This window comes from Halichoeres trimaculatus, unplaced genomic scaffold, assembly GCF_033239565.1.
Source record: "Halichoeres trimaculatus isolate MK-OKI-2021-1 unplaced genomic scaffold, fHalTri1.1 fHalTri1_scaffold_11, whole genome shotgun sequence".
Classification (NCBI taxonomy): domain Eukaryota; kingdom Metazoa; phylum Chordata; class Actinopteri; order Labriformes; family Labridae; genus Halichoeres; species Halichoeres trimaculatus.
Genome location: NW_027437189.1, coordinates 32615737 through 32904094, shown reverse-complemented (window position 1 = coordinate 32904094; position 288358 = coordinate 32615737). Strand labels below are relative to the sequence as shown.

The 288358-nt window shown below is 40.9% G+C and overlaps 5 protein-coding genes, 2 long non-coding RNA genes and 1 other non-coding gene across 10 annotated transcripts in view; 3 read left to right on the top strand and 5 right to left on the bottom strand.

Moving 5' to 3' along the window:
• Positions 1 to 84226: 84226 nt before the first annotated feature.
• LOC141799642 (hyaluronidase-1) lies at positions 84227 to 102818 on the top strand. 2 transcript variants are annotated; one of them, XM_074681939.1, is made up of 7 exons: positions 84227 to 84297; positions 92996 to 93658; positions 96210 to 96458; positions 96597 to 96743; positions 97049 to 97135; positions 97303 to 97497; positions 102034 to 102818. In XM_074681939.1, the coding sequence occupies exons 2-7, from the start codon at positions 93053 to 93055 to the stop codon at positions 102409 to 102411; spliced, it is 1662 nt and encodes a 553-aa protein (XP_074538040.1). In that variant the 5' UTR covers positions 84227 to 84297; positions 92996 to 93052; the 3' UTR covers positions 102412 to 102818. The 2 variants fall into 2 exon arrangements, with proteins under 2 accessions (XP_074538040.1, XP_074538041.1); XM_074681940.1 differs by having other exon boundaries at positions 84253 to 84331.
• On the bottom strand, positions 97382 to 105119 carry LOC141799643 (uncharacterized). The gene is made up of 3 exons (XR_012599247.1): positions 105065 to 105119; positions 103654 to 103720; positions 97382 to 97455 (listed from the first exon to the last, which is right to left on the bottom strand). It is a non-coding gene; the product is annotated as an uncharacterized LOC141799643 (long non-coding RNA).
• Positions 105120 to 105543: 424 nt separating this feature from the next.
• LOC141799861 (uncharacterized) lies at positions 105544 to 106238 on the top strand. Its single transcript, XR_012599267.1, has 2 exons — positions 105544 to 105729; positions 105841 to 106238. It is a non-coding gene; the product is annotated as an uncharacterized LOC141799861 (long non-coding RNA).
• A 2858-nt stretch (positions 106239 to 109096) lies between these two features.
• Positions 109097 to 122789, bottom strand: borcs6 (BLOC-1 related complex subunit 6). The gene is made up of 7 exons (XM_074682352.1): positions 122717 to 122789; positions 121191 to 121795; positions 120628 to 120811; positions 120341 to 120523; positions 115322 to 115485; positions 115140 to 115223; positions 109097 to 111767 (listed from the first exon to the last, which is right to left on the bottom strand). The coding sequence occupies exons 2-7, from the start codon at positions 121782 to 121784 to the stop codon at positions 111642 to 111644; spliced, it is 1335 nt and encodes a 444-aa protein (XP_074538453.1). The 5' UTR covers positions 121785 to 121795; positions 122717 to 122789; the 3' UTR covers positions 109097 to 111641.
• Positions 122790 to 132308: 9519 nt separating this feature from the next.
• Positions 132309 to 243344, bottom strand: sema3h (sema domain, immunoglobulin domain (Ig), short basic domain, secreted, (semaphorin) 3H). Of its 2 annotated transcripts, none has more exons than XM_074681173.1 (18): positions 242770 to 243344; positions 199408 to 199562; positions 191680 to 191742; positions 191030 to 191149; positions 185832 to 185925; positions 185200 to 185319; positions 183151 to 183296; positions 180935 to 181049; positions 155880 to 155949; positions 150589 to 150733; positions 149214 to 149303; positions 148842 to 148971; positions 148663 to 148751; positions 143958 to 143999; positions 143195 to 143352; positions 142602 to 142663; positions 140117 to 140259; positions 132309 to 140036 (listed from the first exon to the last, which is right to left on the bottom strand). In XM_074681173.1, the coding sequence occupies exons 1-18, from the start codon at positions 242876 to 242878 to the stop codon at positions 139572 to 139574; spliced, it is 2316 nt and encodes a 771-aa protein (XP_074537274.1). In that variant the 5' UTR covers positions 242879 to 243344; the 3' UTR covers positions 132309 to 139571. The 2 variants fall into 2 exon arrangements, with proteins under 2 accessions (XP_074537274.1, XP_074537275.1); XM_074681174.1 differs by having other exon boundaries at positions 143195 to 143349.
• Positions 179467 to 179539, top strand: trnar-ccu (transfer RNA arginine (anticodon CCU)). Its single transcript has one exon. It is a non-coding gene; the product is annotated as a tRNA-Arg (tRNA).
• Positions 243345 to 263085: 19741 nt separating the features above from the next.
• Positions 263086 to 282561, bottom strand: rhoab (ras homolog gene family, member Ab). Its single transcript, XM_074680794.1, has 5 exons — positions 282433 to 282561; positions 271666 to 271823; positions 268040 to 268160; positions 266966 to 267096; positions 263086 to 265883 (listed from the first exon to the last, which is right to left on the bottom strand). The coding sequence occupies exons 2-5, from the start codon at positions 271819 to 271821 to the stop codon at positions 265710 to 265712; spliced, it is 582 nt and encodes a 193-aa protein (XP_074536895.1). The 5' UTR covers positions 271822 to 271823; positions 282433 to 282561; the 3' UTR covers positions 263086 to 265709.
• Positions 282562 to 287591: 5030 nt separating this feature from the next.
• Positions 287592 to 288358, bottom strand: part of tmem115 (transmembrane protein 115) — a 16467-nt gene continuing 15700 nt past the window's right edge. Inside the window, exon 3 of the mRNA XM_074681916.1 lies at positions 287592 to 288358. This exon is cut by the window's right edge and continues 2980 nt beyond it. The gene's annotated coding sequence lies outside the window, so the exon portion shown is untranslated.

Here is a 288358-nt window from a genome sequence, read left to right as displayed (position 1 = left end):
CATCAGAGGAAAATCCCTCCTCCAGATTCTTTGATACTGTTGGATCTTGCCGGTCTGAGACGCTCACAGCATGCCAGGGGATATTTTTAGATGAAGGGAGGAGATCATTTCTTATATATATATATATATTTTAGCAAACCTGCTTTGTCTATGTCTAATTCAGTCAGGCATTTTCTGTATTTCCCAAAATGTGTTAAATTGATGTCCAGCAGCTTTAGCAACAGGTGCAAAGTGTTAGGACTGAAGTGATAACATAGTGTCAGCATGAAGGGACATGTGTAAAAGGTTACAGCTGTGCCTCCTGTGCTGCAGCGGTATTTGTCACTGTTCCTGGACAAAGTGTATCTACCTTTTGTCTGATGGATTCTCCTCAGCAGTGCCTGCTGTTGCTGCTGATCCAAACCAACACCTGTGCTATTTCAGCCCTTCCTTCCAGCTGATATTAAAGGTTAAACCAGTTTACTGAGACCTGGATCTTCAAATAGGAATCTGTTTTTCCCATAATATCCAGAATATCAGATCCTATTAAGGGGAGAAAAAAGAGGTGAGTGATAAATTTCATACCCAAAGAGTCCTTTAAAAAAAGCTGCAGTGGTTAAAATCCAGCTCTCTGAAACCTCTTTTGACTTGTTCTGTCAACAAAGAAAATGTTAAATTAGAACAGTCGGCCCATTTCAACCTGTTAGCTCGCCTGACTGCCCGTGCTTGTTGAACAATAAATATACATTCATCAGTGTCAGTTTTTCACGAATTCCAAGTGAAGCATGTGCTTCCTCAATATAACATTGCAAGAAAGAAAAAAATATAAAAAAAAGCTTTACCACTATATATTATATTTTTGTGTTATTTCTTTGTTGTCAAACACTACATCAGCGTGTTTTGTTTGTCAAAGCATGAGGAGGAAACTAGCGCCCCGTATGTCAAGGGCTCATTGTGTTTGAATGCTGCGGTTAAGGAAACCTGTAACTCAGAAATTTAAAAAGCTTTTCTTTGTTTAGCCTTTCATTTCACATTGTTAGTTTTTCTTCTTCCACTCACTAATCAACATGTAAAGTCTAATGTGCTTTGTGGGTGCTTTGTGACTGGCTGACGTAACCGCGCTTATTCTCCACCCAGAAATGTCCCGATACAACCATAGCGTCAACATACAGGCAGAGGAGGGGGTTTCAGGCAGACACAGACACACATGTATAGAGACCTGTAGGAGCAGGATTATTCTTTTAAAAGTGGCATTTTAGTTTTTAGGGAAATCCTGCAGACTCCATCTTGAATTGGTTTCTGTTATTTCACTTTTTAATTAATTAATGTGAATACTTTTTTTCTGTTATTGTTCTAATGTGGCCTGTAGGATGTCTCTGTTGTCAGTTTCTGCTCTCATTTCCCATCTTTAAAGGCAGGGTTGGCAGTCCTGAAAAACTAGCATGATTTTGAATGTAGCATCTCGTCAGGACTCCACCTAGCCCCTCCAACCGGTAGATTCAAAATATCCCCTTGGAGCTCCTCCAAAGCAACGCTCCTGCTCACATGCACGAGCACAATTTGGGACTATGATTGTGAATGACTAAAAGACCGACTCAGCACATCATTTTATGTTTTGCATTACGTGGAGTCATGTCTCATTTAGAGGTAAGGAAACACCAAAACGTTAAAACATAAAGCTAGAAAACAAATAAACAAACGTGACTTTTGTTAGTACTCGCAACTGTCATGATAGCATTATCCACTTTTACCCGTGACATGATATCAGGAGTAAAGTTGTAATACAAATAGTACACGTCATTTTCTTACTAAATATCACTTTTTTTTTTTTTTGCTTGTTAGAGCCCCTGTGTTGAGAGTTTATTAGACTCTGATACAGACTACAGCCCAGAGCCAGACATTAAGAGACATTATATGGGTTGAGAATCTGCAGGCTTTGAGGATTGCAGATGAGCAGGTATCTATCTAGTGTATATCTTGACTACAATATTATTTTTTATGCTATAACCTAGCATAGCCGGAGGAGAAGTTACCAGTAATCAGGGTATGGGTAGTTTCTCTGCCATTCTTCTGCTGAGTGTGAACCTGTTCACCACTAAACTCGGGGACACGCATTGAGTCAGGGGCAGTACGCGCTGGTGAAATGTAGGCTGAGGAGGGCAAAACGGCAGGACGGGATTTGATTGGTTTAACAGATTGGATCCTAATTGATGTGATTGGCTGATGTTTTCCTGGGTTTTCTCTTGCTGTAGATAGCGGATATTGTCGCTCTCATTGAAGAACACATCATGTATTTCTTGCCATGGGGACATATAGATCATTTTAACCAGTATAACAAAAAGTGTATCTAAATCAAACTACCAATTATATCTTGAAGCCTTTTGGGAAGCACTTTAGACTTCCTGCTATTATGTCTGATAAGTGCTTCACTGAGACAGAGTGCTGAAATTCACTAACCTGAATGCTTTAACTGCAGACAAACAAAGGCATGCTTGATTAAAGCTTGAATATTACAGAAATAATAACAAATGGATCTTTAAGGAAACTGATCTAATACTTGTGTAAACATTTACTGCAACGACACGAAAAGGTTGCAGGGCTGATACAACTGATTTATAGTTAAAGTGGACATATCATCCTTGTTTCTCCTTTCACTATGCCAGACGAGGATGCCTGTAAAGCATTTCTGCCCTCAGTACAAGTCATTTAGTTCCTTCATTGCCCCACAATAGCGTTTTCAATATCCTCATTTTAGGCCATTCTGAAGATCTCGTTGAAACGCTCTGTTTGGAGAATGACCTCCAGTAACCTCGCAACGTCACAGCCCTTTGTGCTCTGATTGGTCAGTTCTGTCAGAGGGGCGGAGGGGGTAGAGCCAGGGGGCGGTTTTTGTAGCATGGCAGTATTTACAAAATCACCATATTGGATGGGGCAGACCGAGCGAGTTTGCTGTTTGCCAAAACTTCACCGTAAGGCATTGATAGCACTAATAAAATGGCAGAGTGTAGGATACGTCCTTTTGTATTGGACCCCGAGTCAGACCCGGACGGTTCTGCAGCTCAGGAGGAAGAAAATCCACCTGGACACAGATCATCTCAGGACGCTTCAGTTTGGTGAGTCAAACCTGTACTGTAACATGTATAGTTTATGCGTTTATACTCTGCTCTTGGTGGGTGTATCCCTCGGTGGCGGTTGTGTGACTAACTGACATCACAGAGGAGGAGCTGCTTTATCAGATTACTCCAATTAAAAGAAAGGATCCTCGTGTCATCATGAAGGTCTCTCCAAGAAATCTCGAAGCCAAATGTCAATGACCTATTTTCAGAGGCATCAGATCTCGTTCTAGGATATCAGAAAAAATACAATATCTCATTTTTTGAAAATTCAGGGGGTGAAAGGTCTTGTTTTGAACTTTATTATCTTATATGCAAGTATTAAATAAGAGATCAGCATGATATGTCCCCTTTAAATGAGAGAAGTACTGTAAAGCTACAAAAAGAAAGGCACACATACACACACGCAAACACACACACACACACACACACACACACACACACACACACACACACACACACACACACACGCAAACATAATATTACCATTCTAGAGTGTGTTTCCAGAGCACTTCAAGGACCTGCTTCCCTCCGGGTGTTAACATCCTTTCTTCCTGCTTCACTCTTGTGTGTTCATGTGTGTGTGTGATTGTGTGTGTGTGCAGATTTTGGTGATGAGCAGTGTGTGTCTCCACTTCAGGTTGGAGTGCCACACACCTGCATCTTGGCATTGTATGTGTGTGTATGGGTATTTTTATGCAAATAGAAGGTTCTGTGTGAAGCAAAACACAGCAAAAGTGTGTATGTGTGTCTGTGTGTGTGTGAGTGTGTCTGTGTCTGTGTGTGCCAGCTATAATCGCAAAGACTATGCCCATATTTGCCGAATCAAGTGTGTGTGCCTGTGTGTGTGTGTTTTGGGAGCTAAACATTGATGTCAAAATGCACTGAGACAAAAAGCCTCTCCCACTGTGACGTTGTCATGGTTACCACATGAAGACACAATGCTGTAAATATCTCTATTTGCCATCAGTTAAATACGTGCACAAACACACACACACACACACACACACACACACACACACACACACATACACACACATGCATACAGAAAACAAGGACATATGGTAAGCACGCACGCACATACACACACACACACACACACAGTCACACCCCACTTTTTTGTCTGTCTCACACATTTAGTGTGACCCATGACACACATAGACACACATTGTCCCACATATGTTCAGAGTCAGAAGCAGAAACACACACACACACACACACACACACACACACACACACACACACACACACACACACACACACACACACACACACACACACACACACACACCCTTTTCTACTCCACCAGACACCTTTACATTGTGTTTATGTGAGTGCATCTCTCTGTGGCAACCCCCTGACAATTATTTTTCTATTCCAGTAAATTATCCTTCACTCATTTACAAGCATCACTCCGTCTCCTGCTTCACTGGCTGCCTCCCTTTGTCTTCCTCTGCCTCTCTCTTCAGGAGAAAGGTCAGCTCTCACCAGGAGACCCACTCGCCTGTTGTAGTCAGATACAGAATGCAGAGGAATGATGGGAGACAGCCTCCAATATGAAAACGCTCTTCTTGTGTAAATATGACTGAGGCTGTCTTTATAACAACCTCTCATCACACTGGACTGTATACAGAGAAAGTAAAAGGTGTAATCTTTTCTTCTTTGAACCGTCTAAGTGGATACTATACATTACGGTCATCCTGCAAATATCAAATTTGTGAAATCAGTGCCTGATGAATCAGGTCCAGACTCTATGTGGAGCTGCCCTTTACCACATGTAGCACTCAGCAGGAGATTGTCTGGCTTAACCACACTCTATAACCTAAACCATGGCTGTTTTAGCGTTGAGACATGCTCATACACTTGTTGTTTACAGATATAAAGCAGGAATAAAGGGAGAGTGAAAGAACATTCAGACAAACAGAGAGCTTACAAGGCAACTTTCTTTGTGTACGTTGTTGACGTCATCGGCTGTGCTCCAGACAATAACCTGCTGTGTTCACACATCAAACATCACACAGACTTTCCAGAGCACAGGCAGGATGAAGACAGTTGAATGTCACATTCAGCTGATTCAGTTGCTGTCTGGATAAAATAAATGTGTGCACAGGGGACATGCAAGCATTGACACGACTGTTGTGTTCTCTTTTCTTCCTCTGATAGACGTAAGCTGTGATGTTTTATTTTGTTTCTGGTATGAATTGCATCACTTGCTGTGCTAAAACTCCCCCAAACTGCAAATCTTCAAAACCACAGAGACTTACTTTTGCCTGGACGACCGACATTAAAAACCAGACGCCTTTAATAGTTTTGACGAACACAATATTGCAGCTCAGCTTCTGTAATTACTAGTTTGAAGTTTTGGTGCTTGCCTTTTAAAAATGTGCCGGCTTTTCTCAGCACAGGGAACTCAGTGGCTTCAAAAGTGTAATAGGTAAACATCAAAACCTGCAGAATGAGGAGCTAAAAGTGAGCAATGCACCCCCTCATTTCATGCAAAACAAGACAAGTGAAGGAGAAAGTTGTAAAACTACCATTTAGACTGTTTGCTACACCTGATGCAGCTGCAGAAAACAGACGTCAGCTGCAATAACCAGTAAACTCTGCTCTGCTATCTAACCAAATGTGTTTCTAAATGAAGCTGGTTTTGTCACTGAATGATTGAGATGGTGATATACTATTTTAAACTGTGAAATGAGTCAAATTAGATATGTTTCAATATCTGTGATCCAGTTTGGTTAAAAATTTCCATCAACTCAGATCTTTCTACCAACATATTTCAAAGTTATATGAATTCAGATAAGTAAATATATATAAATACAATCTGTTAAGGTTTTGATCACAGGAAAACATCAACATAATACAAACAGAAGCCCTGTTTCCACCAAGTGGTCCAGTATGGATCAGTACAGTTTGGTACATGTTGGATCGGTAAAGCCTGATCCTGTTTGCATTTCCACAGTCAACCATGACCTTACTGGTAGGCAGCATGTAAGCCGGATGTCGATAGCCGCATCAGCTACATAATATTGTGACATCATAATAACATGACACAGTGTACCTTGCAAATAAATCCAACAAAAAGAGAAAAATGCAACACAGTAAACAAAGAACAACAAAGGAAGACATCCAACAATTCACCTTCTTTGTGATTGGCATGTAGCTCTTTGTTACAAAGACCAATCAAGCTTTGTTTCAGAGAAGAAAGTGACGATTCATTAAACCATTCAACGAGCTACAGAGTTTCTAGTTCCTCCTGCAGGGGTCAGATCTGTTTGTCTGGCACCACAACAGAAGGGTACCAAAAAGAACTAAAAGAACGGTACAAGTTGGTAATGAAAGCTGTGTTTCCACGAAGCAGTCCGGTTCGGTTCAGTACGGTTTGGCACAGTTTGGTACAGTTAAGCCTGATCCTGTTTGCGTTTCCACAGCAAACTGGGCCCTCTCGTGGTCGGCGGGGTATAAGCCAGATGCCGAAAGCTGCAGCTGTTAAACAATAGCGTGACGCCGTAGCAGTGCGACACAGTTTAACCCGCTAATAAATCTAACAAAGAAGGAAACGTGAGACAGTAAACAAAGAGCACAGATGGAAGACATGCAGCATTTCGTCCTGTGATTGGCATGTAGCTCTTTGATACAAAGCTCAATCAAGCTTTGTGTTTGAGAAGTCTGTGTGCCGCCATGCAGCCGCTGTCACACGGTAAGTGACGATTTTTTTGACCGGTCTGCAGTGTTGTAGCTCCACCTTCCAAGAGATTGGTTCAGTCTGGCACCCTTACGGAAGGGTCCCAAATAGTGGGACAGCTCGTCTTGGTTATTTGGGGATCTGTCCCGGGATAAGTCAGAGGAAACACCACAAAATGCGCACCGTACTGAGATGAACTGAACCGGTCTGCTTGGTGGAAATGCAGCCTTAGGGACCTGACCCTGTTTCAGTCAAAGGAAATGCCCCAAATATGTGCCGTACAGAGACGAACAGGTCTCAACCGCTTGATCGAAACGGGGCTTAAAGGTCTTTGATTAACTGATGTGATATTTGGAAAGCAGTGCTTTTGTGACATCCATAAAATTTGTCGCCACATTTTGTGTAATGTGTTTATGTTTTAATTTGGATGTAATAGCCAAATTATTGGACATTTCAGTATCACCTGCAGGAGGCAGTGTGGTGCTGGGCTTTCCCTATATTGACTCTCTTTGGTTGCAGAAGTAGCGTTTCTCCTTTATTTGTTGAATGAAGCTGAGCTGTAAAGAAGCTCAGTTGCTGGCCTCATTATTTTCTTCTGTTCATACAGGTTGGTATCATCAGAGCAAATCTTTAAGTGCTTGTTAAAGTGTTCATTAACACAAAAGTAACGCTTAATATCCCACTGGTAAAAGTAGATCAGCTCTATGTTTTTGTGAATGAGTGAATGTCATAGTAAATTTATTGTGCGTGAGCCAAGATGGCGCCGGCTATCATCACATTTTTTCTGTTTGTTTAAATTAGCTCCTGTACATCTCATTTCAAAGCAGATACTATAGCAACAGTATTATAAAGTGTTATGAAAAGTTACTGTTGCATTTTCAGTGATATATGTGTACAGTTTCCAGGTTTAAGTAATTACAGTGGTCAGTCTTCAGCTAGAGTAGCAGTGTGATAGTCTCCCCCAAATTAAAGACTGAGTGTGGTAACGTTCAAAGACTTTTGAATAGTGTGGGAAATCAGACACACAAGGTTTATATTGTGGCCAAATATATATATATATATATATATATATATATATATATATATATATATATATATATATATATATATATATATATGCTCTGGTAAAACAAAATTAGACTAGCTCAGTTACAAAGCTGTTTAATGTGTGTTTTTTATGTTAAACACAAGCTGCCTTCGGGATTATTTCCTAAAATAAGAGTTGTACATGGGAAGTGATATCAATTTCATTATGTTTATTTGAAGCTCAGTTACTGGCCTCATTATTTATGTTTAAGCAGATATTCTTATCTGCTCATGGGCTGTCACTGTGAGACCTGTAACACTTTCAAAGACTTTATCACAAAAACTGAATACATGGTGAATGTCATTTTGTCATTTCAAGACTATTAAGTACTCTCTTGGAATCCTACGGCCTGCTAGGTCAGCATAGGCAACAATACAGAGAGGAGAAAGTGCAAAATTACCAGAATTAAAAACAAAACCAAACAAAACAAGACAGGAAAGATCTAAATACACAGAGAGCAGGGAGACAAACATGAACAACAAAAGTGAAGGAGACAGACATAGTGGTAACAGTGAACTGACTACAGATTGGACTCAGTCAATATTTAATAACTAGTATTGTAGTCCTGCACTGCTGCTGATCCTGTCTCAGTTAACTGACAATAGAAAATTGTATTGAATTGTGAATCACACTGTTAAAAGAGGTGGTATTATGCTTTATCAAATTATAAAAATGGGTGCAAAGTAACAGTGCTGGATGTTCATACTGAACGTGCTGATTTTCAAACTGCTAAATGCTCATTTGTTGAATAAATTCCTGAATCAGTCAGGGGACTGTTTAAAACAGACATTCTAAACTGAGCATGAGATCTTCTCAAGATCTTGACAAGACTTTCTGAAATAATAAATCAATTGCAAAAGGATCTTCTAACTATTTCCCAAGCTCTTCAGTTCCATTCGTCTTGGTGCGGCACACAGTTTGTGATGTTTCCTTTGACTTGAACCAGAAATGATCCCTGAATTACCAACCTGTACCGTCCCAATTTTTAGTACCGTTCTGTTGGGGTGCCAGACATGCTGATCTGACCCCAGAAGGTGGAGCTAGAAACACTGCAGTCCAATGATTGGTTGAAAGAATCATCACTTCCTGTACAACAGCCGCTGTATTTCTCCTGGCGGCTCACAGCCTTCTCTGAAACAAAGCTTGATTGCACTTTGTAACAAAGAGACACATGACAATCACACAGAAGATGAATTGCTGGATGTCTTCCATCCTTGCTCTTTGTTTACTTTGTCACATTTTCTTCTTGGGTTGGTGTATTAGTGGGGTACACTGTGTCACGCTGGGATGTAGCTGAAGCGGCTAAAGGCTGGTACACCTTACAGGATTCTCCAAAACTTCACACATTTAGAGAGCACACACTTGATGATAACAAAAGACAGATCACACAAGATTTCTCTCTCCTGATCTTACAGTGTGTGGTCTGCACTCTGAGGACACCACACACTAACAGATTCTTCAGCAGAGCTTCAGCTTCTTCATCCTCAATATTCCAAATCTCGTCGTATATTGCGTAGTAAAACGAAACTTTGGCGTAAACAAAAAGATGGCAGATGTTAAGAGCAATGATGTTTGTTTTTAGACTATTTCTTCCGAAAAAAACACACAAAAGAAAAAGGCTTATGTAAAGGTTGTGGAGACGACAGGGATATGGGCTGTATGAATAACAAAGTGAGTTGAAGGTGAGTAAAGTGGTTTTAAGTATTACAGATAGATTTCTTACTTCCTCTTCGGTCAGTCAGCTGAGTCAGCTCGTGTCTTGATTGGCTTTGCTCCAGTACATGTGACATTACACGCTGTACCTCTTGGAGCGTCCCACATACTACAAGATTTTTAGTCACAAATATTAAACATGTTCATCATCTACGATCTCTGAATCAGAGACCTTCCAAGCGGCACGAACAGAAGAAATCACTCTTAACCATAGACTGTATCAAACATGGACATAGTCCTGCCGACGTCACCCGTCTGTTTCTGAAACGGAAAATGAAGCACATCAACTATAGCAGCCATATTGGTAGTGGCAGGGGCTTTGTCTACAGCCACAGGGCGCCTGTCAGTCACGTGACCCTCAGCTGTGCCCCTGATTGGGGGAGCTTGCGATCTTAATATCCTCTGAACAGCCAAGTTAGAAAAAAATTCAACCCCCGTACAGTGGGTGCTGATAGTAAAATTAGCGACTCAGACAGGAGACGTTTTTGAACCAGGCTGTAAACAGGTTAATTTCTGCTTTGAAAATGGCTTTTTTTGGTTTGGTGTGTATGTGACTTCTGCTACTTCCGGAGCCAGCCTCAAGCGAACACTCGAGAAACAGCAGATTTTAGCACTTCATCATTGTCTCATATTCTTAGACTGGAGGTTGCTGCTTGCTCTTAACACACCCCACACCACAGGAAAATCACACATGATGTCATCAGACGATCAGGCCTTTGCTGGCTTTGATCGTAAGGGGGGAGATTGGAACAAAAATCAGCCAGATTATCCTGTAGTGTGTAACACCTTTACATGCCACCTTCCAAGAAGGGCATGGTTGGCTGTGGTAACACAAACAGGATCAGGCTACACCGATCTAACCCTGTACCAAACTGTACTGATCCAGGAAACAGGGTTATAGGAGAGGCGTACATCAAACACTGAGGTCCAGCTATTGCTGTGTCAACAAGCCTCTGGAGAGCTGGCCAATCAGACAGAAGAGGGTATATGGACTGTGGAGCCTTAAAAGAAACAGCAAAACGGCTAAGATAAAGTTTTTCAGACAGAGACTGGAATAAGGAATTTGAAAAACACTACTGGGACAGAATAAAGCCTTAAGAAAGCATGATACTTTCTCTTTAAGTAAAACAACAAGAGAGCTTCCTTGACATGACACTTAAATATTTATAGCTCCCCCTAGTGACTGGCTGCAGGGCGGATCAATAAACCTTTTTCTATAATATCAACACATGGAACATGGGTCAAACTGGAAAATGAAATTCAAAGCGGACACATCTTTTTCTCAGAGCTCTACAACATCTATGTCTTGAAGGGTTCAAGCATGTGACCTCAGTAAGCCTTCTATGTTATACTATACTACACAACTCAAAGCTGACAATGTAAAATTTCTGTATGTGTGCTGTCTTTGCTTCAAACCCAGGTTTTAGGATGACTCCATCTCTGCCGTCTGATGTCTGACGTGTGCTAAAAACGTATCCAACTCAAAACACTTCAAATCAAGGTAAGAGGGTCACATCTTACTCTGCTCTTGGTTTCCTGTTGCCGTTTCACCGCTGACAGAAGTGTGTGGCTGTACCTCATAAGAGAGAAAAGAAATAATTTAATAACTCTGCTGATACCTTTAAAAGCTTCAAGCATCCTTGACTGTCCTCTACAGACATCAGACAGGATTTTCCTTTTCCTTTATTCTATTCTTTCATCCTTTTTTCTTATGTTTCACCTTGTCCTTGTCTGCTATGTTTCTGCTTTCAGTCAGAGACATAAATAATACCATTCAACGTCCACGTGTCGACGCTGAATACACGTCCACTGACGGAGCTGTAACCTTCTTTCATATCTTTGTGAAGATGTAAACAACATACCTGACGCTAATCTTTACAGGTCATTATACTTACTTATTCAGTCAAACACGCGGCGCAGAAAAGAGAAGAATAAAGAAAAGAATGAGACCTTGAGTCGGACAGGGAATAAGAAGAATAAAAAGATGAATTTGAAGGTGGATTTGATTCCCTCAGGCAACTCCAAGGAGACTGACACAGGTGGAATATGAATGAGCAAAGTGTGTGTATGTGTGTGTGTGTGTGTGTGCTGGGGGTAAGGAAGCAAGAGGGGTGGTGGAGCGAGATGCAAGGAGTGAAAGAAGAAATGTTGAGAGAGAAAAAGAAGTGTCAATGAGGAAGAAAAAAAAAGGGATGGAGAGAAAACAGAAAAGTTGGTGTGAGACAGAGGGTCAAAGAGCCTGAAAGACATATTGACAGACGAGTGAAGAGACAGGCTGGTAAGCTAATGGCAGAAGACAATTGGAGGGAGACAAAAGGAAATAATAGATAAGAGGGAAAGAAATAGTGCTTGCATTAAAGCGAAAGCCAGGGAGAGAATCCCAAACTGCGAGACAAAGATGAAGAGGAAGGTCGAAGGAAAGTCCAACACAACCTCAACTCTCCGTAGGCAGCTGCTCCGACCAGTCTGGCATTTGTGTGACGTGTTTATTCTCATGTAAAAAATGTGAAATTAGACAAGTAATAAAGTAATTAGCAACATTTGTTTACATTTGAGAAATTTCTCCATAAAAACCAGTGTTAATGTTAAACAAATGGTGCCAATTGAAAGCAGTGTAACTACGTTTTTCTCTCAAGCAAAATATGAACACTCTACTTCTTAAAAAGCGCTAACAAAGCTACAACAGGTGAAGCATAATATATGGTGGACAGTTGGTAATGAAAATGAAAATCCCAACCCTGTGCCAAGTGCCCCAACATGAAAGGCCAGGGTGTCGACCATGAAGGGATTCTTATTAGCATAACCACCTGTTCACTGTACATTATTCAACTTATTACCATGCTACAAGCTACAGACAAAAACAAGTTTACAGGAAAGGATTTCACTGATTTAAAAGCCATATGCTTTTACTGTGAGCTGTAAGCTGAACATTTTAATTCATGATCAAGTTTAAGGATGAGACTGTTCATTTGTTCTTAGTTACATCAAACTGGACAGTCCTTGTTCAACACCTCTCCTCTCAACCTGTTGCAACTCACATGTTTATATAAAATACTGCAACTTTCATACACAGAGTTGGGCCAATTACTCTAAAAAGTAATCAGTTAAAGTTACTTGTTTCTTTGCCAAAAAGTAATTGAATTAGTGACTGAATTACTTCTTCATAACTGTTATTAGTTACTAGGAAAAGTAATTATTGGGTTACTTTTTTAAAAAACCTTCAATTTAAAAAAAAAAAAAAAAAAAAAACAGTTTTGGAGCAGGTTTTCCTCTGGGACATTATGTTCACATGTACACTATATTACTAAAAGCATTCACTCACCCATCCAAATGATCAGAATCAGGTGTCCTAATCACTTGGCCTGGCCACAGGTGTATAAAATCAAGCACCTAGGCACATAGACTGTTTTACAAACACTTGTGAAAGAATGAGCCGCTCTCAGGAGCTCAGTGAATTCCAGCGTAGAACTGTCATAGGATGCCACCCGTGCAACAAATCCACGTGAAATTTCCTCACACCTAAATATTCCACAGTCAGCTGTCAGCTTTATAATAACACAATGGAAGAGTTTGGGAACAACAGCAGCTCAGCCACAAAGTGGTAGGCCATGTAAACTGATGGAGAGGGGTCAGTAGATGCTGAGGCACATTGTGCAAAGAGGTCGCCGACTTTCTGCACAGTCAATAGCCACAGAGCTCCAGACTTCATGTGGCCCTCAGATCAGTCCAAGTACAGTACGCAGAGAGCTTCATGGGATGGGTTTCCATGGCTGAGCAGCTGCCCCCAAGTCATACATCACCAAGTGCAATGCAAAGCATTGGATGCAGTGGTGTAAAACACGGCACCACTGGACTCTAGACCAGTGGAGACGAGTTCTCTGGAGTGATGAATCACGCTTTTCCATCTGGCAATCTGATGGATGAGTCTGGGTTTGGAGGTTGCCAGGAGAACAGTACATTTCAGAGACTGCATTGTGCCAAGTGTGAAATTTGGTGGAGGAGGAACTATGTTGTGGGGTTGTTTCCCATGACTGTGCACCAGTGCACAAAGCGAAGTCCATAAAGACATGGATGACAGAGTCTGGTGTGGATGAACTTGACTGTCCTGCACAGAGTCCTGACCTGAACCCGATTAAACACCTTTGGGATGAATTAGAGCGGTGACTGAGAGCCAGGCCTTCTCCACCAACATCAGTGTGTGACCTCACTTTTGGGAGCGCTTTTAGAAGAATGGTCAAAAATTCCTTTAAACACTCTCCACAACCTTGTGGACAGCCTCGCCAGATGAGTTGAAGATGTAAAAGCTGCAAAAGGTGGATGGACATCATATTGAACCCTGTGGGTTAGGAATGGGATGACACTTAAGTTCATATGTGAGTCAAGGCAGGTGAGCAAACACTTTTGGTAATATAGTGTATGTTTTTGCCTTTTACATCTATGACGTTGAAGTAGAGTCTGTATACTTCGATCCTGAAAATGATGTGAATGTAATGCCTGTACTTCCATCCTGAAAACACTAGTTTTAACCCCACAGACTACTCAGCACTTGCTCATATTAAATCTGCAGCTCCTGTCCTGTGTCTGTAATTTCTCCTGATTAACCCCTTATTATAGAGTCTGCTCCTGCCATCTCTAATATTTATTTAAGTCACAACAAGCCATCTACTTCTGCCTTACATTCAAATCTCAAAAACCATCCACCCCTCTCCCTGGAGTTGGTCTGATCCAAAGACGCTGCAGGAGATCCTCTCTGACTGCAGGTTACACAGACACAAACAGGTAGCTGTGTGATGTTTGTTGCTGAAAAGTTGACTTTAGCATCAGCTCTTTGTTAATGACGTGTCAACATGATTGTTGCCATCATCACTTGTTTGCCTGCCGCTTTTCCTCACATTTTACTTACAGCTTCTCTCTTGTGTCTGGCTGAGTGAGCCAGGTTGAATAAATAGCAATGCACCTCATTTCACTCTTGGTAACGGTAATCCCGCTGTAACGTTTCAAATGATAATTAATTAGATGACCTTTTACTGGAATGAGTAACAGCGTTATTAATGCCGTTATTGGTAACGCCATTATTCCCAACACTGGTTATACATTTAAATTTTGTTGCTATTATCACTACAACTCAATGATACTTCATGTAGATTGGAAAGGGGTCGTAGTCCTCTTTTCCCTATCAGAAATAGATGGGGTGCAGTAGTTTCTCATGCTGCTCTCACATGTGTGCTCACTAACTGTCACAGTTTCTGGACTCTAAAGATCTGCCTGTGAGGGACACATAGAAAAAATGTACTGGACCTCTTTCAAATGATTGATTTGATGTATGATGTTGGATCAGATAAAATGAGACAACGTTAGATAAGACTGAATAAGATAATGATACAAGATGAGCTAAGTTTAGATAAACTAAAGGGGCCGTGAGGACTATCTGCAAAAACTAGCATTTTTCTGGGAAAAAAGTCTCCGTTTCACAGGAGCACTTGCACCTATTGTCATAAGAACTTTGCTCTTACCAAGGCCAAGTTTGTACTGTACAATCATCTACCAATCAGAGCTAACGTAACCTCACTCTTTATTTTATTGATAGACTCTCAAGTTTGAACAGACCACTGCAGAATAACTGCTGACTGTGGATTGGAACGAACATTAGCACAAACAGTTTAGCCCCTGTGTTAGCCTTTAGCTCATGATCTCTCTCTCTCCTGATTATCTTTCTTCTGCACTCAATGTGGTCTTGTCCGAACCAACCGGGAAGCTGGAAAAAAGTGATGCTGATAATCTCATTTTCAAATATAGAATTACTATCAGGTATATATCTAGAATTGAGACTTTTTCAAGATCACGTAGAAAGTCCTCACAGTCCTTTCAATAAGATGAGATGAAGTGGGATGATATGATGAGAAGAGGTGAGATGAGGTCAAGATGAAGTAAGGTAAGAATAGATGAGATGATGATGAGACAAAATGAGACAAGCAGCATTAACAGCTGTTTTAAGCAGAGCAAGTGACAGTTGTGGCACAATGTGACTGGTTGTGATGGAATAGGTAGCAAAACTGATTTTAGCATAAAACAAAGACATATGTGATGGTGACAACTTAAAGTGTGATTAACATGGCAGTTAGGATGCAGCAGTAAGAGAAACAGGACATAAGATCTAGTATAGAAGAACTGTTTTATAATCTGTGAGGCAGTGTGAAGTCTTCAGAGTAGAACAGGTTGTACGTAATATTTGCTTTTGAGCATTAACAGACATTATGGGGTTTGATGGGTATGAACTGAGTACTTCACACGATACAAAGAGTAATAATTATATGAATCACATCCTGTATGACGGAACTGCTCTTTGCACAGTACACATAAAACCCATGTGAATTAAATGGTTTAGTACAGTCAGATCCATCTCAAACTCCAGCTAAGTTTGATTGCACTTATTTTGCCACCAAAGAGAAATCAACTTATGACAGAAGCCAACTTTTACTTTGAAAGTAAGAATTGCAAACACAGACACTTGATGGAAGTCCAGCTTGTTCAACCGAACATGGCACAGATTGCTGACACCATGAAGTGACAATACGGATCATTCTGGCATAAAAACACTCATGGTCTTTGTTCTGTATCTGCAAGCTTCTATATAAGACATTTTTACACTGTATGAAGAAGAGGAAGATTCAGCAGAGTAACGGAGAGTTAAATGAGCATGCAAAAAATCAAAGGAGTGAGAGACATAAAAGTGTAAGAGTGAATGATGGGCAAAGGAAGAAGAGAAATGATTAATACCACAAAAACACAGGAGAGAGTGAAAGAGTGAAATCAGAATGATATAAAGAAAGGTCAGAAGAGGAGAGAAGACCTGTAAGGTAACAAGATGACAGGAACAAAAGAGAGCGGCAGATTGAGAAAAAGGCAGCTGTACGAGCACGAGAATGACAGAGAGAGACAAGGGAGGCAGACAATCAGGAACAGAGGGAGACTGACAGATCGACGCCAGGAAAGGAGGAGGGAGCAGGTCCGGGGATCAAACTGGTCTCAGAGATCATTTGACAGGAGATGAAAAAAGGAGGTGATGAGGAGCGAAACGCTGCAGATGAACAGACAGGGGAGATTAATGCAGACGAGGAGTGGAGGTGATGAGATAAAAGAAAGACAGGAGGAAGAAAAAAAAAAGGCCATGGAAGACTTAAGTACCTGTGGTGTCACCTTTGTTGGTGCATGACGCCACCGCTCTGCAATAATACGGATGGAGACAGCGTGGAGACAGCCTCGGATCCCCAAATTTCACCTGTACTATATATAGTTTGTTATCGGTTTTCATGCCTGTTGGTTTTATTAAAGGCTCAGGCTCAGCGTGGAGAAAGAGAAAAGGTGGATTTAGAAGAAAATCTGGTTGTTATGCGAAACAAAAAACGATGAAGGGTTCAGACAAACAAGCTTTAAGCTCTCCTCGACAACAGATGGTGGAAGTTGTGGCATGGAAACTGGAAAATCACTTCAAATATTTCATTGTCTCCAGTTCAGTAACGACATTAAAATTCAAACAAACTTGACAAGAGCAGTGATGCAGAGGCGCAGATAGTTTCAAGGAGCACCCACATATTTAAAGAGAATGTAGCAGCTGTGAAGTAACCCATTTGTTTTACTTTCTTAAGCTTATCTTTAGAGACATTTTTCCCATTATTTGATAGAACAGCGGAGGAGAGACAGGAAACGTGGGGAGTAGAGAATGAGAGAAGACTCGCAGGAATGAGTCAAGGCTGGGAGTCAAACCAGCAACAGCTGCACCAAGCACAATGGCCTATGCACACAAGCAGCACGCTTCAAATCCTGAGCAAAATATTTCCTCCTGATGTAGTTTTAGAATAGAAACAGAAATAGAAATAGAATAGAAAATACTTTATTTATCCCCTGAGGGGGAATTCAGGAGGAGTCACAGCAGCAAAAAAAAAAAAAAGTAAGAAAGTGTGTAGAAAGTGCAAAAAGGTCCACAAGAAAATAGATGATGACAGTTTGTCCATCATTGTCCAGTTCAGCCAGTCTCCATCTCCACAGGGTCCAGGACTGAACTTCTTAGCAGTCTGTTCAGTCTCTGTCTCCTAGATCCTGTCTTCTCTTCAATGTGATCTTGGTTTCTGGTGTTAGCTCCAATAGCCATGTCTGTGAATAGCATGATGCTACTCTGCCCTCTGGTATTCCCTCTGTTGCTGGGTTAGCACAGCTAGCTCGTCCATCTTACTGGAGATAGATCCCACGTTCCCAACAACAATGGATGGAAGGACAGGTCCATGTCGTCACTTCATAGCTCACACCTGAGAACCAGCACGTTGTCCTCACCTCCTTCTCCTCACCTTGTAGGAAGACATCAGGCATTACACCAGTTAGCATTGACATGCTACAGGCTGCAAACAGCTGAGTTCACATGTGCCTGCTTGGGAGCTGGTGAGAGTTGATGGGCAAGAAGGCACAGAAGTAAACTACAGGGGAGCGGAGATGGACCAAACATGGATCTGTTGAAAGTGTTGCATAAAAAAAAAAAAAAATCAATTTTAAATTTTAAATAGCTCATAATTAAATGCACAGGCTGGTCCATAAAGTGATTTTGGTCTTAATTAGTCATAACTCCTGCATTTTGATAATGTAAAGACACATTCATTTAATCAGGAGCAAGGCTAACTTGAATGACAGGTGGGCCTCTTTGGTTGTTTGCAAGGCCAAAAGCTCCATCTCTTTGTCAGTATCCACAACATAGAAGTGCCACTGATCTCTGGAAAAAAGTTCTCATCATGGTATGAGATAAATTCACTACTGGTAAATTCCTGTGCAGTGATAAGAAAGCAGCTTTTAAATAGGATACGTAGGGGCCATGGTGATCTGCTGTAGCCTACTGTACATATGTATAAAATGTGGTGACAGTTCAGTCTTTGTAGAATAGAGGCATAGAATGATTGATCCCTGAAGGGAAATTTAGAATCACAACAACAATACAAGAAAGTATAAAGTTCAAAACATTCAAAAATATATGAATATAATAATTAATGATAATAAGCGTCAACTAGAACAAAAGGTCACCAGAGACAACAGCTTGTTTATCATCCTCCAGTCAGCCTCCAACTCCACAGGGTCCAGGACTGAGCTGGACTTCTTCACCAGTCTGTTCCAATGTGGCAATGTGTCCAGTGTTAGCTCTGTTAGCTATGTCTGTGAATAGCATGGTGCTACTCTGCCCTCTGACATTCCATCTGGTGCTGGGTTAGCACAACTAGCTTGTCCATCTTACTGGAGCTAGATCTTGGCAATGAATGGAAGGACAGGTTGATTTTATCTCTTCTTAGCTCACAGTGCAGCACCAACACATCGTCCTCACCTCCTTCTCCTCAGCTTGCAGGGAACATCAGGCCTAGCACCGGTTAGCATCAACATGCTACAGGCTGCTAACAGCTGATCTTGTATCTCAACAATCTAGACAAACAGGGATATAAAAAAGTTACAATACCACTGCAAATGCAACGAGTTTGATTTCCTTAGCCAACAAATGAGACATGAAAAGGAATACCAGGCTCCGTATTCAGAGACATGAAAAAGAGTACAAAAAAAGGAGAAAAAGAAGCAACAAAGAGAGAGCTGCTGTAACAAGCTGCCACTTGAGTGGTGCTTAGCAACAGAAAAAAAAAGTTTCATAAGTTCTGTGCAAACTTGCTCACAAAGAAGGAGTACTAGAGAGTTGATATTTGATTCTGTGGTGGCTACTTTGGATCAAATATTGCTTGTTTTTTTTCCTCCCTACCTCTCCCCCTCTTTCTGTCTGAACCTATTTTGCAAACTCAGCTGTCTGTTTTGTGGGACATCAATCAGCTTCATGTCGGTAATGTTTTCTGCCTGCTGTAGTCTGGGCTGTTGCCTAAACTCTGTGATACAGAGGTGTGCACAGTCCAGACAGATTACGGCTCTGTATGCACACTACTCACACACACATTGACCATAATGAATGTCTTTTGTGTTTACACAGTCAGAGCTCAAGAAAAAACTTGTATGAGCAAAATCTTTTTTCACTGATAACAAAAATGAGTTTAGGTTTATCTGGTTGCTTCTTGTCATTGAAGAGTTTTACAGCTACATTAAAGGGGCAGTGAAGAGTTTTTAAGAGGTCTTGAAAAAGTCTCCCCTCTGGATATGCGCCTGATTGTAATCCACACTCTTAATGAGATTACCGATATAGGTTGTTTCAAAATGCTACTTCTTAGCCTCCAGATTGGGTTGAACAGGACCAGATTAATTCACGTCATTCTTAGTTTCTATGACAACACAACCTCAACACTAATTTTGTAGTGATGGTGGACACTGGAGCCTAACTGACGGACAGAAAAAGGACAGAATAGCAGAAGAAAGATAAACAGGAGAGAGATAGAGCACAAGCTAAAGGCTAACACAGGAGCTAATCTGTTTGTGCTAATGTTGATTCCAACCCACAGTCAGAAGTTATTCTGCAGTGGCAGGGCTGTACGCTTACTTTTTAAAGTGGTAGCACTGGTGCTAGTAAGTTCAAAATTTTAGTAGCACCAAGAAAAATTCAGTAGCACACCTGGATGCACAGTTAAAATGTTTCTTGTGAAATTATTCGATACCACAAATGAAATTTCATTAGCTCAACAACAGTAAGGAACACATTCTTCAGCAGGTTCTTTACAGTTCATCAACCCATGCTGATCTGAATGAGACTCTTAGATTTGAGACACAGACTGTGGCCACTCCTTATAGTTTGGCCGCCTGGAACGTTTAGATGAGGAGAGCCATTGGATTGCAGCATTTGTTGGATCGAGCGTTTCCAGTGGACATCCCTCAGTGCTGACCCAAATGAGATCTTCCGTGGTGGAGACATGAAGACTGTATTCTGACTGTACTCCGCACAGTATTCTTTATTCTATTTTGGGCGGGGAAACCTCTCTCAGATTGGAAGTAGCAGCACGATTTCCACCAAGTGCAGGATGTTCTGTAAAAGAGCATCTATATGTAAGTTCTGCTTAAACATATTTAACTAATACTAGAGACATTATTGTTGACATACCTCAAAGTCATGTTTGTATGGTTATTTTGTCAGAAGAGTCTGCCACAGGGCTAGGTAGTTCTTGTCTCTGAAGGTCCTGGCTACAAGGACCTTTAGATTCTGCCACTCCTCCTGCACTTTGTCAGTGTTGCACCCTCCTCTATGAAAATAAACGTTATGTGGGAGAGTGAGAATTGTAAATAAAAGGAGAGGTAGTAAAGTAAGTAAAGTAGATCCGTTTAAAGTCATAATCTACTCACTTTTTGCCAAATTTGGTGAATGGCAGCTCCTCCTTTGCAATGCAGTATGCAATATTCATCTTCAGTTTTACTTCACTCAGCATTTCCTCGTTCATCTTGACAACTTGTTTGTTGACAGCAGCGGGGACTGTCCCTGCGCGAGCCGGCTAGCTAGAGGCGAGGTGTGCGTCTCTGCAGGCAATGTGCCGTCTTGTCGTGCCATGTTTTGAGACGTTATCGCGTCTAAAGATAATGTTACCAGTAACGTAGGGTGTCTTCCCCGCTAACGCTTCTCCAGCCTCAACACAGTACTTGCTTAACATTGCCTTCTTGGTCTGATCAAAGACGAGCCATGGAAAGTCCTTTAACCACTGCAGCTTGAAACGGTAAGTCTTGCGGTTGTCCGAAGCGACGGTACCGTCAGATGAAGTTGATGAAGCGGTAGTGTCCACACACTCTGAAGCGACACACGACTCCCCCGAAAGACGTCTTCTTTTCTCTACCTTGTCGTCGCCGGTCGTATTTACGGATGCCACCTGAAAATATCGTTTCATTTTGCCCTCCTTGCTAGCGTAGATCTAGATGGAGCGCGGAGCATACTGGGAAATGTAGTCCGAAATAGTTAAATTGAGGCGGATACCATACACCTTAGAACTACAACTCCCATTGAACAGTTCTACCAACATAAACGATACTTTTCTCACTGCCTGAGGCCTTACTGCGCAACTCTTTCGCACATGTGCTAGTGTTTACAAATTTCTCCTCGCACATGATGACTTTTATTTGCAAATGCGACGAAAGCTGTCGCACTGTACAGGCCTGAGTGGTCTGTTCAAACTTGAGAGTCTATCAATAAAATGAAGAGTGAGGTTATGTTAGCTCTGATTGCTCTGACACAGTAAAAAGTTGTCTTATACAATGGAAATTTGTTCCAAAACAAACACTTGCCTTTTTAAAAGTCACGTTGTCACAGATGTCCAGATACAACAGATCCTCCTCATGGCATCAATCAACATCTGTACTTTGGGGAGCCAGATCCAAAAACAATAATCTTATCTGTGATGTGTCTTTAATTTCTACAGTAACTTCTCTAACGGCAGTCATTGAACCTCTGACCTCCTCTGATTCTTTCAGGGCTTGCTCACTTTTTAACACATTCAGTGTCATTTCCAGATCACACCATCATAAATGTGTGAAGAATATGTCAATGTCAGCTGAGGGCGACACAGCATGAACGCAGAGCTCAGCACCACACTGCCACAAAGAATCTCCAGCACATCTTCATCGTTAATCTGAAAAAAATTAATCCCACACTGATGCTACTGATGACATTCTGTATGCTAATAACAGCAACATTGACTTTTGAAACAAAGCCAGAAGTGCCACTGCAGAATAAATAAATAAATAAAATAAAGCCTCTACTGTTGGGAGGAAAAAACCCTTCACACTTCAGATTTCTTCGATCTGGAGTTTTTTATGTGGTGTTTTATTGGTAGTGCAACTTTTCTGACCCCGAGGCTGCAAAATCCATTCAGTATCCATAATAAGATTTCAAAGACTCTTTGTCATCAATCTTAAAATGAGCCTGCCTTTCTAAATTTCAGAAAAATTGACTTTTTGAAAGCACAGCGACCAGCAGGTGAAAAGAGGAGGTGCTAACCTCAAGAGACACACAAAGGAGAGGCTCATCACTCTTCACACCAATTCAATTTAGAGGACAGCTGAGGAAAGACCTCTCTTACTGCCCATTTATTGAACATTTGCTGAATGTGATGAATTCTGCTGATAACAATATGATTAGGAGCTGGCCTCTACAGTCCGCGCTGTAACAGACCTCCAGGACATCCTGTCTGAAACGTCACGCGCTGAAGGTCAGGCTTTACCACCCACAAAACACAGATCAGTCACATTAACGTGTACAGGCCGGGAAGCAGTGATTCAAGGTGTAGTGACAGTTCAGTGTGGGTGGATTTGTTGTGTACGTGTGCAGGAAGTAGTGGGAAATCCACAAAATGCCCTTTAGCAGTGTGCCTGATATTTGCCTCTGTCAGGCAGTGTTTATGGTGCTGTTTGTCACTTATCAGGCAGGCTCCAAAACACATTCATAGATCTTTATTGGAGTTAACGACATCTCAGTGAAATGAGTCATTTTCTATGTTTTTAATGCAAAGACTGAGCTGGATGATCCTGATCTGGACAAAACAATTTGAATTAAATATTGGACATCTGATCAGGCGATGATGTGCAGAGTCTCCCTCGAGCCCAGGTTGCCATGGAGAGACCCTGCTGTACAGAAACTTCACACATCTTAGCAATTAGAGATTCACCAATCCAGCTTTTAAGTCCTGATACTGACACCTGAGCTTTCAGTAAAAAGCAAAGAATGAGTTCATATGGAATTATTGAAGTTGATATTTATTTATAAAGTGTTTAAATATTTATCATCAGTTTGGTAAGAAGACTGCTTAGGAGCTGACAGAAATTACTTTTCAATTGTAAACTTCTATACCCTGTAGACTGGTATTGCAGCAAAAAAACTAAGAAAGAGTATCAGAGGTAACATTCCAGTAGAAAACTGCATTACACAAGTGACAATTTTGTGTAAAAAAACAACCTTGTTTGAATAAATCACAATTTAGCCTCAGTGCGAAAAAAGAGCATTCTAAACAGCTCTATAAACAGACACTTCTTCCTCCAAATTTGTGACTTTTTTTGTTGTAAATCATATAAAATCAATGACTGTTCTACAGCTACTGTCAGACAATGTTTGGGTTTTGATTTGCAAAATAATTCAACCTGCAATACGCTCTTTAAGCTTTTTCCTTATTTCTTTGAGTGACAAAAACAACTTTGGCATAAAAAAAAAAAAAAAAAATCCAATCATAACAGTTTGGTGATTTTTTTTGTACCTGAAGTAACAACAACCTAGAAATTGTCCAAATAAAGTGGCTCTTAGATTCCTGTAACAAATGCTTCTCATCAAGGAACAACGACAGGTTTTTTCCTCAGAAACACAAGTGTTTTAGCCCTATATGCAAATACACTGTAAAAGAAATCCTGTTGTTTTTACCAGAAAAAATGGCAGCTGTGGTTGTCTGAGGAATATTGTAAAATATATGGTTAAAATGTGAACAGCTTCTCAGAAGAACCTCTCAATTTTACAGTTTAAAACCTTTTTTTTTTTTTTTTTTTTACAATCAAATGACATTCTAAACCATTCAAATCAACAGCTATCCTTTTCTGAATTAGCATGAGCACAGTGCTATTTCCACTATCTTTCAGTTAAACTTACATGTATCCTTTTTAATTTCACTGAAAAATACCAAATAAACAACACTGTTTAACTGTGAAATCTTCATTATAAGACATTAAAGTTTACTCTAAAGTCACTTCAAATGAAGGGTATTTTTCTGTAGTACTGTCATAGTTTTACAGTGAAAGCAGCACTTAAGTACTGCACAGCGTGGTGTGTGGTGGAGAGGTTATTCCATTTAGTGCCACAGGTGTGAGGCTAATGCATTATGTATGTTGACACTGTGCCATATTCTCAAGTGTTTCCACTAATTATTAGTACTGTTCAAGTAATTTTTCATTGTTTTTTAATCAAGCACATTTTTAATCAATAAACAGAAGAATCCTAAGTACACAATACAGTTCCCTTTCGTGGGCCCAAATTTCACCACAGTTACAGCTGTAATTAACACTTTTAATTTTTGCCCATGAATCATCTGCTATTAATTTTTTTAATTGTAGGGAGGTACTGATGAGGATCAGGACTGGAAGAACTGATACAGAAGGAATGGTACCTGACCCTAATCTCCCCCTGTCCCACAAAATACCTCAGTACATTTGATCAGTACAAACATGAGTATTTCCTAATGAATAGGAGTGCAGTGGTTTGTCTCTGTATGTGTGTGACATCTTTCATCAATACACCCTCTCAGTAGCAGGTGTGTGTCATAGACCGTCGACTTTGGACCAGGTTTAAGCTTGTCTCTGACACAGTCACGTCCCATGTCCTTGAGATAACAATGCTTGACCTTTTTCTCAGGCCACAAACACTCATGGTGCTGCCACTGGCCAAGTGCATCTGCTTTTTTCACAGCATGGAGGTAGATGCTGCATGCTTTACAATAAAATAGGGCCCACAAACTCTGCAAATCTAATTATGGCTACGCTAAGTGTCCAATCAAAGCAGGATTTTAAACTGTGAAATCACTTCCTTCCAACAGCCACAATTTTCAGATTTGCCCACAAAAGTGGAACAAAAATATTGTTTCAGTAAGAATTTAATTCATTCAGGCACAAATTTGCACAACTGACCTAGCATGCCATGTTGACAGAGCTGACCTTTAAGGGGAAGTAAAGCCAAAGAGTATAAAACAAAGATTTTTTTTCATATTACTGTCGGTGCACTTTTACTGACCCCGACCTCAGTCCAAGCCAAGTCTGTGGCAAATGCATCTCTTAAAGTTACTTTGTGAAGAGGAACTGAGCTTAAGAAACACGCTAACATATCAGCTAACAGGTAATTAGTCATTGTGTCAGCTGTAGTGTGTAAGCTGGACATGTTGAACATCCTCGTCAGGCACTGCAGCCAAAAACTAGGACTCCTGTGAGGTCAGACTGAATATGGAGCTGTAAGCTCACCCTCAATGTCAGCTCTGATCACTGCTGGGAAAATCTGTTGACTTACAGGAAATAACAAGGCACACTGCCTTCTTAGCAAAAAGGGATAAGACAAGACTCACCAGTGTCACATCTTTTTCCCTCAGATGAGCCCTTTTAGTCTCTCCAGCATCAAAAGAATCACAGAGATGCCAGATTGAAGCTTTAAAGTGTTCTTTGAGGGTGTCATTTGCAAATGTCACCTCAGGGTTTTACCTGGTTCTGCTGTTGAAGCCAAAGCTTTGATATTTGGTGTAGGCACAAATTCTGGTAAAACATGGCCTCATTGCTCTGTAACTGCTATGTTCAGATTAGAAGCTGTTGACAGGGAGCAGGTACATCATACAATCTGAATGGGAACAACATAACAGAGAAAGTGGTAGAACCAGTCCCATGTGAGCTAAGTCAAACAGAAACAAGGGCTGGCTTATGTCTAGTTAGTTATTTTTCCATTTATTGTAGCCCAAACTTTAGAAAAGGACCAAAAGCAAATGTGATGGGCTGGCCACACACTACAGCAGAGGTTTTAAAAGTAGAAGACAGTGAGCCTCTGTTCAGGAAACATGAAGTCACCTAGGACTCGCCTATTTTAATAAAAGGAACACTAAATCAATCCGGTCCTGCTCGACATGAAGTTGCAAATTAAAATAATACCCAACCAGCAATATTGGTGCTAATAATCTCAATTTTAAGTGTGGATTACAATCAGGCATAAATCTAGAAGGGAGACTTTTTCAACACCACTTAGAAATTCCTCACAGTTCCTTTAATTATACAATCTATGGAGGCAAACGACTACTTCTTTAAATAATGCCAGAGCATGTGTTGTCCATGTAATTTTTATGGCTCCCTATGGTCATTTGCAGTCATTCAGTGTGTTTAATCCAAGATTTATCTTATTACAAGTCACTCAGAAATTTCCCGTGTATGTTGTCTCCTGTGACGTTAAAATCTGTGGAGATGTAGTCATTGATGGTAGAATAGAATAGAATAGAATAGAATAGAATAGAATAGAATAGAATAGAGTAGAATAGAATAGAATAGAACTTTATTGTCATTGTAACAAGTACAACCAAATTGAAATCACAGCAGCAATCAATAAAACAAAAGTAAGAAAGTGTGTAGAAAGTGCAAAAAGGTCCACAAGAAAATAGATGCTGACAGCTTGTCCATCATTCTCCAGTTCAGCCAGCCTCCACCTCCACAGGGTCCAGGACTGAGCTTCTTCAGTCATGCTCCATCTATGTCTCCTGGATCCTGTCTGCTCACAGCAAGTGAAGTTCTTCCAATGTGGCGTTGGTGTCTGGTGTTAGCTCTGTCAGCCATGTCTGTGAATAGCATGATGCTACTCTGTCCCCCTGGTATTCCCTCTGTTACTGGGTTAGCACAGCTAGCTCGTCCATCTTATTGGAGATAGATCTTACGTTCCCAATAACGATGGATGGAAGGACAGGTCCATGTCATCACTTCTTAGATCACACCTGAGAACCAGCACGTCATCCTCACCTCCTTCTCTTTACCTTGTGGGAAGACATCAGGCCTTACATCAGTTAGCATTGACATGCTACAGGCTGCTAACAGCTGAGTTCACATGTAAACAATATGGTCATGGTTACACGTAGGATCTCCAGACAAACAAAGGAGCAAAAGTAGTAAAAATATCACTGGAACTACAAAAAGTTTGGTGTCCATGACCAACAATGAACCATACAAAGTAATGATCCACTCCAAATACAAAGATGACAAAAAAGAGATGAAATGATTATGAAAAAAGGACAACCAGCGCCTGTTGTGTGTGGCCAGCTGTAGTTGGCTCTTGTAATACTTTCTAATATCCCTTCCTTTTCTCGCTTTCAGTTTGAAACCAGAAAAACTGAAAAACTGCCGGGAGCTGTAGTTTCTACCAAACATCAGCGCTGTGAGAATAATTCATGCATCTGTATGGGACTATTTTCAGCGGTGAATGGTTATCATTTGAAGCAGTGGTGTGTATTTCCAGCAGCAGCAGGACGGTGGATGTGGGATTTACTCAAAATTAACTACATTCATAGTCATGGTAATGAAGGGAAATGTCACCCAGTGCAACAGTGGCTCATTGATGTGTTTGGATCAATAATGAAGCACCACGGCTCAGAGGAGTAAGCTACCCACAAAGGATGGAAAGTGGAAGCAACAGAGTGATGAAGAGCACACCTGGGCTGTGGTCTAAGGATCGACTGATTTCATTGGTGAGCGCAGAGAGACATTGAAGGAGGGGAACCGTGGGGAGGGAGGGGGCAAGAAAGGAGGAGGAGAAGAGGGTGAGTAAAGGGAGTAACGGTCGTCTCCATGGTGAAGCAGTGGTCGTCATGGTTACCCACAGAGCCCGGGTCAGTGGCTCCAGGAATGTGCATGCTGTTTGCACTCAGGCGCACACACACTCACACACGCACACTGGTCATTATTTTGTCTCCCTCTGTTTGTGTACGACATACACGCTCCTGTGTGTGTGTGTGTGTGTGTGTGTGTGTGTGTGTGTGTGTGTGTGTGTGTGTGTGTGTGTGTGTGTGTGTGTATGTGTGTGTGTGATGACAGATGAGCCCTGTTGTCAGAGTCACCAAGGGGTGTGAATGTCTACACTTCAGGAGGTAAGAGAAGAGGTGTGTGTTTTCAGTGTGTGTCAAAATGAAAAAGAGACGTTGAGTGTGAGCTGTTTCATCCTTTTAACTTCCTGTGGGGGATACAAATACATGTTTTCATCAGGTGTGTGTTGTGTCTTGTTTGTGTAGGTGTGTGTGTGTGTGTGTGTGGCCGGGTCAAATAGGTTCATGGCAAGGAAGGGTGTGAAAAAACAACAGTGTGTTTTTGTGAAAGTGTAAATGTGTGTGTGTGTGTGTGTCTAACACAGCAAGGAGCGTGAGTTAACCAACACGTACTGCTGTGCTGCCATTTCTGTATCACAAAACATCCAAATCTTTGTGCAAGTGGTGGTTTGGCTCACAGGGACACACACACACACACACACACACACACACACACACACACACACACACACACACACACACACACACACACACACGCACACACACACACACACACACACACTCACAGAAGCACATCTCCACCTCCAGACATGCTCACCCGAGCACAAAATTAGAAGTTCATGCAAGAAATACACTCGGTATATTCCCAGCATCTTTCCACTACATTTAGGCTTCATCTGGGATTCACATGGTTACCATGACATGCAGACACGCAACAAACATGCCGCACCAAACTGCTCTAATGTGCACTAATGTGTTCAGATGGATGTGGCATTTTATTCTTATTGATTTGCCTCCATTTGAACCTGCACACTCTATTCCAGCTTATTTTTTACCTCATCTGCTCCTTGGACCCTCTAACTACAGCCATATATCAAACACAGCTCAAACTGTGGGACAGACTTTAACAACCAGGAACGATCAAGTCTACCAAACACTATTATATGTTCCATTTTCATGCTTGTGTTACATCAGCAGAAGTGTGTGACTCAGTGTGGGTCTTTGGAGGCAAGTAGCTAATATAGTACCAAAGTCGGCTATGCGAGCTGTCAGCAGAGTGTTTGCCAATTAATCTAAGCATATAATCAGGGTTTTGTAAACATAATCAAGATGATGACGTCTGTATGTATTTGTACACGGATAAGTCTAAGTTAGACTGATCGAACATAACAATGAACATGTAAAGCGTCATCTGATTTTGTCTTCAAATATTCACTTAAACAAATTGTTCTCAGTTTGGTCACAACAGAAGTTTTCAAGCCATTTCCTGGACTTAATTTGCACAGTCTATGAGGTTTATGTTTTGTAAAATATAAAATTAATATTTAACAGTTCTTTATTATATTTAACAGTTCTTTATTACGAGGAATAAGCCCTTGAGGTAAGTTATCTCCTTTTTGAGGGGATCCTCAGATTCATAACAACATAAAGAGCAGAGTAGCGTAATACAAGATAGCAAAATTATATATAAATATGAAAAAGTATATATGTATACATAAACAATAATAAAATAAAAAAATAAATAAATAAAATAATAATAAATAAATAAATCTAAACTCTGAGGCAAGTCTGTAACGTGCAATGTCAGTGAATACTGGTTCTGTCCTACCAGCGCTCATCTACCAACTCCAACCTCACCAAGCAGAGCTAACGTAACCTTACTCTTCATTTTATTGATGGAATGGACATTGTCACAAACCTGCATTGTAGCCCGTGCTCTATCACTCACCTGTTTTGTTTTCTTCTGGTCTGACATCTTTTCACCTTGTGACAGTCCAGCTCTGGTGTCCAATACACAAAAAATAAATCGCATAAGTTGTTTTCTCCAAGGCAAAGACAGATCTTGCTCCTTACTGCGAAACTTTGTCAACTAGTGTGGTGTTGTCATAGAGACTAAGTGCTGTAAACCAATCCGGTCCTGGTCGACCTGACCGGGGAGCTGAGAAATAGCTCAGAAATAACCTGTTATAGTAATCTCATTTTAAATAGTGAATTATGATCACACATCTGTAGAAGTGAGACTTAGTAAGTCCTCACAGGGACTTGAACCTTCTCAGGTGCCTTCTCTGTGGAATCAAAATAATCTGATGATGCACTGCATGTCAAAAGTTTTAGAACAACCCAGTCTTTTAGGTTTTTAAGGTTCAAGTCCAGTGAAAAACTTGAAATGGTAAACATAAAGAGGTAAACTGCCAGAGGTTGAAAAAAAATGTTACCCAAAACTAAAAAATAAAGAACAGTTCAGAATTATATAAAAAGGCCTTTTGACAACCCAAACTTTCATGATGAAAGAGAGACAGAGCTTAAGAACATTTCAAGAAATAGGTCTTTCCCACTGAGAAATGAAGTCAAAGAAAGTCAAGGTGAGCTCAGTGAGAAGAGTTTCCTTCAGCATCAAAAGACACTCAGAAACTGCAACTGGAAACTCTAACAGGAAGAGGTCTGGCAGAACCAAAGCCAAACCAGAATCAGAAGACCAATTCTGAGAGTCAGCAGCTTCAAGTTTCACAGCCTTAAAGAGGTTGAGGTGTCATAGTTTCAGTTACTGTGAAGAGAAGACTTTGAGATGCCCGTTTGACAGGTCAAGCACATGCCAAATAGAAAGAAGCCACCAGCTGCGTTTCCACCAAGCAGACCGGTTCGGTTCGTCTTGGTACGGTGCGCATTTTGTGGCGTTTCTACTGACTTATCCTGGGACAGATCCCCAAATAATCGAGACAAGCTGTTCCACTTTTTGGGACCCTTTCATAGGTGTGCCAGACTGAACCAATCCTCCCTCAGAAGGTGGAAGGTGGAGCTAGAACAGTGCAGACCGTTGATTGGTCCAAAGAATCATCACTTACAGTGCGACAGCGGCTGTATCTCTCCTGGCGGCACAGAGTCTTCTCTGAAACAAAGCTTGATTGCACTTTGTATCAAAGAGCTAAATGCCAGTCACAGAGAGGACAAAATGCTGCATATCTTCCATCTATGCTCTTTGTTTACTGGTTTACTGTGTCGCGTTTTTCTTCTTCGATGGATTTATTAGCGGGTTAAACTGTGTTGTGGTGCTACGGCGTCACACTATTGTTTCACAGCTGCAGCTTTCGGCATCCAGCTTACACTCCGCCTACCACTAGAGGGCACAGTTTGCTGTGGAAACACAAACGGGATCAGGATTAACTGTACCAAACCGTACTGAATCTAAATGGACTGCTTGGTGGAAACGCGGCTAAAGATGTAGGGATAAGAAAAAGAGTCTTGACTGGGCCGTCAAACACCGCCAATGGACTTCTGAAGACTGGAAGATGGTTTAATCGACTAATGAATCAGAATTTAAAACCCTTGGTTAATCAAGAAGGAATTTTGTACGTCACTGAGTAGGAAAAAGGATGGTTCCTCAGTCTGTGAGATCAAATGTAAACACTGAGGAGGAAGCATGATGGTCTGGGGTCGTTGTGTTGGATCTAGGGTCTGGGACTTGAATTAGAGGCACCCTAAATCAAAAACCTGGTGTGTGCCTAGTTGCTTAGGGGTTCGTTCTCAAAAGAAAGAAAGAAGATGGTCAGCTTGAAAACATGGAGTTTATGTCTTTGGGGTGGCACACCTCTGTATCTGCCCCATCACAGCATTTTACACAAATTCAAAGTCATACTGTTCGCTCTACTACATTCATCACTTCCATTTCTCTGAACACAATATCTTGATATTACCAAGAATCAGGGGCTAAAGCAGCTGATGGGAAACAAAACACTGGTATTTGTCTCAGCATGTGTGCTGCTTAAGATGCTGGACAAGTTGCTACTATAGCTCATAGGAGGCAGGCTGTCAGAGTGTTAATGCTTTAGTGGTGCTAAAGTGCACCAGCCTCAGGGTACAAAGCCGCATTTTGAAGCTCTGAGTGACACGAGACAGCTGAAGAGCAGCAGTGATGAGCAGCAGTAAGTCGTGATCCTGACAATCTCCGAGCCTGTGATTAAGCTCTGCATCCACCCAGCTGAAGACTGACTGATGACTGATGACCAGGACCCTGATGCCTGACCCTCCAGTGTAAGGGGCATTAAGGGAGAAGGAGAACGTCCCCTTAACAAATAACACTGCCATGTTCTGTCCGTAGCCTGAAATATCAGTTCATCTACACTAACAGGTTTGATGACCTGGGGGCAAAGCAGCCCTACTGAAAAGGTTTTGTGAAAGGTCATAAATTCATAGACATCAGCAGTGGGAGTGGAGTGGGTTCACCAGATCCAGGATAGTTTCATGTAGGTCTGAGGTGTTTTGAAGGTCACTGATAATACACAGCATGCCTGGTTGAGTCAGCCAGAGTATCACGACTACTCAACCTGCTCTGCCTTTCACAGCCCTGACTGAACATCCATGGTTTCTACTCCATGAAGGGTCACATCGCTCACTCACTTCCAGGTCTTTTTTTACACATCAGCCTTCGAAGAAAAAATAGAGCGCATAAAAGAAGAAAAAGCCAAAAAAAGATAAATAAAGAAATAAAATTAATCAATGTTATAAATTCCTTCCAAAAAATGTTTCTGATGTATGTCAGTAAAAGGACTCTAAATGGTTCATTTATCAGTCTCAGTTTACTGATGTCTGGATTAGAATGTAAGGACTCAACTAAATCATTGGTGAAGAGATTGGTTAGTCCTAATTTTTAAGCTTGTCAAGTAGTTATCAGGTCCAATCCCACCAAAGTTATTTACCAGCCTTCCAATGTAAAATTCTGTATTTAAAATTTAGGGATACACCAAATATACTGTATAGTAGTTTAATAAGTAATCAGCTGGATGTGAGAATAATTCATCTTTATCTATGATCTATGATTCAATGATATCGAATGAAAAATTATTTATTGAGGCCACTTTTATTTACACACTAAAGAGCTGACACAATTTTGGATGTATTATCACTACACTGCTTCACAAAGTGATTTTTTTTGTCTCCTGAAACAGTCATTGTTGCAACCATAGACTTAAAAAAAAAATGGAAGAATCTCTTTTTCATCATCTCTAGATTTGGAGTGGGTCATTACTTTGCATGGTTCATTTGTTGGTCGTGGACAGCACACTGGTTTTGTCTTCAGTTATTTTTTTTTTCTATGTTTGCTCCTGTGTTTGTCTGGAGATCCTATGTAACCATGGCTGCATTTTTTACATGGGAACTCAGCTGTTAGCAGCCTGTAGCATGTCAATGCTAACTAGTGTAAGGCCTGATGTTTCCCACAAGGTGAGGAGAAGGAGGTGAGGACGACGTGCTGGTTCTCAGGTGTGAGCTAAGAAGTGACATGGACCTGTCCTTCCATCTATTGTTACTGGAAACGCGAGATCTATCTCCAATAAGATGGATGGGCTAGCCATGCTAACCCAGCAACAGAGGGAATACCACAAGACAGAGTAGCATCATGCTATTCAAAGACACGGCTAACAGAGCTAACACCAGACACCAACACCACATTGGAAGAGCTTCACCTGTTGTGAGCAGACAGGATCCAGGAGACATAGATGGAGCATGACTGAAGAAGCTCAGTCCTGGACCCTGTGGAGGTGGAGACTGGCTGAACTGGAGAATGATGGACAAGCTCTCATCATCTATTTTCTTAAGGACCTTTTCGCACTTTCTATACACTTTCTTACTAATGCTCTCTTGATTGCTGCTGTGACTCCTCCTAAATTTCCCCTCAGGTATAAAGTATTTTCTATTCTATTCTATTCTATTCTATTCTATTCTATTCTATTCTATTCTATTCTATTCTGTTCTGTTCTATATTGGAAGTGGAGTGGAATTTGAGTCTCCACACTAACATCCATAGGGCACCCATCAGTCACATGAGCTGAGCTGTGCCTCTGATTGGGCGAGCTTGGGATCTTAACATCCTTTTAACTGTCAAGTTAGAAAAAGATTCACCCCCCAGTACAGTGTGTGCTGATAGCGACATTAGCGATTCAGACAAGAGACATTTTTGCATTTTGAACCAGGCCGTAAATAGGTTTATTCCAGCTGTAAAAACTTTATTTTTTGGCTTGTTGTGTATGTGACTTCCTGTACTCCCGTAGCCAGCCCCAAGCGGACACTGGAGAATCAGCAGATCGTAGGTCTTCCTCATTGTCTCATACTTTTAGACCAGAGGTTGCCGCTTGGTCTTAACAGAGACATACTGACTGGACATGAAGAAGCAGTTGGTGGGTCTAGAATTATCATTAATGAAATGTTGAGTACCGTACCAACTCAACAGGCTTTTGAGAACTGCAGGTTTACAACGGGAAACACAACTTTCGTCTTCATGACATGTTTTTTTCTTCTCCCTCTTTCATTAAATGCAATGATAAACTCCTTTAATTACTTTGTTTCAATAGTCTGCATATTTTCATATTAAAAGAGCGCAACTGTTTCAGAGCTGAATACCTGATTTATGTAGTTTTAATTTGAGTGTGTTCAGGGGTCATTTACATTTAAAATGGATGTAAATCTATTTCAAGTAAACTTTGCCATGTCTTTAATCATATTTAACATAATTATCCAACAAAAAATTTGTGGCCAGTGAAAATGCTGGGTGGCTAGTAACTCTGGGAAAACTCTAGCCACAGTGGCTGGTGAGCAAAAAAGTTCATGTCAAGCCCTGGTCATACATGTGCAACTTTACACACTTAGGCCATATCCACATGTAGCTGGGCATTTGGGAAACATATCTTATCAGCAACAGCCTGAAGAATTATGACTTGATGTTGGTATCAGCAAAAAAAAAAAAAAAAAAAAAAGTGGTAGTAATAAGATGTATCTAATTTGTGATGCACTTTGAATTTAGCCATCTCAATATTTTTATCTTTAATTTTGCTATATTTCCACTGGTGAACCAGTGTCAGTGAGTGTATGATTATAATAAAAGCAGTTTCAGGAACCACAGCAAAGCCAGGATGTTTAGTAAAATCTGGATTATCTTTCTCACTCAGGTCATGTTTTCAGACGCTTATGTCCAAAGAAAAGTAATAAGTTAACCTCTCACCATGGACACATTCAATAACGACCATGTTGTTGTTGTTGGAGAAAACACTTCACTTGATCTTGACCCTGACCCTGCTCTGACACGCGTCTCAGTGGCCCCTCAGATGACCTTTGACCCAGTGACATCATTTATCATTCAGTTCAACCCCTTTGGTTTGTTGTGGAGGCCTTTGAACAGACCTCCCACTTCACCTTCATTGTCTCTGTTCAGCCTAGATCTGGCCTCTCAGTGCGTCGGGCCCCATGTGTGAATACAGAGGGCCACACTGTATGATAGATACTGAAAGGCATTAAATACATCAACACAGGCAGCAACAGCCTTACTGAAAATACCTCTTACAAAGCATAAAGCTACTTGAGGCTCCTTCAATTATATTCTGAACAGGGAAGTCAAATCTAATGCCTCTGGTGGCGCCTTAAGGGCCCCTCAGCCAGCTTTTTTTGTGTCTGTGGGGCCACAGCGCCTGTCTTCAGTGACAGATAGTAAAAAAGGGGACATCAAGACGGACGTCCACATTCTTAGAAACAAAAGACAAATCAGGAGTTTTAGTCAAATGTCATCAGTGGCGCCGTGATGACTCCACCTGGGTCGTTTTGTGATCCTGTAAAGCCGTGGTTTTCAAAGTGGGGGCCACGGCCCCCTGGAGGGCTGCCAGGGGGCACCAGGGGGGCCTCAAAGATTGTAGGGAAGGGAAAAATTATCATTATTTGTTAATTTTATTTAATCTTATTTTAATTATTTTTGTTTTGAAAACAGTTTTGTTCTGAACATACAACGCGTCAAATGCCACTATCGTCAGCTTCTCAAGTATTCGATTGTAGCTAACTGCACCTCATATGACAGCTGCAACTTTGGCATGATGATGTCATGATACCTGTTGAACTGGCGGTTTGCACCTGTTATAAAACTATTGAAAAAACTAAACTGAACTTTGAGGCTCCTCCTCTGTCTAACTACTGGCGACGTTTAAGAAAGGAGTACCCCACCTTGGCTGACAGAGCCCTGAATGCCTTCTCCCTTTTACAACAACTTACTTGTGAGTATAGCTTTTTTGTCAGTATCTTCCTTTTCTAAACAAATGTAAAAATGATTGAAAGGTGAATACAAGTTAGAAAATGCATTCCTAAAGGGGCTGTGAGGAGCTTGAAAGTGATCTTGAAAAGGTCTTACTTCTATTTGCCTGGTTATAATCCACACCTTAAAATAAGATTATCAGTGTCGGTATTGCTGGTTACAGGTTATTTTAATGACTACTTCTTAGCCTCCAGTTTGGGAAGGACCTGACTGATTTATGGCACATCTAGGTCTCTATGACAACACTATGGCAGCTAATGAAATGTAGTGGAGAGAAGAGAGATCTGTGTTTTTCTCTGCTGAAAACGGCATTAAAGCTTAACTGTCAGACAGAAAAACGACAGAAGAGCAGAATAAAAGATAAACAGGAGAGTGATAGAGCATGAGCTAGAGGCTAACACAGGGGCTAGACTGTTCGTGCTAATGTTCATTCCAACCCACAGTCAGCAGTTATTCTGCAGTGGTCTGTTCAAACTTGAGAGTCTATCAATAAAATGAAGAGTGAGGTTACGTTAGCTCTGATTGGTAGATGACTGGCAGGACATAGCTAACCAGGATTTGCGACACATTACAGACACGTCTGAGAGCACCAAGCTGCCTACTGCGCTAAATACTAACAGCTACCAAACAACTTAAAAACTGACAGTGTTTACTTGTTGTCACGTTAACTTGCAGATACGTCTGACCACTGGGTTGTCGATAGCGCTACATCTAGTCAGCTGCTACAATGTTTGCTTGTATTTGCGTTTCAAACTGTAGCGCTACGTAACTGCGGTGATAAATACCTTACCTTGGAACGTTGTTTCAGGTAAAAAGTTGTCTTGAACAAAACAAATTTGTTTCAATCCGATCTCCATTTATTTTGAAACAAACATGCAACTTGCTAAAAGTAGTTTATGGCAGCGTGGTTGAGACTCCAGGCTAGAAGGTGGCAGGCTGTCTAATTAAAACAGATCCTCCTCATAGCATCTTTAAAGTGGACATATCATGCTTGTTTCCGTTTTCACTATGCCAGACTAGGATGCCTGTAAAGCATTTCTGCCCTCAGTACAAGTCATTTAGTTCCTTCATTGCCCCACAATAGCGTTCTCAATGTCCTTATTTTAGGCCATTCTGAAGATCTTGTTGAAACGCTCCGTTTCCAGAATGACCTCCAGTAACCTCGCAACATCACAGCCCTCTGTGCTCTGATTGGTCAGTTCTATCAGAGGGGCGGAGGGGGTAGAGCCAGGGGGCGGTTTTTGCAGCATGGCAGTATTTACAACATCGCCATATTGAATGGAGCAGACCGAGCGCGTTTGCTGTTTGCCAAAACTTTCACCGTAAGGCATTGATAGCACTAATAAAATGGCAGAGTGCAGGATACGTCCTTTTGTATTGGACCCCGAGTCAGACCCGGACGGTTCTGCAGCTCAGGAGGAAGAAACTCCACCTGGACACAGATCATCTCAGGACGCTTCAGTGTGGTGAGTCAAACTGGTACTGTAACATGTATAGTTTATACGTGGAAATATAGGCAGACTTCACCAATAAACTATTTCTATAACAGGGCTCCATCCTGCTCCTTCACTTTTCTCTGTCTGTTTTATCCATCATGCTGAAAGTGTAGTCTAAAGATCGCCTCTACCGTCAGTTCCTCACTATGTTATTACCGCAGCATTATTGTGGTCCAGGTTCACAGTGCATGTCAGAACAAGCATGCAAATATCACTGTCTCACAAGTATTACGACGTCTGCTAAAACTACAGTGTGCTGCTAATTTACCATGTAAAGCCGAGCTGCTCAGCAGAGCAGAGTCCCTGCATCCAGCACTAAGTCAAGTTAGCCAGAGCTAGTAGTGAGCTGTATTTATACTCGGCTCTTGGTGGGTGTATCGGTGGTGGTTGTGTGACTAACTGACATCACAGAGGAGGAGCTGCTTTATCAGATTACTCCAATAAAAAGAAAGGATCCTCGTGTCGTCACAAAGGTCGAAATCTCGCAGCCAACTGGCAATGACCTATTTTCAGAGGCATCAAATCTCATTCTAGGATATCAGAAAAAATACAATATCTCATTTTTTGAAAATTCAGGGGGTGTAAGGTCTTGTTTTCAAATTTATTATATTATATGTCAGTATTAAATCAGGGATCAGCATGATATGTCCCCTTTGAAGTTGACAGTTTTTCACATATTCTAAAATGTTGTCTGTTTCCAAACAGGGCCCCCAGCCAAGAGAAAGATAAATGAAGAAGGCAGAAAAAAGAAGACTGAAATTAAATCTGATCATGTATGGTGTCAGCTTAGGTTTAAACATGTTTTTAATAAATTCAGTGAATATCAATAGATTTTTTATAATTGATTTTCTGATATTACAGGAGCACAACCACTTAACTCTAAGCTGTGTCTTCGATGAGACTGATCATTTTATTCTTGCTCTGTTTCTATGAGTTTCTGATGACAACAAGAACACCGTGTGCCAAGAGTTAAATTCGATTCAATACTCAAGCTGTTACACCTGGATTAGTTTTGTCGTCTCTGAAAAGAATTGGTTCAAAATCAAATAAATGATATCTAATCTGAGCGCACCAATGAGATTGTTTTACCTCAGCATGTCTCGCCTGTTGAAGAAAATTACCTAAGTCTCAGCCTGGAGCTTCAGTGTAATGATTTTTTTCTCTGTGCAGTGGCCTGGTGTGTTTGAGGTAAACAACATTCCAGTCCATTTTCAGCCCAGGGAGGAGGGCATAAACCATTATCTTCCAGAGGCTGGCCCATTCCTCCACTGTCTGTGAGCCTGAGAGGAGAGAGCTGGCAGGCAGGCGGGCAGGCGGGCAGGATAACTGGCTTCCTGGTTTATTGGCTGGATGGCCGGCTGTTACACTCTGGTGGAGAGTGATGCCAAGAAAGTAGGCACAGAGAAGCCTCGGGGGGCAGAGAATAACAAATAAAAGAAAAAAGCAGCTTTGTAATTCAAAAGCAAATAGTGCTTTCCTGTTTTTTTTTAATTTAAGTACACTGGTAAGAGCAAAATATGACATTTTTCTTCAGGAGTTAATGACTTGTGCTTCATACTTCTGAGAGATGAAATCTCTCTGCTTTGAAAACTGCATGAGAATTTGCATCTACCTCTTTTCAAAAGAAAGAGAAGCTGCACTTTATTTCAAGGCTGATCTTTTTGTTTCATTTGTCACACAGAGCTTGTCCCCAAATACATTAGTGAGCAGACACATAAGTTGGAGTTTAAAACATCTTAAGGAGTGGGCACACACTTTGTAAGTGTTCAGGGTAAAGTGCCAGAAAGGAGGAGACACGAACAGAAGTTAAACAAGAATCTTAAGCTGTGATTTTTGCATTTTTTAATGAATAAACCAGGTGAAATCTATTACTACACAGGCATTTCCTTTTCTCTCACTCACTCAGAGCTACACACTACAGAGTCTGCAGCATCCTCTCTGGATTCAACAAGTTTTGGCAGCAGACACACAGCGTTTTCTCCCACATCTCCATGGTTAGATACATGGCGTTCCAGCCAGCCAGCTGGCACAGAGACAGAAGTTACCAACCGACATCCACAGACCACGACTTTGGAGCTACGATGGGCTCAGCCGTGACACTACTAACGCCAAAGTGTGGGTGCTTACTCTGACTAATGTGAAGAGCGCCAGTCTGCATCCTGGCACCAAATCCCACTGTTTGTAATCACAAAACTGTGGCTCAGAGTGGACACGAAGCACTCTGGGACCAACAGTAAAGAGCAACAAAGCGCTGGAAATGCTGCCAAATCCCAGATGACATTTGCTGCTTCTACACAGGATGAAAACGAATCTTCTCCATGTTTCGTTTTTTTGTGTTCACTCGCCAACAAGTGAGTTCAGACAATTTGAAACATTTTATCTCCATATCAGTCCAAACTGTTCATGAAGGGCTCCATCACTCCTGCACTCTCTCCTCTTTGTTCTTTTCTCAAAAGGAGCAGGGTGGGCTGGCTGCAGCCACGTATCCAGTCACGATTACACACAGCAGGGGACAGAACAGCCCTGCATCAACTGGAAATACATAAAACAGTAATTATAGGATGTTGGTATCCTAAAAAGCACATCACATGTATTAAGGAAATTGTATGGTTTTCCTTTTTACATAAATAACAACAAAGATGTACAACCCCAATTCTAAAATAGTTGAGACACTGGGTAAAATGTAAATAAAACATAACCTGATATTACAAATCATTTAAACCCAATATTTAACTGGAAATGGTACAACGATAGTTGTTGTTTAATAAAAACATGATGCCAGCAACATGTTATGTTGAATCATCTCTTTGTTTACAACACTGAAAACATTTTGGGACTGAGGAGACCAGTTCCTGGGGTGCTGACAGTAAAATGTCCCATTCTTGCTTGATACCGGCTTTAACAGTTACTGGTCTTTTTATTTAAATGTTGCCAACACCTTGTAGGCAGGTCAGTTTGACATATGGACCCTTCTACTACGGAGCCATGCTGTTGGTTTGGAATTGTTTTGCTGGAATAGACATTAGCTGTGTCCCAATGCAGGGTCTGCAGCCCACGAAGGCTGAATTTGAAGACTGATTGCATCACAGCGGTGCGTTAAAGGCTGTCCCATTTCAAAGGCTCCTCCAAAATGTGGCGATGCAGCCGAATCCAGCCTCCTTTGTAGCTGCTGCAAAGTAAGGATTTGATGAATTCTTCTTGGCCTGACATATCCCAAGATTCATTGCGCATGAACGCAGAAGATGATGGACATGGCCGAACTCAAGAAAATTTCTGCTTTATCCAGTTGTGAAGGATTTGTGGTAACAACTATGTGATTGTATTTCTAAAACAAAGAAGATTTTGTTTCACTGTGGAATTTTTTTTAATGGGGGCCTCTTTTTAAGCAATACACTGGGGAAAAACTGTTATTATAAATCTTCTAATTATGGAAAAATTCTACGTTTAATTCTCTGGGGGCAAAAACAAAAAACTTAGTGTTTTTAATGACTTCTTTATTGTTGTTGTTTTACAGGGAATTCAAGAAATACTTTCAATCAATTCATTGCTATAAAAAGGTAATTGAAACTATAGTAGCTTGCATTTTATACCTTTTTTTTCAGTTAAACATCTCCCCTAGCGCTTGTTCAAATGTTGAAAATACACATTGTTGCTTAACTTTTACATGTACGTGTTGGTTCTATACTCTGTCAATAAAGAAAGTAACAATAAAGTTTAAAAAAAATGTAAAAAATTAAGAGTAACAAACATCTTGTTCTAAATGCAAGGTTTTGGTTCACCTGTGTTTGAAAAGTAATGTGAGCCTGACAGGTGAGGGCAGACTCAGGAAGGACTCAGGTGAAAACAGGAAATGCTTCGTTGACCAGACCGTCTCAATTCAGTTTGGCCTTCGTGGTCTACACAGGCTACGAAGGCCAGGTCCGAGGCTGCAGCCTTTGTGGACTGCAGACCCTGAATTGGGACACAGCAATTCTCTGAAAGGACACAAACGTTGCACCAAAACCTGTTTATATTGTCTTGTCTCCTGTTTCCACCAAGAGGTCTGAATCAGCACAGTGTGGTATAGCAATTTCACAGCAAACTGTTCCCTTCTTAGTAGGCAGCGTTTCAGCTGGATGTCAGTAGCAGTATCAGCTACGTAAAAGCCATAGACTGTATAGAATATTTAAAGAATCAAACAACCTCACCTGTCTTTTTCTGAAACAGGGAAATGAAGCCAATCCACAGATGCAACTTTATTGAATATGATGCGAGCTTTGAGCTTCCTGTAGAGCACCCTTCAGTCACATGGGCTGAGCTGTGTCTCTGATTGGACAATCAGATGGCCCTAATACCCCCTAAACCACCAATTTAAAAAAATCATCCCCTATACGATGTGTGCTGATAATGAAATAGGTGTTTCAGACCCAAGCTGTTTTTTGAACCAGGCTGTAAATATGTTTTTAATGACATAAAAGACCATCTTTATGGCTAGGTGTCTATGTGGTTTCTGTTCTTTCTGCAGCCAGCCTCAAGCAGATTCTCAATAAACAGCAACTTTTAGCACTTCTGCATAAGCTTCATTTTTTTAAACAGGGTGCTGCCCCTTGCTCATGTTTTTTCACAAGACCTTTTTCTAGACAAAAAGAAAGATATTTTCACAAAGTTGACTGGAAATTTAAACATGGCAGGGTTATCTGTTGTTCTGTATTACAGTGGTCCCCAGCCTTTTTTGCGCCATGGACCAGTTTAATGTCAGACAATATTTCTACTGACCGGCTCTTATTCTGGCTTTACCCTGCCTAAAGAAATTTTCCAAGATGTTTGTTTTTTGTCCATTTTGCTACCTTGGGGGGTTTGGCGTCAAGATTGAGTCATGGACGGGTATGATGGAGGGAAACTGGTCATTTTTCAAAATAAAACATTGTTCAGAATCAGATAATAAATCAAACTAAGATAATTTAAGTTGAGTATTTTTTATGTATGGCCCGGTACCAATTGACCCATGGACCAGTGCCGGCCCCCCAACATAGGGGTACCAAAAAGTGGTACAAAATGTGTCAGTGATTTGGGAACCAGTCCCAGTTTTAGTCAAAGGAAATGCCACAAAATGTGTGACATACCGAGACAAACTGAGCTGAGCTGCTTGGTGGAAACAGGGATTCAGCTAATCATGCCTTGGGCACTCAGGTATCCCCAGACTATCACAGGTGATCACTCGCCTACAGACACAGCATCCATGATTTCCAAAAAGAATGCCAAACATTCATTTGTCAGATCACGGAATAGTTTCTACTTCCCCTCAGTCCATCCTCAAACGGTTCACAGACAACAGTTTCAAGGGAGTGATTCGAGCCTGTGCAGTGATTTCCATTACAGTCATGTCTGTTTTCAGGGCAGTGCTACCTGAGGGCCCAAATATCAATGGCATCCTGATTTTGGACTTATGTGTTGTACAGAGATTTCCCCGGACCTTCTGAATCTTTTAACATCATGAAATGTAGATGATGAAATCCTCAATCCTTTTCAATCTGACACTCAGAAAGATTATTCTGATTTTGTCGAAGTACTTGCTGTCACAAGAACCTCTTCCTGTCTTTACCTGTGACAGATTCAGCCTCTCTTGAAACCCTTTTTAACCTGCAATCATGTTACTGACCTGTTGAAAATGAACCTAAGTAAATAGTTGGGTATTGTGGCCTGGGCGTTTGGATAAACATCACACTGCCTATTTAATGTTGTCAAAAGTAACCAATGAGGAGTGACAGTGCACAGTGTGTGTGGGAAGTTGGTCTCTATAGCAGCACACCTACAGATACAGGACTGACCTTTAGAACCTCAACCTGCCTCTCCTTATTTAACCCTTAATTATGCCACCAAACCAAAGACTGCCGTGTTTCTCCCAGATCGTTGTTTTTCTGTCTTATAACAGAGACGGGAACTGAGGCCAAACTTAAAATAGCCACAGAGAATGGAAACTGTCCAAACAGGCCTTTTGGAGCTGCTCAGGCTTCATTCTCCTCACTGTGAGTGGGCAGCTGATTGTTTATTTCACTGTGGAGGAAACTGCTTTGTGCTAAATTTAAACAGCCGCTATAAATATCATGAATGTGTCTACCTTTAATGAGCAATCTTCAATCATTCTCTGTATATTTCAAAGTAAATTAGTTTTGCAAGATAAACACACAGGAGAGAAGAATCCTGCTTTTCTCAAGCTTGCCTTCCACTCAGCGTATATCCACATATGAACACTTCAACAAATTACATTTAAGTGTTGTAAACAAGCAGCATCTGTCAGAAAGTTGTGCTGTGCCTGGTTTTCTCTCTGCTCTCAGCCTCTCCACAAAACGCACAGATGGGGCAACACTCGCCTCCATCTTCAAGTGCTTGTTTCTTAAAAGAAGCGCCTCTTGCAAAATGGATCAGCTGCTGCTGAAACTGGAATTTCTCCTTTTCAGCGTCCCTCTCTCCCTCACACAACCTATATCCTTCATTTTTTTACCAAGAAGAATTCAGCACATTACGGACACCTCATCGCTTGGTGCCTCAGATCTGTGACGCTTTAAGGCCACCGAGCAGCCAATTACAAACTGTTCAGATTTGTTCCAGTGATCCAAGTGGTGCTGTGATGCCTCATTAGTCTCATCTCTGAGAAATCACACCCACAGACAGTTTTTCTCTTTTGGACACAACCACTGTGGAACATTTCACTTCACAGTAATGGAGTACATGTTATTTTTAAGCTACACAATTACTTACATTGTAGTTTGTTAAAAATATATATAACAACAAACAACTTGAGGTGTGTGGGAGTGAAGTGTCAAACATAACAAACAATTTTAAACCTGTGTGTGGATGCCGTCTCTTTAGTCTCTTTTACATTGCTAGCTCAAAGCACTTTTACACCAGTGATACATCTCTGCTTCAATATAAATGTCAACGAGATGCCACGGTAAGACAAAACATCCTACAGCTAAAGAGCCTCTAGCAGATGGATGAAGCAGGAAGGGAGAAATGTAAAACAATGAGGCCAGCATGGGGAAAAAAACAAGAAATTTTATTTGTGTGATCAACACCTGGTGAAGATCATACAATAATAATACATTTATTTATTTATTCATTATTTGTATCTTGTGCTCATGTGTAATTAACAGAAGAAAAGACAAAAAGAATGTCCTCAATCAATGCAGTTTCCAATTGCGATGTCCATGCACACAGGCTAATGTGCATTTCCCCAAAATGTAACTCTGTCAAAACCACACAAACTCCATAGCAACTGGATTGTGAGATCACAGGAGAACCGCGTGTCCCTGCAGGAATCACACGTCTTTCTAGAAATGATGTGTTGTGTTGTGTTGTATTGAATTATGAATTTTCACCCCAAAGATGAACTTTCCTCATCCAAAACATCAGATGACCCCTGTATCTGACCTGCTGAGGACTTCTGGCTTTGTGCCATTTATGTAGTTCTGATAAACACAGATGAAATTTACGTTTGCCGCTTTATTTTGAGGTGACCAGACACTCTGATCGTTTAGTGTCTGTTTTCCTGTTTGGTACGATCTGCTCTGCAGGAATTGACACGATTCTGCAGCGCACTCCTGCAAAAATAGACTCGCAGTGTAACACCCTCACACAGTCTTTGGTGGCTCGCGCCACAGGCAGACCACAGCACGTGCTGTGTGAATGCAATGACTGACTACAGTGGTTTTTTAGTTAAACGTGGTGTGCAGTGCTACACTTTATATGTGAATTGAAGTTATAGTCAGGTGTGACATACATATCAATAAACAAGGTGCTGTTATTTGGGATGTTTGATACTTTTATGGAAAAAGATAGCTAAATTCATGCTTGAGGAATATTGATGGAATATTTCCATGCCCGCAAGGCATTGCATTCCAACGGAGGTTCTGCATCTCCGGTTTGGACAACCTGACAGCTCCTGGTGTTTAGTGCTTGATAACGTGATTTAGAGAATAAAAGTTCACCCATATCTTCTTCGTTCTATGTTTCAAATAGTTTTCTGGGTTGTGATCAAAAATTATTGTCAAAACTCCTGTAACTTTTTTAAAGTGAGGATATTTAGGATGGTAGAGCAGGGAGGAGGGGGAGGGGCAGAGTAAGTGAGAGGAGCACCTGTAGAGAAGAGAAATTGAAACTTAACTATGGTCACAGATGTGAGGAAAAATATTTAAACCTCCTGATTAGTGCTGCCTAATCTTATTAATTGCAGGATTTGTAATGAATTAATGTAATTAATCACATTTTAATCTCATTTTTGCTTAAGATCCCCAAATATAAAATTTATATTCTAGGACATTTCAAATTGTAGTGCATGACCAGTCAAATGAATACATGGAGAAGAGAAGATTTGTAAATCCACATTTTTAATTCCCCAGAGCATCTTGTCCAAAAACGTATATATTCTATGATGATACATTGGGCTGGAACAGCTTTGGTGATATGAATATTCTTTTATTTATTCTTTTTTACATAAGCTACAAATAATTCCTGTTTTCGTTGACTGCCCTGTCTGAATTTTTTTTGTAAATTAATTTGTCGTTTAAAGGTCCTGGCCAAAAATTTGCTAGCCTCACTCGCAATCATCATCTCCATTCCTGTTGTCACCTCGGCTTTGTTTGGTAGGATTAGCGGTGCATGTGTGGTGTAACATGCCACTGCTATGTACGGGTCCTTCAACTGGCCAATATTAAAATGTCCGTGTCCTGTAATCAATCTTGTGTTCATTTTTAAAACAAATTAATTTGCGATTTAATTAATTAATCAAATTAACACGTTAAAGTGACAGCCCTACTCCTAATAAAAAATACTTACCAAAAGTCAGATAGTTTTCCCTGGAAAAACTGGTAACATACCAAATCATTCAAAATAAATGTGACTTATGTATGGCTTTTCCTCTTAATGACGCATTTTTGGACTGTGATTTTAAGTCCAGCAACTACGTTCAAAAACATGTGTCACCTAAAATTTAACTGTGCACTCAGAGCCACTTTGAAAAATCAACCAAAAAAACACAGCAGGACGGGAAACAGGTGATCTGACTATCAGAGAAACTACAACGCCCACAAAGGTTTTCACACCACTCATTGACTGCAGAGCAATGTTACATCAATGCATATATATACAGCGCTGGTGACCGTGTCAGTCACTGCAGCTCCTAAACCCAAAATTCATGCTTATATCATGAACTTCACCAAAGCGGCCTTTGGCTTGCTTACCCCAGACCCCAGAGCTGCTCTCATCTTATTGATAAAAAAATATATATTTCCACACGTTTCCATTAAAGGCTGGCTCCAGAAGCACCTGCGACTACAAACACATCTATTCAAAGAAGCCGGTCTTAGCAGGAAAGGTTGAGTCAGCATTTACCATAGATAGGCTTCCAGTGTGTGACGTCAAAGAGAATACGTTCATGTGTTGTACAGTCAGTGCTCCCATCCCTTCTATTGAGACAGCAGCTTTTGTCAGCACCAAACTACAGGTTACCCCAAGCAACAATTTATCATCCATCAAAGCAAAATGTTTGAATTATTCATCAGTGTCGCAGCATCCAGTCTAATGTGAGTGTTTTGAAGATGGGGCTGGTGAAATGGAGGCCTCTGTTCCTGCTCATAGCTATGACGGTCCCTCTCAAAGTATAAGTAGAGTGTCCATCAGCTGAGTGTTCAGAAAATGAAAGGATCTTCAGATGAGATCACAACACAAAAATGTGAGGATGTTATGAGGGCACACCTGAATCTTGGACTTTGATATTTAGTGCAGTTCAGAGAGGCAGAAAGTGACTTGGTCTATCTGTGGTCAGGAATAATTTTGCGAAGCCCAGCTTCACATCTGTAGATGTTTTCAGTGCGTACATGCATTTTGTGGTGCAGAGTTTCCTTGTGTCAGCAGCCTGTTCATTTCTGTTCAGCTGGTGTGAAAAGCCTGTAGATCCTCAGTGAAACCCAACAAAGCAGTGATGTATAGAAACATGAGTTCCAAGTTCTAAGTTCCAAGCAGCAACTGATGCACAAGAGCACATTTCACACCATCAAAAGAGCAAATACTAGAATTTTCACTTTCAAACTTTTCCACGAAGTTAGGTTATGTACACAACTCCAACCATGCTTATTAAATCCAGTGTAACAGATTGGTTACCAACATTTCTGTTAGTTAAAGCAGTCATTGGTGAGGCTTCAAACTTCTGCCTTTGTTTTGGTCAGTACCAAGCGTTAGCGTGCTGACATTTGGTAACCTCAGAGTTAGGATAATGATCTAGGGACGCGGTCACACTGGCAAACTGTGCCATGCTTAGGCATGCTTCAGCCCTAAAGCACGTTTCGAAAGGCCAGTGTGGCTGCGTCCATGCCATGCTGGGGGGCATCATGCATGAGCGTGCCCTAAATCAAGGGTCTGCAACCTGGCTCTTTGACTGCTTTACAATTGCTCCTTGTAGCTTTGAAAAAGATAGTATTGAAATAAAGACTTGAAATTCTTCTTATAGAGGGTATTGTAATTACAGACATCGACACTAACTATATCATGTGTTAACATTTTGTTGAACTAAATCGGCATCCCAACCATCAATAAAGCCTACCACCGCTCTCCTTCACCTCCTACAACATCAACAGCCCACCAACTTTCAATGCACCTGTGGCTAACCTCAAGTTTCACAGTCATGGTGAGAAAACTAAACTATCAAAAAGACAAATCTGGAAGAAAATACAGATTTTAATTCTGTGTGTATGGATTCATTGAACTGCCAACTGGTTTAATATAGATGCTTGTTGTGTGGAAAGAAATCAGCAAACTAAAAATGATGAGCTGAGCAAAATTATCAATTTATGCTATCAAATTAAAGTGTTCTTTTAAAATTGTTTGACATTTTGAAATGTAATTACATTTCTTTTTTTAATTTTGAAATTTCAAAATTGTTTGACATTGTAGCAGATTTTCCTAAACACTGTTTTATTTTTTTGCAATTTTTTTAAAATGACTTTTTTTTTTTTAACATTTATGCAGAGTTTAGAAATTGAAAAATGAAATCAGCACAAATGTATTACATTTCATGTACATTTCTGTAATTACATTTAAATGCTTTTTTATTTTGCAAATTATTTAAGTATTTTTTTTTTATTGTGATATTTTTTTAATCTCATTTTTTTATATTTGCAAATTTATTAAAAATAAACAATCTAAGACATGGGCTGCATGGTGGTGCAACAGTTGGCGCTGCAGCCTCACAGATAGAAGGTCACTGGTTCAATTCCCAACTTGGCTGGTGGGTCTTTCTGTGTGGAGTTTGCACAAACCTGAAACGAGGGGAACCACAGTTCAGACTGGTCAATTACTGTGCCGTTTTGCGGCTGATGTACTGAACGGATTTATTTCCTTCTTTCTGCTTTGTATATTGGGTAGATCAGACTATCTGACCATAACAGCCTCATAAATGGTGTTATTAATAATTACCAAGCTTCCAAATCTTAGACCATAGCTTTAAAGTATCACCTGACTTAAAAAATCTAAAGTAAAAGAGCAGCTAGCCTGACAGCAGACTCTAAAGTCCGTTTTCACCAAGCGGTCTGGTATGGCTCACTACAGTTTGGTACGGGTTGGATCGATAAAGCCTGTTAATGTTTGTAGTTCCACAGCCAACCTTGGTAAGTGGCATCAGCCAGATGCTGATAGCCGCAGCAGTTATGTAATAGCGTGATAGCATAGCAGTGCGGCACTGTGTACCCATCTAATAAATACAACGAGGACGAAAAATGCAACACAGTAAACAAAGATCACCGATGGAAGATATGCAGCAACTTGTCTTCTTTGTGATTGACATGTAGCTCTTTGTCACAAAGAACAATCGAGCTTTGTTTCAGCAAGGAGAAATATGCTTTTGAACGGGAAGTGACGATTCTGTCAACCAATCAACAGACTGCTGTTTCTAGCTCCACCTTCTGGGGTCAGATCAGTATGTAGGCACCCCAACAGAAGGATACCAAAAAGTGGGATTTGTCCCGGTTTTACTCCAAGGAAATGCTGCAAAATGACACGTTTGTATTTAGGACCCAGAAGCAAGTAGTTGGTGATAAACAATGAACAGTCTTTATTGGCAGAAACTTAAAGGCACAGTTCAGAGCGGGGTTTGAACCCGCACACTTAGGAATGAAGGATGAGTGTCTCTTCAGTAGAGCCACACAGGAGACGTTTGGGACAAAGGCTCAGACAGTCTTTGAATGCAGGGAGTTGCGGCTTGAGCGGGGATCGAACCCGCGACCACAGGATCTCTAGACGAGCGTTCTCCTGACTGAGCCACACAGGAGACGTACAGGTAAAGGCTCACGTAGTAGAAGGCTGGCGAGGGTTCAGTAACCAGGCAGACCAACACGGAGAAGGATTCAGGCGATACTCAGAGTCGAAGACAGGCAGGGATCAGGTACCAGGTAGACCAACATGGATCAGGACAGGCAGAACTCGGCGTCCGAGACTGAAGCAGGATCGACAGCCGGGGACTCAGGCAGACGGGTGAGTGACGAACAGAAGCTTTAGTCAATACCTTGTAGTCGGCCGAGGGTCAGGCGTAACAGGCAGAAACTGGGACGGAACTTGTAGGCAACAGGTAAGCAGTCCGAAGACAGGTCTGAAGTTCTCAGCGTGAGTGCGAAGACAGTCTGACAATGACTGTGTGTGGAGCTGGGGTTTATATAGGTGGCCTGATGGCAGCAGATGAGGTGCAGGTGTGAGCAGGAGCACAGATGATTGGAGTCAGGCTGATTAGGCTGGAGACAGAGGCTGAGGCTGAGACTGTGACAGAACCCCCCCCTCAAGGGACGGCTCCCGACGTCCAACACATCAACAGGGGCGGGGTGGGTGGGAAGAGTACCTCAGTACTCTTCCGAGGCGGAGTCCTCACGGACATCAGGTGGAATCCCCTCCTCCTCTTCATCCTCTTCGGAATCCTCTGGTGACGGAGGATCAACAGGGGTGACAAGAGAAGGTTGCTGTGACGGGCGTCCTTGCCTCCTCAGGGACGGCTGCTCCGGGTGGCCCTCGTGGAATTGCTTTATGAGGTCCTTATCAAAGATGTTCCGGGAAGGCACCCATGACCTCTCCTCGGGACCGTATCCCTCCCAATCCACGAGGTACTGCAGGCCTCTCCCTCGCCGACGGGAACAGAGCAGACGGCAGATGGTGAAGGCAGGACCCCCGTCGATAAACCGTGGAGGAGGAGGAGGAGGAACATCAGGAGACAGGGGACTCTCATGGACAGGTTTGATCCGGGAGACATGAAAGGTGGGATGAACTCTCATGGACCGGGGAAGCGTCAACCTCACCGCCGTCGGATTGATGATTCTCTGGATGGGGAAAGGACCCACAAACTTAGGTGCAAGCTTCCTGCTCTCAACTCTAACAGGTAGGTCTCTGGTAGACAACCAAACTTTTTGACCCACCTGATAGGTTGGAGCAGGAGTCTGACGGCGGTTGGCTGAAGAGGAGTAACGGTGGACGGCCTTCTGGAGTGCAGCCCTGGCTCGGGCCCAAGTTCGACGGCAACGTCTGGCGAAGGCAAGGGCGGACGGGCAGGAGACATCATTGTCCAGAGCGGGAAACAATGGGGGCTGGTAGCCGTACACACACTGGAACGGGGACAGGCCGGTGGAGGACGAGACCAGGGAGTTATGGGCGTATTCAACCCATAGGAGCTGCTGGGACCAGGTAGAAGGGTTCTGGGATACAGTGCACCGAAGAGCCGTTTCCATCTCCTGGTTCATCCGTTCGGTCTGTCCGTTGGACTGAGGGTGGAAGCCGGAAGATAAGCTGGCGGTGGCTCCCAGGAGACGGCAGAATTCTCTCCAAAAGGTAGACGAGAACTGAGGCCCACGGTCTGACACCACGTCCAACGGAAGACCATGGATGCGGAAGACGTGATGGAGGACCAGTTGTGCAGTTTCCTTGGCGGACGGAAGCTTCTGCAGGGGAATGAAGTGGACCATCTTGGAAAACCGGTCAACCACAGTGAGGATGGCCGTATGTCCATCGGAGGTAGGTAGACCGGTGACGAAGTCCAAGGATATGTGGGACCATGGACGATGTGGGATGGGCAGAGGTTGGAGGAGACCGGCAGGAGCCTGACGGGAGGACTTGTGTTGACTGCAGATCTGACAGGCTTTGACGAAGTCCCGAGTGTCCTCCTCTAGCGTGGGCCACCAGAACCTTTGAAGGAGAACCTCCTGTGTGCGTCGGGATCCAGGGTGACAGGTCAGGTTGGATGAGTGGGCCCACTGCAGAACCTCGGACCGTAGAGCCTCAGGAACAAAAAGACAGCGAGGGGGACAGGAACTGGGACCAGCTTGACCTTGGGTTGCGGCTTTAACTTTCTCCTCGATATCCCAAGTGAGGATGGCGACGACACAAGGAGGAGCTAGGATGGGAGCATCCTTCTCTGGGCTGTCCTCATCTCGGAGGTATTGGCGGGAAAGGGCATCCGGTTTGGTGTTGCGGGAACCAGGACGGTAGGACAGAGTGAAATTAAACCTTGAGAAAAACAGGGACCACCGGGCTTGACGGGCATTGAGTCTCTTAGCAGTCTTGATGTATTCCAAGTTCTTGTGGTCAGTCCATACAAGAAACGGCTCCTTAGTTCCCTCCAGCCAGTGCCTCCATTCCTCCAATGCGAGCTTTACCGCCAGAAGCTCGCGGTTGCCGATGTCATAGTTCCTCTCAGCGGGGGTCAGTCGACGAGAGAAAAAGGCACATGGATGGAGCTTGTGGTCTGAAGGGGAACGCTGGGATAAGATGCCTCCTACTCCAACATCAGAGGCGTCTACCTCCACCAAGAACTGAAGGTCTGGATCAGGCATCTGGAGAATAGGGGCAGTGGTAAACCTCTCTTTCAGGGTGCGGAAGGCAGTGTCTGCATCAGGTGACCAGAGGTAAGTTTTCTTGTTGCTTGTTAGAGCGGTGAGGGGAGCAGCGACCGTGCTGTAGTTCCTGATAAACCGGCGGTAAAAGTTGGCAAAGCCCAGGAATCTTTGGAGCTGCTTGCGGGACTCAGGAACAGGCCAGGAGGTGACTGCGGAAACCTTGGATGGCTCCATTTGGATGTGGCCCTTAGAAACGATGAAGCCCAGGAAGGAGACGGTGGGAGTGTGAAACTCACACTTCTCAGCTTTGACAAAGAGTGAGTTCTCTAAAAGTCTCTGGAGCACAGACTGGACATGATGCACGTGGTCACTGAGGTTCTTGGAGAAGATGAGGATGTCATCGAGGTACACAAAGACAAACTGGTTCAACATGTCTCGGAGAACGTCGTTGACAAGGGCCTGAAAGACGGCTGGGGCATTAGTAAGTCCAAATGGCATTACAAGATACTCATAATGACCGATGGGAGTATTGAACGCCGTCTTCCATTCGTCTCCCTCCCTGATGCGGACGAGGTGGTAGGCGTTGCGAAGATCCAGCTTTGTGAAGACCGTAGCTCCCTGTAATAGCTCGAAGGCGGAGGAGATGAGAGGCAGGGGGTAGCGGTTCTTCACAGTGATGTCGTTGAGCCCTCGATAATCAATACAAGGCCTCAGGGAGCGATCCTTCTTCTCCACGAAGAAGAATCCTGCGCCAGCAGGTGAGGAAGAAGGACGGATGATGCCAGCAGACAGGGAATTATTAATGTAGTCCTCCATGGCCTTTCGTTCTGGTGCAGAGAGGGAATACAACCTTCCCTTGGTAGGAGTGGTGCCTGGGAGAAGGTCAATGGCACAATCATAGGGTCGATGTGGTGGCAGAGATGTGGCGTTGGCCTTGCTAAACACAGCACTGAAATCGTGATACTCAGGGGGCACCCTTGAGAGTTCAGGCTGGACCTTGGTGCAGACAGGGGGGTGCGGAGACATGGCATCTTTTAGGCAGGAAAGATGACAGGCGGTTCCCCAACCACGGATGGAGCCAGTAGACCAGTCTATGACAGGGTTATGTCGTCGGAGCCAGGGGTAGCCGAGGACCAGCGGCATGTCAGGATGCTCAAGCACGTGAAACTGGATAGTCTCTTTATGGTTGCCAGAGATGAGCATGGTAACAGGAGTTGTCTGATGAGTGATAACTCCCATCAGATGGCCATCCAGAGCTTTAGCTGGAATTGGTTGTTGGAGGGGAACCAGACTCAGTCCAAGTTGCTCTACGACTCTCTTGCTGATGAGACTGGAGTCTGAACCAGAGTCGATGAGGGTGGCCAGGGTCTGGGGTCCGTCTGGCAGGAGCAGGCGTGCAGAAGGGGAAGGACGAAGAACCTGAGGAGTCTGGAGGGAAGAGCTCACTCGTACCTCCTCTCTTACGAGTGCTCTCTCTTTTAACGGGCAGTCTTTTACAAAGTGTCCTTGCCCACCACAATACAAGCAAAGCTGTGTGGAGATCCGTCGTCTTCTTTCAGCAGGGGTAAGGGAGGTGCGACCCAGCTGCATAGGTTCAGGGTCCCCTGCCATCGTAGAGGAAGACTGTCGGAGTGGATTCTTGGGTTGTGGACTGGAAATGGGCAGATGAGTCGGTGTCTGACTCCTTGCTCCTCTTCTGGCCCTGATGCGGAGGTCAATCCGAGTGGCCAGGTCAATGATGCCATCCAGGGACGAAGGGAGTTCATATGAGACCAGTCCATCTTTAATGTAGTCTGCCAATCCATGAACAAAGGCATCAATCTGGGCCGTAGAGTTCCACCCACTGCGGCTGGCTTGGGTGCGGAAGTCAATGGAGTAGTCTGCCACTGACCGTCGACCCTGTTGGTGCCTCAGGAGACCTGCCGCTACCCCGGCTCTGTCTGGATTCTGGCCAAACACCTTCCGAAGTTCTGTGGTGAAGGTGAGAAAACTGGAACAGGCAGGAGAGTGACGATCCCACTCAGCAGTTCCCCAAAGCCTTGCACGCCCCGTCAGATGATTGATGGTAAAGGCCACTTTGGCAGCTTCAGAGGAGAAAGTGCGAGGCTGGAGAGCGAAGAGCAGGGTGCAGTTTGTAATGAAGGCAGCACAGGTCTCCGGATCTCCATCATAACGTTCAGGAGATCCCACTCGTGGTTCAGGAGTGTCGGGCAGAGCAGGAGGTTGAGTGATCGGCGCAGGATCTGAAGCTGGTGGTGGGGCATGAAGTTGTGAAGCAAGCTCAGTAACTGTCCGGGTGAGGGTATCCACGGCACCCTGAAGGTGGCTGACAGATGTGGTGATTATCCCTTCCTGATGAGCCAACACTTCTTCAACTCTTCCCAATCTGTCCATTGCCGAGGGTGTGCTACTCGCTGGGTCCATCTTCTGGTCAGACTGTACTGACACGTTTGTATTTAGGACCCAGAAGCAAGTAGTTGGTGATAAACAATGAACAGTCTTTATTGGCAGAAACTTAAAGGCACAGTTCAGAGCGGGATTTGAACCCGCACACTTAGGAATGAAGGATGAGTGTCTCTTCAGTAGAGCCACACAGGAGACGTTTGGGACAAAGGCTCAGACAGTCTTTGAATGCAGGGAGTTGCGGCTTGAGCGGGGATCGAACCCGCGACCACAGGATCTCTAGACGAGCGTTCTCCTGACTGAGCCACACAGGAGACGTACAGGCAAAGGCTCACATAGTAGAAGGCTGGCGAGGGTTCAGTAACCAGGCAGACCAACACGGAGAAGGATTCAGGCGATACTCAGAGTCGAAGACAGGCAGGGATCAGGTACCAGGTAGACCAACACGGATCAGGACAGGCAGAACTCGGCGTCCGAGACTGAAGCAGGATCGACAGCCGGGGACTCAGGCAGACGGGTGAGTGACGAACAGAAGCTTTAGTCAATACCTTGTAGTCAGGCCGAGGGTCAGGCGTAACAGGCAGAAACTGGGACGAAACTTGTAGGCAACAGGTAAGCAGTCCGAAGACAGGTCTGAAGTTCTCAGCGTGATTGCGAAGACAGTCTGACAATGACTGTGTGTGGAGCTGGGGTTTATATAGGTGGCCTGATGGCAGCAGATGAGGTGCAGGTGTGAGCAGGAGCACAGGTGATTGGAGTCAGGCTGATTAGGCTGGAGACAGAGGCTGAGGCTGAGACTGTGACACAAAATGCCTGCCAGATCCAGACGAACTGAATTAAACCACTTGGTGGAAACTGAGCTGATGACTTGTGACTAAATGAGTAAAAGAGGAAATCTGAGGTGTCGTATTATGGCCCAGAGTGAAAACATGTTTTGTTCTCTTGACATCATTAACAAATTGTTCCTCTGTGTGATGATGATGTTTTCCGTCTTAAATGAGTTAACCAAAACTAAATTCCTCCTGTTCACACCGTATTGTCTGTGGCTGGTTAAGTGAATTAAAGTGATGATGTAAAAACTCCTCAATTGTATCAAAAAAGTTCACATCCCCTGTAAACATGCTGGGGCTGGCTGCTGTTAATCCTCCTTTCTTCCCCTCATTCTCTCCGTCTGTGTCTCTCTGTCTGTCACTTACTCAATTTAATTTCTCAGCTTGAAGCACTGCGCTGCCTTGACTGTTAACAGGACTAAACAGCGCCAAAGTGCTTTACCAAATGTAAAATTTCTGCCAGCCTTTCTTTCTCTCCCTCTTTCACCATCTCTCCTGTTTACCTCCTGCCAACTCCCCCCCTGCCTCCCTCTCTCCACCCTCCTCCTCCTTCTCACCCCCTGCTGTCCCGTCTTGAAGACAGCGTTGCGTTGCGGCTCTGTGCTCCTAAAGAGCTGAAACTGTCGGCCGGGGAAGCGGTGAAATGGAAAAATTTAATCGCATTAAGAGAAAAACCTTCTCTTTTCATTTGTAAATTCCTGGGACACGCTTTTTTTCTCCATCCTCTTTTTTTCCCCCCTTTTACACCTACTTCTCTCTCCCTCTCTGCCTGCCCTTACCCCGACACGGCTGCTGAGCTCAGAAAACTTCCGCCTAGGCCTCCTCACGCACACACACACACACACACTTACACACATATACAGTGCATGAAAGAACACACATACACACACACACTCTATCCCCTCACTCTACTTCAGCAGAGGATTTGACAAACTGGTATGGAGGCCTGGTGGATGTGAATGCACTCACACACTTACACACACAGGCACACACACGCATTGTAATTCCTTTCCTTTCTCCTCTTAAACGAGACAGAGATCAAAGAATGTTTCACTGACTCCTCCTTCGTTCCCTCCCTCCATCTTCCTTCCCCTCCTCTGAATCTGTTAATATACCTAAACAGGCTTCCTTCCGTCCTACCTTCCTTCCTTCCTCCTTTACTCACGCAGAACCTTTCCTTCCTTCATTCCTATCTTTTCCTCTTTCCCTCGTTTTGGTCCCCACTTTCTTTTTGAAGAGCCATGTTCCGGTTTCTTGCCGTGTCCACATCCGCCTTCATTGTCATTCAGCCCCACAGCAGCCCTACCTCCGTGACAGGGACACACACCTTCACACACTCACACACACGCACGTACACACAGACTCAATCTTCATTCCAACACTGCCCACCATTCCTCTCTCCTCTGTGGTTATTGACCTCTTTCACCCAAACACACACAGGAACACACAGGAACACACGCACCTGAAGAGCACTATGAGGATTTACAGGCCAGTTCAAACAGTGTCAAGAGCTTTTACTGCTCAACATCCCTCAAGAAACCCCCCAGACACACACAACCACACGCACACAATTACACAGATTGCATCTTGGGAGTTTAGGGCTTGCTAAAATGAGAAGAAACAAAAGCGAGTTATCTCCTCCTGGAAATTAAACTCATGTGGGATTAAAGGAATTTGTCACCCTGAGCTCCAATCACCGACATTTTGTTCTTTCCGCAATAAGGATTTACAGCTTAAAATTTATGTGAATTAAAAGAAGAACTTCCATTTTAATTAAAGTTTTTGAAAATCACTGAGTTTAAGCAGAAACATCCTCAGAGCAGAGTAGATTTAAATGTCAGTGCAGTAAAACTGTTTTTATCTAACACGTTGGTAGCGCTGTAATTTTGTCTTTAAATGTATCTCCATTCCTGTTCGTTTGAGATAACAGCATAAAGCCAGGGTTTCCCACTCTGCTTCCTCTCCAGTCGTGCTCCTTTTTTCTGTTTGTCAGCTCCACACTGGGCGGCTGGTGTCCCCGCTGAACTCGACGGTATCTATTGTGTGTAAAAAAGACCAGTTAGCTTCACATTCCTTCTTGATACTGTCACACTAAAAAGCACAATAGAGGTGCTTTCACACTGCAAATCTTTTCGTTCACAGCCGCAACGTCAGCCAAACTGTAATACCACTCAGTCTGGCGTGTGTGTGTGTGTGTGTGTGTGTGTGTGTGTGTGTGTGTGTGTGTGTGTGTGTGTGTGTGTGTGTGTGTGTGTGTGTGTGGATGGGTGTGTGTGTCCTTCCTCTCTCATTTGTTACCCCACCCGGCTTACTCTGGCCGTCAGAGGGAGCTCTCATGCAACTAGATGCTAATGGAAATCATAACAGATGAGTGGCTTTAATGCCAGTTTTAAGGCCTTTGTGTTTTACAGCGTAAAAAAAAAAAAAAAAAAAAAAAAAAGTTTCTATTTCAGACAAACAATGAAAAGATTATCTAAGCTCAGTCTAACATGTATGTGGCAATAATGACTGTGAAGGTTTTAACCCTATAACGCCAAACGTATCATATTTGATACATAACTTTTTCAGCCCTCCACATAAGCAGTGTGGGGTTTTTTATTCTGACAAACCTGATGTGTACAATCACATACATGCAGTGCACAGATAAACCAACACTGGGTAGTAAGTCACTCATTAGCCGCCCTTCCAGTGACACTCTAAGACTGCCATGACTCAGGAATTGGACACAGGTGGTTTTTCAAGAAGAACTTTGCCAAGTTTAAAAAGGTTAAGGTAAGAAAAAGATTACAATATTTACTGGCACATCAATAGGAACAGTTACTGGGTTCATGCAAAGTAAAAATACTAAAAAATTCACAATATATGTTTGAGTAAACCGTGTTGAAGATGGCGTATCAAATTTGATAGAGCGGGTATATAAGGTCATGTAACTCTAAAACAGTCAATCGCCATTTACTTGTATTTCATGCATTATATCTCAAATCAAGCAACATACAGTCTTTTTATTTTTAAATTACATCATTTGGTACATTTAGAGTTAAAAACTAGGTTTGAAACTTGTTGTACTGCTGTATGAAAGGATGGCCTGGATCGTTTCCCAACATGGGAAACCCGACAGAGATGAAAGCAGTGCACAGGCCACTTTGCTCATGAGTACTGTCAGACATGCAGAGTGCATCTTTGCTTCAACAAGGAGAGAAACTGTTTTCAGGCCTTCCACCATGCAAAATAAAAGGTTGTGAACAGCAAAATGAGTAAAATACTAAAATGTTATTTTTTTCCAGGCTTCCACCCAGCCAGGTCCATTGGTGTCTTTCTCACTACTGCATGATGGTAGCACTGTTTATGTTTGGAAGTACAAATTTGTTAGATTTGTTTGTGATTTATTATGTTTTTGTTTGTTCAGGAAAAAACAATCGTTGAGCATTGTGACCCTATGTATCAAATATGATACGAATTGGAACTCAAATATGGAAAGTGATATTTCAATTTTTGGGGTGTTGTTCAGAGGGACCAATCAAGGCTCCAAGTTCAAAGAACTGGAATTTTCTGTCAATTATTTCATGGTTTGGGCTTTACAGGGTTAAATTGACCTCAATGGTCAGAGTGTCAGAGTTGTAATGTTGCTGTCATATGAAGAAGTTGGAGCACTGTTAGAAAACAACACTGAGTTTAAGGATAAAGATACAGAGGTGAGAACATGATCTCTGCTCTCTTAAAGACTGCAACAGTGAAGGCTTTCAAATCTTACACAGTAGGTGAAAAGCTGCTGGATCCACTGGAATTTAAAGTTGGGGTTTGGTTGAAAACAGGATAAAACATTGGGTCCAGAAAAGGTTCTGTAAGGTTGTTGCCAGTGGTCCAGAAACCATGACACAGCTGGAACTTGAGCACTTGTGACTTGAACTTGAATTCAGTCTTAAGCAGTGGCAGCCGCGGGTCAGGCAAGGAGGGGAAGCTCATTTTTCTTCTGGCCTACATCATAAATTTGTTTATTTATTTGAACGTAAATTCTACCCTCCGTTCCTTTTCAAGAAAATGATCTGTGACCCTGTCGTACCAATCAGATGTTTTTTTCCAGAGATTTTACCAGTGTTCTCTCAACGCTCATTATTTTTGAGAAAAATGAACTCGCTGGGGATCAATAAAGCTCCGGATCACTTCAGAAAAACCAATAAGATGGAGGGTTATATGTCAAGATCGCTGACTGGCTCATTTCACTGTCAATCAAAAAGGGATTCGGCATCAGACAGATCAAAAACAGCAACAACAAAAAATTTAAGACATTAAATTTGAGTTCAGATCATTCTTTTCAAATTCAATATTAAGATTCAAATTCAGTCTTTCATGGCACAAATCTTAGTCCAAACAAACCCTCCTGAGCCAAGAGGAAACCTGGAACATGTAAAACCAACAAACTAGAAATTAGGAAAGAGAAATTCACTAATCACATCATATTAATAATTATTTCATATTTTAGGAAAACTGAGATAATAGGCCTAATTTTTGCTGTGAACACAAAATCAGTTTTTGTTAGCTGTAATTAAAACATTTTTTTTTTTGTTTTTTTTTTTAAACGAGTCCAAAACGTCATATGTGGACCAAAGTTTGGCCAGAAACCAACTTTTTTTATTAACTTTATGAACTGGATCTAGAGCATTTGCAGTTCAAATTGATATCTGTGGTTAAACTAGGTCAACAAAGGTTGTTTAAAAATAATTACCTAATTTGCAGCCACAGATATTGCTTTTCTCAGTAATAATTGGCGTTTCTCCGACAGAGTTGATTGATAACTGACTCAGAGTCTGTTGCAGCAAACAAATGACCCATGGTGCACAGCAACTGTTGCGTAAGAAGTGCTGAGTCATGCATGCACCCACCTGCCCTTTACTTCCTCTGTTGGTGGCAGGGGTCCACTTTAATACAACCACGCTAACAGGGTTTTATATGAGGTGACATGGTGGTTATAAATGTAAAAGAGTGTTGGGTGTTCTGATGGAACAGGGGTTTCTGGTGAAGACAGGTCAAAAATAGATAAGTTATCATTGGCATACAGACATTTTTCAGTGACACCTGCTCACTGGGATAAATTTATTGTGATTCCTCTTGTCTCCAATGACTACTCTATCAATACAGTAAATTGACATCAATGTCAACCTTTATATATATATATATATACCCCATATATATATATATATATATATATATATATATATATATATATATATATATATATATATATATATATATATATGGCGCTACCCAAGTAGCTGCCTGTTGCAGCAGATCTCTCGTCTTTGTCCGTTTCTTGTAATTTTTTCGTCTCTTTTTCGTAATCTTTGTATTTGGAGTGGATCATCACTTTGTATGGTTCATTGTCGGTCACGGACACCAAACTTTTTGTGGCTTTGGCGGTATTTTTTACAACTTTTCTCCTGTGTTTGTCTGGAGATCCTACATGTAACCATGGCTGCATTGTTTACATGCGAAATTAGCTGTTAGCAGCCTGTAGCATGTCAATGCTAACTAGTGTAGGGCTTGATGATTTCCCTCGAGCTGAGGAGGAGGAGGTGAGGACGACGTGCTGGTTCTCGGATGTGAGCTGGGAGGTGACGACGTGGACCTGTCCTTCCATCCATCGTTGTTGGGAACGTGGGATCTCGCTCCGGGGGATGGATGAGCTAGTCGTGCTAATCCAGCGGCATCGTGCTGTTCACGGACGTGGCTGACGGAGCAGACATCGGACGCCGGCGCCACATCGGAGGAGCTTCGCCTGCTGTGAGCAGACAGGATCCAGGAGACAGAGACTGAACAGACTGCTGGGGAGGCTCAGTCCTGGACCCTGTGGAGGTGGAGACTGGCTGGGCTGAAGAGTTGTGGACAAGTGGTGGACGGGATGTCGTCATCTAATTTCTTATGGACCTTTTTGCACTTTCTATACTCTTTCTTACTTTTGTTTTCTTAAATGCTGCGGTGACTCCTGAATTTCCCCTCGGGGATAAATAAAGTATTTTCTATTCTATTCTATTCTATTCTATTCTATTCTTTAGGCAGAAATACTCATTAATCTACTGCTGTCATTGTGAAGTGTTACATAACAAGCTACTCGCTTACACTTGCTAACTTAGTTTCCATTTTCACAAACACTTCATACCTAATTTTGTTACTCATCAGGATGGTCATAATTTGAGTTGTTGGCATCACTGGATGCTCAAAGAGAGGCTGCTGGTATGATGACTGTAGGTGTTCTTCTGATGAGGGAATGCAGAGAGAAAAACAACAAAAACACATTTTTATACACAGATCAGACATGAAAAGAATCTCTTCTTCAAAGTGAAGTTGGTTTCCTCTTTTATATGAAGAAAGGAAGGAGTCAACATCTTCCCACAGTAAAGCAGGGAGGTCAGGTCCAACAGCTGGATTCAAGCTCATACCGGTCCATGGACTACAATGATAAGGCCCTTTTTTAATGCCACTCACACACTAACGCCGAGCTCACATTGGCTCCAGAACAGTTGCAGTCCAGATACCATGCAGATTTTCCACAAGCTGCCTCTCACATCAGCTCCAGATAGAGGCTGTGGCTGGCTCCGGTGCCGGGTGCGGAAAGGGCACTCGCGGGAGTAGAAGCTCACGTGGGTTCACGTTCTTGTCTGGACTTCCGCGAGAGCTTTATTTCTCTAATGTTTTTTATTCTTAATAACGTTACTTTTTTCTTTTCTTGAATTATTCTTATAATAGTATGAGATGTGTCATATAAAATGGGATGACTTTCCACTTCAAGGATGAGTATCTCGTCGTCCCTTGTTGTCAAAATGCGACCTCGTGTCACCGGGTGTGATGTAATGTTTACATTTACTACTAGCGCGACTGTGCTGTCAAAGAAGAGTCAAGATACATTTGTTTGTACACTGATTTTATTTAAAAAAACAACAGATCTTCATGCCACCCGGCAATTCACTTCCTGTAAAGCTCGTCATATTTCATTCAGCTTGATGCAGACCCTCTGTGGCGTCCAGAAAAGATAGACTTCTTGCGGATTCTTTCCGTTGTGCCGTACGGCTCCCGCAACCGAACTTGCACCGCGCGGGGCTAATGTGAGCCTACAACAGTGATTTTAATGATACGGATTACAAGCAGAAGCCACACCGAACCCGCACCAGATTCAGTATGAGCCTGGGGTTACTCTCTGATGGTGGGAGCAGCCACATAAAGTGCCAAGCACCGGTGAGGATCACTTCTAATAAAGTCCAGTCATATACTCACAGTTAGAGGTTGCCTCTTGACATAGAGGCTGTTATGCAGACTGCAGGACTACAGTTCCTGACAAAAGTCTTGTTGCATGGGTACAAAATGACCATAAGTGCCCCTCAATTATATTTTTAATTATTATTATTTTTTCTTAAGAAATGGCTAATTTCAATCCAAACTGTTTTTGAAATAATGTTTTGGTGCCAAACGAAACTGCTGTGTCTCAGCGTCAAGTACAAAGAATAAGAAAAAGGTTTGAAGAGAGTGGAGATGTTTTTGACAAGCCCAGGTCCGGCAGGCCCTGAAAGACAACTGCTCGGGAGGACCATTTGTTGGCTTGAAAATCCTGGGCCAACCCCTTTTCCACTGCAGCAGAGCTCCATCAGGCCTGGTCACCTCAAGTCCCTGTGTCAACCAGAACAGTTTGTAAAATTCTGTCTTGAAATGGCCTCCATAGTCGAATCAGTTCCCAGAAACCAGCACTAAACAAAAGGCAATTAAAAAAGCATGTGGCATTTGCCAAGGCCTACAGCCTGGTAAAAGGATGGACACTGGAAAAGTGGCAGGAGGTGGATTTCTTACTCAAATCTTTGATTGAATTACATCACAGCAGCCGACTGGAGCCCACATGGATCCAAGATTCACTCAGAAAACAGTTAAGTACGGTGGTGGAAAAATCATGGTCTGGGGTTACATCCAGTTTGGGGGTGTGCAAGAGATTTGTAGGGTGGAAGGCAACATAAATAGCCTAAATTATCAAGAAGTGTTAGCTACCTCTTACATTCCCAACCATAAAAGGGGTCAAATTTTGCAGTAGGATGGTGCTCCATCGCACACTTCCATCTCTACTTCAAAGTTTCTCAAGGCGAAGAAGATCAAGGTGCTCCAGGGCTGGCCAACCCAGTCACCAGACCTGAACATTATTGAGCATGTCTGGGGTAGAATGAAAGAGGAAGCATGGAACACAAAACCAAAGAATCTTGATGAACTCTGGGAGGCATGTAAGACTGCTTTCTATGCTGTTCCTGATGACTTCATCAATAAATTGTATTAATCATTGTCGAACTACATGGATGCAGTCCTTCAAGCTTATGGAAGTCATACAAGATATTAAATATGGATCTCACAGTACCACTACTTAATGAACTGATGTTATGAAACATATCTTTGTATCTGAAATAAATTATTTATTCAATTTTCACATTACTCTCTGTCAAAATGTTTGTCTTGCCAAAATCTGACCTTTCTGTGGTTCAGTGAAGCAAATTTATTTTAGTATATTAAACATAATTTAGGAGGGTTTGAGCTTTCATATAAGCCATTTCTAAAGCCAATGGGTAAATTATAAGTCAGGTTATGAGCTGTTGTTTCTACAAAATGGATAAGTGACAAGACTTTTGCCAGGGATTGTAAGGGCGAAGTCCAAGCACGCTTCAACCCCAAAGTCCAGTACGCTTGGTGTGACAGCACACTTTAGTGAGGTGTGCTTTGACATGGTTCACTTCATACATGAGCATTCATACACAGGGTTGGCATGGCCTAGAAGAAGAAGATACTTTATTGCCAGACTCCAAGTACATAAACACAACAAATACAATAAAAATAGACATTAATAGACACAAAATGGACATTAATTATAAAAGATTATAATATAATCCATGGTTTAAAGTTGCTGGGACCGCTCTCAACAATCGTCATAAACAACGGCAGGGGTTTTTAGAGGGCTGTGTCGTACCAAAACGACTTGACACAAACCAAAATCTCACTAAACTGCAGCAGTGTTCTCTGTGTTTTCCACTGTGCTGACTCTGAAGAGACCACGCTTATTGTAAACAGACACCGTGGGGGGCCAAATCTGCTTGAGTCTGGCACAGTTTGGATGGCCAGCGTTGACTGCGTCCTAAAGAATTGAACTAGTATTTTTTCAATCTGGTGGATTCGCTCTGCCTCCACACAGCAGCCAAACCATCACTACACTCAAGATTCTTGGCATCACTAATAACACTTAGACTTTGGTTGCACTGAAAACCTGCCAATAAGAAAATAACTGTAATGATTGTTTTAAGCTATCTCCCAAAGCTTGGTGATTACCATCAATTAAGAATGTGACTCCAGCCTCCATGATTCAAGCAGATGCTTCTCTATTTACTGTGCTATTTCTGTAAATGCCATAGTGTTTGGATACAGCATGGCAACTCAAATATCTGTAGAGATTTCACAAACTCACAAAGACTCAGCAGACTTTCCATCTCAGATTCAACAGTCTGTTGTTTTATGAATGCCCATGTGGTCCTTTGACTCCAGTGCTCTTCAGTACATCAGGGCCTAAAAGTCAAGCAGAGATGTTTCTTCTTTTCTTTTTGTTTAACTCTTGATTTTTCCCTTACAATCGATTACATCATGTCAACATTTCAGACAAAAGGAGGATGATCTCTTTTTCATCATTTCAGGGAATCCTACTTCCAATTTCCACCAGAACCATGTGCACTGCGTTCATTCATAGCCAGAGTTTGGCTCTGTCTGACAGCGCACGTCATGCTACACTAGAGGCGTGTTTGAAGTGGAGCTCAGCTGAGACGGCCCTGAGCAGCTGGACTCAGTACAGAGAGAACTGGACTCTGTTGAGTTCTTGATCATGTTTCACCTCTTCACCAGAAGGCTTCAAGAATTACACCAAGTCCAGTTGCCTTTTCAGATTAAGCTTGGATTTACCATGACCTGGATGACTGAAGACTTTTACAGACCAGGGCCTGCATGCATGTTTAGTCATTAAACAAACAGGACCATAAGTCCAAATGTTCTGTTCTGATATTGCCTGTTTGGTTGCAGCGTTAGCCACATGCACGACTGCAAATAATCGTCTAGTTTACTAATTACACCGTGAAAGAGACGCAGGTGCAGGTTACGTCATAATTAAGGGGAACCTCCTGGAAAACCCCATCAAACATAGTGGAACTTTGCGTGTCTACTTGTCATAAACAGCAATAAACCTGGTGAGCATTACAAGTATGACTGAGAGGAGATCAAGAAAAACATTTTTAAGCTGGAAAAATTGAGATTTTATCACAAGAATACACAAACAGCTGTTATCAGTGAATCAATCATGTAAACAAAGAGAAAGAGAAAGTTTGGTTAGAGTTAGATGTGTGTGGTGTACACAGTAGAAAACTTCAATAATTAAATCAGTGATATGAAAGCTATTTTGTGAAACAAGTGCTGCAGCAATTCCCAGTACCTCGATGACTAACTTTTAAAGCAGTTTATGAGCTCAACATTTCACCACACACATCTTGAAGGACCCAGACGTATAAAAGCAAAGAGCGAATCAAACTTTCAAAACTGACGGCAGCCTCGCCGGTTTGAGACTTTAATTGTTTCCTTTATCTCATCTTTTCACTGAAAAAATGTCTCCTAAATCTAAAGTTGCGTTATGGCTACACAGTGCCACCCTTTCTAAAGGATTGTCCACTATCTTTGCATATTTCATCGATAGCAATCATGTATCACACGATGTCTGCCTTTAAACCGCTGAACAGGCGCTGTAATCCTGCCGTTTGCACCTGTAATGGTGGGGTATACCTCCATTAAATCTAACGCTCTTTTGGGCCGTTAACCTGGCTCATGCTCACCGCTAATCAACTTTTTTTTCGCCATTGGCACAAACAGTCTGTTTTTCCCTGCTAATGGCCTATCATGCATATGGGCCCTGGTAATTCATGTTAAGTAGGTTCAATTGGACACCGTTACTTTTTGCATGTTTTGGCTTACACATCTTCAAAGTCACACAGAGGTGTGGGACAGTGAGGGTAGAGTGTCAGACTATACTGCTAGTTCCCAATTTGAAAAAGTGATGCATGAAAGCTGCTGCTGAGTCATCTGATCCCTGTAAAACCAAAACCAGCGTTGTGTCTGCATCCTTGGTAGAAAGTTAAACACATTCTCGGCGGGTGCTGGCATCTGCCAGGGCTGCCCTTTGTCACCATTTTGTTTGTGATTTCCATGGACAAGATCTCAAGGCGTGGGCACAGGAGGGGGATGCCTGGTTTGGTGACCTTAGAATTGCATTTCTTCTTTTTGCAGATGATGTGGTTCTATTAACATGACCTCCAGCAGCCAGTTGGGGGATATTAAATAGAGTGTTCAGCAGTTGGGATGAGTGACAGCAACTAATGCTAAGGCCAAAATGTTGGTTGCTTTGTGGCCCAAAGTTAGTAAGCTCAAGAATCTTGGCCTCTTAAGTTCTGTTTGCACCAAGCGGTCTGGTATGGACCAGTACAGTTTGGTACAGGTTGGATCAGTAAATCTACTGTAAAGGTTAGATAAAGCCTGACCCTGCTTGCAATTTCACAGCCAACCGTGCCCTTCTCGGTAACCTGGAAATAAAAGCATGACATGGAAAACAATGAGCAACAATAGTAACAGCCAACAATGGTAACATCAAGAAATTTGTCTTCTTTGTGATTCCCATGTGGCTCTTTGATACAAAGAACAATCAAGCTTTGTTTCAGAGAAGGCTGTGTGCCGCCAAGAAAAATACAGCTTTTTTTCAACCAATCAACAGGCTGCAGTGTTGTAGCTCCGCCTTCTGGGGTTGGATCAGTTTGTCTGGCACCCCAACAGAAGGGTACCAAAAAGTGGGATGGTATGAGTTGGTAATTTGGGGACCTGTCCATTTTTAGTCAAAGGAAACGCCACAAAATACTTGCCGTAATGAGACAAACAGAACTGAACTGCTTGTTGGAAATTTCTATTGTTAGTTCTAAGCAACAACCTCCAGTCTTGAAATATGAAGCCTATGCAGAGGGGCTAACATTGCAGTCCCCTGGGGCTGACCCTGGAAGCATCAACAGTCACATACACACCCATTAAAATGAGATAATCTTTACAGCACAAATGAACATGATGACAATCTGAATCAAAATAACAATTTTAGTGGAACAAGTCAAATTGGCGCATGGTTTACATGAGTAATAGGTTGGCACACTGTTTTCTTTGTGTTAGCTCAACCATCAATAGGCTCTAAATCTCTTCATCACAGACCAGGTGGTGATGTTAAAGGACATGAAATCCGGATATCCTAAATCTGCTATCAGAGTTTCAGATACCACCTGGTCTTGAAATCTTGACCAACTCAACGGTAACCACAGTTAAAGGATGGGGAAAAGGAAGATTGTGGTTGCTGAAGCATAAATTGTAAATGGACTTGTCCCTTGTAGTCTTGTCTTTTTGACGACTCACACCTCAGATTGTTGTTTAGGAGTTGGGCCAGAGTCAGCATGTATTAAAGTCAGCACGCCATGACTAAAATCACTCCCATAGAAAGTGCTGATGCATTTACAGTGACAGTTTCAAACCTTTTTACAGCATGTAGGGCTGTATATCCCACTGTGTCCCATTCCCCAACCATGAAAAGTATCCTTTGAGGATCATGTAATGTGTTTTCTTCTCTATACAATCAGTCATTAAAGTCTGCATTATGGTTTCTTGGCAGGGAACCATGCGTCCCTCATCACGTTTCCTCTTCTTGAACAGCACCCCCTGTTGCACTGTCCCATCACGGGACAGACACCCTAGTGGAGCCAGTGTGTTCAAACACCTTGTGGGAATTCTAGCTTCTTGCTTTTTACCATGCCTCCTAGCTCCTTATCTTCTACCTTCCCTCTTATCGTTCATTTTTTTTTTGCCTCCTTATCTGCTTCCTGTCTCCTTATCTCCTCCCAGTGTGTCCTACTTCTATCGAATGTGCCGGCTTTTGAGATCACCGTCGTCATCACCATCCTGCTCTGGCTGATCTGTTTCCAGGGAGACATGGCCTTGAAGAAAAGCGGATGACCTCAGGGTATTGAATACATATAATCTGCTGTGTGGTTGTGTATGTGTGTCTACAGTGGTCCATATGTGTTTAACCTGAAGGTATTGTTGATGACCTCCCTATAATCCATGTACTAGGAGTGCTCAGTCTGCTCCACCTTGAAAAGGGCAGAAGACCTTCTCACGGCAAGATAACAGTGGTACGACACGCCACGAACACCACCGCCTTGACCTGAGAGTTAACTCTGACCAGCTCCAAGAAACACATTCATGGCTGAAGGACTTAAAATAAATATTAAAGTACTTAAAAAAAGAGGATGTATTATGATTTATCTCACATATCGCCCCAGTGTTGGATAGTGACAGAACGACAGTCATTACCTTCATGTCTGATTAGCTCGATGTTAGCCTTAGTGTGATTTGACTTAATCAGCTTTTTATTCACATTCTTATGACCTCAGATCAAATAACTGAGGATTAGTAGGTGATGTCAAGAAACACAGGTGTGTATAAGGGGTATCTTTTTCTGTTGACGGTGACATCATTAGCTAATCCTTAAATTGGTGCCTACGGTGTACCAACTGCAGACACAGAAGCACATGTGAACCTAGCAAAGGTTACACGTGCAGGTTACTTGAGAACGAGCTAATATTAGCGACAATGGCTCGGGCAGAAATGGTCGAAGCAGTCTGAAAACACCAGTGGCCGACTTATCAACAGATGACAACAGAACATGAAGAAGAGAAGAAGTGCTGTTGAAGTGTTTATTTCACCAACAGCTGATGCAAATTTGGAGATAAACATACATCTACATGAGCATTTGTTTTTGTCTTAGAAGTGGAGTGGTCCAGTTAAAAGTAAAAATTGAGTTGGTCTTGAAAGTGTAGCAGCAGGTTCATAGATTTGCAAAGACTTTTGAATAAGCATTTTTTCTTTTTTAGGCCTGTCATCCACATAAAACCACATTTCAATGTCAATAAAAACAATCATAGCGAGGATTTTAAAAAACTCGAGTTTTATGGTTTCATGTAGACGCTGGGAAACAGAGTTTTTTGGTTCTCAAACATCACAGCTGAATGATGGGGACTCATTCTGATTGGCTGGCACAGGTTTTATGTCTGGAAAAAACTGACAAATATGGGTTTGGCATGCTTCAAACTGCACTCACCAGCAGATTTGCGTGTGGACGAAAGTATTTTTAACAACAAATGAGGGGGGATATGTGCTTTTTGAAATACCCTGTTATGTGTGTACAAGGCCTTAATAGACACATGGACAATCAACACAGGTGTGAAATGAGACACAGGTGAAACACGAGGGGCAATCGCACACAAGGAGAACTAAAAGCGGGTACACACGACAGGATAATCAGGCTGATTTTTGTCTCGATTCCCCCCTTTTGATCAAAGCCAGCAAAAACCTGATTGTCTGATGACATCATGTGTGATTTTCCTGTGGTGTGGGGTGTGTTAACAGTGATTTCTTCTGGTTGGAGCCGCTTGGAAGGCCTCCGATTAAGAGATCATAAATACTGAACATGTTTAATATTTGTGACTAAAAATCCTGTAGTGTGTGGGGCGCTCCAAGAGGAGCTGAGCAGGTACAGCGTGTAACGTCACATGTACTGGAGCAAAGCCAATCAAGACACGAGCTGACTCAGCTGACTGACCGAAGAGGAAGTAAGAAATTTATCTGTAATACTTAAAACTGCTTTGTTATTCATACAGCCCATATCCCTGCTGTCTCCACAACTTTTTCCATCATCCCTTTTCTTTTGTGTTTTTTTTTTCAAAATTCTAGAGTCTGAAAACAAACATCTTTGCTTTTTACTGAACATCTGTCATGTTTATTTTACACCAAAGTAACGTTTTACTACATGAAATTTGTAATACTGGGCGTGAAGAAGCTGAAGCTCTGCTGAAGAATCTGTTAGTGTGTGGTGTCCTCAGAGTGCAGACCACACACTGTAAGACCAGGAGAGAGAAATCTTGTGCTATCTGTCTTTTGTTTTCATCAAGTGTGTGCTCTCTAAATGTGTGAAGTTTTAGAGAATCCTGTATTATGTACCAGCCTTTAGCCAAACAACGGAAAACTAAAGACAGAGACGAGATAACTCCAATACACAGAAACACTAAGAATGTAAACATAAGACGGAATATGACCAGAACTAAATCAAAATCACAAGAACTGTGGAAAACAGGAAACACAGGAAACAACCCAAAGAAGATGAATTGCTGGATTTCTTCCATCGTTGCTCTTTGTTTGCCGTCTCATTTTTCTTCTTCGTTGGATTTATTAGTGGGGTACACAGTGTTGCGCCGCAAAATGTAAACAGGTTCTGGCTTTACCGATCCAACCCGTACCAAACTGTACCGTGGCTTTTCTTCAGAAGGCTATACTACATGATCTGTTGTCTTCTTTATGATCTCTATGATCTTTACTGATTTCTAAAGTTGTTGGTGGCTGTAAACAGTGATACCTCTTCAGTGACCTAAAACCCTAAAACTGGATTATTTTATAAGATTTATTATAGGAGGATTTTAAAGCCAGGATCAAGTTTCATCTGTTCAGCTTGATCAGGTTTCAAAGCTGATCACTACTAATTCATCTATGATGTAATCATTACTTCTTTTATTAGTTTTTTTTTTTTTTTTCATTTATTTGTTTGTTTGTCTTGTTCTGTGCGTAAAACGTCTTTGCCTGGACTTTCCCTAATAATAGATTTTGTTTCTCAATGGGGTATTTCCTGGTAAAAGAAAGTTTTTTTATGATTTGTTTGTTTTCTGCATTGTTTAACTGCAGGAATTAGGAAATCATTTCACGTAAAGCTTTAAAGGCTACCTCAGTACCAAAGAGTTAACACATTAACCCATTCATGCTTTTAATGTTATTAAATGTAGTTTTTAATTTGTAAGTTGTTGATTTTTTTTTGTAAAAAATTATATTCATGATATTACATAAAAGTCATGTCAAATGAAAAATAGTTTTTTTTTTCCTTCCTATGAACCCAACAGATTAATTTCATTCCCTTATTAGTGTTGGGAGAGTCTGCTTTGAGGAGCTAAAGCTTAAACTGACTGGTTAGACAGGAAAGACTGTAGTTAGCAAAAAAAAAAGCAGAGCATTGTTTACCAAGAGATTGGAAGTATGCTGGTTTACCCTATTTTTAAAAGCATATATAGGTAGAGGTAAACTTCGAGTGGATGAAACACTCACATGTTGGCAGAGATTAAAAATACCATCCGTGTGCTGCAGCTATAACGAAGACTGAGAAGAAAAAAAAACAAAAACAAAGACTCATCTCTGCACAGATACAATGCTGACATTAAAATGCACACAGCCCATGTTTTGCAGCTTGGCATGTGGTGGAAGCTTTTATCTGGAAACCCCCTGATGTGTGAGGCATGTATTTTTAGAGCTGAGGGTCTCAGTGGGGATAAAATAGAAGGTTGTAAAATGTAAACGCATAAGCTTGATGCAGGAACTGCAAGAAATGCACTCAAGTCCATCAACACACTCACATAAGAGAGCATCAACAGTCAGCACGCACTGGGAAGGATGCTCATGCACAAATAACATACAATGATGACACCATGCTTATTTTTAAACTTATAGGATATAAAAAAGTTAGGCCATGTCTATGTGTTCCATTTGCTGTCCTAGATTTTGTGGATCGTTTTAAAAAGAAAATACTGCTTAAAATTAAAGACATTTCTCTGGACCTATACAGACCTAACCTTAAAAGCTGCTTGCTGTAAAAATAGAAACTGGTGACAATAAAACAGATAGTAATCTAAAGAAAAGAGCAGCAGGGGGAAGAGGAGGGAAAAAAGGAGAGAATTTATAGAAAGAGTGTGAGAGCACAGGTGCAATTCTTGACCACATTATTAGCTATTGTGTGCAGTGACAGCAATAATGGAAAAAATGGCAGGAAGCCTGGAGAAGAGAGATGGGATCTGAGGGGAATGGAGCCTAAATGAAGGGGCGGGATTGAAATATGTGAGGAAAAATGAAAAAAGACAAAAACAATTAGGGACAAGATGATGTTGCGAGGCATAGAATTCAGGCGAATATGAGTGTGATAGATGGAAAATATCAAAAACAGGATTCATCACACTAATATCAGACATGATGGAGCTGCATTTCTACAAACTATGTGCATCTTTTTCTGTCTTCAACACAAGAGCTGTAAGTAACGAGAATGGGCCAGTCTTCCATTGACCGCACAAATGGCAGAAATTACTATGATGCTACTATTATTGTTGTTATCTAACAGAAAAAAAATACAGATCAACAGAGGGGTGGGCAATTAATTCTTACCAGAGGGCATTATGGGAAACCTGAATTGTGTCAGAGGGCCACACCAACTCAAACTTAAATCTGCTCAATATTAACTTTTTACAATTACATATAGATAGATAGATAGATAGATAGATAGATAGATAGATAGATAGATAGATAGATAGATAGATAGATAGATAGATAGATAGATAGATAGATAGATAGATAGATAGATAGATAGGTAGGCTACATGCATTTATTACACTGGCTACGGCCCATACAAAAATAACCCACAGCGGCACAGTTGCATTGCAGGTGCAGCTTGATTGTTTTTGGCCATATTTTGCCCACATCTGGTCTAACAGAACACACATAATAAAATGAAAAAAGGGACATTAAAAGAAGGTTAAATGTGTTGTAATTGGTATCAGTCTTCAATAGTACCAATTTCCAGTACTTTTGTGCGTGTTTATGTGGTAATAGATATTAACTTGCTTAAGAATAAAATGTCAAAGTTTTTCAATTTAACATTTATTCCTCAACATATCAATCGATCAATCAATCAATCAATCAATCAATCAATCAATCAATCAATCAATTCATCAATCAATCCATCAATCAATCAATCAAACTTTACTAGTATAGCACTTTTCATGCATGACTTTGTGATACAAAGTGCTTTACAACAAAAAATAAACAAATGATTAAATAAAAAAGATGAAATAACAAAAACTGGAATAAGAAGCAGAAAATTGTAAAATTGCAAAAATAAATGAAATCATAAGACTTCCGCAATCCCCCCTTGCCAAACCACGTTCAATATGCACACACACAAAGACATAAAAAGGAAACTCCAACAGAAAACAGAGTTAGAATTAGAGGACTAAGGAAAAGCCATCTTGAATCAAAATGAGGAAACGCAAAATAAAACAAAATGAAATGGTTGAATTAAGTTAAAATGTAACATTAAAAATATAAATACAATTAGCTTAAAGCCAGATTAAAAAAGTAGGTCTTGAGGTTTTTTTTTTTTTTTTGTTAATGTGAACAGTAGGTGCTGCTTTCAGGTCTTCAGGTAGACCAGAGGTAGAATATAACCTTGCAATGCTGTGTTCATGTCCAGCATGGAAAACTGCCCACTCCTCCACTCTCTCACAGTCACCAGGATGCATCTAGGTACCTACATATGGTTCCTTTTGATTTTATGTGATTTCATACTATGTCACGGAAAACTGAATTCAGTGGGTACCTACAATAGTACCTGATTCTGTACCTATCCCTACTCCTTGGTACCAGTACCAGTACCAGTACCAGTACATAGGACAAGGGCTTTTCTGAATCTCTGTTTGCAATACAACTACAAATAAATGTGATTTCAAATCTGTCACCTTCAGAAGTCCAGAGGAAATTTCAACATGTGCACACAGAGATGTCTTGGATGCCCATAAAGCCTCTGCCTCAAGGGGGTGCTGTGTGGCCTCATACATTTTTCTTTAGGTTTAGTTTGAAATATTTCATTATTTCCTGGGGCTAAAGACTAAACAGTGGATATAGGTCTTGATTTATGAAGGAGATACTGATGTATACCAGAGCTAAGACAGGGGAAATGTATAAAAGTGCCCTGAGAGAAGACAGCAGGAAAGGAAACTACAGGAAGAAAACATTAAGTCACCAAACAAAAAATGAAGGCATGAAAATAAGAACAAAGAGTGAGAGGGGAAATGTTTTTGTGTTCACTCCACAGCGCTTGTGTTTTTATGACTCCTGAACCCGAGAAACCAAAATAAGTAAAGAAAAAGCAGAGTCAAGTGTGAAAGAAAAGAGATTAAGGAAGAGAGGGATTTGAGAGTCAAGGAAGGAGGGGGGATCTGGCAGAGAAGAAGAGGAGGAGGAGGAGAAGGAGGAAGGCAAAAAAAGAAAGAATTGAAAGAGTTTGAATTTCATCTCAGGATGAGGGAGAAGAGGAGAGTAACTTAAAGAAGGAGGAAGGTGAGAAGAGAAAAGATGAAGAAGGGTAAGAATGTAGTGGGGTGGGGGGAACAGGTGTGATCCTTCACAGCTCTGGTGTTTGTTTAGCCCAGAGCGGCAGCGGCAGAGCAGAGGATTATGGGATTACTGTAAGTGTCGCTGGTCATGTGAGTTGGCACGGCCAACACTGACCTTGCTTACCTTCTCTCAGTAAGGAAGCTTAGCTTGGCTGTGAAGGTGGGGTCATACAACCACACACAAACACCCCCACCTGCCAAAAGTCCACTCGATCTCTTAGAAAGACTCCAACTGCTCCTCAGCTTCTCTTTTTTTTCTTTTACTTATTTTTCCTCCTTTCATCTCCCAACTCTTTTATCTCTCTTTTCAGCTCTTTCACCTATTTCTGTCTTTTCATCTCCTCTCTGCCTCGCGCTGCCCTTCCAGATGTCAGGCTTCTTTTTGTTGCATGTTATACATGCACAGGTCATCCATGCCCTCACCAATCCTGCAGGGAACCTTGAATTTTCTTTCAGGAAGAGTAACGTATAAAACAGAAGAAAGAGGAATAAAAAGTTGTGCTACTGTGAGCAGAGTCTCAGAGGATGAGGAGCCAGTGAGGAGCAGCCTCAGCCATGGTGAGTCTGTCTGATCTGGAGCTGATATGTCAAGAATCACTCTAACATGTTCTGATCTGGATCTTCTTTTTGGTCAGTTCTATTTATCTCAAAAAAAAAAAAAAAAAATTAATAATTAAATGGTTCATTTTTCATTCTATTAAAAATAATTTGGTACAAATCTATTATATCTTAGCCAATCAGTGTAGTGTTGAACTTTGTACGGCAACACAGCAGTACAAATCTCCCTAATTCAATCAAACAATCAAGTTGCTGTCGCTCTTTAACTCATGACCTGGTAAGACACCAAACAGACAATCAAGATGGTTCCTGTTTGAACCTCTGAGGGCACAAATCTGGAGCTTTGTTGCTTGATTTAAAGGTCTGTTAGTGTGATTTATCATAGAGTGAAATAAAATATGTCTGAGTGTCAAAGGAAAGGAAATAAAATGGAAATTTATCTGGGATATCACAAATGTAAGAGGGGAGTTATTTTTTTTTTCTGCTGCATATTCTCAGGGTGAGACGTTAACTGTTAGCCATAGGCCTATTAGTCAATCAATCATTCAATCAGTCGCTCATTTATTCAATCAATGCATGCTCTGAGCACTCCAACAGGTTTACGATGATGTAAAAATAGAATAGAGGATTACACACTAGGAGTTCAATTTTCCGATTGTCGTGTCTGTTTAATACTTCTCAGATATTAAAGCTGTTCCTGTGTAACCCACTCTTATTTAGCTGTGTTAGTTAATAACCAGCTTTTTAAAGCCTCTGTGAGGAGTTTCCCGCTCGTAATGAAACAGACTGAAGTTAATCATGACGCCTATTTACCAGAATCATGATTCACAAATTTATTCAGAGATGTTGAAGGCTGAAACTGCTGTAAAGGGCCACGTTTTAGGTAAAAGAAGACAGACAACCAACAGAAAAATGTATCTGCCTTTACCTTTAACACAACAAATACTCACACAGAGAGTAATGTTGGAATAATTAATTCTGAAAACTTTGAAGAATAGAGTTGATAGATTGGCCATTCTCTGTTCATTTTGTACTTATAGGCTTGAGATACAAAAACAAATATAGGTACAAGCAGCAATATCAGACCCTCGCCCGTCAGCCCACATGTCCCTGTCCAGGCATGTACTGGTCGTCACATGTTCAGCCAAAAGCCATAGGTCTAGTTGTGATAGTTGTGCCCAAAACATTTCAGGCCTGTAGCTCAAAGTAGCTGCAGTTTTGAGCCCCTGGGTGGCGCTATAGAGCATTAATGTAATCGCAAAAAGTGATAGAAATGCACTGAGGCTGTGACCCTGAAACTGTGTGTGTATTTTGGTCCTGATCCAACTATGTACAAGTGAGCTATTAAGGTTTTCATGAAGCAGGTAAAATGGTCAACTTTGGCGGTCATTTGTGGCCACGCCCATTGACTGACCAAAAAATCCATCCATCGTAAGTTCTAATTGTCAATGTGTGTAGTATACACAAGCTAAGTTTAGAGTTGATTGGATGAAAAACCTAGGAATTGTTTGATGTAATATGTAGGCTAGAAATCGGGAAAATCCAATGTCTACATCCAAATGGTGAACTTCCTGTTTAGAATTCACGATGGTCGTATAGGCCTTCTTTGCAGGTCTAGGCATAATTGTTGTGCCCAGAAAAGTAGGATTGTTGGCCTTTTTTTTTTTCTTTGCTTCCTTTCGAAGGGTGTTGTAGGGTTCTGCTTTTAAGTGGTACTTGAAAGGGGTGTGAGGAGTTTCTAAGTGATCTTGAAATTATCAGCATATATATTGGTCGTTCCTACTATTTAGCTTCGTGAATGGTTCATACAGACATAGATTTATTTACAGCAAGTCAAAGTCTCCATGACAAGACCACATCCCCAAGTTTAGAGGACTGAAGAGAGATGTGTTTTTCTCTGCTGAAAACGATTTCTGTGATTAATTTTGTAGTGATGGTGGACACTAGAGCCTAACTGTCAGACAGAAAAAGGACAGAAGAGCAGAAAAAAGATAAACAGGAGAGAGATAGAGCGCGAGCTAAAGGCTAACAGAGGGGCTAAATTGTTCGTGCTAATGTTCATTCCAAACCCACAGTCAGCAGTTATTCTGCAGCGGTTGGTTCAAGCTTGAGAGTCTATCAATAAAATGAAGAGTGAGGTCACCAAGTGGCAACCTCTGGTCTAAGAATATGAGACAATCCAGAAGTGCTAAAATCTGCTGTTTCTCGAGTGTTCGCTTGAGGCTGGCTACGGAAGTAGCTGAAGTCACAGACACACCAAGCCAAAAAAAGCCATTTTCAGAAATTAACCTATTTACAGCCTGGTTCAAAGAACATCTCCTGTCTGAGTCGCTAATTTTACTACCAGCACCCACTGTACGGGGGGTTAATTTATTTCTAACCAGGCCGTTCAGACGATATTAAGAATGCAAGCTCCCTCAATAAGAGGCACAGATGAGGGTCATGTGACCGACAGGCACCCTATGGCTGTAGGCGAAGCCCTTGTCACTCCCAATATGGCCGCTATAGCCGATGTGCTTCATTTTCTGTTTCAGAAACGGGTGACGTCAGCAAGACTACGTCCATCTTTTATAGAGTCTATGGAGGTCACATTAGCTCTGATTGGAAGATGACTGGCAGGTCATATCTAGAATTCACTAAGATAACACATTACAGACATGTCTTAGAGCACCGGGGTGTGAGTAGTACTACATATGGGCGGCTACTAAACTACATTACACTAAACTACTGTAATGACACAGATAGCTCCACCTGTTGCAGTTGGCCATGACCAAATGTGTAAGTCACTATTATATTAAGCAACAGTCAGCCCAAACATAAGTTCAGAGCTTGTGTTTATATATATGTATATATATATATATATATATATATATATATATATATATATATATATATATATATATATATATATAAATGGGTTTAAAGGAATAAAGTTCAGCTAAGATATCAAAACTACTTAAAGGTGTTGATTTGGAAAATTATTTACATAAATGCAAATTTCTAGTTTACAGAGGCTATTAATCCGTGCAAACTGCCTCTCCATCCATCCATCCATCCATCCATCCATCCATCCATCCATCCATCCATCCATTCATTAATCCCCCCATCCATCCATCCATCCATCCATCCATCCATCCATCCAGCCATCTCTCCATCCATCCATGCCAAAGATTTAACAGCTGGATAGGAGGAAATTATGACCAGGCAGTCAGGAGTGCGTGACAGACATCTCCAAACTTAGACTCCCTTGGGAACAAACTTAGAAGTAAATACACAGAAATAGCATCACAGGATATGCCCAATGTTTTAAAATCCTGACAGATGTTTCTCCTCAGTATGTTTACAGTATCAAGAAAAAATGTATAATTCAAATTTTTTTTGTCTTTAATGACATGTATTCAACTACTTGAACTCATCAGTGGACTGCATGATGAACGGTTACAGGGATACACTGGGTCTTTCTGGGCATTAGACGCGTGACGCATTTATCGTCCTAATCTCAGCTGATTTCACGTCCAGATCCATCCTACCTGTGTTTCCTTACCCTCATGAGCCACAGTGACACAGAGAGGAAGAGCACTGACAGTCTATAGCCCCCGTTTCCTCATTAGTGCTATGCTTTACAGAGAAACATGACAGTATTCCCATTACTTTTGGGAGAGCAGAGTTTAAACTTAGACATTGTATCTTTTAATTTGTAAGGCGGAAGTTACATAGATAGCTCAACCTGTTGCCAAATGTGTAAGTCACTGTTATATTTAGCTACAGTCAGCCCAAACATAAGCTCAGAGCTTCCGGATACCAAGCACTATAATGAGATCTTGAACGTCTAAATATACCTTAGTAAATAGTGTTTCCATGTATAATGGAAATTTCTTTTCCTGAGTGCAAAATGCGCTTTTTTCTTCTCACGCTGTTTGATAATGACGTGATCAAATCAGAGTCCCAGCAGGTTCAAACAACAGATCTGATTTCCTCGTGTTATTGGCACAGCGTGGAGGCTTTACTGTGAGAGGAGCTGACAAATGAACTGACAAATGAAAGGGAACAGAAAAACACATTAAAAGATGAAAAAAACACAAATTAGAAATGCTGGATTTATATACATATTAATCCTTGTGAGCTGGTGGATATATTAATGCCATGAATTATTGATACGTTCCATAATAAAAGAGGTGTTATTTTAAAGCTGAATTCTTCTTCAGTTTTCATATATTATTTAATGAATTTACATTTCTATATCAACATCTGAACTAATTCATGATACATAAGTGGACAAACTATAGGCCACACAATAAATCACCACAAAAGGTCAGTTTGTCAGGAGATACAGAGAGGTGGGAGAGGCTTAGAGCTGCGGAGGCGGTGGGCTCAGGATCAGCCTTTACCCAGACAGACGAGTAAACACCAACCAGAGGCTTCGTCTGAACAGATTAGCCCGCTATCACGCTGACCATCCACCACTGCCACTGAATGAGGAATTACATGCAGAACAGCATGATGGGATTACAATAATCAGAGACTGAAGCAGTTAACACAGAGGGACAAGAATGTTTGAAAGAGCAGTCGATAATTTTAACAAATTCTAACAATCATAGTCATCATCTCATTATTGCACATTAGAAGAGGAGCAGAAACTCAGGAGGAAGAAAGTCGACATCATAGGATTTCACAAACCTGCTGCTGAAAATTTGACCTTTTTGACAAGTATTATTTCCTCTTAAGTGAGCCATAAAAGTACGTTTTAAAATCTCTCCTTAATGATCATGGTGGATTTGGTAACACTGGGACATTACTGGAAACTGCGCTGTGACCTTTGAACACCTTTGTATTAGTGTCTGATAATCTAGGACATCCTGAAGCTTAATCAACTGGACTTGAGAGCGTGCTCAAAATGAGAAATGGTGGAAATCTGAAGGATTGCTTTTTATTTTCAACTGGGAAAGGTCCTAAAGAGATAGAATGATTAAAAAAAAAAAGATTTTCACTTCTTATTTTCAGTATTTTTTTAACATAGAAATGGTGCAAATGTAACATGCTTACCCCTTAGCATAAAGGAACTGTGATACATAAAATAAACCCTTTGAAAGACAGTTTATGGGGAAAGCATACTGATAATCCAACGTCTTCTGGGAGACAGCATAATGGTGGTGCTGGCTGATACATAGGCTGTGTTCCAGTTTAGGTTCTACAAACTTCAAAGAGTGTGTGTGACAAAACGTGTTCGTAACCTCCATGTTGGGCTGGACTTCTTCACCAGTCTGTTCAGTCTCACTCTCCTGTATCCTGTCCGCTCACAGCAGGCGATATCCTTCCAATGGGGCATTAGTGTCCGGTGATAGCAAATTTAGTCATGGCTATGAATGTGGCTGGGTTAGCATGGCTAGCTCGTCCATCTTGTAGGAAATATATCTTACATTCTCCATAACAATGGATAGAAGGAGCTATCCCAGCTTGCACCCCAGTACCAGCAGATTGTCCTCGCCTCCTTCTCAGCTTGTGGGGAACATCAGGCCTAGCACTGCTTAGCATTGGCAAAACACAGGCTGCTAACAGCTGATTTTGTGTCTAAACAATGGATTATAGTTGATGTAAGACTTCATGGAGCCAGTACTCCATGAAGTACTAAGGCCTAAGTGACATGAGAAAAGTCTGCTTACATCTCCATTTGAGCCAAATCCTTAAACTGAATTTATGCTCCACGAGTCCATAAAGTCCACACAACTTTGTGCAGACAAATGACATAATTTTGGTGGCCTCGTCCCTCAGCTCTATCTTTTTCAGGCTAAATTTTCTGCGCTACACACATCCAATTATTTCTAACAGCTGAATAGAGATGCAAAGATATATTGGTGGATGAGCAGGCTCCTTGTGTCCAAGTACAAAAATAATGACTTTTATATGATTTATCACACATAGACCACCATGATAACCATGTGATGAACAATTTCTGGCTTGAAATGGCAGCCACACTCGGTAGAGAAGAGGAATTGGTGTGAAAAAAAAGTTGTAAACAAATGCAAACTTCTTTTACTTTAGTTTTGTACTCCGAAAGACATGCGTTTGGGATACACCGCCCCCTGCAGTTTGGGAAAAGATGGCAAGTGGCGCTGCGCAGAGTGCTAGAAAGTATAAAAGCCACATACGTTCTCTTGTGCTAATTTGCATTTCATTTCCGTGCATTACATTCATGTGGAAACCATAATCCAGCCTTTACTCTATCACAAAGCACCACTCCTGTCGTTGAGCAGCAGGTAGCTAACAGGCTAACTATCTGATGTGACTAAACTCAAATAGCTCTACCTATTGAAATGTGATGATTGCAGAAGAAATGCAATAAAATGAATGTGGTATTGGGTATCAGTCCATTACTGACTCAAAATTTATATTAGATATTTGTGACGCAGGGCTGATCTGTGTGTAGGACTGAACATATGCCAGATATATTGGTATCAATACTATACTATATATGACTTTGTGTTCAAGGTACACAAAGCATTTTTCAGAAAAATGCCTGAGCTGTACATACATGGCGAGCGGGTAAAATCTATACTGTTGATATTCTTGATTTTGCAATACTATTATATTAATTGTTCATACCTAGATATAGATATGATAAGGATACATCTTTTAGCCCCATCTATAAGGCAGATCTAGTCAGTTCTCAAACTACACATGAATTATGTCATCAATATCAATAGGTCAGTGCATCAGTCAGTCTAAATGTGTTTTTATTACATTTTGGTTTACAAAGTCAGAAAAGCCTGGGGAAGCCGAAACATAGTTCTATTAATTCTATTTCTGTTCAATTATATCATGAAATACCATGGAGTCAAATATTTATGTTAGAAACAGTGATCATCATCTGCTTAAAGCTATGGTCTACGATCTGAAACCCAGTTTGGCTGATGAGACACATTTGAAAAACGCAGCCTCACTCACCCCTTCCCTCTGGGTTCCAAGATCCCGCCCCCTAGCTCGTATCGCCCCTCTTTGCCTCCTAACAACACGCCCCCTCCGACAGAGCAAAAAGCCGGGCGGCAGAAAATGTAACAAACAAGACAGTCATCTTCCTTGTAACACACAGTGTTAGCTTTTTCAATTGGACCGGTTGATCAAAACCATGAATTAGCTGGCGAAGCAGGTGTGGCGTTGCCACTGCCAGCTGATCAGAGCAGAGCCAACTGTGGGCGAGGCTTTACCTTTCTCAGCGTGTCTTCACCAGTTTACAATGCTAAAGATGTGTGGCTAATGTATGCTAAAATCTATTGACAGAGCCGACCCGTTCTGACCAGCAGCATTCAGTCATTAGCCAGTTTAGGCACAGACTAACCAGAGTTATTCAGCTGACATCTCCCACTGTGGTAGACAAAGTCATTACCTGTTCAACAGAAACTCAGCTGTCTCTGCGTCAGTCTTCAGTCCCAAATCCCTCTGCAGATTTCTCCAATATTCAGTCTCTGTTGGCACCTGTATCGCTTATAATACTTCCTTGCTTCAGCCTTTTCCTTGAAACTTTTTTGTTTTCTTTCCTTCACTGTGGAGGGTAACAGTGACAGCTTCCTGGTTTCGGTCTTCTCTGGCTCCATGATGCTTCGGTAGCTGAGCAGCTAGCTGACGTGAGAGGGGTAGTGGGGAAGGACTAGACGGGACCATGGGTATGATGGTGCAAAGCGAGGGAGACAGGGGATTGGATGGACTCACAGACCAATCTGAATTGCGCATGCCATGCGCTGTTCAGATTGGTCAACTAGTATGCAGCTTTGCAGCAGATATACTGAATGGATTTTTTTCCTTCTTTCTGGTCTTTACATCGTGTAGATTGGACCATAGGACCATAAGCCCTATAAACGGTATTATTAAGATGTACAAAGCTTCCAAATCATAGACCATAACTTTAAGAGTCAGTCATGGTGTGGATTGGAGTGCAATAAATCTTAGGGTAGGTTTTGACACCAAGGATTCATGCATACTTTATGGCCCATTAAAGACAGACATATTTACTGGCCACATTGCAAAGAGCTCTTTCAAATGGGGTGGTTGAGAGATCAATGGGCAAGAGAAAATTTGCCAGATGTACCAAACTTTAACTTGAAACCACTTTCCAGCGAACGGCTAATGATGAAAGTGAGATTTTTTAAGCTAACAGTAGCTGTTGTCCCACATAGCTTTCAGGATTTTAAATAAGTTGGTTAAAATTGATGAAGGGGCAGATTTTTAAGCAGTTCCTAACTGAATATTTTCTTGTCAGTATTCAGAACGAGTGAAAAACTGAATGTCTTCTCTGAACCCTGAAATTCATTGAGCTCTTGTAACAGTTTTCAACATTATAGCTGCATTTAGAGCTTAACTCTGGGCTTAATGACAAAGGACAAAGGCCACTGTCTAATTATGTTCATGTGTTTAAAATAGCTTTCATTACAGCGATGTTGTTAACATACGGTATTTAAGTTCTGCCTCAGAGAAGTCACACACAGTTCATGTGTCAGCAGTCATCAGTGTGTTACTTATTAAAGTTGAGTACACACCCACACAGGTGTTTTCACTTGAGCCTGATTAGCCCTCCTCTCAGGACTGCGTGGGTGTCTACAGATGACACTTGTTTGACAGCTCTATCCTGTTTGTTAGCGGCATCGTTTCTTTTTCAAGCAAAGCTCCTCCCACCTGACGCCTGACGTAAGATCTAATCAGACGCTTTTGTTCAAAACGGGTGAGGGCGTGCAGAGCCTTTAATCAAGAAATAATGCTTACATGTTTTCTTTTCTCCTCTTAATGATGATGTAGAGTCTATTTGTTCAAACACAGGAAATCTTTGTTTTGTTTTGTTTGTTTTCCCAGCAGCTCTTAGTTTATACCACACATCTATCAAAGTGTGAAATAGTGCGAAAATCCTCTTTTTAATGACTTGTGAGGCATGCAGCTATGTGCTGTTGCTAGCAAGTAATTGAAGGACATTTTTTAACAAAATATGACAAGTGAGGAAAAAAAGCTGTGAAGAAGGAATGCCGTAGCCCTTTTTTAAGACCAAATAAAAACGTTTTTTTTTTTAAAGTGTACATAAAACAGACTGCCTCCAAACACTGAACTTTGGATTATGTGGTAGTTTGTTATTGAAATGTGCTCAATTTAAAGGCTACAGTTGCAATATTAGGGAGATACATGTGCTTTTCAATGTGTTGGACAGACTAATTTATTCTGAAGAACAATGTTTTCCCTCTCCCTCTGTAGGCTTTGGAGTCAAAGCAATCAAAAAGAGAAGCACAAAGCAAAGACATGAACTGTAATATGGTGTAAGGAGGCAGAGAATGAGTCTTGGTTTGCGTGATTCTCAGCTAATGGTACCAATGCTTGAAAATAGGGCTAAAACAATTAGTTTTAATTATGCCAACTATTAAAACTAATTGATGCAAAATTTAAAAAGTCAACGCATCATATCATTGTTTTTATTGTTTTTAACCGAGGATGAAATCGAATACCAGGAAGTTAATGCTCATCTGTAACTTCAGTTCAGTGCATGAGGCGCTGTGTTATTGAATAATTACATGGAAAAGATTGCTAAATTCATACATGAGGAATATTGATGAGGAAATATCGCCATGGCCCAGACAGCACTTTCACAGATGGAAGCTCTGCATCTGTAGCTTGGACAGCCTGACAGCTCCCGGTGTTAAGCACCTGATAGTGTGATTTAGAGAAATAAAAGTTTGCTCACGTTTGCTCTCCATTGCAGTCAGATTTTTAGGATTTGAGTCACAAACTAGTTTTAAAACTCCCATAACTTTTTAAAAGTGAGGATGTTAGGGCTCACACTGCACCAGTCCAACTGGCAACATTCATGAGCGCTTGTAGAGAAAAGAAAATGAAACTTTAAGATGCTATGAGGAGGATCTGTCTTAATTAGCATGCCTCGCCACCTTCTGGCCAGGAGTCTCATGACTTTTAGTTAAACGTGTTTTTGTTTTGGAATTAAAAGGAGATCAGATCAAAGCAAATTTTCTTTGTTCAAGTCAACTTTTTACTGGATGCAACACGCTGAGGTAAGGAATTCATCTCTGTGCTGTCTGTGCTGTACAAGACTTAAGTTTAGACTTCGAATACTGCAGAAAAACAAGACTTAAAGCCATAAATATGAGCAGCTTGGGGAAACTCTGCCTGCCAACACAACACCCCTCTACTAACCAGCCATTTTCACCTTTAAAAACTCTCACATTATCCTCAACATTCAGCTCTTCACACTGAGCCACAATAAACAGCATTATATAGTTCTTCCTCTTCTCATCATCTCACATCTTGTGCTGCCCACAAACAAATGGAGAGTCCCTCAGTGTCACAGTGGAACAAAACTCTATATTAGGTGTATATACTTCAGCCGGCCAAATAGGTCCCTAATCACTCCTATTATTAGCAACTGCTTTCCTGTTGGGAGATTTCCTCGACTGCCTGTCTGTTACATGAGCAGAGCTTTATTGCAGTAAATTGATTCTACTCCCTCATTTTGTATCTGACGGTGCGGGAAGGGAAGGGGAAAAAAGGAAGCAAGGAAGAAAAAATCAGTTTTAACACAGGAAACATGTCCCTCGATTCTTCAAATTAAACACAATGGTGATTCCAGTATCTTTTCTGTTTCACATGTTTTCCAGCAAAAAGACAAGGTTTAAAATTTTGACTAATACCTGAACTCTGGGAGATATAGTCTGCACAGTAATTCCTCTCAGGCTGGACATACTGTATCTGGGACAGAAAATACTTTATTTATTCCCAAAGGGAAATTCAGAGTCATAGCAGTGGTACAAGAAAGTGTATGGCACACAATTTCTAAGAATATACAAATAGAGTAATACAATAAGTGTCAACCAGAAAAAAATATCCATTAGAGACGACAGGTTGGCCATCGTTCTCCTGTCAGCTTCCTCCTGGACTTCTTTCAGCAGTCTGTTCAGTCTCACTCTCCTGTATCCTGTCTGCTCTCAGCAGGTGTAATCCTTCCAATGGGGTGTTTGTTAGCTCCAGTAGTTACGTCTGTGAATGTGGCAGAGTTACCATGGCTAGTTCATCGGTCTTATTGGAGATATATCTTATATTCTTCATCTCGATGGATGGAAGGATAGGTTGATGTCTTCTTGGCTTGTACTGCAGTACCAGCACATCATCCTTGCCTCCGTCTTTTCAGCTTGTGGGGAACATCGGGCATAGCACCAGTTAGCAACAACCTGCTTCAAGCTGCTAAAAGCTGATCTTGCATCTAAGCGATGGATCTCCAGACACACGGAAAAGAAACTAGAAAAGACATCCACCAAGCATATTGTGATTGTCACGCAACACTTTAGTCCTACTTTAATGTTATACTCCCTTTCAGCAGACTGTCTGCTATAATTTGGTGTTTTTTTTCCTGACAGTGTTGAAAATGATTATGACCCAGTACATATTTCATATTGCCAGATGTTAGTATCCAGAATATTGCCAGGATCTGGATTGTACTTTTGCATCTGTCAGAAATGATGGTGAACTTGTATTGTATTGTCTTGCAAAGCAATCTGACCATTTATGCTGGAGTTATATACACATATGGTGAAAACGGCCCTATCTCACAATGTTAAAGAATATTTTTTTAAAAATCCTGGATCCATATGGTGATCCGGATCACCTCCAAAATTTGATCACTTCTTCCTTATTCCATTTTGAACATTTCCTGAAAATTTCATCAAGATTCGTTTCTTTGTTTTTGAGTTATGTTGTTCACAGACAAACAAAGTCTCCCAAAAACATCACTTCCTTGGTGGAGGTAATAACACCACAGACATTAACATTTTGGTGTCATTGGACAAAAAAATGAGCCACAATAAGTAATGACAGGCTGCCTTTTCAAAGATAAAGATAAGAAAAAAAAGGGGGGGGGGTTGATCTCAGCAACAGTGTTGCTGCATTAACGCAGATGAACTGAATGGAATCCTGTTTGATTATTATGGATCAATGGAAAAGTGGGTTATCCCAGAATCAAGGGTTTACAGTTCAATCCCAGCCCCAGCAATCCTATGCCCAACTAAACCCCACAAAGTCAGTGCTGTGTAAATGCATGTCTATGTTAATACATACTGATGATGATGTACTGATGATGCCATCAGTCAATGAATGTAGAGTAAATGGGTGAATTTGATGAGTGGAAAAGCACTTTTAGTGTCAGACAGACTAGCACCAGTGCTACATCACAGAGTCTTCCGCTGACACTGAGGTGTTTCCCCCAATGTGAGACGCATCAAATATTCAACAGAAGAAGAACCGTGTCCGAGCACAAAGGGCCGTAATGTGCTGCGTATTGTGTAGGCTGTTGATCAGCTCAAAGAGAGATCAAGGCAAACAGGCAGTGATGAAACAGCTAAGCAACAATGCAACAAAAATGGCCCAGTATGAAAGCTATTTGATTTCTAACAAGTGTTTGCACAGCATAAATCAACTTAAAAATGAAATAAACCAATGAAAAATCTATTTTTAACAAAATAACAATCTCCTCTGTTAGTTCCAAACAGCTTTTTTCAAATACTTTGATGTAAAATAATGAAGAGATAGTCATTAAATGTAAAGTTCACTCAGGAAAGTCAAACTAAAACCCTCGATTTTTTACACGATTAAGCTACAAGTTTAAGATATTTTTATTTTTTCAAATAGTTGAAGTAGAACCAGAGTATTACTGTTATTGAGTGAATACTGTGCATTTCGAAATGACTCTCCAGGCTTCCAGTGTTTTTCTAAACCAGTTAAGAAGCTGCTGGAAAATAAGTGACAGAGTTTAAAAGGATAAGTACACCTTAATAATTGTTCTAGTGTGTTAATTCTCAAGTTCCTGAAGGCAGGAACAAGCTGGAAGTTTCGCCTTTCCAGAAGGGCGAGGGCACTATTGTATTAATTTTTGTTGTTTGTTTTAAACTCATTCTCATTAAAGCCTCAGAGGCTGTGTTCACACAGCAGTTAAAAGTGACCTGAATCTGTGTCTTTTTTGCTCAATTGTGACCCATACCTGCTTTGTTCCTGACAGTGTGAACAGCACAAGTCAAATTGTCAAATCAGTTTTGGCCAGTCTCAAACATGGAACTGAATCAAATACATATTCAGTTCATCAGATTAAGTTTAATCAGATTTTTTAAAAGCCATAGCGTTACGAACACCCAGGTTGCATTTTATGCTGCTTTGACATCATTCTGAAGCTCTGCGCTGCACCTAACCTCCAGTCCAGATGGTGGCAGTAATACACCAATAAGTTGGTTTGACAACCGCCAACAAACCTTATAGAAGAAGAAGAAGTTCTTTGACAAGGACAAAAACACAGGCAGTAGCTCAAAGACTTTTTTTACACAACCCACTCACAAATTTGCTGGCTGCCTCCACACACTGTTATTGACGTAAGACCGCAAATGAGACTACCAGCTGCCACCACAGTCGTAAGCACTGCTCAGTGCGTGACGTCATTATCGTTCAACTGAACCTGTGGGTCACTTCAGGAGTGTGAGCTGTTCATGTCCCAGACAGCTCATATTAAAAAATGTAATTTCAACAACCAAACAAGAAATCAGATTTGAGCGTAAAGGCCTGCAGGGTGAACATAGCCTATACGCATCTTCCTGTTGTGTTGATTTTGGCGCTCTCCGTGTGGAGTAACTTTGGCTATGCTCACACTGCAGTTCAAAGTAACATGAATCTGACTTTTGTGTCAAATGTGACCCAGATCTGCTTTATTTTTGGCAGTCTGAACAGCACAAATCACATTAAATCAGACATTTTGGAATCAGATTCAGGCCAATTTCAAATACTGAATCAGACACGTATCATTTTGAATGTGACCGCAGTCTGAATGTTTAATGTGACTTTGACCTCATTTTGGGGCAGAAGTCATGCTCAATGAACCCAAACATGGAAGAAATCGGAGATGGAGTGGGGAGGGGTGGAGAAAGAAGTGCACAGAGAGAAGCGAAAGTGAAACTAAAGTGTGTGTTTGTGTTCGTTGTTGTGGAGAGCTGGGAGAGAAACAGGTGAGGACCGTACAGGCAGCAAAGCAAGCTCAAATAAGCAACTACACTTAAGAAAACAAGCCAGAAAACCCGGGGCCATGTTTGTTTGTGTCAACACTGTTCTGGGTGTGACGTTATTAATGTTCAACTGAGCATGTGGGCCACTTCGGAGTCATGAGCTGTTCACATCACAGTTCACTTAAATGACCAAAACGCAAAATCAGATTTGAGCAGGAAATCAGGATTAAACATTAAGGACTGCAGTGTGAATGTAGCCTTTGATTATTTGGTCTTTTTCAATTAATTTTGTTTCTTACAGATGAAATCTCATCCTGCGTTACTTAACTGCTAAAAATAGCACTCACTAGAAGTGTCTGTCTACTAAAAAATAAATCATTGCTCTTTTTTTTTTGTAGGTAAACAAGAAGCATTAATACTTTCAGCCTTTTTTGTAGGCAATTAGAAAATCCACGCTAGCATGTTACCAAAGCTAATGCAAATCCTGGGTATGGCTGCTTTTTAAGGATACTTCAGGGTAAATTTTTCTCTTTTTTCTGATACTCAGTGCAAAATCAATTTCAAATATTGCAAACGTACTAAAATTTTGATTTTAAAAAAAAAACAATACAAAAAAACAAACAAACAAACAAACCCAGAAGAAATAAATAAAGAAAAACAGGTTTACATTATATTATATTGTATTATAAATATTTTTTGTCTTTTGGCTTTGTGTCTTATCACATGTTGGCATACTCATTTCTTTAGCATGTAGAAAAAAAAATGAAATTAAGATTTTCTCAAAGAAAAATAATACAAAGGTAAGAAAATTCATGCTGTTTTTAAAGGTATTTATTTTTCATCCACTGTGGTATAGAGTAACAAGGTAAACTGTCAGGTTGTTACTTCTGTTAAGCACATTAATTCAATGAGAATCTGTCATGAGAATTCATGAGAATCTGTGCCAGTAGATTTTCTTTGTTTTGGTAACAAATGCAGAATGTTTGTTTTCCAAAGATGTGATGACTGGTTTAACATGCCAGCAGTTGTAATTTTTTCGATATAATCTTCAACGCCGTGCATAATCTGTAACCACCGCTGTATTCTACATCACTGAGCATATAAAATATCCACTACAGTGTACTAGCTTCATCCATGATTCAAGAGACCCTGGAGAAATCCATATCTGACACTGATTTCACTACACCCACTTAAAACTGAGGATGAGAGGGATGGTAGTGATGATACAAAAAAAAAAACTCTACAAAGGATTTTGAGCATTTTAAATGAGAAACCCCAGTGACAAAACATAGAGCAGCTCAGTAACAGAGAAAAAGCTGAGAGGGAGGAGAGAAGAAAGACTCTAGTTTGTAGGAATCCATCAGGACAATAACAAGGTTTTGTTAGTGAAGGGCTGACGTACAAACAGCTGCTATCTGAAACATCTGAACCATGCCACCACAGCAGCCTAACAACTCTTATTGGTGCAGACTTGCTTTTAACTAATCCTGAAGTTTTGGTTGTCCCAAGACATCTGCATATTTGAATGAAATGTATTGAAGAGACCAATTTCCCACCTTTTTTTTCTCTCTAACTTTATTTTGATCAAAATGTATGCAGCATGTGTTAAACCTGATGAGTGTCCAGTTGCTCTATCAGCTGTATCAAACTCTACCTTTCTTTAATTTACACCACACACAAGGCTTCACTTTTCTTTAGGAGAGCAGTAAATAGATTAAAACATTTAGACCCACAGAGGACTGTGATTTTCTTTAGAGTGCATTGAAATTATAATGGTCAGTTATTTGCTCAGTGACCTGTTGATTGCAACTTGTTGTTCACTGTAAGGCAATGAATGATAGGTCTTGTAAATAACACTCTTTTACCAACAGGCTGATCAAGAAGCTGCTTGTCATCAGTAAAATTCAGTTAAAGAAAGAAAGAAAGAGAGATAGAAACTGTGGGTTTGATAATCTAACTTTATCACAAATATGCAGCAGATATGGTCAGTCCTTTTCTTTTCTTCACATCTAAATGCAGCCAGTTTACTGTTGCAATCAATATCTAAATTATATGACAAAATCATCTGAGCACAGTGTCTTTATCACAGCAGCTGCCTAACATTTTTAATCCATCTTAACATACTGCAGCCACAGTCAGCAGGAAGCAGTAGATACTGAGTTATAGTGACCGAAGATGGTAACTCAAGTATGTTCATTTTGGCTATAGAATACAGGTTATATTTACTTAATATGAACCTAACCCTTTGCATTTTATTTATTGTTGCTAATTATGTATTTAAAAACTTCTTAAAGGGGCTGTGAGGAGTATCCAAGTGATCTTGAAAAAGTCTCTCTTCTAAATATCTGCTTGATCCACAACTTTAAACAAGATCATCAGCGCCAAAATAGTAACATATTTTGAAGTTGATATTCTCTAAGTTGTTTTCTTTAAATTCCTAAATGCTACTTCTTAGTTTCTTGATTGGGTAAGACAGGACCTGATTGATTTACAACACAACTAAGTTTCTATGACAACATCACGCCAGCTGACAACGTTTAGAGAGAAGAGAGATCTGTGTTTTTCTCTGCTAAAAACAATTTCTGTGATTAATTTTGTAGTAGTGGTGGACTCTGGAGCCTAACTGTCAGACAGAAAAAGAACAGAAGAGCAGAAGAAAGATAAACAGGAGAGAGCTAGAGCGCGAGCTTGAGGCTAAAACATGAGTTAAAGGCTAAAAGGGCTAATCTGTTTGTGCTAATGCTGTTTCCAACCCACAGTCAGCAGTTATTCTGCAGTGGTCTGTTTAAACTTGAGAGTCTATCAATAAAATGAAGAGTGAGGTTATTTTAGCTCTGGTAGGACATAACCAGGATTCACTAACGTAACGTGTTATAAATGCGTTAGTGTGCTTTACAGCAGTGTGGTGATTTAATTGTGACCTGCCAGGTTACAGCAGATGTAAAAAACTTTAAGTAAACTCTGGTAGAATGCATGAAATGGCAACATCTATGTTAAATATTGTACATGTTCCCTCTATAACTAAAACAAATTAAATAAAACATATAAAATACAGCCGGCTCCTAAACTATGGTACAAACTGACAAAGTTTGCTTGTTGTCACGTTTCAAACTGTGGCGCTAACTGTTGATAAATACCTTACCTTGTCGTGTTGTATCAGGTAAAAAGTTGTATTGAACAAAGAAAAGTAGAGTTAAAAAGAAGATCTGATCTCCATTTATCTTTCCAAACAAACACACACCTTGTTAAGAAGCATGTGATCAGGACAGTTTGCTCTCATTTCAAGCCAAAGGTGTTGCAGCAATTCATTTCAGAGAGACAGAGAGACAATGGGTTGACTTCTGTGTGTTTTTCAGGAACATGATTGGCTCTGAGAGCCTGAAGAGGTGAGAGCCAGAGAAGTGGCTGCTTCAATGGCGTGGACCAAGTCATGGTCGCATCAAGACCCAAAGCCAAGACCAAAATGGACACCCCACAATCTCAGGACTCAAACCGCTGTTTCATCTAACAGTCGTCAAGCCCAGCGTCCGTTTCTGCTGCCCCTCTTTCTCCTGATCACTGCCTTTGCTGATATGGTTTCTGCTGGTCCACCTCAGTTAGCTCGCCCCCCTCTCCTCTCAGGACAGCCTTTCATCATCTTCTGGGGCATCCCTGACTCTTCCTGCTCGGGTCGGCCTGATCTCAGGACTTTTGGGATCGAACGAGAGGGCAGGGTGGCCATCTTTTACGAGGACACACTTGGAAATTATCCGTATTTTGCCGACAAAGACACGCCGATCAATGGGGGTCTACCGCAGAACACAAAGCTGGACAACCACATCCAGAAGACACAACAGGACTTGGACACGGCTTTACCTGCCCCAAGGTACCTGGGGCTAGGGGTGCTGCGCTGGGCTGAGTGGATCCCTCAGTGGTCGAGGAACCGAGAGAAGCAGGCCATGTATCTGGAGGCATCGAGGAAGCTGCTGAAGGCTTTCTTTCCTAACTGGACCCCAGAGGAGGTGGAGAAGTGGTCAAAGGTGAATAAAGTTTAAAGCAAGGGTGATGAAATGCTTGGTAGAGTGGAAGGAGGTGTACTAGAAGACTGCTACTGCAGAAAAGTAAGAAGGCTGTGGGGAGTAAGGGTGGAGATGAAGTGGAAAACAAGCTGTTGGCAGGGGTCAGAGTGGGCAACAATGTTTCAAATGTTCCTTTTTCAGTTTGGAGAAAAAGTTCATGGCAAATGCTTTATACCACCAGTATTTCATCTAGAAACACCAAAATGTTACCAGATGATATCAGAGCTAAAGGAGGTGCTTGAGTATGGCAAGGGAGAGAAAAAGTGATAAAACTGTATGAAAGCCATGAGAGCAGAAAAATCAGACAGTGAATTCAGTCTGTTTGTAAGGATATCTTCACACAAAGGTAAAGTATTTGAAAGTGATTTTCTACCATAAATATTTTTAAGATGCACTTGCATAAAAGAGAAAACTTATAAAAACGTGAAGTGAAGTCAGAACAGACAAACTCTGCTGATGCACACAAGAAAATACAACAAATTGAAATACAATATATATATATACACACACACACACACACACACACACACACACACACACACACACACACACACACACACACACACACAAATGACCTTGACAACAATAGCCCACCTTTGCATTCACAGGTCCAAAGGGCTCTAAGCATGCATCACTTTCACATTGGCATAAGGATGTTTGGGCGTTTCTGGTCACCTGAAGAAAGAGTAGAAAGTCACAGTAGACTGTTATGATAGAAGAAAGAAGGGGGAAGAAAGAAGAATTAAATAAGGTGTTCCCTGGTGTTGTATAAAGTGTCTGTCAATGATCGAAGGAGAATTGTCACTAGCACTAACACTAGCTTGTCTGAGCTAGAAGACTTGCTTCTGTGTTTTCAGGTATGACTCTGTCCTGCTTCAGGTTAATTAACTTTCAAGTAAGTTTAACAGTGTTAATACCTCTCACTTCATGTGTTTGAATTTTTATTTAAAGGTAGGGTCTGCAAGAATTTTCGAGATTTGTTAGTAAAACCAACATTGAAACTGGGCTGCTCCTCTTTGGTTCAGTGCCAGCAGCAGCACACACCTACAGCCTCCGACCGAACACACTCACTAGCCCAGAAACCACCTGTAGCATTGTGTTTCTTTGTGGGAGAGACTCCAGAGCTGTGCACCTGACTTAGCATGTTAGCACAAACTAATCACTGGTATTTGATACATACCTGGTTAGCAGAAAGCTAACTCATGTCACTTTTCATCCTGTGCTGCTCTCCTAGTTCCTGAAAGCAAGTGAAAGTGGAGCCAAGCTTGATCCTTGTTTAGTAAAAAGCTTTATCTGTTTGGAGTTTTATTTCACTTTGGTTCTTACTTCCTCCGTGATATGTCCACTATACAGAGCGCTTAGACTATTACCAACACATAAAGTCACTCATGCACTGGGCACTCTGTGATTGGCTGATGTAACCATGCTTACTCTCTGCCCGGAAACATCCCAGAACAACCAAAACATCAACATAGAAACAGCAGAGGAGGGGTTTGAGGCAGACACAGGCACTGACACACATGTATGGAGGCCTGTAGGAGACAATTGAGCAGGATTATTCCAGTAAAAGATGACATTCTATTTTTAGCAAATCCTGCAGACTCTACTTTTAAATTTCAGGTAAGAGCAGGGCTACAAATGAGATCTCTAGAAGAGCCCACTAATACATTACCCTCTTGCAGGAGATTCCTATTCCATACATTCAACATCTCAGAATGTACCAAAAACAATATTAAAACCTAGCGCTAACTTGATGCTAATGTAAATACCAAACTGCATTGATATGCTAGACGTCAGCACACATTGCAAAAACTTTTGCTTTTTTAAAGAATTTCTACTTTATCACTGAACGCATAGACAAATGTTTATTACTATTTAATAAGAGATTCCTTTGTTACATTCAACACGTGAGATAGATCTTCTATACTTCACAGCAGTGGAGTCTGGAAGAGCTGTCCTCCCATCTTTGAAAGGACACTCACCTACATTTACATGTGCAGGAACATGTACATCATGTCTGGAGCAGTAGGGTATAAATAGAAACAGAAATATGAAAAAAAATGCTATAAAAACAAAAAAATGATACAAAATGGTATCACACAGTAGCACAGCACACTACAGTAACCAGAAGTTTACATCAATGCTGACATTTAACAGGAAACACGTCACGCTCGCCTGTTCATAGGGTCTATGAGAGCAGCTGTCTAAGTTAAAAAAGTGACATACACCTCAGTGGACCTCTTCACTTCACAACCTCTTAAAAAACCTTGCAGTCCCTAAAAGACTTCTCATGTTTAACTGAAATACGACTGACGTAATAAGGTGCGACTGTTGCAGCGTCACCCTTGGTGTTAGAGCTGTTGAAAATTGACTGCTGAGCTGTTAACTAACCCCTCAAACTCTCACACTCTGTAGAGCTGTTTTCACAGGAGAATCAGCCCGGTGGCGTTTGTGCACCATCTTGAAATGCTGCTCCTGAGGACTGACAGCTGATCTATTGATCTTGTCACAGGTGGATTTTGAGGCAGCGGCTCAGTCAGTAATGATGGAAACTCTCCGGGAGCTCAGAAGATTAAGGCCCAAAGCGTTATGGGGTGTCTCCCCATACCCCAGCTGCTACAACGGCGATCCTGCCCAGACCGTGTTAGCCAATTACACCGGCCAGTGCCCTGCCGCAGAGAAGGCCCTTAACAATGAGCTTCTGTGGCTGTGGAAACGATGCTCGGCCCTCTTCCCTCTCCTCACCCTGGAGAAGATGCAGGTGTGTAGTTTGAAACTAACACACCTACTTTGTTATTGTGTTTGCACTTTACTTTCAGCCTGACTGATTTTTTCTCTGCATCTAAAAATAAATGACACTGCTGTAATCGGTCTGAACATCAAAAAATCTGTCCCCCAGGGTGGAACATACGGAGGAAGGCTGTCTTTGTCCAGTGAAATCAGAGAAGCACTAAGAGTGTCTTCTCTGACTCGGGCAGAGTTTGAAATTCCTGTATTTCCACTGGTGAAAAGTGTGTATGCCTCAACAAACACTTTCCTGTCACAGGTGAGAGATCAACACCTTATTCTTTTTATAACAGCAGGATGGATCAATGCTAAAGCTGACCAGGCGGGAAAAAGGACAAAAATAGGTTAATGTCAAAGCTTGGCTCAGATAACTTTCTGGTTCTTATGTTTTGTATAATTTTATTTGCAAACTAACAATTTCAGAGGGTGAGGTGTGTTATTTTCCAGCACCTGGGGGTAAAGCATTTGTATGCTATCATAAGGAGTAGAACACCATGAGCTAAAAAAAGATCAGGCTGTGTCCCGACTTTTTTATAGCTTCTTTTGACATCTTTCTTCCTTCAGGCAGACCTGGTGAGCACCATAGGAGAGAGTGCTGCCATGGGAACAGCAGGGGTTGTCATCTGGGAGAGAAGTGAGACGAAGACAGAGGTACATAACTATACACGGAAAGTGCATGATGTCTGAAAGCTTATTCAGCCACTGATTGTTAGAGATGAGGATTTTTACCTTAAAGTGGATCCCAGAAGATTGAATATTACATTCCATGAGCACATGCATTCCTCTGTTTTACTTGAATGTCTGTGTCTGTTTGGCAGAGAGAGTGTCAGGACCTGGCAGACTTCATTAGTAAGGTCCTGGGACCCTACTCCCTCAATGTAACCACAGCGACTGCACTCTGCTCAGCCTCCCTGTGCCAGGGGAAAGGCCGATGTGTCCGACAAAATCCAGGGAGCTCTGCATACCTCCACCTGCCACCACCATCGGAAGTGGTGGAGAAGACGACAGAAAAAGTGAGTGTGTAAAATGGTTACATTTTTTTTTTTTTTTGTAAAATAAAAAAAAAAGAAATGGATGTCATTTAGCCAGGCTTAAAGTGAGGTCACCAAAAAAAGAAGTTGCCTGGTGGCTGGCTGCAGTACAGGTCAAAAACTCTTCCCCCCAAGTCTTATAACTTCTTGACTACCTCCCGACATATTTTACAGTCACCGAAAAAAATACACAAGAAAGGCAGCTGTCAATCATCATTAAACGTGATGTAAAACTGCATTTTTAACCTCTTATAACTACTGAAAATAAAACTCTTCAGGAAAAAGAGGAGTTGAATACAAGGCAGCCAAATGATATCTTCAAAATCACCACAACAATCGGACATGAGAAATATTTCTTCATGGTGTATTAATTTTTTAAAGTTTGACCACAGCTCATCTGGAATGACAGGGGAGGCGGAGTTTCTGACCTATACTGCAGCTAGCCACCAGGGGGAGCAGTTTTTGTGGTGACCTCACTTTGAGCTGAGCAAGGTGATTTTTTTTTTTTTTTTTTTTTTTTGCAGTCTTTGGTTGTGACTTGAAGATATTTTTTTGGTGGCCTTGTGTTCAAGTTCTCTTTTTTTCTGAAGTTTTGTTTTCATTAGTAATAAGAGGTTAAAAATCAGGGTTTTACATCACTTTTAACAATGATTGACAGCTGCCGATCTTGTGTATTTTTTTTTAAGGGATTGTAAAATATGTCCGGAGGGAGTGTCAAGAAGAGATAAGCCCCTTAAAAGAAAAGAAAGAATTATTTTTGTCACCTGGCTCCACTCAGATTCTCTCTGAGTCTGTCACAGCTGCACATTGGCAGGGCCATTTTGGCTATAAATCGTACAATGGTAAAATCAGGAGCCATGTTGTCCCTTCTGTATTCAATCTATAGTCAGTGTATAATTAGTTCCATCTAATATTGCTAATAGGTGAGTGATACAGACAACAGGGCTGCAGAGTTCAAAGTTCCTAAACCTGATAGCGAGGGCTTTGCCAGATGGCAGCATCTGGGACAGTCCAAGGGTTGACATGGCATGGGATCTCTGGAGATACTGTGAGCTTTGGCAACAAACCCTCCACTGTAAGTTTTTTAGTCTGGAGAGAAACTCAGACTCTTTGGTACCATCTCTTTTGACAGCTTGAAAACCTCTGCAGAGTAGTTCAAGAGAAGTTCCCATACCAGGTGGGGTTTCATTTAGTTGGGAAGTTGTCAGCTGTGCCTCCGTGGAAAGCTTGTAGGATCTTAGGCCTCATGCCAAACTTTGCGAGCCACCTGAGCTGAAAGAGGCTTTGCTCGCCACATGGACGGTCACTCATCCTAGATGAGGACCTGAATGATGAGGATGCACAGGAGTAGGAATGGGTATCTACAACCAGTTCCTGTTAAGAGTCAAATGGTTCGATCCATTGACATCATTGGCTTTTGTGCTTTATGATCCCCTTGTTGATTCCTAGCACTACGCTGGAGCAGCTAGACCTTACGTCGACGGGCTTCGCATCAATCACACTAAGATAATGGCGGAAAGATCAAAGCGATAGATAGCTTGGTTTCACTTTATCAAAAAGGACACTAACAACACAAGGTCAAACAGCAACCTCCGGTATAAAAACATGAGATAATGCTGAAGTGCTATAATCTGCTGTTGCTTGAGAGTTTGCTTGAGGCTGGCTCCAGAAGTACCAGAAGTCACACACACATAATGTCAAAAAAAAAAAAAAAAAAAAGCAAAAGTAAACATATTTACAGCCTAGTTCAAAAAACACATCCTGTATGAATTGTTAATGTTCCTATCAGCACACACTGTACAGGGTGGTGAATCGTTTTCTAACTTGGCGGTTTAGAGGATATTAAGATTCCAAGTTTGCCCAATCAGTAGGCACAGCTCAGCTCAAATGAATGATGGGCAGCCTATAGCTGTTCATGTGGAGACTCAAACCCCACCCCACTTCTAATATGGCCGATTTGCTTCAAAAATCAGAGCTACTCCAGGAAGAACCGATAAGGGCACTGGTATCAGTAAAATCTTAAAATACACATCCCTACACAGGAGGTGAAGAGTGACTCCCTCCACATCAGATTTGTGGATACTGACAGGTTCAAGTAACTTAAGAGTCAAATAGTCACTTTCACATTTTAAGTCATTTTAAATCAACTACTTATGACACAAGGTTCAGTTTTTTATGTATTTTCAAAGAAAAAAAAACTTGAAAAATGATTATTTCAAGAAGGCAGCAAAATAAGGGATGTGGGTGGCAATATCACGAGATTGTTGAACTCAGTACAGAAAAAGGAACTTGTCTTGTCTTGTCCTTGGTCTAAGACAGAGGTCGCCAACCAGTTGATCGCGATCCACTGATCGATCTTTGAAGCTTCCCTGGTAGATCTTGGAAATAATAGAAAAATGAATCACTGCTCATCATACATTTGGGAGCTCCGCCCCATTGCTCACACATTATAGACAAATGCGGACCATGGCTGTAAAAGTTGCTTGAGGAAATTGGATCTGTGCTTCCTATGATCATTTACCAGTGTTTACAGATGCGCTATCATCCACCTCTCTGTTTTCTATGCTGTAATGATTCACATCATATCTCAAGTATCCAGAGAGTCCTGAAGAAAACTTCAATTCTACACTTTGTCCAGATTCATAATATTCAGAAGCAGAAGTTCCCTCTGTCACTCTGTGCAAGTTATATTTGATGTAACCTTTTTCTTAATCAGTTTGTGGATACTGTAATGAAGAGTGCTGCGCTCCGGCATTCGTGTGTATTTCTCATCAGCTGATTGTTAATCCTCGTGCTCTATCTTTCCTCTCATTGTTTAAAGAACAACAGAGGAGTTTTCCTCCAGCGTTTGGTGATCAAACCTGAAAGTCTGTCAGCTCTTATATCACACTGTTACTGAGTGTCTCTGTGCAGGGGTGTGTCCAGACTTTCAGACTGGGGTGGCTCAATGGGGGCAGGATGTGCACACTTACAAGTTGTCACCGTTTATCTTATTTAACTTTACTCTCCACTTTAAGAACTATGAATAACTATAATTGTATAGATATTCAAACCCAGTTTGTGGTTTTAGTATAAAACTGTTTTATACATAATGTGCGTCAGCCAGTCTATTATTTCAAAGCAGAGCTTTCAAGACTAAATTGATCAGATAAACCTTTGAATTACTACAAAAGGGACATTTAAAGCAGTAATGGCAAGAACATATTTTATGAAATGCTGTGTGCAACAATCCTTATTACTCAATTAATCTCCATATTAATTTGATAGACACACAGTCACAGGCAGACAAATCAAAGAACAAAAGTCATCTTATTGTCAGCCACCCTACTGACTGTCTCTGACTGGCTGTTTGTAGCTATGAGCCAGACTTCAAGGCCCTCACAGATATATTCAGTCACAGCCATCTCACTAACACGTGTCTTTTATATGTTTTGAAGTGATGCTGCTTTGACATGTAACAGATGGTAACATCAGGTAACTAAATGGCACTGATTGAGAATTTATTAAACAGATGTTTAAGTTACATTTTCTCATGATATAAAAGGTAAAGTTGTCAGATCCAAAGAGTTTTAACAGGTAAACAAAACAGCTTAGAACACCTAAATATGAGGGACTCCAGTATTATTCATACATCCAGGCTCATTAAAGCTGGAAATACATAATGTGTTTTTCATTTTTCCTCAAGCCTTCAATAGGTAGATCTTGCTTTCAAGCTAGTTGGGTAAAGGGATCTTGGGCTCAAAAAGGTTGGTGACCTCTGGTCTAAGAAAAGACAACAATGTGAAACTAGATTTCTATCTTTGTATAAAGTCAGACACTAGAAGATGAATTTCAGCCAATATAGTAGGCACTACTAGTGTAGTAGGGGGGTTGGAAAACAGCCATAAACTTGTTTTGAGCTTCTGGCACCCCAGGTGCTGCCAAACAGGTGCTGCTCAGGCGCCTGATTGGCAGCACCTGTGAGCATGGGCCCTGCTACAGTGGTCAGTAGGTGTCTGCTCCAAGGGTTGGTATGCCACGTTTGACTGATCATGATAGGACAACTTCAAGCTGGTGTTCTGCAAAACTAAGTTGTGGTAATATTTGGAGTGTGGTGGTGAGGGCGGCATCTCCCCCATTGGAAAAACAAGGCTTGTTGTCATTGGAGACAGTCTGATTTTCAGTCTTTAAGTTTTATTTTGGATGATTTTGCAGTGCGTTTCAGATTGATTGCCTGATCAACTTCACTTTTTTCTGCTTCTCTGGAGTTGCACGAGCCCCGAGTACATACAAATACACTTTCACATGGAACTACTTTTGTTGTTCTGTGTAAACAGCCAGAAACAAAGCAATGCGTTTATGAGTCATGAGAGAAGGGGGGGCTCAATTGCATGGGGATCTTTTATGTGAGAGCAGAAAGGAAAACAGTAGCTGAGCAGCAGCAGAGATACTGTTGAATATGAGCCACGTGTTCTGCACTTCTGTGACACAGTATGTGGGAATCATTTCATGTTTTTCTGAACATTATTTTTCCATCAGGCTGATGCAGCAAAAGCAACAGATCAACCGGACACAGACACTAAGCCTGCTGAACCAGACCCAGCTGAGCTCTGGAAGAAGGACTTCCAGTGCCAATGGTACAAGACTGCAGACAAGGAAGTGTCAGACCTGCAGTCCCCAAAAGACGGGGCATCTATCATTGGCACAATAAAGGAAACCAGAGGGACTGCAGCTCCTTCTAATGCGGCTTCTACATCTAAAGATGCCTCTATGACTGACTTAACTGGAGACAGTTCACCTGGAAGCTCAACGCCTTTACTCGAGGCAGGCACAGATGGTGGAGCAAACCCACCGAGTGCCCCAAACCTGACTGTTCTGCTGCTTCTGGTGGCTGCGAGTCTATTCCTACAACCTTAAAACGTAAACAGACCACCTCTAAGGTCGGGGTTATCTCTGCAAGATGAGCCTTTCAGAAGTGCCCACAAGCAAAACACAGGATCTCAGTTGGCTGCAGGCGCTCAGCTCTGCGGTTGACCATAAATCACTTCATGTGCCAAGAGACAGAGGTACAAGCTGGTCAAGGTAAGAAGTACAAGCTATGAGAGGAGAGGAATGACACTTTAAATTATGAATGAACTATCGGGGCTGGGATGGTCTGGTTGAAAGGCAGCCTCAGTACACCAAGAGCAGGATTTCATCCAGCTCTCACTTTTTCTTTGCACATTTTGTTTGTTGTGTTCTTGTCAGTGCTTTGTTGTTTGAGGATGTGTTTCTACATTTCAAGATCTTATGTGCTCAGGGTTGCTCCTGTTTATAGTTCATATGCTGAGGTAAAAGGCTGGGTCAGCAAACAGATTAGAAATAAATAAAAGTTGTTTTGAAAAGATGATCAAGGTTGTGGTTTCTGAAGGTGGTGTATTCTACATAAATGCTGTGAGCTTCCAATCACTGGGAAAAATGATAGCTGTCAGCTTTTGCCTTGAGACATCACATTTTGTCAAAAACTCTATACTTGACACACAACACAAATGAGTATATGTCTGCACTGAACTGCAGGACACATTCTGAGCTCTCTAGCGCCCTCTGCCTGTGTCACTGTGAAACTTCAAAATCAACATCATTATTTCAAGAGCTAAGCTGATGTCTAAGTTATTCAATTTAAGACATATATCAGTTTCCTGCTGTGAAAAAAATGTTGTCTGGTCTCACACCAGCTTGTGTTTGGAGTGTTAACTGTGACTTGAATATTTTATTTAAAAACAAAACAAAACAAAAACAAGGTCATCAAAGAAACTCTGAAGGAATTTATTTGGTTAAAATCCTCACAGGATGAAAGCCCCGAGTTGATGAGTACTCATATACTTTATTTAATCTTACTCCATGACATGACAACCAGTCTTAGTTTAAGCATCTCCATTAGATGTACTCCTTCTCTCAGTCCAAGATGAAAATATTCTAGTTTCAGTCATTTTTTTGTTGTTTCAGTCTAGTTTCAATATAAGGCAACTCAAAACATCTCAGCCCAGTTTCAGTCAATATGAACAATTTGACTAAATATAATATAGGAAGATAGTCTCCCTCTTTAAACTAATCAAACAAGCTGGAATCAACAAAGCAACATTTTACTCTCTGAACTTGTGTAACACCTGAATTTCTTACCTTAGTTGGATAATTTAGCCTCGATGTTCCCACAATGCAATGCTGCAGTGCTGTCCTTGTTGATCAGCTAAGTTGAAAAAGTGCATTACACAGAGAATATTGGTGATACAAAGAAGTGTTACGCAAGCTGTGTCAAAAAAAAAGAAAAGAAACAAAAAAAAAAAAAAAAAAAAAACTGCAAAGTTTTTAATTTGTTAGACTCAGAATATAGAACAGAATAAAGTCACTTTATTGATCCTAAACTGGGAAATTGTGGTGTTACAGCAGCAATCATCAGAGCCAGTAGAACAATAAATTTTATACATAAACATTCAAAATATAACAAGTAGGACTGTAAGAGATATATAAATATATCACCAAATTTTAATTAACATATCTACTGGTTTTAAAATGAGAAATTGAATAAAACATTAATTTGAACATGTTGGTTGAATTTAAGAAATTTGCAAATAGCTTGTTAAGTTGAAAGGTGATGTTTGTCAAATAAAACACAGTGCTGACAGAGGGAAATATGTAATAATAGTAGAGAGGCAGAGCAGGCTGCTAGTGTTTAAATATAAATATAATGAGATGTAGAATGAACACTTGAAAAGAGTAGTGAACGAGAGGTCCTTAACTGGGTCTGTGCTGAGAGAGACAGGCTGGACAGACTTTCAGTTCACCGATCTCCTCACTGGATTATTATCTAAAAAAGTTTTTTTCCTTTTAAAAATGACTGTAAAGGTGTGCTGTATCACTTAAAAGCACATCAACAAACATGGATCTCTTGCACCAATAAAATGATCTCTTTTTTTTCCCAATACCCCACCTGATTAAGTTTAGATTAACCCTTTCAGGCTCATATTAAGTTTAAGTAACAGAAAAAAAAAATCTGATATTTGGGGGAAAATATCATATGGGGTAGTTATATACAATTCTGACTTTTTTTCTAAGAGAGACCTTCACGTGCAATGCATTCTGGGATGTTGCAACATTGGAATAAAGCTACCTCTAGGGCAAAACCCAGAGGAGATCAAATCTACTAATTGGCGTGTACTGTATCTTTATATATTCAGGATTCATCTTCTGCAGTTTTGGTTTCAAATTAATGGAGGTTGGTCGTGAAACTACATGAAATTGATGCCTTGAAAATGTGTTTCAGTGAAACCGAAGGAGGCAGCCATGTTAAAAGTTACACAGCTCTGCCAATTGGTGGGATAGTGGGAAACTGTTTGTTGTTAATGCACAACTAAGTTCTAAGCTCTAACCTTCTGAGAAAAAAAAGGCTCATAAAATGTGGATGTGGAGTAATTAGGTAACTAGTAATTAAATAATGAAAAAAAAAGTAGCCTAATTATCTATTCTTACATGGTACTAATATTATGCTAATCAATATTACGATAACAAGAGGATCCTTGGAAAGATGTCTCACCTGAAAGGAGTCCATGGTCAGTGTTTCCCAATCCTGGTCCTGGGGCCCCCCTGCCCTGCATGTTTTAGATGTTTCCCCACTCCAACACACCTGATTTAAATGAATGGCTCGTTATCAGGCTAGAGCAGAGCTCTATGACGAGCTGATCATTTGAATCAGGTGTGCTGGAGTCAGAACATAAAAAAAACATGCAGGGCAGGGGTCCTCCAGGACCAGGGTTGAGAAACACTGGTCTAAGGGGTTCGAGAACCACTGTTCTATTCACAAACTCCAATAAATGTAATCTTTTATACAACACTATTAATACATGAGGCATGAAGGGTAACACGAGACACACTTGTTGCTGCAGATCAGTGGTTTCCAAACTTTCCTAACCCAGGGCCCACTTTCAAGCCTGAAAAACCACTGCAGACCCACCTCCAACCCCATAAATACAGAAGGCATATAAATGTTCTTAGAGCACTTTTCATCATGGAAGATTTGCAGTGATTAGGCCTGTCTGTGGAGTCTCCCTGCTCTCCTCTGCAGTGTTGTGGGCGGTGCCCACTCATTCTCACTCTCCAGCCACTGCTTCACCTGCACACCTGGCACTCGTTGGGCTGATCAGGAGGCTGCTTTCAAGCTCTGCTGCTGCAGGGCTCAGATGCCAGAGAATTCCTGCTGCTGTGGGTATTTTGGCTGTATCTTTAGCATTCTGAGCATTTTGAAAGTTGAGATTTACTTTTTGTTGCCTTCTGCTAAAGACTTACCCTCTTTGTCCTCTCTTCTTCCTTCAGTGCCTCCTCAAGCCTCCTGCACCTCAGCCCAGCCTCCTCCACAGTGCCCCCTCTCACTGAATACTTACCTGCTCTTGCCTTCCTGCCTGGATCCCTTTCACCCTTTGGATTTTGGATTTGCACAACATTACGAGTGTTAATAAAATGCCTTTAACTGCTTCCTGCATCTGCCTGCTTTTGGGTTCTACCAAACAACTGGAGGTTCACCACAACAAGACTGAACACAAAGGACTGAGCTGAATATCTTGATAATGTGATCCCACTGCAAAGTAGTCCAGCCAATAACAAAAAAAGTTCCTGTTACTCAGTTGCTCGTCACATGTTGAACTATCTAAGGAAAAATAAAACAAAATAATGAAAAGATTATTTAAACATTTTAATATCCATGTTTTTGCCATTTAATACACTGATCAGTATATTTTTAATCCTATATAATTACACCCACTCACACACAAAAATCAGACTATGAAAATTATTTGGCAGCCCAATTGCAATATCTTTGCAGCCCACAGGTTGGGAATCACTACTGTAGACGATCAATAAAATAAACATTTTGCTCTTTGGCTGACTAAACCAGTTCCAGCAGCACATTTGACAGTCAGATAAGATGCAAGATGGACATACAACAGATTTGAAATTCTGTTGGTCAGCTGTTAATATTTCAGAAATGTTTTTTGTTTACAAAAAAAAAAAAAATCGGTCAGAATTTGTTTGTCAATGATAGTCCTTTTTCTTTTTTAGCTCAACATCACTTCATCTCTATCACGGTCATTTTTTAGTTTTTCAAGATCAGGACTTAGCAACAAATGATTTCATCCCAGAGCTGCAGAAACATGAAACACAAAAAGGCTCAACTTACCACATCAGTGTGGGGAACAGCATCATGTCAACTCATAGGCTGTTTTCCAAACCTCCTCAAACATACTACATGTAAATGTAGTATGTAGTAGGCACTGCAGACTGCCTACTGCTTCTGCATGTAGTATGTAGTATGACTGTTCTGTTGGGTCTGTTTTGTAGTATACTACTCATGTTTTCAGTTTCACAAAGGGAAGCTACAGGTGATGGGCATTTAAGTTTTTTTGTTAATCATATCACAGCTGAATCATCATATTTGATTTTTAACCCTGCCCCGAAAATTATATTGTTTACTAAAAAACAAATCTGAAAGGGGTTTTTATTTTTACATCTGATGGAAAAAAACGTTCTATAAAATCCTTGTATGGTTTAAAAAGAGAATTTCTGGTTTTTATGGGCTCTTTTATAACTGGAAATAACACGATTTATGTGTGTTTCTTTTTCATCACTTCACTTCTATCTCACAGACAGTCAAATGTTAGTGTTGTTGTGTTGTAATTATAACGTCCACTCATTCCAGTAGATGGTGGAACAAACAGCGTTAGCACCGTGCATTGTGGGAAACAGTAGGATTTTGCATGTTTTCACCAAGCGGCAACCTCCGGTCTGGGAATATAAGACAATGCGGAAGTGCTAAAATCTGCTGTTTCTCCAATGTTCGCTTCAGGCTGGCTCTGGAAGTACCGGAAGTCACGGACACACCAAGCCAAAAAAAAGCCGTTTTCAAAGCAGGATTAACATATTTACAGCCTGGTTCAAAAAACGTCTCCTGTCTGAGTCTCAAATTTTACTATCAGCACACACTGTACAGGGGGTGAATTTTTTTTTAACTTGGCTGTTCAGAGGATCGCAAGCTCCCCAAATAAGAGGCTCAGCTGAGGGTCACGTGACCGACAGGCGCCCTATAGCTGTATGCAAAACCTTTGCCACTACCAATATGGCCGTGATAGCAAATGTGCTTCATCTACCATTTCAGAAACAGGCAGGCGACGTCAGGGAGACTACGTCCATGTTTTATTCAGTCTATGGTTTTCACATAATGCTTACTACATACTGAATTTCAGACAAAATAGTAGGCACTACTAGTGTAGTAGGTGGTTTGGAAAACAGCCATAGGCTCAGTATCTTGGTGTCACATATAAAATAGCTTTGTTTTCCTGACAGAACAAGAACTATTCACCAGTTTAGCTAGGAAAACGAGTTTTGTTATCTTGAAAGGAGACTAACAAGTTGAGATCTCTTGAACAAAACAAAACAAAACAAAATGAAACAAAACAAGTAAGTGCTGGTTCAAACAATAAATGGAGTAAATAAAACACAAGCATATGTATGATTGATTAACTGACAACTGGCATGTTTAGCCTCTTGTAGGTAAGTCTTGTTTTTATTAAAGGTCCCATATCATGCTCCTTTTCTGCAGTTTAATATGGATCATTGATGTCTTCATGAAATGGTAGTAACATGTTTTGGTCCAAAAAGCCAATAAATCAAGCACAGCAGCATTGTTTCCAGGCTCTCATAGCCCCTCTGTTCAGAACGCTCTGATTTAGTGGGCGTGACCTTCATATGTAAATGAGCCACTGCTGATACCGCCCAGCTCTTCAGCGTCACTGAGAGCGGCGCCACGAGCTCCGAGTGCACAATGTTTAGAAAACAGCCAAGCTCGTTTACCGTAACATTACAGGCTAAAACAACAGGCTAACTGCAGCTAAAGTTAGCATCCTGAAGCTAACACAGAGACAGGGGGGCACTGAGGAAAAGCTCTTACATCTGCTCTACAGCACACAGCATTTAAAATACTCACATTTCCAGGGTCCCAGGTTGCTCTGTTGTACTGTCCAAAGTTGGAAAAGCAGTCGGCTGTGAAGTGACTAGCACACACATGCACAGTTTTACTGAGTGTAGCTGGCACATTTCCTTAATAAATGAACTCTAGCCACTTAGTCTTGTCTTCTTCTGAGATAGGAAGCTTGTGCGTGGAACTATGTGGTTGTTTACAGCCAAAAACAGCCACACTCCTCTCCCCGCTGTTAAAGAGATTTCTCTCCAGATATGGGGAGAGGAGTGGGCGGGGAGGGGGTTAGGGGGTTTCGGCTCTGGTGGACCAATCAGGTCTGACCTGCTCCTGATTGGTCAAAAAAGGGACTCGCTGATGTCAGCAAACCCCAGAAATTCCAAACAGCTCGTTTTAGGTCAGGATTTTACATTCACAAGCACTACTAAGTGCAGGTTTGGTCATGAAATATCACATTTTGTGGGCTGGGAGGAAAGCCAAAGACCCACAAATTTCACTAAAAGACTTAATAAAGTGATTTTTGCATAATATGGGACCTTTAAAACAGCTCCATCAAAGCGTTTACCCTGAGTAAGAAAACACTGACATTTATGTTTTCGCAGCTCATGTAAATTTATTTGTTATTTTCATTAAAATATACACTCAAGACAAAGGGTATCTAAATCATTTTTAGTTACAGAAAGAGATCATATGTACACAGGTGTATCCGATTTTACAACTGAGTTTAATTACACATTTATATATTTATATATATTATGAACAACCAAATGACATTTTCTCCCAACCTCTACCTGAAGATACTTCTTCACCTCATAAAATCTACTGAGACTCCCAAACATTCACTCTGGATATTCTTATTGTACAACCACGGACGTGTTTGAGTAATTTCAGTAACATTAAGGGCTTTCAGATCATTATATCCTCTAGTGTAAGCTTTTTAATGATGCTCCTCTTCTTGTTTGAATATTTTCCTCACCAGCTTTCGCAGACAAGAGTGTGGAAAGTAGCAGGAGGTAAAGAGCTCTTTTTAAAGAAGAGGTGAAAACACAGTAACAGGAGCATGAAGAGGACATTTCACACAATGCAAGAAGTGCAGCTGATATTAAGACGTGGTTTCTATTTGCCTGCTTTATTGCTCTGATAAGATTGTGTGAGTTTAACATCAGGAGTTGGTTTGAAACTGTTGATTCAAGCGTTGGAAGAGTCTCGATTGCTTGAGTAAGTGATCACAACATCAACACCTCTCGAGTCTATCAGTAACATGTGCACATACAGATGAGCAATAGTACATGTGACGTTGGAATACAAATGACAGAAGTAGCACAGTCTCTTCCTCAGGTACGATGTTTCATGAGAGCAAACTGCTTTAGGTTGGTCCAGAGAAGAAAAGTGATGCTGCTGCAGACGTTTTACTCAATCAAATGCAGCGTGTGTCAAATTTGTTCATATCTAAAGGCTGCATAGGAAAATCCACGAGCGGTATTTCCCAGATTAAGTTTTTCTTTGGTGAGAGAAAGCTTCCAAATCTCAGCGTTGAAGAAAACAAGCAAGGACAGTTTAACTGTGTCGCTCCTCTGCAACAGAGCGATACAACCAGAGACAGAGCTTGACTGATTCGAATCAAATTTGCAGGATTGTTATTTCCATGTTTTAAATTTGAATGCAGCTGAAGCAGAATGCATGTGGAGTTGTGTTTATGGAGAAAACTGTCATGTATATTTGAGTAAAATGAGAGATGAGCTGCAAACAGTCACTGGGTGAGGTGAATTTCATGTATTCAGAGCATTTTGAAACAGACTTTATAATAAATACTAAGTTTTACCTTAAGTTGGCTGAATTAAAGCTGAAGTATGATTCAATCTGACGCTCTTCTTGAGCTACTTTAAGAGTTCATCAGATTTCAAGGAAAATCCTCACGTCAGTTAAATAATTCAAATCTGATTTTTGCACATGGAGACGTTGAAAAGTCAAACCCTCGTTTCACTAAGCTTTCATATTCAAAGACCCATTATAAAGCTACATCACACAGTTTTCCAGTCATACTCTTATAAACATTTTGGACTGTTCTGTGACAGCTGAGGAAGTGACGTTTCAGCCTGGACTGAAGAGGACATCTAGAGAAGCAGACATGCATTCACTTGAACAGTTTTCGAGAATCTGAGTAGAAAACGTGAGTCACTTTCTGAACCTTCCGAGTACCTTCGGACTGCGCTCGAGCTCTGACGCCAAATGCTCCAGTGAAGCTGTTCAGAGGCTGCCAGAGGAAAGAGTCTAACTAAAGTGGTAAGTCCCCTGTGTCCCAAGTAGCAGTATATTTGAAAACATGAGCATGCTGAGAAAATGAATAAATAAACACAAGAAAAAGACAGACAGGTCCACACACAAACACACAAGCAGACAGACAGACAGACAGACCCCTCCCCTCTGTTATCCTGCAGTGAAGAAATCTGATCTTTGTTGCATAAGATTAAAAAATAGACTTTCTGTTCTTGTGCAAAAGTCTCTGTCTTTTGAGCACTTCATACTGGCCTCTCCATCAGCCAGACAAAGAGAAAGACATCGCCCCCATGTGGGGAGGAAACGTTAGTGCAATCTGAACCGAGCGGGCTGGACGGATAGAAACACACGACTTCACCTTGGACTGTGAGTTGGGAGCAAAGGTATCTACCCATGCACCGTCATGGATTTGTTTGCATGTATAAGTTTGTGTGTGTGTGTGTGTGTGTGTGTGTGTGTGTGTGTGTGTGTGTGTGTGTGTTTAGGGCACTCCACAAAGTCTCTCCAAAGCAGGTTATTTTGTGAGTTTCATGATGAATTCATTAGAGGAAGTGAGGTTGTTTTATAAAAAAAACAAAAACTACAAAGAGAAAGCTCAGCCCCGAGAGCAAATCAGGCCCAACTCGACTGAAGTCCCACGACACAAACGAGGTCATCTTCAAACGATGAACAAGCAGAGAGACAAAGAGCGCGATCATCCAACATGCCTAGTAGCAATGGTTCCAGGGGTCCAGAGGGGCACTGGATCTTCATCGCAGAGTGTGTGTGCTCCCTGCAGGAGGGTGATTTACTTGCAAACAGCTTTGCTCAGGGTGTGCTTGATGTTGGGTCTTTGCAGCTGGGATGTGTTACTTGTACCGGAGCGGTGGGGTTATTTGCAGATTGCCTCCAAAGCGTCCAGGGTGCGTTTGATGTCACGGATCTGTGCAGCCAGTGTGTGTATGGGCTGCATGGACCGATCCAGCTCCTCGCAGCGAGCCATCAGAGTGTACATACCCTAAAGAGGGAACCAATAGAAAGGATGAAAAAGACATTTGTCATATTAAGACACCAGCTCAACCTAAGGTGGATGAAAATGACAGTAACATGGGGGACTTAAATTGTCTACTGTTGCTCTGACGCAACATGCTGTAACGCTCTCCAAATCCCAAAGTTTAAATCCAGAGTGGCCTCTTCCTGGTTTGTTAATACCACATTGCTCCAGAGTAGCAGCTTCATTTCATAAATACAGGGACATCGGCTCAGCCCAGCTGCAACACAGGCTACAGTCTTCGTCACACAGGTCATAGGATGGGTTTTGAGTCCAGGCCACATTCAAGCTCTGTTTTCACCAAGTGGTCCAGTATGGATCAGTACAGTTTGGTTTGGGTCACATTAGTAAAGCCTGATCCAGCCAACTGTGTACCCTCTTAGCAGTTGGCTTTTGAATTGGATGCTGATAGCCATGTCAGTATCATGATGGCTACCAGCACAACCCTGTGTGCCCCGTTCTAAACATGGTAGGGTTCTGTATTGTATTTTGGGCGCTGTCGCACTTGCAAACCGTACCGTGCTGAAGCACGCTTCAACCCAGTCCAGTCCAAATGAGGTATGATACATGACGTATGATTGCTGCCACCGCTCCTCTCCACATTCATTTTAAACAGCAGTGGGATGTTACAAGGAACATATCATGCTTGTTTCTCGTTTTCACTATGCCAGACTAGGATGTCTGTAAAGCATTTCTGCCCTCAGTACAAGTCATTTAGTTCCGTCATTGCCCCACAATAGCGTTCTCAATATCCTCAGTTTAGGCCATTCTGAAGATCTCGTTGAAACGCTTCGTTTCCAGAATGACTTCCAGTAACCTCGCAACATCACAGCCCTTTGTGCTCTGATTGGTCATTTCTATCAGAGGGGCGGAGGGGGTAGAGACAGGGGGCGGTTTTTGCAGCATGGCAGTATTTACAAAATCGCCACATTGAATGGAGCAGACCGAGCGAGTTTGCTGTTTGCCAAAACTTCACTGTAAGGCATTGATAGCACTAATAAAATGGCAGAGTGTAGGATACGTCCTTTTGTATTGGACCCCGAGTCAGACCCAGACGGTTCTGCAGCTCAGGAGGAAGAAACTCCACCTGGACACAGATCATCTCAGGACGCTTCAGTGTGGTGAGTCAAAGCGGTACTGTAACATGTATAGTTTATACGTGGAAATATAGGCAGACTTCACCAATAAACTATTTCTCTAACAGGGCTCCATCCTGCTCCTTCACTTTTCTCTGTCTGTTTTATCCATCATGCTGAAAGTGTAGTCTAAAGATCGCCTCTACCGTCAGTTCCTCACTATGTTATTACCGCAGCATTATTGTGGTCCAGGTTCACAGTGCATGGCAGAACAAGCATGCAAATATCACAGTCTCACAAGTATTAAAACGTCTGCTAAAACTACAGTGTTTTAACTTCTAATTCACCATGTAAAGCTGAGCTGCTCAGCAGAGCAGAGTCCCTGCATCCAGCACTCAGTCAGTCGGCTCTTGGTGGGTGTATTGGGCGGTTGTGTGACTAACTGACATCACAGAGGAGGAGCTGCTTTATCAGATTACTCCAATAAAAAGAAAGGATCTTTGTGTCGTCATGAAGGTCGAAATCTCGCGGCCAACTGGTAATGACCTATTTTCAGAGGCATCAAATCTCGTTCTAGGATATCAGAAAAAATACAATATCTCGTTTTTTGAAAATTCAGGGGGTGAAAGGTCTTGTTTTCAAATTGTTTATATTATATGTAAGTATTAAATCAGGGATCAGCATGATATGTCCCCTTTAAAGGGCTGTGTCCAACCAAGCTTAGTGTAAGCAGATGCTTCATGATGATGTAAGGGGGCCATGTGTGTACCTTAAGTCTGGTTATTTATTGGACTAGTGTGACCGCTGGCTGTACTCTAAGCGAGGGCAAGGCACTGCGAGTGGCAATCATGCTTGAGTACAGCACGTTTCGAATCGCCAGTGTGACTGCACCTCTTATTACAGCTGTCACACAGGAAGTGTTGATTCTTTTGACCAATCAGCAGACTGCAGTGTTTCTAGCTCCACCCTCTGGGGCAGGATTCGTTTCTCTGGCACTCCAACACAAGAGTACCAAAAAGTGTGACGGTACAAGTCGGTAATTTGGGGGCCTGTCCCTGTTTTAGTCAAAGGAAACGCCACAAAATGTGTGCTGTACCGAGACAAACCCAACTGAACCACTTGGTAGAAACCTGGCTATAGTGGTCTCACTACATTTCCTGCAAGCTTTACATGACAATGAAGATTCAAAGCTCAAAAAATCAAAAATCTACTTCAAGAGGGGGTATCAAGCTCTCCCATGTTCTTAACGTAGGTTCAAAGTAACAATGCCAGATGTCAATACTACACATGAAAATTTTAAGCTGCTACATTTTCACATGTTGTAAAAATCCCTGAATCTGTCTGTAAATTGTTCAGCATGAGATTGGACTAAAGACTAAAGACTAAAATAACAACCCATGACACGTTGGAGGGGCAGGCCTCAAACATCGAGGCGTCCAGTGGTTTGGCCAATCAGAGGGGAGAGGGTTTGTGAAGTGGGAAGAGACAGCAGCTTAAACAAAACATTCTTGGGCTGACCATAGACTGTAAAAAAAAAAAAAATGGACGTCAGCTTGCTCGGCTCGGAGTGAGGTCACCACAAAAACAGCTCCCATTTGTGACTGGCTGCAGTACAAGTCAAAAAATCTGTCTCTCCAGTTATTCCAGATGAGCTTTGGTCAAACTTTGAAAAATTATTATACCTCGTAGAAATGTTTCTCATGTCTGATTGTTGTGGTGATTTGAAGATATCATTGGGCTGCCATGTATTCAAGTCCTCTTTTTCTGAAAAATTTTGTTTTCATTAGTTATACAAGATCAAAAATGAGGTTTTACGTCACATTTAATGATGACTGACAGCTGTCGTTCTTGTGTATTTTTCAGGGATTGTAAAATATGTCAGAAGGTAGAGTCAAGAAGACTCTCGATAGAAAAAAAAATATATTATTTTTGTCTCCCAGCTCCACTCAGATTCTCCCAGAATCCCTCACAGTCCCTACTGCGCAGACTCTGGCTGCACTACTGCTGCCAATGGCTGCACCTGTGACGGGGGAATTTTAGCTTCAAGGGTTTTCTGAAACACCAGTGTGTGAAAAAAAGGAATTTGGGCTTAGGGCTATAAATCATGCAAAGCTACCACAGGGGCATCAGGGGGACAGTATAAAGCTAAAACAAGCACTATTTGAAATTTATGATATGATTTGAATAGAGTACAAACAGTCACTTAAAAAATGTTTGCTGAATCTAATTCATTCACAAAGACACACATACACCTTTAAGTCACCTTTATACTCATGTCCACAGACTCCCCCAGGCTGTCAACAGAGTCTCTGTAGGTCTGAATGTAGCCCACACTGAGAGCTGTCATCTAGAAGAAAAGACAGAGATTAATCAGTAATTAAGACAGAAAAAGAAGGAACAAAGCAAAAAAGCAGAATTCACTCTATAATCTAGTTTGAAACTCACATTCTGGATGGTTCCATTAAGGCTTCGCATCATCATCTCCACGCTCTGAGCCACTTCCTGTGCATGCTTCTGAAGATCCAATAAGACGGCAGGATCAATGGGAGGGATATCTGCTGGTCTCCGTGTCAGTCCCCGGCTCCGGTAGATGGGACCTGAGCAGTCGGCTGGTGAGATGAAGACGATGGGGATGGTAAACAATAACAGCCTGCTGCCAACGCTTACTCAACATGGATTTTCTTATTGCTTGGTTTACAAAATGTATATTCAGTGAAAAGGGAAAAACCAGCTTCTACAGGCTTCCTGTTTTTAAGAATCAAATCAGACCAACAATCACAGGCTTCGAATACAAAATGATGTGGTGTATCTTTTACTTGTGGAGTCCAAATGTTTCCATTCGAGCTGAGTTAACAGCAAACGATAAAGTGAATGTCTAAGAGTGAGTTTCTGACAAACAATTGTCACACTGTCTCACCACAAACACATGCATATTTCACACAGACCACACACACACACAGCTCTTTAAAACACCAACAAGCAAAAGCCGTGTGTGAGCACAAGCCAAAAATATCGACTTCAAAGAAAATACACAAAATTAACCACAAGAGCAACTGGAAAAGTATTTCCATTTGAAAGGACACCTGCTCCAACAAAAAAACCAGCCTGCACTGCTTTAAACTAATGATGGCACTGCACTAAAGGAACATGTGTGCCTTCAATCATTTAATCTCGGGGTGCACAAATTGCCTGCAGCCAGTGGACCGAATGAAGAAAACAGGTTTCCATCCCTGAAAATGATTCCTGTCAGGCTGCAGCAGGGCCTCAGTTATAAATCCCTCCAGTCTAAACAAAGTCTGAGTCATCCATCCTAATTGAATCAGCAGGTAGAGGCAGCGGCTGCCACACAGGGCATATTGACTGTGTTCCTGTGTTTAAATGAAGTGGCCAGTAGAGCTGACGCTGGATACCAGAGGGGCTTTTTCTCTGTGAGGAGGGCAGCAGCTTCTGTCTCTCTTAGAAAATCTGACACGACAGATGGCAGCTCACAGACAGGGTCAACCTTCTGTGTTTATAAAAATGATTTGATTTATGAAATGGCTGTATATCCATCGCATTAAAAAAAAATCATCTCTGTGTCAGTTTCTGGGAGGTTGAGTTCCTGCAGCTGTGTTGAAACTGTCTCAGGCTAATTTAATGAGCCAGGAAAGACTCAAAGCCAGAGAGAGCAAGGGCAAAGTGTGACTCTTGGTTATATTTTAATCATTCATAAAATAATCATACTTAAGGAGAACTCGTAAAGTGGGGACGATGAGGGAAAAGGGGTTGTCGAAGACCTTGAGGTGAAAAAGAAACAACTTGTCTTTTGGAATCATGAAGCATACAGGAAAAAGAGACAACTCATAAAGAATATAACAAGACACAACAGTCAAAATATCCCACCTTGTTAGTATTCTTCAGTAAATAAGTTACAAACAATCATTTTGAGATCTAACAATATCAGAAAAGCCATTAAGTGCAGCAGCTTTTCTTTGCATCATGTAGGTGCATACATACTTTAAGGATAAGTTTGGTTTATACAGCTTTTACATTGTTTATAGAATGAAGTAGAACAAAATACTCACCCAGGAGGCTTTCCTGATCCAAGCAGTGCTTCAGGAGATATTTAGATCCAAAATCGTGCAGCGGACATCTGCATAATATATCGGGGCATAGACAGCGCCGCTCCTAAAACTGCATTAATCGTCCAAGAACTCGTGTTTTCCACCAATATTCCATCATGGTCGGCTCCAAGTTAGTCCTCTGCTGCAGTCTGTGTCACTCCAGACAGCGCTGTGTGGCTGTAATGACCTCTGAACTGACAAAGACTTTGTTTACGTTTGCCCCTCCGCGCATGCACAGTACTCTCTGGAGAGCTGACTCCACTTCCTCCTTTCTTTGAGGGGCAAAGGTAAACAAATTCTTTGTCAGTTCAGAGGTCATTACAGCCACACAGCGCTGTCTGGAGTGACGCAGACTGCAGAAGAGGATTATCTCGGAGCGGACCATGATGGAATATTGGTGAAAAACATGAGTTTTTGGACGATTAATGCAGTTTTAGGAGCGGCGCTGTCTATGCCCCGATGGATCCCATTATACGGACGTCCGCTGCACGATTTTGGATCTAAATATCTCCTGAAGCACTGCTTGGATCAGGAAAACCTTCTGGGTGAGTATTTTGTTCTACTTCATTCTATAAACAATGTAAAGCTGTATAAACCAAACTTATCCTTTAAAGGTAGGGTCTGCAGGAACTTTTGTTACTTGCTAGTAAACACAACAGTCGAACTGGGCTCCTCCTCCTTGGCTCAGTGCCAGCGGCAGCACACACACACTGCCTCCAACTGTGACTACATGAACACACTCACTAGCCCAGCAACCACCTGTAGCATCATGTTCTTAAGTGGGGGAGACCCGAGAGCCATGCACCTGACTTGGCATGTTAGCACAAGCTTTAACGTATACCTGGGTAGCAAAAAGCTAACTTGCGTCACTCTTCATCCTGTGCTGCTCTCCAGGCTCCAAAAAGTGAGTGAAAGTCAAGGCAAGCTTCACTCTTGTTCAGTAAAACGTTTTGTCTGTTTGACGTTTCGTTTCACTTAGGTTCTGCTGTTCTTTCTCTGTGCTGCGTCCACTATTGTAGCCACTCAGGATAGCGTCTATCACTCCCTATTATTCACATGCAAAGTCACTTGCGCACGGAGCACACTGTGATTGGCTGAAATAACTGTGCCTACTCTTTGCTCAGAAACATCCTGACACAACCAAAATAACAACATACAGGCAGAGGAGGGGTTGACTAAGACACAGACGCTGACACACATGTAAAAAGGACTGTAGGAGAGGATTAAGCAGGATTATTAAAAGTAAAAAATCCTGCAGATTCTACCTTTAAAATTTCACTGACTGTTTTTTAAAAAGTATCATTTATGTACATCAAACTTCAGGCTAACACTTGCAAAGGTTAACATGAAAGAAGTGTAGACATTTCAAAAGGGATGAGGATCAAAATATAAAAATAAATCCATTTTAGATCAATAGATTAAGTATCAGTTTTCCAGGCAGAGTAACAAATCTCATTCAAACTCTTCTAATGTGAGCACTGAAAAGTGCATGATTCAAGTTGTCATACATCGCAATTACTTTGCTTATTGTAGTGGATACATTACTTTATATAATAAGACATGTCCAAAGTTGTGCATAAAAGATGAAAGTGGCAGACTGGATGTGTTCACCCCTGCAAGGATGACTGGCAGAGGTTGTGACTGTAAGTCAGACACCCTGCAATGCACCTCCAGCTGCCAATAAAAATGCTGTAAACTTGCAGAAAGTCTATTTCTGACAGCTCCCTCTGCAGAGGAGATTTCAAACAAAGCTTCCTGATAGTGAAATGTAAACAAGTTCAGTGTTTCCTCTACCTCTATATAGACCCCCCTTCCCAATGCAGGCACCCACCCTACGTAAATTTTATGTCCATACAGCGCCAGATCACAGCAGAAGTGATTTAGAGTTCCCTCTCTCATAAATCAGGTCTATGCCTTGTTTTTTAATCTACAAGACTAAATAGCCTTATTTTATTTATAGGGCTGTCATTTTAACGCGTTACTTAGATTAATTAATTACACCGCAAATTAACGCGTTATAAAAATTAATCTGGATCCCAAACCTGCGGGGCGTTCAAAGACGCACTTATTCTCAAGATGGCATTTACAAACTGTCCTACTTGGAAAAAGTGGTGTTCTCGTCAGATTTTCAAATTTCCGACGGTCCCTGAATGTATCACACATGACATCAGCAACATGCTTTAAACGGGGGGAAGCAAGAGTGATTTTTGGGGAACTGCCGTCCACATCTTGTTTATTTACACGTCCTTTTTGAAAATCTACAGAAAATCAACCGTTTGCTCAATTCTTAAAAAAAAAAAAGATAATTCTACACTTTTTACTGCATTGTACAAGCCCTGAATGATTGATATTTGTCCTGCATTTAAATCTAAAGAATTCTTTAAAAAGTTCCTTCCATCTTCCTGGTGTCATGTTTCAGCTTGGGGCTGCTCTGCGCCAATGAGCAACAGTTTGTGTGTTCAGAGCATGTAAAACTGAAAATACTTCACTTTTCTTTGATCCAAGACTTGAATTAAGTGTTTTGTACATAGTTCCTCACAGTTTTTAGCCTTTAGCCTTGGTTCTCCTGACCTCATAGAAGTATAGAAGTTCATATTGCAGTGAAAATTGAGTCCACATTGAGTAAAAATGTAACAGAAGCAAAAACCGTCCTAAAAATCAAATCAGCTTACCTTAGGTGCAGGACTGTGTAGATTTTGTAAAGATAAAACCATAAAACTTTTTTCATGTGTTCCTTATGCCTCAGGGTACCTAAAAATGTGTTGTATTTATTCCCACCTTATTTTAAATGTTTTTTTAATGTCTTTTAATGTAATTTTAATGTCCTGGAATTCAAATTCTTTATTTTGGGCCCTAAAGCATATATGAGATTAAAATGTGATTAATTAGATTAATTAATTACAAATCCTGTAATTAATTAGATTAATTTTTTTAATCGCCTGACAGCACTAGTTATTTATCAATTTTTTTTGGTGGGATGTCATTTGTGCATGACTGATTACAAGACTGCAAACCCAGGGGAAACACTGAAGTTACAAAACAGACATGGATGCAATGTGCACATCCTATATATATATATATATATATATGTAGATATATATATATATATATATATATATATATATATATATATATATATATATATATATATATATATATATATTTATATATATATATATATATATATATATATATATATATATATATATATATATATATATATATATATATATATATATATATATATATATATATATATTTATATATATATATATATATATATATATATATATATATAAATATAGTCTGTATACATGTGTAAAGATGGTAATGGTAACCTTTGTTTGAGCTTCATACTCACAGTCACTGCAGTCCAGACTTGGCTTGGAGCTCATCTTGATTTTCTGCTCCAGGTTCTTTGTGATGAAGTTAGTCAGGTCTCCCTCATGGCTGACCGTTCCCTCCAGCTCCAGAGCTGAGGAGATCGTGGCCCTTCGACCCTCTGACTGACCACCTCTGCCCCCTCCCCGGGCCCCTGAACCACCTGTGGAGGACAAGTCAAAGGTGTTCGATGTATTGAGCTCTTAACACATGGCAGCCAGTCTTGATACAGTTCAAACAAACTGACAAGGGGTCAAAAATATCAACCTCCACACGCTTGGCTGATTTCATCCAGGCTCTTGCTGTCCTGCATCCCCCGGACGTTGCGTACCCAGACCTGGGCCATGACATGAGGAGGACAGGGGACGTCATCTGAGGGAAGAAGAGGAGGTGGAGAAGAAGAGGACGAGGTGCTGGGACCTGGGGCTGAGGAGGAGTAGTGTCGTGAAGACTGGAAAAGTGAGGAGAAGGTGATCAAAGAACACAGTATAGAGGAAGGTGAAAGAATATGTTAAATTATATCTCATTAAATCATGCTAACGAGCCAGGAGCCACACACATCTCTTGCTCAATATAAACCGTGCCTAACTTTTGATTGAAAGCTTTTCGTCTCACCTTCAAATTTAACCATTAAAAAAAAAGTTATGATCCACTTTTATGGTGCAGTTAATTCAAATACGCTAGAGACTCAGTAAAAAGTTATATCTCTGCACATCCTGACGTTCCAAATGTGCTCATTACCTCTGTGGCTGCACTGTCATTCCCATAATTCCCTCCACTTTGCTGGTCACATAATCTAATAAACCTGAATAATCTGACAGTGCATTTACCTCTGTATCCGTTCTCCCTCCTGCATGCTGATTCTTCCAGCTTTTTTCATTCTTCTCATCATCCTCCTCGTCCTGCTTCTCCTTCTCTCCATCCTCCTCCTCCTCCTCCTCATCTTGGCTTTCATCGCCTCCATCTACACTTTCTCCATCTGTCTGCTGTCTGTCGCAGGTGGCAGGGCTTCCTTGTGAAGATGAGTCTTTTGAGGGTGCGTGCTGTTGTAAGTCCAAAAGCAGTGGTGTGCTGGCAGGCTCAGCACTGTTCGAAGCCTCAGGAGCGTCTGTATCTTTGGAGCCTGAATCTGAATCCCCCGAGGGCTCTGTCACATGAGATGTGTAAGATGATAAACTAGATGTTCTCTCATTATTGTGTGTTTCAGTGTTCAAGCGGCCGTCGCCATCATAAACTCTATTTTCTATATGGTTCTCTGTGTGTCTAAGGGCTCTGTCCTCCGATTCCTCCCCAGAAAGAGGCACTCTGCTTTCCCCACATTTTCCCGAGACCAGAACATGAGGGCCATTCTCTGAAGAGACAGGGGTCACATCTCCATTTGGCGTTTCTGGCACTTCAGTGCCAATCACAGGGGAGAGACTCATCCCTCCACCTGCTAACAAAGAAAGCGAGAATATGAAAGGGAGAAGAATTTGATGTAAATACACATTTTAAACTCAGGACTAAACATTCAAGACATGCACCACGTCTAATATATTTGCTTTCTGTAATATATTGAACAAGTTTAAGTGGTACTTGAAAATTTAATTAAGTTTATGCTGTGAAAAAAAACAATGGAAAACCATAATCTAAAACATATGAATATTAACTGTATTAACTACTACTTCTGCAGCATGCTACATGTAGGTATACTTTCACATCCAGGTGAATGCCAGTGGTATTAAAGATATTTTTACCCTGTTTTCAAAATATAAGGGCTGCAGCTTCAAGTGTAGAATTTATGATATATAACCATTCAACCATTTTATTTTCAACCTGGTTATGGCTGCTGCATCATAAAATACCTGGGCCAGCGGAGCCACCTATGCATTGAAAGCCATTGTCCTACAAGTGTGTAATGACGTAATGTGTTGCTTAGCTTAGCACTAGCTTTGGCTCTTAATTACATGTTTACTCTGGCTTGCATTGCATTCTCAAGACTCCATAAAAGCAACGCCCATGGAGGTTGACTCAAAGTCTGAGGACAAAGACTGCGCTGCGTAACAGAAAACAGGAACTAATAAAAGGAAGAACAAAAACATGACTGCTAACGCTAGTCTGCAATGCGGAAGTTCATACACAGCTGTTATTAGCCGCCGAGCTAGTTTGCTGTCAGCGTATGTTGTTGTATGATGTTAGCTCAGCATGCTAACGCTAGCTTCCCAGGCCTATTTATTATGATTTTTTTCCACAGTTAACATTTTATGGTTTAATCATGATTTACCACACTGAACATATAATCTTAACCTTTACATACGTGTGGTGGTATGCTTGTATAATAATGCCAGGGACCTTATATAGTGAAGAAAACACTCACCAGTGTAGTTTCTATTCAGAAAAAAATGTAATCAGCAACCGAGTCCGACGAGGAAATCCCTCCCCGAGATGTTACGAATGACAGTTCCGACTTGCTCTTGAGACTCAAACATCGCCCCAAAGTGTTCCAGGCGCTGGTGGTCAAAAAGCTAAAATATTGTTTTCGTCTCTCGACATAGCAGTGAAACATTGTTTAACCAAACAAAACCTTTTGCACGATGTCGTCTTCTTGTCCTGTCTTGTCTTTTGCTGGCTGGACCTTTTCTGCTTTTATTTATTTTTCGCCCCTTTATTCACCTGTATTTGTTCTTATTTTATTTTCGTTTTTTTTTTAAATTATTATTATTATTACGAGTTTATTTTTCGTATATAAGACTTACAAACAAAATATTAACAAACAAACATTACAAATTTAATTTTTGGCTTTTACTATTATCAGAACTTTTCTCTTCTTTTACTTAATTACTCTCATATTTTTGTAGTTTTGTATCCTTTATTTCACTTATTTATTCATACAGCTGATCTTTATGGTCCCATACTATGTTACTGGGTTCCTGCGCTGCTTTTGGGCTCTCATATATTTACTTCACATTTTGAAGATGCACCCATCGGTTGGGTTTTATAATTGCATTGTTCAATTGCTGGCTCTTAGTATTTAACTTATTATGTTTGAGGAGTCCTTCAAAAACAAAAGATGCTATATAAAGTTATTATTATTATTATTATTATTATCATTGTTGTTGTTGTTGACATTTACACTTTTATTAAATCCGAAACTCAAGTCGTTGCAATCTTAACAATGGAACTGACTAGTTTTGGATCAGTAGCATTGAACTAAGCAAAATTTAACCCTCTGTGATTTTTTCCGTTTCACATACCACAATGGTTTATCCTGCATTATTCTCTGCTGTCCAACAGATGGAGACAAACACCACAACCATGCAAAGCCGTACAGATTATAAAGCACCACCTTCCCCAACATCTCTTGTACCAATGCATCTTGTACCAAGGGACAAGAGTAAAAGTTGCAAAGAGATGATTTCCAAATGAAATAAAAAAGTAATGATTGACAAACACACAGGAACTTGATTTTTAGATACAATCAGATCTCATGATAAGCAGAGTGAACCAGAGACACATGATCCTTTTTAAGAATAAATCATTAGAGTGCGAATCCTACTTTTTGAATCCTACTTTTTGAATGAAGTAAGTTTTTAAAAAGAAAAAGAAGAGAATCCTGTCACACAATGTGTAAATCACTTTCATGCAGTATGCTGAAGGATGAAAACTAATTGTGGCTATGTAGTGCTTTTTGGTTAACTGTTTTAGGAATAAATTAGATGATATGTAAACGATGAGACCACAAGATCCCTTTCTGTTACATCAGCTCTCTAAAACAGTCTTCAAACATTCAACACAGCTCATAGAGGCAAATACTCTAATTAGCTACATAAGGGCTGTTGTGGAGTTGATAAATGTGACAGAAATAAATCTAACTGATGAGGAACAGACTAAATGTGCTGTTTTAATATGCTTCTTTTCAGTCTGTTTGCATTCAGAGTTAAAGCGAGCGCCTGTGGCTTTTTCAACCTTTGAATGTGGCCAGAAATGACAAACACTTGCACGGGAGGGGAGAAGGTTCAAAACCGCACACTCACCGCATCTAAAGGTCTCGTAAACTAATCCACAGCACCCATTCTGTACCGCTGCCCCCTCACCAACTCTCAGAGGGTATTTAACTGTTTTACTCCATTTGATCACTCTCTTTTTGTGCTAAACATCAAAGCTGAGACATTTACCTGAAGACAATTAGTCTCTGGAGAGGCAATGGCTTCCAGAGTTTCCCAGGAGAACACTTAATAACCACCACGACCCCTCACCAGATTTATTTTCTCTCATTGGGCACGTCATCCTCAGAGGGGAGCTGTTTTACCACACAAGTTACAGCCACAAGAAAGGTATCATTTATGAGAATGATGGATACAAAGCAAATCCAAAGCACGTGTTCACAAACAGATGTGGTTTTCTTCTGCAATAAAAGCTGCGGACTGCATTTTAGATGCTGGCAACCAGAATGGCAGCAGGGGCCAATAAATCATAAATGTTCATCACGTCCTGGTTCAGAGGAAGGTCGACCATATTCTTCAGAGATGAGCTGAACCCACGTCCATACAAACAAGACTGTTTAACCAAACAGAGACCAAAACTGAAGCTCTTGAGCTCCCAATGTCACTAAGACACCCTTTAACTTCACTGTAACAAATTACTGGAAATTTACAAGGAAATTTAATCTCCGAAATCCTGTTATGTTTAAATAAAGCACTGTGAGAAATTTTACAGCAAAGTTTTTTTTTGTCGTTGCATTTGTAACCAAGAGTTAGGAAGGATCACAGTGGACATAAGTCCTTGCTGTTCATTGTGATGTTACACTGTGGGGGGCACATACTGTCTGTGCTCCTCATAACAAGCATTGGTGGCCTATGCTCCACAGCACGGACAGGCTGTCTGCACTCCACTCGATGATTTTTACAGTGTTGGCTTATTTTAAAATGGAGAAAATTGGGGTTGTGTTTTTTTTTTTTCAGTCAACTTAAAAATACCACTACTGGGGAAGTAGTTTATTTGGAGCACAGGCAGCCAACATGCGCCATGGAGAACAGACAGCCTCTCTGTGCAACTTCTCAATGTACAGCAGGGTCTTGCATCTACTGCATTTCCTGCTCACTCACAACTACAAAACACCATTACAAAAAAAACATACTTAGCTGTATAAAATTCATAAAAACATGTTTGCCATTACAATACCATTCCTTCAGGTCATATACTGTGATCCAATGTACAGTATTACACTGTAAAAAAAAATGTAGTATAAATTCTGTCCATTTCTGCTGCCAGTGTTTTACTGTTATTCAAGAGAGAAATCTGTGCCAGTGCAAGAGTTTTGTGTAAGATTGAGAAGAGGCCAACCATAGACTGTAAAAAAAAAAATGGACATCCGCTTGCTCGGCTCACAGTGAGGTTTCCACAAAAACTGCTCCCCCTGGTGACTGGCTGCAGTATAGATTTAAAAATACGGCTTTCCAGCCATTCCAAATGGGCTGTACTCAAACTTTAAAAAATTATTACACCTCAGAGAAATGTTTCTCATGTCTGATTGTTGTGGTGATTTGAAGATATTATTTGGCTGTCTTGTATCCAAGTCCTCTTTTTTTCTGAAAAGTTTCGTTTTCATTAGTTATACAAGGTTAAAAATGAGGCTTTTCGTAAGGTTTAACAATGATTGACAGCTGCTGTTCTGGTGTATTTTTTTCGGGGACTGTAGTGGTGGGAGAGGTTAGACTCTGGAAAGAAAAAAAAATTTTGTTCTTTTTGTCACCCAGCTCCACTCAAATTCTCCCAGAATCCCTCACAGTCTCTACTGTGCAGACTCTGGCTGCACAGTAGAGAGCGGTATTTTGGCTTCAGAACCGTACAATGATAAAAGGCGGAGCCACGCTGTCCACTCTATGTACAGTCTATGGGGGCAACCAGATAAATCTACACTTTCCAAACATTTTTGTTGTTGTTTTAATATCAGTTATTACAGTTTTCAGCTAAACTGACGGTCTCTTTGGACAAAGCAGTGAATAAAAGAGGTTAAAAAAAAATTGATTTTGAGTTAACTTGATGTTTGTTCCACAGGTGTGGTGGCAAACTAAGACACTCTTTAATAGCGACATTTACCATGTATTAACATGTATATTTACCAATGTCGCAGGGGGAAATGACAAACTTCCAGGGGCCATTTCTGTGACCTTTAGGACAGTTTGTGGGTGAAATGAAGAAGACTACACAGTGAAAGGGACTGCTTAACTCAGAAGATCTGGTGACTAATAATATGAGAAGACACACCAAATCTATGAAACTATGTAAAACTGAAGAGCCAGCATGCCTGATCAAGCCCAAGAAGTTGGTTTGAGCTTTATTGAAAATATTCTTAAGGTAGTTAGATGAAAAAGTCTTTCCTAAGCCTAAGCAGACACCACTAGAACTTGGCAGAAATGGACATGGCAGTAAAGTGCAGGGAGCTCTTATTTCTCCTAGAAGGTTCTGTAATGGGCAAACTGGTGAAAAGGAGACTTTTGAGGCGACAGAGCCCTGGGAAAACAGAGTCAAATGGGTAGATGAGTCACACTGTGTGGCAAATGCCAGAAGCCATCCTCCTGAGTCCTGGTTTCCAACTCTCTCTAACCTCTTTACAGAGTGTATTTCAATCCTTTTGTATACTTTCATTTAGTTTTCAACATGGAGCAGAAAACAGCAATAAACAAAGGACATTTTTAGTCACCTCTTCTGTGAATTAAAGTTGTTTTTGCAGCTTGTCGTCATGTCGGCACTGAATTTCCTTTATTTTGGTAGTCATCGGGGTGTGATCATACAGAGCCCAGAGGTGGTTGGGTGAAATGATTGAGTCATTTAGTACTACGACAGCTGCTTATAGTTGCAGATAGAAGATAATGCCAGGTCCCTGTGGGTTTGTTCAAGATCCAGCACAACATGTGGTTTGTGTCAGTGCCTCATCATCTTCATGATGATAAAAAAAAACTGATGTGAGAATTTCAAGCTCGCTTTGCAAATTGTTTTTTTTTCCCCAAGTCTTGTTCACAGTGGAACTCAACACAGATGTGTTAAGACTTTAAAAAATTACAACTTGGAAGATTAGTTATCCATCAAACAAGCCCTAACCGCAGATCAGTGTCCTGCTTGATTCCAATCAACTCGTGCCACAAACTGCCAGAAATCTGTGTGTCCTGAATGTTAACCTTTGAGGTTCACGTGATTAAATAGCTCAGTCTTGTCGATCAGCCCTCTATATCAGGAGGATCAGACCCTACCTGACACAACAGGCCACACAGCTTCTGGTACAGGTCCTTGTGACGTCACGCATCGACCACTGCAGCTCTCTCCTGGCAGGCCTCCCTGCGTGTACATCTCTCTTCACTGGCTTCCAGTAGCAGCTCCAATCAAATTCAAAGCTCGTCTTCTGGCTTACAAAACAGAGGAAAATTTGGCTCCTGCCTTCCTGGTGTCATTCATCCAGGTCTACACTCCTTCTGGCACTCTATGCTCTGCTTGTGAAAGACACCTGGTGCTCTCAGCCCAGCACGGCTCTGAATCTCTAGCCAGACTCTTCTCCTCTGTTGTTCCCAAATGGTGGAATGAATTACCTACCCATACAATCCACTGAGTCCCTTTCTACTTTAAGAGATGTCTGAAGACTCATCTGTTCGGGGGACACTTAGGCCCTTAATCTGACCCTTCTCCTATTCGTCCTCAGGGGGAGAATGAGTCAGAGGGTGCGTCAGACCCAGCTCTTAGCGAATATTTAGCGATGATTATTGAATATGTTTAAGGTTGAACTATATTGTTGCAGCGACTGTGGTCAGATATGGCTACATTCTGCAAAAAAAAAATCTTCAGATAACTCAGGGTTGAAGATCTTTGTCGCACTAGGGTTTTCCCTCATGCCTAAATTCTTGCTTCTGTTGAACAGCACTTTGGAAAACAGCGTCAGCTAAATGAAACTGTAGAACTGCAGAGGATGTCAGTCTGTCATGAGCTGTTGATGGACTTGTGGGAGCACTACAAACCCAGGGATCACAGTAATGGAGAGTAGATGGACCCTGACTAACCCCTGGATTGTGGTGTCTATGCTCTGATGACTTACTTAATAGTTCCAGCTTACAGATATTGTGTTTTTGAGTGATGAGTATGTTTCCACTGCTCAGACGCCCCCAAAAATCCATGTCCCACTTAAAATCCACCTCTGGGGAGAATTGAATAGACTTTGCCTGGTCTAAATGTGTAAACAGATACCAGTCATTCAAACCCCTTCATAACATTGAGGTCTCTTTTGCTCTCCAGGTGGTACCTTTTGGCTGCATTACAGTATAATTGGAAAGTATATACATGAATTATGGTGCTGCATTGGTCAGTGAAGTAGACAGAAGAAGCTCTTTAGAAACACTTAAAGAGGAATGTCTCTGTCCTGCCAAAACAAACTGATTCCTTTTTAATGTATGGTTTTCTGTTTTGCTGAAATATCTTGTTTCAGAAAGTGGGACACTATCAGTCCAAAAATATCCGTAAGGAGATTTTTGTCCCTGATTGTGTTTACGGAGTGAATCTCAGCAGTAAGAAACGAAAAAGCCACAGTTTCTCATAAGAAGTTTGAAAAGTAGCATGCACGCACAGTTTAATAAACAATCTGCAGAACGCAGCGAGGCTCTGCTGACCTCCTTTTTACCTCCGGGGTTTGGAAGCAGCAACTTAAACGATGTCTGTATGGTATGCAGCTCGACAGGAATGTGTCTCTCACCCACCAGAATGCTCAGCAGAAAATAACAGCTGCTGAACATTTAATGAGAAAGTACTGTATGTGGTCACTTTGGCAGAGATGGAGGGCGGTTTGGTGTTGCTTGGTATGTTACTGTTTTAGAGTGAAGACAGAGATGCATGTATGCATAAAAAGCACTGCTGAGCTGGAATAAAGCTCTGTATATACAGTGAGGAAAATAAGTATTGAAAGCATCAACTTTTTTATCACATTTACTTCCAAAGATACAATTCAAACAAAATTTCTACCAGATCCACACATGAAAAAATATCACAAAGTTCAGGTCCATAAATAATGATTATGAGGAATTAAGTGCGATAACACAGGAAAAAAGTATTGAACACGCTAACTGAGACTCATCTAATACTTAGTGGAGAAGCATTTGTTTGCAATGACAGCTTCCAGAAGCTTCTTGTATGTTTTAACTAATGGCCCACACTGCTCACTTCTTTTGGCCCATTCCTCTGCACAGATTGTCTTTAAATCTGGAATATTCTTTGGTGCCCTCTGGTGAACCCTTTAGTTCTTTCCACAAATGTTCAATTGGATTTAAGTCAGGTGATTGACGAGGCCATTCCAACAGATTGATTTTCTTTTTTTGAAACAATTTGAGAGTCAACTTTGCCGTGTGCTTTGGCTCGTTGTCCTGCTGGAAGGTCCAGCCCGACTCATCTTCATCATCCTGGTGGAGTAAAACAGATTCATATCAAGAATTTCCCCATACATGGCTCCATTCATTGCTCCATCAATTATATGAAGTTTGCCAACACCATGAGATGAGAATCAACCCTATGCCATGATGCTTCCACCTCCAAACTTCACTGTTGGTTTAGTGTTTTTTGGGTGATGTGCAGTGCCATTTCTACTCCAAACATGGTATGTAGTATGACAGCCAAAAAGTTCAGTTTTGTTCTCATCTGACCAGACAACATTCTCCCAGTATTCTCCAGGCTTGTCAGGATGCTGTTTAGCAAACTTTAAACCAGCTTCAACATGCCTTTTCTTGAGGAATGGAGTCTTGCAGGCTGAGTGTCCATAGAGGCGGTGTCGGTGGAGTGCATTGCCTATTGTTTTCTCTGTAACAATTGTACCTGCTGCCTCCAAGTCTTTCTGGAGCACTTTCAGGGTGGTCCTTGGCTCGTTGAGTACTCTTCTGACTATCTTTCTTCAGAGAGCTCTTTGCCTTTACCCATCATGTGGTGTGTCGTATTTAACTGCTTGGTGAAAAAACAACCTTTTTTATTGGACCATCAATTTGCTCTAGCCCAGCTGATGTTGATTTGCACCAGTTGGAAGTTCAAGTAATAATTACTGACAGATTTCAGGTGGTATGGTGCATTTCCTTGCCAAAGTATACAGCCTTTCCATGGTGTGTTCAATACTTTTTTCCTGTGTTATCGTACTTAATTCCACATAATCATTATTTATAGACTTGATTGTCGTGATTTCTTTTCATGTGTGGATTATTTGGGTTAATACCAATGTCTGGTAGAAATTTTGTTTGAATTGCATCTTTGGAAATAAATGTGATGAGAAAAAGTTGTCGCATTCAATACTTATTTTCCCCACTGCATCTCAGGTTTATATCTTGAAGAGAGAAACCTTATCTTCCTAAAGTAAATGTCAAGAAATACCATGCAGATTAGTCTGGATTAAACCAGCATAAATCTTGAAAGATATACATTTATCCATCACATGTTTAAGGTAGATGGCAAAGGCTAGGCTACATTAAAGAAATTGCATTGCTCTCTGATATTCTGCATATCTGTGAAACAGAAGAAGAAAAAAGGTTTTACAATTGTGTGGTATTTCTGTGTAGCAGAAATAACTGCATGTATCCACAGCACAAACACACACACACACACACACACACACACACACACACACACACACACACACACACACACACACACACACACACACACACACACACACACACACACACACACCATTGATGTACTGTTTAGTGCCTACTACAGGCCAATTGCTTTTTTTCTTAAAATAAATAAATAAATAAATAAATAAATAAAAAGAAAATGAAACAATCTTAACTTGCATACATTTATATTTTATATTTCACTATGTCATTTGTCATCAGGCACAAATTTAGCAGCCTATAGAGCTGAGTGAAATCTTTGGTCAATGGAGCCTGGCAGTATGGATCTGCTCGATCCCAGAAAATGAATCAGGCAGGTCCATTTGCTCTGCAAGGTTACGTGTTAATCATACAGAAGATGAATTGCTGGATGTCTGCTTTTGTTGCTCTTTGAATTCTGTGTAGTGTTTTTCTTCTTCATTGGATTTATTAGTAGGGTACACTGTGTTGCGCTGCTATGGCATCACACTATAGCTGACGCAGCTATCAGCATCCAGCTTACACGCCACCTACCAAGAGGGGCATGGTTGGTGTTGGGAACGCAAACAGGACCAGGCTTTATTGATCCAACCCGCACCAAACTGACCTGGTCCATACCGGACCACTTGGTGGAAATGGTACTTAAGTGATGATTTGTGGGCTGAGGGAACATCTGACTTATTGTCCATGGAAAAAAAGTGTTGGAATGATAGAGCTGGCCCCACAGTTACAAAAGCAGTGTACAACAACAGGGTCCTTAAATGTTACATTAGCATTTTGTAAGCTTCTTGTCTCTCATATAATTTTTTGAGGTTGGCCCTAGTTGTTAAAGTAACCTGAGGGGAAGTGGTTGGGGCAGACAAATGGATAAGCAACTGTAGTCATCACATTGTTGTTCTTGGACAGAATATACAAACATTGGTGACAACCAACAGTGCAGATCCTTTCTGTCTCTAATTTTTGGCATGGTTACCACAGTAATGCAGGAGGAAGTGGAATTGCTTGTGGAGTGAGAATAATTTTTCCTGCATGTTGAGGAAAATCACCTGTTTGACCGCTGGAGCCATTTCAAACCTTCAAGTGTTCCCATTTGGTAAGCTAACAGGAGTTTTTTAGCTTCTAACTGCAGTATGTACTTATGTATAGACAAGGAAATGTTTTTTTTTTTGTCTTTTTTTTGTCTTTTAAAATATCTGTTCAAAATGTTCACAAGTTTAAATCATCTTGAGAACACCAAAGAGATAGTCTTTAGGATTACCTTTTGATTGTGGTTTACATAAGCTACATGAAGCTAGCGAGGAGCATATGCTAAACAAATTACAAAAGAAGAAAACACATAGCAGAACTGGCTTTCACCTGACATCCTCTATTTTATATATTTGAGTGTCGTTAAGTGTCTGTACATTTTCCCCATCCCCAACAAACCCATCAAACCACAAACATGATCATTTGAAGGCCGACCTTTATACATATTTACAAAAAGAAAACCAACGTTTCCACACATGAGAAGAGCTGTTTGAAGACATTTTGCAAAGAAGTCATTCTGGAAAATCAGCAGAGATGAAAATTGGCACTGAGATGTAAACACAGCAGTGAGAGTGAAACACATGAGGCTGGTCTAATAAATGAGGAGTAGCTCTGCACCGCGTCTTTGATGGAAACATTAAATGTTTAAAATGGTTTTCAATAAAAATGTCTCCCAGGAGTTCTGCCATGGACTTGTGCGGCATTTTGATCTCACACAAATTACACACACTCATATACACACAAAATACACAAGTGTTAGTCGAAAATGACTCTTTCCATATTTTCTTTGATTGCTGAATTTGATGAAGGCGTGTACGTGGGAAGAAACTGAATGGGCGGTGGTGACTGGGTGTAAACTCTAAATGAAATCAAACTTCTCAAATGCAGAATGGAGGGTTTGAGATTCCAAAACAAGCATCAAATTTAGTTTTATAAACACAAGGGTGTGGAAACTGGCTAGCTGGACAAGTCTCAGTCTGTATTTTTGACAGCTGGTCAGCTTGGTCTCAGCTGCAAATAGAAAACTGAGGGTTCACCACCACTGCTGGTGCTGCAAGCTAGGCTGCTAGCTTCTGTGGTTCAATCAAAAAAAGGATTGTTTTTATATATTTTTATTTAATTTTGGGAAGATGTAAGATTCTTGGGATTTGATGGGAGGAAAGAAAAAGAACAAAACTAAGTCTAGCTGCTTACTCTGTTCGAAACTTCTGTGTTATGTCTATGTGCTAAGCTAAATTAAGCTAATCTGAGCTAAATTATTGACAATCAGACTCACGTCATCTCGACTGTGTACAAGCAACTCTGGGCCAAAAGGTGTCACTGCAATCCACTCCAAACAGATAGTCCTCACAGTCCCATGATTTCTAAATTCATGATGCTTCTGTATGATTTCAGTCCAGTAAAATAGGATCAGAAATCAGGCCTCTTTCATATTTTTAAATACTTTTAGGGAATAAAGCTATAGGAGCGAAGATGGAAACACTCTTCTGGGCATTGTTATGACTGTTATGCTGTTTGAATAATAGTTGCTCTAGTTTTTGCTCCTTGCTTGAGTGGTACATGCCTTTTAACCTTTTTTTAACACCAAATGTTTATGAACTTCTTGTGTAGTGTTTTATAAAGTGAGCTCTGCTAAGCTCACACTGTTTAACAAAGCTGGCCCACACTAAGTGTCCTTGTCTACTTCATGTTTGATCAAAGTCTGAGAGCAGAAGTCTTGATGTCGTTTCGATTCTGCCAGCTTCACACTCGCCCACACACCCTTTCATTTGGAGATGTGGCCGTACCTGACACTTAAACACTGCTCTATAAACACACTCTCTCGCTGTCTTTCCAAACATACACACTTACACATACACACACTTAATCAGAAGTATGAACTGGGGAGCTCTTTCATGTGGCCAAGGCCAAGAAGCCAAGGGGCCAAGCCCATGCTAATTTTCTCTCTGCTCTGAGCCGCTCTGGTTTATTTTTCTAACAGCTTCAAAAGTCCGTCTGATCCATTGCTGGGTGCCCTGCTCGGCTGATTGACTGGCTCGGCCTCTGAACTTTCGTCATCTCCTCTCACACAGAAGCATACTGTACACAGGCGGCAGTGCAGAGGAGGGGAGACTCTGCAGGATCCAGGGATGGAATAAATTCACTCTATTACAGAGGGGATTGCGTGCTTGAATCATCTTTGTGGGATGAAATTAAATCTTTGAAACTATGAGTGGCTGTTATTGTTGGACCTAACCATGCACATAAACGCATCTCTTTCCAGCAAACCATAGAAAATAGAGTTAAGTCTTAATTTAATTAGTGAGTCTGGCTTTCCTCTTTTCCGACTACATTCCTTTGAATGTTTTTTTATTCATCAGTTTCGATATATTTTTTACCTCTGGTGCAGTGGAGTCTGAGAGCTATGCTTTCACTCAGCTGAGCACAATTAGTTTCAGCTTTTTTCAATTCATAGTTCTGGAAGAATGTCAAAAAACTGTGAAGAGACTGTTCCTTCACTGCAAAAAGACTAAAATCTTATCAAGTGATTTTGTCTTATTTTAAGTAGAAAAAATGTCTTTTTACACTTGATATGAGCCACATTCAACTGGTCAGTCAAGAAAATGTCTTGTTTTAAGTTATTTAAAGACAAAATTAGGGATGTCCCAGTCTGATACACTGATCAGTATCAGCGCCGTTTAAGCTTTTTTGGAGGGTCAGATAGAGTGTTCATCGAGGAGGTACCAACAGGGCTCACTTTGACACAACAAATACGATTCATCAGTAGCCTCATTTACATGGGTAGTTTTCCTCAATCTGAATAAAATCAATCAGATTAAGTTAATCTGATTTCATCTGTATACATGAAGTATCAGTAAAGAGATCCACGTTCAATCCGTGTGTACATGGCCCTAGCTGAATCTGACTGAATTGTTTTTTTTGACCTGCCCATTACGTCACTCTGCCACTACCTGTAAATGTGTAAGAGAAGAAGAGGTGCACTTCCTGCTTCCTGTTTACCTCAGGAAAGATGGATTTACGTTATATTTTGTTGGAGAAGCTAATTGTGTCCAGTTTTTCTGTTTGTTTGCCATGTTTGTTTTAGTTTGGCTGCGTGTTGCTCTGCATACGTTATTTACGTGCCTCTTACGCACTAAGGAGCGCATGCGCAGACCGAACAATCCCCTATATATCAACCCAATCCACTCCACTCAGCAGTTTACATGGTGCATGGAAAGCATTATCAAACGGCGTAGACTACCCTTTACAATCTGACCCGAAATACAATCAGATCTGGGTGAATCAGATTGGCTAAGGTGTTTACATGAGACATTTTAAGTCTGATTGACCTTTCAATCTGATTGTAAATAGGATTTTTGGGCCTATGTAAACAGGGCTACTGACAACGGAATCATCCAACAGACTGCGGGATTATCAGAGAAAGGTATCAGATTGGATCAGTATTGGACCAATATCTGTAAAACATATCATGAAAAAGTGGTATCAGAAGTCAAAATCTCTGTATATCTTGTACACCCAGGGACAAAAAATACGTCTGAATTGCTTGTAAAGTAAAAAAAAAAAAAAAAATCGGCCTGTGGAGCAAAAAAAAAAATGCTTGAAAATTTGCTAAAACATAGAAAAATGTATCAATACAAGTAACTTTCCTACAGTTCAACTGGCTGGGTTTTTTTTGTTGTTGTTTGTTTTCTTTTCTTTTCTTTTCTTTTCTTTTCTTTTCTTTTCTTTTCTTTTCTTTTCTTTTTTCAACTTGTTACAACCATTCAGGACTCATTTTTGTCTTTGAATAAATTGAAAAAAAAACACGTTTTTTCTGGACTGGTTAGGTGAATTAGGCTCATATTAAGTCTAAAGAGACATTTTTTACTGAAAATAAGGAAAAACACTTGATAAGATTTCACTTTTAGTTCCTGTTTTTACAATCCAAAGCAGATCCTAAAGAACAATAAGAGAAAAAAAATAACGATAATAGGCAAGGTGGCAGTGGGACGGTGCTCTGAGATGAAGCATTTGTAAGTCTAAACAGCAGCCTTCAAAAAGTGGGCTCACCAAAGTACAGAACATGCTCACAACAGAAAAACAGACAGGAAGACAAACACAGTTTAAATAAGTGTACAGCTCGTGAGTCACTGTGGTTGGATTGCTTGATGAGGAGCTTGAACCGTTTCCACAAAAATCACTCCAAATTCAACAAATAAATACAAACAAGAAGGTTTAAATGGAGATGGAACAAGTTACTGCCAGAGTCCAAAGTCCTGCTGACATCAGTCCAGTCCAGCACTGCCTCCAAGTTCCAACTTTTTATTATAAAGGCTTCTTTATTATACATCAAGCCTGCGTCATACTTTTACAGCCAGATGTCGTTACCAGCTGGAAGTACAGGACCAGCAAGTATAGACCTCCACTTCTTTAGTTGGGCTGGAACCAACTTAAAGTCACCGGTGTCCCATTTAGGTCCAGAGCCATAGGCTGAAAAAAACATGCATGTTCTGTACAGTCTCTTAGAGTCCATGTTGAGCGTGTTTTTCCATCCATGTCGTATCAAACACGACTTAAATGTTTCAAAAGACAGCTTGGTATGTAACACAGAGCAATGTGCAGGGTTTTACCATGTCATTATCTATAATACGAGTAATTCATGCAGGGATTATTTAAATATGACCAATTAAATCACCCTCTTATGAAGTTTCAGCTCATTAAAACCTTTTGAAACATGTTCAATGAGAAATGTCAGGAGTTCATGTTTGAGTTCTTTTTAAGGCTCGATTCTACCTCATCTAATAGCAGCTTGACAGTTTTCTTCCTCGCACATCTTCAACTGTGTCCTGGAGTTCATGTGCAGGTCTGACCTCTGTTTACATGACAATAATCCTAACAGCTAACTGAATAATGTACTCTACTTGGACACCGAGCAAACACAACAAACACACAACAAAGGATGAGGTTGTTTTTTTTTTCAAACAGAATAAACCACACCAGGTTTAAATGTTAAACCACGCCTTGTGCTAAGTGTATGTCAGTTGCATGGCGTAAAATCAGTGCCGGATATAGCCGGGTATTCTAAACATAATGGAAACATCTCCTGCAGCGTGTCACTGCGGCTGCAGCCTCCTGGGAAAGTAGATCTGTAACCTCATCAAAGCCGTGGCTGAGCTTTTCTGGGCCTTTCATCTCTGTGGTCGTGGTTTGTCATCTCACGGTCAGACCACACCTATCTGAAGAACACACTCTCTCTGTAGGTGACTGCTGCTGAATATTCACTCAGGGGGAAGTGTGCACAAACATAATCACAACAAGAAATGCCTCTTAAACTATCACAGCTCATTACTTTCCAAACAGTATGTTTCAGATTGAAAAACCCTTAACTTTAGAGGATAAATGACTTTCTCTTTAGCTAACTTGAGCCGTTGTTTCAGAACAGTCTCTGCCGATGCATCCGAGAAATCTTTCCACAATGGAACCAATGCAAAGCTTCATTTTCCAGAAAGTAGCTTGTCAATCCAAAGCTTTTAAGGTAGGGTCTGCAGGATTTTCTTAAAAAACAAAATGTCAACTTTTACTGGAAACATCCTCAATCATCTCCTATGGGCCTCTGTACACGTGTGTCATTGGTTGCAAATCAGAATATTGGCATTAACCCAGTTGCACACAGCTATGTAAACACCAATATCCCTTTTTAAAAACCAGAATATGCTCATATTCCAGTTTTTAATTGCGTCGTGATGTTCTCAGTGCGTTGAGATGTCCAAGCGTTGCTGTTTTGATCGGGGTATCACGTAAACAGGAATAACCCTGTTTGCTTACCCATGTAAACAGGTTATTCTGAATGTTCCAGAAACCAAAATGTTGACCTTGAAACAAATATTCACTGCATGTAAAGTCAGTGTCTGTGTCTGCCTCAACCACCTCCTCGGCCTGTATGTTGATGTTTAGGTTGTCGGGACATTTCTTAGCCCAGACTACCATATTTTCCGCACTACAAGGGGCACCTAAAAGCCTTGCGTTTTCTCAAAAGCCAACAGTGCACCTTATAATCCGATGCGCCCTACATATATATCAATATTGATTAATCATGGCTACCATAGTTAGGGGGCGTCGCCGGAGTAACAGCGGTATGCAGCAAGAACCTATAAAAATGGAATTCTGCTAAGTGCTAACATTAGCTCACAGGCTGGCCCGGGCTTCTTCTCTTGTTTATTGTTAGAGCAATACAGCGCCCTCCAAAGGTCTGGCATTTGAACTGATCTCTGAAAACGGCTTTTCTAGACGGCAGACACAGCTTCGTCTTTACAGCGCACTTTTTTTGAAAACGGCACAGAAAATAGTTGGATAGGAAAATGTGCTGCTCTGTGTGGATGTAACCTGAGTTTGACTGACTTATTGACTGTTTTGTTGAAATTCCCTTTAGCGCAGCTCCATCTAGTGGATGCATAACGCAACCCCAGCCACTACTGTAGCTTCTACTCTATGCACCTTATAATGTGGTGCAGTGCGGAAAATACGGTAGGTGGTGTTGATGATAGGGAGTGGATGTAGCTATTCAGAGCGGCTACGATAGTGGACGTAGCACGGAGGAAGAAAAACACAACCAAAGTGAAACGAAACGCCAAACAGATAAAGCTTGGCTCAACTTTCACTCACATTTGGTACTTGGAGAGCAGCTCAGGATGAAGAGCTAGGTGAGTGAGCTTTTTGCCAAGTATGTGTCAAATACCCGTGGTTAGCTTGTGCTAACATGCCGAGTCAGGTGCTCAGCTCTCTAGTCTCTCCCACAAAGAAATGCGATACTACAAGTGGTTGCTGGGCTAGCTAGTGTGTTTATGTAGTCATGGTTGGAGGCAGTAGGTGAGCCCAGTTCGTATGTTGTGTTTACTGACGAGTCACGACATTTCCTGCAGACTCTACCTTGAAGAAGTTGCACATGAGTTTAGGAAGGGCCAATGGGTGCAGTTGATTTTGAGTTTGAATACAGCTCATGTTAACTTTTTGAAAATGCTTCTTGCAGCAGCACCCGCTCTTTGCCTGAAGGGTAAATCATCTAAAAACATCTGTTCTGCTTTGGAGAATAATCAACTGTGTATATGTAATCTGGGCAAAAGCATGCAAAGCCATCAGTCTGGCCTCAGAAGGCAGGACTCATTACAGAGGCTGATTTTTGTGATGCATGTTATCTTTCTGTAGGATTACTCTGTCTCTCTGTAGATCCTCCAAATCTAAAACAACCTCTCTGCCATCCATCTGGACACGCTGCTCATCCTTCATTCAACATGCTATCCAACTTTGAGCATTTTATTTACAAGTGTCCAGATGAAACAGTCCTCTCTGTTCATACCGTCCTGTACATACTTCAGTTTGTGTAGCTTAGGTTAAAAGTCTGTCATGGTACGCTGGATGGATGATTCTCTTTAGTTTGTAGGTAAGTGCATGCGCGTCACAGTCTCTGTACATACAGTATGATCTATCTCAGTGTATAAGTCAAGTGTGTGTTTATGTGTTAGCATGGATGTGTGTGTGTGTGTGTGTGTGTGTGTGTGTGTGTGTGTGTGTGTGTGGGTGTGTGTAAGTCTCTGAAAGCTTCACTCTTCCTCTGCGACACATTCAAGTGCTCCTTGGTGCCCTCAGCTGTGGCTTGCTCCTACTCTTCCTCCCTGCAGCCCTTCCTCCCCCTCCTCCTCCTCCTCCTCCTCTTCCTCCCCCGTGCTTGTGCCTCTCCCCCTTCTCTTTCTCCTTGTTCGGCTTCACCATGATGTCACTGTGGCGACGGTGGTTGCGTGGGGGTCGGTATCCCAGAGCCCGGCAGTGCTGGCCGATGTTCCCTGGGTGAACCAGAGCCATGACGTCTTCGTACCAGGGCTGGATTCCTGCGCTCTGATAGGACGGGCTGGACCAGGAAGCAAGGAGACTGTTGGCTGAGGGGCTCCAGACGGCGAGGCGGACAGTGACGGCAGTCCAGTGGTATCCATGCTCCTCCACCTGGCAGTGGTAGACGCCGCTGTGAGAGAGCTCAGCCTGGCGGATCAGGATGCCGCGCTCGATTACGACAACCTGCTCCCCTGTGACCACCTGAAGAGAGCAGGTACCAGGTAAGTTACTGAACTTTGTCTCAGTTCTACCAGAGCTTATGAAGCTTGGACTGTGTTTACCTGGTTAAGTTCAGGACTGTTCTCTCCAGCCTGTTTGTACCAGGTCACAGCAGCGTGTCTGGATCGGGGCAGACACTCCAGGTAAGTGCTGTTGCCTTCGACGACCATCATCACCCTCTGCTCTGCCTCCACCTGTAGCCCAGCTGAGGAACATCAAAGAAAAGATGTGACAGGTTAGGGCTGTTGTTTACCTGAAGCTCTCTCTGTTACTTCTCTCCTTATTCCTGTGTCTTTTTTTCAGTTGCAGACTTTGCATTGTTTTAACTCCCTGGAGAGAGTTCAACTCTGCTTTCAATTAGCAGAAATTCAAAAGATGTAAAGCTTCCTTATCACACTGGAACTCATATACCGGTGATATTGGGCTATAAAATGAAACTGACCTAAATGCTGTAACTCCAATGAATATATATTGAGTTCAGCTTTTTCAATATGGCACTCGCTAATGATGGCTTCAAAACTTTGCATGACAAACAAATGGGTGACATCACAGAGATTCTCTCTTTGTATTACACAGTCTAAGGTTTAAATATGTTCATCAGAAAAGGGGGCAACAGCACCAGTGTCTTTACATTTTATTCCCAGTGACAAACATCAAGACTTGCTCTGTTCATATGTGCGTTGGACAAATTATTGTTCACATCTCAAACCCGAGCTCAAAAGCCAACTCCATTTTTTTAACCAGGTGTGCGTTTGTTTTGGAATTAAATGGAGATCGGATCAAAACAAATTTTCTTTGTTCAAGAAAACTTTTTACTGGATACAACGCCTGAGAATCTGTGTATGGTTCGTTCTTTCGTTATTGTTTCAAAACGAAATCCAAAAAAACGAAAAAAATGACTTGTTTTTCTGTTTTTCTGTTTTAAAACCAAAACAGAAAAACGGAATAACAGAAAATTAAAAATGGAAAAACGGAAAATATTAATATTAATATAAAAATGTATTTTATTTCTTATGGTCCTAAAGGCGGCTCCTTTACCAATAATAGAGCGCTGCGGGAGATAAATTAAGGCACAAAGCCGTTACGCATGAAACGAGTCATAGCTCGCGGAACAGGTGAAAAAGAGGGAAGGAAAAAAACGTTATCAACTTCTCTGATGATTCTTGGTTTATCTGAGAGCAGATCAGACAGCAGCAGACTGTGTACTGACTGTCTCATTGAAACACACGGGAGTGTGCATATATGCGCAGATAAGATGGAGTGGATCATCAGCGATCTGTTACTTGTAAAGAAAAAGGCTCAGGGAACATGTCCATATAAACCTTTAATGTGAGTTATTTTTCTAATTTTATTATAGAGAGTTCACATTTGAAATCAAAATATCACACAAACAATTTTGAGACAATCTTTTATTATTTTTCATTTTTCCATTTTTAAAACCAGGACAGAAAAACATGGTTTTTCTGATTTTCTGTTATTCCGTTTTTCCGTTTTGGTTTTAAAACAGAAAAACAAAAAAACAAGTCCGTTTTTTTTTTGCTTTTTTTGTATTTCATTGTGAAACAGAATAACAATAGAACGAACCATACACAGATTCCAGAGGTAAGGTATTTATCAGTACAGTTACATAGCGCTACAGTTTGAAACGTGACATGACGTGACGTATAGCGCTATCACCAGCATGGTCCGACGTATCTGTAGGCTAACGTGACAACAAGTAAACATTTTAGCCATATGTAAGTAGTTTGATAGCTGTCTATATTTAGCACAGCTGACAGCCTGGTGCTTTGAGACGTGTCTGTAATCATCAACCTAGCAGAGCTAACGTAACCTCACTCTTCATTTTAATGATAGACTCTCAAGTTTGAACAGACCACTGCAGAATAACTACTGACTGTGGGTTCGAATGAACATTATCAGTTACAAACAGTTTAGCTCCTGTGTTAGCCTTTAGCTCGTGCTCTATCACTCTCCTGTTTATCTTTCTTCTACTCTTCTGTCCTTTTTTCTGTCTGACAGTTAGGCTCTTGTGTCCACTATCACTACAAAATGAATCACAGAAATCATTTTCAGCTGAGAAAAACACAGATCTCTCTTCTCACTGTCAAACTTGGTCAGCTGTTGTCATAGAGACCTAGACGTGCTGTAAATCAGTTTGGTCCTGCTCAACCTGATCTGGAAGCTAAGAAGTAGTAATTTGAAATAAACTGTAACCAGCAATAATGGTGCTAATAATCTCATTTTAAAGTGTGGATTACAATCAGGCATATATCTAGAGGGGAGATTTTTTTCCAAGATCACCTAGAAACTCCTCACAGCCCCTTTAAATAATCCACTGGAAGATATGTTGCTCTTACCACTACCACATTTAATGCCCATTGGATCAAAGTGGAGTCAGAAGTGTTAATTAAAAAAAAGAAAAATCTCACCTTCAATATGTTTTTAAGGTTTAAATGTGTAATTAATTCCCTTTAATTTTACTTCCACAGATTGTTCCAGTTAGAATAAGTAAACAAAGCAACACTAAACAGTGTTGTGACTCCTCACCTCCCTGTCTGACACACTGAGTTAACGGATCTTCATCCTCCCCCAAGTGACGAGCGTTTCTCCTGCAGTAAGAAAGACATGAAATGACTTGTAACAAAGAAAAACAGCTCACTTATTACTCAAGAGATCTGCATTGTTCATTGTTGGGTCATAAACAGTTTTGAGAACACGTTTGACAACAAAGTAACATATTTAACTGCCTTGAATAGGGAATCATGAAAACACCCAGCTCTCATTCCTGCTCATTTTCTGTTTACAAAGTGCAGATTTTAGTTTTAATAGTGATACAAGGGGAGGGGCCAGGGCGTCCCTCACACATTACATCAAAATGTCTTCATTTGTCAGCCTGAGTAATGGAACAAAGTGTTGGTCAAGTGGAAAAAATTCTTGAAATTCAGTCATGAAGATCTGAGATTACACGTAATGTGAGCCATACTTCAAACAAATCTGGTTTAAATCTGATTTTGAGAAGATTGACTCCATGTGTTGTTCTTTATTGCTACTCGTTTCAGTGAAAGAATATCAGATTTGTAAAAGAATATCCAGTGAAATCGGATTAGCTCTGTTTGCAGATGTAACTTGCGGCTCTTTACCTGCGCACTGTGGGCATGAACGGGCTGCAGGCGTGTCCGTCCCAGGTGCAGTAGGGGTCTCTGGCCAGGCAGCACTCAGCACATGCTTGGCCGTACAGCTCACACTGGTACAGAGCCAGCTGGGACACACCCTCACTGGAGCCCACAAACAACCACTGCTGGGGGATACGGAGAGTAGAGGGGTGGATGAAAGACAGGAAGAGGATGAAAAGAAAAAAAGAGGAGGGACAGCCAGAGGAGGAAGACAGCGTTCAGAAGAAAGGCGGGCTGAAAATCAACAGATAAACTAGATTCATCTTTACCCTGAGTCAACAGCTAACTTATGCTGGTGCAAATCAGTGTGTGGCTGCAGTGCATCTATGTGTGTGTGTGTGAGAGAGAGATGTTTGCTCTATATAATATTGATGCTTTTGTAGTTGTGTGTCTCGTTTTGTGGGCAAGCTTTTGATTTTTTTCATGAAACCCAGACTATTTTAATAATGCAGAGTGCAGCTCTATGTTTGACTGTGGTGTGTGTGTGTGCGAGTCTGTGTGTGTGTTTGGCATCTCATAATAATTGCTCTGAGTGAGGTGGGGTAACCATAGCAACTGCTGATGAAGCTGTCCTTGGAGACGCAAGGTAGAGAGATGAGTGATAAGAGCAATGTTATGCATGGGTGTGTGTGTGTGTGTGTGTGTGTGTGTGTCTGTGTGTGTGTGCGTGTGTGTGGAGGAGTTTCAAAGTTGAGAAAGTGAGTTTCTGTGTCTGTCGCTCATCTGTTACCTTTTTCTTTGAGAGTGCCATGGCTGTCACCGGTGATTTGTGCTGTGGGGAAGAGAGAGGAATCAGAAACTCAAACTGCAGAGGAAAGTCTCACACTCAGACAGATGGATGGTTGGCAGGAGTATGGATGGGTGGAGACATACACACTCACTGGTCACATTATTAGGCACACCTGTTCAACTGCTGTTAACCCAAACATCCAATCAGCCAATCACATGGCAGAAACTCAGTGCATTTAGGCATGTGGACATGGTGAAGACGACCTGCTGAAACGACCACTCCTTGCAACCAAAGTATGCAGAAAATCCTCTCTGAACACATCCAACCTTGAGGCAGATGGGCTACAGCAGCAGAAAACCACACCTGGTGCCACTTTTGTCAGTGAAGAACAGGAAACTGAGGCTACAATTCACACAGCAACACCAAAACTGGACAATGAAACACAAGATAAATGGTTCCTGGTCTGATGAGTCTTGATTTGCTGCCACATTTGGATAGCCAGCTGAGGATTTGGAGTAAACAACATGAAGCATGGCTCCATCCTGCCTTGGATCAACGCCTTCACCTGCTTCTGCTGGTGTCGTGGAGTGGGGGAAGTTGTTTTGGCTCACTTTAGGCCCCTTAAGCCCTGTTTCCACCAAGCGGTTCAGCTCGGTTCGTCTCAGTGCGCCACACATTTTTCCACTGACTAATCCCAGGACAGATTCCCAAATAACTTAAACAAGCCGTCCCACTTTCTGGTACCCTTCTGTTGGGGTGCTAGACTACACCGATCCAACCCCAGAAGGTGGAGCTAGAAACACTGCAGTCCGTTGATTGGTGGAAAGAATTGTCACATACCGTGTGACAGTGGTTATTTCTCCTGGTGGCACACAGTCTTCCCTGAAACAAAGCTTGATTGTTCTTTGTAACAAAGAGCCACATGCCAATCACAAAGAAGACAAATCGCTGGATATCTTTCATCTGTGTTAATTGTTAAATGTATTGCGTTTTTCCACTTTGTTGGAATTATTAGCAGGGTACACTGTGTCATGCGGCCATGGCGTCATGTCGCTATGGCATCATGCCGCTATGGCGTCATGCTATTACATATCTGATGCAGCTAACTGGCAAACTGTACCGTGCTTCAGCCCTGAAGTCTGGATCATTTGGCCAGTGTAACCGCAAGCATGCTGTGCTTAAGCACAATTTACTTCTCTGCTTTGACACCCTTTGGAGAGGTGGGCTTCGGCACTGTTCACTTCATGCACGAGCACAAGCACAAGCGAGTATGATCCATGACTTATGATCGCCATGACCGCTTCTCTCGAAAACCGTTTTAAACAAAGCAGGGGTGTTACAGGGCTGTGTCAGACCAGAATGACTCAACATGTGCCAAAAAGTCTCTAACGTTGTAGCAGTGCTCTCTGTGTCTCATTGTGCTGACTCTGATGAGATTGCACTTCATGTAAACAGATGCTTCACGATGTGGTAGGCAGGCCATTTGTGTGTGTAATACCTGCTAAGTCTGGTTCGTATTGGAGTAGTGTGACCACTGGCCGTACTCTCCAGCTGGGGAACGGCCAAGCGGCAACCTCTGGTCTAAGAAGTACCGGAAGTCACAAACACACCAAGCCAAAAAAAGCTGTTTTCACAGCAGAAATTAACCTATTTACAGCCTGGTTCAAAAAACGTCTCCTGTCTGAGTAGCTAATTTTACTATCAGCTCACACTGTACGGAGGGTGATTTATTTTTTTCTTACTCAGCCATTCAAAGGATATTAAGATCATGAGCTTGCCTAATCAGAGGCACAGCTCAGGGTCACGTGACCGACAGGCGCCCTATGGCTGAACGCGAAGCCCTTGCCACTACCAATATGGCCGCTATAGTCGATGTGCTTCATTTTCCATTTCACAAACAGACAGGTGACGTCGGGAGACTACGTCCATGTTTTATACAGTCTATGGGAATGGCGCTGTGGAAGTTAATTGTGCTTGAGTATACTGCACGGTTTGAATGGCCCGTGTGACTGCACCCTTACACAGCACCTTCAAAGAAGGGGCATGGTTGGCTGTGGAAACGCAAACAGGTGACTGATCAGACCTGTACCAAACCGTACTGATTCAAACTGGACAGCTTGGTGGAAACAGGGCTGGTATCTTGTGAGCATGGTTTAAAGTCCACAGCCTACCTGAGTATGGTTGCTGACCATGTCCATCCCTTCATGAGCACAGTGTACCCATCTTCTGATGGCTACTTCCAGCAGGATAACGCTCCATGTCATAAAGCTCAATTCATGTCAAACTGGTTTCTTGAACATGACAAACCCAGTAAAACGCCGTTATGGATGTTCATCTAAGAAATCTGCAGCAACAGTCAGTACGTTTACATGCACGCAGCAGTCTGACTAAGGTCAGAGCTCAATTGTAAAGTCACAGCAGGGGATCTAGTCTTGTCTGCGTACACATGCAGAAAAGAGAATAAACTGGATAGGCGGTACTGTGTCCTTTTTTGATAAGTAAAGCTGCGTGCATATACCACTAGTTTTGGTTCACCCAAAGAGGAGACAATGTTCTATGATGGCCGAGATAAAGCAGGTGTAGCTCTTTAAGTTTCTAACATATGATGCGTGAAAATTGCATTTTATGTTTTTAGTTTGCTGTGTAGGAACAGCAAACCTGTTCATCATGGTCCTCTTTTGAAAGAAATTTGATCACACTAAATGCCGGGGGATATCGAGACCTGCCAAATCCATTATCTGCATGTGTCAATCAAGCTATGCTCAGTCTGGTCTTGGTCTGACTAAGCTGTTTACATGCATCCTAATAGTCCGATCTTGTGCCAGAATCTGGGTTAGAGTTAGGGTTAGGGCATGTCAATATGGAGCAGAACCTCTGAGGGAAGAGCTGTGTAGGCAGGGGTGGTTCTAATGTGACGGGTGAGTGTACATGCATATATACATAGACAGACAGTTATACAAGGTTTACACGTGGTTTTCATTTGGATGTATAACATCAGGTACTGGTTGGAAATCCCTGCATGTGACTGCAAACCACAATAATGTTAAACAGTTTAAAACATCAGAGACCTGATCTCATAGTCTGCTGATCAGACATGTTCCATATCAAAAAGAGGTTTCACAAAGCCCTCACTTTACCAAAGAGCTGCAAAAACAATCTCACAGCCTGACCACTTTCAATGTAAGAAGGCTTGACCACATCAGACGGAGCAAACACAAAGAGCTGGAGCCTTTCTCTCAACATTAATATTTGGCTGAACTGTGGTTGTCTGTCCTCATATCTACACACAGCTGTAGCATTTCTGCACGGTGTGTTTAGAATCTCAAAATGAAAACATATCTGTGAAAATATCAGATTAACCTCATGTGTAATGTTACACCACACATGAAACCTGTTGTTTCATGTCTAGGAAGACTAAAACTGTTGAATAATGAGGGATTTGATTGTGCTGGATTTACCACTTATATTCATGCACAACATTCAAAAGAGCTCACAAAGGATTTTTTAAAAGGATTTTTTCCTAATAGGTTAAGTCTGCATGGTTTATATTGTTTCTGACAGCTTAGTATACTGGTTTGGTGACTGGTTTCCATCATAGATGCTTTTATTTTTCTTGCATGTTAACACAGTCTCCAGCACTGATTGACAATTCCACTGCTTTATCCCTGGAGAGTGATGTTACTTGAATAGTCTGTTTTCTGTTGATGTACAAATGGAATCAACTTTCAGATAAATCTGTCCAAACTGAGCTCATTGTCCTTCCAGCTTTTCCCTCTGTTCAGCTGCAGATCAGTGTCCTGCTCGACTCCAATCAATTTGTGCCACAAACTCTGCCAGAAATCTGGGTGTCCTGATTGATGACCAGCTGATCTTTACAGTTTGTGTGGCCTTGATTGCTCGATCTTGTGAATATGCTCTCTATAACATCAGGAGGATCACACCCTATGTGGCACAACAGACCACACAGCGGCCCTTGTGATTTCAGGCACTGACTCCTGCAGCTCTCTTCTAGCAGGCCCTGCATATACATTTAAACCTCTGCAGATTACCCAGAATGCAGCAGAACATCTGGTCTTTAACCAGCCTAAAACTGCATGTCACCCCACTGTTAATCTCTCTTCTTCTGGCTTACAAAACATTGACAAGAACGGCTCCTGCCTACCTGGGGTCCCTCATCCAGGTCTACACTCCCTCTCACCCACTACACTCTGCTTGTGAAAGACGCCTGGTGCTCCCAGCCCAGCGCGGCTCTGAATCACTAGCCAGACTCTTCTCCTCTGTTGTTCCCAAATGGTGGAATGAATTACCTAACTCTGTACGATCCACAGAGTTCCTTTCTACTTTAAGAGATGTCTGAAGACTCATCTGTTCAGGGAATACTTAGGCCCTTAATCTGACACTTCTCCTCTTTGTCCTCAGGGGTGGAATGAATCATGTTAGAAGTTGATGGATATAGTTGACATTGCTTTTTGATTATAGTTAGTTAGCTGTGGCTACATTATGTTAGATGGGAAAAATGCACTTCATTTGGCACTAGATGGCAGCATCTGGAGCCGAATAACTTGAAGAACTTCTTTGCACTAACTAAGGTTTTCCCTCCACTCTAAGCATCCCCCAAATGGAATTATAGAACTGCAGAAACAAATTTCTGAAGCTGGTCGTGAACACAGAGAAATTCAAGTATTTAATCTCTTCCTTCTTGTACCTGAAAGACCTGTAGCTGCTCCAAAGTGACCTCCTGACTCTGGCCGTGTTCTCTGGGCAGATGGATGGCTTTAAGCACCAGGCCTGAGTCTGAAGAAATGCAAAAAAACAAAGGTCTGGTTCAATTTCAGAGCGCAAAGTCCTCTATTCTCTGAAATGGGCAGAAAATCTCTACGTTACCTGTGCCGATGAAAAGGACATCGTAAGTGCCATCAACAGCCTCCACTCTGTCAACCAGGAGCTTGCTGAACTTGTAGTGAACACCCACTCTCACCAGCAGGGGGCGCTCTCCAAGTGGCAGCACATTTTCCTAAAATGATATAAAAGGTTGTTTCATTATTTAAAGATTATCTTATCGAATCATTCCTTTAAACATATCCTCCTTGCTAGACTGGTGTTCCTTGGATAACGATTGCTGGCTAATTTCATTTCTTAATCTCACTGAAGAATCCAGATGAAAATAGAAAGCTTTTTTGACCCCTACTATAAAAGAGGCCACAATCTAATTTAATTAGATTGGTGCAATTTCATAGAGTGATATATCAGCTGAACCTGTAGCAGAGGGTGAGTCCGGCTGAAGAAGATGACGTCATCAGGATACTCTCTGGTGGAGCTGTAACTTCCGTACGTACTGCTGGGACACTGAAGGCGACAGAGAAGATAAGGCAAGAGAAAGACTGTTTAATACCAGCAGTAACTTGCATTGTGTTCCATGTAGGGGAGAGTGGGGCAATATGACCCAGCCCCCGTCAGGCAAAGGTAGACATTGTTTGTCATGCAACCATGAATTTTGAAAGCTTTTGCTTGTTTTTTTTTACATGTTGATGATTTGTCAGCATAGTAAACCACAATAACCCATTTACCTAAAGATTAGCCTGAGTTGCTAATTTAGGGTGTTTTTTTTCCAAAATGTTGGCCCCGGGTGGGGGGGGGGGGGGGGGGGGGGGGGGGGGTGAGCCAGTGGTTGAACTGGTGTGTGGTGGAGTAAACCCTGTCAGATGGTTAAATCTATACCAGAAAGGATAAAAGCAGTTCTGAAGGCAAAAGGGGGTCCAACCTGGTACTAGCAAGGTTACCTAATAAATTGTCCAGTGAGTATAATGGCTCAATTTACCCCACTTTCCCCTACTGTGAAGTCACAGCACTATTCTTTTTCTGGGGAAACTTTGAGGCTGTTTTCCAAACCGCCTACTACACTAGCAGTGCATACTACTTAGGCTGAAATTTATTATGAAGTAATGCGAAAACTTGCAAAATCTGCAGTATGCCAAAAATCCCCAGATGTCCTACTCGCACAGGAAAATTTCTCAGAATAGAATAGAATAGAAGAGAATATAATAGAACTGTATTTGTCATTGCAACAAGTGCAATGAAATTGCAAAAGCCCTTCAGTCAGTGCAAAACAGTTAAAAGTGCAAAAAAAAAAGCTGCCACGCTAACACTGTCTATCCATGCAGGTGGCAGGTTTTGGTGAATTACCACCATCTACTGGAATTAATCAGCATTATAATTACAACACCGTCCATGAGATAGAAGTGAAGTGATGCGAAGAAACACCAGAAAATCTTGTCACTTCCAGTCGTAAAAGAAGTGTTTACTTCTACAAATTCGTTAGCCCACTAATTCACTTTTGAACCAGATATAAAACCTGATATGGTTAACAAAATGAGCAAATGCCAAGATCTGCCAATTGCTTTTTTTGTATATTTATAATAAATGCAAAAAAAACATAATCTGTAGCTCCACCTTCCGAGACTGGAAACCAGAGTAGTATACTACAAAACAGACCCAGCATAAAAGTCATACTACATATTACAAGCAAAAGCAGTAGGTAGTATGTAGTGCCTACTACATCCTACATTTTCATGTAGGATGTAGTGGGCAGTTTGGAAAACAGCCTAGGTCTAGGTTTTGAATGTTAACTTACAGTTCCTGGTCGTGGATAGGGCACCTTGCCTGTAAACTCCGCCCACTTATACTGAGGTCCCTCTTTGTGCAGGAAGTTTCCTTTGAAAGCTCGAACCACGTCCTCCATTCGGTAAACACACACTGCTGAACCGTTCAGTATATCACTGTGGACGAAAGATATCAATCACAAAGTCAGATACATCAAATCCTCATCCATCATCCTTCAGCCTCCATGAATAAAACACAAGTTAAGCATGTCTTTGGTGATTTTACAGGATGAGTTGTGATGGTCTTTAAGCAGTGAGTAAAATCAGAAAGCGGTGTACTTTATGAACTGTATGAAAAGCTATGAGTCATTGTGGCTTTTTCAGCCTGGATGCAATAATTTACTGTATGCGCTCCAAGCCAAAGTCTAGCTTGGGCGGATTTGCTGCTAATAGCACATCAGCCCCCACCACAGCACATCCCATCCTCTGTACTTGAGATCATGGTCACAGTTCCAGTGAAGTGTATCTGAGCTAAAGGTTCCAGCTGAGCCTGACAGGACGGGGGAAGAGACCAAATAAAGAGGCTGGTGTATCATGGTGGTCTTCTTCTGCTCAGATGGATGACACGTGCAGTGTGTTTAGTCTCATTTTTAACAGGTTCACTCTTTACATCTTTCTTTTATCATCTTTTATTCCCCATTGCACTAATACCAGACATTTTTTTCACATTTTTCACATTTGGCACCTTTTCTAGGTCAGACCTTTTTTTTGTCCAGAAGTTCAGATTTCCATCAGTTATGTCCCTAAAATTAAGCCTATGATCCACATTGATATCTCAACTTGCAGCCAATGCTCACTCGTAACAAATTCCCCTGTAGCTTCAATTCCCTAATTTAATTTTGTACTTATTTGAGCAGATATCTCTCATATTTCCGATGAAACGCCCAAAGAAACACACACAGAAAGGGCTGCTGAGTGACAAAGCCAATGAGTAAACACATGAACAAAACCTTCTGTGTGTGCACTCAAAAGTGAAGCAGAGAGACAAGTTTCCACTCAGATGGAGAGACCTTTCTTCACTCCACAGTTTTGTGGTTGTGACCCCACCCTGGGTGATGCTTTGGATTTCCATCCGTTCCCTGCTGAGATTCCAGACACTTTCCAAAACCCAGAAACAGACCCACTCCCTGCTCTGCCATGCCAAATGTTGTCATACTCGTGCTGCTACTGTAGAGCTCTGGCGTCCGCCTCAGAAACGGAGTTATTCTCAGAACATGTGCTGCCGTCAGTAAATTTGGAGAAAATGACAAACAGGCTTTCTGCTTCTCACTTGCTCATTTGAGTTTTAGATTTACCACCTTTCATTTTTCTCACAAATGCTTCTTTTTAAGTGTGCATTTCTACCTGTTCATTCCACTCTTTCTGAGGATCAGCAACTTTACCGCCCATCTGTCGCCTGTCTGTCTTAAAGCTGGTGCATTGTGCAGCCTAACTCTTGTGTTTGTCACTGCTCTGTCTCAGAGGAAGCAAAAAAATGTTGCTCTTCTCGTCTTTGTTATGACTGTCTCAAACCAACATTCAGCTTCAACAATTACGGCTCAGTAGATACAGACAGAAAGCAAAATGTCTCCCTGTTCTCCATATTTCCCACATTTTGTCATTGTTTTTGTTGTTTTCTGGTCCTCTTGTAGTGTAGTCATGTTTTTTTTTCTCGTGTTTTTCTTGAGGTCGCTTTAAGTCTCTAAGGGAGATTTCAATCAAAAATTTCACAATAAACAAGACTTATTTAGCTTGAATACAATCTAGAAGTCAAAAATGAGGTGTTTTGAAAGAGGAAAACATCTGTAAATCAAAACAGACTTGAATTCTAAAGAATCTCTTATATAAATAGTGACGACAAACATTGTAAGACACTTGAAAAAGAGCCATTAGACGGACCAGGATACACAAAAGTTAGTCTACCCCCTCTGTCTGTTAAAGATGTTTGGTCTGCTGGAATTAGGGATGGGCATTTCAAGCCTGGATACAATTCAACAGTCCCTGGCATCTACTTAACAATTATCTGAAATCAGTTGTTTTTGTTGGTCCAGTCGTCTGACAACATGTTTGAAAGGAGAAATGGAGCGTACAGCGGCTCACTCAACACTTCACTGTGTGTGTGCAAACATTTCATTACACATCTGCCCTTTTAAACGTCCATTTGTGCAATAACCAGAAGTAGTGGACACTTGTGGTTGTGATCTTGTGGTCTCAATCTTTCTGACAATGTTTCTGTGTTGCAGCATTGGGCGCATACATTTACAGATACCAGCGATGCTCAGTCCCTGCAATTTTCTCTGTTTCTGAATCTTACGGTGCAACAACAGTTTCTCCACTATCAACAGATCATGTGTTCTTTCTCTTTTTCTAAATAATTTCCAGTTACCAGCCCTAAAAATTCTCATCTTTGGTTTATCTATCTTGGTCAGCAATATTTTGTGAGAGCACAGGTAGAGAGTTTAGGATGTTTTGCGGTTTGTGCTCAGTTTTGCATTAAAAGGACTATGAGGACTATCTGTTGTAAGTGGATTGCAGCGACACCTTGGGATGGAATTTGCATGCAAACTGTTGCGATTAAACTAGTCCTAACAAGGTGTGTTTGTTTTGGAAATTAATAAAGAGGAGATTTTATTTTTTAATCTACTTTTTTTGTTCAAGACAACTTTCATCCGGATACAATGTGACAAGGTAAGGTATTTATGAGCAGTTACGTAGCGCTGTTGTTTGTAATGCGACAAGAAGTAAACACTGTCAGTTTGTAAGTAGTTTTGTAAGGGGCTGATTGATATTTATATGCAAATGGGGCTGGTCCAAAACGGGAGGGGGGGGCATAAGGTTTTTATTTTGGCTTCAAGTGGGGTCATGCAACTTTAAAATTGTTAAGTTTTGTATGCTTTTTTGTTTTTTTTTTCCATTCGTATTTTACTCAGAGGTTTTGGTTTATACTCCCCAACATAAAGTTACCCTGCATGGTTCACAATGATATTTCCCCATAGACTGTATTTCCCACTTGTGCACACGTCACATTCAATGCACACGTCACTGACCGGAAAACCCAATAGAGTAGCAGAAGAAGAAACAAACACAAACAATTAAAATGGCTACTGTGAGGAGATCGGTCTATCGAAAGGAGAGTTTCCTTCATGCTAATTTGAGAGTGTCTTTACAGACCTTAAAAGCGGATGACACGCTGGACAAATTTAATTGTATTATAGAGTCGACAAAGAAAAAGAACTCACACAACACGCTCTCTCACCCAGAACCCCTGGTTTAATGCAATAGTTTAATCCGGGGTGATTTGATTGGTCGTAAAGTAAAGTAAAGTACAGTGTGGGTCGTACCAAAGTATGACAAGACGACGCGAGCCGGTAGAAACAAGTTTGGAGGAGCAGAACTGTATTTTGTTGCTCATATGACATTGCAGCTATTACCGGTATGTTAAATGCTGAATGGCTCTTTAAAGGACCGCTTTGGAATACTACAAGAGGACACAGAAGGGATTTTAGCGGCTGCTACGGGTCCATTTGGTTTAAAACACAACACTGTTCTACAGCTGGGAAGCTAGGAGAGAAAAAAACTCACACCTGACAGTTGATAGTGACAGCTTTTATACTCACAGCTGTTTATTTTAAATAGGAAAAATATAGCTCCCAGTCTGTCTATATTTTGCAGTGTCAGAATCAAATGGAAGACGTTTCCAGATTTAGTTTCACAGTAACTTTGTGAACTCAATACTGACCCCACCTGGCAGAGTAAGGTTTTATAGAAACAATGGCCAAGTCAAATACAGTGCTATTTATTGCCCTCTTTACTGCTGGTGTGATTATATACAAAAATGTTGTTTATGGTTGGGAGGGGGGGTCATACATGTTTCTCCAATCCCTCAGGGGGGGCCATAACGTTTTCTTTGGGGGGGGGGGTAAGGAAAAAATAAAATCTTAATCACGTCCCAACTATACCCCGGTCCTATTTAAGTAACGATCAGCCCTTAACCGTTCATATTTAGCTCAGCTGGCAGCCCGGTGCCCTAAGACATGTCAGTAATGTGTAACATTAGTGAATCCTGGTTATGTCCTACCAGTCATCTACCAAGCAGAGCTAACGTAACCTCACTCTTCATTTTATTGATAGACTCTCATGTTTAAACAGACCACTGCAGAATAACTGCTGCCTGTGGGCTGGAATAAACATTAGCATAAACAATGTAGCTCTTTTAGCCTTTAGCTCGGGTAGTATAACTCTCCTAGTTATCTTTCTTTTGCTCTTCTGTCCTTTTTCTGTCTGACAGTTTGGCTCCAGTGTCCACCAACATTAATCACAGAAATCGTTTTCAGCAGAGAAAAACACAGACCTCTCCTCTCACCACTGAACTTCCTCAGTTGGCATGCTGTTGTCATAGAGACTTAGATGTGCTGTAAATCAATCTGACTCTGTCAGGCCCAATCAGGAAGCTAAGAAGTCACATTTAGCAACAACCTACATTGGTGCTGATAATCTCATTTTAAGTGTGGATTAGGAACAGGCATGTATCTCGAAGGGAGACTCTTTAAAGATCACTGAGAAACTCCTCACAGTTCCTTTAATGCAACGTTGCATAGATAGTGCTAGTTAGCTGTAACCTGACTGAGCTGGAGTATGTTCATTCATCAGTGAAAAATTGTCCATGTATGAACCATAATTTTTTCAAATCATACATCCACTTCACATGTTGTCTGCGGTTTCAAGTACGGATTAAACTGTTACCTGAAACTGTTTCTGTACCTTACTTCACCACATGGATTCAGACACTTGTGAAATTATTCTAAGGTTGAGTTCAATTCTAAGTAAATTGGCAAATCACAAATTAAAGAAAGCTTTTCCCATTCTCAGTTCCTGTTATTAATTTGTCTTCTGAAGTCTTGTCTCTACAAATAGTTTGGAAAAGTCACAACCACAGTTGTGCCAACAAAAGCCCTCTCATCTCAACTGGAAATGTTTGAAGTTGTGCCGACTTTTCCTTCTGTTGTACACTTTATTAATCCTTTGCTGGACACTGATGAGAGAGATGTCTAATGTACAGCAGAAAACCAGGTCAGTCCAACTATTTCCAAACTGGGCTGATTCTAAATACAAGGAATCTGTGAAGCAAAGAAAATCCTACTTCAAGAGGAATCTAAAGAATTTTCCCATTTCTCAAAATAACACTCATGCTGTCAGGATGTACAGTGAAAAAACGATGTAGAGAATATAAAGAGAAGCGTTTATCGTCACTTCATGATGTTCTCTGTTTTACAGAGGTCCATACCTTGATGTGGTAAACAGGCCGTAGATGAGAGGGTTCTTTTTATCTTTGCCTTGGAGGATGAAGACGTCCTCTGGAATGAGAAACAATAACAGGAGAGAGACGGTAAAAAAAGATGTCAAATACTCGTCAAGCCAAAGTAAAAACACTGAAACTCTTAACTGAATAGAGTTTTTGTCAAAGCTGCACAGGTTGGTGTAAGCTGTGTGTGTGTGTGTCTGTAAGTGTGTGTGTGTGTGCATCAATCAGTGTGACTGTGTGACTAATAGTGTCGAGCGTGCTGGCAGCATGGCTGACTAGCTGGCTGTAATGAATCTGTAGCCATTAATAACCGGCCTCAGCAGGAGAGACGAGCGCTGAGTCCACCACAGGAGAACAACACCTGCTGTCACACACACACACACACACACACACACACACACACACACACACACACACACACACACACACACACACACACACACACACACAGACTCCGCCTCAGTGTTGGGTCTTCATATTGAATGTTTTTCTCACTCTGCGGTTGCACACACCGTGGTCCCTTCGTGCAGCGTAATCAGGTGGAGTGTGGATTTTTGGCTCCTTCCATCTGCTCATGCTTAAACCTTCACTCTGTTTTATATCATTATACATCATTCACCAACTGACTCATGCTTGCACTGTAGGTTTGATAAATTAAACAAATGCCTCTTGGCCCAGAAGCAAAAACTAACAAAACTTGGCACATTATGGCACATTATAAACAACCAGGACAGAGAATCCATCAAAAAATGAACTGACTGTAAAAAAAAGACTGCACAAATGTTCAATCAAAGACACCCCGCAGAGCTTCAATCACTGCTGCCACCAGGGAGTCATGTTTTGGTGAGTGCATCCCAGTTTCCTTTGAATTTTGGCGTTCATTCTCTCCACAGCGGGTCCATCAAAATCAAACAGGTTTTTATCATTTCTGGATGAAAACATCAAAATCAGCACGTGAGAAATAAAGCAAAGCTGTTCAACAAAACCCACAGAGGAAGTTTCTCTCTAAGGGCTGATGACTTCAATTTGTCAGTCCCAAATTACAGAGGGAATGAGGCATTCTGTAAATAGAAAAAAAAACTATTAATTAACCGACACAAAACCTGACAATCAAACAAACAGATGGTGGAAGTCAGGAGACCAGAAACTAACTTCCTCATGTCTCACTGCCTGCATCGGACAATTTCTTCTTAACATATGTAACAGTTTTTCCACCTTTTTTTTTTGTTTGTTTTTGAAGAGACAGTTATCTTGTCATTGTATCAAAACCCATAGAATTGAAGGCCTGACATTAGAAGCAGACACACACCACCATGTTTCACTGTTCACATCACTACAACATGAAAAAGTAAGTGTCCCCATTGAGCTCAAAAATAGGAAACACAAGACGGACAACGTAAATTTAGTTTGATGCTGGGAAATGCTTGTTATAGAATACTACCTGCAGTGCTATGTTTACACAATTAAACTTCATGTTGACATTTCCTCTTCCGCTTGACAGTGTTGAAACCTTTTTATTCACAATGTCCATGTTTATTTCTTTTTATACTGTTGTTTATATACTTATATAGTGTGTTTTACATTTATATAGTGTATTATTTAGGTTATGCGGGCTTATACCGGGACCGGGGAAACTAATTTCTTTCCAACTCATGTCTTTACATGTGTGAAATGACAATAAAGCTCCTTGAATCCTTGAATCCTTGACATTTGACTCCAGTACTCGGACAAGATCTTCATGAAGGAGGGCCAAACAGATTCAGAACCAGAACTACTAAAGGTTTGTGTGCATTAAAACACGTGCAAAGATAAAAGCGTACATCAACTAGTCTGCCGCAGCTATCTTAGCTTAGCAGTTAGATAACATTTCCAAAAACGCTGATTCAGGATTTTCAGCTTGAATTTTTACTGAAGAACTGAACTGACAAAGAAATGTCCATCACTTCTGACGACATAACTGCCTCTGCTCAGATTTCAGCGTGTCCGGCTGATATCTCCACATGGATGAAGGAACCACCTTCAGCTAAATCTGTCTAAACTGAGCTCATTGTCCTTCCTGCTTGTCCCTCAGTTCAACCACAGATCGATGTCCTGTTTAATTCCAATCAACTTGTGCCACAAACTCTGCCTGAAATCAGGGTGTCCTGATTGATGACCAGCTGACCTTAAAGGTTCATGTGGCCTCGATTGCTCAGTCTTGTCTATAACGTCAGGATGATCATACGCTACCTGACACAACAGGCTACACAGCTTCTGGTACAGGCCCTTGTGATATCACACATTGACCACTGCAATTCTGTAGCAGGCCTCCCTGCATGTACATTTAAACTTCTGCAGATTACCCAGAATGCAGCAGCACATCTGGTCTTTAACCAGCCCAAAACAGTACACCTCACCCCACCATTGCTCTCTCTTTGTTGGCTTCCAGTAGCAGCTCCAATCAAATTCAAAGCTCTTCTTCTGGCTTACAAAATATTGACAAAAACAGCTCCTGCCTACCTGGGGTCCCTCATCCAGGTCTACACTCCTTCTGGCCCACTATGCCCTGCTTGTGAAAGACACCTGGTGCTCTCAGCCCAGCGCGGCTCTGAATCTCTAGCCAGACTCTTCTCCTCTGTTGTTCCCAAATGGTGGAATGAATTACCTAACCCTATGCGATCCACAGAGTTCCTTTCTACATTAAGAGACGTCTGAAAACTCATCTGTTCAGGGAACACTTGAGCACTTAATCTGAGCCTTCTCCTCTTTGTCCTCAGGGGTAGAATGAGTCAGAAGGTCTAAGACTCAGCTCTTATAGATTTTCAGCACTACTACTGAATGTTGTTGAAGATTGAAGTATACTGTTGCAGGAATTAATTCTTGTTTGTTAGCTTGTTGACCCCCCCCCCACCTGCATTTTAATGCAGCCGAATAACTTGCAGCACTTTGTCACACTAGCTAGGTTTTGCGTTAGTCTAAAGTCTTGCTTGTGTTGTACATCCCTTTTGACAAAAGCGTCTGCTAAATGAAACTGCAAACTTTCTCACAGAAGAAACAAAGTAGTGCTAGTTTCATGCTAATGTATATGGGAAATTGCATTGGTATGCTAGTGGTATAACTTTGGCTTCTGCACAGACTTTCAACTTTCATTGCTTCACAGTTACTTGTAAACAATCCTGAAAACCCCATATGTCAAAATACTCACAGGAAAATGAAAGAAAAATTACGCGCAGGCTCATGGCTGGCTTCATAACTACAGAAAGGTTCCAAACAGCTTAAAATAGTGCTATAACCACTTTGAGACACTAGATGGCCTACTTGAATCATCAATCAATTTTTACTTATTTCTGTATATTTACGCCCAGAGATATCCAGATCCAGAAACCAACTTATCATATTTATTTACTTAAAACTTCAATTTAATGTTGTTGACTGAGAAAACCTGTAAAGCTAATCTTTGGGAAAATTCACAGGAAGAATCAATGAGGGGATCAACAAAGAATCAGATTAATAAGCAGAATAGATAAGGGCATTGGTGTCAATAAAATCTTATTAATACCCATCACCCCACAACATGCCCTCTGATAGCATGTGCAACTTAGCGCTCAGTATTTGGGATCGTAGTAGATCAGACCTTTAGTCTTTTTCAAATGGCTAAAAATAAAGAAGACAAAATAAAACTTTCACGGCATCCAAAAACCTTCACTGTTTAAACTAAATGACCAAAATAAAACACTTGAAGCAGCTGAAAAACTTCCAAAACCACTTTTTGATTTTCTGGGTCTAAAATACAAACAACTTAAATCAATGATCCCTCTTTCACACAGTTTCCTCCAGTGTAGACTTTACACCTGTGAGTTGGATGGTGAATAACTAAGCCCAGAGTCTGACATCATGGATAAAATAATAAAAACCATTTCCTTTCTGTTTCTGTTAGTTGACTTAGCTGGCAGCTACAGCAAAGACCAGCTCTACTCAGTCACTTGTGAGTTGTCCAGCAGCCAAACAGACGCTGTAATCCCCCAGACCCCACAAATCATGTTCTCTGTCATTAAAAGCTGCGCTGATGCCAGGGGGTTTAGCTGGTTGATGTTTTACTCACATTTGTCTCAGATGAACCAATTTTCCAACATTTGTCTGCATATTTTTAGTGTTTCTCATCCTGGTGTGATTCTGTTTTCTGCTGTCACAGCAGCAGCCAAAGCCCTAACTTTCAATGTTTATTTAAATCACACTAAATCAAAAGTTTTTTCCGGTGCACTCCTGTCTGAGTAAAGAGCTGGGAATGTTTTTATCATCACATCACAGCGGCAGACAACAGAGCCCTTGTTTTCTGTGTGGCATGCTGTGATAAACTATAAATACACAACTTGACTTAGCTCCTTGAGTACGAACAGCGTCAGAGAGGCTCTACAAAGACGCTTCACTCAGGAAGTGCTCAGGTTGATGTTGGGGAACGAAAAGTTTGGCGACCTTTGCTGTGACAAAGTTTGGAAAAGATTCTCAACACGAGGTTTTGATTTGTTCTTAACGTCTCCTCTTTCTTCCCGTCCTCTCTCCGCTTTCTGCTCGTCTCTGCTCTCCTTTCTTCTCCCCCTCCTCTCCTCTCCTCTCCTTTCCTCTCCTTTCCTCTCCCACGATGAGGCAGAGATGTTATTGTGGTGACAGAGACAGCGAAGCATATCAGTGCTCCCACATTCTCGTCGTTCCTGCTGCTTCAGGTGGCCTCCATGGAACTAAAACCCTGCAGGAAGTCTAATCTCATCTCATCAAACACAAACACACACACACACACACACACACACACACACTCGCCACACACATTGATGGAATCAGGGGCGCTAGCACATGAAAAAAAAAAAGAGAAATGAAAGCACTTATAGCCACATGCATGCACACACACCCACACACACACTTTATCTGTTTAACTGCACCAAAGCGAACAAACACACACTCTCTGGATGTATAGACACACAGACGCACACAATCAGCAGACTCCTGAAGGCAGAGCAGAGAGGACTATGGGTAGGCGGCAGCCTGCAGGGCTTATCATTCCTCCCGCCCTCCATCCCTTATTTAATACATCACTTCTTCATTATTAAGTTTCTGTGATCCGTCTTCTCCTCCTCTCCCTCTCTGTAAAACAAAAACGCACAACTCTGCTTCACAGTTATTCCTCTCTCATACTGTTCACGTCCTCTACCTTTATTTAATTACACTGTACGCTGTGCCTCCTTTATTCCCACCTTCTTTCTCTTATCTTCTCTTGTTAGTTTTCCTTCCAGCTCCTTTTTTTCTAAAGAATGCCCCTCCTCTTCACCTCCCGTCATTAATCAAAACCTGTAATATCTCCTCCTCTTCCTCTTCCTCCCCCCCGTCTTCTTGTTTTAAAGTTTTTTTCTCCCTGTGCAGTTTTGCTTCATTACTCTGGATGATATATATGCTGTTTGGTGAATGCTTTCATCTGAACTTTTTTCTGCACAGAAGGGATGAGCTGGAGTCAAGAGAAGGGCATCTGAAGATTTACATCTGAACCTGCAAAGTTTTACAGCCTCACAGTCAGCCTGGTGGAAGCCATTCGAGCGCTGATGAAAGACAGACTCTTCTTACAGCGGACGTGATGGGAACAGGTTTATCTGGAGATCAGATTGGGATTAAATACAGAAAAAGAAAATCATTCATTTATAAGAGACCACAAATATGCACTCACGCTCTAATCATCCGAAATCAACCTACAGAAGTGGTCGGAGCCGCAGCAAAGAGTGTCTGCTGGACACGTGTTGGAGCTGCTGAATGGTGAATGAACCTTCATATTTAGGTCCACCTTCACAAATAATATGAGTTTTACTCTTTAACTGAGAGAATCCACTTTGAAAAGTGCTTCACAGCCGTGTTGGTGGGATAGGTAACACACAGGTCAGAGTCTAGACGAGTGGATTGGATCCAGACTCATTTGGCTGCCTATGGTGGAGAGATTCTTTAGATGTCCCGATTTAAAACGTTTAGCAGATGTCCTGATGCAGGGCAGGAAAGCCCCAAACAACCAAATCATTGCATAACAGTTGTTAGACGCACTAACTTTAAGAAATATAAGAAGTCTTGCTGCATTTCCTTGCACTCATTGTTTTTTTCTACATAGTAATGTGTGTTTTCTGACCTGTCTTTCTAGAAGTCTATGATTCAACCACTTTAAAACATTTGAATTCAAGTTTTTGTTCAAGCAGAGAGGGCACGCTTTTTGCTAATGTACGCAGACTTCATTTTTATGTCATCTACCATTTTGGCTCTACTAGCTCACTCATTTAGCATTACCATCGGCTAATAAGCACACATAAGGGTTTGGGTTAGGGTTAGGGTTAGGGTTAGGCCTAACCCTGCTAGATGCTGCCCAAGTAGCTGCCTGTTGCAGCAGCTCTCTCTTCTTTGTCCGTTTCTTGTAATTTTTTTGTCTCTTTTTTGTCATCTTTGTATTTGGAGTGGATCATTTCTTTGTATGGTTCATTGTTGGTCATGGACACCAAACTTTTTGTGGCTTCAGTGATATTTTTACTACTTTTCTCCTGTGTTTGTCTGGAGATCCTACATGTAACCATGGCTGCATTGTTTACATGTGAAATTAGCTGTTAGCAGCCTGTAGCCTTTCAATGCTAACTCGTGTAAGGCTTGATGATTTCCCTCAAGGTGAAGAGGAGGTGGTGAGGATGACGTGCTGGTTCTCAGGTGTGAGCTGGGAGGTGACGACGTGGACCTGTCCTTCCATCCATCGTTGTTGGGAACGTGGGATCTATCTCCGGTGGGATGGACGAGCTAGCTGTGCTAACCCAGCGGCAGAGGGGCTGCCAGAGGGCAGAGTCGCATCGTGCTGTTCACGGACGTGGCTGACGGAGCTGACATCGGACGCCTGCGCCACATTGGAGGAGCTTCACCTGCTGTGAGCAGACAGGATCCAGGAGACAGAGACTGAACAGACTACTGGGGAGGCTCAGTCCTGGACCCTGTGGAGGTGGAGACTGGCTGGGCTGGAGAGTGGTGGACGGGCTGTAGTCATCTATTTTCTTGTGGACCTTTTTGCACTCTCTATACACTTTCTTATTTTTGTTTTCTTGATTGCTGCTGTGACTCCTGAATTTCCCCTCAAGGATAAATAAAGTATTTTCTATCTATTTAAAGTAAACATACAGATAAGGCTCAGTGGAATAAAAAGTCTTTGTCAAATGATAACTTTTTTTGAATTATATTTTCTGGCTTTTTATGCCTTTAATGAAAGAGGATAGGACAGTGGATGAAATAGGAAGCAGGATGAGAGTGGGGAACGATATGCAGGGAAACAGGCCACAGCCTGGATTTAAACCTGGGCCACCCACTCAAGGGTGAACCTCATGGGGAGCAACCTAGACCGCTAGACCATCTGTGCCCCAAATGCTAACTTCTACTTGTTAAAGCTAAATCCACTAACTAACAAAGAGGGCGTTCAATGTCTGTACCACAGTTTATTTCAGTCTGTTTTGATGCATTCTGGATGAGACGTACGTCTGACCCATTGACTTTAAATTATGTGGACATATTCTGTGATGTCACCTGTTTGTTTCTGTTCCAGTGATTGGAGCCTTTCGTCAACAGCAGCCATATTGGTAAAGGAAACTCAACCCCAGCTTGTTCGAGTTTGGATGAGGCATAGAGGTGGGTCTTTATCCTCTTTACAGCTACAAACCTGTCTGTCAAGTCAACCACACCTTTATATGGACAAAACCTCAATTAATGAAGTTAAAAAAAAACATATGGAGTTACAAAAAAATTCAACCCATTCATTTTAACCAGGCTCTCCATACTTTTTTTTCCTCTGTAAACATCAGGTTTTTTTTTTTTGACTTGTTGGTGGTTTTCTGTGTTTCTGCAGCCAACCAAAAGCAGACTCTAAAAGATCTTCAGTTTTAAGCTTTGTGCATCAACTTTATATTCTGAGACTGGGGGTTTGTGGCTTGACCAGATAGTAGTAGTAAGGCTGGATTATGGTTTCTGCACGGACGTGACGCACTGACATGAAAAGTGCTGAATCGGCATGACAAAATGTGTGTGGTGTGTGTAATAGTAATTTTATTGCCTTTGTTTCACTGCCTGAGATGCCCCATATCCTGCTTCCTTAAAACACCCCATCTCCTGATTCTTCAATAAGCCTCCAGACCTTTTTGTCATCACACCTTCTGCCCAACTTCTAGGCCTCTGTCTCAATGTGGATTCCTGCAGCAGACAGAGGGGCCTTAAGAGTACCTTTTGGTGCATTTCTCTCAAGCATAAATGTTTAGCTGGAACTATGTTCGAGGTCTTTCTTCCGCTAGCGTGTTGACTGACCTTTTTCTTTGCAAAGGAAAATAAAACCTTGTTGGCCGGCAGAAGTCTCTATTTCATTCTTCACCAGAAACAGGAAATTTCCACAACATGTGTGAGTCCATTCCCAAACTGTAGGGGGCAGTATATCGCACGTCTACCACAGTACCAAAGAAGTTGTTTTCACTGTTTACATTTTTATTTGTTTCGCTGCAATTTCATGCCAGAAAGTGTTCATCACACAGCTATCATCATATAAATTCCAGTATTTTTGTACATCCCACACTAGGAGCTCCTGCTCGTCGCACGTCTCGCGCACCCCGTGCAGAAGTTAAAAACTGTCGGATGTGTGGGAAGTTTTGCTTTTTTGCTTAAAAAAGACCATTTGAGGGTTGAGGCTGGTAAAATGATGTCATTTATCTGTACAAAGCAGTGTGGACTTTGCAGATGTGTTAACCATAGACCAAGCTTTAGATGGCATATGGGTGTATTTTTTGTAGCTTTTTTTAAATAGGTGGGTTCAATTTTTTTTACAATCATTTATCATTCTGATCATTTATTTTTATTCTGTTAAAACAACTGATAAAAGTTGCTTTCATTCACTGAACTTTCCTGTCCCTACACAGTAGCTCACAATCTACCGATATATAGGTAACAACAAGCGCAGACTCAACAAGCATCGAGTGAACATGGCGTAGCCAATGTGGATGTTTTTCACTGCTGTATCAGAGGCTAACACAACTGCAGTTTGCAAAACCCTTGCTGTCGGTTTACAGAAAAGGAAAAAAGTCCTCACATTAGAACTCAATGAATTGCATCAGTTGACAGAGATCAGCAGAAGAAACACAAAACAGCAGAAGCTGCAGCTTCATGAGCAGCAAAATTGAGTGCTGTAAGAGCTCAAAACACAAAAATAAAAAATCTCTATTAGTAATTTTATTAAAAGCCACGAAGAACAGGTTATAACAAAACCAGACTGTACGTCACCAGTTTGTAACATTATGTAGTCACTGATATCTTAGACACAGGAACGAAATCTCTCATTTAACTGTGAGCAGTGTTTCAGGTCTTGATGCATCACTAAGTATATTCAGTTAAATTTCTCAAAAGTATTGCATCAACTTTATTCCAACTTCTTCAGTCGCTGTAGGGAAAAGCTATACGTCTCTGCTGTCTGCTTGAAGTTATCAGACTGTCTTTCTTCTCAACACCTCGCTCTGCATACAGTTTCCTAAGAAAACGCAGCGAAACCTTGCAGACGCCCACAGAACAACATTTCTCTTTTCAGACTTTGAAGAAGACGTCAAAGTTATTTACAGCCCTGCCTGGCTCGGCTCTGACTTTCCTTATTGCTGCGTGACGAGCTGAAATCAGGACTGATTTGTACCCCCTTGCTTGTACATTTCTCGACGGTTTGATTGATTTCCCTGATTAATTTTTGAGCAAGGGAGGAAAAACAGCACAGACGTTTTATCACCAGGAATAAGAGCAGAAATAATAAGGTCGATCCGCTTCTGTCTGTAAATTATCTGACCAGAAGAATGAAGGTGGTGGTTTGACTGTTACAGAAACGAAAGCATGAAGAAGGGGTGAGTTCAGGACAGCCACAGGAAACAACTCAGCCTCTTCTTCCTTTCTTTCCGTTTATCTTTAAACCGCAGCTTCTTTCTGTGTCAGTGTCAAACATCTGGCCACCATCTTTCCCTGACAGTCATCCCTCATCCAGAGCTGCTTCTCTTTGTCTAAATCCTCTTCTCTCTTTCTTTCAGGGCTATCTGCTCATCAGCTCCTCATCCCACCTCCCTCTCTGCTCAAATCCACCTGGATGTCGCCGGATCCCTCTGAGAGTCTCTCAATCTCTTTGTTTCTCACTTTCACCGCCCCCCTCTGCTCTCCATCCCTCCCTCCTGCTATCTCTCCGTCCCTCCATCTCCCTGTCCATCTGTCTGTCTGGCCTATTTTCTCCTGAGGATTCTTCTTGTGTCTTCCTCTCAAAACAAAAAGAGGCTGTGTTCCCCCTGAGGGGAGATAGTCTTGTCTAGCCCGCAGACCTGCAGCCTCAGCCCCTATCTTCCTCCTCCTCCTCCTCCTCCTCTTCCTAATTGTCTGGCCGTAGACCCCCCGGCGGTCCCCCTTTTTTCTCTGCTGTTCCCTCCCGTCCTCCCTCCTTCTCTTGGTCATTTTTCTGACCATAATCCCTGTCTTTATGTCCTCCTGGCCTTCCTACAGTAATTTCTCTATAATAGCTCTGCCTCCCTCTCGTCTGCTTCTTTAACCCCTTCAGCTATTGGCCCTATTCTTTCAGCCAGAACGCCTTTTTTCTCCATGACACGTACTGTATTTTCCCCTCCGGCCACTGCTGCTATCCACACATTGACGTCTCTTTCAATTTTACTTTAATGTACAGTCTGGGGAATCCATTTGAAGCTGTCTGCTCTTCCAAGGTGGCACTGAAGGACACTGTTCCTTTCACAGGTCTCATAAAACAACGGGTTTCATGAAGGGACTGAGTTTCCTGAATAGAAATCAACATCTTTGGTTTTATTTTGGAAACTTTTGATATCATGATGTCTGTTAGAGAAAGCTCTCTTAAAAACATCTTGACTCTGGATTTCTGATTTCAACAACCATGGTTCCAGCCAGCATGACTCTACCTTTGGCCAAAGCCTCAGTCTGCCTCTCTTCATAAAATATGTCAAACGGGGAAATAAAAATCAATAACTTCTGCCGCAGGGATTCCTCCCTGCTGTTTTCTCCTTTCTCTCTCACTGGCCATCTTTCTACCCACTCTGTCCTTCCTCATTAACCCCATTCCTGTGCATCTCCCCCATCCCGTCCACCCCTCTAGTTTTACTCCACATCGCTCACCCCAAATAACTTTTTGTCAAGGCTTGAGTATATTCTGATTCAAGTTTACATCACCTAACTTTCTCTCAAGTGACGTCTTTCCTCTTTTTGTCTGTATCTGGAGACAAACCCTAGTGTTAAAAAATGAAGTCAAAGTAGAAAAATAAAAACAAAACAACAGTTCCTCACTTGTCCACTAGGTGCTGGTTCCAAATGCTCAGGAAAACCCATAAACACATGTTTAAATGTGTTTTTACATCACAATTAACTCTTTCACTGCCATTGACGTATATAGACGTCATTTCAGTGCGGAACGTTGCCTGCTAAAGAACAGAAAAAGGTAGAGACAATCTTTTTTTTCTGATGAAAGAAGAGAGTCTACTCTTTATTTTGGTAGTTTCTGTGTTTACAGTCATAGAACTCAATATTCTGTGGGTCTTGAAAGATAGGTCAAAATGCGCTAAAACGGCTAGAAGTGAATGAGTTAAGTGTATTTACTGTTCAGAACAAAAAAAGTGGCTTTGTGTTTGGGTGTGTTAGTATATTTTTTATAATCAATTTATTTTGATGATATTATGCCACGTTTTTTGTTTATGTTTGTGTAGTTAAGTGACTTTATACGATGTGCAACTATAAGCCAGGAAGATTAAGACCGGACTCAGCTTACTGATGGTTCGGTGCACCATTTCCAATATGGCAAATGTTTTTAAAAGCACATTTAGACCACAGACTGTATACAGAGTGAACAGCATTGCTCTGCCTTTTACAATTGTAAAGTTTTCAAGCCAATATAACCCTGTTAGAGTGAGCTGGGTGACATAGAAAAACATTTTTTGATTTTTTTCCCCCCATGTCTTATCTCTTCTTGGCTCTACTTCCTATTGGCTGCTCTTACTTTTCCCCAAAAAAGTTACGTAAGAATGTCAGCTGTCAATCATTGTTGACGTGACTTAAAACTCTTGTTTTTAACCTTCTTATAACTAATGAAAAATAAACTTTTCAGAAAAAAAGAGGACTTGAACACAACGCAGCCCAAAAACATCTTCATATCGCCACAGCATATGTGAGAAACATTTCTGTGAGGTTTATTTATTTTTCAAAGTTTGACCACAGCTCATCTGGAATGACTGGGGAGACAGAGTTTTTGACCTATACTACAGCCAGCCACCAGGGGGAGCAGTTTTTTTTTTTGTTTGTGGTCTATGGTTTAGACCAGGGGTGGGCAAACGTTTTGATTCGTGGGCCACAATGGGTTCTAACATTTGACAGACCAGGAGCAGATGGATGTAGTGCTTTGGTAACTATCAGGGTATCATTCGTTCATAGAGAGTCATCAGGGTATCGTTCATTCCATATCCGTTTTAGAATCCAAAATCAGATAAAGGATAATGATTTGTTATTCAATTTTTAGTTTTTAAATCAAAAATCAGAAAACAAATAACGGTCTATTTTTCACTGTTTTGATTTTGTTTTGAAATTAAAATTAGATTATGAGAGAATGGAAATATAATGGGATTTTTAATCCGTGTATGGTTCGTTCTTCTGTCATTCTGTTTCAAAAAATGAATGAAAAAAATGAAAAAATGGACTTGTTTTTTTGTTTTCTGTTTTAAAACCAAAACAGAATTACAGAAAAACAGAAACACAGAAAAATGTGTTTTTTTCTGTCCTGGTTTTAAAAATGAAAAAACAAAAAATAATAAAAGACTGTGTCAAAACTGTTTGTGTGATATTTTGATATCAAATTAGAACATCTCTATATAAAAATTACATTGAAGGTTTATACAGACATGTTCCTGAGCTTTTTTTTTTTTTATAAGTAACAGATCGCTGACGATCCACTCCATCTTATCCGCGCGCATATGCGCCCTTCGATGTGTTTCATTGAGTTTTGTTTTGTCCACTTTATTTTTCTTAGGTCCGTTCATCTTTACAGAAGGGCTGATGGGTCAGAGGGTAAAGTGCAAACGTGGAGTAATAGGCCTACGCTTCACCTCAACAAAGCCAATGTATCTACAGTGCGCCATCTAGTGGGAAAACATCAGAATTGCAGGGAAAATAAAACATTAACAAGGTTTATTCATTTAATTTTTTCAAGTTCGGCGGGCCAGATTAAAACGTTTAACGGCCGCATGTGGCCCCCGGGCCGTAGTTTGCCCATGCCTGGTTTAGACAGTGTAAGGTCTGTTAACTTTGAGACAGATTCATCTGTAAGCTTTTAGCAGGATGAGTGGATCCTGTACCTGTTCAGCTCACACACGCTAAAGGATAAGTTGGGAATGGGAACCCAGACCCAGCTCTGTAAGGCTCTGTGGGAACCAAAGACACTGCTTACTTGTACGCACAACATTGTGTGTTGTCCGGCTGCTAGACATGGAAACTGTAACAGTCACAGTCCACAGAGAGGGACTTTTGTCAACTGCCCCTATATTTCAAAATTTCACACTCGTCTGTATTGTTGTTGTTCTTTGTTTTACATTTCCAAGAGAAATTACCAACTGATGCAGCTCAGAGTCTATGAATTATTCAGAACATAAATACAAGTGACGTGTTAGGCTGCCATGGGTAGCTAGGTTTGACATTCAGTCAGTACATCCTCCTATTAAATACAAGACAAACCATCAGGCAGACTGTTTTAGTTAGTCTGACCTGAACCAGACTAAATGGAAACCTGGTCTGAAGGAGGATCAGATGCCTTTGCCAAAGCAAGTTAATAAATCACTGACTAAATGTTAACCTCACAGATGTTTTATGTTCCTGGCTGACGGTTTTTGCCACTAATTGGTGATGGTATTTCATTCACACTGTAAAAAGCATGAACTTCCTTTTTGCTCCTTTCAGGCCACTGTATCTCAGGGGATGTATTAAAGTTATGGAGAATGAGACGCAGTGCCACACCATTCGCTTAAATGAATGCAAATTCTGCCCATACCGCTGGAGTTTCCAGTCTCTACTGACCTTTAAATACCAGCCATCGTCTTTCATCATCCCATTCATCCTCTCTCTTCTTCTTTTTACATTTTCCTTATCTGAAGCCAAATTTATTTCCAATCCTCTTCTAAACAAGCAATTTCTCCACTCCTTCTCTGCCCCTGACCTTCTCTTTCTTCTCCTTTCCTTGCCTCTGTTTTCATCATCTCCTCCATAGCCTCCTCTTTCTTTCTTCTCTTGTCTGGTCAACAACTCACACTCTCACCTCGACCCTCCTCTTACTCGCCCTACTTTATCATTCCTTTGTAGCTCTTTTCTGGCAAGTATCTCTTCAGCCTCCTCCTCTCCCCTTCTAACTTTCTTCTCTCCTCTGTTTCTCCTTCTGATGAACTGGGCTCCCATTCAAGCGCTGTCAAACACGCTATGATGGATTAGAAAAGCTGAATGGAAGAGTCAGAACATGATTAATTTTCTTCAGTATCACCAACAGGTTTTCGTTCCGTTTAACACAGAGTGTTTTTGTTGATGAGGTAATTATGCAGTAAATAGTGGGAAAGCATTTGTCAGTTGAAGATGACAGAGCTGGGCGTCCTGATGGCTCAGTCGTACACATTTTTCCTCTATCCTTACTTCACATGGTGACTGAAACATTATCCTCTCTGTTTTTGAGTCTCTCTGTCAAGCTGTGACACAAAACAGCCTCCAAGAAAAAAACAAAGTTGCTAATAAAACATTAACCTCCAGGAGAAGTCACACCTGCTGGGCCTGACTTCAGGTTTTATCCATCACAGCAATGCAAAGCCAAAAAATTGATTTTTCAAACAAAAAACAGGTCTTTATTTAAAACCCAACAGAAGTCTTTGCTGGTTCATGTACCTGATGAGATTTTCAGGTTAGGACAAGCAGATAGAGGGATCAGATGAGATCACTGCCTTTCTATTCTCTGCTGCCAACCAACATAACATATCTGTAATTGTTTGAGATGCTAAAGGGACTCATTGCATACTCGGTAGTGTAGGAAGAGAGCAGGCAGGAAAAACTGTATAAAAAAATAACCTAACAAGCTCAGCCTCAAGCTCTTTCATAGCAGAGTATTTTATTGATTGGCGGAAGAACAGCAAATTGTTAGAAACTTTCTTGGTGTCATATCTAACTCAAGGATCTAAATATTAATCTAAGAACATCAGTTTTATTTCTGAAAATGTTTTGTGCTCATATGATCTAATAATTCTCCTCCACAGACAGATTTCCCTCGCTGCACCGCACTCTCCACTGACATGAAACTTGCGTACACAAACTCAGACCTGGCGTGGGATTTGAGCGTACCTGACGGTTTGGATTGATAAATACAGATTTGAGCGTGGAAAAGAGCGTACACCCATTTTTCAGGCGTACGCATGTTTGATGATTGAGGGCCTCTGTCATGGAAACATAGATCAAGATAATAAACAACATTCAAAAATATTTGAATAAATAGACACTCTAAAAGGTTGTTCCTTGTTACCTATTTTTGTTGTTGTTCTTGTTTGTTTTTCTTTCTTCTAATATCTTATAATGGACATTGAGCATGGGGTCATGGACAATAAATGCTTTCTTATTCAATCCTATCTGGAATGGATCATCCAACTGTCGACTTCTGCACATTTTTTTTTCTTTTTTGGTAGCCAGACATTCTCGCCCCAAGCTCTGTAATGTCTCTCAATGTAATTTCTGTCATCTGCTTCATCTTAGTTAAACTGTTAAACTTTAAGAAAAAAAAAAAAAAAAAAAACATTGATCACAAAAAAATAACCCAACAAAATCCTGCACCTTCCAGTACATCTGTGCAGAAGTGTGGTTTTGTTGTGTCTTCTTTCGAGGCTAACAGCTGCACTGTGAAAAGAAAATCACTGTAAAAAAACAATTGTATAATACTGGCAGCTAAAATGGCTATTTCCTGTTATTTTATAGTATAATACTGTATATTGGATTACAGTATACAAATGTGAAATAACAGTAAAATACTGGCAATATTCATGTCCAAAATATGGAGAAACATAATACACCTTCTTTAAAGTATCAAAAGAGTCAACTTTACCCGATAGAACATGTCTTTATATGAAAAACGATTAAAAATTAGTAAAAAAAACTTTTATTTGTTTAATCTGTTTCCTCTACCGCATTGTCTCCTATCTTATTCAACTCTTAGAGCTGCTGAAAGATAAATCACTAAATAACAAAGTTTCTTTTCTGTTTACAACTTACATCTAAGACTCAAGATACCTTCAGTCTGTAAATTGGTAAAACTTAAAAACTAAAAATAAACTTCATTCTCTGCTTCCACCTCTCGCCTCTTCTTGCTTAGGAGTAACACTCATCTTTCCATTTCGTCCTACGCTTTCCCCATGACGTCTTTCCAAACATAAATACCTCTTTATTCCTCTCAACCAGTAGCAGTGGGTGATGAAGTGACGAGATCACTGGTGCTGTCTAATGTTGGGAACATTAAATCTTACACACACACACACACACACACACACACACACGCACAGAAATCGACGCCCAAACTGCATGAGAATACCTCAGTGTCTCTGCTGTTATGACACTGAGTCTGGCCACAAAAGACTGTCTTTTTCCTGCTCTGAAACCTCATAGCATGACTCTTCTCCACAACAACAACCACCACCACAGGACAGCAGCAGTAAACAGCAGAGGGATCCTTTCCCGTCAGCTGGACTCTGACTGGTTCCAGCGTAGCGGAGGGGCAGGAAGGACGTCCATGTGAGAGAAAACAGTAAACATGAGGCATTTTAACTTAAGGGTTTGGTTTGGAATAACTGTGGTTCAGTGATGCTTGGCATGCAGTTTCAAACAATGAGACACAATGACAACAAAAACAGGCTCATCACTTTAACAGGGACCCTAATGAAGTAAACATGGCCTCAACAGCAAGAAAGATCTGCAAAGCAAACTCCACTAGCCTGGGAAGCTGCTCAAGTTATCAAATGTTCAAAACTACTCCTAAAATACACCAAGGTGAACAGGTGATTGAACTAAACATGTCCTGCAAGATACAACAATTAAGAAATACACTTAATACAGATTTAATCAGGCCAGGAGTGGCTAATCAGGAGGATATGGACAATCCCTGGGCTGCCTTCAATGGTGGCTCTGATATTTTCTCAGCCAGCCGTTACCATGACAACACTTCTGACAACACAAGAGTAATGGACAGAAAGATGTGGCGAGTTTTTTTTTCTTTTAAAAGTATTAAAAGCTTTTAAGAAAAGAATTTTTTTCTTTATTTATTTAAAAAAAAAAATCAGTTCTGAAGAGGCATATTATATTTTTTTTCATGATACGCTCAGTTTGTTATTGTTAGATGCTCTGTCTTTATAAAATGAGCCAAGTTTGGCAATTTTCAGCCTATTGGTAAAAAGGTTATGACTCACTCAAACACATGTTACAACATATATAACTTTCCATAATACATGGAAAGTTGGGGCAGTGCAGCCCATTGGTGTGTTAGAGCCAAGCGGCAACTTCCAGCCTGAGACTATGAGACAATGCTGAAATGCTAAAATCCGCTGTTTCTCAAGTGTCCGCTTTAGGCTGACTTCAGAAGTAGCAGAAGTCACATACACACCAAGCAAAAAAAAAAGCAGTTTTCACAGCAGAAATTAAACTATTTACAGCCTGTTTCAAAAAAACGTCTCCTGTCTGAGTCGCTAATTTTACTAACAGCACCCACTGTATGGGGGTGAATTTTTTCAAACTCAGCCGTTCAGAGGATATTAAGCCCTATGGCTGTAGGCGAAGCCCCTGCCACTACCAATATGGCCGCTATAGCTGATGTGCTTCATTTACTGTTTCAGAAACAGAAGGGTGACGTCAGGGGAGACTACAAACATGTTTTATACAGTCTATGGTGAGAGCACTAATCTTTGGCCAATACCATTGAGATCCATTGCCATCTGATCCACTAAAATTTTATCAAATATTAAAGGATCTGGCAAATCCTGCCTTGTGTTTTAAAAGCCACCTGAATGAGAGGAGCCAGCTGTTGTCCTGATGTGTGTCCACTTTTCAACTTTTCAAAAATAAGTCCAGTACTCACGAATCTGGTCCATGGTCCATTTATTTTACAGATGCAAGATCCATATTTGTCATTAATTTCTTAGGAATCTCATCTCACAAAAATCCAATAAAAAAAGACTTTGTTCCATCTTACGGTCACAAAAATGTTTGGCATAAGCTCCCCTTTCCCTGCATGAAACAAAAGACTGACCCCCACACCAGAACTGACTGCCCTAATAAACAAAACTCCACCCACAACCAAGCACTTCAAAAGGTGTAAATAAATCTATGAATCAACATAAACTACCTACTTAATTGTTTTAAAGTTAATAAATTTAAATGAATTTGATTTCTAGAACTTAAAACTAAAAACCCATATGAACTCAAAACTGTAATTAATCCGCTCTGTAAGAAACAATTTAAAATGGCCTCTACAGGACCAAAGCAACCAAATCTGCTTTAAAACATACATAGTAACAGTACTGCATCTATATCCATACAGTAATAGTTATTTACCAACTTTGGTAATTAAAGGTAATTAAATTTAAATCCTGGCTCTTTCCCTGGTGACCGAATGAGCCAAACTTAGTACCTTTTTTGTCAAGACGAGCTATAGGATGGAAAAAGATCACATATAGAAAAGTGTTTTTAAATAAGTAAATGTTAAAAGTTAAACATCACAACAAAATCGGGGCAGGAGAATTAAATTTTGGCATGTTAAATTAGCATTCAACTTGTGTTTTTCACATTATTTAATTTATCAATTACAAGGGGCAAGACTCAAAGTGAGTGTGAGGACTTTTGGTTTGAAGTGGATTATGCATGCACACTGTCGTGATGACATGATTCTTAAAAAGCGTGTTTGTTTAGGAAAAAAATGGAGATCAGATCTTCTTTTTAACTCCACTTTGCCCTGTTCAAGACAACTTTTTACTGGATACACCACAATGACGTTTTTATCGGCAGTTACTTTAGCTTTTGTTTTAGCCTTTAGCTTGCGCTCTATCTCTCTCCTGTTTATCTTTCTTCTGCTCTTCTGTCTTTTTCTGTCTAACAGTTAGGCTCCAGTGTCCACCATCACTACAAAAATAATCACAGAAATCATTTTCAGCAGAGAAAATTTCAGCAGAGAAAAATTCAGATCTCTCTTCTCATAACTAAACTTCATAAGCCGGTGTGGTGTTGTCATAGAGACTTCAGCAATGTTTTTTGATACTGAATCCCCTTATTCTGCAAAATCAAACCTACATCACGGACAAACGCAAACACTTAAAACCAGGTGGTATTCTACCATGATGGACCCGCAGACAGTAGTGGGTTTATGGGATTTGTAGTGTTTCTGTGTGGTGGAGCGTGGCGTAAACACAACTCAGACAGCATTCTTGACTTGACATGTTGATCTCCTGCATAAGGGTTTGTGGTTTCATGTGTGAGCATGTGTGTGTGTGTGTGTGTGTGTGTGTGTGTGTGTGTGTTTAAGTGTATTCACAAACAAATATCACGGACCCTTATCAGATGTCTGAAATGCGGTCAGAGACATTCTGGGTAGAAATGTTTATGCTCCTGACAAGTCAGAACTTCCTTGTGTACGCAGGCTGAGGCTCGAGGCTGTGTGACAGCGCAAAAGGCATGTAGTGTGTGTGTGTGTGTCACACAGGAGAGTCACGTCCTTTACCCTGAGAGTTTGTCTGTTTACAAAGACAGCAGAGATAAGAAACCAGTCTGCTCTCTAAAATTCTCTACCTCTGTTTCACTGCTCTCGATCTGCATCTCTGAAATGCTCTTTACCAAAACCCTCAGAGGCAAAAGCCTCCGAGGCCTCGTGGATGATGAGCTGGCTTACAAGGATTGCTGACTTAAACCCCGTCTGGGATGATGGACAGAGCAAAGGGAGCTTGCAGGTGGACAACTGAGAAATGATAACTTCACACTGTCCTGGGGGAAGGGTGACAGACACATGAGTAATGATGATTGGCTGAAGGTAGAGTACAATTTCACAGTAAGCCAATCAGAGCAAGGTAAGTGTTTTTGTTACCAACCTCAAGGCACCGCAAACAGCCACAAAAGAGATCCAGATACAACAACTGCGAGTGAAGTGTACATTATGCCCCAAAACAAAACCCACTCAAAAACCTAAATTCATGTGCAGGTTATTAAAAAGAGTAACACAACAAATACTTTCCTTGGTAACTAATTACATTTGTGAAGGAGTAGGTCCTTTACTAATTCAGTTACTTTTTTTGAAAAATCATAGGAGACTGTAACTACAATAAAATCAAGGATATAACTTGCAAAGGTATATAAGGCACAGTCTGTTTCTGGAAAAAAGTTTTCTAAATCATGATAAACAAAATTAAAAAAACATATGCAATTCATTTTGATACTAATTGAATTTATTTCTCCACAATGTGCAGTTTGTGTGCAGCTGTGTAGCACTCTCTAGTTTTCCATTATTTGTTTAGAACATAATATTCGACTTTATACAGCACTAGCTAGGCACAATAGCGTAATTGTGAGGGTAGCGGCTTATAACTAACTAACTAACTAACTTATAAACTATACACTAGGGCTGAACAATTTATCGTTTTCAGATCGAAATCGCAATTTTAGACAATGCAATTTTGAGATCGCCAAAGCAGCAATTTTTTGCAGCGCTCCTGACTGACTCAGGATCTGTTGTGTCAAGTATTATACACATTCTGTTTTACAAATTTTTAGACAATCTATATGTTAAAAGTGCTGGTAAGCAGGTCAACAACACAAAGCCTCTGTTTAGGGGATTATTTATCATCACTATTGATGATTAAAAAATTGTGAATTGCAATATCTGCCAGAAAAATAAGATCTTTTCCTAAAATCGTTCAGCCCTACGTGTGAATATCCCAAAGCTTGATTTGAAGAAAATCGTGAATCGAATTGAAATCACAATATCTGCCAGAAAAATCGCAATTCAATCTTTTCTTAAAATTGTTCAGCCCTACTATACACTATGCGCTTGATCTACTAAAATCCAAATAATGAGTGAATTGCTGAATTATATGCGCAAAATGAAAAATTACATGTGCTATTAAAGGGTGTGTTGTGGGTGATCTCATAGGATTGTGTCGGATATTGAAAACAGGCACAAAAATTGTGCAAACTGCTTATTTAAATGAGGGTTTAGGGTTTGGGAGGACGGAGTGGCCTTTAATAAAAAATGAAGTCTGAAGACCCGTAGTTGGAGGTTTTTGAAGGAGGCGGCAAAGAAACACACCTGTGAAATCCAGCAGAAGAACCGTGTTTGAGAAGGCCGTAACTGTAACCAGATATTATTTCTGATAGTCCAGATATGCGAACACATGCAAAGAAGAGACTCTATCTTATTCATCTGCTATTACACCTCTGCCTTCTGCCCACTATGACAGCAGCCATTTGTTTGTAGCGCTGTGCCAGTTTGCACCTGCCTTTCAAAAGTGCTCTATGTTGACACAAAAACACCGACCGCAATCAGTTTCATGTTTGATGAATTACTTTTCCGATGCTAAATGATTACTTTGCATCTCCTTCTGCACGAATTTTGTTGGTCTGAGGATTTACATATAATCTGAATATTCATGAAACCAAGCAGCAAGCTTCGGTCTAAAATATGAGACAATGCTGAAGAGCTAAAATCTGCTATTTCTCCAGTGTCTGTTTGAGTAGTAAACACCTCTTTTACGACTAGAAGTGACAAGATTTACGGGTGGTTTTTTTTCGCATTATTTAACTTCTATTACCTTCTATCGGACTTCTATCAGTCACAGACAGTCTAACGTTGGTGTTGTGTTGTAGTTATATCGCCGACTCATTCCAGTAGATGGCGGTAATTCACCAAAACCTGTCACCCGCATAGATAAACAGCCTTAGCGCGTGCATTGTGAGAAACAGTATGCCAGGTAAACTGGTCTGTTTCATACTGAGAAATGTTCCTGGATCTGTAGGACATCCGGGGATTTTTGGAATACTGCAGATTTTTCAAGTTTTCATATACTGACTACCACAGACTGAATATCAGCCAAAATAGTAGGAACCGCTCAGCCGCGTTTCCACCAAGCAGTCCGTTTCGGTTCAGTACGGTTTGGCACGGTTTGGTACAGTTAAGCCTGATTCCGTTTGTGCTTCAGCAGAAAACTGTGCCCTCTCATGGTAGGAGGCGTGTAAGCAGGATGCCGAAAGCTACAGCTGTCAAATAATAGCGTGATGCTGTAGCAGCGTAACACAGTTTACCCGGCTAATAAATCCAATGAAGAAGAAAAACGCAACACAGTAAACAAAGAGCATAGATGGAAGACATGCAGCATTTCGTCCTCTCTGTGATTGACATGTAGCTCTTTGATACAAAGTGCAATCCAGCTTTGTTTCAGACAAGTCTGTGTGCCGCCAGAAGAAATGCAGCCGCTGTCGGGGAAGTGATAATTCTTTCGACCAACCAACAGTCTGCAGTGTTGTAGGTCCACTTTCCATGAGCGGATCAGTTCAGACTGGCACCTATATGCAAGGGTCCCAAAAAGTGGGACGGCTTGTCTCAGTTATTTGGGGATCTGCCCCAGGATAAGTCAGTAGAAACGCCACAAACGGAGAGGAACCGAACCGGTCTGCTTGGTGGAAACGCGGCTCTAGTGCAGTAGACGGTTTGGAAAACAGCCTATGACTGTTCTTGAAGCCCCCACTACTTCCAATATGGCCGCGATAGCTGGTTTGCTTCAAAAGTCTGCCTGTTCAGATACGGACAGGTGATGTCAGGGAGACTATGTCCATTAATTATACAGTCTATGAGGCTTAACGAATTGCGCGTGCCATCTTTCATATGACGGACGCAATCCTCTGTGCACCTGGTTAGTTCATCAGCTTTGCGCGTGCTATCAAGCTCACGTGTTTTTTGTTTTTGTTTTTTTTTTTTGCATAGAAACCTTTAGTAGATCAGGCCCCTGGGCAGTAAATTGACTCTATTGTGTGGTTCAGTTCAATAACCAAAGTCAGCTTCCATCTGACACCTTCGTGGGATCTCTGTATTAAAAGGACTCAAAAAGTCTTGAACCAAATCCCTGACATGATCCTTTGCTGAGGCTCTTCTGGAACAGTAGCTCTTATCGTCTGGCTGCTTCCTTCTATGAGTCATATTCCTTATTTGTGGCTGAGGGCAGTCTGAAAGTGGTAATTATTAACGCAGACTGCCTGAGAAGTTTCAAGGAGTTAAGAATACTGACTCTCTGTTCAGTTTCACTCACAGTCTGTGGGTTTTCAGACACACACTAAGCAGAAACCAGCCGTGCTCCAGGCAAAGACTGCTGAGCTGGAGCATTGTTCTCCCACTGTGTAACTGCATTTGTCTCTGTGTCTCCCTCAATTGTTCCACTCGACCTTCAGATAATGTTCGGCTATTCTTTGTATTGTCTCACAGCCTCTGGCACAAGCCCCAGTGGCCTAATGGATAAGGCACTGGCCTCCTAAGCCAGGGATTGTGGGTTCGAGTCCCATCTGGGGTGGTTTGCAGCAGAGTGGCGCAGCGGAAGCGTGCTGGGCCCATAACCCAGAGGTCGATGGATCGAAACCATCCTCTGCTAGCTCCTTTTAAACAGAAGCTGTTTGGATCAGATGAGCCACACCTTCACTCCCGCAACACAGAATCTCATGACTCCTATAAATCTTGAATTTATTCCAAATCTATTTATTCATGACCCACAGGATCAGCGTGACATAAATGTGTGTGACATCTCATTAGACCTAAACGGCACAATACGGACATTGTGCTTCAGTACAGAGCAGCAGTGTGATACAGGAAAGTCTGCAGATGCAGCTGAGAGATGTTCATGCATTTTATTACTGAGAGACATGAATCCTGTGTTCTGAAAGTTCTGTCTGCATCTGATCCTCTGATCAAATATGTGCAGATACAGATGCATTAAGAACAAGTTTGTATAGAAAGCAAAGACAAAATTTACAGTGAGAGGATTCCTGGAACCATCTGAGCTGGCATTTAAAGATCTCACAGCTCAAGAGTCCATCTGTGTTACATCTCTGGGAGAAAAGCACCCTGTGTGTTTCTCACCATAAAAGACTCAGGTAAACTTGAACCGTATTTTAGTCTGTGACGTGTGATGCTAAAAGCCCCGTCGATGTTGCATTATTGATGGTGTTGCAGCACATTTGGCTCTCTAATTTACAGTCTAATTTAATTTGAGTCACACAAATCAAACGGACGTAAATCAGGATCATTTTATTGGTGCTGAGCTTCAAATAAAGCTCAGAGAGTGTAGACATCCGTGGATAAACAGCAACCTTCAGATGCCTCCCAGAGAGCAGATAGCAGCCCAGTTTGCTCCAAATATATATTAAGACTTACGCCCACATGGACCTGCTCCTGACACACACACACACACACACACACACACACACACACAGAGAGCCAACAGGACACTGGCGCAAATCCTCGATAATGAATAAACCCACAGCAATTGAATGTTGAGACCAGTTGCCGTGGTTACCAAGGCTGAGGCACGAAGACGAACCCAAGGTGACCGACAGGGCTGTTGATCACCGTGGCAACAGTGGAGCCATGCATACCAACACACACACACACACTCAAACACACTCAAACACACACGCGAGCTGGTTGAGCTATTCAGAGTTTTCTTTAGTGTCCAAACTTTTCTCTAAGACCTCAAAATATTTGAGGAAAGAGTCTGAACTCTTTTTGTCTACACACACACACACACACACACACACAGACACACACTGGCTAATCATCTGTATCCAGTTCCATGAAGCGTTTAAAGAGGAAGGTGCTGTTGACGGCTCTGATTGTGGAGGCCTGTCTGATGAGGTTTGTGACACTGTGTGTATAACCTGCTTTGTGTCACATGTTGCTCGTATTTACTCACGCAGCTGATCGAAGTGTGTCTGCAGGCCGTCTGGTCCTGGGACTGAACACACCAGGCGAGCCTTCTGGAAGGTGCTCCACTTGTTCACTAAACTCCTCTGGCCTCCGATGTCGTTCTGCAGTAAAGCGATGACGAGATTAGTTTCTTATCACGCTGCATTATCCAAACTAACAAGAAATGTGACTTAAACCTTTAGAGAACGCCACAATGTCTGATGTTTAAGTTCAAGTCTGGAGAGAACTAAACTTATAAACCCATCGTTCTTCTTTCCAGAGAGGAACAGAGGATCCATTAAATCAGGTAGAGCTTTTAAGGACTCTGGACTTGTGTTTGATTGAACGTATAAAAAAAATAGAAATGTACGCAAGATTGTTTTGGGGTTTTTTTTGTAGCTCAGAAGTCTAAAATTCAAAGGTTATCATGTATTGTTTCTGTGATTCTCATTGACGAGAGATTTCACACCTTTGGATGAGGTTGATCCAGGTCATTTAGGGAACTTACATCATAAGTATGGACCTTAAAAATACTCCAAATGTTTACAAATTCTTTTTTTGATATTGTTTTATTGGTCAACAACTTGGTCAGTCTTTATCTACTAGAACTTGATGCACATATAAAACCCTGAGGCTCCCTGAGGTTTGCCTTTGAACAGTCAGCTTGGGTTAAATACAACCTGCGCTCCCTCTTCTCCAAGTCTTACCACACCATTGCCTTATTTCCTGCTCTATCCACTGCCCTGGCCTCTCCGAATAAAGACATAAAAGCCTAAAAATATTTACAAAAAATAATGAAAAATTGGAAATCAGTTGTAAAAAATACTTTAATTTGGTCACGCAGACTTAACATGAACTTTGGGAGCTTTTCACTAACACACAACTACATTTCACTAACTTGACAGAGGCTCCCACCTCCCTTTTCAAAAAACTACACATTATTTCAGTATTCAACATAAATACTCAAACAATCTAGGTTTTTAGCCTAATAGTTTCAACACTCAGAAACTTTAAAATAGAATTCTTAGATTCTTTCATGTGCTACCAGACGAGCAGCACATGAATGAATCATCTTTAGCCTCCTCATTTTCAAACCAAACACTCTCAGTTTTCTTCAGTGGACAATGGGGGCAGATGATTTGCAAACGGACATACAGCCATGACGGGAGTTAAAAGAGGACAGTTATCCTAACGGACACAGAAAAGTTGTGAAAGAAAGTCAATGATTGTTTTCTTTTTTAACTTCAGCTTTGATAAATTAATATAGCTCAATGCTAACGTTAAAACAAGGCTGATTTGTAAAGCTATAAGACGACACATTACTGGTAAATATAGAAACATAAGTGCTATGAAGGATATCACAAGGTGACACCTCTATGAAGCTTTATTTCTCATAGATGGAGTTGAAAAAGAAAATGCTTTTCTTACTTTTACAAATGTTCTGTGTCTATTGAGATAACTGATCTCTTTTTTTCTGCTGTTGTGTTGTGACATTTGCATTTGTGCTGTTCTGTTAGCAATCGTGTTGTGGCTTTTGCAGACTGTGTGACACCTACTCGCCACCAAGGGGTACAAATTGAACCTGGTACATCACGTTAAGAGGTCCTCGTCTTTAAAAATGTTTAAAAGAAACTTTCATTAAATCTAGTTGTAAATGTACATTTTTTTTCCCTTTTTCTTTTGAGCTCTTACTTTTTCCATTTTCCTTTAATGTTTTTTTTAATCTTGTTTAATATTTGAAGATTTCATCACTGATTTATTGAGACGCTGTATGTTTCTTGTTGCTCTTGTGTATTTTAATTTAAGTGGGTGAACTTCTTCTGTTGACTCCTGACCTCTCCTGACCAATCCCTTTTATGTTTTTTTTTTTAAACAATAAGAGCTTAAATAAACATAGATAATGATAATAAATATGTACAGTAAGAGGCACTCAGAGCAAACTCTCACAGCAGCAGAACGGTGGAGGAGCAGGGACAAACATAAACAGTTTTTCTGTACACAGACTGGTGTGAAAATTGTATCTATAGAAGCTGTGAGCAGCGTTTAGTCACACATGGTTCTTTTTATGTAAACACACACTATCAGTCACACACAGCGCAGCACGTACATACTGTACCTGCTCAGACAAACAAGGCAAACACTTTACATAAACTACATGTAGACAGTTTCTGATAAACACACAGAGCTGGTCCCTATCTGTCTCTCAACAAACACTCTCCATACCTTACACACTCGTGCTACTCTGGAGTAGAGCACCTTCCCAGCGGCCCCCTCTGCCTCCTGAGCGCGCTCAGTGAAGAACACGTAGACCTTATCATCCTCTGGATTATCAGTTTCAGACAGCGGCGCTACCCGCACAAACTGGGCATCTGGATGGAGAGACAGAGAGAAAGACAGGTCAACTCTAACATCAACTGCAGAGCGATGCGCCCCAGCTGATAGCAGAGTGATATGTCAGCGTGTTCGCAGAGGGATGGAGGCAGAGCAGAGGTTCAGCTCAGTTTACAAACAGCAGAAAGGATCAACATGTATCCAGTTGTTATCAGGAGCAGACGTCGACACGCTGGCCTGATAAACACCAACTGGACGTGCAGGAGATGTTTTCACAGATAAAGATTCAGGGCCAAGACTTTCAGTGAAGTTTAGAAACTTCAGTTTACAGCAAGAGGAACATGTGATTACACAACACCAAGCAAAACTTCAGAAAAGTCACAGATAAAAACAGATAAAATCTGTAAATACACAGGTGAAATCTGATGTCCTAGCTGTTAGAAGTTTGCTATATGTATGAAGTCTAACCAGGTTAAAAAGGAGAGACACCAAACTCTAGATGACCTAAAAGTCCCATATCTTTCAACTTTTGTTTCAATTCAATAATGAAAAACTATTTAAAATCCAGGTTTCAACCTAATTAAATTTTAAGACTTGATGAAAAACTGCAAAATTCGACATTTTGCACTGTTGGATCATAAGAAGGGTCAAGCCTCAAAATGCAAAAAGAAGAAATGAGAGCGAAACATTTCAGTCAGCTATCTATTGAAAACCACTAAAGTGAAATCTGATCAGAAGTTTAAGACCACAGCTCATAAAAAACAAAAAGCTTTCTCTCTGTGAACTTGGTCAGATTGTTTAGCTGCATCAGCAAGGCCTCTCACAACACGCCATCACTGCTGAGGTTAGACGCAGTATAACAGTTATTTTGATCAAAGATCCTGAGAGTTATTAAAAAAAGTCCAGAGGTAGACACAAAAACTATTTCACCAGAGCTGAGATGGAGGATCTGATTGGCCGACCCAAGTTAAGATCGCTACTTGAGCCAATAAGCATCAGACGCCATCTGAGAGAGAAGAGCATTAAGAACAAAACACGTCTTCTTCAAAGGCCTCGTCTCCTTCAACACCACAAACTCACCGTTTGGACTTTTTCAGAGAGCAGCAAACATGGGACACTGAAAGATGAAGAAAGTTTGATTCTCTGAGGAGAAAAACTGAACCTTGACGTCCTGATGGCTTCAACGTTACTGACATGACCAGGAGATCCCACTGGAGATGTTTTCATGGCGGCACAGTGGAGGGGACACCATCATGATCTGGGCTTTTTCCTTCAATGGACCAATGGAGCTCCAGGTTGGTCAGGGGCGTCAAACAGCGGCTGGCTCTGTGGAGATGTTGCAGGGGGCCTCCTTCATGACTGAGGGCCCTGGTCTGTGTGGTAATGACTGGGTTTTTCATCAGGTCACAATGGGCGGCTGACAAAGGACTTCTTCCAGAGGAATCAGCTCACTCTTTGGACCATCCTGATGTTCCCCTGATCTAAATCACTCTGACAACATTTGGGGATGGATGGAGAGGGATGTTTACAGAAATGGACATCAGGTCCAGACAGAGGATGATCCTCCATGAAGACATCTTCACCACTTGGAGCAACGTTCCCAAAGCCTCCTGGAGGAGCTCCTCATTACTGAGTCCTTTTTTCAAACTTTTATTTCTTTTTAAGGGGGTTTGTGAGGTTTTTTTTTTTTTTTTAGCTGTTATCCTAAACTTTTGATCAGCTGATGAACAGACATTTTCAGTTGAATTGCTGTTTTCACTCCCATTTTTTTTCACATTTTTAAATTCTACTTAGAACCTTTTTAAGATCAAACAGAGCAAAATGTAAATCTGTACGACTTTTCAACTGGTTTTAAAATTTTGTTCGGGTATTAATTTGCTCAAAAGAGGGAGATCCAAACCCTTTGATGACTCCTTTAAAACACAGACACTTTGACCTTACCCTGCAGCCAGGTGGAGTCATACTGCTCGGTGCGGATGACGTGGCGGTTGCCGAGACTACGGAAGAAGGCGGAGTCCCGGCTCATGAAGTCGGAGGTGATCCCAGCGTAGAGCTCTCCATCTGCACAGAGGAACGACAAGCTTGTGTTATTATTTAAAACTTCATGTTACAACTTTTTGACAGTTTGAGGTTTTCAGGTTACTTTAACTTTAATTCCTTACCATGATAACACTCAGAAATCTAAAAAAAAAAAAATTAAGCACAACTGCACTGAGTATAGTTTGCTGCAGACTAACATGTTTCCTCTAAAACTAGCAAACTAAGATGAAGTTAGTTTGGTCAATCAACAGAGATCATTGAAAGTTTTACGTCATAACATCCAACTTTGGCTTTCTCAGCCAATCATAGTTTAAACAACATTCACCATCTAACAAGACGTGTTTCTTTTTCAGTTTTCCATTATCTAATGGAGGGATACACCACCACTACTAACAAATCTTTTTTTCAGAGGAATAAAAGAACCATGGCATTTAAAGTTGTTGGATTGGTAAGTCTTGAGCGCTGTTGAAAAAAAAAAAAAAAAAGGGTATCAAAAACTAAAAGTCTCCTTTGAAATCTTGAAATTGAATTACCAACAACAGCCGACGCTGTTTTCTGCAGTGGGTCATAAGGACATTTCCCCTTCCCACACTCTGTTTGGCCGTAGGAGAGCGTCTGGTGCTCCGACTGTCAAAGGAAACAGAAACAGAGGTCACTCAGACGGACAGGGAGAAAATCGGCTCAACAGAAGAAAAGAGACAAGAGAAGAGAGTCGTTTGGGAAGATCTGAGACGAGTCGTCTGTTTCATTGGATCTTTGTGTTTGCTGTGACTCTTTGATTCAGTCTTAATCAAACTCCATTCGCCTCCTTTTTCTGATACAAAGGTTTACAGCAGGTTGAGCTAAACTCTCTCACACACTCACACACACATGCACAAACTAACAGATTGAGCCGATAATTGAGGGTAATGGGGCTAAGTGGACGGATTTGAAAATGTGTGAAGTTCAGTCTTAAACCAGTCAGCACCACCAGCTCCTCTAAGCTCCACGTCTGAACCTCTCTGATCTCACACGGCCTTTCATGGGATTAACGGTTCCCTGACACTCACTCTTTCTCTCAGACACACAAACTTTAACACACACACACACACACACATACTCCAGGCGGGCATTCACACAGCCTCAAATATGTGAACAGAGGAATGCACAGACCTGCACGCACATAAACCACACACAGTCTCTGATCCAGCGCTCTCACAGCAAGCAAAGGTTAAGACGAGCTGCGGCCTCTGGGCTTGAGAAATGAAGCCAAAGTGGAAGAGCTAAAAACTGCAGTTCTTGGAGAGTCCACATCAGACCCAGTGTTTGTGCGTGTGTGTGTGTGTGTGTGTGTGTGTGTGTGTGTGTGTGTGTGTGTGTGTGTGTGTGTGTGTGTGTGTGTGTGTGTGTGTGTGTGTGTGTGTGTGTGTGTGTGGGTGTGTGTGTGTGTGTGTGTGTGTGTGTGTGGACTCTCCAGTGCCTTAGCAGTCAGACTTATGTGGCCCATCTTTATGGCAAAAGTGAAGATGTTTCCAGCCTGGTTCAAAAAACAGTTTTCATCTAAATAGCCTGTTTCTAGTCCACACATACTGCGTACAGGTGTTTTTTGATTACACACTAGTTCAAAAGAAAATAAGGTGAAAATCACTGTTAAATAAGGTAACAGGGGACTAGGTTGACCAAAAGTTAAATGGAGTTATCATTTCATCACATTTACAACTTTACTTCTTTTATGATTATTATTTAATTTAAAATAATCAGTTTCTAACTTTTATTAACTTTGATCTTCTTTTTCTTTGATTTATCTTTTTGTCTATTTTCCTCTTGTTTCTATATCCTTCTTTTACTCACGTAGCCTTCCCTCTGGTCCTTGTGGTCTCAGTCTGTGTTGATAGGTTCTCACCTCCTGGAGTTGGGTTTTTTCAGACAGATACCAGTACGAGTACTCCCTCTTGAGTACTCCCCGATATCGAGTACCGATACTTAGGAATGGGTACCGAATCAGGTACTTTAATAGGTACCGACAGAAATCTGTCAAAAGTACCAGGTACTGATTCATGTAAAATCAAAAGGTACCATATATAGGTACCTAAATGCATCCTTGTGACTGTGAGGGAGTGGAAGAGTAGACAATTTTCCATGCTGGACATGAACACAGCATTAGAAGGTTATATATTAAAAAATAAATATGTTAAATCAAAAACAAAAACAAAAAAATTAACCAAAAGGATATTTTTTTTACCAATTAAGTACAAAAAGTACAGAAAAATGGTACCATTGAGTACAAGTACCAATTGTCGGGTACCAGGCATTGGTACTGTATCGTTTCATATGTGAAAGGTACCCATCTCTACTGATACTATTGGTACTACTTTGATTCATAAAATTTCAATTCACAGTGACAGATCATTTTGATCAAAGACAGCACAGTCACTCTGACATTAAGTCCAAAATAAAACACAAACTACTCTCTGAGTTAATAATTTTTCTAAAGCAAAAAATGTCAGATAAAGTATTTTTAAATTAAACTGAAGTGCAAAAAAAGCAAAAGTAGTGCTAACTGCTGGTGGGGAGAAATTGTATCAGCTCGATACCGATACCAGAACTCGCCCATTTTTGAGGGTTTCAAAAGCAACGATGCAAGGGTTGGTGTTAGAGCCCACTTTGTTCTCTATCTTTACAAATAACCTTTGTGATACTTTGTCGAATGCCTTGTATCATTTTTATGCAGATGACAGGATAATTTATTGTCATCTGTTGTGCAAGCTTTCACTCTTTTACAGTCGGCCTTCGCTGCCGTTCAGGTGTGAGGGCTAAGGTTGGTTTTGAACACAAGACGAAGGTTGTGCTGTTTTTCACGGCTAACGTGTCGTCAAAAAATCTCAGTTTTAACTTGCAGGGTATAGTCATGGAGCTGGTCTTGTGTTATAAATACCTGGGTCTCATGATTAATAAACATGTACTTTTAAAGTTCCACAATTTAGGTTTAGTCTCTAAACCTAAGGTAAAATTGGGCTTTTACTTTAGGAAAAGATTTTGTTTCTCTCGTGGAGCCAGGAATCGACTTGTGTCAGTTACATTTCTTCCATTAATTGATGGTGATGTACTGTGAACTCACCAGTCAGATGTTTACATTCACTTAATACTGGAATTGTTTTTAAATCAGATGGCACACCTTTTTTAATCTTGCTGATACTCTTAATTCTTTATCTTTTAATTTATTGTAAGATTTTCTTTAAGTTGTTGTGCTGTGTATTGCCTCTCGGTCAGGCTTGGTCAGGTCCCTTTTGCAAAAGAGATTTTATATTTCAATCAGCTCTTACCTGGTTAAATGAATAAAAATAATTCAAAAAAGTTGTTTAAATATTGCCATCTTTAATTGCTGCCTTTTATTTGACTTTTCTTGTTGAACACTTTGTAAACCAATGTTTTAAATGAGAGGTTATATAAAAAAAGTGATTATCTTTCCCCTCCAGTGTGGGTAGTGTCAACGGGCTTCAAACTCAGCTACAGAAACCAGTGGGTGACTTTACTGAGACCACATCCACCTCACATTTACAAACAGGCTTACACACACACACACACAAACACACACTCACAGAGCAGCTCAGGTAATTTAGAACCATTAACCTATTTCTGACAGAACAGTAACCCACATGTGTCCACAGTTTGAGAAATGACCGCCTCATCAGTGGAGTGGAAAAGAGACACACACACGGGCTCTAGAGTTACGTTTACATCACTTTTGGCATAAAAATGTCAAACAAGAAATTCTCCAGTGTCTCCCCATGTGACGCCTCAATGACAAAAGGTACACTGTATATAACTGTATATATAACAGGCTGATGGCACAGGTACTGGGCCTGGTGGATCTGTGGGTATGGGGGCAGACACCACACGTGATATTTCAGCTGTGGATAGGGGCTGTGGATAGGGGCTGTGACTGGGGACCAGGACACACACACACACACACACACTAACACACACACACACACACACACACACACACACACACACACACACACACACACACACACACACACACAGTGGTGGGTGGTGAGGAAAACAAGTCTGTTCTGCATATCCAAAATGTGAAGTTACCATCAGATGGATTAAATTTGCTTTTAAATGATTTTTGTTGGTATACACTGCAAAAAAACTGAAATCTTATAAAGTGTTTTTGTCATATTTTTAGTAGAAAGTGTCTTTTTAGACTTAATATAAGCCAAATTTACCTGAGCAGTTTCCAGTTATTCTGATACTAAATTAGGTCTGAATTGCTGTAACAAGTAAAAACAATCTGCCAATGGAGCAAGAGAAAAGTTACTTGAATTGAGACATTATTCTAGTTTCAAGCAAATTTTCGAGCAATTTTTCTTATTGATGTTTTGACTCGTCACAAGCAATTCAGACCTTATATAACTTGAAATCAGACAGTTTTCTGGACAGATAAGTTGACACTGGCCTGTATTGAGTATAATTAGGGGTGGGCGGTATACTGGTTTCATCACCGTCACCGGTACCTTATGTTGCCACGAAATGAATTGTGCTATACCGTAATTACCTAGGTAAATTATTGTTACACATAAGCAAGTCCAAGTAGTGGTTAATCTATGTAGGAGATTTATTTCTCCCGGGAAGACACTTTTCTGCCACAGCCATTCTGAAAACACACTTTTCAGTCCAGTAGCACCATGTCAGTGACGTGACGAAGTAAACCTTTACCGTGTGCAGAAAGTGAAACAGCTGGTGTGTATGATGTTGGTTACCATATTTTAGGCTGTACATTGCTATAGCTAAGTGTTTATGGTCAAACCTCAAAACCTAAAATGTGATAAAACCATTTTGTAACAAAAGTAGTGGCATCAAAATAAACATTTTGAAGCAAACTGAAACCGTAGTTTGCAGACTGTGAGACGCTACATTTTCACACGCTTTGAACCCTGCGGCTAAACTACGGATTTTTAAGGTCTAACGAGCTTCAGAGCCTCGTAGCATTAAAACCAATACATTTCTGGATTATTTTCATCATCAATTAAGCATATGCCAACGAAAAATATATGAGTTTGCCAAGCTTTGTTGGAGTTTAGGCATAAACAGCCAGCCTGCTCAGGTGTGTCCGGACGGAGTAGCTGCTGTAATGTCAGCAGGTGTTTCTGCTGATGGGAAGAGACAACAAGCATTGTGCTAGTTTGCTGTAAGTTGCTTTCACTTTTTTGACCAATAAACATGAAGCTGAAAAATGCCTTTGATAGACTCTTGTTCTGAGGATGAAGCCTGATGTCGTTCTGTCGGGTCAGGTAATTGTTTTTACTTATTGTGGGTGACGATAATAAATATCTTAAAACAGCATTAAACGATTCAGGAATCCTACCTTGGATTGACAAAGCTGTAGACTGAGCACCTGCCTCAAAAGTTTGTTTTTCTGAGTCAGAATCATGTTTTGAAAAGGCTTCACGTGTTTACATGTTGGAAAACCGTGATATAATACCATTATCGTAATATGAAGGAAAAATACCCTGATATAAAATTTGGGCTATATCGCCCACCCCTGAGTATAATAAAACAATTTTTACTCAAAATGAGACAAAAACACTTGGTAAGATTTCAGTTTTTTGCAGTGTAGTTGTTGGCCTGGTTTATCTAAACGTGTGTCATACCTCTGTGAAGCTCGTGTACTTTGCATTGACAAGTAAAGGAATTCAGATGGTGAGTGCGTGAATGTGCTGCCTTCACGTGCTAACTGTAATACCTGCTGGAAAACGCTGGTGGCTATGAAAGCACAGCGAGGGTTAAAGGCTCCAGTGCCGCAGATGTAAAGGTGAGTCTGATTGTACGGCTGCATGACTCGCAGGAAGTTGGCACACTCCATCTGGACAAAGGACACAGAGACAGAGAATCAAACAATCAAAAAGTCAAAGTGTGTGTTTTTACAATCAGATAGCTGTGTATCAATTAGCTAATCTGGGTTAAATTCTAACTGAGTTGCATCGTCAGAAAACATGTCCATGTTGCTTCTGTTGAGTTAAAACTTTGATCTGAGGTAAACTGTGCTCTGGTATCTCTGTAAGTATCAGAACTCTTTCTTTTGTTTATTGTTTCATTTCACTATCGTTCTGCTCTAGATCGGTGTCACTGTCTTGTCTCATTGTTGCACAACTCTTCGTCTCGTGTGGCAGTGCAACATTTCTGCAGGCAGCGTGGACCGGATGAAAACAGCTGATACGACCTGACCTGTGAGCCACTGATCCATATCTGTGACAGATTCTGCGCTAACATGCTTCCTTCCTCATGTTACTCTCAAACTGATTATTTAGCTTCACGGTCATACACACTGCTTTGCTTATGCAATGTTTGCATGTGTTTGTTTGTGTGTGTGTGTGTGTGTGTTTGTTGTGTCACCTCTGGATCTTTCCCAGCCATGAGACATTCCTGGACACGGTCTGGACTTGCTGGCCAGTAAAGCTACGGATAGGTGAAGAAAACACAGAGGGAAAGAAAACAGGTTTTAAAAGCTCTCTTTTAATTTGAAAAAGAAAAAAAAAGACTTTTGGCTTTGGCAGGTGTTGTGCAGAGAGAGTCAGCAAAAAACTGATTAAACTAGACGAGCAGGAGGAGAGGCGGGTGGTTTTAATACGTCTTGTGAGAGAGCTTCAAGGAGGAGAAAATGAAAACCAACTGGCAGCACCACAGTGTCCTGTTTATGAGCCAAGCTGTCAAAGCAGCATGGTGGCAAAATGACTAATTAATCTACTGCCTAACTGTGACTACACACTCTCTGGCTACAGCTATGTGCACAGCCATGCAACTATTGCCATAACTTGTTGATTTAATCAGCACATCCAGGGCTGTAGTAATAAAGGGAAACTGTAGTCATAAGATTTTATTTGAAAGCATTACTGTTTGTGTGATTTCATTGACTCCAGATGTGTTTTGACACAACAGTTAACTTCTTCTGATGTAGTGTTAAACATGCTACGGTTCACCCTGTGGAGAGTGAACATTAGAGATCAGACACAAAGCTCCTTCTGCTCTTCAGACTCAACCCATCAAGTTTGAATTGTTGTGATTTACCTTAAAGGCACTGTGAAAAACACCTGTTTGGTGTTGATTGCAGTGACACCTTTGGCCAGAATTGGTAGAGTTTTTCCAGGATAAAGACTCCGTTTCTCATGACCATCATCACCTAGAGTTGTGGTCGAAAGTTTGCATACACTTGTAAATAACATAATGTGAAGGCTATGACATTGGGCTCTAATTTCGTAGACCAGGCTCAAGCGCAGACACCTGCCCTGTGCCGACCTTCGCCATGCGGACAGGGTGTGACCAGCGCACTTTGCAAGTTTCCTGCAGTGCCAAGAGAGGTGCAGTCAAGGCACAGAGGAGCGCAGAGGAACGCAGAGGAACGCAGAGGTGCGCCTCCACACCTCTCTCCTGGCAAATGGCAGAGAGGGAGAAGAAAAGCCATGAGTGGGTCAAGCGCTGTTTTCACCAATCAAATGAGCGCCTCTCCTTGCCTCTAAATGCCCTGCAGCTGAGGTACAGCGTCTGATTGGTCTGAGTGATCTCCAGCGTCGCGGAAACAGTGCTGGTAGCGGAGACGGTCAGAGCCGCTGTCCCTGCAGCAGGAGAATAGACAGCGGGGAGCATCGGAGGACACGAAGCGCGTCACCTTGTGGGCCAGCTCCTGGGACAGATGTAATCTGTTCCTTTGTCATTAATAGGAGTAAAAAATGAAGAGACAGTTACACAGCTGGCTTATCCATTCAGAATACTTTTGATCCACCTGCACTCTTGGTTTGTCATCACCAAATAGCAGAACCTTTGGTGATACACTGTATACTCTCCCAGTGTCTCCACCTCATCCTCCTTACAATAATGTACTCCATCACCTGTCACCAAATTACAGCTGCGGAGGGTGCTCTCCGCGTTGCATCGAGAATAGACCAGGTTGGAGCTGGCAAGCTTTCAGCGCACTTTCTGCTCTGTTTTTGGCACAAAATTGTCACTGCACCAACATGAATCTGCTGACACCTCCCCCAGGTGCGCCGTCAACTCCCCCTGGCGCGCAGTCACACCCATCTCTGCGCAGACGCTCTACCAAATTGTCAAATTGGCAGCGCAGCGCATTGGCAGTGCGCCGCATGAAATTAACACTGCGCGGGGTGCACCAGGCTTGCGCCCCCTACACTACTTTGCTATTCAAGTGTTGGCAGAATGAAAAGTAACAAGGTAATGTATTAATTTGTTTGCAAGGTGACAACCATTAAACTTGATAAACTCAGTTGGGTGGAATGATTATTATTTAGCGTACACCTCAGTCTCACTCGTCAGTCTGCACCAGAATTTCCAGGACAATGCTGAAAAAAAGATTAAAGCTAGCGAGAGCTTGGCTTTACTTTGTCAAAATCGGCACAAACTGTGTACAAAGGTGATTTGTTTATATTCATTCATGTCCAGAAAGATTTTTACTTATTTTTATTTATTTTATTTATTTACATCCAGAGTTATCCAGATCCAGTGACCAATTTCCTGTTTATTAACTTATAAACTCAATAAAATGTTGACTCAGAAAACCTGAAAAGCCACTTTTGTAGAGGGAAGGAATTGATATAGGAATGAATAAAGAATTGGATTGAAAAGGGAAATATCATTTAAATGTTACACTCATTCCTGTCTTAGCACCCAAAAAGAGAAAAAAAAAAGTCTTTTCTAAATAAAAACAGCAGCATTCTGGCCCGGTAACAACAATGCTGACTAATTTGTTTTGGTTAGACATTTGGTCCACACAGACGCACAAAGGCTGATGTCCTTTTGAGACATCAGCCCTCTTTACTCATGATTCTACTTTCTTTATTCTGCTTGTAAACTCTTTTTCAAGTGCATCACTGTCAATTTAAAGAAATAAAACGACAGTTTCAAACTTTTCCCAACCACTTAATGCAGAAAGACACACAATGAAACCTGTCAAACTTAACAAGCAAAGACCGAGGTTGTTCCAGCGATGGCTGAGGGGCAGAATGTAGATGAGACTCTGCTTCTTTTGTAAAGGCAGGAGACAGTGTTTATCCTCTTTAAACTGCCTGAAACTCTTCTTCTGAACAAAATCCACATGGAGCTGCAGAGTCAGGTCTGTTTTTTTTCTCCTGGATTAGTTCATCCTGAGTTCAGGTAAGACAATCAACCAGGAAAAGCTTTATTTCTAATCAGAGAGAGGATGAGCTCACCAGAGCTCCACTGTCCTTTTTTAAAAGTGACTCCTCTAATAGACTGAGTGTAATCAAAACAGCATGTTCCCTCAGTTTGTAGTCTAAATCATATTACTCTATTCTGTTTGTGAACATAAACTTAATCAGTGTAAAATAAAAACAGTCAACAAATAGGATTTGTTTCAGGGCTTTCATGAAAAGCCAGGATTTAAGGGAATAATGGGGGAGTCCAGAGGGAAAGAGACAGACACAGAGAGACACAGAGAGACACAGAGAGGTTAGGATCAGTGTCAAATAGCAGCTTCATGACTAATCCAACTGTTTCCTTTAAGTCCTTCATCCCCAGGGGGCGGAGACCTTGAGGCAAAGATCGAATTGATTGATAAAGGAGGAGAAAATGGGTGTCAAATATCAGTTGATTTTGTTTGCCACCAGATTTCCAGTTTGCTTCAGTCTGGAAAGTGTGACACAACTTTCTAAAAGAGATTAATGACAGATGATGATGCCTTTAGGAAACAATTTCTCCTGGATATCCAGTAATGGTTGCCTGATGCAGTCATTCCCGCAGAGCCCAGAACGGAGCTGAGACCATCAGATAAGATAAGAGATCACGTTCTCTCTTATCTACAAATACCACAAAACGACAGGAACATGGACCACCCCTAACGGACCCTCACCAGGTTACAGACCGTGTGCTCTGTGTGAAGAACACGCCGGCTGTCACCTCACACAACGCGCAAGAATGTGGCCTGAAGCACAATCCTGAAAACTCTGGAAGAAAGAAAAGGATTAAACACAAAGTGAGGCTGATGATGAGAAATGATAGGTCACAGACTATTGTTGGAGAAGAAAATGGAGACAATAGAAGAAACAAGAGTGAATAAACACACATGCTGCAAAAAAAAAGCCACAGCACACACTCATCCCTTTGGTGACCCTGTGTGTGATGAGGGCTGCCAGCTGTGGACTCACACAGAAGGAATTTCATGATGATGCTGGGTCTGATCAAAGACAAATGCAGCTGAAGGCAGCAGCGTTAGTTTTAGCGCTGAGCTGTGATCGACTGCAGGATTCAGTAACGTGAACGTCTCTCCAAGCCAAAGGCAGTTTAACCGCGATGGCGTGGACTGTATACAATCAACCGTGTTGGGTTTAAACTCGCAGAGGAAAAAGAAAAACTTGCAGGCTTCACTGATAAGAATCTCTGGGCGTCAGTAGCAAGAAGAAAAAAAATTACAGAGAAGAAGAGAAGCTGGTAGCGTGAGTGGTTTTAACACCACGAGGGAAAGACGCACACACAAGCTGAAAGAGAATAAACAGACTATAAATACTGTATGTTCAAACATATACGTTTACAGCCAGCACACGGGGAAGTTATGAGTAGACTATGACTATCTATCTCCTTTTGTTGGCTGCCTGCCTGGCTGAGTGGGTGGCTGGTTTGCTTGACTGCTGTCTGTCTTTCACATCGTCTGTCTGTCTGCTTTCCTACCTGTTTGTCTCTCTGATAGCTGGCCTGTCTGACACATAGGGGTATTGATTTGATTCAGTCGTGCAGAGTTATGAAAAGGCAGCACTGTCGCTGGCCTTGCTGTGAACTTGAGACTGTCTGGAAACCTCCAGCGTGTCTGTCTGGCAGCTTGGATGTCCTGTTGAAGACGCCTCAGAATGCTGAATACTCACCTCAACCTGAAACATCCATCTAATGTTAAGTGCTTTGTTTTCTCTTTCTGCTTGTCCAGTTTGGTGTTTGGTAACATGGGTTGTCACTCAGCATCATGAATTAAAAAGTGACATATGTCGGTTGGGAAGTCGACCAGCTGAATCAGGACAGGCAGGTTGACTGTCTCGTTAATTGTTGCTGTTGACTTGCAAATTTATTCCCTGCCATTGAAAGGTGTGTGGGGTAATTTCTTCATGGTTTTGTTGTTTCTAACAGCTCAAATACACCAGATGCGTCTCTGGTCTGGCCCTGCTCCGTTGTATGCTGGCTGCGTACGTCAGCTCACACCAGCTGCAGTTTGTAGGACACAAGACAGCTGAAGTCACAAGGATGAGGAGTTCCCAATCAATTAATGAGCCTTTCCTCATTCATGTTGGGCTGTAAAACCTCAAATCTGTTGACTTCTGGTTTGGCTCCACTCATTATGTCCGTTTGTTGTTGTAGTCAAGCTAAATAAGATCTGGCTTTGACTTGGTTTGTTTCATTTTTAAAGTCACTGGGCGTTTTTAGATGGTTTCGGGCACCACTTCCTGTTCCTGCCCGTTCTGATCTGAATGTCAAAGTTGAAGAGCCATCACTGCTCTGTTTTTGGCTGTAAACAGCCACACAGTTCCATGCACAAGCTTCCCATCTCAGAAGAAGACAAGACTAAGGGTGAATTCCAATTCCTCCCTTAACCCTCAATCTTAACCTTCATTCTCAACCCTCAATCTCAGTGACACTTAAAACCAAGTGTTAAGGGCTATTTCGTGACTGACAAATGGGACACCCCTTAAATGCAGTTATGTCTTCAGACTGTGGGGGCAGCATTCTGCCCAAGCTGCAATCAGTCTGCCAATTTAAAAAAATATCCATCTCTGCTACCGTAACTTTAGGTTATGAATGAAGCTGTGCACTGAAACCGAGACCGCCAGTCCGGCTGGCAAACATCGTCATATAAAACGAATGTTGTGCAACAATGGGGTCAATGATCCTTAAAGAGGGCTTAAATAAGATGATACAATGGTTTTTTATAATATATTTCTATTTCATATTGACAAAAATACTTAATTTGTAGCTCGTTCTTTTCGCCGCTTTGGACGCCATGTTTGTTGCAGTGAAGCTGGTGAAAATACGCAATGCATTCTGGGTAGCCCTTACTCCCAAGGGTGGTGCCAGAAAATCTCAATTTGAGGGGCCGTACAGCCCTCAAACTTGTCCCTTAACCTAACATTCTCAGAATCGGGACAGCACTGGCACTTCGCGGGATTGCGCATTTTTAAGATTGAGGGTTAAGATTGAGGGTTAAGGGAGGAATTGGAATTCACCCTAAGTGGCTAGAGTTCATTTGTCAAGGAAATGTGCCAGCTACACTCAGTAAAACCATTCATGTGTGTGCTTGTCACTTCACGGCCAACTGCTTTTCCAACTTTGGACAGTACAACAGAGGGCTAGCGAATAGACTGGTCCTGAATCCAGGTGCATTACCAACCATCCGCCAACAAACCTCAGACCCTGGAAATGTGAGTATTTTAAACGCTGTGTGCTGTGGAGCAGATGTAAGAGCTTTTCCTCAGTGTCCCCCCTGTCTCTGTGTTAGCTTCAGGATGCTAACTTTAGCTGCGGTTAGCCTGTTGTTTTAGCCTGTAATGTTATGGTAAATGAGCTTCGCTGTTTTCTAAACATTGTATTATCATACTTAATTCCACATAATCATTATTTATGGACCTGAACGTTGTGATTTCTTTTCATGTGTGGATTATTTGAGTTCATACCGATGTCTGGTAGAAATTTCATTTGAATTGCAGCTTTGGAAATAAATGTAATGTGAAAAAAGTGGACCTGTTCAATACTTCTTTTCCACACTGTATTACAGACTGAGTCTGTATCCAACTGATCCCTGAAATCAGGATCTTATCCTTGCATCTCTACTTCTGTCCATACAGTTTATACAGTTTTCAATAACCAATTACCTTTGTATGGTGAGTCCAAAGGGGGAGCAACTGGGGACTTTGGCAGTAAAATACGGTATAATTAGAAAGCATTAATGTGCCATCTTTCTAAGTTACACAAAGGAGACCAAAAGTGACTTTCAGAAGAGGGTCCACACGTTCAATTCAAGCCTAGGCCTCCCACTCAATGGCTCATCTCATGGAGCATGCAACCTAAACTGCTGGGCATCGTTTTTTAAATATACTTAATAACATTTTTTTCGGTATATATGCAGAAGTTTTCAATACAGGCATAAAAAGTGCATCTTGTTGGCTTTCAGCTTCTGTTTAAATATGTCTCAAGTAGTGAATTTAAACAGGAGACGGACTCTGCTGTTCCAGTGTGTAGGTGCTCTAACAGTCTGGTGATTTTTACAGTTTCTTAAGTCAACAGGCAGTCTGTGTAGATATGCTGTAATTGGTGCTGTGTTCATATTTTTTCCTTTTTCATTTTCAAGGTGAGCTGCTGCATTTTGAGCTGTCTGAAAGTAGTGGATTGATTTCTGACTGAGACGTGTATGGACAACTGCAGAAATCAAGGCGGAAGGACACAAAAGCGTGAAAAGTTTCTAAAGATCTCTAACTGATATTAGAGGCTTGACCTCAGCGATGTTTCTGAGCTGACAAACATGATCAGATCACTTATTCTACCTGTTGCTCAAAGGTTCTTCACTCTTGGATGAGGGCACAGAAACTGCTGGCAGTGTGCTTTGTTGAATATAAAGGTAAAAGTTGTGATGGAGGACAGTACAAACCTTTTTTCACTTAGGACTTCCAAAAATCAGACAGGGTCTTAAATGCCAGTGCGGCTTGTTTTTCATGATTTTATGGCGGCAAGTATTGTTCCTCAAATCTTCAACATGTACATATTTCTTGCTCATTTTTTTTCGCTGGTGACAAAGAAAGGAATGAAGAAGAGGGATGAGGGAGTGGAAAACACTGTAAGTCCTCTGCTGTACCATAACATTCCTTCACAGAAAGCTGAAAAAAATGTTTGTGAGGGTGAAAAGCAGAGGACAGAGGATCAAAGTGGAAACTACTCAGAGGCATGTAGCTTTTCTCATTAAGTCCCATCAATGCCCTGAAACATCACATATAAGACTTATGCTGATAGAAGCGTTTTATGTAAATCTCTTGGCACGATAACTCGAGCATGTCTGCTTCATGTCTGTATTAATCCTCGCCTCTGATGGTATGTGAACGTGCGTGTGTGTCCTCCAGGTCTAACCTTGCGTGGGTTCTGCGTTATGTCATCCAGGCTAGTAGACAGCAGGTTATCTTTCATGGCCACGTAAAGACGTCTGCGGTCTTCATCAGGCAGCAGGGAGTGCAGGTCTCCAGCTACCAGGGGCAGTGTCAGCAGACGGCCATTCTGGATCAACTCTGACAACGCAGAAAAAAGATAACAAACAGTAAGGAAATGAAGTACTGTTGAGTATGGATCCATTTATCATCCAGTCAATTGATATTCAATCATGAATCAATTAAAAAAAAAAAAAAAACATTGAAAAACAGTTTGTTTTCCCTTTTTCCTTTTTGGAATGAAAGCAAATTATTACTTCTTTTTTTCTAATACCATGTTTGTTGATGAAATAAAGGGAGTCGAACTATGGACCATGGGATGATTTCGATTATTGTGACCCGGAAGCTGGCTTGATGGTAGTTGTACACGTGAGGATGGACAGCCAAGTTTTATTCAAAGTAGATGGGGGAATGACTCTTAAGTGTAGGGTCTGCAGGACTTTTGTAAATTAAAATAAAACTAAATGTCAACTTATTCAAGGAGTAATCCTGCTCACTCCTCACTTCTGGACCTCTATACATGTGTGTCAGTGTCTGTGTCTGCCTCGAACCCCTTCTCTGCCTGGGTGTTGATGTTTTGGTTGTGTTAGCACGTGTCTGGGCGGAGAGTAGCTGTGGTTGCCTCAGCTAATCACAGCACATCCAGTTCACAAATGACTTTGTGTGTTGATAAGCGAGTTGAAGAAGCTAATCACAGGTGCTATGGTAGTGGATGCAGCACAGAGGATTAAAACACAACAAGAGTGAAATGAAACACATAACAGATAAAACTTTTTCCTGAATAAGTGTGAAGCTTGGCTCAACTTTCACTCACTTTTAGGCCCTTGGAGTGCAGCACAGGACAAAGAGCCATGCAAGTTGGCTTTCTGTTAAACAGGTGCGTGTCAAATACCTGTGATTAGCTTGTGCTAACATGACAAGTTAGGTGCACGACTCTTGAGGCTCTCCCATGTAGAAACATGATGCTACAGGTGGTTGCTGGGCTACTGAGTGTGTTCATGTAGTCATGGTCAGAAGCAGTGAGCGTGTGCTGCCGCTGGCACTAAGCCAAGGAGGAGGAGCCTAGTTGAAACGTGTTTACTAACAAGTAACAAAAATCCCTGCAGACCCTACCTTTAAGGATGATGACATGACAATCGAAAGAAACGAAAGGGCCTTTCAGGTATGTGAATGGCCTTCTCAAATGCACAATGTGTTTCTCGTTAAGTTGCACATGACGTGTTGTTCTATAATTAGCTTCACTAGCTAACTTTGTGGTGAACCCCACAGACCTAGGACATGTACTGTAATAAACATACAGACAGACAGGAGTCAGACTTTACGCTGCAGTTGTCCTCCCACTGCAGCAGACTGACGTACCAGACAAAGACAGAAACTTTCCCACACTCACTGTGTCTGTCACACAGCCGTTTCATTGTTTGACTTGCAGCATCATTTCTCTTATCACACTCCACACTTGAGCTGAACAAAGAAATGTATCTGTGAATAAACAAACACAGACACACACACTTACACACAGATACCTGAATACCTGAGCCACATCTCCAGACAGATGAATGATAAAAAAGATCCTGATAAGAGTAATCAGCCCTCAGATTAAATGTTCTTTAAACTTCTGCACCACCTCATCTCATGAGAACTATGAGCAGACTGCACATACATCTGTGATGTGTTAACTTTCACATTTTAACAGCCAAGTGGACCTCAGTGGATTGGACTTGGCATTGGCTCCCCAAGCTAAAAGCATAAACATATAGGAGGCTTTTAAGCGGCACCAGGCATTGCTTCACACGTTGGCAGCCTTAAATAGCAACGAAAAGCAAAGAGAAGTTAAACAAGATGAAAAAAATCTGCTTGAACTTTAAAACCAAGACATTCAGACTCTGGATGATAATGAACAGTACAAAGCATTTGTTTAGCAACCTGTCCGTGTTGTGGTATCTGTTTATCAGGAGATAGCACAGAGAGTAGGGGAGGGGAGACGTTTCTTTCTCAGTAAAAACAAATAATGAGGACAAAATGAGCCTCATGAATATTTGAAAAACAGCACAGATTGTTATTACCATAAACTGATGCCTAGCGCTGATTTATTCATGTGTACTATTTGACCCTTTTACACATGGCATGTTTACATCCATACACCAGTGTCTACACCAGTACACTTGGGCTGGGCAGTATGGCCAAAAAAAAAAAAAACGATCACAGTGCGTATATATATATATATATATATATATATATATGTGTGTGTGTGTGTGTGTGTGTGTGTGTGTGTGTGTGTGTGTATGTATGTATGTATTTGCAGAATAAATTTCATTATTTTAAAACTTAAGAGCTATGACACAAAAGTAGTTCGTGTTGAGTCCTACCCCTGATATTCAAACATCAGAAACGTTTATTTTGACATGCATGCTTGAGTGAGTGTGTGAAACAACAATAACTTAGTACTACGATCTTTCATTAATTCTAAAGTCTTCAAAAAGAAAATGGAAAAAATAGTTCACCTTGTGTTTAGCTGCTGACATTACTATAATATGCACACTCTCCTAGATTAAGAGAGGTTTTTTTTTTCTTTTACTGATGTCTGCAGCAAAGCTTTCATAATTTCCACACATCTCCAGATTTCTGTCCATACAGAACAACTATTGGATAAAAGCTCCTCATACAAAGAATAGAATAGAACTTTATTGTCATTGTAACAAGTACAATGAAATTGAAATCACAGCAGCAATCAAGAAAACAAAAGTAAGAAAGTGTATAGAAAGTGCAAAAAGGTCCATAAGAAAATAGATGCTGACAGCTTGTCCATCATTCTCCAGTTCAGCCAGTCTCCACCTCCACAGGGTCCAGGACTGAGCTTCTTCAGCAGTCTGTTCAGTCTCTGTCTGCTGGATCCTGTCTTCTCTTCAATGTGGTGTTGGTGTCTGGTGTTAACTCTGTTAGCCATGTCTGTGAATAGCATGATGCTAGACTACCCTCTGGTATTCCCTTTGTTGCTGGGTTAGCACAGCTAGCTCGTCCATCTTGTTGGAGATAGATCTTACATTCCCAATAACCATGGATGGACAGACAGGTCCATGTCGTCACTTCTTAGCTCACACCTGAGAACCAGCACGTCGTCCTCACCTCCTTCTCCTCAACTTGAGGGAAGTCATCAGGCCTTACACTAGTTAGCATTGACATGCTACAGGCTGCTAACAGCTGGGTTCACGTGTAAACAATGCAGCCATGGTTACATGTAGGATCTCCAGACAAACACAGGAGAAAAAGTAGTAAAAATATCAATGAAGCCACAAAAAGTTTGGTGTCCATGACCAACAATGAACCATACAAAGTAATGATCCACTCCAAATACAAAGACGACGAAAAAGAGACAAAGAAGAGAGAGCTGCTGCAAAAGGCAGCCATAGCCAACAGGGCAGCGCCTAGCAACTCAACATGTCATGTATGTCTTATTATCTACATGTAGGAGTAATTAAAAAAAAGAGAAACAAACGCTTTTTTTTTTTTAACAATTCAAATGTGCTATGAAGATGATCTAGTTTAATTGGACTGCCATGCCACCTTTTGGCCCGGAGTCTCACTTACACTGTCGTTAACATGTGACTTTTAACTCGGCATGTGTTTGTTTTGGAACAAATTTTCTTTGTTTAAGACAACTTTTTACTGGATACAACGCAACAAGGTAAGGTAGTGCTGTTGTTTAAGATGTGACAACAAGCAATCTGATGTAAGTTTGTACCGTATGTCTGTAGTTGGCTAAATGTAGTGCTACTAGTAGCCTGGTGCTACAACGTATCTGTAGGCTAACGTGACAACAAGCAAACTGTCAGTTTCTACAGTTTCTACCTCACTCTTCATTTTATTGATAGACTCTCAAGTTTGAACAGACCACTGCAGAATAACTGCTGACTGTGGGTTGGAATCAACATTAGCACAAACACATTAGCTTGTGTTTTAGCCTTTAGCTTTACCGTATCACTGTGTTTATCTTTCTTCTGCTCGTATGCCTTTTTTTCTGTCTGACAGTTAGGCTCCAGTGTCCACCATCACTACAAAATTAATCACAGAAATCGTTTTCAGCAGAGAAAAACTGACCTCTTTTCCCTCGACTACACTTGTCATTTGTTTGACAAAAAAGTGCAAAACACAAAGACAGAGCCTCTTGCGAGAACTGCCCACCTCATGTAGCCATCAAAAGATGAAATATCCACGTGTCAATTCCTTATTCTTCAAAAGTTGCCCAAACAGCTGTTTTTGAACACATGGTAATTATTCCAACAGCAGCTCACTGGAGCAGATATAAAGACAAAGTGATGACTGACTCAGAATACCTGCACAAGAATCGGTATGAGAAGCATTTAAACCAGATGGGGAGACACTGAAGAATGAAACGTGATGAAGAGTGAACACTGAGAGGAAGACAAAAACAACAGAAGTGAGAGTGGGTCGCTCCTGAGACGCAGAAAATCAATACCAGAGACTTAGAGAAGCCACGGATGCTGAAACGGTGACAGACTGGGTATAAAACACATGAATAAATGATGACACTGTGATGAGCAAAAGGGCAAACTTACTGTGAAAATACTTCATCACGTTCGGCTGAGGGAGCACGTTTGTGTGAAAGGATGTGTGACAGCCAAAAGTGCCTCATTTTGCTGGCCTGGATGGTCACTGCTGAGCGAACAAAGAGCTGATAGTTTGGACCTTCATGCAGGATCTTTGAACTGGTGTCAACGTGGTGGAGAGGCTGTGTTTACGTCCAAAGATGGAGGCTGGTTTAATCACTGAGATGGCTGACTGACAGCAGCTCTTACCAGAACAGAAAAACAACACATCAGGAGCATTTGGACCACAAGTAGTCAGAACTTTAAGTTCCAGGAACTTACTTTAATAGAAATATTTAGTTCCTGTGCCTCATTGTTGTTTGTGTTTCCACTGAGGCCTAAGGTCCTACCAAGGTTACGACATCAGGTCAGTGAAAGATGACGCCACAGATGATGACAGATAAGCTGCCATCGTCATGTACGGTACTACAGGTAGCCTGTTAGCATAGAGGAGACTCAGCCTGTGCTGTTTTGGCCCGTTCTTTATTCGACTGGAAATGGATCCCCTGAGTCAAGCACTTGAAAGGAGTCCAGCACAAGTGACAAAGTAGATTCAGATGCTCAAAATGCTTAACTGGAAGCAAGAAGATGGATTTTTAAAGCTATGGTAGAGATCAATAGGTGTTATGGTGTCCAGAGTGATCATGTTACTTGGGGACTTTAAGCTGGATTCATCTCTCATACCACTTTAGATTATAATAAATACTTCTGTTATAAGTTAAATTTGAAGTTGTAAACAAAAGTAGGAAGCCTTACCCTTCTGTTTTTTAACAACTGTTTAAAACCCATTTTCCAGACGGACAGTTTCATATATCCGCCACGGAAATATTTCACTAGTCCATCTGGGTAGCAGCTCTTCTGATTTGTTTTCAGTGGCGGGACTGTAAAAAAAAATCTGCAGCTGGTGATTGGACAACCGTTCTGATTAACACACTCACCCAGACCAATCCACATCAAGCCACGGTATGACGTAGCTTATGTGAGCCAATGCTTCTAAGAAACAATAGATGAACAACTACTGAATCACGAGAAACAGCTGTGAAAAAGGTGTTAGACAACAGCTTCCGTTTTTATAAATTTAACTTTAGAATAAAAGGAACGCTGACAAGTACGAAAGTCTGCTGATGTCACGTCTGCTCCCACAGCTCCCGCCTCTCTTCCCTGATTGGGCCGGTCAGAATTTAGCCGAGTGAAATCGTTGGTCATTGGAGCCTGGCAAGATGGACCTGCAGGAGTTCAGAAACTGAATCAGGCAGGTCCCTTTGCTCTGCAAGGTTACCAGTTTGCGGGGTCATTCTTCAAACTGGAACACCGTCAGACAGATTCCTATTATCTAATGAAACAATGTATCATTAAGGAGTTAATAAACTGAGTGAATTAAGAGAGAGCAATGTTACTGTGGCAGACTGGTGAACAAAAAAACATGCTTTCAGACTTTAATTGGATTTGGCAGATCTGGATACGCCTCAGCATTTGGCACAATCATATTTCACCCGGAAGAGAAAGTAGATGACCATGATACGTAGGGTGGCTGCACTGCAACACGACAAACAAACAACATGTAACGTAATTAACACGCATACGTAGAAAATATGGACAGCTGCAGCTGCATCGTCTCGGCCGTGGTCATTAGACTGTTGCTTCTTCTTCAGGTGAACTGAAACTAGTTCTGTACGTATGCAGCGGAGCAAAACGTTCTTAGCCAGAAGTCTTATTCTCCTTTTTGCATGTATACACAGACAAGACTAGATCCCCAGCTGTGACTCCATCATCAAGCTATGACCTAAGTCAGACCACAGTGAGCATGTAAACGTAGTGACTGATGCAAAACTTTACAAAAGTTCCTGGATCTGTGGAAAGTACTATCAATTGTGCAGGTCTTTTGAAAAGAGATTAAGGGTATGGTCACACTGGCAATCTGTACGGTGCTTCAGTACACTTCAACCCTGAACCCCAGTTTGTTTGGTCAGTGCTTAAGAACAGTTCCCTTCTCTGCATTGGCACACTGTGGAGAGCTGTGTTTCAGCGCGGTACACTTCATGCACACGGACATTTTAAACCATAACAAGTGTGTTGGGCCAAAACAACCTTACGAAATTCATAAAGTCTCTAAAGTTAAAGCAGTGCTCTCTGTGTCTCATTGTGCTGGTTTTAATAAGATCGCACTCTGCGTAAACAAACACTTCATGATGGTGGGCCATGTGTGTGTGTCAAGTCCGGTTCATATTGGATCATGCTTGAGTGCGTGCTTGAGTACAGCACGGTTTGAATGGTGAGCGCACCCTAAGAACCCAGGAACTTAGTTTAGACCAGTGATCTCAAACTTGTGCCATGGACAGCCAAGAGGCTACAGGTTTTCTTTCCAACCAAAAACTCCACCAGCTGATTTCACTGATTACCTCACCTTCAAGCAGAGAGCAGGGACTAATCAGTGAAATCAGCAGGTGGAGTTTTTGGTTGGAAAGAAAACCTGCAGCCTTTTGGCCCTCCATGGCACAAGTTTGAGATCTAAACTTTAGACCCTTGGTTCCTGCTGCTGAAATGCAGAGTTCATCAAATGATCCCTTAATCTTAGGAAAAGTTCCTGATGTGGTAAAGCAGCCATGTGGAGGCAAAGCCCCTGATACCTGAGCAGAGGTGACTGTGAGGGTAAGACTGTCGGGAAATTCACCACCAAGGAAATGTTGTAGTGATCTTAGTTTCCATTGTAATAAGCTATTTCTGACTGTTACCCACAGCTTTTTTCTCTTTTTGGGAGTTAAAGGTTACCCTAGATCAGATCATAATCCAGCTGAGAGTTGGATTTAACCTCCTCCCAGTTCACTTTATGTGGATTTTTGCACTCTTCTACACTTAAAGCAGCACAGGCAGTGAACCCCAGGTAAACTTCAGTCTGAGGATTTAAGCTAATGGGGGATTGAACATCTGTGTTTTTTAGAGGTTGATATGGAGCCAGATCAAACTTCGGGCAAAGATTAAAGTTCATCATGCATGATTGCAGCTGCGATTAAATTTTATTGGAACATGAATCCGATTTGTCTGGATCCTCGCCAAATGTACCCAGAATCCAACAAGGTGAGAAGACGGGTCGCCACAACTCAACCCAATTAAGAAGCAGCAAGCTGTGAGTCCTCCTGACTTTTGTTTACAGCTTCCCATTGGCATGTGATTTTAGGATCTCATTGTTTAAAGGACGAGTTACAGACCCAACAAACTGAATGATACTTGAGATCGAACAGAACCAGGATTATGTTGAACTGGATCTTTTTAACTGTTCAGTGAGTTTCAGAACAACATCTGTATTCAGAGCACACAAGAAGCACAAAGTCACTGTGAGAGAACGAAATAACAAAGGCGGATGAAATCAAAAAGAGCAGGAAGAGGAGGAGGAGGAGGAGGAGGAGGAGGAGGTGATGGGGGAGAAGAGCGTCAGAGAGACGGGAGGAGAAAAAATGACATGGCAAAGTGACAATAAGATGAAAACTGTCTGATGAGTGCAGACAGCTCCGAGATGAGAATAGGAGAAATGTCAAAACATGACAGGATGATCGACAGATGAGGGAGGGGAAAGAAGAGGAGGGAGGAGAAGAGGAGGAAAGGGGGAACGGAGTCAAAGAAATCCTGATAAGAGAAATTAATAAACATTGATGGAGGGTGATGAGGATGATTGGGGAGAGGAGGGATGGGAGAAGACAGGTTGGGATTGGACAGGAAAGGTCGATGGAGGAGATGATAGAGGGCCTGTAAAAATCATGTTGCCATGACAGGGCGGGTGGGAATTGATGGGCGCTGATGGGAGGATGAAGGGTGAGAGTAGCCGAGAGTGTGAGGGAAAATTGTGGAGTAATAACAGGGTGAAAAATGACGGATAGATAGGTGGATTGAGAAGGAGGAGAGGGGAGATGAAAGTGAGAGGAAAAACTATATGAAGACAGGGTTAAAAATGATGATTGGATGGATGACGGAGACGGGGGGAGAAGAGAGGAGTCGAAAATAATGACAGAGGGGGAGAGGAATACGAAGGCAGAAACTAATGGAGGCAGAGAAGAAAGATTCAGAAATCAGGACGAAGAAGTAAAGAAAAAAAAGGAGGAGGAAGAAAAAAGCAGACAGCAATGAGAGGAACCACAACATGCTGACAGTCAGGAGAAAACACAAGAAATAGACGAGCAGAAGGAAAAGACGAGAGAGAAAGAGGGAGGAAGACATGACTCAGTGGAAATGAAGAAATAACGTGAAACAGAGAAACAGTCACAGTAGGAGAGGAAAGTTCAGCAGACGAAAGGCAGATAACAGAAAGTTACATTTTAGCTCAGCAGGAAATCTGCTGATGAGCCGCTGGAGACACGGTTAATATTCAGAAAACGGTCAGAGAGGTAAAATTATTTCGCTTCACACTGATATCAGCTTCATTAATCCCAGTGGGTGCATCCGCAAAGCAATGGATCCAAGATTGGAGCCGTTCTGTTGTTTTGTGTCAGGTTTTTCACTGATTTCACCTCAGGTTGAAACAGATTCAGAGAAAATTTCTGCTGAATATTCCCAAGCAGAAGCAAAAACAACAAAAATAAACTGGGCGGTGTATAAAAAAAGGGATCAAAAGCTTTGTTTCCACCATTCAGTGATGGTTTATCGCTGCTGATTGCTCGTGTTGTTTGTTTGCCTGGCAGAGTCACCACATCCCAACATGCAAACAATACATTAGACCAGAAAACCCCTTTAACCAATGGGAAGTCCCCCATTTTTGTATGACCTACAAAATGTCCCAATAACCTGATTTTCAGCTCAATGGCCCATTGTTGAAACTCTGGATTCAACATGACAATAGCCAAATGTTTGTTTGTGTACAGTAGTCGGCTGCACCAGCATCATTATCAGCTGATACAAAGCACCCATCAGAGGGTGAATTATCTTAGGATGCTTAAGTGTACAGAGAATAATGGGCGGGTCGTTAATGTGTGTTTGTGCCCAGACAGATCTGTCAGTGATATAAAGCGTGAACTACAAAGCGTCCCGATGCTGGACGACATGAGGAGATTTCAATGACCACAAAAAAATCTCCAGAGTTGTTTTTTTATGGGAAGTTCGGAAAGTTTAACTAATCGCAGATTTGTAAAGTAGATGGGGATTTGATATAAAGAGAGGTTCATTGGCTGCTGCAATCAAATTTAATTATGATTGTATATCAGGAAGCATGATGTAGGTAGGTCATCTATCAGATGGAGAGAATATAATACTCTTTAATTTTATCTAATGGCTTTAATTTTCAAGCCCACAAACTGTGACACTGTAGGTCTGCCATCTACTCTTAGACCTGTTCAGAGTTGGTAAAATGTGGTGATGTTTGAATGGATGCCTGCGCATTTCAGCAACAGAAGTGCTGCATAGTACAAAGGTTGGTCAAGCAACGTAAAGGTGTTAACCATAGACTGTAAAAAAAAAATGGACGTCCGCTTGCTCGGCTTGAAGGTCTCCACAAAAACTGCTCCCCCTGGTGACTGGCTGCAGTATAGGTTAAAAAATCGGACTTTCCAGCCATTCCAGATGGGCTGTGGTCAAACTTTAAAAAATTATTAGTTATTAATTATTACACCTCATAGAAAAGTTTCTCACATCAGATTGTTGTGGTGATTTGAAGATATCATTTGGCTGTCTTGTATCCAAGTCCTCTTTTTTCTGAAAAGTTTCGTTTTCATTAGTTATACGAGGTTAAAAAGAAGGCCTTACGTAACGTTTAATGATGACAGATGCCGTTCTTGTGTATTTTTTTCGGGGATCGTAAAATATGTTGGGAGGTAGAGTCAAGAAGTGATTAGACTCTCTATTGCACAGACTCTGGCTCCAAACTGCTACAATGGATGCGCCTGAGACGGCGGTATTTTGGCTTCAAAACCGTACAATGATAAATGGCGAAGCCAGGCTGTCCACTCTATACACAGTCTATGGTGTTAACAGGGAATGAAGCACATTGGCTATAGCAGCCATATTGGTAGTGGCAAGGGCTTCATGCACAGCTATAAGGCGCTTGGCGTTTTTTGAACCAGGCTGTAAATAGGTTGATTTTTTACTCTAAAAACAGCTTTTTTAGTTTGGTGTGTATGTGACTTTCGATACTTCTGAGGCCAGCTTCAAGCGGACCCTCGAGAAACAGCAGATTGTAGCACTTCACCATTGTCTCATATTCTTAGACCAGAGATTGCCGCATGGTTTGAAAACTGACTTGATGCTTATGAAAGCATTAACTGTTGACACTCACCAGACTGTGAAATATAAAGACATGAACTTGTGTCAATAAACCAAAATAACTCCAAAACTAAAAAATAATATTTTATAGGTTTATTCATTATTTACTAATCACATTGTGATCATATTTAGTCATAACCTCTGCCCAGCCATCTTTTTTTCTTTAAAAACACAAAATAAAAACTTGATTTAGAATATGAATAGTCGGTTTTTTTTTTTATCTGTGATCAAATCTGGTTAACTGAGGTTGAATAAAGAAAACACATTTAGAAACAGCCGCATCCATCGTTGGTGTTTCAGTGTAAAGTTTGACTGTGTTAACTGGTGGCTCTTAGCCCAACATGTAAGTGATGGCCAGGTGAGAGTCTCCTGTTTGCACAGTCGCCCTTTACTCCAAAACACCAGTTGCTCTGTAACTGTAAGAACTCAAAAGAAGTTGATTCTGTTTTGAAGTATTGTTTCTGACAACTGGCCCGAGAACAATCAAACATTTGTATGCTGCTTACAGCTTTGAGTATTTAAAGAACGCTAACTTGTCTGAATAAATAGAGCTAAACGCAGCTTCCATTGCCAAAATGCGTATTTTTGATGATGTCAACTCTGAACGGGTCTACACCAGCATAGTGCCCATGATGTCACCCATCTGTTTTGGACACAGAGTTTTTAGCCCATTGTTAGCAGGGGGTCATATTGGAAATGCTGAACTCAACCTTTGGTACTTTTGCAGACAGCTACACAGGGAGCGTGTCTATCCGTCCGGTCGGCTCTGTTGTGGGCAAAATGAGAATTTAATAATGTCCAAAATAACAATTTATATATATTATTGTTGGAGCTATTACTTTTTTTTTTTGCTGGGTGTTTATTTGGTTTCTAAATTTTTTTCACATCCACATGGTCTTCATTTATCACTGCTGGAGGTTACTGCTTGATGTGCATAAACTACATGTTTTAATACAAGAATTAAGATTTATTTTAGAGAGTAATCTTATAAATACTGACTTTTAGGGTTAATATTTTCCTTGTTTTAAGTATTATTTTGGAACACCAGGAACACAGATTCATATATCCCCTCCTTTTAAAGATAAGATAATGTCTTCCTTTGCTGAACGTCACTTTAATATCTTTCCCTTGTCAAACTATGTTAATTACAGTCATATCATGCACTCCACTTCCCATGCTGAATGAACCTTACCACTTCTGTTTGAGGGCATTATGTCTCTGCCTCCCTCTTAATGGGGAATCCAGTCCTGGTGGAATTCATGCCTTGCTCTGCAGGCAACCGGCACTTCATCTGAATTACAGTGAGTGTGCCACAAGCGCGGCACGACCTCGCTTTAATTCAATAAAGGGAAGAGCTCTGCCTAACTGAATGTGAAACCACCTCTGCAGTGGAAACACCAGCAGCATTCAGCATCTCTCACTGTCGTGAGATCCTTTCGGGTCAGACAGGCTTCGAAATCTAGCTCACATCCTCACTTTGGAGCGCATTAAATCAGCATTATGGCGAGAAGGAAGTGAGAGCAGCTGTTTAAACAAACACACAAATACAATGGAAGGGAGAGAAAGTAAGAGTGAACGGTGAGTCAGCAGCACATGCTCAGGGTAGAGACAAATTTAGACATTGCAAACATCAACCTGATTCCACTCCTTGATTAAAAACCTTTCTTTCTGTTCTGCACACATCATCACATCGTCTCAGAAAGTGGAGGAAATTCCACCTGGATCTAACGCCTCCCATCCTGACCTCTCCAGGATGAATGGCTCTTATTCAGGTTGAAAAAAAAACACATTCTTTCTTTACCATACACACACACACACACACACACACACACACACACACACACACACACACACACACACACACACACATATATCTTACTCAGTCCGAAAACAGCGGCTGCACCCACCCCACCCTTGCTCATGGGACAGTTTCCTTGGCAACAGCAACCATGCCAGCATAATTTGTGTTGAGGGCGTTGGTGTGGTGAGGGGTCTTACCTTGCCCCCCTACTCTCTCTGTCTCTCTTTCTGTCTTTCACACATATGCACACACACGCACCCTTTGCCTCCTCACCTCTCGTCAACACTTTGGCTGAAACACAGAGGGCAGTTTGGAATAATGGAGTGTTTTTTAAAGACCTCAAAGTTGTTGAGTTAATTAGAGGGCACACACACACACACCTTCATGCAACCACACATAGCCTTAGATATCTGATAAAGGACACATTGCCAAGACTTACAGGTGATATAAGTGTTATTTTTTAAGTAACACACACTTCACCCCACAGCCGACAGTTGCCTCTCAATAAATGCTTCACTGATAACAAAAGTAAGAAAGGTTTGTGATGACGTTATTGATCCAACAATCTCTTCTCAGACTCTGCAGCCGTTTAAGAAACTTTGAATTAGAATAGATTTTTTTAAATGACTCAGCTCCCAAGTGCTGTCTGACTGGATTGGAACAATCTAATACAAGAAAAAGCAGTTGCTACGTGGTTAAAGGGGAGGGTATGATGGAGGGAAGACTTTTGTATCACATTTATTAAATTGAGTAAAGTTTTTATTACATGTGCATTCTTTCAAAGCAGAAAATACTACAATTTGACTGTTATTCTTGGCGCAACTTCCTAAAAATTAGCAAAGATTTTCCTGAAAAAAAGTGTGTGGATGATTTCATGAGAGCAAACATTTAGGAAAGAGCCACAGTACAGCTTTAGCTGCCTGTAGTGGTAGAATACTTTTTTTCCCCCATTTTCCATCTCTGTTTCTTTCTCACTCCAGTAACAAGTGCTAAAAAATGTTAAAAAGTTATTTTTCTGTGTTTCTTATGGTGGTTGCGCCATTATTTTTCCTTACTCTCTATTCACAGTACAGAGAGTGCTTATCTCTTAGTGCAAAAAGGTGTGCACTCATGTGTTTAACCATATCTGGGCAGTACTTTGCCATTCACCAGATGGCAGGGGAGACATGTGAATGCCCAACAACGTAGGGACACAAATGACACCCCCCTGGTGTTAATAAGATGAATAACAGAAGGGTATTTAGTCTGTTGGATAAAAGAAAAAGTTATAGACCTGATCTATGAGAGAGGACACCGTATTACTCCCGCAGTGATCTAGTGATGATAAACTTGTCTTCCACAGGAGTGTGGAAAACACTGATGCATTTCTCACTCACTGTGGATATTGCACTATTATACTGTCATAAAAAACAGTCTTCCTTATTCAATCATAACTTTTTTCTCCACTGTGACAGGAGTGGGACTGGGATATGGCACTATGCTGTTATAAACAACAGTCGGCCTTCCCTTTTCATTGACTGTATATAAAGTGGACAGTGTGGATCCACAATTTACCATTGTACGGTTTTGAAAGCCAAAATTCCCCGTCACAGGCGCAGCGATTGAAGCAGTTGTGCAGCCAGAATCTGCGCAGTAGGGACTGTGAGGGATTCTGGGAGAATCTGAGTGGAGCTGGGTGACAATAATAATAATAATAATAATAATAATAATAATAATAATAATAATAATAATAATAATTATTATTATTATTATTATTATTATTATTATTATTATTATATATATATATATATATATATATATATATATATATATATATATATATATATATATATATATATATATATAAATATATATTTTTTTTTTTTTTTTTTTTTTTTTCTTTCAAGGGTCTGATCTGTTCATGACTCAACCTCTCGACATATTTTACAATCCCCGAAAAAACATGCACCAGAAAAGCAGCGGTCAATCATCATTAAACGTGACGTAAAACCTTGTTTTTGACCTCTTTTAACTAATAAAACAAAACTTTTCAGAAAAAAAAAGGACTTGAATAGAAGGCAGCCAAATGGTATCTTCAAATCAGGTGTGTTAATTTTTTAAAGTTTGACCGCAGCCCATCTGGAATCACTGGAGAGTCCTATTTTTTTTAACCTATACTGCAGCCAGCCACCAGGGAGAGCAGTTTTTGAGGGGACCTTACTTATATATATATATATATATATATATATATATATATATATATATATATAATGACATTTTGTCAAAAATCTGTCTTGGATAAAAGGAGGCATCTTATATTTGGATAAATACAGTAGTTCTATTCAATTAGGTTAAAAAAATGAAATATCTACTTTTGATGTTGTAACAATTTCCACATCTTATAATTTTCTTAAATTAAAAAGAGTTTTTACAGATACCCTGTAAGTAATTGAGGTTTTTCCACAGCTTTGGCTGTCAATAAAACATTTCCAGCTGACTGCTTTCCAATTGGTTTAAATCAATTCTGCACTGATTTTCTGCTCATCGTCGAGGCAGATGAGTTTGGTTGGCAAGTGATCCAAGGGTAACTATAACCTTTGAATGCAATATTACAGTTTTTAGTTTGCTTTGTTTTGAGACTTTGGGCTGATAAATAAGCTAAAGGTAGAAATCTCATTAAAGAAGGCCATTTCAATGACTCCTGATGTTTTCAATGACTTCTATCACTTGATGATGGTGTGGTTCTTAATTATAGCTCTACAGAGAAAATGTGACAAACTTTTCCACGTCCCTCAGATCTGGAACTGTGTAATCTGCAAACTCAGATTATGCTCCTCTAAACTGTCTGTCATCACAAGTTTAACTGACTCCAAGTACAAGCTCTGACCTTTTTCTCTATCCCATAGAACTTTAATCCTGAAGCCTATATCAAGTGGGCGACCTCATTCAGTCATGTGGTCCATTAAAGATAAATTCAAAAGAGTTAGCAGAGTATAGATTATTAAACAGGGCGTCATAATGGCATAGAGGGCTTCCTTGTTAAATGAAAGTGGCACAATCTGCTCTTACTGCGCACACAAACTCGAATGCACACACACGCGCCTGCTAGGTGCAGCCATTCTTATCAGCATCAAGCTGACAGCAAGGTCAACGAGGGTCCCGACCTCTGATCTGAGCCAATTGGCCTCTGACTCCTGTCAGTGGGAATCAAAGAGTGGAAGGTAAAGACATAAAGGAACAGAAACACTAATCCCACTGGTGTAGGCACGCACACATACTGAAAATGTCTGTGCGTGAATGGTTCCTTTATGTTAGTGCAAAGCGCCTGCCAGTCCATATTTGCCTCTGCGAGTGTTGGTTTTGTTTGTATACTGTTTGTGCAATCATATGTGTGTGTGTTTGTGTGTGGTTTTTTGTGTGTGTTTGTGTGAGTGTGTGAGCTGGTGGTAGGTATTTTTATCCACGGTGAACATTAGATTAAAGGCTCCCGGTCATGGGAGCTCTGATGGACCTTGATGTGATTAGAGAAAATGTGTGGCGTGTGATACAGCTAAGAACATTCCTGCACTGCACCAGACACAAACACACACACACATGCTCACATGTGCACAAACATACATAAATACATGGCACCTTTATGGACAGAAACACAAGAAAAATGTTCCATGAATCATACAGATTGACGATCTGTGGCTCTGACTGAATTATGAATTAATGATGGGCTCTAAGTGAATAATCTAATGTTGTTAAATAGAGACATTAATCTGATCACAGGAGATAGTCTCTTATTAACAACTAATTTAATCTGGGTCTGCATAAATACTGCAGCAGTCAGACAAGCTTCAAGTCTGTTTGCATCATCCAATCACAGAGTGTTCACATGCTGTTTCCACTTCTCCAGGAGCAGAACGGAAATTATTAATCAAATTTCAGATGAAAAGTAAAGATGAGTTATGCTCTGTAAACATGCTTTTCTACTGATTCCTCGGTTGTTTCCTCTTGGCAGGTTTTAGGATTTTCATGGGAGTTCATGTGACTGCTGTTACACTGTGTTCAGGCATTCACTAAACACATTACTTATCTTTCTATCTCTACCAACCATTACAATGGCTCTGCAAACAACTCACACTTGTGTCATAAACTGAAAAACTCAGCACAATGCAGCAGGAGGATTAGCAGTGAGGAGACAAGGCCCAGAGTTCCATCTGCATTGTTGAGGGATTTTACAGCCCCCGAATGACTGACACGTTACACCCAAAATATGTCATCCAAACCCAAACTGATCTCTGAGTTTATGCTTTATGCTTCCTGGAAGCTCATTTCTGAGGAACTGTGCACAGCCCCTCAACTGACCCTTCTGCTGGAAACATCATCGAGGCTGTCCATGTGTCTGTGTGTGCATTTTAACTCATTTCACTTTTTCATCCACTTTCTGAACCACTTCCACCATTTTAATATGATGACAAGTGACCGTGTGACCAATTGTGGCATCATTCAGAGACATGCGAAGTACCTGACAGACTCGGTTATGACAGGGACTTTAGATCTTAGCTCAAACAACAACAAACCAGAGTCAGTGGAAGAATAGAATGTTTGGCATAAAAAGAGAAGATTTGACAAATTTTGTATGGGCCAAACCCACAAACTCAGCTTTGCTCATCGTCCCATAAACACATGTTCTTTACAAATGTGCATTCTAAAACCCAATCACTTTCTTGCTTGTAAATTATGAGTTAACATCACAAGTAATTAAAGCTTCTGCTCTTGCTGGTTTTTTATTGAAGTAACTTATAAAGATCAAACAATGAAAAACAAAATTTTACTGTTGTGACGCCTACTTGAAATAATTGAGTAGCTACACAGGCTGGAGCTGCCAATTTCTGATTTTACACTTAAATCCAGTAGGTGGCAGTAAAACTAGGGAATGTAGATTAAACAGGTAGAGGCCCTCAGTGCAGAGTCCTGCACGGGTCCAATTTTCAAGATCCGCCCCGCCCCGCCCCGCCCCGCCCCGCCCCGGGGACGTACAAACCCGCGCATCAGCCTGATTAGTACCACAACCCAGTCCGACCCTTTGAAACACGACCCGCAGCCCAACCCTTAACCTTATTTCAAGTAATCATTTTGGGTCATATTGTCTGAAAATTGAACGGTATTTCGCCATAGTTCAGATGCCAGTGAGTAAACAACGCACCTGAATGAAGCAACTCTTCCAATAAAAGCCTGACTTCAGCTCCATCATCAACCCTCTGTGATCTTCTCACATACAACTGTAAAATCACTCGTTTTTTTACCTTTAATGCTTTTAAACTTTTAATCTCTTAAAAGGACCTTTACATGTGTAATAGTAGACTTACTTTCTGTCCAGACTTAAGCGACGCTCAGCAGGTACGAGCCGTGATCATGTCACAACCATGGATGTATTATAAGAACTGGATAGCGTGGCTCAGCCTTCCACCATGTTACGGATTTGAAGCCAGAATCTATATGGTCACAGCCCTACAACCAGCTTACAACTTATTATTGTATTTATTATTATTTTATATTAATTTTGATGTGTCAAACTAAAACCCGCGACCCCAACCCGCATGTTATTTTTTCCACCCAGATCCGAACCCGGGAAAATAAAAGTTTTGAAAAACCACCCGCACATCAGCTGTTTGGCGGGTACCCAACGGGTACCCGACCCAGTGCAGGACTCTGCTTCAGTGTGCTCAGTGAACCCAATATAAACTGCACTGACCAACAGATTACAACATTTCTTGTCTTGTTTTTTTTCTTAAGTCAAAAGGTGAGTCATTAAGCAGGTAAAGTGAGTTTTCCATTTTAATTTCCCACTCATGCCTGTATTACCTGATTTTACCTAGCGTTAGCCTCACATCTGCTAACTGATAAAAAAAAAGTCGTAGGCTGCAGTAGCTCAGTCCATTTCTACCATCTGAAATTTTATTCTTCAATGAGAAAAGTTTGCTCGAAAATTTGCTTAAGACTAGACAAATGTCTTACTACAACTTTTCTCTTGTTCCATTGGCAGAGTTTTTGAAACTTGTTACAAGCAATTCAGAGCTCCTTTTGAAACAAGACGTTTCTGTAATTGTCAGGTGAATGTGGCTCATATTAAGTCCACAAAGATATTTTGTAGAGAAAATAACATAAAAACACTTGATAATATTTCTTTTTTTTTTGCAATATAAATTTCAGTTTTTGCAGTGAAGTCCCTACATGGAACAAGACTGGGAACTGAGCTGATAGCCAATAATTACTGTTGAACCCCTGAGGGCTCAGTGTTGTACGTTAATTTGGACAAAAGCATCTAAGCTCAAAGTTAGGCTATCCATTACAGGTGAACTTGCCTGGACATGTCTTTATAATGGACATTCACCCCCCCCCACATCACACTTCAGCTGTTGCATGTTTGCCCGGAAACTTTATACTTGAAAGGTGTTTTTGTTTATTTTAAAAACAAGTTAATTGAAAAACACTCATAGTTTATTTTGCTTAAGAGTATTACGTTGTCTGTGCTAAGTCAGAAGTACATGTAACAGAGTTTTTAGAGTAGTTTAGATAAAGTACTCTACAACAAAAAATCTAAAACACACAAAATCTATTTTACTTTACTAATGTCATAAAGCCATGCGCATTTAGTTTTTTCTCAGGTAATTGGTCGGCAGTAAAGTTTACTAGTTAGGCCACATAGTGGCACCATTTAAAAGTGAAATTAACAGACTTTCCAACTTTATGAGGTTAATTGTCAAGAACAAATAAATTATCTATTAAACACAAATTCCTTCACTCTTTGCACAAAGTTAATACAGAAATCATCATCTTATACATCTGTTTTGTCATTCATTCATAAACAAACATTCATTTACTGCTATTTCCTGTACTTGGTAATTTATCGTAAAGTCTGCTTCAGATGAGCAGCTCTACAGTCCTACAAACCTTCATTTAACAAACGCTAGGTGAGGCGTGTCAGAGCCTGAGCTGTAACAACAACCCTAAATGGAATAATACTTTTACATTTTGGGTTTTTATTATATTTTTTCCATTACATTTTGGGTCGTTGTTATATTTTTGGCTCTATTGAGGCATCCTTTTTTTAAATTAATAACATCATCTCTACAACTGAAAACACACTGCTCAGTGCAATCCCATGTACTGCCAATTCAAAGTGATTGAGACCGGTCCAAACTGCTGATTATTTATTGAGCGTAATTTTCTTTGCTAGTGAATGAATTTTGCTTAGCTATTAAAAACTATTTCCTTTTACGGTCTGTCTGCCTGTGAGACTAACCAATTAATCTCTGTCTTTCTCTTTGTGTCCCAATGAAAAGTGCCAGGTGGTCAGCTACCACTTAGTCTGTTTTTTCTTGTGGTCCCTGTTTGGTAAAAAGAAGTTTCTCCAAAACAAATTACATCTTTCTGAGCAGTGAATTGTGTCGGGAAGAAAACTTTTCCAACACGCATAAAGTTAAATGTAAGAAAAGTTTTGAGAGGCTTGCAGGAGTTTGCAGCACCTGAGTGAAATATTACCAACATATAGGATTCATAAAAAGAGGATGATGAAAGAATCAAGTTTCCCTCTCAGACTGGATCATTTGCCTTTTGTTTGTCAGTGAGTTTCTCTTGTTTCTACACCCACACACCGCCACACACACACATAGGCTGCACTTATCAGTAATATATCTAATTATGCCTGTGCAGCCTTCAGCATTGTCTAAGTGACAGTGCCTGTTAGCTTCCAAACCTGTGTAGTTTTTGTTTGTGTGTCTGTCTTTGTCCGTCTGTTGGTCTACTTCTTAAGCCCCGGGGAACTTTAGCTGTCTGGTGCGGCATTCCCATGGGGAGGACTTTGATGGCTGCGCAACCAGGGACTGGTGGGGGGGCAGTTGTTGGTGGCGGGGGCGAGGAAACCGAGGCACATTTCCTGTGGAAATGGGGTTATCACTTCACCAATTACTGTTGCAATTACAGCAGAGGCCTGGGAACCCAGCCTATAGGCACACAGATGGGCACTCATGTGAAGTAATGAATGAATTCCTCTCAAACACATGTCACCATGTATTCATATTCATCCACACTCACTGTAGTCACGGTTCACTTTAATGCTAAACTCCTGCCACGCTATGTGTCTGAGGCTCGGTGTGTGAGGCTGTACATGTGTGTATCAGATCAGGTGTTTCATGGTGAATGTCTCAGATAGAAACACTTCTCTCCTGAAGACTTCTTACTGCTCAACATGGGCTCTGCGTCAAAATGTATTAGGCCACACACACACACTCACACACACAACACATACCACAGCAAAATTATATCCAAGCACTTAACAATCTGCATCTGGACTGTGTCACAGACAGACCAGACCCACGTGGACAGCTTAACCTTTGACCCCAGCCCGTATGATTATTCATCATCATCAGACGGCTCGACCTGGGTCGCCATGCTTGAGCACACAAATCCATTCTCTGTTTGCTTTTTATTCTAATTTTTTTCTTCTTTATTTATCCAAGAGAGGGTTCAGTGAGAACGCCCATTGTTTCCTCTGCTTGGTATTTACACAGTCACAAACAGTCTCATGTGGGAGCTGCCCAGCGTGGAACAATGTCAACGGTTAAACACTCCGACCGCAACCTCATGAACAGATTTAGTAGTAAAATAGCAGCAGCAGAGATTTAGTTTCAGTCAGATCTTAGACTCACTGATGAAAAGTCCAAAAACTACAGACCATTGCAACCCTGACTCTTAGAGACACTCATAGCTGGCTTCCCTTATTAGTAACCCCTAACCCAATCATTACCAACTACAGTCAATTTATTTTCTTTTTTCCATTGCTCTTAAAATGCTACTCATACAAGAGGTTACATCAAAGCAATGAATGACTCTGCAAGCCAGTCATATTAAGTTATTGAACTTTTAGTCTATATTTAAATTTTACAGCATATTTCCAATTAAAGCCTTAAACTTATATCTGTATTTTTTGTTCTTTTTGAATAACCAAATATTAGTACTTGTGACACACTTGAGGAGGTTTACAGCAGGGGTTTCCAAACTCTTTAGCCAGTGACCTCTAAAATAGTGGTGTCGAAACTGGGTAACGCGCTGCCATTGAAATACTCAAATAGCCAGTTTAAAATTTGAAAATAAAGTTAAAAAAAAGGTGAAAGATACTTAATGGTGGTAAACAAGCTCTTCAAAGAAGACAGGGTTTTTTTGTATTTTTTTTCTGCATTTCTTGTGGTGGTTGTGACATTAATTTTCCCAACTCTCTGTATGCTAATCGGAATGACAGAATGTGTGTTTGTATGTCCGTGTGTGTGTGTGAGTGTACACATCAGAACAGAACTCTGCCATGCCCGATACAAAGAGCAGAGGAGAAATGTGAACATGTGACCAGGAGGCATAAAATATATAACATAAGACTGCTTAGTCTGTTAAATAAAAATAATAATGATAATCTTTATTTGTAAAGCACTTTTCATCAAAATGATCTCAAAGTGCGACAGTAAAGCAAGAGTAAAAACAAAACAAGATTACGAACAGGTTAAATGCTTTCAGAGAAAGCCCTCAGGTGCTCAGGGAGGATATTCCACAAGTGAGGAGCGGCTGAGCTAAAGGCCTGATCACCCATCGCACACAGTTTAGTCCTGGGGGGCAGAAGGAGGTAGTTGTTACCCGAGCGGAGGCATGATCAGGTTTGTGGTTAGAGGAGTTCTGGTAGGTATGGAGGGGGGGTTTCCATGGATGCAATGATGAGTAAGAAAGGAGATTTTGTATTGAAAGTGAATGAGACCAGAAGCCAGTGGAGGGAGTGAAGGATGGGTGTTATATGGTCGTACTTCCGCACCCTCATCAGGATCCTAGCGGCGCTGTTTTGGATATACTGGAGTTTATGTAGGCACTTGCTAGGAGTCCCGATGAGGAGTGCGTTGCAGTAGTCGAGCCTTGAGGAGACAAAGGCTTGGACTAGTTTTTCAGTGTCTGAATGGCTGAATAAAGGACAGAGTTTTACAATGTTTCTCGGGAAGTGAAAGGAGGTCTTGTGGATATGTTTTATGTGAGTGTCAAAGGTAAGGTGGCTGTCGAACCTTACACCCAGGTTGGTGACTGTAGATAACAGAGGAATGTGCTGACCAGAGAAGATGATGTGGGTTATGGAGAATAACTGGACCTGGTGTGGTGTGCCAACTAAAATAGCAACCTGATCTATCCTGGCTTTCTTCATTGCTAGGCGCTGCCCAAGTAGCTGCCTGTTGCAGCAGCTCTCTCTTCTTTGTCTGTTTCTTGTAATTTTTTTCGTCTCTTTTTCGTAATCTTTGTATTTGGAGTGGATCATCACTTTGTATGGTTCATTGTTGGTCACGGACACCAAACTTTTTGTGGCTTCAGTGATATTTTTACTACTTTTCTCCTGTGTTTGTCTGGAGATCCTACATGTAACCATGGCTGCATTGTTCACATGTGAAATTAGCTGTTAGCAGCCTGTAGCATGTGAATGCTAACTAGTGTAAGGCTTGATGATTTCCCTCAAGGTGAGGATGATGTGCTGGTTCTCAGGTGTGAGCTGGGAGGTGACGACGTGGACCTGTCCTTCCATCCATCGTTGTTGGGAACGTGGGATCTATCTCCAGTGGGATGGATGAGCTAGCCGTGCTAGCCCAGCGGCAGAGGGGCTGCTGGAGGGCAGAGTGGCATCGTGCTGTTCACGGACGTGGCTGACGGAGCTGAGATCAGACGCCGGTGCTACATTGGAGGAGCTTCACCTGCTGTGAGCAGACAGGATCCAGGAGACAGAGACTGAACAGACTGCTGGGGAGGCTCAGTCCTGGACCCTGTGGAGGTGGAGACTGGCTGGGCTGGAGAGTGGTGGATGGGATGTAGTCATCTATTTTCTTATGGACCTTTTTGCACTTTCTATACACTTTCTTACTTTTGTTTTCTTGATTGATGCTGTGACTTCTGAATTTCCCCTCGGGGATAAATAAAGTATTTTCTATTCTATTCTATTCTATTCTATTCTATGATCTTCAGATTTAGATAAAACAGAAAAAAATAAAACTGAAGGCCGATGACACTTTGGTGGTTTTCATATTGTGAGAAACAAAAAAAAACTGTAGATGAACTGGACTTTAGAGCTTCCACTATTTGTTACACAGATTGAGATTAATACAGATGCCTCAACATGACCTACAAGAGCAGTCAAGCCCATCAGGTCAAGTTTAACTCTCTGTGAAGTAATTAGGTCAATCAATCAAACACACACTGCTGATGGAGTCTTAGTCGACCTTTTCCACAGAAAAAGATTCAACAAACCAGATACTTCTAACAGTTCAAGGACAGCTCAGGACAGTGGGATTCCTCAGAGATCCAAAAGTTTGTAGAGAACAGGATCAGATTGTCCAAAAGTTGCCAACAGCAGCTTCTACTGATGGTGATTTAATGTTCAGGAATTTGATTGTGACTTCAGAAGATTAAACATCAACTCTAACTCTGGCCTGAGCTGGAACTTAAAAAATACCGCTGTTCCTTAAAAGTAGTGAACCCTCCTGTGGCAAAATCATTTACATAAATTCAACGACATGTGAGCTAAGACAACACTTAGCTAAGAGACTCTGTGTCCCTCCCCTCAGAGTAAAAAAATCACTACAGTGTATAAATTTCCTGTGGTTTAAGCTTCTTGGCTCAGTATCAAAGCATTTTAGGCACACAGTAAACTTACTGGACGTTTACTTTGGCAAATGAGCAATAACTACACCCCTTCATCTTACAAACGGGTGATCATAAAGAAAAGAAAGCGTCCTCTGCAGGTTATAGATGGTCAGGATGTCTGACAGTCAGGATTTATATTTACAGTCAGCTCTGAGGGTCAACTTAGTAATGAGTCTCTTCTATAGAGCCAGCTGATAAAATCCTCCTATCTGTCACTGCACATCCTCTCTATTTTCTGATAAGTCCAGCTTTTCCTAAACAGGAACGGGAAGTCTGACTTCCAGCCTTTTGTGGCAGTTGTCTGATCTTTCCATCACTGACAAAACAGGGAGGATTGAATTCTTGTGGCTTCATCTTGTTTACGGAGTCTTCTGGAATTTCAGCTAACACCGAGGGTTAAAGATCAAATGTAGAGCATGTCTGGGATCCCATTGGAGTCCACTTTTTGCTACTGATTCAACCCACTTTACATGAATAAAGTATTTTTCTTCTTAGTGATTGTAGAAAAGTGACAATTTATGAATGAGGACTCTGCATTATCCAGCCTGGAGAGCAGGAGATAAACTATTAGAGTTAGAGATACAGATACAGATCGGAGCCTTCTGTCCGTGCTCTGCGTTCATTTCAACCATATCTCTGCACGTTTCCGTAAAGCTCACAGATATGGGCCAAGCGGAGCAGTACCACTGGAAACCATAGGGGGCAGTGTTGCTGTAACTACCCAATGCATAGCTTTAGACACAGAGACATGAAGATAAAATAAAAACAGAGGAACTTATTGAAAAAAAATCTTTGCAAGTTGTTAGAGAACTCCTGCCTCTGTTTTTGTCTTACATGCAAGAGGTACATTAGCAGTACCTTCTCCACAGCGGCCATGTTTGTTTATGAGTTTGTTGTGGTCATAAACTTTTGACCCTGGGCCGTGAGCAGTGACGGTATCATCATTTAAAAAGGACGTATACATTGAGGCCACGACAACGTTTCACCTGAAAACGCTGAAACGCAGTGAAAAAAAAAATTGCCTTTACATGGAAACGCTGAGGGACTGAAATGCTGTAGTAAGCATGACAGGCCTGTAGTTGGCGCTATAACGGTCTTGTCCAGAAGCAGCTTTTGGTAGATCTCCACTGAAGTAGAGTTGGGCCGATCTTCTGGTGTATTGGTCAATGCTAAGAGCAGAAGTGCAGCAACAGATGCACATTTTGTATAAAGACATTCAGCAGATTTAGCAGATTGAGCAGCACAAGCACAAAACGGTAGACCACGACGATCATAACAACAGGATTGTTGGACTGGTATATGCGCTTGCTTGCGCTTGCTTGCGCTTGCTTGCGCTTGCTTGCGCTTGCTTGCGCTTGCTTGCGCTTGCTTGCGCTTGCTTGCGCTTGCTTGCGCTTGCTTGCGCTTGCTTGCGCTTGCTTGCGCTTGCTTGCGCTTGAAGTGGAGTGTGACATTGGTATTTCCACTATTCATACTGCGATGGTGTCGACAGTGTTTCAGAAAAAATCCACTCTGGAATCATTTTCAAAAGTTTGTGTTTAAGGTCGGCTGAAACACTGTAAACGCGAGGCCGAAACGCAACACAACTTTTGCATTTCACCCTAAAACTATTGTCATGTAAACAGCCCCTGAACTGAATTTAAATAAAATGAAAAATCTTTAATGTCCCCTAAGGGTAATTTGGTTGGCATCAAGAGTTAAAACACATTCTTACAACTCTAACGAGCTCAGTAAAAGCACATAAACAGATACAGCATTTACATTACAGATTATTACAGAGTCAGCACAGTTTTAATGGTGCATCATTTCAATCTGGCTCGCCAACAACCAGAGATGGCAAAAGTACCTGGATTCCTTATTTGAGTAGAAGTAAATACCTATGTGAAAAAAACAGCTTGAGTAAAAGTAAAAAGTTCTGATCCAAAAATCTACCAGAGTAAAAGTAAAAGGTACAGGCTCTGAAATGTACTCAAAAGTACTTTTAAAAGTAATGACTGCAAACACAGAATAATTTATATGGAATCTACTTGAGCAATGTTATTGTTTGAACAAACACTATCTGCCTTGTGTCCTAATGTACTTGATGGACTGTTTTTAAACACCAGTACTTCCTGGAGTTTTGGTTTGCACAAAATGCAACGCGTATGTCAGGAGTTGTTTTTAGCACCAACAAACTCAAAAAGCTCTTTTAAATAAGGCCATTGGTGCTGCTCCTGTGGTCTGTGTGGGACCCTCACTGTTGTCCATTTCGTGCAGCTGCTCAAACGTTGTGGTGGTGTAACATGAATGGGCGGAGCGGCAGACCTGCTCTGACATTGATGTTGCGGTGCCAAAAAATAAAAAAAATATATAGACCCATGCTTTACATATAGGGTAACAAGCCATTTTGGAAATGTTAGGAGTACAAAGCACTGACATTCATGTTGAAAATGTAACTGTGTAAAAGTAAAAAGTTGTCAGAGAAATAAATACTTCTAAAAGTACAAAGTACCTGAAAAATCTACTTAAGTACAGCAACAAAGTATTTGGACTTCTTTAATTGCCATCTCTGCCAACAACCTGTTTAAAACAGCAATGGTCGTTGGAATGAATGAATTTAGGCATCTGTTCCGTTGTGTCTCGCAAATTGAAGTTACCCTCTCTTAGAAGCTGGAACACTGAGTGAGGATGGAGAGAGTTTGCCAGAATAAACTTAAACTTCTGAGTGACTCTAGCTTTAAAAATGGAGTCCATATTGTTTACTCATGCCAATGGTCTTCTGACAGAGTTTAACAATCTTCATCAGCCTAATTTGTTTGAGATGCTGAGGTTACCAAACCAACAGATCATAGCAAAGGTTAGAACCGACTCAATAAAAGAAGAATAAAACATTTTAAGACGCTTTATGTCAACAGTAGAACACCTCTCTTTCCTTAGATAAAATAATGTGTAATAATCCTTTCTGTAGACAGCGTCTGAGTTCGACTCAAAGGACGTAAAAGTAAAGATGGGCCTTTTGCCCTATCACTGCTAATCCTCTGTACCTCACACTGACCACATATACACAGATCAAAAATGCCTTTGTGGAAGATAACCATTAATGCAACTCAAGTATAAGGAGTACAGTGAGTTACAATTCTACAAACCTGTACTGACCAGACTTATTTGCACTACAAAAGCTGAAATCTTAGCAATTATTCATATTCTATTCACTGTTTTTACTCTTTATAAGCAAACCAGGAGTCATTCTCTTCAATTAAAACCTTGAAATGATTTTTTCTTGACTTCTTCAGTAAATGAGGCTCATATCAAATCTAATTGGATTATTTTTACTCAGAATAAGACAAAAACACATTTTTTTCAATATAAACTTTAACAACCCATTCCTCAGCTTTGAAAGCATTTGCTACATGAAATGTTTTAATTTTTTCTCACATTTTAAGACCAAAAACTTTCCTTGCACCTCTTGGAACTTCAACAGGAAGGAAATGCTGACACACAGTAATAATCTGGGAGGTGAGGAGAGAAAACTGACTCTCGATTTCTGACGGCAGGGCAGATTAGAGTAAATTAATACTTGAGGGAAATGGAGGAAATTTGATGCCTGTGGTTTTTGAGCTTAATTACAAACTTCAGGCTAAAGATAGCCTCAAATATTAACACCAGAAACCTCTGGAGGGTAAATTTAAAGCATGTCCAGCGTTGTCAGGGGCTGTTGTTGCTAAAACAGGGGCGTAATTAGACTCCTTTCACCGTCTCTGTCCAGAGAGAGGAGGAAACCCTCAGGCGCTCAGCCCTGTAATCAGGAGGTTTATGTCTTAATAAGGACCCAGAGTTTTAAGACCACTCAAAAACTGAATCAAACAGTCTGTAGGTAACACGCTCATCCAAGCAAAGACCCACAGAATGAGGCTTCTTCCCAAACAGGGTGGTTATGTTTTTTAAGTCTGTCCAACGTGAAGGATAAAGAAACAGCTGTCGTTTGATTTCAATAATGACAAGCAACAGTACAGCCACCGTTAGGGACTGCTGCCATTAAAATTAATAACAGAGAATAGCCTGATGCTGTGCCAGATAACTGCTCCAATGAAACCCACATCTCAGCAACATCCTCAGCCCTGAGCCTGGAAAGCACTGGCCTAGATAGGAACAGATCTGAAAGAATAAATGAATAATGAAATATCTCCTGATTTTTAATACCACTGTGAAGTCTTTTGTGCTTTATTAGTACACAGAGAGAAGAGGAAAGGTGACACTGGGGAAGAGGAGGAGGACGCACAGAAGACACCGAGAACAAGTTCCACCACCGACTCGCTCTCAGCGCTGCAAGGAAACGCAGAAATGTACGATGGATCAAATAAAAGTGGTAAATAATACAGACTCTCTGGAACAATGGCTGAAAGTTTTACCCAAGAATGTGATTAAATTTGAGAGCAGAAGTCTCAATCAAGAAAGCATCGACATGATCTTTGAATCTGTCCTTCCTCAGTCCCACACAACTAAAAAAATACCAAATCTGAGAAACGTGTTTCATTCATGAGAGGCTCGAAAAAAGGAAATTTCTTCTTTTGCCAGGACAAATTAAGAACAACAGGTGGGTTTCACTTTTGATTGTTGTCTGTCAGAATTCAGTTTCGAGTTTGTGTATTTTTTGGTTTTTGATTTTTTCTTTCACTAGTGTTCTTGTGTTTCCTGAGTTTATTGGTTATTCTTTGTGATTCTTGTGTTTCCTCAGTTTTATTACCAATTATTTCTTCATGTTTCTTGTGTTTCTGTGTTTTCCTGTTTGTCTTTAGTTTGTGCTCATAGTTTTTGTTCTTTTGTTCAGTTCTGGCCATTTGTGTTTTTTTTTATGTGCTCTGGATGTATCTTGTGTTTGTCTTCAGTTTCCCTGTGTTTGGTTTAGTTTTCCTTGGATGTTTTCCAAACCACCTACTACATACTACATTCACACATAGTATGTAGTAGGCACTGCAGACTGCCTACTGCGTCTGCATATAGTATGTAATCTGACTGTTCTGATGGGTCTGTTTTGTAGTATATTACATTTTAAATGTACAACACAAACTTTGGGGTCGTCATCTTTGATTTTGTTAACTGAATTGAATCTGGAAGAGATTTTTGTTTTTACAGCTGATGGAAAAACCACTTCTATATAATCAACGTATGGTTTAAAAAGTGAATTGGCAGTTTATATGGGCTTTAATGAATTTGTAGAAGTAAACACCTCTTCTACGACTGGAAGTGACAAGATTTACTTGCGTTATTTGTGCATCACTCCCCTTCCATCTCACAGACTGTCTAATGTTAGTGTTGTTGTATTGTAGTTGTAATGCTGACTCATTCCAGTAGATGGCGGTAATTCACCAAAACCTGCCACCTGAATAGACAGACAGCATTAGCGCCGTGCATTGTGGGAAACAGTATGCCAGGAAAACTGGTCTGTTGCATACTGAGAACGTTTCCTGGATCAGTAGGACATCCAAGAATTTTTGACATACTGCAGATTTTGCAAGTTTTTGTATACTGACTTCTACAGACTGAATTTCAGCCAAAATAGTAGGTACTGCTAGTGTAGAAGGCAGTTTGGAAAACAGCACTTGTGTTTCCCACCAGTTTGATTGTCTCTCATGTGTCTCTCCTGTGTCTTGTTTCACACCTGTCTTGATTGTCCATGTGTCTATTTGGGCCATGTCCACATGTAGTCAGACATTTCCAAAAATAAAAATCTCCCCCCTCATTGGTTTTAAAAAATATTTTCGTCCACACACAGGGGACATATCTGCCGATAAGTGCAGCTCAAGGTATCTCAAACCCATATTTGGCAGTAGTTTTCATGGGTAGTTTTCCTTAATCTGATTGAAATCGATTGGATTAAGTGAATCTGATTTGATCTGTATACGTGGAGTTTAAGTAAAGAGATCCACGTTCAATCCACGTGTACTTGGCCCTAGCTGAATCTGATTGTATTGGGGTTTTTTTACCTGTGCATTACGTCACTCTACCACAACCTGTTTATGTATAAGAGAAGAAGAGGTGCATTTCCTGCTTCCTGTTTACCTCTGGAAAGATGGGTCCATGTCGTGTTTTGTTGGGGACGCTTATTGTGTCCAGTTTTTCTGTTTGTTCGCCATGTTTGTTTTCGTTTGGCCGCGTGTTGCTCTGCGTATGTCACTTATTTGCCTCTTACGTACTAGGAGGCGCATGTGCAGACCGAACAATCCTTTCTATCAACCCAATCCGTTCCACTCAGCGGTTTACATTGAGCATGGAACAGATTATCAATCAGCGTAGACTACCTTTTACATTCCGACCCGAAATACAATCAGATACGGGTGAATCAGATTGGCTAAGGTGTTCATGAGACATTTTAAGTCTGATTGACCTCCCAATCTGATTGTAAATAGGATTTTTGGACCCATGTAAACTGGGCTAGTGTTTTCCAGACGTAAAACCCGTGCCAGCCAATCAGAATGAGAAGACGCTGTTTCCCGGCATCTACAGGAAACCAGAGTTTTCCAAAATCTTCACTTTGGCCAGGGTTTTTAAAAACCCATCAGGTTAAGTGATGTAGAACTGCAGTTTTGTGTGGATTAGGGGTAATTAAATCAGGAAACTGAGCTCTGAACTAAAACAAGAGTTGGCAGACTGACTTTAAAAAGGTGATTTATCAGTGATGAACACTGACTTGTGCCAAACTAAGCACTTAAAAGCAAAGATGTACAAAAGTAAACCCACCTGGCAGTTCACAGCTGATCCTAAAGTCAGTCAAATCTGTTTCTCATGGACTCCAGCAGGTTAGTTTCTCAAACTGTCAGCTCATCTGCATTTTGTTCAGCAGCAGCAGCTGTTGGCTGCAAACATTTTCTTAATTGTTCTGCTGGAGACACCTTTCCTGTATCCTTCATAAAGTCACAACATTCGGATAAAAGAAATTAAATGAGGACATTTCAAACTGCAGGTTTGTTTGTTCAACACAAATGTTTCTTTGATGAAATCTAAATTGAATTTTACACCACACACACGAGCAAACAAGCATCTGGACAATACAGAGCTAATCTGCTGTGTAGTATAACCAAGCAATTTGCATGCTAATAGCGTGAAATTGAAAAGCCCTCATTTACATTTACATTACAATCTGGCCATTTGTCCAGGCTGACTCTGAGCTAACAGCAGGACACGTCGAAATGTCAGGATTACAACAATCACAGTCCAAGTGTAGAGGAGAGGTGAAAGCTCAAAGCCATCGTCCCCACTTCAGCAACGTCATATCATTCAATTATATTCTCCAGTGACTGTTTAAAGTCCACATTTAACTGTTTGACAGAGTGAAAGCTGTATGAATAAAACATGACTGCTCCATCGAGGGGAAATAGATTCACACTGACTTCATAAACCATCTAATAAACCATTGCCGAGATCCTCTGAGGCCTTTATGGCTAAATCTTTACATCTTTGTATTCTAATGTTGCAGTAAAGCGGCAGATTCAACCATACAGCAAATAAAACTCAGGAGATGTTTGATGAGGTAAACAGCACGTTCTGCAGTCTCCAATGACTCAAGGCACTTTTTGAGGGAAAATATCCAATATTTAAGTCTGTGTTGACCTTTTTTCTTCATTATTTCAATTTTAAGATTGGCTAATTGAGTTTCCCCATGGCAGGGTGTCACCCAGCTTCAGCACCACTATTTTTTTTTTTGAGTCACGGGCTACAATGTTTGTAGAATTCTGCTCTTAAGCCCTGTTTACACGAAATGTTTCAACTGAAAACTCTAAAACACAGCAAAAAAAAGTGCATTTACAGGGAAACACAGAGGGACTAAAAACACTGTAGTAAGCATGCCAGGCCTGTAGATGGCGCTATGACTGTATTGTCCAGAAGCAGCTTTTGGTAGATTTCAACCCAAGTAGAGTTGAATCAATTATCTGGTGCATTGGTCAATGCAAAGATCAGAAGTGGAGCAACAGATGCGCATTTTGTTGAAAGACAGCAGATTGAGCATCATAAGCACAACACGGTAGTTCTCGATGATCTAAACAATGGTACTATTGGACTGTTGTATGCGCTAGCGCGAAGCGGAGTGTGACATTAGCATTTCCACTGAAAACACCGGCTTACTGTTTACACAGCAACGGTGTCGCCAGCGTTTCAGAAAAATCCCACTTTGGAGGCCGTTTTCTAAAGTTTGCGTTTCAAGGCAGCTAAAACGCCATTTCTGTGCAAACACAAGACTGAAACGCAACAAAACTTTCGGATTTCAACCTAAAAACGATGTTCTGTAAATGGCCCCTAAATCTCCTCCACATTACATCACCACTGTGTCACAAACACTGATATTTGCATATTCAGATAGAAAAGTCGTGTGTGGTGTTAATAGCTGCCCTCTGAAATCAGATAATCAAGAAAATCACACAAATGCCGATTTAACGTCAGGGATAAAGGACACATTACACTTGAATATGTGTGTATCACACGGACTGTGTGTGTGTGTGTGTGTGTGTGTGTGTGTGTGTGTGTGTGTGTGTGTGTGTGTGTGTAGGTGTGTGTGTGTGTGTAGGTGTGTGTGTGTGTGTGTGTGTGTGTGTGTGTGTTAGACTCCCCTGCAAAGCAGCAACTTGTAGTTTGGTTGAGTGACTGGGATAATCTGGTTGATTAAGAGAGAGCAGGGGGTTTAGGAGGTAATCAGACATGTGTTTAAGCACTTAACGCTGATTTTTAGCAGACATGAAGCTGTCTGCTCGGTCAGTCAGTCTGATCACATTTCACCACTCAGAAAAAACGCAGTCAGTGAAAGGACGTCTCTGTCAGACCAGTTACCTTGTACAAAGTGAGGAGTTTATGTACAGAGCTGTACAGTTCTAATTTCACGATGATAAACGCCCAAAAACACATTGATAATGAAGAAAATGACCAAAGACAGATTTTTTTTCCTTTCATATTTTAACATTTAACTTGGAGCTTTCCTCTGATAAGTTATCGCTGCTTTGTCACTAATTACAAGGAATTAATTTTCTCTTCTGCACTTTGAATTAACAATTTTAATATGTCTAAACAGCAACTTTTAAAATCTACTGTTGTGTCAGTTAAACTGCATTCTGTGATAACAGGCCATAAGCCATTTGCCTACACTCCCCATGATGCAGTTTTAGCAACTTTTGTTCACCCCTCTTTCTGTAGTAAGGGCCTTAAGGATCATCATTTATCACATCTGTGGCTCTCTCTTCCATGGTCAAAAAGTCTTTACAAATGAATTTGGGTGAAAGATAAAAAATTCTATACAACTGTTTAGAATTTTTTCAAGGTTTACAAATTTTTGGTCATCCTGTCCTCTGCTCCTCTTTTTTTGTGTTCCCCTTAGGCCCTGTTTACACAACGTTTCAAACAAAAAGACACAAAAAAGTTTTTTTTTTAAAATCTGCGTTTACACAGAAACGCTGGGGGACAGAAAAACACTGTAGTATGCATGCCAGGCCTGTAGGCGGCGATATAACTGTACAGTCTGTAATTAGCTCTCTGATATTGAATGCGTCCTCGCTGTTTGCAGAAATAGAGCAACAGATGCACATTTGGTTGAAAGTCAATCAGCAGATTGAGCACTACACGGTTGTTACTGTTGTTGTCAACACTGCAAAAACTAAAATCTTGTCAAGTGTTTTAGTCTTATTTTCAGTAGAAATTGTCCTTTTAGACTTAATATGAGCCACATTCACCCGACCAGTCCTGAAAAATGTCTCATTTCAAGTTATTTGAAAATAAAATTATGGTCTGAACTGGTTGTAACAGGGGAAAAAACTGCAACTTAAACAAGAGAAAAGTTACTTGAATCAAGACATTATTCTAGTTCCATGCAAATTTTCTACAAGTTTCTAAACAACTTGAAACAAGATATTTTCTGGACTAGTCAGGTGAATGTGGCTCATATCAAGCACAATGAGACAATTTTAATTAAATTGAGACAAAATCACAATGAGATTTCAGTTCTTTTTGCAGTGCAGTGCAATTTGAGTTGAACAAAAAGTACAAGGGCCATCCGCAGCGCAAAACATGACATCAGCATTTCACTGAAAATCTCTGGCTTGTTGTTCACACGGCAATGGTGTGTCAGAAAAATTCCCCTTCAAAAGTTTCTGTAGTTTGGCTAAAATGCTATTTCTGTATAAATGAAGGGCTGAAACACAACGACACCTTTGTGCTTCATCCTAAAACTGTAGTCGTGTAAGCAACCACTCTGGCTGTGCAAGAAGGCTCATGGTTGTGTACTGAGAGCAAATGATTGTGCCACACGTTATTGCTTTACAATGTTGTTATTTCATTTAGAAGAATAAAAAAGAAAAGAAACAGAACCCAGGATTAAAAAAATAAAGTCATTCTCTGCTCTGATTAATTTACAGGCAGCTGGTTGACTTTCAAGCTTGAGTTGCTGTGCAGATTCAAATCCTGTTTGGGGCTTTTTATCTGGGGAGGTTACACGTTTTTTTCCATGCATGCACGGGTTCCCTCCAGGTATACTGGGTTCCTCCAACAAATCCAGAGACAAGCTTGGTAGGTTTTCAGTAGCCACGGTTACATGAGGAGTTTTTCGCCTTTACGAATGGAATCTTTCCTAATGACAATAGTATACATGGAAAGGAATATTCCAACCTCTGGTCTACATGCGCCGCTGTAATCAAACAGAATAGTCAATGGGGCATCCGCAGAAAAATGTAAACATCACGTGATTTATCAAAGCTGGAGGACTACAGTTTGTTTATCACGGTGTAGCAATACTCCGTATTGCGAGTTTGTCGTCCGTCCAATCTTGAAATTATGTTCATTTCTTTCAAAGTTTGGGTCAAAAACAAACTTTCCTCAGCAGTCCAGTGCTGACGGCTCACAGCCATTTTTAAAGTTGAGGAATGTCTTTAGTTGCGTCTTACGCCATATCTGAGCATGCGCTGAAAGAATGCACCCTGACAACTTTCCATTTGAGTGGATACGTGATACCTCAATCGGTTTGGGGAAAGGAATATTCCACCCCTGTGAAACCGATCAAATGTCCATTCGGGTTGGCTCTTTTCTTTCTGAATGAGGTGTATACAAAGGTTAAATTCTTTTCGTTTGAGCAAATAAAATGAATGCAAGCGGAATATTTGGGTCCATGGAGACGTGGCTAGTGACAACTAAGGTAGGTTTCAGCAGCCCATCCCTTTCCATCTCTGTTGATAATGGGTGGATAGATAGTTCCAAGTGTCACCACTGATTGTTAATAAAGAGATATTCACACTCTGCTTTCAGAGACCGATTTGGTCAAAAGATAAAAACTTAAAAAATCTTACAGCTTCTCTAAAACCTCCACAGGGATCCCAAACAGAGGGCCTCCCAGTCTGCAACGAAAGCTTCCTGCTCCATTTCACGCTCTGCAAAATGTTGCTGACATTGTCCAAGTATCATCTGGTCTCTGGTGTGAAGAGGCGCTCCAAGAGTCAAACTGACCCCACATGTAGCAGCTCTGCCCTTTAAGACCACCTGACATTGCACACACACACACTTGGTGAAGTCTGAGAGGGCTAAGGAGTAGCACAATCCAATAAAACTGGACCCACAAGGACCCTAAAGCAAACTTCAAGAGAGGGTTGTTGCTGGGCACACTTCACCTCACTTCACTGATTAAATTACCCACAATTCACTGCAATACTGACTGTATGTTGTGGTTGTTTGAAAGTGCTGTCTTATAGAAATCAAAGAGGACTTTTTGTTTTTGCGGTCTTAAGGATTATCTACCAGCAGCTCATACAGCTTTAACAGGATCAGAGTAAACTTGTTACGGTACAAACAACTAAAGTCTGCACAGACTGGGTCTGCAGGTCTCCAGGGTGGACATTTGATTAGTTTCTTTCTCAAGTCAGTACACTGATCCTTTGAAGTGACTGTTTTCAGAGATGTAATGCATATTTCTGATCCAATACTAAAGTTATATTTATATCTTTCACACCTTTTAGTGCTCTTTACAAGTTTTCTTTTTGCTGTGAGCCGCTCCTGTGTTTCTGTTTTTGCACTTCAGTGGTGAAATCAACAACAACACGGTGAATATCCCTTGTTACTCAGATCTGTCAACATAAAGCCATTTTGTTCTCTATATTTAACTCCGATGAGTTTCAGCCTGACGAGGACCTTCCCGTTTCAGCAGGTGTGTTCAAATAGAGAAGTCCTCTGCTGCTGCCAAGTGACAGCTTTCATGTCAAAATCAAGACTTTCAGAGTTTCTCTTGTGTGACAAATTTCAAAAGCACAGTGGTCGAGCAGTTTTTCAGCCAGGAGAGAAAATGACAAAATGAGAACCAGTTTAATTATTATGACGTAAAGTGTTCTTCAACCAAAAGGTCCAGGAACTTTTAGATCCTGGTAAACCAGTCCCAGGAAGTACATGGTTCCTCTGGCCCACTCTTAGTCTGTGTTTCCATCACTAGCCGAAGATTTGGGGAGATTATCCAAACCAGGTCAGTGAAGGTCATATGAAATAAATTACAAAGCTAAGTGCAACTCACCATCAGAGCAGTATGATCATGTTTCACTACACAGCAGACGGATTTGTAAACACTTGAAACAGAAAAAATGCTTATGGGGACTGTTGAAGATCGAATTTGTTTCAAAAAGCACAGAGCAGCTTCAACCAGTGAGACACTTGACTGAGCCACCATCTAAAGCATGAAATCCTCCAGTGTTGGGCTTAAAAAATGAGATCGTCGATGGACAGCTCTCAGTGGAATGCATCCTTCTCAAACAGCTTTAGATCCTTCAATACTGATCTGGTCTGAATATTTTGACACATATATACGTTCCTGAGGACTTCTTCAATATTTCAACCATAACATGTAAAAGAAAAAGGTTATTTCACTTGGCTCTGAGTGAGGGCGCCACAAAAACTGCTCCCCCTGGTGGCTGGCTGCAGTAAAGGTCAAAAACTCTGTCCCCCCCAGTCATTCCATATGAGCTGTGGTCTTTAAAAAATTGATACAGCTCACAGACATGTTTATCACATTTGTAGAACATGCTGTGGTGATATGAAGATACTATTGAGCTGTTCAAGTCCTCTTTTTTTCTGAAAAGTTTCTTTTTCATAAGTTACAAGAGGTTAAAAACAGGGTTTTACCTCATGTTTCACAATGATTGACAGCTTCTGTTTTTTTGTGTAGTTTCTTCAGGAATAGTATGATATACTGAGCCATGAAGAGGTGAGACTCTTAACAGATTTCTTTTATCTGGCCCCTATCATTTTTTCCAGCGTCCCTCCTAGACTCTGCTGTGCGGACTCTGGCTGCACAATGGCACAAGTGCAGCAGGGGTATTTCAGCTTCTAAACTGTACGGTGGTAAAAGGTGGAGCTGTCCACTCTATTTACAGTAGAGACAGACTGATATAGATTTTTTGGGGGCAGATGCCTATACTGATTATTAGTAGGCAAGAAGGCCGATAACTGATATTTGAAGCCGATATTCATTTGCAGTCAAAGTAAAAACATGGAGTAAAAAATTATTAACAATACAAACTCCAACACTTTCCTGCATTCAAATGCCTTCAAGCATATGTTTATTAAACAGCTCCCAGGCTTAGCAGCATGTTTCATAAAGTTAAAGGAAAACTTAAAAAAAAAAAAATAGCTAAAGTTTTCTACTGTAAATAAATTTTTCCAAAATTTTGATGTAACTAATAAAACTAGTCAGAATTGAGTTAGTGCTGCCTTTTACAGGTGTATGATGCAGCTGAATTAATTTTCTGTTTGGTTTTACATGACGGACTTTAAATGACCATCTAGGGATTCCATAGTGTAGAAAGGGAGAAATTCTGTGCTGAGAAGAATCAGAGCCAAAACAACACAGTTTTGAATGGAATTCATATCGGCCATCGGATTAAAAAAAAGGCCGATGCCAATATGCCCCAAAATGCCAAATATCGGCCCCAATAATCTGCCCGGCCGATAATCGGTCTATCCCTAATTTACAGTCCTTGGTACTAAAGCTGTTGGTGGCTTAATATCCTCTGACACGTTCAGCTCACTCTTTAACCTGTAACATCGGGGCAGATTCACACACTTTCAGGCTCAAAGCAGACCATTGTTAAGGAGTTATTAAGGGACAGTTTACATAACAGTTTTAGGGTAAAACGCAAAAGTTTTGTTACATTTCAGCCGACCTAAAACTCAAACTCTTGAACAGCCTGGGATTCTTCTGAAACGCTGCCAACACCGTTGCCGTGTAAAGGGTGAGCCGGCGTGTCAGTTGAAACACTAACGTCACACTTCACTTAGCGCAAGCGCATTCAACAGGACAACAGTACCAACAGTACCGTTGTTACAATCGTCCTGGACTACCATGTTTTGCTTGTGCTGCTGAATCTGATGACTGTCTTTCAACAAAATGAGCATCTGTTGCTCCACTTCTGCTCTTAGCATTCACCAGTACACCAGATGATCACAGCCTAACTCTACTTCAGTGGAGATCTCCCAAAAGCGGCTTCTGGACAAGACAGTTACGCCGAGCTCACATTGGCTCCAGAACGGTTGCAGTCTAGATACTGTGCGGATTTTCCGCAAGCTGCCTCTCACATCAGCTCCAGATAGAGGCTGCGGCTGGCTCCGGTGCCGGGTGCGGAAACTGCACTCGCGAGAGGAGAAGCTCACCTGGGTTCACGTTCTTGTCTGGACTTGCGCGAGAGCTTTATTCCTCGAATGTTTATTATCTTTAATAACGTTACTTTTTTCTTTTCTTGAATTATACTTATAATAATATGGGATGTGTCATATAAAATGGGGTGACTTTCCACTTCAAGGATGAGTCTCTCATCGTCCCTTGTTGTCAAAATGTGACCTCGTGTCACCGGCTGTGATGTAATGTTTACATTTACTACTAGTGCGACTGTGCTGTCAAAGAAGAGTCAAGTTACATTTGTTTGTACACTGATTTTATATAAAAAAACAACGGATCTTCATGCCACCTGGCAATTCACTTCCTGTAAAGCTTGTCATATTTCATTCAGCTTGACGCAGACCCTCTCCAGCGTCCGGAAAAGATAGACTTCTTGCGTATTCTTTCCGGACTCGCACCGCATGGGGCTAATGTAAGCCTACAACAGTGATTTTAATGATACGGATTACATGCCGAAGCCGCACCGGACCCGCACCGGCTTCAGTGTGAGCCTGGGGTTATAGCGCCAACTACAGACCTGGCATGCTTACGACAGCGTTTTCAGTCCCTCAGCGAGATTTTCTTTCACTGCATCTTAGCATTTTGGGATGAAAAGTTGTCATGTAAACGGGGCCTAAATCAAGTCAATTACAGCTGTTAGTGATGTTACTCAGGGAAGACAGTGAAATACAAACAGTGTGGGTGCCATACTAATAAGATTTGTTTTATGTAGCCCCACAGTTCCTGGACATCTGAAAAGTACCAACGTCCTGGCAAAGTTGTTTTAAGGGGTACATTTTTTACCCCAGAACTAAATTTCGAGCCTTGTTCTTGTGGTTAAAAAGCACCTTTAGTCAGTAAAGTCTACAGGGGACGGCCACAACAAAGAAACAAGCCTTTGTTAAAAGTCGTTAAGGTTCAAAAAAAGCTATGTGACAGTTTTTCTGTCAGTTTATTCAAATTGTGTGTTGAATTAATTGGCATATAAAATACTTGCCATCTGTATCCCTGTTTGCTTTCTTAAACTCCATCATTATTCTGCTGCTTTAAAACTCAGTCACCAGGATGTGTTGGGTTTCTGCTACACAGCTTTAATAACATCCAATTTTCTTCAAACTGGGGCAAAAACCTTCGCTCCAGTGTCAGACTTGATTTCCAATTAGCCTTGAGCCTGACAGATGAAGGCAAATAAGAATGTACAGTTTGTCTGAACCGCCAGACAACCCCACAGTCAAAGTGTTTAAAGGCAGCTGAAATCATTTTGTTATTACAGCAGTTTCACAAGAAAGAAAATCGCCCGCTATCTGAGGGAAAACGCTTGCTGATGATGAGAAGGGAAATGACCACCGCGTGCAGCTCCCACAGAGATAGAGAGAAAAAACCACAAACACCACGGTGGCCATTAAAATCCCTCCACACATCACACGTTTTATTTCTGTCTTTCTTTTTCCTGTGATGAAGAAATAAATCACACACACACACACACAAAGCTCGCACAGTGATTCACATCAGCAAAACACACAACAAAGAGCGAGGTGGGCAGAGATGCTGGAAGTGAAACGTCTCTATTTAAGTCCACGCAGATACACACAAGCTCATATCGTCTCTTCAAAGTGGCTTAAACAGAAAAAGCTTTATGCACCGACACATTCAGGCACTTGCAACCACACACACGTACATTCTCAAGGACACACACACACACATACAGATACACACCCCGCTACTTAAGAAGCGCTTTACAATTCCACATTCAGATTTCATTAGAGCTAAATTCCCACCTGGGAGAATCCAACAAGGTTTCTCCTTCTCTCCTCGTACTTTCTAGGTCACCATTGGTCGACTTCAGCTTTATCACATCTACTTCACAGACCCTTTGTATTTCGGCTTATGTAAGAATGTGTAATCAGTTGCTTTCTTTCTTTCTCTTCTGTGTCTCTGGTAAACATGATTAAAGGGAGATGAGTTTATCTCACTGTAACTGAACTCGGGAAAGCTTTTAATTTGAGGCCGATGTTCTGTAAATAAAGCTGTGAACATAAAAGAAGAACTTCTGTGATGAGTACACAGTGCAGATATTTGCTTTCTCATTACTTTTGGCCGTCACATTTGTGCAACCCGAACAACAAAAACACCTCACATGGAGAACGTGTTCATTAAAACTAAACTGGGGTTTACTGCTTGAGAACATCTCAAAATTATCCAGAGACAGTGTTTATGGAGTTTTTCACCAAAATGTGAGAATTCTCCCACATTTCAGAAAAACATCCGGAGCGTCTCGTGCAGCCCCTCCTCACCCCTTCAGAGCACCCACAGGACGTGCTGCACTCCTGTTTAACACAGACATGTTGATTCAACAGCATGTGTTTATGCAACATGCTGCGAGGTAGCAATTAAAAAATGCATGAAGAAAAAAAGGAAGGTGAGCTCCACCAGCAGCAGCTCTACGTCTGACTGTTCTGTTTCACAGAATAAGAGACGAAGATTTCACCTCGAGGGGGAAATAGGTGTGGTTCTGTGTCTGTGACTGCAGGTTTTTCAGCACAAACTGCTGCTGCTGCATGGATTTCACTGTGGTGCACTGATCGGCCCGGGGCCAAGGCAAAATTAATTTGGTGCTGATTAGGATCTGGGATTTCAGCCATCAGATAATCATTTCTTTGTTAGCCACAACTGAAGCTAACAAACATGGACTATTGATTTTGGATCCTGTGGGGGCGTTTTTGCTGTCAGGCAGTCACTTTGTGACAGGGAGTCTGCCCGTGGATGTGAGGCTTAATTGAAGCTTGAAAAGTGTTGGCAAAGGATTTGGATTCTACGCATGGACACTGATTACAGTTTTACTGCTTTTACTTCATCAGTATTAATGATAACAATAATAAAAACACTGCAATTCAAAATTCAGACAGTGGATTTTTGTTGTTGTATCTCATCTTTGTCACTTAATCCACTCTGTACTAACATCACTTCCTTTACCAAGCACAGGCCTGAGATTTGGGTTTACATTTTTTATTTCTGAAAAGACTTTCAAAAGATGAAACAGTAACATTATAATCCAAACTGCTCTTTTTCTCAACAAACATCTACTGAGTGCTACTTCCTGGTTCAACTTTGACCTACTCCACTTTCTCTAATGGTGTTTACACAAAGCTTTCCAGTCTAATAAGAGACAATTAGCAACAGTCGCTTGTGTATTAGCATGTTTACAAACCCTTTGATAATTCAACCCTTTATTTACAATCATATCACATTTGATACATGAGTTTCAAAGCTCTCTGTCTCATCAAATCTTATAAAAAGTTTCCTTAAAAACCTGTTCAGAAAAACAAAAACAAAAATATATATTCTTTCCACTTCAGGATTATCTTTTCACTACAGGCAGCTGAAGTTGAATTTTGCCCCTTTTCAAAATGGCTGCTCTCTTGAAATCATCCACACACTTTTATTCAGAGCAATAAAATGCTAATTTTAAGAAACTGTGCAAGGAGTGACTTTAAATTTTTTTTTTTTTTTAATTAAAACAAGTATTTCCTGCATCGAGAGAATGCATATTTACTAGAAACTTAGCTGAAAAAGTTGCTAAAAGTGCCCAATTTATCAAATGTGATACAAAAAATACATCATAACAAAAGGGGTAAAAAAAAAAAACTATATTTTTTAAAAAATAAAAATTTTCTGGCTTTTTCTTTTTGATGGTTCAGGCTTTACGGGGTTAACTTAATTTTCTCCCCCCTTCTGACTTTGTAGATGTCGGCATGTTGTAAGCTTTCAGTAATTACAGTAATGAACACAACGTCAGTTTAATTGAGAGATGGTTCAGCAAGTCTGAAAAATCCGGTGAAAAAAAAATCCAGTGAAGCGTCTTAGAAATTTTACAGCTGTCCTTACACCATTATGATCCAGATATGAAACTCAGGAATAAAACTTCTGACGCAATGCCGGCAAGACAAATGAGCAATCAAACTCCCGAGCAGACCTCCCGGGGAGAGGAGAAAGTGAGGTGGGCAGAGAAACTTCACGACTGGAGGAGAATTAATTGTGTGGAGTTAAATAAAGAGCTGCAGAAAGTGCAGCGGTGTCACAAAGAAACAAAAAGGGCAGACATGTAAGGGGGAAAGAGAGGAGAAGGTGTAATTTGTTCTCATAATCGCTCATGACAACGTGTGGGCACTGATAAGACATGAACCACAAGAAGTGGGTAATGTCACCTCCTTCTGTGCGTGTGTGTGAACAGTGCCACAGATGTATCAGACAGTTACAGGATGAAGCACCTCAAACAAAAAAAACAAAAGAGGAAAGAGAAGAAAGAAAGCTTACCAGTGTGTGTGAACTGCAGTCTTGGTTGAGAAGCTCTCCACGCCCCTGCTAAGGTGGCCCCAAGGTGGGCAAGCAGGACCGCTGTCACCTGCCAGTACATCCTCCTCATCGGCAAAGACAGAGTGGGTTAAAATCTCCAACACAGCGCCAGTCCAAACCTCAGAGCTGCATTCAGCTGAAGTGTTGAAACACACACACACTTCAAGTCCAAAGTGTTTGAATCCAGTTTGAGCTCAAGTCACAAAGATGCTGAATTCACTCTTACAGTCCAAGTGAGTCAGGCTTCACTGAGTCCAGGTCCTGGAAAGAATTCAGCGCTCCTTATGGGAGAGCAACAGTAGCACTTACACACACTCTTTAACATCAGTGTGTTTGTCTGTGTGTTTGTGTATGTGTGCCTAAGTATGTGTGTCTGCGTGTGTGTGTGTGTGTGTGTGTGTGTGTGTGGGCTTCAGAGACGGACAGGGAAATTTATTCCAAGAAAAAAAACTAAGACGTCTCTCTGCTGCTTCCTCGCAGCTTGACAGCTCTCTTCTGCTCTGCCTCTCGTCCCGCTCCTCTCTGCGTGTGACTGCTCTCTCTCTCTCTCTCTCTCTCACACACACACACACACACACACACACACACCCTCCCTCTCTCTGGAAGGCGGAGAAGAAGGATCCCCGATCATTGTGGCCGCCCTGCACACACACCCTGCACACACTCACACACACACACACATACGCACACACACGTAGGAGCGCACGCCTGTTTAGTGTTCCAGGGAAACCTGGTTAAAGTGGAAAGGAGAGGTCAAACCAGCTCTCAGCTGTATTTCCATTCCTTCCCTTTATCGTTTTTCAGCCCATCTTATGTTCTTCTTCACATCTTTCCAACATATGACAGTGCTTTTCCCAAAGCTTTTAAAATGTGCAAAAACAATTTACCAAAAAAATTCGAACAAGAAATTAAATCATTCAATGATAAAAATGAAGAAAATTTAAAAAATACATAATGAAGCGTTTTGAAAATGCATAGGAAGTTTCACCAGTTAAAGATGCTATGAGGAGGATCTCATTTAATTGGAATGCCTTGCCCCCTTGTGGCCCAGAGTCTTTGCACACCGTCGTAAATTACTTTCAGCAAGGTGTGTGTTTGTTTTGGAGTTAAATGGAGATCGGATCAAAACAAATTTTCTTTGTTCAAGACAACTGTTTACTGGATTCCGAGGTAAGGTATTTATCAGAACAGTTATGTAGCGCTACGGTTTGAAACGTGACATCAAACAAACATTGTAGTAGCTGGCTGTATGTAATGCTTTAGGCACCAATATATCTGTAGGCTAAGGTGACAACAAGTAAACACAGTCAGTTTGTAAGTAGTTTAGTAGCTGTTTATATTAAGCTCAGCAGGCAGCTCGTTGCTCTAAGACAGTGGTTCTCAAATGGGGGCACGTGTACCCCTGGAGGTACGCAAGGGTACTTCAGGGGGTACGCAAGATTCAAAGATGTTTTCAATAGAGGTGGGCGATATATGAATACATTAATTATATTGATATATTTCTTCTACGAGAAATAAAAATAGATCTATTGTTTGTATCTATATAGTTGATTTTGCGTATCATTTAGTAGTTCATATCTCCACATGGTCTGCAAGTTCCCTCCTATTTCTCCTCTCCCTTTCGCTGTGTCCGCCTTTCTATCATATGGCGTCTTTTTTTTTTTTTAATTGAAAATATTTATAAAAATTTAAACATACAAAAAACAAAGCTCGAGGCTCAAACTCCATGTTCAGAACAAAAAAGTACAAAAATAAAACATATTTATTTTTTACAGTTCATATTCTGTGCATACATTTTTGGTCTTCTGGGCTTTGGCATTTGTGCAATAATTTAAGGAGATTAGATACAAGGACAACAGTGACTTAAATACAATAAATTTTAGCTTTTGATTGAAATGCTGACAGCTATGAATGTGATATTTGGCAAACAACAATATTAAATTTAACACAAAAACTTTTTTTGAGGGGAGACTCTTCGTAGCAAAACCAAAAATAATATCTTTAGAATCAATTTGTACTTCTATAGAAAGCTTTCTATTCACAAACAATGTTATATCTGTCCAAAAAACCTGTGTGTGGGCACATTCCCAAAAAAGATGAACAATTGAGTCTTCAGCACAATGACAAAAGGTGCAAAGTGGGTCAACATTTACACAATATTTTGAAATTACCCTGTTAACAGGATAACATCGATGCAGGGTCTTAAGGCATACCTCACGAACCTTATTAGTCACACAAATTTCTTAGGGAGAAGCCAAACAGAATTCCAATCAATATCAGTTAATTATCCAAAAAGAAATACAGCCGCTGGTTTACTGATAAAGTCTCTTATGATGAGATCTTTAATACACTTGTTATTTGTTTTGACACTCAAAAAGGGATCAGATACACATATCTCATATGGTGGTCATACGCTCACATATGGCGTCTGCTCCACCTCCCCAGCTCTGTGACGTGACAAACACCATTCCTCCTCCCCCTCCCATCACTCAGCGACAACACGAGACGGATTCAGTAGCTGAAGAAAAGTTAGTCAAAGATAAATGATAGCTCAATAATTTGGAGATGGTTTGCATTCAGTTTTTTAGACTACTAGCATCAAAACGTTTTCCATTAAAGACTGTCGAAAACCTGTTTCCTGAGTGCTGTCAGGCCTTTGATGCAGGATGAAACTGTAATAGCGATTGCTTCTGAGCAGAGTGCCGGCAAGTTAAAACAACAGAGAAACTGTTGGCCGAAAGTGCGCCACTTCAGCCAATCAGAGTAATCATACAGTTGCTAGGAGAGAGGGGAAGTTCTGGGAGTTACAACATGCGCGTCATCTATTTGTAACTTTTCACGTGTTTGGATTATATTGTTCGTGTGTAGTAGTGTGTATAGTATTTAGTGTACTTTATGTGTCAGAGTAATGAGGCACCTGATGGTTTTGTAAATAATTGTACAAAAATACCTGGCAATTTCCTGTTTTAATGCAAACAAGTAAATGTATTATTTACTATATTTATACATTAGTATTCTAAAATTACTTTTTATTTTTGCATTCTAAGTTATAACAATTAATCGCTGCACATGTTTCTGGTTTCCGCAATGAAAAAATAAAACTTTTTCCTACTCTGATTTTTTCTAACGAATTTAGGTCCAATGTGTTCATACGCCAAAATGGATACAAAATTAATATGAATATTGTATATCGGGACAAGACCTAAACATATCTAGATATGGATAGAATACCATATCGCCGGGCCCTAGTCTTCAAAATACACCAACCAAGCAAAATTCCTTTATCACCATTTATTTAATCAATGTTTGAATCCAATATAAGTTTAAGTTCATAAATTTAATACTGTATCCAAAAGATACTAAGAGTACAGTGCTATGTTCTATTTTTTTTTCCATCCAAAACTGTTTTGTGTTTGTTAGGGGGTACTTGGTGGAATAAGAAGCATATCATAGGGGTACATCACTGAAAAAAGTTTGAGAACCACAGCTCTAAGACATGTCTGTAATGTGTAACGTTAGTGAATCCTGGTTCTGTCCTGCCAGTCATCTACCAATCAGAGCTAACGTAACCTCACTCTTCATTTTATTGATAGACTCTCAAGTTTGAACAGACCACTGCAGAATAACTGCTGACTGTGGGAATAGACATTAGCACAAACAGTTTAGCCCTTTCAGCCTTTAGCTCGTGCTCTATCTCTCTCCTGTTTATCTTTCTTCTGCTCTTCTGTCCTTTTTCTGTCTGACAGTTAGGCTCCAGTGTCCACCATCACTACAAAATTAATCACAGAAATCGTTTTTAGCAGAGAAAAACACTGATCTCTCTTCTCACGACTAAACTTCGTCAGCTTGCGTGGTGTTGTCAAAGAGACTTAGACGTGCTGTAAATCAATCCAGTCCTGCTCAACCCAAATAGGAAGCTGAGAAGTAGTGATTAAAAAAACCTGTAACCAACAATACAGGTGCCAATGATCTCATTTTAAAGTGTGGATTACAATCAGGCATATATCTACAAGGAAGACTTTTCCTTTAAAAGAAAATTATATTTAAAAGTAATAACAGGTATAAATCTGAGAAATTCTTCTTTCCTGGAGTTAAGTCTCCTTCTCGAGTCTCCTCCTCCCTCCTCCTCCTCATTATTATTTTTTCTATTTCCACTCCCAACCCAAATGCAATCATTAAAGCCTGAGCCCCCTCTCTCGTTCCTGCTCTGTTATTTTCATTAAACAGATGCTCGCTGAGGTTCAGCAGCACAGGCTGAATTTTTCACCAGCTCAAGTTCAATCACAGGCTAGCGGGGACAATTTATTCATTCCACGGAGGATAAATAATGAATTTAGGTTGCAAGCAAATGAACAAGTATATATTCCCTCCAAGGGTCTGCGATTCCTTAATGATTTATTCTCCACACTTGTTTGCTATTAAATATTTCTATTATAGATTTTTTTTTTTGACCTAGCATTTTAATTATAGCATTAGATGAACTGTAACATGGTGTTAGCACAGCCTCCAATTAGAGCTGGTAATGGGATGAGGTTCAGTCAAACCTGGTTGTTGATTAACTTATTTGACAAAACAGAGGATCTGCTTGGATGCTGTTTAGTAGGATACTACTTGAACCTCATGTTTTTAATTTAAGCACGTCTGATTGTAAAACTGTTGGACAAAGTGCTTTTCTGATGCTCTGTAAACAAACTGTTAGCTGTAGTGGCCTTTTTTTTTTGCTAACCTTTCATTGTTGTTGTTGTTCTTGTGGGGCTTCACCCTTGCTAGGCGCCGCCCTGTTGGCTATGGCTGCCTCTTGCAGCAGCTCTCTCTTCTTTGTCCGTTTCTTGTCATTTTTTTCGTCTCTTTTTCATCATCTTTGTATTTGGAGTGGATCATTACTTTGTATGGTTCATTGTTGGTCATGTACACCAAACTTATTGTGGCTTCAGTGATATTTTTACTACTTTTCTCCTGTGTTTGTCTGGAGAGCTTACTTGTAACTATGGCTTCATTGTTTACATGTGAACTCAGCTGTTAGCAGCCTGTAGCATGTCAATGCTAACTGGTGTAAGGCCTGATGTCTTCTCACAAGGTGAGGAGAAGGAGGTGAGGACGACGTGGTGGATCTCAGGTGTGAGCTAAGAAGTGATGACATCGACCTGTCCTTCCATCCATCGTTATTGGGAACGTAAGATCTATCTCCAATAAGATGGACAAGCTAGCTGTGCTAACCCAGCAAGAGAGGGAATACCAGAGGGCAGAGTAGCATCATGCTATTCACAGACATGGCTAAAGGAGCTGTCATCTATTTTCTTATGGACCTTTTTGCACTTTCTACACACTTTCTTACTTTTGTTTTCTTGATTGATGCTGTGACTTCAATTTCCTTGTACTTGTTACAATGGCAATAAAGTTCTATTCTATTCTATTCTAAGGATCACATGGGAATCATAATACTAACCTGTTATTTTAACTTACATAAAGTTTCTGTGCTTTCAGGGATGTTTTGACCTTAAAGGTACAAAAACATTATTTTGGGCCCTATTTAGGTCGATCATAAGTCAGGACCACACGTATCAATTCTGGTCTTTCTTTCATAACTAACACATACACCAGATCAAAACCTTAAGACCAGTTGAATAATTGCACAAATTTACATTTCGCACTGTCCTATCTCAAGCAATTTGTTGAGAAAAGCAGTTAAAGTGAAACAGTTTGTTCATCAGCTAATCAAAAGTTTAAGACCACAGCTCTGAAAAGAGAAAATCTGCTCTAAAATGTGGATTCAGTCATTTCCTGTCAGGTATTCTCTCTGTCATGACCTCCTGAAGGCAGAGGCTAAAAATCTTTCTCTCTGTAAACGTGTTCAGATTGTTGAGCTGCATCAGCAAGGCCTCTCGCAACACGCCAACGCTGCTGAGGTTGGACGCAGTGAGACAGCCATTTTGACTACCTTCAAAGATCCTAAGGGTTATGGAACAAAAAAGTCCAGAGGTAGAACCAAAAAGATTTAACCAAAAACTGAACCTTGACAACCTGATGGCTTCAACGTTACTGACGTGACCAGGAGATCCCCCTGGAGATGTTTTCGCGGCGTCACAGTGGAGAGGCCGCCATCATGATCTGGGGCTTTTTCCTTCAATGGACCAATGGAGCTTCAGGTTGGTCAGGGGCGTCAAACGGTTGCTGGCTCTGTGGAGATGTTGCAGGGGGCCTCCTTCATGACTGAGGGCCCTGGTCTGTGTGGCATTGACTGGGTTTTTCAACCGGAGAGTGCATCAAACATGCGGAAATTTTTTTTTTTTTGAAGTGACGGACAAAAATGGTGGAGCTCCTTTTATTAATGAGTCCTTTTTTCTCCCCAAACTTTCATTTCTATTAAAGGGAGTTTGGTTTTTGTTTTGTTTTTTATTAGCCATGGCCTTAAACTTTTGATCAGCTGATGAACGGACTCTTTCCAGTTAATTGCTGTTTTTAATCAATTCTTCACTCATTTTTTTCTTCTTGCATTTTGAAACTCTGCTTACAGCCTTCATAAGATTGAACTTTAGCCATTTTTAAACTGGTCATAAGATTTTGATCAGGTTGATATATCACACCATCATTACATTAAGAGAAAGTGTGATGGTGGGTTCTGGAGCCAGTCCAGATGAGAAGTTGGAATTTTCCAATATTAGAATAACCATTTCATCATTGAAGTCATAGAATTGTTGTAACTGTGGGAAAAAAACACCAGATGGAGGATTTAGAGCAGACAGGTTTTTTTGCCATTACGTAACCAAATAATTCCATAAAACTCAACTAACATGAGAAGAATGTGTGCTATAACAGGTGAGGCACGGGAAAACCAGAGAAAACCAAGTGGCAACCTCTGGTCTAAGAGTATGAGACAATGCTGAAGTGCTAAAATCTGCTGTTTCTCTAGTGTCCGCTTGAGGCTGGCTCCAGAAGTAGCAGAAGTCACATACACACCAAGCTAAAAAAAAGCCATTTTCAAAGCAGAAATTAACCTATTTACAGCCTGGTTCAAAAAACGTCTCCTGTCTGAGTCGCTAATTTTACTACCAGCTCCCACTGTACAGGAGAGTGAATTTTTTTCTAACTCGGACGTTCAGAGGATATTATGATCGCAAGCTCCTCCAATAAGAGGCACAGCTGAGGGTCACATGACTGACAGGCGCCCTATGGGCCTTTTTCAAACTGCCCCCTACACACTCTCCCTACCCACTAACCCTCCGTTTGCGCGTTCTCGCGGAGTGTCCGCCACATTAAGGGCCATCCCAAACCGATCCGCGGGAAGGGGTAGTGGGCTCTAAAACCCTCCACAAGCGAGTCTGCACGGATGCCGACTCGCTGAACACGTGCAGCACTAAATTGTGTCCGGTGTCAGCCATGGAGGAAGCAACAGATAAATGTAAGTTCCACGCATATGTGCCTGCACAAACACTGTTAAACTAACACAAATATTTAATGATTGTCATGCAGATGTTCACAACTTTAAATGTACATGTCATTGATTAAGGCCTGCCTTGCATTTGTTCAGACAGTTCGTGTCTATTTGAGCGTTTAATATATAAAAAAAAATAAAATAAAATAATTTATTCAAGCGAGAATGAAACATGAAAAAATCTTCAATAAAAAAATAGAAATGCAGCCAAAGAAGCTTGGGAGTAAGTTTCTTTTGTATTTTCTACGTTATGTTTTCTTTTTTTCTTTGTTTATCTGTTTCCGCCTGAGATCTAGTGAAGTTTCTGTCCCAAAGCTGTATTTATACCCTACACCCAGATGAAGTGAACTTCATTCAGCTGCGAGTGTGACTCCATGACGGAGTGCACTCCATCATGGAGGGGGAGTGTGTAGGGGGCGGTTTGAAAAAGGCCCTATGGCTGTAGGTGAAGCCCTTGCCACTACCAATATGGCCGCTGTAGCTGATGTGCTTCATTTTCCGTTTCAGAAACAGACGGGTGACGTCGGGGAGACTTCGTCCATGTTTTATACAGTCTATGGGGAAAAAAAAATGGCTAGTATAAAACACATAAAAATGAGGTTAGGTACAAACTTTGGAAGATAAGAGAAGGACACATACCCAGATACACTTCTTTCATAGTTTAAATCTAATGAATTTGAAACAACTTTGTATTAACATTGAATGGATCTCTGTCTCCTTATGTCTGCTTTTGGACAGGAACTATTTAGGTTATTCTGGGAGCAGTTAGCAGTGACTATCAAATATTAGTTCTCCTTGGTATGCCCATTCCTCAAATCAGCAAACACAACTCTAAAATGCATCATAATGACTTGTGTTCTGTGCCTCAACCTCACCTCACAAAAACAGTCTGAATAATATCTGGAAAGCAGAGGTAAAATCCTTTTTTCAGTTCCAGCTCTCAAGCCAGATATACAGTCTTCCATCCTGAGTCAAGAAGGATTCAACTACAAAAGATTTTCTTACTTTACTAATTCATTTTTTTTCATATTATTTCCCTTGATTTAAAAAAAAAAAAACAGTTAAATTCCTGTTTTTAAATATACACTATATGTATGTTTTAAAAAGACTATGTATGCCACAGGAAAGTCAAAATATTACTTCCCCATGTGAGAGTAGTGTACCGCACCAAAGTCAGTGTCTGTATCCACTAAGCTATCCAGGAAAATATATATATATATATATATATATATATATATATATATATATGGCTTGACATTAACTTTTTTGGCTCACCAGCCACTGTGGCCAGTGGTATCCCTGACTTACTAGCCACTCAGTATTTTCACTGGCCACAATTTGTTGTTGGATAATTATGTTCAATATGATTAAAGCCAATGATGACATGCGAAAGTTTACTTCAAAAAGATTTACAACCTCTTTAAATGTAAATGACCCCTATGCACACTCAAAACAAGACTACATCAATGTTAAAATCCACAGGTCCTTAATCAGGTATTCAGCTCTGATAAAGTTGTGTGTAACATTGTGCTCCTTTCATATGAAAATGTCTTTTAAGACATAGTAGTTAAAATAGTAGTTTGTTATTGCTTATAATAAAATGGTAAGGGGATTAATTGAACTGATAAAAACTCAGCAAGAGACACTGTCCGCCTAAATATTTATTAACGATTGTAATCAGAAAATCATTTATTTTTTCATGAGAATTAAAATGAAGAGAGGTAAATTAAATTTCCTCAGAGCTTTCATCATCAGAGTCATCTTTTTGCTTGTCTCTCTGCTCCATGTTTGAGATACAATTCAACCCGCCAAAGTGGCCAGTGGGAGCGGCGGTGTTACCAGCCACTGCCGAAATCCACCCGCATTTGGCCGGTTGGCCTGTGTTAATGTCAATCCCTGTATATATATATATATATATATATATATATATATATATATATATATATATATATATATATATATATAGATAGATAGATAGATAGATAGATAGATAGATAGATAGATAGTACTACAAAAGGCAAACCTCAGGAAGAATACAACAAATGTGAAATGGAGCTGATCACATAACATTTTATGTCCTGACATGCTTAAGTTCTATTGTATTCTCTGGGTATATATGAGGCCATTTCATGTCAAAAGCAGCACTGCACATCCATAGCACACCAAGGGTGGAACATGTTCTCAAAAAATATCTCTATCTGTTCTTGTTCTGTAAATCTGTACTAAGTGCAAAGGTTAACATTTTGGCATTTTGCAATAACTCTTGTGGAAAAGTCAAGGAGGAACCAAGAGTGTGACTGTCTGTCATCATCTCAACACATGAGCCAGTGAGTCACAATCTGCTGCCTTTCGTTGCAGGATTTGTAAGAAGATAGTTGATAAAATGTAGTGGTTGTGTAACATTTCACAGCTTTGCAGTTGACCTGCCAGTCATGACCTGAGAGCTAAATGAAAAAAAAAGTTCACCAGTGATTCAAAAGTGCTTCCACAGAAGCAGAATTTGCATCGAGGTTCATAATTAACAGCTGACATGTGAAGTTTATGATGCTTAACGCTGGAAATCACAATGCCCAAAAAGAGGCTTGTAACCTCTTAATACGTCATCATGAAATCACAATGACAGGTTCCTCACTATCTATGCCGATAGGTCAGCTTCTTTTTTACATGTAATGACCTGTGACTTGAACAAAAAAGCTTCTGATTTCTTTTAACAAGTGACGTCAATTAGTCAATTACTGTCTGAGCTTTGTCTGCTGTGATCATTACAGCTATCAGATCTTACCGCGACTTTTGTCCACAAACCAAATGGACACACACAATTGCATCCATTTACTCATTCACATTCCCAGTGTTTCACGCATTGAGTGGGAATAGAGCGGTTAACGAGCGCTCATTGTCACTGTGTTGTTCAGTTTGATTAGAAATTGACCCTGTTAGCTGCTATAACAGCTGCAATTTTGGAAAGCGTCTATGGCAATTGGTGCAAATTCAATCAAAAGGGCAATTGTGTGGTCAAGCACTGAGTCGGATCAGGAGGCCACCAAGAAGTTTTGGAAACGGTGTTTAATGGGGTTATGCTCAGGGCTGTTTGCATGCCAGCAGCTCCTCTCTGCTAAACTCGTCCAACCATGTCCTTATGGATTTAGTTTTGTGCACAAAGGCAAAGGGCCTTCATCAAAGTGTGGCCAAAACTTTGTCTTTTAGCTGTGTTAAAGGCTATGTTATTCATTTTTGGTGCAATTTTTATTTAATTATTTCCCTTTACATCCTAACATACGCCCACTCAGTCTGTCAGTGTTCCCACCTGTCCACCTGTGAAAACAATACCAGCATTATCGTGCAGATGAAGTTAAAGGAGTTTGAACAAATGATGAGGTTCATGGTTTCAGAAATGAGCTGCAACATTACTCTCTAATTTTCTGTGTAAGAAAAAAAGACAAAAAATGAGCCCCACCAATTTACAATAAACCTGCCCAGATTTTAATTTTAATCTGGGCAGGCATCATCCACGCTGCAGGAAGAGCACAAAATTCACAATACACCTTTAAATGAAAAATCACTCTTTCAAATGAAAGGGGCAGTACGTAATATTTCAAAGTCATTGTCACATCAGACTGATGCAGAAGAAACAACTTGCACTATAAGTGAGCAACTTGGGAAATGAGAGAAGTTGCATTACTTTGCAGAAGCTGCGAAGAAGGAGTGAAATGTAATAAAGAAACAGAGAAAAAGGAGTAAAGAATGAGTAAGGATAGAGTGAAGAAGGAGTGAAGGAGGGAGGAAGAAAGAAGGAAGAAGCAGTAAACAAAGTGTGAAAATGGAGTAAAGGTGAAAAGAAGGGGTAAATGAGGACCTAAAGATTAACCCTACAGATTTAATACTTCTGTTGAATACTTTAACAGGAGTACTTTCCTATTTGACAAACACCACAGTTTCATTTATTTACAGACTGTCCTCGTTCCTCTGGTTTTACCAGTAGCAGCTAATCTAATACATCAGTAAGAGTATTTTGTGGGAAAAATTTAACACTGAGCAGAATTAAATTCACATTATTGTTGGAGCGTCTCTCTGACACATTTCAGGTTTCTCATGTGGCCCCCAGTAAAAATGAGTTGCCCACTCCTGTTTTGAACCAATTCCATGAAGCTTCAGGTGCACATTTGTGTGCAGCTCTTTCATCTTCAGAGTCAGAGTGACTGATGAAACAGGTGCCTCCAATGGGCTTCTGAACTCACTGCCACTTCTGAAAAGGCTTGGTCGCCTATTTTCTGGATTAGCTGCGTTTGCCTCCAAAGGCCAAATTTTACAAAGCGATGTGAAACAAAAAGGGCCATCCAATTGCAGGTTTATATTTTAAGTCACTCAGCTCTTCACTGCCTTTCCTAAGTTTTAATCATCATCTTGGGCAACTTATTGACTGTACTGGGTTTGTCCATGGTATTTGAAAGTTATTTGGCAAGTATGCAAGTAAAACTAGTGTCTGGGATATGCAGTCAAAGAACAAAAAAACAATGCTTTTGGCTCCTATTTTTTAAATGCATGTGTTAGACTACAAATCAAGCCTTTGCCAGTGGAAGTCTAGATATTCCTTTTTTTTTTTTAGGAAAGCGTATAAAAAGCAACTGTGTACTACTATTTGTGTTCATAAAATAGAAAGCTAACCCATACCTTATCAGTTAAAAGCACTTGAACTAGGTGTTTTTCCTTTTCAATCCTAAATAAGGTTTGTTTTTCACTGCTTTACATTCAAACCCTTGCACTTTAAAACCGATATGCTTGTTTGTATGTATGTGGTTGTTTATGTAAAGTGGCCACAACTTATCAAACCGAGTACTGAGTCGCAAGCAAGATAGCCAAAATTGAACTTATGACACAAAAATCTTACCAAAAGTTCGACTGTAGGTCGATTATAGAGTCCTCTACATTGGTAGGATTGTGCTGCCATCTTGCGTTTCTTCCTTCGCTCCTGCGTTCCTACCTGGTAATCACGTTGGAAGTCGAAAGGCATTGAAAACCCGCGATAACTAATAATCAGTTTTCTTTTCCAAATACGAAGTCACCGACCTCAATCTGTAACGAGTTGGATATCGCCAACGACAGCATCTGGAAAATGACAGTGTTTCTTCATCAATGAGGGAGAGAAGCAGCAGTCATTCCAGTTAGGTGAGGTGTAATGACGGCGTCACACCACTAGATGTCAGTAAGAGATTGTATTTCAAAGATGCTACTCGAGCGTAAACCTTCATGATTCTCCTTATCCGAGTCAAAAAAGGTAAAATAAATTAAAAAATAATAATGAAATACATTGTCAGGATTATAAAATTAATACCATAAGCTATAATATAAGACCCTTAGGCAAAAACACATAATAAAATTCTTATTAAAACAAATATTATGAAGAATATGTGTGATATTTCTCCAAGTCTGTAACATTTGATGTTTTTAAAACATTACTTGGTTAACCATTTGATTTTCCTTACCTGTGGCCCAGAGAACTTCACTTTTTAAATATCAGAAAAATACTTAAAAGTAAAATAAATATGGAAGTCAATTTACAGGAGCCTGTGCCTAATTAGTCATTATATTGTGTCATTACATTACATTTTAATCTTATTTAGTAGATGTTTAAGTCTCACATCGCTAAATTCATAAATCTACCACGAGGTTTTATGATTATTATGATAATTCATTTATATTATAGAATTGGTTATCTTTGGTTTAAGCCGGGAGTTAAGATTTGAATTCTTTAACATTTGTGTCGGGGTTTCTCACAGGGTGGAGTAATTGGGGGGTGGGTCTGGCCGCTCTGCGCGCACCCGTCATGATGTGTTGGAACCTTTCGTGCGGGGGCGCGGTTGTCGGGATCGCGCTCAGTGCCAAACTGCAGCCGGTAGTAAATTCAGAGTGAAACATAAACATTTCCTCAACAGATAACAAAGTTTCTATTGAAAATGGAGTGTAATTCATACAGGTTTATTCTGAAAACCAGACAAAACAAAGTCCAGCAACTTTGTGTTTTAGAAGAATGCGTTTTGTCGATAAGCCGCGGAAGCCTTGTCCCACCAGGAAGAGACAGATGGGTCACTGGGCGTTGTGGTTTGGTTTGGACCATCTAAAAATAAAACACCGAGGAAACGGGAGACTAGGTGGGTGGGATGACTCACAATCACGGGGCAATCCTTGTCACAGCCTCCCTCTAAAGTCATAACAAAATAATACACATCAGGCAGGAGCGCAGCCAGTCAAACCACTCCAGAGTCATCACCAAAGATCGTCTATTCAAACTATCAATAGAACAGTAATTAAAAGTTATTTGTGCGTGTGAGCTCTTAACAAAGCGCAGTAGACCTGTGGAATCATTTTTATTTCCTCAACTGTTTCAGTCAATGAATGATTTAAGGGTAAATCTAACGTGTCTTTATTTTCAACTCACATTCAGTCACCAAAAACTACAAACAACCACACTTTTGTTTCTTTCAAAGGGTGAAGCAATTTTTTTCCTATATCCTTATTTGCTACCAGATGTTAAAATTCAAAATATGATCCAGTAAACATTTGTTTAAAGTGTAATCAAAAGGTAATTGTCCTTAAGGCAGGGGTCGTCTCCTAATGTCTTGGTGGTGGCTGGTATCCTTGCAGGTCTTTTAAGTCATAAACCCACATACACAGGAAATGCAGTAAATAGAAATATGTGGTTATGCCACATCAATACTCAGGTTGTAATTAAGAGGGTACAATATTTTACCATAACATAAAAGGAGCGAAAGGAGAAAAAAAGGCACATACACTAAATTCCATGTTTTCCAGGGCACTTTATCAAACATATTGGCTCTTTGGGGCACTCTAGCATGCAATTTGGCCACTAAAATGATGATCCCAAAAGGGCTCTATGGCACGAGTTTGGACCCCAAAGAGGGCACTTGATTGCAGTTTTGGCTCCCAAGAGGACACATTAGCGTACATTTGGCTCCCAAGAGAGCCCTTGATCATGCTGTTTAGGGCTTAAGAAGGCACTTTAGCATATGTTTTTCAACCACTGGGCCATGAAGTGGGGCATTCATCCCCTCTGCCCCCCTTCTGTTCACACCTCTGCCATAACATGTATGAAAAGCACTTATCTTAATGGTCACCTAAAATTATTATCTTGGTTACATTTTATGTCTGAAGTACTGAAGGCTACAAAAAGGCTGTTTCTGGCCACCAGTGCTGGGACAGGTATAGTTTAAGTGCTGTCAATACGATGTTGCCCAAAGTGTGCTATGACACTGGCTCGATATTATTGGGGGGTCTGCATTTTATGTTTGTTCATTTATTTATTCATTTTTGCTAGATGTTCACTGAAATGAGCTTGAATGAATCCATCTACAAGGGATGTTTTTTTTTATGTGGCCTGGCTTTCCTAATGTGAAAATATTGTCCTGTTGAACTAAACACCAACTTCAGTTAGACTTGGGTGATGGTGGACTTTAAAAAAGGTATAAAATAAAGACGACCAACGTGTGGTAATGTTATAAATCTGTTTGTTAGTGTTGCAGTAGAGCAGGCTGGACTTGTCACCTTTCATGACCTTTTCACTCTGTGTTGTGGACTTCAGAGGAGCCAAATCTAAAAAGGACATCATAATGAAGTGCAGGAAGAAGCTAGGGGGAATGGTCACAGTATGCCTTTAGTTGTACCTTATTGGTTATGATGACTATGAAATAAAATGAATAAAGGAGATGAGTTGAACTTACATCTTTATATGTTTTATTTGTGTAACCCTCCTGTTAAGCTTCATTAAGTATTTAAGACAGCTGTAATACTATGTTTTAATTTTGTAAAGATACACATTATACAGCCATGGTATGGCGGTCCCTCGTATATGATTAGTAAAGACATTTTTGAAGTATCCCCATGATTCATGCCTCGTTATGGTAGGCCTACACTCAAAAAGCAACAGAGTGAGATATCCTTCCTTTCTTCCTGGTCCCTGCCCCCCTTTCATCGCCTGTTTCACTGCAGTCGATAGGCTCGTGTTTAACCCGCTCCCTTCTCTTAATGTCGCTCCCTCCCATTGGACGAGTCCCTTCTGCTCCCTCTCTTCCCATTGGACAAGCTGGGCGGGCGATGAGCTCATATTGGTTAAATATAGTTGGGCTCGCGCGGGGCTAAAAATAGACCAGTATATAAAGCCGTCAGTTCAGCAGCGGCGCGAGCTACTTCTCTCCGGCCGGCAGCCGGTGAAGACGGGGGAGAGGAGGAGACTGAACGGGAGGGAAGAGAAAGAAGGCTGGCTCTTCACCCGCAGCTGCCTCCTTCTTACTCATTCCTCCTCAAATGTTGCACCAGAGGCAGTGGTGTGTCTTACATTGTGCCCGGCCAACAGTTTCGGGTGGAGCAGGCAATGACGAACTTCCTTCCTTTCTTTGCAACTCTGGTTTCGTTATGAATGTCTCTCTCTTGAGAGCCGAGTCATTTCCCTCAACTGAACATTTAAGTTGCCATGAGCAGTTGTGGATGTTTTTGATAAAGAAAACTAACAACCACCCTGCATTAATTACAGTATAACGATTTTATAGTCATGAAAAGTTACTGTGTTTGTTCTGGTCTCATTATGACATTGTGCTACATGGGGATAATAGAAATTTAGGACACTTCCAGCCTTTATGATGCTCATCAAGTGGTCAATAAAAGCACTAAGATGTTTTTTTTATTTTTTTATTTTTTTTTTACTTTACACTCTTATTTTATTAGACACAAAGTATTCCATTTCAAAGCAATTTGGTATATTTAAGAACTGTTAAACACTGACAAGCTTAAAGATCAACAGGGAGCAATAGCTATGCATTGCTGTTTTACACTGAGGGTAAAATGGTGTTTTCATTCACAGGTAATAATTTCCCATCAGAGAATTACAAGCTGAATTCATGCTTCCTCATACATCCTCCCACAGAACCTCTTATGGACCATAATTTGAGGCAATTCCTCCCACTATCCATCCTTGTATTTTGTACCTCTCTTTTCCTTCACCACCTCCTGCCTCTTATTATCATACCACACGTCTCCCATATTGCTGCCAAAGGTCACTTTGGGCACAGCTCTGATGTAATGAGGTGGAGCCTAGAGTTTGACCTGTGATGTGAGTGGTGAGTTATGGAAAGAATGGCAGCAGGATGAATCCTGCAGATGTAAAGTTGTTCAAACACCACTTTTGAGTTCATCTAGAAAATGAATTTATGAAACTCGTACGCAGCATGTTGAGGTATACAGCTGGTAAACTGTGGCAGACCAAAAGGAAAGAAAATAGTGGAAAAGTTATTTCATTTGGTTTAAATAAATTCAAGATGCTTTACGTTATGCTAATTAGAAAGTTTTAAGTCAGAGCGGTGCGTGGTGCCCTCTTTTGTATATCTCTGTATGAAAATTTGAAATGCAGGTTTCTTGTGAGCAGCATCCTGCTCATACATTTATCTGTTTTATTCCTGGATATCCACTCCTCCACACTGCCTTACACAACTATGGTCTTTTATTGTTGGTTTTAGAGCAACCCCACACTCTCCGCACACACACACTCGCAGCTTCTCCATACTCCAACATCATCCCACACAGGCTGAATCTGCTTCACCTCATCCCACACACTCTGTTCTCTCTGCAGCAGAGGCCTCACAGCGAGGGTTCTCGCTCCTCTCTGAGCAGCGTGGTGCTTCTTTCTGCTCCTCACCCTCCTGATGATAAGTATTGGGCCTGTAACTGAAAAAACGTGTTTGTGGTCTGTTTTTCAGAGTTGGGAACCAAGGGTTACTCACAATATGGTCCAATACAATGAGACACTTCCACACAAAACCGTACTGTGGAGATGCATTAATTTCACTGGCGCCATCACAAGGAGAAGCTAGGCCTGGAGCACTGTATCATTTTGAAATATAAATGTTGACATTTGGCACTAGTCATACAAAACAGGTTGATGATGTATTGCAATATCAGTGTTTGTCCTACATAATCTGGTACTGAGGATGACACTTTGAGATATCACTCACATAGAAACGGAAACTTAAAATTTTGGGCCTTGAAATATTGTTGTGGTAAAGTAAACAAAAAAAATAGAAAACAACAAAAACAAAAAACATCCTATTGTGTCACAAACTGCCTCAATGTAATTATCTCGACTACCTGTATTATGCTTGTTGTGTAAAGTTGGTCTCAAGTCATATGTTCATTTAAAAAAACTTCAAGCTGTAGGTTTGAAACGAGAGCTAGTGGTATGCATATGACCCAGCTGTTCAAAAATAAGCAAAAATGCTCTCTTGGATAAAAACAAAACAAAACACTTAACTGAAGCCAAAATATGTGCTAATGTGCCCTATTTGGGGCTAAAATGTGCACTTAAGTGCCCCTCAGGTTGCCAAACAAACTAAACTGTCTGGTTAAAACATGATAGGCCAGTGGCCAGAACACACAGTCTGTGCCTCTTTTTTCTTTTCACCCCTGACCTTCAAAAAGTCTAGGCACACCACTGACTACAGCTCCATTTTTGAGTATTCTTCAGCAAAGAATAGAGTTTGTGGTGCATGGCAGTGTGAGTGCAAGTTACTGTAGCTTTAATTTCTTCGTTTGTTTAATGAGATATAATCATTACCCATACACTAGCACAGAGGTCTTCAGCAGGGGGTCCGCAGCCCCTATAGGGGGTCTGTGAAAGGTACTGTGGGGGGGTCTGTGACATTTTGGTTGACCAGGTTTTTTTTATATATATATTTTCCATTAATTATTATGTCTATTTTTCCTCCTTTGAAGACACATCAATGGATTTACAGAACAAAAAGGTGTTATCTTTCAGTCAGAGATGAACACATTCATCAACACATGCAGCTCTCTAAAACTGCTTCTCCTCAAGACAGAGGAAGAGCAGCCTCTATTGCTGCTCTGCCAATCATGTGTGTGTGTGTGTGTATATATATATATATATATATATATATATATATATATATATATATATATATATATATATATATATATATATATATATATATATATATATATATGTCTTGTTAAGATGACTGTACATGTGCAATTGAGTAAAGCTCTCTTCAATGGCAGAATCTTCTGAGTATGAATGTTTTTTTTAATGGTTTTGATAGATACAAATTTCTTTAAGGTGCGAACAATCTTTAACATCAGCATTACCCCCAGTGTTATTAGGAGTTTGGAGAGGACTTTGGTGTCATGCATCTCTGTTGCTGGGTCTTTGTAATGGGCTCTTGTTCAGTCCAAAAGAGATTGCTGTGGTTTTATGATCCATGGTTCAGCACAGTGAGGATTTATAACCCGCTGCTACACATACCTATTAAAATAACGATCAATATTTAATGTTCTACAGTGTTCAGCAAAACTGATGACAACCCAATGCATTTAAAAGCTTGCCTATGAACATTTGGTTGATGAATGGTATGGTAATGCATAGTTTGAGGGGATTTAAAGGTGTGGGGAGAAGACCAATTTACATTCAGTGGATTGGTGGTTCACATTTCTGGCCTGAATCCACATCGACTCTACATACACCAGTACTCCCAGTGTTACTTAAAGGCAGACTTGGTACAAAAAAAAAGAAGAAAAAAAAAAAGAAAAGACGAATGTCTGATTTCACTTTGGTTTTTTTCCTCCCTAAAAACTTCTTTAATTTGGATCATTCAACAGTTAAGCCTGGCTTATACTTCTGTTGACCCTAGACTGTTGTGGACTGAAGCTCGGCGTCACCAACACTTCATCCTCACCAGGAAGTTACAAATCCATGTGGGAGGCTTTAATTCACAACCCTTTGAGGAAATCTGAAGACAAAAATGTCCTCTACCAAAACCTGCTGCAAAAACACAACGGATTAATTGTTTTTCTACTTTTTTTCTCAAATCTTTCAAGTTACTTCAGTCTTAATCAAAAATACAAAATGTTGAAAAATTTCTTATTAATTGACCCATTTTATACAACCCTTTAAATGCCAATTGGATTAATTTGTGTTACTGTTTAATTTTTAAAAAATACACAAAACATTTATTTTCCAGAGAATAAATTTTGGGTACTGGAAATATTTTCTAAGATCAGACTTAAATATTCATTAGATTGGTAATAAAACTGATTTTGATACATTGCATTTTTTTCTGCAGTGTCAGATTCTTAATTTACCACCATTTTAGGTAACTAGAGGACACAAATGTCCTGTAGACCAACAATGGGAAATTGTCTCATCTCATGGCAAACAGTATAAATGAAAAATTAATGTATTATACTATTCACTGTTTTAAGATTTTTCATGAAAAAAATCATCTTGTAAAAATCATTGCATATTGCATAACAAAACCTAATTTACAGCCAAAAATCAAGCAAAAAATTACCCGAAAAGGTAAAAATTACCCGAAAAGGTAAAAATTACCCGAGGATTGTAACAAGTTTTTTATTCACAAATGTTTGATGGACTGTTTATTTTAGTCTCCCTTTGTTTTTGTTTTTTTTTTTTTTTTTTTTTTTGTTTCAACTCAGTAGATATTTAAATGTATAATTATACTGCACTACAAGCATGCAACCCTGTTTCCAAGAATGACATGTCATGTGCAGAGGATTCATTAATTTAAGTTTTTTTAGAAAATACAGAACAGGAGGTGCATACAGGCCACATGTGGGTATCTGCGTTGGAAAAGGGCGGAGCAGACCTCAGGCGTAGGCTCTGGCGTCTTCACACTGGAGCCTGAACCAGGTTTTAATGTGTTACAGGTGAGGTCTGACTGAAAACAGAAATCCAGAGCTCTGCTCACATAACAACTGATCAATACCTCCATTCATTCATTGGTTCATACTCCATAATAAAAAACAGCTGATTGTTATAGAAAGTAATTTATTACACAAACCAAAGCTAGTTTACAAATACAGTTTCCAGTCCTGTGCGTGTGTATAGTCTAGTATGAACAAACCCACATTTCATATTTACAGACTTTGCATACAGCTTGGTTTTCCTGTTCCTTTGTTTAGGTCACTGCTTCAGCATTCACAAATCAGGATTTTAAAAAATACATTAAAAGTAGAAATAAAATTGGTTTGTACATAATAAGGACACTAACAATGTTTTCCTTTTTTTGTCTCTTCAGCCAAGTTTGTGTTCAAAACAAACAAACAGAAAAAGAGCCAGCACATGTGGTCCTAGTGATGTTCTAGACAGGCAGCCGAGAGGCCAGCCTTTCTCCTGACTGCCTAACAACAGCATTTGGCAGTGATGATTGATGGGTCCTTACACCCACGAGTAAATCATCAAGAAAATTCAGTTAAAGCACATGAGAATAAACCAAAGCAACAACACATGAGCAGTCCCCTATCGTCCACCTCCTATTTTAAATACTGATAGACAACATATTTATGACTTCTTTTTTTTTAATGAAGCAGGAAAAAAAGTTTATAAACAACGTCACAAGACTGGGTTTCTGGAACAGGCTCCTCCCAGCAGGCCAGGAAGAAGAACAGGAGGGTACCACACGGTCAGGAGAGCCTGAACCTGGCAGGGAAACACACTGAGGAGTCAGGGAGGGCTGGATTATCCCAAATATAGGCAGCCAGGCTCAGCATTTTCAGAGCAGAAAGACTGAGAGAAGAAACTTTTCCAGCACAGAGCTGGTGAGTTAGTTCTCTTAGTTCTGCTTGAAAATGTCGCAGCCTTCTGCCTGTAGAATTACCCAGCAGCCAAACCTGCCAAGCCAGGCCTTTCTGTGCACAGAATACTGTTTGTAAAGGCCATGACACGCGTGTTATGTTTGTCTTTTTCAGTTAACTGTCCAAGCTGACAGCACACACCAACAGTTAACCAATAAAGGCAGACATGTAAGCTGAAAATCAAGTTTATCTCAGGCACTTCCTGCCTCAAAAATGAGCTCTGATCATTCTACACGCCAGCACAGTGGAAGTATTCGTTGTTTGTCCTTAACACACAGATTTAAGGTTGGTCGCAAGTAAACACAATCCTCTCCTTGTTCTTCTTCCTGGTCTGAAGCCAGGGGAAATGAGCACCAGCAGTCAGCTCTGTGGAACAGGGAAGGATGGGAGCTGAGCCAGGGCAGAGTTAGCTCTGGTTGTCCTTCGCAGGGCAGGAGGCTACCTTTGTCATTGAGAGGGACTACAGTTCATCTGCCACTTTCACCAACACCACTTAAAAAAAAAAAAAACATGTTCAGGTTGAAGAGTCATCGGGCAGCAGCTAACGACACCCAGCAGTAGACAAACCAACAATGCTGCTTTCAGGATCAAAGTGAAGCGTTCAGTGTCCTCTACAACACGGCTGTGGTGTGTTTAAAGCAGCAGCAGGACTACAGGTCAGAGAATAATGCACAAGAAGTTTCTCTAAAACATGCTTTGAAGGCTAATCTTTAATTCAAATATTACATTCAGGATCAGGTAACTGTGTTTGTCACAGTGAGTCTGTAAGCATGGGATTAGCCATGGTGACAGACTGAGCTGGACACGTGAGCACGGAGCTCCACTCTTCTCTGGTAATACCAAACAAATGGCCCGAGCACGTGATGGCATGTGACCATTAATTCGACTCCCTGACTGCATCAACAATCACTGATCAAACTTTAGGAAATCACTTTTTTTTTTTTTTTTGGAGGTTAAATTAGCAGCAAGTTGCTCAAACTCAATTCTGCTGAGAGCACCACGAGAGTCAGATGGTTCATTGGTGATTTGTCTATTTAAGGGTCTGCTCAGATAACCTGTCCAGGTAACTACAGCATGAAACAAGTGAGCTGAATGTGCAAAACTTTGTAAACTGCCCTGGTTTGATGAATACAGTCTCATCAGTGTCACACACACGCACACCACTGCACATCATCCTTCAGATCCTAACTGTCTACCTGCATAACATGTAGCCCTAGACCAGGACACACCTGGAGACGGTAAACAGCTCTCTGAGGGCTGTTCACCGTGGTTCTCATTAACTGTGCTGTCTGTTTCCATCTTTCCATGAGTTAATTTCACCAGAAAACTAAACCTTTTATGTTTTTCACACCGACAGTCACTAGAAATCCCATAAATCACCTACAATCACTTTTACATGTCAGCTAGATTTATGGACCGGACCACAGGATCTCATCATGATCTCATTAGTGTAAGTGGTTTGTTGAAAAAGACTAAATGTACCAGCGTTTGGCTGGTGGCTGGTGTAACTTCTCCACCCTTATGGAAAACCACAGGTAAAGAGTCCGATGGTTTGTAGCGGTAGTCATGTACTGTGCTCCCTCCTCAACTTCTCCACCTGTCCATCCATCTCCATCAAAGCTTCCCAAATCCAAGTCCCAGGGTAAATTCAGTCCAACAAACAGCCATTTTACAGCGGTAGTCATGTACTGCACTTTTTTTTCTCCCCCTCCCTCCCTACCCCATCTAGGTTTTCCCTGTCCCTCCCAAGCTCCCGGGTGAAGTCGCCCGGGGTGAAAACAGTCCGAATGTGGCGGCCACTCTACAGCAGTACACATTTATTGCTCTTCTTGCCGCGGCGGGCCTGCAGTGCCGCCCTGGTGGCCATCTCGAACACCTCCCGCACGCCATCCTTGGTCTTAGCAGAGCACTCCATGTATCCAAACGCTGCGATGCGGCCAGCCATGTCCCGGCCTTCCTCCTGCTTCACTGGTTCCTGTTGGGTGAAGCGACAACCGGGAACTTGGTTAGAAACACAATCAGCAACACATTCATTACTGCAAACCCTCAGGAGTCCAAGAGCTAACCAGCCCTTAAATGTTGTGATCTTTACTTGTAAAACTAAATGCTCCTTAGTCTAGTCATACATTTCCGTGCACTACAACAACACAACCTTCCAGTCCAAATGCCTGAAGTCATACACTCTTACGAAATGAAAGAGAAACAAGAGGGGTAGGTACAGATGTACAGTAACACAGAAACTTCGTCTTTATGTCGAGTTCTGCCAAATCAAACCACAGTCCGACGGCAATCACATCATCCAGGTCAGTGGGTCTGAAATGGGGGTACACTTACCCCTGGGGGTACAAGAGGGCACTCCAGGGGGTGCGCAAGCTTAAAAATGTATATTATATATTCCTTAAATGCAATTTATTACTAAATTTTTTGAATCAAGTATAAGTTTAAGTTCATAAACTGAATTTTATATCCAGCAGGTTATTCAACTCCATCACCCCCCCCCCCCCCCCCCCCCCCCCATTAAAAAAAGAGGCTCCCTCAGACCAGGATAACACAAATAAAAGCAGTGTGGTTGACCTGTGGTACCAACAGACCCAAATGGCACCCGTTTTGTAAAATGACCCATTAGTCTCCAAACTCCAGAAAAGAAGCTAGATTTGGTGCTAGCTGCTATTTTGTATAAGAGGTAGCTTGAGGGGTCTGAAAACTGTCTTAATACGGCCTCAGCTCTATTTGAAATACCACTCTTTGATCTTTTATAAAATTAAACGATTCCTCGAGGCGGAGAAAATTACTCGAGTAATTTTTGTAATCGAGTACCTCGAATCATCCTAGGAATCGTTTCAGCTCTAAATTAGAGTTAAATGTTTCATGAACTGGTCAATCCAAAAGTATATTTTCAGATTTAATTAACCACTCGCTGAGGTAACCTTGTAGAAGCTACATCCTTACAGCTAACAGTCCCGACAGATACACTCCTAAAATGTTAACTTCAAACAAATAAGTGCAGTAATTTTCCTCTAATGTAACTTAAGATGAGCAGAAGGAAAATCAAGTTACCTGCTTCATCTTGGCGAGCTCTCTGCGTGTGTGCTCGTCGTTACGCAGGTCTTTCTTGTTTCCTACCAGGATGATGGGAACGTTGGGACAGAAGTGTTTGACCTCCGGGGTCCACTTCTCTGGAATGTTTTCTGTGAGGGACCAAAGGAGGAGAGTTAGGGGAGGTTCACAGTCATCAAGCCAGATTCAATGAAGTGAATATGTTAGCTGTGAGGGGAAGGGACGGGAAGTAAAACGGTCAGGATAATTATAGAACCAGCATTTCTAAACTTTCACAGGTTTAGCCCATTCTTGTTGTGAGTTGTGGTGTGGTAAGATGAAGCTGTTCACTCTGCGTAGGTCTCACTCAAACAGACAAACAGGAAGCGCTAATAACATGATAGAACTAAATAATCATTCATAACTCCTTGAAAAGCAGACCAACTCCAACAGAAAACCTACAATAGGTGGATTGCTTTAAAGCCTCTTGATGGTGCAGAATTGACCTTTGTCTTTAAATTATTCAACAGTGTCAGCGTTTTGATGAGGTTAACATTTTGAAAGCACTTAAACAGAAAAAGTGAAGCTGTAAAGAGATAATTCTGTGTGTGAACAAAAGAAGAAACACAAAGAAGCACTGCTCAGCGTGGCATGATAAAGTCTTGCTCAGTCAGCAAAAACTCTGCTTTAAGCAGAAATGTAATGTCTGAGGAGTCAAGTTATAACCAGCGTTTGTCTTTTACTTTATCTCTTGAATAACGTGGACCTTTCATCCCCCTGTTTCCATATGACCAGAGAAATGCTGTTCTTCATCAGTGTGAGCATGGTTTGTCATTCTATCGCATTCTTGTGCCGTGACTTAACTTGTAATCTGCCAATGTGTGGTTATGTGTGAACTGTAGGGTAAGCATTTCCTGTGCAAATGGTATCAAGAGTCCCAACAGGATGAAGAAACAATCTGCAGGCCCGAGAATAACTCTGACACACTCCCCCTTCTTTTTATATTCAGAGCAGAGCCGGTGATGTGTTGCTTTGTGTCATGCGTAAATGTGTTTGTCTGTCCATGGTTGTGTCTGTCTGCGTGGTTTTACTCACCCAAGCTGTCAGGGCTGTCTATAGAGAAGCACATGAGGATGACATCAGTGTCTGGATAGGAGAGAGGCCTCAGCCTGTCGTAGTCTTCCTGACCCGCAGTATCCCACAGAGCCAGCTCCACCTGACAAACACACACACACACACAGACATGCATTGTGGTAAGAGAAGGCAGGGAGAAGGACAAAGGAGTATGCACAAATAGGGAAACAAAAAGAAAGAGAAGAGGAAGAGAAACCAAGATGGAGGAGAAGTAAAAACACCATGTCTGTTTCACTTTAAAGGCCCTGTGACGACTTTAGGAAAGTCTCATTTCTATACATTTGCCAGATCATATTCCACAATTTAAAATGAGAAAATTAACACAGAAGTGATAACTTCAAAATGCTTTTGATCAGTGTCTTTATTTGTAAGGATTTCCCCAGGACAACATGAACTACAGCAAAAATCGAAACCACGATTAATTAAACCTACTTTATCCTGCTCTCAACTCAGTTTATTCTGTAAATATTTGGATCATTTTGAAACAAGTAATTGAAATGAACATCTACAGATGAATAATTAAGGGTTCTTTATTGAAACAATGGAACTGACAATACACATCAGCTTGAGTGGAAATGTTTTGAGAAGAGGAATAAAAAAAAAAAACTGTCCTGAAAAGGAGAAAATAAAAATTGTATATTTCTCGCCAGCAAAATAAATAGTTGTAATACTGCTGTTTAATGCAGAAGATAATTTTACCTTGTGTGAAAGGTACTTCACCACTTTTTAGCTGACATCATCTTTATTGTTGTCCTTAAAGTGATACTCCGGGATGGAACAAGTTGGGTCCTATCACAAGGTTTAGGGCAGAAATTACCCCTACAGCAGTGTTTTTGTGCAGCAGAAGCCCAGAGCGCACGCACCAAACACCCCCTCCCTGCTCATCTGCCGGTTTCCTCTGCACCCAGACGGGGCCATATTTTACTTGACCAAAAACACAAATAAGCGAACTCCCACCAAAAAAATCTGATATGGGTCTGCATTCACTCTTTATTTAGAGAATTTTCAGCACGTTACTTTCACACAAAAACACTGCTAAATAAGGCTCTAGTTCTCATTGTGTCGTAAAATGGCACCACCTCCGCTGCAGAGCCACAGCTGGCTACGAGGCACTCGCTGCTTAGTGTATCAGTCCGCGCGCGGTGTGCCAGATATAAACAAACGCAGGTAGTCTGCCAGGACGAAGAGACACTGACATTGCTGTAGGGGTAATTTCTGCCTTAAACCTTGTGAAAGGACCCAACTTGTTCCATCCCAAAGTATCACTTTAAGCTCCGTTTCCACCTAGCAGTCAGCTATGAGCCAGTACAGTTTGGTATGGGTTGGATCAGTAAAGCCTGATCTGTTTGTATTTCCACAGCCAACCGTGCCCTTCACAGTAGGTGGTGTGTAAGCTGGATGCCTGTAGCCACGTACGAGCGTGATGACATAGCAGCACTACAGAGCATACCCCCTAATCTATCCAACGGAAAAGAAAAACACGACAGTAAACAAAGAGCAACAACAGAAGACATTCAGCCATTCGTCTTCTTTGTGACTGGCATCTGGCTCATTGTTACAAAGACCAATCAAAGTTTGTTTCAGAGAAGACTGTGTCCCGCCAGGAAAAACACAGCAGCCGCTTTTGGACGATAAGTGACGGTTCCCTCGACCAATCAATAGACTGCAGTGTTTTTAGCTCCACCTGCTGGGGTTGGATCAGTATGTCTGGCACTCCAACAGAAGGATACCAAAAACCGTGACGGTACAGGTTGGTAATTTGAGGACCGGTCTTGGTTCTAGACAATGGAAAGACCACGGATGGAGAGCTATACCATGCCGATAAACCGAAATTGAACCACTTGGTGGAAATGGGGCCAAAGTGTGTCCGAACTACTGACACTGAATTCCTGTAGGGTATAAGTGCTTGGTGTTTGAGTTGTCCTCTATAACACTTCTCTTCCAGACCTTTCTAACCCAACTGCTGTCTAGTAGCAGTTACTTTATATCTGCGTGTGTCGATCAAGCTATGTGCACTCTGTCTCTGGTCTAGGGATGGGTACCTTTCACATTTGAAACGATACGGTACCGATTCCTGGTACCTGGCAATCAGTACCGGTACTCAACGGTACCAATTTTCAATACTTTTGTGTGTATGTGGCAAAAAATATCAATTTGTTAAATAATAAAATGTAAACTTTTTAATTTAACATATTTATTCTTCAGTATGTAACCTTGTAATGCTGTGTTCACTTACAGCATGGAAAATCACCCTTTCTTCCACTCTCTCACAGTCACAGGGATGCATTTTGGTACCTATATATGGTATCTTATGATTTTACATAAATCGGTACCAGGTACTTTGAAAAAATTCGGGCGGTACCTAATTCAGTACCCATCCCTACTCTGGTCTGACGAAACTGTTAACATGCATCTTAACAGTCTGCTCTTAGCTCACAGTCTGGGACAGTGTCAAGTGACTACTACTTCTTCTACTGGATTTTTGGCAGCTGTCACACTTTGCAAAACCTGGCTGCCTGTCGTGGGGGGAGATAACTGATAAGGCAGTTTTTTGGGTTGGTTAGAAGCTCTAAGTGTTGGTTTTGGTTCACATTTCGAGTAATCACCCAGCCCTACTCCAGCTCTATGGTATAAAATCCAACACTGACCCATAAAAACCATCTCTAAGTAGACAGAAAAGCTAAATAGGGAAAGGAAAGTAGACCAAGACGTTCAGAAAAGTGTGACTCTTGATAAAAAGCAGCTGGAGTCCTCCTCAGCAGCGCAGAGGGCTGGAAATCAACCAGCCAATAAAGACGTGAGGTCCCAGAATCCCATTAAGCTGGAATGAGGTCGTGAGGGTTTATGACTGATGAGCTGCTGCAGTTATCCAGAATGGCACTAATACAGTACATCACAAACAAAAGGCCTGATGAGTCAAACATCCTTCGTATTTCTGAGCGACGGCAAGCTTTTATAAATCTACAATACACCCCCCCCACTCACACACACACACAAGGGCAGATCTTTAAGGAAATGTAGGATGCTCTGTTTCAGAGTTCAAACCAACGGCTGGATCTCTGGTAAGAGTGAGTGAGCACCGTGAACGGCTGTTTTCCTGGTGAAATACACATTCAAGCACTTAAAGAAGAAACAAGCAGAGAGATTTTGACATTTCATGTGATGGTCTCTGACTAAGCCCTGAAAAAAGCATTCTGCAGAGAAATAACAGGCTTAGCAGATGACTGCGTCACAACAGGGAAGATGTGAAAACGGAGCAGTGCAGCTCTACCAACACTTGCTCACTTGGCCCTGGAGGTAGAATTAAAGCGTTGAGCATGATTAAGCACCAGGGAACAAAATTAGCCCTGATACCGGCACAGAAACTACTGCTGGGACTGAAAAGGCAAGGACATGTTGCAACATTTAGACAAGTAGAGGGGATTACTGAAAAGAGTCAGGAAAAGTTGCAGAATCACTGTGAAGTTTGAATCCACAGATTTCATCAGAGTGATTCTGCAGTGGGCAACAAGGTACTACTGTCAGCTTACGACCCTGAAGCACCACTCAGACATGACAAGGATGGATCAGTGGTGCCGTCGCCTCACCTGTTTGCTATCCACCTCGATGTCAGCAACGTAGTTCTCGAACACAGTGGGGACGTACACCTCAGGGAACTGGTCTTTGCTGAACACGATCAGAAGACAGGTCTTTCCACAAGCTCCATCCCCGACGATCACCAACTTTTTACGGATGGCTGCCATCCCTGGAGGTGGAAGAGGACAGATGTTATAATCAGCAACACAGAAATAAACAAGAAAAGCACTCAAAGGGCACAGACCTCCACCAAGCACAATGTGATTATCACCAACGCTTTAGTCCTACTTTAATGTTATACTCCCTTTCAGCAGACTGTCTGCTACAATTTGGTGTTAGTTGCAGGTTTGTATGATAATTTATTTCCTGACAGTGTTGAAAATTATGATGACCCGTTACATATTTCATATTCCAGATCTTAGTATCCAGAATAATGCTGGGATCTGGATCTTGCTTTTACATCTATCAAAAATCATGGTGACCTTGTCTTTCATTGTTTTGCAAAGATATCTGATCATTTACGGTGGAGTTATATACACATATGGTGAAAACAGCCCTATCTCACAATGATAAAGAATCCTTTAGAAAGTCCTGGATCCAGACGGTGATCCAGATCACCTCCAAAATTTATTCACTTCTTCCTTATCCCATTTTGAACATTTCCTGAAAATTTCATCAAGATCTGTATGTTGGTTTTTGAGTTATGTTGTTAACAGACAAACAGACAAACTCTCCCAAAAATATAACCTTGGCAGAGGTAATAAACGTGACTTTGCATCTTTATTTGTGATCGATAAGTGAAGGACAGAAAACCTATCCCGTCCAAAATCTTACTGGGTTACAACTCAAATATACAGACAGAGAGCTTTAAACGCTGTATTCAGGACCAGAAAAGTCCTTTGGTCCACTTGTTTGGTCCGAACCAAAAGCGGACTTTATTTTTTTTCATTTGGTGCGGTTCGTATTCAGATTGTACTTTTTGCAAGTGGACTATATTCTGTAAACACATCCACATGTGTGACGATCAGTGCTCTCATTGGACAGTACTGACAAAGGCAGCACACAGAATACAGACCCAGAAATGGAGGTAAACGTGTGTGTTTGTGCTCTTATTAAAGCTGCAAAATCATTTTCAGTTTCAAGAGCAGCTCCTTCAAAGCAGGCTTAACAACATTGTTTCAAATTTTGGAACAGCGAAGACAAATGCGCGCAGCAACGAGACACTATGCTCTGTGTGTCCTGACCCACAACATGCTAGCAACAGCTTGGCTAAACAGAAGACGGAGGATCAGGTATGAACCAAAGACGGTTAGGTTACGGTGGCTTTACAGGCCAAAAAGGAGCATGTATCCTGTAGTTAGTTCAGATGGACCTTGGTTTGTATTCAGACCTGCACCGGAGAACCACGAACCCACCAGAGTTTGTTTGGAAGCGGACCGAGACCACCTCAAAAAGTGGGTCTCGGTCCAGTTGTTTGGTCAGCACCAGGGTTCGTTTGTGTCTATTCACACCTGCATGACAAGTCCACACTAGTGGGAAACAAACCCTGGTCGGTTTTAAGTGGACCAAACAGTCCAGGTCTGAGTGAGTACTAGCTTAAACACTGTTTGATGAGTGCCTGATAAGTCAATTCGCAGACCACTGGTGCAAACTGCAACACTACATTTCACACACTGACCACAGAGCTGGAGGAGGACGTCTTTAATCCGAGGTTCAGAGACTCGCAGAGGGGTTGAGACATGATGAATGGAATCTGCAGTTCTGGAGACCTTGACTAAAAAGTGGTCTAGTGCAGTGGTTTTCAGAGTGTGTGTGTGTGTGTGTGTGTGTGTGTGTGTGTGTGTGTGTGTGTGTGTGTGTGTGTGTGTTTTCTAAACTACTTACAATTCTATGTTTTATTCTTTATATTAAAAATCTTTAAAAGTAAGACTTCTATGTTGCATAAAACCATTCAAACAGAAAATACTTTCAGATATAACCCTACCTTAACTCTAACCCTCAGCAGATTAATTTAGGAAACAGCAGTATGTACATGAAGGTCATATAATTTTTAACTGGTAGGCTAAATTAAGTAGCTTGCAGTTTTCTGTCTGTTTTTGGATTGGTCTATCAGTGTGTTCCCACAGCAAGGGGTCACTGGTCTCAAGCATTGCTATTTTGGGGGTTGCACGCTGAGAAGTTTGGGAAACACATAGTCTGAAGGGACGAATGTGGAAACCACATCATAATTTAGAGGGGAGACCTTAAGTTTTAACATTCAGGTATCATTATAGCAGTTTTATGAGACACAAGCTTCCAGGAAGTCAAATTAAGCTCTGGTTCCAGTAATGTGTGACACTGGAGACCATAAAGAAGTTTTAGTGTGGATGTGGGAGAAACACTTGCCTAACAGAGGAAGGGGAAGTTGGGGTAAATGAGTGTCGTTTTGTAGCTTGTGTCACTGACTGACAGCTGCTTGGATCACTCCATATTGGGACATGATCGGCGTCTTTCTCAGACAGAAGGTACAAACAGGAACTCCAAGGATGTATTTTTATTTTGTTTGACTGGCGACATTAACAAGTGCTTATTGTTCTCTTTAATGGTCCACTGAAATAAACAAAGTGGTGGTCACAGTTAACCAGAAACAGAGTGCTATCAAACCATAAAACTGGAAAAATAGAGATTTCCTATTCCACATGCAAAGGAAACATCTAAATCTAAAACATCTCCTCTCTGAGAATTTAAGCAACAAAATTTCGTTCGTCTTGCAAAGGCCTGATAAGAAAACTGTCTCTGGTCCGGACAGTTCTCTTTCCTCCCCCTTGGGTCCTTTGCTGTTTTTGTCCATGCAGCACTTTGTATACAACTTGCATCTTCAGCAAGTGTAAACTGTGTACATTTTCCTCAGCTCCAAGCAGCAAAATCATTCCTTTTCTGGGCTTTTTCTAAACAGCACAGCACATTTCTCCGCCACGTTTCCTCAAAAGATACCTGCTCTGATCCTCTGGGCATTCACCGACATTTTAACACACAACAGGATTCTAATGGGGTTTTTTTTGTCAATGATTGCTCACTGACAAAATTACCTCCTGATTCCACCGCCTTCTTGCCCTCAGCCTTGTTACTTTCTGACCCTGAAATGCACTCATGCAGTATGAGGTGCAGCAGGCGTCCAATAAACGGTAGATGAATACTCTAAGTAGGACAGCGGTGTCAGAAAAGATTAGACCGTTCCCTCCATAACTGGAGGAAAAAAGAAAAGACAAAAATGGGGGCAGCTGTAGCCTGAAGGTGGGTGGGTGCTCTGTGAATATTTGAAACCTCTGACCAGACGATGAAATGGGTTATCAGCTATTTGGCCCCTTTTGTTGCTGAGACACTTCCAAGAATAAAGCAGTAATGCAAGTGAGGTTTGTAGGAACCATGATGGCATCGGTCTCTGAATCCAGGCTGGTGTTGGAAACATTTTACTGGCACGTTAGTCAGACAAAACGCAATGAGCGCATCAAAAAAGCAAAACAACAGAAAAATCTCCATTAGCAGTCCAAACTCTGAACTGGCTTTCTCTCTTATTTCATAAGAGCGGGGAAACATGGGATGGTGGAAACAGACTGCACACACTGATGGGATTGTTACAGCAGTCCAATAATGATTAGCTGAGTGGTCAATAGTTGCAGACCAGGTCATCTGACCCTGGATAAACCCACTCTGATTCACCGCTCCAGGGAAGCCGGCAGACTGCAGCCATGTTTGTGACACGTTGAATGTGTTGAAGCCATGAGGGTGGCTAAATAATTCATACACAGGTGTTCTTATGGAGCAGGTGTGTAGGCCTGTCACGATAATCAATGAATCAATTAAAATAAAAACGTCCTCGGTAAGTTTGCCAGCTTCGATAAACTGACACGTGCATGTTTGTTTTCCTCCTCTCTTTCCACCAAAGAGACTGAATGAGAAGATGGCTCACTATTTCCATCTTTCCTAACATCGGGGTGCATAGGTTTTATAGCGGATTCATAGCGGAGTGAGCATCTGTCAAAAATGCGATCTTTGGGGTGAAGACGGGGCTTCTCGCGCGTACACACAGAGAGAGCTTAAGCGAGCGTCCGGAGGGGTAAGGAGGAAACACACGCTAACATGAGTGATGGCACCAAAGATACAGTTCTTAAGCCGCCTGCCACAGTCCCAGTGTGGGAATATTTTGTTTTTTATCAGAATGAACAAAGCGTGAGCTCATGAAAACCAACGAGCTGATATGTTGCATTTGTTTGAAAATAGTGGCAACGAAGAAGAAGAAGAAGGGGAGGTGCAGCGGAGCCTTGTTCTTTGACAATCCGCTCTTACTGAGGCTTTTGGTCTGTAAAGTAAATAGAAATAAAAGAGCCAAATGGTGGGTGCTCAAAGATAGATACATTGCCAAAGAAATGCAGCCCTTCAATACGGTTGAAAGCCAGAAATGTTCAAAATGTTTGACAGACAGTACGGATTGACTGGGAAAAAGTACATGTTACAAACAATTCAGGAACTGTATAAACTCCCTTTTATTTAGGCTAGAGTTTTTATTGTTTTTTTTTTTGTTTTTTTGGAGTTTTGTTTTTTCTTTAGAGACAGGGTCTATGTTTTATTGTTTTTGATTAGTATTAATTATTTTCATTGACATGTATTTTTTTCTAAAAGAGTCCATTTCATTTTCATTGTATTTTTTTCTCTTTCTTGTTTGTTAAATTAATTATATTTTTTGTTTAATTTATTTCATTTAAAAGATCCTGACCTTTTAATTACAGTTAAATACTCTTAAGAAATTAACGTTTCTTGCTTTGATATGGTGTACTCACTTTATTATCCCATTTATCATAATTACATCAATGAAAAAATGGGGGAAAAAAATCAAAATAATATTGACAATAATATCGTTTATCGGCAATAATATTTTGGAAAATTATTGTCTCGTGACAGGCCTAGTGGGACGGTGCAGGTCTGTAATTTGAAGACCTGTCTCAGGATTAGTCAATGAAAATGGCACCAAATGTGTAACATACCGAGAAGAGCCTAACTGAACTTAACCACTTGGTGAAAAACACAAGGCTTAGCATCCTACAACAATCATTTTGACCTGATAATCACTTTTGAAAGACTAACTCAACCAACCTATTGGTTAAATTTTGAGTCTGGGCAACTTCACACGCCTGCATCTTTACGGGAATCAAGATTCCTTTAATGTTAATTTATTGGCAATTTTTATCTTTTAGACAACAAAAACCACTAATTCTATAAGGAGCATCTACATTTCATCAAATCCTAGAATTATCAACCGTTACACTTTACACCACTTTAATGATCAAATATCAGAAGTAGAATGTGTTTTGTAGGGCTTCTCTAAATCTCTGATCATTTCCGTTAATTCTTACTCATAGCTGGAACTGCATCTTCACCATGCATCCAAGTGGTCGGTTGTACAGCACATTTTTATGGCCAAAACACAGAGCATAGTGATAATCAAACACAACCCAAAGTTGGACCAGGCTCCATGTGCAGATCCATGAACAGATTGCTGCATTTGAGCCAAAAAGAAACCATGAAATGAAATTTAGAGAAGGACAAACAATGGATGAGAGAAGCCATGGGTTTTAGCTAACAGGATCACTTCAACAGAGACTCAAACAGTGAAAAGTAAAGGAAGCATTCCTTTGAGAAAGACTGGTAAGAAGGTTTCATTTACATGTGACACACAGTTACTGTGCTTTCCAGAAAACTGCTTGGAATTTACGAAGCAGATCCATCAGAATATCCAGATGCTCAAATAAATCTGCAAATCATATTTTAAAGAAGACACTTTGGAAGTTTATTTTAGCAGGGATCTACCTTAAGTGTTGAATTACATCACAGTGATCTGTGGTGTTTCTGATGATCACTGAATGTTGACATGAACACTTTTCATGATGCATTGTTTCCTTGAATGACACAGCTGTAAATGGATTATTAAAATGGTAACTGTGTGCTTGATGATTCATCAGCCTGGCCTTTAGAAAACCCCACACAGGCAACAGTTGCACCTAAAAGGCTGTGTGTGTATGTGCGTGTGTGTGTTCATGCCTGGAAATACCCCACGCAGCCTTTAGCGTGGAAAATTAGCCCCAGCTTACGGACGGTTGACTGACTGCTGGCTGATTAATATTTCAGTTTCTGACAGAAACTTGGCAGGTGTCATCTTTTGCCACCATCCATGTGTTTCTGTGGGTGGTTGGGTTTGGAACAGAACAGAACGCGATTATTTTAACCCTCCTCATGAAACACAAAAACTGAGGAAAAAGCACACAAAGATGATAAACCCTACATGGATGCAACCTGATGCTTTTTAGCTGGTTGTAGTGATCAGTGTGGTGAAGGATGACAGCTACTGAATGGGCTTGTGGAGGATCCAACATCCAAAAGCCACCACGCTGACTATATTGATAATCAAAGCACTGACACCTCTGACCTTCAGACAAATTGGAACAGAGATCCAATCTGAACAGATACCAACTGATTAAAGTCAGCTCTAAAGCCTCAATACAGAGAGTGAGAATAAAAGCAACAATTGCTTTTTAACACATTTTTTAGGGATGGGCGAGCACTGGTATCAGTACCAGGTATTGGGCTGATACCAGCCTTTTTTCAAGGTATCCATACTGCTGATACCCACAGCCCATACTCCTGGTAAATAAAATCTTACGTCAAGCAAGTTCTCCTTGCCAGTAGTTGGCGCTACTTGCTGCAGTTTGACACCATGGCAAATGTGCATTGGTTCCTGTTTAGACAACATGAATTAACCAGGGAGGGTTAACAGTAAAACTGTTTTATTTTGTACTTCACTTTATTGAAAAAAACACACAAACTCTGAAAGCTGTTAGTTTTATTTTGCACTTTTTTTTTTTTTAACTTAAGAGTTGTTTGTGTTTTATTTTGCACTTAATGGCAGAGTGGCTGTGCTGTCTTTGATCTAAATGATCTGTCACTGTGAACTTAAATGTACCATAAGTACTAGCAGTATCGGTATTGGTGAGTACTCAGAAGGGAGTACCCATACTGGTAGGGCTGGGGTGATATGCTATTCTTGGGATTTGATTCTCTTATGTGGGGCAGAGTCCTGCACAAGGTCAGGTACCTGTCGTGTACCCGCACAAACAGCTGATTTGCGGGTGGTTTTTAAAAAGTTTTTTTTTCCCCGGGTTCGGATTTGGGTGGAAAAAATAACATGCAGGTAGGGTTTTAGTTTGACACATCAAAATAAATATAAAATACAATAGAATAAAAACTTAAGTTGTAAGCTGGTTGTAAGGCTGTGACCATATAGACTGTAAAAATACATGGACCTCATGTGGCTGGGCTCAATGGCAGCGCCCTGATGGGGGATATTCTGGCCTCAAATCCAAAACATGGTGGAAGGCTGAGCCACGCTATTCAGGTCTTATAATACATCCATGGTTGTGACATGATCACGGCTCGTACCTGCTGAGCGTCGCTTAAGTCTAGACAGAAAGTAAGTCTACTATTACACATGTAAAGGTCCTTTTAAGGGATTAAAAGTTTAAAAGCATTAAAGGTAAAAAACAGGTGATTTTACAGTTGTATGTGAGAAGATCACAGAGGGTTGATGATGGAGCTGAAGTCAGGCTTTTGTTGGAAGAGTTGCTTCTTTCAGGTGCGTTGTTTACTCACTGGCATCTGAACTATGGCGATTTACTGTTCAATTTTCAGACAATATGACCCAAAATGATTACTTTAAATAAGGTTAAGGGTTGGGCTGCGGGTCGTGTTTCAAAGGGTCGGACTGGGTTGCGGTACTAACCGGGCTGATGCGCAGGTGTGCGGTTCCGGTGCAGGTTTGTACGTCCCCGGGTCGGGGCGGGGCAGATCTTGAAAACTGGACCCGTGCAGGACTCTGATGTGTGGTACTGATTTGATTAAAATTGTGATTCTTAAATATTTACAATTTTTGGTTTGCTTTTTTAACACCAGACCATGTGAAAAAGCTAAATGATGATAATGTCTACAGACTATATCAGGAGCCATATTTTCCCATAAAATGCACATCACGTGAGTCAGAGAGAAACATTTCACACTCTGCTGGATATATGCAGTAACTTTTTTCAAATCCAGTTTAAAAACAAAGACTGAAATGAAGAATTTGAATTGGGGAAAAAAAAAGTTTTGGGTTTTTTTGTTGACAAAGAATCACGATTTTGATATTGTCAAACAAAAAATCCTTATATATCCTGTATATATTTTTTTCTTCTACCTCTATGTACGAGCATCAGTCTGGATAAAGTGGTATTTAATTCTACTTTTAAAAATGTATTTTTAGCTGAGTTAGAAGTAAAATATGACTTCTGCCCCTCCACTGTGGTAGATGGCGCTGAAGGGCTACTCCGCTGTATGTTGCTAATAGGCTGTATAATAAATATGACCTCAAACTATATTTAAAATATTTCATTTGTAATGATAACATGGATTTTGTTGTACTGGGCAAGTGTGTATGCTGTTAGTTGAAAATTACCTGTCTTATTCAAACACTAATTCAGAAAGAGTAACAAAACCTGCCCACAAACAAAAGGGCTGAGCAATTAGTCGAATTTAAACCGACATCGCAATGTAACAGAGTGAAATTTTCAAATGGCAGAGTCTGCAATTTAAAAAAATAAAACTTAAAAAAAATACCATGTACACAGACCTGGAGGGGACAAAGTAACTTGTGTTCCTTCTCCCTTGAAACAAGCAAAAATCAAAATGCTGGGGGTTTTTTTTGGCAAAAATATTGCATGTCTACAAGGCTTGAAGTTAAATCAGTCCGTCAATATTCTTCTGTGATCATGATGGTTAAATGAAGATATATTATTCGTATCAATTCATGCTTCAATCTGTTTCATGTCATCATAACATGTAGGCCTGGCCTTCATACTATGGAATGATATAGAATTATTTATTAATTGTTTTTAGCAAATAATGCGAAAGAGACCCCCCCCCAAAAAAAAAAAAAAATATATATATATATATATATATATATATATATATATATATATATATATATATATATATATATTTATAATAAAAATAAATAAATACATTTAAAAAATTAAATAAATAAATAAATAAAAATTGCATGTTAAATCGCAATCGAAATATTAGTCCAAATAAATCGCAATTAGATTATTTTCGAAATGCATTCAGCCCTACCACAAACTTAAGGAGATTAATCTAACCTAGGTATTACTGCTAATGTTACACTTGCCTTTGTCATCTTAATAAATTATAAAGACATGAATTGGAAAAAAAAAGACCATATGGTTGATTTTTCAACCTGGGTGTATCTAGTAGACATTTTCTGTACTTGATTATCAGTCGAGTCACAGTCGTCCCTATCTATTACAGCAGTGGTGAGAGAGAGAGAGAGAGGATACCATTCAGCTGATGGTTTCAAGGGTGACAGACAGCGTGTAAAACCTGCAATAAAGCATGACTCCACCCTTGTCAGGCCTGAGGTGCAGCAAATGGAGCTGTGGGGTGTTCTGATGCACCATGCTATATCACAGAGGCAAAACACTCCAATTAATGAGAGCAGTCTCTTAAAGATTTGTCATAGTCTGGTGTTCTGCTCGAACAACTGTTAATCACATTAGGTGAGTGGCTTCAACCAAAGTGTATAGAGGTGATAAAATATTTTCTTTACTTTTGGGGGGAAAACACGTGACTTCTAACCATACATGTGTACACCTGATTGACTACATAATCTAAACAAATCCACAAAAAGTTGTATCACACTATTCACTGTTTTACCTATTACAGAATGTGTGGTGATAAATGATGTGCCAGCATCCAGTACTCCTGTTGGTAACTGGGTTTCTAATATGTTTCCACGTGTACTGCTGATTATAAAACTAGCTTGACGCTACGTGTGGTTCACTTGCCAACTAGCGAGAAAAGTTGTAGTCTCCCCTGTGAGAGCTCCCATTGCTAAGTCAAACATTGTTTTTAAACCTGCTCGCTACTGGGTGGGTCACCAGAAAGATGGCGTCATCACAGAGGCAACAGATGGCCAGTGTGTCCGCAGTGGAAGAATGGGTGGGTGGCCCCAACGCAAACTGAACACCAAGCCACACATGTACGTGTGACTCCTCCAGAGTATCAAACACCACATTAGGAAAGGTTAAACTTCATATACTCAAGGTAGAGGCTTGGTGCCCTTAATGACACACACAAAAGAACAAAGTACAGAAAATTTGTTTCAAGTTGGTACATTTGTCGCTCATTTGATCTGTACAGCGTTAAGCCCGAGGTGGTAATATCCACTTCTTCATAATGTTAAAGCAGCAGCAGCGTTTTGTGCCGCCGAGCCGTTGGGAAGCCGCCTGTTCAGTGGAGGCAAGTCAAGTGAAGAGTCTCATTGTTTGACTGCGGCTGAATCACAAACGCTGATACGGGTCAGCTTTAACAGTTCAGTTTCTCCGATTCCAACAAGTTTCCTAGTCGTACACGATGTAGTTCTGACAAACTGTTTCGGCGACAGAATTTTCAACAGCAGTAACAGAAATTTCTCCCCCTCAGCACAACTGACTGGCAACTGCGGAAGCAGCGCAGAAATTGAGGTCGGTTAGGAATGAAGCTAACTTAGCATACCCTTACCTCGCTAGCTTCTAGCTTTGATACCAGGGCCTCTCCGAGCTTCTGGTAACTTTTAAAATAACATCGTCAGCAAACAAACTCCAAAAAACGAAAAGGAATTGCGTCACATCGGTCTGGTAATACAGAAAGTAGTTTACCTGCAGTTTATGTAGTAAGCAGTTGGGTTTTTCAATGTGTCCCGGAGTGGAGTTGCTCTGCCGACCAGGCGATTCGCTTGCTGCAAGCTCCCGTCTAGAACTGATACAATGAATTACTTCACGGGAGCGCGCAGCCTGGGTTTGTAGTTTTTTCGCTGGGGGGAGGGGTAACTGGCACGAGCCTGAGAGCCACACCTGCGCGGGCACGGGGTAAAGGAGCACCCATACAGGGTTTACGGAAATAAAACTGGAACTTCTACACTCTATGATTTATTCTCATTGAGCTGTGTTTGCTGTAAATATAATGTGCTCATTTTCTGAGGTTCACTTGTTTTTTATGGTTCCAATTTCATATTGCTGAGATTATACTAGAGGTAATAGAAATATTTCTTCTTCTTTTTTCTTTTGTCTTTAAATTTAAATGAAGTTTTAGAATGTTACCGAATTCTAAAGCAAAATATTTGTTCTTCATAATCATGAACATTTTTGAATAAAAAGGTTCATGTAATGTTTTGCTTTGTGTATGTGGTACACTGGATCAGTACAGGAGAAACTCTGTATTTTAAAGTTTGGATTAAATTCATCCAGCTCAGTAAAGTTGTGATAACACCGGGCAGTTACTTCTTTCCACATACCTAGGAACGAGGAGAGGACTGTTTCAGTAATGGTCTGGTCGTACTGCTCCACCTGGCGGCTAGTTTAGGGAACCAATTCAGAGGTAATACTCGTAGAACAGCTTAACTTCACTTCCTTTTTAAAGTTTAGGACACATGGCAATCAGAATTGCATGACAACTAGTATCACATCATCTTTATCACCAAAAAGATATTCTGTGAAACACTTGGTTATGTTCCTATAGGTCGCATATGGTTATATTCTGCGTGTGGTGCATAATGTAGTTCAGTTTCCTTTCTTGGCAACAAAGCTGTCATCAATGACCTTTCTTGTTCAAGATAAAAACGAAATTAAAAAAAGGGGTGCTTTGAAGTAAGGTTCTTTTGCCATAATTTGTCTGGTTAAATACTGAAACAAACCAAGGGTCTTTAACATGCATCAGTGGTCTGCACAAGAGAGACAGGGGGACCAAGTGCCCTCTTTTTGGGAGTCAAAATGTGTGCCAAACAGCCATTTTGGACAATAATAATAATAATTATAATAATAATTATAATAATAATAAAAAATAACAGCCTCCTTAAGTGGTTAAAACATGTTAAACTGTTCTCTAAGGAGCCAAACTGAACCTTTAGGCACCTTCTTGGGAGCAGAACACACAGTGAAGTGCCCCTTGGAAGCAAAAACATGCTAAAGGGCCCTTTGGGAGCCAATATGTGTGCTAGAGTGCCCTCTTGAGAGCAAAATGTGTGCTTGAGTGCACTATTAGGAGCCAAAATGCAAACTTAAATGCCCTCTTTCCTGGCAAATCATACTAAATTGCCTGCTTGGCTGGTTGAACTCACTCAAGTGCCCCTTTGGGAGCCAAAATGCACACCAAAAGTGCCCCAAAGTGCTCTTTCAAGAGTCATAACACATGCATAACTGTGGCAATAGACACTAACTATCCTGTTGGGTGGAGGAGAAACACACTACACTGCCCTCTTGGCTGGATAGAACATGATGAACTGCCTGCTTGGGTGACAAAAACATGCACTTAAGTGCCCAATGTATCTCGATATATCTGCCTTTTTGTTTTCCTTTTTCGCCCCTGCCCTTTAAAAGGTCTGTGCACGCTACTGTCACACATGGAGATGAACTGTCTTGTTTTTTCTGTGCTTTGTAACTCAATCACCCTGAGGCCAACGTTTTGCCCCATTTCTGTGACAGCAGTGAAGGTGTGCCCGGATGATGAAGGCCTGCTGGTGAAGTTATCACTGTGTACCTGATCTGAGCAGGAATGGAGCAGTGCACACAAAACAAGTTTTTCTTGAACATTTCAGAAAAACCAAACAAGATAACTCTTATGGGTAGCTTTGTAGGTCAACTTCTTTAGCTTTTGCCACAGAAGAGTTAGTTATACTAGTTTTTCTCCCCACAAATAAGGAACAATATCAGATTCTGCTTGTTGTAATAAGTTACATTTTGGCTTTTATTAATCATTCAGTTAAACATTTAATGGAAGTTGTGGTCCAATATTTAGTCCATGTTTCAACACTTTGGACAGTCCAAGTGTGCTGCTGAGGACACTCAGCGTTCAATTTTTGATACATATAGGTCACCTTGATTTGGATGTCAGACACTAAAAAAACTTTAGTCTTATAATGCGTTTTTGTCTTATTTCAGTATAAAATGTGTTTTTAGACTTTCTATGTGCCACATTTACCTGACTAGTCCAGAAACATGTCTTGTTTCAAGTTATTTAAAGGCAGAAATTAGGTCTGAATTGCTTCTAACAGGTTAAAAAAATGCCAATGGAACAACAGAAAAGTTACTTGTATTAAGACAAATTTCTAGTTTCAAGCAAATTGTTCTTGCACCATTGGCAGATGTTTTTTTAACTTGTTACAAGCAATTCAGACATCATTTCTGTCTTTAAATAACTTCAAACAAGACATTTTCTGGACTGACAAGTTGAATGTGGCTCATATCAAGTTTAACAAGACAACTTTCACTTAATGTTTGTCAAAAACACTTGATTAGATTTCATTTTTTTTGCAGTGGATAAAACATGAGATTGATTAATAATGTAAGGTCAAAAGGGGAACACTGTAAAATAATTAATACATTCGGTAAAGATCACAGTGTATCAGGTATTTGTCAGGTAGGGGAGAGCGGGGTAAACTGAGCCACTTTTTACTTTGTTTGACCTGTAGGCAAGTGGAAATAAAATTGAAGTGAAATCAACACATGTACATTAATTTCATGATGTCTCACATCAATTGAAATAATTAGAACACATCCATAATGACTGGTCATGGAAATATAATCTGTCAAAAAAAGGTCTTTGTGGCTCAACTTGCCCCAGCTAAGGGTAAATTGCTCCACCTCAAAGGGTAAATTGAACCACTAGATTACGCTAGATTACGGGATTTCTTTGCTGTGAGACCATGGAACTGGTCAGCCAGTTTTTTCACATGGTTTTCCAGGTCTTCCTCCATCTCCTCTGTGAAGACCCTCTTTGCATTCGCTGTCCCTGTGTAGCCTGCCACTGTCACTTCCCCTCCCTCTTTCTTTTTTAGGAACCTAGTCAATATTTCTCTCTGTGGCCACTTTTCCTATGGATTTTCCACCCTGGACTTAGGTTGCTGCTCTCTGCATCTCCTCAGGGGGTGTTGAGCCCCAGTTTGTCTTCCTGCTGTATTTCCTCGGCATTCTAGCTTGTCTACAATGTTACACATATTCAAAAAAGAAACAAATCATTATGTATTACTACACTTAAACACGTTTTACCTCCGACACTTTAGTGCCTCATTGTGGGGTAAGTTAAATCACTAGGTCAATTTACCCCAAACAGTTTGGCTCACTTTACCCCACAGCCACCATTTTGTTAAAAACAACCTAGCCTAGCAATTCAGGCTAATACCTAGCTACACGACTCACATGGTTTTATACATTGATAGTTCAGCTACACATTTGATGTATGTTTTTAAATAGTGCTGTCAGGCGATTAAATAAATTAATCTAATTAATTACAGGATTTGTAATTAATTAATCTAATTAATCTCATTTTAATCTCATATCTGTTAAAGGTCCCAAAACAAAGAATTTGAATTACAGGACATTAAAATTACATTAAAATACGTTAAAAAATAAGGTGGGAATATATACAACACATTTTTAGGTACCCTGAGGCATAAGGAACACATGAACCTACCATAACAAAATCTACCTTAACAAAATCTACACAGTCTTGCACCTAAGATAAGCTGATTTGATTTTTAGGACGGGTTTTGCTTCCGTCACATTTTACTCACTGTGGACGCAACTGTCACTGCAATATGAACTTCTATACTTCTATGAGGTCAGGAGAACCAGGGCTAAAGGCTAAAAACTGTGAGGAACTATGTACAAAACACTTAATTCAAGTCTTGGATCAAAGAAAAGTGAAGTATTTTCAGTTTTACATGCTCTGAACACACAAACTGTTGCTCATTGGTGCAGAGCAGCCCCAAGCTGAAACATGACACCAGGAAGATGGAAGCAAATTTTTAAAGAATTCTTTAGATTTAAATACAGGACAAATATCGATCATTCAGGGCTTGTTTAAATCAGTAAAAAGTGTAGAATTATCTGTTTTTTTACAGAATTGAGCTAGAGCAAACGGTTGATTTTCTGCAGATTTTCAAAAAGGACGTGTGAATAAACGAGACGTGGACTGTATCACTCTCGGTTCCCCCCGGTTTACAGCATGTTGCTGACGTCATGTGTGTTACATTCAGGGACCGTCGGAAATTTGAAAATCTGACGAGGACACCACTTTTTCCAAGTAGAACAAACAGTTTGTAAATACCAGACATTTGAAAATAAGTGCGTCTTTGAACGCCCCGCGGGTTTGAAATCCAGATTAATCTGCGTTAATTTTTATAACGCGTTAATTTGCGGTGTAATTAATTAATCTAATGCGTTAAAATGACAGCCCTATTTTTAAATATAGTTAAAATTATTTTGAGTTTACAGTCATTATTTGTGATATGTTGAAAATTTACTTTGACATGCAAAAAATGATTTTTGGAGAATAAAAGTTACTCATCACTTCAACTTGTGTTTTTGTTTACCAGAGAGCTTGAAATGAGGCGGGCTAACTAAATTCAGAGTCATGCGACCACTGATTCGTACCATTTCCCAGAGACAGGGGGTGGGTCAGTTTACCCAAAGGCTCAACTTACCCCGTTTTCCCCTATGTGCCAACGACTAAGTTCATAAAGTGCATCTTTCATAAATAAGAGTCCGTTTTTTATTTTTATGATTGCTCATAGTGTGTCAGAGCACTCAAACAGCCACTAATAGATATCTGAGAGGTGTTTGCTTGTTGTGGGTTTACACAAGTCAGACCACAAGGCTTACCCAGCACTTGCAGGCTCATACTTAAAGTAAATTTAGATACACATGATTCGTTGTCTACAGCAAGGCCAGAAAATACCACATCATCAACACAAAAAGAGGAACTCTACATTCACTTTCATACAATCTTCTTTTATTTCATATAGAGATAAAGAAATATATCTGAAAACTAACAGAAAAGTCTGTGCAACGGCCATAGTACAGAGAGATAGAGACTATCTTTTGTTAAGAATGGGATCTGTTGGTGCAAAAGTAGGGACAGATATGGAAAATGAAAAGACTAAAGAATAAACAAACAGAACATTTCTAAAGGACCTCCTTTGCCTGCAGGATAATGAACCAGAGCTGTTTCATCAGTAACCCAAAACTCAGCTCCGGGTAGAAGTAACAGCTTTTATCTGAGAGTCTCTGAGGCTAATGTAGCCTCATTGTTCAGGCGCTGTTCCACCCTGCTCGTTTAATTGAAGTTAATTTGCTGCAGAAAACTTCTGAAACCAGTTTGTAGTCTCATTTTCATGAAAGCGTTTTAGTGTTTGTTCACTGACAACAAAGGTTTGGCTGATGGCAAACTCAGAGGTGTCAGCGACATCACTCATTACCGTCCAACTCAAGCTTTACTTGTTCAGCTCCGACTGTAAGCTAGCATCATCCACACAGACAGTATGTGATTAATCCCTCCTTCTCTTTGAGGATGCTGACTATCAGGGAACACAGGGAACAGGAAACCAGTGAACAGCGATGGAGAGTGGAAGTTTGGCGGGCTATCTGCAACATGGGACTGCCAGCTACGGTATTCCTACACCTTTTCACTGATGAAATTACACAACTGCAAAAGATTACACAACTGTTGTTATCTTCAGGCGTTCATGTTAGGGCCTGTTTGAACTGCACTGCTGACTTTTATTGTGTTATGCAAGCTTCTTTTTTTTTT

Excerpts from the sequence above, each read along its gene's own strand:
- LOC141799642 (XM_074681939.1), top strand. The coding sequence starts at position 93,053 with ATGGCGTGGACCAAGTCATGGTCGCATCAAGACCCAAAGCCAAGACCA. Across the intron at positions 96,744-97,048 it reads CAAACACTTTCCTGTCACAG|GCAGACCTGGTGAGCACCAT; the intron begins GTGAGAGATCAA and ends TTCTTCCTTCAG. Across the intron at positions 97,136-97,302 it reads GAAGTGAGACGAAGACAGAG|AGAGAGTGTCAGGACCTGGC; the intron begins GTACATAACTAT and ends TCTGTTTGGCAG.
- borcs6 (XM_074682352.1), bottom strand. The coding sequence starts at position 121,784 with ATGAGTCTCTCCCCTGTGATTGGCACTGAAGTGCCAGAAACGCCAAAT. Across the intron at positions 120,812-121,190 it reads GAGGGAGAACGGATACAGAG|TCTTCACGACACTACTCCTC; the intron begins GTAAATGCACTG and ends TCACTTTTCCAG. Across the intron at positions 120,524-120,627 it reads AATCAGCCAAGCGTGTGGAG|GTGGTTCAGGGGCCCGGGGA; the intron begins GTTGATATTTTT and ends TGTCCTCCACAG.
- sema3h (XM_074681173.1), bottom strand. The coding sequence starts at position 242,878 with ATGAGGAGGATGTACTGGCAGGTGACAGCGGTCCTGCTTGCCCACCTT. Across the intron at positions 185,320-185,831 it reads AACAGCGTCGGCTGTTGTTG|ATGGAGAGCTCTACGCTGGG; the intron begins GTAATTCAATTT and ends TCCTCTGTGCAG. Across the intron at positions 148,752-148,841 it reads TGTCCTTTTCATCGGCACAG|ACTCAGGCCTGGTGCTTAAA; the intron begins GTAACGTAGAGA and ends GCATTTCTTCAG.
- rhoab (XM_074680794.1), bottom strand. The coding sequence starts at position 271,821 with ATGGCAGCCATCCGTAAAAAGTTGGTGATCGTCGGGGATGGAGCTTGT. Across the intron at positions 267,097-268,039 it reads AGACAGCCCTGACAGCTTGG|AAAACATTCCAGAGAAGTGG; the intron begins GTGAGTAAAACC and ends GGTCCCTCACAG. Across the intron at positions 265,884-266,965 it reads AGCTCGCCAAGATGAAGCAG|GAACCAGTGAAGCAGGAGGA; the intron begins GTAACTTGATTT and ends TTCACCCAACAG.